The sequence below is a fragment of the Strigops habroptila genome, chromosome 11 (assembly GCF_004027225.2).
Source record: "Strigops habroptila isolate Jane chromosome 11, bStrHab1.2.pri, whole genome shotgun sequence".
Taxonomy (NCBI): Eukaryota; Metazoa; Chordata; class Aves; order Psittaciformes; family Psittacidae; genus Strigops; species Strigops habroptila.
This window is the reverse complement of record NC_046360.1, coordinates 2571582-2790680: the sequence shown is the minus strand read 5'-3', so window position 1 is coordinate 2790680 and position 219099 is coordinate 2571582. Positions and strand designations below refer to the sequence as shown.

Here is a 219099-nt window from a genome sequence, read left to right as displayed (position 1 = left end):
CGGAGCCGTCAAGCGCACGCCACTCTGTGGAACTGTGTGGTTTTGAGTTAAGGATTATCCAGCAGGATACAAAAAGCTGATAAGCAACAAGTGTTTCACCTCTAGTTGTTCTTTTTAGTATGTGCAGCAGCAGAAGGCTGGAAATGAAAGCACTGATTACAGTACTGATGGGTAATAAAGAAATCAGACTTGCAAATGTCGGTAGAAAAAGGAGAACCCACCTGAAAATGCACATCAGAGGTCTTAAAAGAGAAATCTGAATAAACCCGACACTAATTCCCACATCCATTACATTTCTTCCACAGTCCCAGCAAGCAGGGATTGCTATTATGGTCTTGTGGGTGTCTGTAATAATCTTCCCTAACAGGTAATTAACTGTGCATGTTTCAAATATAAACCAAAGTTCTTGTGTCACTCCCATGAGCCAAAGGTACTTGTTTATTCTCATCCTTTTACCATGTTTTTGGTACACAGCACTGTGTACCAGGCTGGGTGGTTAATGCAGGCTGGATGGCAGAAATTTTGAGGTAGGTGGGGGGTGTTGGGTTGAAACAAAGCAGCCACCTCTGCGGAGGTGGGATACAGGTCAGTCTTCCTGATGGGCGCCCATTTGACATCTTCAGTGTCTGTAGCATTGAAGGTGGCTTAAACACTGTGTCCACACTCGAGTAGGACAGAAGGTGCACAGGAGGGGATGGTGAGTGCTGGGGCAATGTGCAATTTCAGCTGCAAGCAGAGAAGGATCTTTCAGGTTTGATGGTAACAGGGAGTAACAAGGAATATAGGAAATAGTGAAACTGTAAGGCTGTTTCACCCAGGACTGTCTCTGCTGGAGTCAGCATGGGCAGGGGATGTGCGGGTGCAGCTGGTGACTCTGCATCTCCCTAAATCCAGGGATGCAGGAGAGGTGGAACTCAAAGACTTCTTTAAGCAGGAAAACCAGACAGAAAACTATGGAAGTTGACCAAGTTAGGAAATACTTATACAAGAGAAAATATTTCCTGTTATTAAAAATGAAATGAAGATGCTCAGGAGGGATTTATTCCCACTCATCCACTTAAACGCACTCTGGTTTTGGGCAGAGCCTAAGAATTACTGAGGACAATCATTCCTGTGTTTTCCTGTGGCCAGTTGTATGGGGGAGAGTGGGGACAAGGGTTTGTGGAGGAAATGAGAGAAAGCCGTGAGGGAGAAGAAAAAATGCTTACTGCAGCCCAAAAACTACAGCCTTAAATTACAACCAGAAGTAGCCCCTTCAGGAAAAGTATTATTTTGAATATTTCAGCCCTATATTGCACTGCACTTAACTGAGGGTTTGTCAGTTGAAATAATCAGCTCATTCAGCCCATTTCACTTGTTTATTTTTAAGCAGCATGGGCTGCCCGAGGTTTTTGAACTGCAAGTCCAAACTATGTATCACTCAACCACAGCTTTTGCTGACCAGAAGTTATATACATGTTTGAAACTCAATATGTATTTGAAACCCTTTTAGATGCAATAAAGACTTTTAAAGGATTTAAATAATTAAGCAACAAGTTCAAATTCACAAATTGGGATTGAAAACTGCCTCTGAAAACCTCTGTATCTGGAGGAATGGAGGGAAACACTTGGTGTTGCCTCTGTGTCTGGGTTGCTTATTTTAAATCCTTCTGCTCCCGATCTCTATGTGTTTGTTATTTACTTCTGTGGTCCCAGAGTGGGTTATCAGCACTATCTGCCCTTACGACCCTCCTGGCCCCACCAAGAAGGCTTTACAGAGCTATTTATCTATAGATTCCCATCCACAGTTTTCTTAGTCCAGGTACAAACATCTGAGTTATACTTAGTTATTTTGTCACTTGTTATCATTTTGTGCCTTTTGTCCTACAAAAGATACAGAGTAGGTAAATGCAAGTGTATTCTTCTCACAAAAAAGGCAAAATGAGACCATCTTGAAGAGAAGCCAGTGATATTTGCAGCCTTATCAGAAAGTTCTTTTGACTCACTGAACAGAAATTCTGCTTTAAAAATGTTATGCTGTTATGAAAGAACCCTGTTAGTAAGAAGTGTGGATAATTTTTATGTAGGGTGTCGGATACATAGAATATATAATTCAGCCAAAGTGTGAGATATAAACCCAAACTGACCGAGAAATGCTCTAACCAAATCCTCTTCCTCTTCCAAGAGCAGTTGTTTCAAAGCACAACATCGAGGCCACTGGGAAAAGTAGGGTCAAAACCCAGGTTATAATGGGCTGGAGGGAGAACTCGGTTTTGCCTGGTTGCAATTCCTCTTGTTCCAGCCTTTTCAGCCAAAATTAGGCCCCAAATCTCCTTCTTGGCTGGTTTTTAATTATTATTTTTAAAACTGCTTTCTCGTTTTACTCTCATAGACCTTGGCCACCAAAGAGCACCAGCATAGGTTCCTCCACCTGGGATTGATGTGGCTTCGGTTCTGTTGCTGTTCATACCATTGTTGCTTCAGTTGTCTGGCATGTGATTGAGCTCTAAATTTATTAAGACCAAAAGGAAGCTCTTAAATCAGTCAGTGTAAATTATACTTTAGCTTAGCCATGATAATGCCAATACAATTTATTGCAATAGACTTTCAGCTCTCAACTTTCTTCCAGGTTGGACACACTGAAGAGCAAACTGAGTAATGGAAGGATGTGTGGGGAAACATGTCCAGAAACACTCCATTTGTGGAGCAAGGTCCCACAACATGTGGTGTTTAAAGAGTAAGGTCTTTTTACGATTAAATAAACCCAAAGGATCTCAGTATTCTGAAACCGATCATTTCTGCAATGAAAGGAGGCAGCTGCTCCAAGCTAAGTTTGGTCTCGCAAAACTTGGGGAATCACCCAAGTGAAATGCCCAAACCAACTGAAAACTGTCAGAATCAATAATCTAAGTTTATTTTGGGAACTTTGTAGAATAAATGGAAGAAAAACGTTTAGAGAAACATATGTTGGAATTCTTTAAAGGTGAAGAATGTGACAACAACATACTGTGGAAGTAGGATGCTCAGATGTGTGTTTTATTGCTGCTATATTCAAAAGAAAAGCCAGAGAAAGAGGTGGGAGGGTCTTGGACTCCAACCAAGCATATGTCAGGTTTAGCTGGATCAGCACAGAGTGGGTGCAACACTGAAGGAGTTACCTCACCACTCTGTTTTTAGGAATTATTATTAGCAGGATTTAGGAGGAAGAGAAAGAAGTGGAAGGTTTGAGATGTAAACTTCACTGGTTGACTTTGGCTTAAGAGGCAGCCTTGTGGGAAAGTGTTTCTTTCAAACTCTTCCCTCCTTTTTGCTGGGAGCAGCTCTCTCAAGGTAAAAATCATATTGGGCTGTAGTTTTCCACAGGCATCACTAGGAAAGCTGTCTGGATTAGTGAGTCCCCTCTTCCTTTTTGCAGGATCTGTGTTAAGGAGACCACTGATCTAACAACTTGGTGCAAAGTTAAATGGATGAACGGTCATAAAGATTATTTGAGCCTCTTCCTTCAAGAAATCTAGTTTTGGAGCATGTTTTACTTGTTGTAGAAAGAAAAATTGCAAAAAGCCTGAAGACTGAAGGAGAAGTTGATAGTTAAATAAAACAAATGCTGAGAATGTGGATATGGAAATTTAAGTCACTCAGGAATATAGCCTGTGATACATATGATGTGATGTTTTATTTAAAAACTCCTAGCTCAGAAATTAGAGTCCTTTTAAAATAGATAAACCTAATTAAAATCTGCAGTTTCCATTCTTGGCAAGCAAAATTACATTCACCATAATAAACAAATTCTCTAGATCTAGTTAAAAGAACTCGCCGTTATTTTACCTCACTTTAGTTTTATTCCCAAAGATGTGATTGAAATAACAAGATTATACAAACAGCTGTAATCTCCCAGGAGGTGGAAAGACATTACAGGTAATTCTGAAATCTTCTGTAAGGGCACAGCATTAAGTAATGCCAGAGCCAGCTGTATGGCCAGCCCTGCTACACTCACAGTATCTGTATTTAACAGGACTCTTTTGTGTTTTCTGCTTTAAAGAAAACACAGATCTCTTGGATAAATGTTAGTAATTAGCATGTCTTAGTTAAAAGACCTGGAAGGAATTATTTTTTGAGGTTATACTTACACACAGCCTCAATATGCGTAAGAATTGTTCCTTGTGAAGAGGTGTAGGGAAGAGGTAGGAAGGTTTTGAATAAAGTTCTGGTGATCCCTCGGTACGAGGCTGTTCTGGGAGAGCTCAGGGGCCAGCATGGCTCTGAGTGGGAAATTCACAACATTTCCTGCCTTTGTACACACGGCACCCACAGAAATACTGTGGCCCAAATGAATATGTCATCAGGCTGCAGAACTATGGACCAGGGCAAATATCCACAAGTTCATGTAGGGACAGGACAAGGGGGAATGGCTTTAAACTGACACGGGGGAGATTTAGATAGACATTAGGCAGAAGCTCTTCCCTGTGAGGGTGCTGAGGCGCTGGCACAGGGTGCCCAGAGAAGCTGTGGCTGCCCCATCCCTGGCAGTGTTCAAGGCCAGGTTGGACACAGGGGCTTGGAACAACCTGCTCTAGTGGAAGGTGTCCCTGCCTGTGGCAGGGAGTTGGAACTGGATGAGCTTTAAGGTCCCTTCCAACCCAAACCAATCTGGGATTCCTTATGCTACAGGAAGCCTGCATTTTGGACTACAGAATTTGGATTTTGGACCCTTTAGGTCCCATTATGCAGGGTTGTGGACGAACACTGGAATCCAGGGGAAAATTAATGCAAACATAACAAATTCCTGTGACATTTATACAAGGTTACTGGTTCATTGTTCTACGTCAAGGTTATCAAGGCCTGCCACAACACAGGAGTTTGATCTCTGCACATCACAGACCTCACTGGACAAGCTGAAGGGACAATGCAACATTCCTATGGTTCATGGTTCTTAAATCAGCAGAAATTCCCGACTACTGCCCAAGTTCTGAGCAGGTTTCTCTGGAAGCCCAGTGCAGATGCAGGTCATTGCCTGTGATTGCTGATGGGAGCGATGGCTGAGGGGAACGTGGCTGAGGGGAGTGATGGCTGAGGGGAGCATGGCTGAGGGGAATGTGCCTGATGGGAGCGATGGCTGAGGGGAGTGTGGCTGAGGAGAACGTGGCTGAGGGGAGTGTGGCTGAGGAGAACGTGGCTGAGGGGAGCGGCGGCCAAGGAGAACGTGACCGAGGGGTGTGTGGATGAGGGGAATGATGACCAAGGGGAGCGATGGCTGAGGGGAGCGATGGCCGAGGGGAGCGATGGCTGAGGGGAGTGTGGCCGAGGGGATTGTGGCTGAGGGGAGCAGTGGCTGAGGGGGGTGGTGGCTGAGGGGCACGATCACTGAGGGGAGCAATGGCCGAGGGGAGCATGACTGAGGGGAGCTATCACTGAGGGGTGCGATCATTGTGGGGAGCGATCACTGAGGGGAGCAATGGCTGAGGGGAGTGTGGCTGGGGGGAACGTGGCTGAGGGGAGTGACGGTTGAGGGAAGCAATGGTTGACGGGAGCGATGGCCAAGGGGAGCGTGGCCAAGGAGAGTGATGGCTGAGGGAAGTGTGGCTGAGGGGAGCAGCGGCCGAGAACATGACCGAGGGGAGTGTGGCTGAGGGGAACGATGGCCGAAGAGAGCGTGCCCGAGGGGAGCGATGGCCGAGGGGAGTGGTGGCTGAGGGGTGCAATCACTGAGGGGAGCGATGACCGAGGGAAGCGTGACTGAGGGGCGCGATCACTGCTGGGAGCGATCACTGAGGGGCGCGATCACTGAGGGGCGCGGTGGCCGAGGGGAGCTGTCACTGAGGGGCGCGATCACTGCGGGGCTAGATCACTGAGGGGCGAGATCGCTGAGGGGCGCGATCGCTGAGGGGCGCGATCCCTGCGGGGCGCGATCACTGAGGGGCGCGGTGGCCGAGGGGAACTATCACTGTGGGGAGCGATCACTGAGGGGCGCGATCACTGCGGGGCGCGATCACTGAGGGGCACGGTGGCCGAGGGGAGCTGTCACTGCGGGGAGCGGTGGCCGCGGGCGGGCGGGTGGGCGGGAGACGGGGCGGGGCGGGTAGGGCGGGTTGGCGCGCGCCACCGCGGCGCCGCGCCCAGCCCCGCGCGATGACGTCAGGGGCGCACGTGGGCCCCCGCCCCTCCGGCCCCGGTGCGGGCTCACGCCGCCGCCGCCGCCGCGGCTTGAGCTGTGCCGGCTCCGACCCCGCGCCATGAGGGCGCAGCTGGAGCGGTGCCGCCGGGAGTGGCGGGAGCTGGGCGAGGAGTTCCAGCAGCTGCAGGTGAGCTCTGGCTGCGCGGCGGCGGGGCTCCGGGGCCGTGCGGGGGATCGCGGTGTCCTGCCCGGCTTCGCGTTTGCTGCATCTTCCGCGCCGCCCTGTCCCGCGTCGCCTTCCCCCGGCTTCGCTTTTGCATCGCTTTAGCGGCGTGAGGTTCCCCCCCGCGCTCTCCCCTGCCGCAGGCTGGGAGGGAGCCTCGGTAGAGCGGGGTCCGGCCGCCTTGGGGCTGTCTCGGGAAGCAGCTCGCAGGGGTGCGGGAAGGCTCAACCCCCGCCCCGCACCCGGGTGGGCTGCGCCCCGCAGGGACACGTGTGTACGGCGGCTTTACCCAGGCCCTGGTGCCTGCACGGAGCAGAGCTGTGCATGGATGCGCGTCCTTGTGCAGCACCCCAAAACCACGCTGTGCCCCGGTACCCCCAGGTAGGTGCTGTGTGTGCATGGGACATCCCAGAGCAAACCACGGCCGTGCCCCGGGTTCCTCTGGTGAGGCACTGAGGGGACACGGTGCTATGGTTCCTGCTGCTGGAGCAGGGATGGAAAAGGGAGACCTGGTGGTTTTGTGCACCCATAGCACCGCACAAAGAGCAGCGCAAGTAGCACGAGTGCTGGGAACATCTCCTGACCGGAGTTTAATTTCCTGTGGTGGGATATGGGGGGGTTCAGATGCTGTTTTCCATCTTGCAAAAGTGCACTGAGGGACAGAAAGACTTCGGAGCAGGGGCTGAGAGCTGTGCTTGCAAAATGCTTTAAGCTCCAGAAGCCTCCCCTTCCCTGTATGTCATCAATGCTGCACCTACACACGTGCCTTATATCTTTAAGCCAGTTTTAAAACACTGGCTGTTAAGGCTCCCTGGGGCTATTTTTGCCTCTTTTAGGCTGTTAAACAGAACGTGCACCACAGGAAAAAAAAGTGTGATTTCCAGATTTAGCTTCTTGTCTTCATTACAGTCAGTTCAGGTTGTGGGCTTGTTAGCAGAAGGAAAGGTGGTGGTTGGGCGTTAGGGGGGAGCACCAGCTGGTGCGGTTTTGTTGATCACTTGTTTGCTGGGTGTGCTCACTGGCCTTCTGGCCGAGCTTTCTGCTAAAGTCTGACCTAAACCACAGCAAAATGTTGATGACTTACACCTGCCTCAGTTTCCCCATCTGTAAAAGGGAAATGGAGATGCTTTCGGTGTGGTGGCAGCTGCTGGAGGTGTCATTGCCCAGTGGTTGGTGCTGTAGAGGTGAAAAGTTGAAGTAATGTCCATTATCTGAGAGCTTCAGGTCTCACAAGTGGGGTCTGTATCTGAACGCAGTGTTGTCATCTCCAGCTCTGCGAGATGCTGGTAGTGCTTAAATATGCTTTGGAGGACAGCTCTGTGCTCCCGAGCTGTTTTCAAGTCAAACCATGATGGTTTGCGTAGAAAACCCAACTCTTGAGTAAGAAAGAACTTCGAGGTGGTGTCCGCTTATGCTTGCCTTTGCATGTGGCTTTTTGGACTCTCTTGCTCTTGAGGATCCTGGTTTTCCCAGCAGCAGCTTGACCCCCCTCCGTGCCTGCATCACCTGCCTTCAGCACTGGTTTTTGCTGACCTGGCTTTCATCTCCAGCTGGAAATGCTGGTCTGGGTCTGCGCAGGAGCTGCCCAAAGAGCTCCATGGTGTTTTCCAAGGTGCTTTGGTCACTCTCACTAAAAGGATCCCTTGTGCAATGCCAGGAGGGAAACAAATTGATGATGGGCAGATTTTTTTGTGTGTTGAGAGCAGCACTGACCCCATGGGGCAAAACAGTCTGTGTTTCATTGTACTCCTTCCTCATCTCGTATTTTACAGTTGCATTGTAAGTTCTGGATCAGGGGCTGTGTTCTCCTTCTGCAGAGGAGGACCTTGGTCTCTAGTCATAGCTTCTGCCCCTGATGTGCTGGGTGACTGGTAAGGGGAGCTGGGGGTACACTTGTATTTGGGGAGCTCTGACTTGAAGGGCTTCAAAGGGGCTGATGCTGCTGCACTGGGCATCCCCTTGGGGCAGTCATGGTCCCAGGGCTGTAAATCTTGTAAACTCGGGCATGGAGACAACCCCCATATCTCTGCTGGGAGCTCTTCAACTCAGGGCAAAGATACTCCTCTCCTTGGTGCATGGATCCTTTGTTTTTCCATGTATGTTGTTTCCTATGTGGAGAGGGAGCTGTGGCTGAACCCGATCCCCAGGGCAGGTATTTGGCCTGGGGGTTATAAGTGTTAATGTAAAGGCAGTGCTGAGCTCCCTGTGCTGCCAGTAGGTCCCCTTTCTAAGTAGTTGTCTCTCTTGATGAATAAATAACTGCACTACTAGCAAATGTTATTTTCTAAATACCAGTGTCATTTTGAAGTGATTACCTTGATGCTTTTGGCTAGCAGTAGAATTTACCAGCTCTCAACTTGCCTGTTTGTGCTTCCAATAAATATTTGAACACTCTTTTGGTGAAAAGCTTCTCACACCCTTTGAACCAGTCTTTTAAAAGACTCTGTTGCATGACATCTAGAGAAGCAGAACGAGTTACTGTGCAATCCATGGAGCCCTGAAGTCCTGCCCGTGCTAAGCAAAGCCAAGCCAATACTGAACTGATGGGAGCTGAAGTGTCTGGATGTGGTTAGTTTGATTATTAGGGTTTTTAATTGGATACCAGAGCTTGTTTTGCATTGCTCTTGTAAATAACGAGCAGCTACCAGCCTGGTCCTAAGGAGAAGGAGAGCAAAGATTTGTTTTCTTATGGTTTTACCACCATATTTATGCTCTGGGAAAACCAGTGGTAATTTTCTGTGGTCATTGATGTGCTGGTAGATAAAGCAGCAAGTGCAAATAGCCATTTAACCCACACCTTCTCTTGGCACTAACTCTCAAAACTCTTGTTTTCCAAGTTATTTTAGATGTTAAAATTTGCCCAGAAGTCATTGCTTGGTGCCTGGTTAGCCTTTCCTGAGGTCTCCCTGCGCTTGGGAAGGTGCTGAAATCATTGCAAAGGAGGGGAAAGCAGAGTATGTTTATTCCCAAGCAGAGGGAGGGGTATGAGACCACAAAATCCTCTTGGTGGGCTTGCAGTTGGTCAGCACATCCTTGTTATGGCCAGTCAAACACTGATTGGGGGCTTCAGAGGATCAATGAGCTGAGATAAAGAAGTTCCTCTGAAGGAACATCTAATGCCACTGGGAAGGGATGGGTTAATCTCTTAAACCAGAGTATGGGACAGCAGGTTGCTTGAACATGCCTGGGGTGGAGATGGCAGTGGTGGCCAGGAGGTGTCCAAATCCCCAGGTGTGGATTTGTATCTGTGATTTTCTTTTCTGCTCTGGGTCCTCATCTTTCTTTTTCTTTCCCCCCCAGACTTAATGTGGATGTGAAATCAGTTCCTGCACTGTGATTTAGCCACCCATTTGATGGGGACATATTGGGATCAAATGGAGGATTAGGGGCTTCATTGCAGGGTGGCACAGGAATGAAAAGCTCCTGAGTGCAACAGTTCATTGAGAAGAGAAAATGAGATGAGTGTGGAGAGGATGCTCTGCCTTCTGCAGGACTTTCATTAGTGTCCATTTCAGCTGTGTTGGTTTTGGGCTGCTTTGGCATCGCCCCCTCCTTGCTTCTTTGCAGGGGTGTGTATTGACTCCCAGAAACAAACGGTTTTGCTTGCTTCCTTCAGAGACGAGGACCAACTGCAGTGTGTTACCTAGACGGGCTCTTCCTACCAATTGTCTCCTCTTCTCCTGCAGGAAACACACAAAGTTTACAGACAGAAACTAGAAGAAGTCACCGGCTTGCAAACAGCCTGCAGCAGCTCCATACACCGGCAGAAGAAGACACTAAGGGATCTGAAGCACAGCCTGCAACGGTAAACGGGGGAGCTGGAGGGTGGAGGAGGCAGGGATGGGATGTTTCCCGTTCCCAAAAGGCTGACATGTTTGGATTTTTAGCATTTTAATATGCAATCTGTGTTGCAGTGCTGATTTTGCTCTGTATTATTCTTGATTCACCTCCCATCTATCACAGCCAGGTAAATGTTCATGACCTCATGAGGGATGGAGTCCTGTAAATAAAGATGATCTTTGAGGATCAAAGGATCAAAACCTGTGTGGGTTTGCATCCTTGCAGTACGTGCCACACGCTGCAGGACCATACCAGCCCATATGTTTTGCTAGTGAGCAAAGGTTTGCTCCATAAGCCATGCTGGAAGAGCAGCATCAATCCCTGAACCTGGAGGTGTAACTTGCTCCTGGGTGGATTTACAGGAGGGACCTGTCTCTGGCTGCTTGGCCGATCCCTGGGAGCTACAGGCTAAATTCCTTGTGTGCAGGTCTGAATCTACCACCTCTAACACCACAGGTTGCCAACACTGCTGTGCACTGCTCTGTTTTCCATTAATTGGTAAAACCACAGTTTGTCAGTAAATCATCAGCTGTGTTTGCTACATCTTGAAATATTTCATGCCTGAAGAGGTGCAGCCTCTGCAAGGGCAGTGCCTGGAACCACACACAAAGTTCCCAAAGTGGAAGGAGTCCCTGCAAAAAGCACAATACTCCCTAAGTGTTCTGCTAGGGAAGAAGTACAGGATCCTGTCACTGAGCTGAGATGAAGAGAGAAGCTGATTTATAAACCAGCTGGTTGAAATAACCTACAACAACATAAACCAGGCAGCGAAATAAAAGCATGGTAAGACAAATGATGCTGCAGAAATACAGCAGCAAAATGCACAATGGCATCAACTCACGTGGTTTTGTTTTTTAACAGCGTGGGGTTTATGACTGTGTTATTTTCCTCTAAACAAAAAGGAGGTAAAAACATGAACAGGAATATCCTGTTTCTGTGTTCTTGCAGGTGCAAGGCCAGAGCGAGTCCTGAAGAGTTTGCTCTCATTCAGGAGATCAGCAGCCAGATCAAGGAGAGGCAAAATGCCTTCTTCGACATGGAAGCCTACTTGCCAAAGAAGAACGGGTACGTGCTTTGCCAGGGAGGCCTGTGTGCTGCTTATCACAGCGGTGGTGTTCCCAAAGGATAATGTGCGTGTTGAAGAAATACATATAAAACTGGATTAGTCATAAATCTCTTGCTGAGCTGCTGTGTCACTTGTACACAGTTCATTAGCTGGAAGTGTATGTAAATGTGCTGTGTGTAGGCAGTGCAGGTTCTCTTGTTCAGATAAAAGTAACCCTGCATTTAGGGGAGATTCTGCAATTCACTGTTTCACACTGATGTTGTCCTGAGCTCATTTTTTAAAGACCAAATCAGCACAAAGGTTTTTCTCTCTGTTGTTTTTAAATAGTGTTTTCAACCACCTTAAGATCTATACTTTGCTTCAGGTGGGGTTGCCAGGACAGGTTTCTTTCTGTTGTCAAGGGCTGTGTGATGCTGCAGCTCCTCGGAAGTTTCTATTGGAAATTTTTCTTCCCATTTCTCCCTGTTATTATTTGTTTTGGACAGTGCACACTATGTATCTCACCCTTAGGCTGTAGCACAGAAAAGGGACCAGGAAAGTAAACCTTTTCTCTAACTTCTTGGAAATGCTGACCAATCTTTCATGTTTAAATCCTCTTCTATAGGGTATTTCTCCAGTTGGCCTTAATTAAAACCCTACAGAGACACTGGTCTCATCAGCTCAGATCTAGATCATCCTGTGGTGTTCAAATAAAAGGAATGACTTGGGTCTGCTTTTGTTTTCTGTCTTCCAGCTTGTACTTAAATCTGGTCCTGGGAAATGTGAATGTAACTCTCCTGAGTAACCAAGCAAAGTGAGTGAGTGTTTCTATGCATGTGGATTTGGGTTTCTCTGGGGCCAGCTGTGGACGTGGGCTGAAGTCCAGAGACAGGAATGGGCTTCTCTTAGATCTGATGAAAGATCAAATATTGAGGGTGAGCAAGTTGGGCCATGACATGGGCCAAGCTAATGCTTCATGTAACTCCGATGGGCTCTGTCCATCACTTGCTTTTAAGCCCAGCCTGTTGCCTTAATTGCATAACACAGGGGTTGCAATGAAAAGTGGAGTTGTGACTTCCAGGCATATGGTGCTCTGGAAATTGGAATTTGTTTATTTTATATTTTTTAGAAAAAAACCCCTTAAATTTAAAAATCTTTTAAAACCTAAACCCCAGAAACCAGCTCTGATGGACTTAAGCTGTTGTCTTGCAGCATAATGGACCATGCAGCATTAGTGGACCCTGCAGGCAGAGCGCTGCCTTTCACCGCTGTCTCCTGGTTTTCTGAGTGTTTCAAGCAATGCCTGTCTCTGGGCTTGCCATGTGGATTTGTATCTGGTTTGAAAAAAAGTGAAGCCATGTTTGATAAAACACCCTTTTGTGTTCTTCCCTTCCAGGTTTGCCTACAAAGATGAGTATGAGAAGTTCAAACTTTACCTGACGATAATCTTGTTACTCGGGGCTGTCACCTGCAGGTTTATTCTCCACTACAGGTAAGCTGCAAACTGCTTTTAATCAAGTATTTTGAATAAAAATGTGCTGGGTTTGAACTAACTTACCTTCTGTTAAGATAAGGTGGTGAGACAGACTCTGGCAGCGTTTAGGCTTTGGGCAGTTGGACATCCTGACAGCTTCTGCACCTCTTCAACAGTGGCAGGAGCTGTATTTCAGCTACTTGCTTTTCCTTGTTTAACTTTCTTTGGCATCTCTTGTAACTATAAGAGAAGCCCAACATCAGGGTCCCTTCCAACCCTAACTATTCTATGATCATGTGTCCTGATCTGTTGTTTTTCTGGCACCACACTGTGCTTGGGAACAAGCAGTTGGTTTGCTCATGCATTGTCCCAGGCAGGGGCTGGCACCATGCTGCAGCTGTGGGGTTGCAAAGGCAATAAGAGAGGATTTGCATGAAATGACCACACCTGAAATGTTATCTCTAGGTTGTGAGAAAGTGTCTGAGCACAGACGAGCTTCCACTACTCAGTTTGGCTTAAAACCCAGGAGGGTGTTGGAGCTGGGCTCTTCCACTGAGGTCTCTGTGGGTCTGGGTGAATGGAGGATCATACCAGGGAACGATGCTCCCCTATACAGAGGCTGCCCCGAACCCCCTTGGTTGGAAGGGTTTGTGAATGGCAAAGTTGGTTTGTTGAGGTTTTTTTCCCTCCCTAGAGTATAGTGCACTTCTGCTCCTTTAGTTGATTGGATTTATATAGATCTCATGGAATTTCCTCATTAAATTAGCCTGGAAATGCCTGTCTAAATTGGATCATCTGCTGCTTCCATGGTGCTTTCTCTCCTTCAGAAGGAATTAATGTCAGCTCTGCGTACCTGCTTATCAGCTCAAGATCTGCAGTGCTGTATCACGAGGCACTTCCCAGAGGAAAGGGCTCTGCGCCTGGGGTGCTGCTGATGTGTGCAGTTCTGCATGTGGGTTAGAGATGCCTGGGGCTGGGGTTTTGTGTCTGTGGCCTCCATTGGGCAGGTTCCATTTGCCCAAGGGGAGGGAGTTAAAACAGGGGTTTTCTCTGAATGTGTCTTTATAATTAACAGTATTTCTTTTGCTGTGTGTGTTTTCTGTTTAACAGGGTGACAGATGAAGTGTTTAACTTTCTGTTAGTGTGGTATTACTGCACGCTGACGATACGGGAAAGCATTCTCATTAGCAATGGATCAAGGTACTGTGCCACCTGCAAAAACTATTTAAAGCATGAAGTGTCCTTAAAAGAAAAACAAGCAACAAAAGAGGATTCAGCTTAGCACTGAAGCCCAGCAAATCCGAGATGCTGATGCCTCTCTGCAGGGCCTCATCTCCATCCTCCTTCCTGGTCACTTCCAAGCACAGATGTGGCCACCTGAGGTTTGGGGAGGGAGGAGAAGGTTCTGCCTCGCTACCACCCTTGCTCACTTCACTGTAATTTTCTGGGCTTTCTGCAGCATTCGTGTCTGAAAGAAGCAGCCACCTCATAGGAAGGACTTGGAAATGTCACTTACTGGCATGGAAAGAAAAAAGGGTGTGTGGGTTGCACATCATTAGTCACTGTGGTACCTCATGCTGCAGGGACTGCTGCTGCTCGCTGTGCTGGAGAGCTTGTGGGAGCATGCAGGATGTGTCCTGGTCCTGAGCCTCCCTCCAGCAGTTATGAATTCGTGCCCCACATTAAGCCATACTGCCAGGACAGTGTTCCACAGCCCTTTTGCTTCAGTTGGGATGTCTTTTGTTTCCTGTCCTTCCTCCCTCCCAAGTGAGAACCACTTTTTGTCTGTAAAGCCAAACTTAACAATGCTCAAATCCATGTTTCTGATCTACCTGGCACATTTTTTCTGTTCAGGATCAAAGGCTGGTGGGTGTCTCATCACTACGTTTCCACGTTCCTGTCTGGAGTAATGTTGACATGGTGAGTTTGCTCTCGCCTGCTCGAGGTGCTTCAAGCCTATTTCATGGTGTTTGCATCATCTGAGTATTTAAATCCAGCATGACCACGAAGCTGTGGCCACACGGGCACATGGTGAAGCTTCAGATTTAATATTTGTCTGATGTTACAGATGTTTTCAGTGATAAATACAACTCAGCAACTTTGTATTTACATTGCTGGGTTAAAAAAGACAGAAAGAAGCCCAAACCCTCAGCCGTAGCTGCGCTGATGGTGGCAAAATCTCTGCACGTCTCTTTATTTCTGTCTCTGTGTACCTAAGCAAACAATCAGTGCTTTGCTTTAGAGGGAGGACCCCAGAAAATGAATCTGTTTGGTGCCTTCACTGAACCCAGACTACAAACAGAGTATAAAGCCAAAAATGCAAGTAACTTTCCAAGGGGTGGTGGTATTGGTCAAACAGCGCAGTAATACAGCAGGACAGGCCCCTGTGCAACCTGTCTTGACTTTGGCATGAACTGATTAGTTAATAATTAAAAGTTGTTCTGAAACAACAAATGTTTCTGCTCCTGAATCTGTAAGGAGATGATGTAGTGACTGGAGCAGAAGGTCCTTTGTCCTCTGACTGTCCTGAGCTACCCTTGGGATAAGGAGCACAACCATGCAGGTGCTGCTGAACAGCTTTGCTGCCTAGAGAAAACTGAGATAGGCAAATGAATAAGGGGGGCAGCATTTATACATGTTGGAGAGGGGAGACCTGATCAATGAGAGTGTTTCCTACACACCAGAGTTGGGATGTGAGGCTGTAGCATCCTCTCTGGGCTCCTGATGGGGTGGAGCAGGCTGGGTACCAGCTGCTTGCTTCATTTGCTAATGGGATCTGGCTTGGTGGGGAAGGGGAAGGGCACTGCATCATCTGCTTTTGATCAAACAAATAGACCTCCTTTGTGTTTTGCTTTCAGGCCAGATGGACTCATGTATCGAATGTTTCGCAGTCAATTTTTAGCGTTTTCAATATTTCAGAGTGAGTATATCTTCCCTTGCTAATTCATGGGCTAAAATAGCTTTGTATCTTATATGCTTAGTAGAAAGCACTTCTGCTTGGTAAATACGGGAGTATTAAACTGCAGGAATATAAAGATAGCAAACAAATATGCAAAGTACAAAGATAAACAATAAGTGCTCTTGGATTAAACATTAATAAAATGATTTGATACCTTTATCGTGCTTCTGAATAGCCAATGTAAAGATGTTTTCTCTCTCCTTCTCCAGGTTGTGTTCAGTTCCTACAGTATTATTATCAAAGGGGCTGCCTTTATCGGCTCCGTGCTTTGGGGGAGAGAAACCACTTGGACCTTACAGTAGGTGAGGTTTTCTGCAATGCTTTTTGTCCTGATTTTGCCCAGGTTTTAGATGCAGTGGTAGGGAGAGGGCTGTGTGGCCTTCTGAGAGAGCTGCCACCCCCTGCCCTGCCACCAGTGTCCTAAGGAGGAAAAGATGTGAGGCTTTTATCCCAATCTTTGGGTCCTGTGGATTGGGAGCAGAGGGCTCTGATCTCTAGCAGCTCTTCAGAGGGTTAAGATGGAGGTTTTGGTCACAGAATCCCAGACTGGTTTGGGTTGAAGGGACCTTAAAGCTCACTCAGTTCCAACTCCCTGCTACGGGCAGGGACACCTTCCACTAGAGCAGGTTGCTCCAAGCCCCTGTGTCCAACCTGGCCTTGAACACTGCCAGGGATGGGGCAGCCACAGCTTCATCCTCTTCCCATTACCACACCTTCAAGTATATGTTTTAAATTGGTTGGTTACTGCAGAGCAGGACAGGAACAGCCCTTATGGGGTGGTGTGGGTGGGAGGGCTGCAGCTCTGGTCCTGGCTGTTACATGCTCACTCTCTGCCTTTTCTGTCAACCTTTTCCAGAAGGATTTCAGTCCTGGATGTGGCGGGGGCTGACGTTTCTCCTTCCCTTCTTGTTCTTTGGGCATGTAAGTTGGGCAGTCCCATTTCTCCCTCTGTGGTGCAGGGCCTGGGGGGGTCTGCCACTGTGGCTGCAGCACCATAAAAGGGTGCTTTGGATCATGTGCACCCTTAAGAAACGTTTCTAAGGGTTTGGCTGTTTGTTGTTTCATTTTCCTAGTAATAAAATTGCTTTTCTTTCTTTCTTTCCTTTGTAGTTCTGGCAGCTATATAATGCAATCACACTTTTTGGATTGTCGAGGCATAAGGAGTGCAAAGAATGGCAGGTGCGTGTTGGTTCTGCTCAGAAATAGCACAGAGCAAGGGGGTGTATAACCACATCCTTAGAGATATTTGGGCATCTGACTCCATCTAAACATCTCAAGATGATGTGGCACAGAGCCTACACAAGAGAACTCAGATGTGAGTTACTGTAGGGAAGCTTGCCACCCATGGGTGACTGCACAGACTGAAAGGCAGAGCGTGGAGGGGGAGAAAATACATGTGGGTAAATATCTCTCCTTGTTGTTGATGTATATGGGCATTTAGTAGCAATGGCTGCTGAGTTGCTGGTGGTTCTTTCTGGCTGAACCATGGGTCACATACATAAGAATATGATGACAAAAGAATGATGGCAATGAATCACTTAAAAAAACGTGTTATCCATATCACTGCCCCACTTTTGGGGATCCTTCTGCTTGTTTTCAGTTGCTGTCACCTATCAAACATGTCTTTCCAGCTGTACAGTTGCTCCTGTAGATCCGGATTGGACTGCATCACGTGTCCAGTGGTGCACATAATCTGATGGTCTTTACTTTGTTTGGATCTTGCTGTAACTTGTGTGCTCACCTTGATCAGGAGGAACACACCTTCCCGCCGATACATCGTGTTCCCCCCCGCCTGTGCCACTGCTGTGCCATGGACATAATGTTAATCCGTTAGATTCAATTTAATGATCTGGTTTTGGTGTCTGGTAGAGCCTGGGAGTGTTAAATATAATCCATCTTATAATATTGAAAGTAGTAAATGCTACTTAAATGATCATGCTAGCAGTGTACTTCCTGTTAACTCATACAGCTGGATGTGTGGATATGTTCTTGACTGTGATCTTCTCTCCTCGGATCTCCATGCTAATGGATCCCTGGACTTGCCAACCAAGCCCCATCAGAACTCATTTAATGTGGCCAAAGCAGCAGCCTCAGCTCTCACCTTTGTTCTCTGGTTTTTTCCCCCCCCTTTCCCTCCCAGGTTTCTGTGTTGGCTTTCACGTTTCTGCTGCTCTTCCTCGGGAACTTCCTCACTACTCTCAAAGTCGTGCACACTAAACTCCAGAAAAACAAAGACAAAATGAAGAAGCTGTGAACCCCCTCCCCGGGGTGCTGGCTGCCTTCCCGCTGCCCGTGGCAGGCGCTGGGTTTGGGATGGATCCTGCTAAACCCCAGCTACGCAACGGATGGGGTCGGAAGGACTCATTGCCTCTGTGTTTGGTGAAGGATGTGGACTCTGCCAGCACAGACTCAGTATTACCGCAAGCATGGCTCTCCAGTCTGCAGTCCTGCTATTTATGTATATTTAATACAAACCATGTTTGCTTTTGGGGTATTTTTCTGTATATAGAGCAGCATGCACCTGCCCAGCGAAGTGCCAGCATTGGGAGAATGTGGGATCTACTGTAATTCCAATTCTGGAATGCTATTTAACACTTTTTCCTGTTTTATTATTTAAATTCTGGGTACTGGATTTGCAAAGGCTTATGAATGCTCCAGGTTGGTCAGTAATACAGACCAAATGCTGGTTTTAAAGGCATTTGTTGAAGGTGTATTTTCAGTGGCAACACCAACCTGGGTGTACTGTGAAAAAGATGCTCATCTTTGTACCATACTGCTGCTATAACCACTTTTCAAAAGCTATTTAAAGAAGATAAATCCTCTTTTGGAAACAAAACCAAGTAAGCAAAAGCAGTTTTTAAATGGCAGGGACATCTGCTAGCCTTCTTCCAGGGAGACCAGGTCAGCTGGCCAGGCCTGGAAAAGACCTAAAATAAACCATTCAATATGCAGCTGCTTCAGCCCCTTTTTAATAACAAACATTTTGCCCTTCAGGTTGGTTTTTCAGACACTGTTCTGGAAAGGGGGGGACAGGCTCAGCAGAAATACTAAATATTGCCTTTAGATGCTGCACTTGTACCAGTAATTAAGAGAACATAAAGACTCGTTCAGGAGGATGGCATTAAGTACTGCCTGGCATCCTGCTGAACTCCTTGTGCTGCTTCAACTTGAACTTACTCATCCAAATCGGCTTGTTTTGGGTGCTGCACCATCTGGACCTCCCAAGACCAGCTCAGTATTGCGAGCTGCTTTAGGCAGTGTCTTTCCCAACAGTAAAGCCTGCCTTTGAGCTAACACAAAGCCCAAACTGGGCACATGCTTTGGCAGAGTGTGATCCCAAACTGATGTCCTTGTCCCACAAGTTTGCTCCTGAAGAAAGACGTCCACACCACAGGCTTGAAATGGTTTCATCAGCTCTGTTGCTGCAAGGCAGCAAAATTACAGTGTTGCTGTCCTATGGGCATAAACAGTAAATTGCAATTAGCATATTTTGAACACTTTTCACACTAGGTGGGCTCTATCTTGCTGTTACCTTCTGACTTCTGCATGCCCTGTAAGTTTGGGGTTTGTTTCATCCTTTGAACTCTCCATTTATGAACTGTAAATTGTTTTATTTTGAGAGCGATGCTGGACCTGAGCAGTGGACCTGGTTCTGCAGGGGTGGGCAGCTCTGCTCATGGGGAGTAACGAGTTCTGCAGCATGAGAAACTCCGATTAAAAGAGCAAGAAAGATTCTGACCATGGAGCTGAGGGTGAACACGTTCACTTCCTGCACGTTCATGTTTCAGTTTCGAACTGGGTAAGGTGATGAGTGATTTTGTGCCTTTCACTGACAGATCTCTTCTTGTGGAGAAAGGGCTGTACAATTCTTCATGATTTTTCTATAATCAAAGATGTCCACAAACTTCTTATTTTTTTAATTTTCCATTTTAAGCTAATAGAGATTCATTAATTGAATTAATTGATTAATTAAATCAAAACAAGTTGGGGGAAGAAAGGGGGCAAGGAAAAAAAAGTAAGATTTCAAGGATCCAGATCTCTACATCCTGCATGTAAAATACTAATGATGCCTCACTCCAAACCAGTTTTTCAGCAGCTGGTCATGTACCCAGCAGAGGATAAAGCTGCATGAGATCTGATAGACAGTTACCAGTTACTCTGTGTGAAATGTTTAATAGTAGACTCCTGGCATGCACCACTTAAACCAAACCTGTGAGGGGGAAGGAGGCTTCTGCAGTACAGGTGTTGCTGAAAGATAAGGCAAACTACAGCTCATCCTAAGGGAGAATACATAGGATTCATGGAAAGGTGATGAGAGATAACCTTTTGCCAAAGGTTTATGATGGTTGCTCCTGAAACATGAAATCTCACTGCACGGGATGTGCAAAAGAACCAGGAGGTTTGAGGTACACGCGCTAGGTTGTGCAGTGGGAGCATCCCTCCTCCTTAAACAGGGAGCTGACACCTTCATCACAAAAGGGAAAAGTTTAATTTACAGCAGGAGAGAAGATTTCACGAGATAACAAACATGAGTTAACTATTTCCCCTAGAATGCACCAGTATTTCAATCTGTGATGTATTAAATAAGCTATATAAGTTTATTGTAAAACTAACTTTACATGATAAAATAGCTGCTTGGACTAATTCTAACTGAAAGTTAAGTATTTTCCATGATATTCCATTTCTGAACTGGAGCAACCCATGTATCTCCACTGGTAAATGCCACTTTCCATTGCAGCAGCAGGCCTTGCAAGGAGACCTCGAAGGGTGCAGCTCTGCAAAGCTGGCCCAGCAGCACAGGGGAGTAGTGGGTGCTCCATCAAAAAGTTAACACAGAGCTTCATCTCTTTATCATCAAAGCTGCCTGATAAGCTGCTCTAACATCACTTCTAAAAGAGGTGGCTTTTCTGCTTGAAAAAGACAGTAAATTGTAGCTATAACACAGCACAATTATTTTGCAGACTTAAACACACCCCCTAATGAAGACACACAGTAGCAGTTGCTTTGCATTGCAATTTAAATAGTGAGTCCAAGACCTGACTGGTGGTCGTTCGCAGTCCGGAGCAAAAGCCAGACGGACAAAGGCACGCTGCATCAGTTAAACCTGACGAAGAGCTTTGAAAACTTGGTGAGAGCAGTGTAACAAAAGTGCAAAAATAGTAAAAATAATTAAAACTTAAAATAAAAATAGTTCTAGAAATAAAAACGTGTGATTAAAACCCCCCAGTCTTTAACATTAGACTGTTTTTAAACCTGAATGGCTTGGCTGTGGTGCAGTCAGTGCTCTCTCACAGTCCAGATCATAACACCGAGCACACTTGCTGTTTCTTGTGCCTCTTGGCTTTTTTCATGGCGTTCAGTGCAATGGTGGTGGCTTCTTTAAAAACCTTTTCTATGTTCTCACGACACTTTGCTGAGCACTCCAGGTAAATTTCTGCATGAATCTGCTGACAAGCTGCTTCACCCTGGAGAGAACAGGAGGTAAGGAGAGATGTAAAGCCAAGGAATGAGAGAAGGAATGTGAGATGGAAAAGAAAGGGAGTTATTTTGTACATCTTTATATCATGAGCTCAGGAAGAAAGAACCTGCCTTTGACTATAATATTAGAGTGTAAGTGGCATTGCTAATAAACTGAGGCACTATTAAACAAACTAGTTTTTCCCCCCCCGTGTTGATCCAGAGCCTGGCCTGACAGTTCAGTGTATTAGAGACTAAGATGCAGACTGCTGATAGTGTAAAAACATTCTCAGTGTTAAGTTTGTTTAAAAGAAATGCTGAGGTAGATTCTCAAGTGAGGATACGATGTCTCCACAGCAATGTTTCTTCAGGCCTGACCTTAATTGTTATGTGATGTCACCTTTAGTAATGAATGTCACATGCAAGAGCAGAATCTAGACCAATGTCTTGCCTTGTTTTGCTGGTGCACATGCAAGAACCCCAACTTTGGCTTTGAAGCATCACAAGGGCTCAGCCAAAATCCTCACATACGCAAATGGGTGCCTGTGTTTCTCAACCTCACCCCAGTGCATGCAATGGGAACAGGCTAGGATCTAAAACATTTGCATGCAATCCTGGAGTGTGAAATCACCACAGACAAAAGACACTGACTTCTTACTTTGCTTGTGATCCTTCTGTCATTGCAGAGCCAGCTCCCACTTTTGAATGCTTATGAGTCTTAGAGTGGGATTTCCAGGTCTGCAACCCACAGCTCACAAACTCTGCATTTATTCATTATGAGCCCCGGGAGTGGGGTCACTTGAGCACTCAGGGTTCCATAGGGGGATTTTTCTTCATCATATTTAAGTGAAGTTTGTCTCCTTCCAGTGGTTTGCAAGCTGCAGTGCTGGCAGATAGTGTTCAGCTCCTCTGGGCCTGGCACTAGAAGCATCACTTCGCATGGCTCAAGATGCCACTGGCTGTAAAAGACTGAGGTAGTGTATATTTAAGGGGAGAAAAACCAAGTGGGAGGGCTCACATAGGAGACAAAGTTTGTACATCTTGTGGGGCCTGGAATTTACTTGCATGAGGCCTCAGCAGACTTGCCAGAATTGTCTGTTGCTTGCCCTGAACCTCGCTGTGAGGGTGACAATGGGAGTTATTAAGGCAGATGAGGGAGCAGCTGTTCACAAAGCAACAAGATGGGCATCTCATCTTGCGCGCAAGGAAGACAAGCTGAAAGTCCCAGGGTGCTTTAGTGGTGATGCAGTTGCAGTTTCTTTTCATGCTGTTCAGAAAAAGCAGTGATTCATTCAAGGTCTGGTTGCACTTAACCTTGTTCCCTGGACTTACGTCTCGAGCAGTTTGGAAGCTGCTGTTCTTGCTCTGAGATGAGAGCAGAAGATAGCTTTGTAGTTTAAATAAGGTGGGAGATGAGCTGAAAGGGCTCAAATGACATGGAACAAACTGTTCCATCACTGTTTCTCCTGTACCTAGGACAGCTGTGTCAGTGATGTAACACTAGCTGTAAGCCTCACTGCTCCATAACTTAAACTGAAAACACTTGATAATATGTAGATATTTTTAAGATCACTTTAAAGAGAAGCCTCTTAGGTTAGAGAAGCCTTGCAGATGTTGCTGCTGTTGTCCTTGAAAGGGTTTATTTTTAAATAGGGTTTGCAAAACTGTTTTTTCCAGAACAGTGTTTTTAATCCTGTAGCATGTATCCTGGCATCTCCAGTCTTTATCACAATCCTGATCAAAGTACTAGTCATAGGAGCAATGTATGCTAGTAAAAATTATGAAGGGAGTCCAGCAAACTTGTCAAGGCTTAAAAATTTGTAACAGTAATAACCCAGCTGTGAAAGGAAACCAGAATGAGATGTAAAGAGCACAGAAGGAGTAGCCAGTAGTGTCCTTTCAGACACCCCAAGATATGCAAAATGCTCTTCAACTTCTCTTAACTTTGGTACTAAAAATGGGTGGTGATTTGGCCACTTCCAGAAAGGACTTAGAGAAACCCCTGTTAGTGCTGACTGTCAATAATTCCTTTATCTAGACGCTGTAATCACCTAATTCTGGAGTATCTGTGACTGTACTTGTGAGGAACGATGCTATTGAACTAAGTGGGCTTTATCTCTTGCAAAGAGAACACCATTTTGAGTGCACTTGTATTTACCTGGTTGTAAGTAATGGGTTCCTGCTTGGAAGCCCTGAGCTTGCGCAACTGCTCCTTGTCTTTCCGAAGGTCTGTCTTGCAGCCGATGAGCACGAGCGGGACACCGCGGCAGAAGTGATTCACTTCAGGATACCACTGATGGTAGAAAGAGAAAAGTTTTACATCAGGTTTTTTATTTCCTGAAATCAAAACAATAAAGCCCAGAACAGAGCCAGCTTTTAACGTATGTTGCAATGTCAGTGTTTTGGAAGTTGTTCATCTAGTGGTAGGGACCCAACACACACTATTTACATTACAGAAACATGTAAAAGTCCTACCCAAAGTCAGTCCCTTTATAAAAACATATGTGGCATCTACCACTATGCCAAAGTGCTTGTTAACATCTGTTTAAGTTCAGAAGAGCTCCTCTAAAGTCATATTTAAGAGCAGAATTTGGGCCAAGTCTTGCTTTGTTTTGCTGGTGTCATTTGGGTTCAAACCTAAATGGGAAATTTAGGTTAGATATAAGGAAGTTCTTCACTGCGAGGGTGGTGAGGCCCTGGAATGGGTTGCCCAAGGAAGCTGTGAATGCTCCATCCCTGGCAGTGTTCAAGGCCAGGTTGGACGGAATCTTGGGTGACATGATTTAGTGTGACGTGTCCCTGCCCATGGCAGGGGGGTTGGAACTACATGATCTTAAGGTCCTTTCCAACCCTAACTATTCTATGATTCTATGTACAGGGACACTAACTTTTACTTTGGGGCATTACAGAACTCCTAGTACAGACAAGTGGTTGCTTACATCTCTGCCCTGTAGTTAAGTATGCATGGGATGGAAGTAGAGTTGCATCTAAAATGCTTGTATGCAGTGCTGGTTGTGTGACATCAATATAGATATAACAGATAAAGCTGTGATTTCACCACTGGTGTTTGATCTTGTTGGTGTGCTGCAGAGTCAGCCGCAGCTCTGAGCTCTTAAGAGCTGTGGAGAGGGGAGCTCCGGGTCTGAGCTCTGTGACCTGCAGCTCAGTGTGTAGTGAGTGATCTGTGCATCCACACACCCAGGCTACAGGACACTAAAAGCATTGGCTGTATCAATTTGACATCTTGTCTTGTATCAAGTCTATGTAACTCATTTAAAAGGTTGAAGCAATTACAAAAGCCTCTTACCTTGGCTGCCACATTATCATAGCTAGTGGGGTTCATGACATCGTAGCAAATTAACACGACGTTGGTGTTCTGGTAGGAAAGTGGTCGTAACCGATCGTAGTCCTCCTGCCCTGGAACACAGAGAATGTTTTGGATAAAAGAAATCTCTGTCCTTAACAAGCAGTATGATGGGAATAGGTAAACATACATACTTGAGATCAAGAACAATGGTACTGTAATCGAGAGACTGCAAGTTTTCCATACTTGTAAAATACCTTCCCTCGGCACGGGGTTGGACTAGCTGATCTCCAGAGGTCCCTTCCAACCCTGACGATTCTATCATTCTGTGAAATGCAGAAGATTCCTCTTCACTGACAAAAGTGATGCTTTAGAAAATAAAACATGTCCTTGGCAAGTTATAATAAAAAGCCTGCTAAGTACTTAGAAGCAGTTCCAACCGCCGAGTGCCAAGTTGCTGCTCACAAGCAGGATCAGTAAGAAGGATTTGACAGTTATCGATTAAAACATTTGCAATTTGGCAGTGGCTCTGTCCTCCCAAATATATTATTTGTACACGTGATGCTGTGAGGAGAAGAAACACCGTGTTTGCTAGACGTAAATGCTGAAGTAAAACCCTTAGTGGCAAACTTGCTTTTCCCTGCCCAGTGAGCTGGGAGGAAGCAGCGCTCAGCACGCTCTGCCTTCAGCAGCATTACTGCTGAGCATGCTGCACCAGGAGTCGGGCTTAACTGCTCTGTGAAGCAGGACTACACAGCAGAGCTTAGGGATGCGCTGAATTCTGGAAAAGGAGAGGATTTTGTCTGATTAGGGCTATTCTAGCACGTGATCTGACAAGGAAGCTAATTTGCTTCAGACCCCCATACTCTTCCCCTTGCTGTACAGAAGACTTCGCAGTAATCACCACGCCAGGGTCTGAAGGTGTCTTGCTTTGAAAGATTAAGTTCAAGAAAGAAATAATTACCAGCTAAAGTTGCCAGCTCAGGAAAAAAACCCCAGTCTTTTACATTTGAATTTTCTTCAGAGGCTTAATAAGGAAGAAACTGTGACTTAAGCAGTCCGTAGAAGATCATTTTGCCGCCTGAATCCTGCCCCTGCAATCAGGTACGGTCTCTGTGATGCACCAGATTTCCAAAACAAGAACTGGGAATGCTATTCCCTCCCACAATCACCACAATGAACACGCACCCCAGAAAGTGCCCTACAGGGAAGTAACACATCTCAAATCTTTGTATTTGTATTTCAAATGAAGGGATGAGTGCCTCAGCTCTCTATCAATTATTCCTGCCCTTGGCAGCTCAGTCCCCAGTCACACACCCATTACTTTGGCCATGCTTGTCTCCAGCTGCAAACTGCAGGATTGCACATACCAGAATGCCAATAATTCTACAATACTTTGCTCCCCTCCTTAATTTAACGATGGCTTGAGATACAGGTTGTTACAAGGCAATCCCTACTGAACAAGCCATTACTCAGTTTGCCTGAGGTGTTTGTAAAACAGGAATCTTACTTTTGGACCACTCTGTATTTGAGCTTCTGCAAGAGCAACATGTTCTGTGGGCAAGGTGCAGAACAAAGAAGGGTTGATCCCTCAAGGTTTAATCCAGAAATAATAGACAATTGACAAAATCCTGCACGTTGTATAAACATTCAGAGCAAAGACTGTACTGCTCAGCCCTTCTTATTCTCCTCAATCCACCTACTTGTTAGCAACTCATTTACCATTTTGCTGCTGATAATCCTCTAAATGCATTAAACACATCAGGTGCCACTGACTTCCTCTAGTGCTCTGTGCTGTGTATGATTTTCCTTGTTCAAGTTCATGCCTCTCAGCTTCTACCAATGTACCTTGTAAAACACAAGGTTCTCCAAGTTATTGCTGGCAATCTGTGAGGTGGACAGGACTGTCCCCTTGGAAGAAACATGTTTGTTTGCTTGGAATTAGACCATACAGCTATGTTAGTACTCTGGATGGGATTAACAGAAGAGGTGTCTTCAATGATGTGACGCAAATATGCTGCATTGCAAGCCAAAAACTATAGCTATGCCTCAGTGAGCTGCACCTTCATCTTCAGACCAGCTGTGCAGCTATCTTCTTTTTAAGCAAACTGCGAAAATAAATGCATGAGGAAATGCTGCTGTACGAAATGCAGCTCCATGTACGTTTGCAATCTCAAATACAGGGCACAGAACGAGGTATAGTGCAGAGATCACGGGGGAAGGTTAGATGGTAATTGCTTAACTTGTATTATGGTCGGATGATTGTGGTGCTCACTTGGAAGGAGAGGAAGCTATTTAAGAGCTCAGATGCAGTTCTTCAGCTGCTGAGGATGTAACAGGACCCGGATCAAGCTGTGTCTAAACATTGACATCCCTCTCACCGAAAACAATCCCTTTCACCCCCTGCCCTTAAGTGCTGCTGATGAAATGCAGGAAAGCACCCGGGAGACTTTTTCTCTGTAAAGCTGCTCAGTCTGTGGTCAGAGCTAATTTGGCACAGATTTAGTCTTCTACTAGAAGAGTTTTACAATGAAGGAACAGGGCTGAATCTAAGCAGTGACTGACTGTATGTGCAAAGCCCCCAAGTGTGCTTCCCCAGGCACAGGTAGCTGCTTTCTTTCCCCAATTAACAAAAAGCATGCTGTGGAAGAACTGGTTAAATATATCCCTGTGTGTGAGCGTATCTGTGACTCTCCTTTGCTTTTCTCAATTCATTGTAGCATCAGAGACGCTGTTTGGTTTCTTTTTTTCTAAAGAAGAAACCCCATCTAGCTGAATTAATCTAAAATTGGTTAATTCTTTGCAGAGATCACACTCCTGCATGGCTCTGTGCATGCTGCATAACCCACATCACTGCAGTCAGGCCCTGTGGTGGGGTGGGAGCTCAGGAGGTGGTTGAAGGTGAATGGGGGAAGAAATGAAACACAAGTCTCCATCTCTCCTGCATGTTCACCTCTGCCTGCTCTTCCTCACCCCTTCAGCAATTACTACCAAAGAAATGCCAAGCTGTGTGTTGCTCAGTCCATAAAGGAGCTCAGCACCCACTGACAGGAGAGGGTAAATGGTAGAGTCAAGACTTGCCAGCCTAGGAACCTACCAGTACATGCAGGAGTGCTGTCCATTGCCACCAACTGTCAGTGGGTAAGGAAGAATGTAATATCCTGCCATCCTGTCCAGTGCACTGACCACTTCCTACATATGGCCATGTGTTGTCTGTAACACTCCACACTTGTGGTTTAGGATTGACATAGAACTGCGCAATGGTGAGCCCTCAGAGACACACAGAAATGCACCCAATTCTCTTTGGATTGTTATTCTGCAGGCTCCAAGGGAATACCATGGTTATTAGCTATGCCAGCTATGTTTTTTCACTACTCAGTTTAAAAAAGAAATGGGAAACAGTCATTTTTGGCAAGAATAAAACCAGCAGAAGAGGATATTCGGGGTAGGGAGCACACACTTCAGTTAAGAAGTTGGGGTTGTCTTCTTCAGGTACAGTCTCAAAGTTAAGAAAAGTTATTCTTGCATATACTGGCTTTTACAATTTCTTGTAAGGCCTCGGAGTGCTGTGCATCTGCCATTACAGACCTGAAAAACCCCACTGGAGTGTGCTTCCTGCCAGCCAGAGTGAGCACCCACAATGATGAGGCATTGCTTCCTCCCCAGCTGAGCTCTTTTCTTTGGTCAGAGGAAGCCCTGTGCTGAACAGCATCAGAAACTGAACCTTGCGACTGAACTGCAGCTAAAGCATCTCCCTTACTAGTTAATTTGCCTTTCAGTGCCTTTGCCTCTATCGAGCACAGCAAGAAATGGAAACTTTCAACTGAATAAGCAGCTGCAAAGCCTGCTTGCAGATGAGACAAGTGATGGTACAAAGCCTTTGCGCGTTGCGTATGTATACCACCAACTTCCTGCAATACCAAGAGGTGTCTGATGAGGAAGACAGAGTAGCAGAGTACAAAAGTCTCACCAAAAAATGTTATTCCAGTATATTTTAGACTAACTTATTAACTTCATTTGTTGTTATTCAAGTGTATTTTAGACTAACCTATTAACTTCACTTGTTACCAAAATTCTTGTAAAGAAAAAAATACCTGTTGTAGCTTGAGCTGTTTGATTCTTAAACACTTTGTTTGTGTCCTCCTCCAGTAAGTAGGACAAGTCTCAAGCTGCACAAGACTTGATAATACAAAGAATCCTTTTAACTTTAAACAGACCACAGAGCTGAACCTGTCCTTTACTTTCCCCTGATGCTGAAGAACATGCAACTCTATTTGGTGTTGCTCCTAGCAAGATCCTAAAAATATCAAAGTCCTTTTGGCAGTGGGTGCTTCATGAAGATGCAGTGACACTTCGTAGAACAGCTTTGCCCTCTCCTCTACAGTGCTACAGGGTACTTTGCTGAAGCCCTTCCCTTCAGAAATGGTTTTACATCCTTTTGATCCTATTTCAGTGATTTTATAATTGAATTATTTGGGAAGCCTTCAGACTGAGAAGCAAAACACAAGCATGTTTTAGAGAAGAGCACGACCAACTCAAGCAGCTCGGTAAGTCAGAAGATGATTCATAAAATATGGGTGATATGGCGCACCGTTAAACCACTGTACTTCCCGTAGTAAGTCGTATGTTTAGACTCCTCTTTAAGCTGCAATTTGTGCTGTACACCCACCCCAGAGCATCATCTCCCAGCTGAAAGAGGAATTTAATGGGCTGCTGGTGCATGATATGACAGAAACAAGTCAACACAGTGAAACACCGACTCCAAAACTGCATCTCCCGTGCTGCATCCATGTGGCAGAAGGATGGGAGCTCTCGTCTCCTGAGCTGGGCACTCCCCTTGCTCTTCTCTTACTGCACTATTTGAACTTGGAGGACAGGACATAAGTCTTGGTCCTAGTCTAAGCCCTAAGGAACTCAGCATCGGGTTTGTATTATTAAAAACAGGATGGGATTAAAATGTGTGCTCAAGTGAGTTCTTCCTCTAGTCTAACTGCCAGCTTCAGAAAGAGGATGAAAAGCTGCTTGAATGACAGAGTATGACACATCTGTAACATAAAACTACATCTGCAGCTTTGAAACAGAAACAAAATCCAAGTCTTTTCCTCTCCCCAGCAAATGCCTCAACCAAGGTGGCAACATCCCCCCTTTCTTTGCACCTGATAATCTTGATGTGTCTCATGCAAAGCAAAAGAAACTTAACAGGAAGGGAGGAGACAAGTGCCAGCAGCCTCCAGCAACTTGTCACCTGGTGGCCATGACACTCTTTTGGGTGGTGAAACATGTTGGGTTTCAAGGTTTCCAGATGAGGGATGGAAAGCGGTTAGGTCTTGCGCAGAGCTGAACTCTCCCTGACGCAAGGAGCTGGGCTCTTGCGTCAGGCTTGCGAGAGGTCAATGCTGCAACACTGAACCTGCCCGACCTACCATCGCTTCTGGGATCCAGCCCATGTTCCTTGAAGCCTGGAAGAGACTCCAAAGGCAAATATCAGAAGCGGAAGCACGGTGATTTTAAATGAGAGCCGGCCAAGTGTCAAGATCTGCGTGACAGGCAAAAATTCCACACTGACAGAGAACAAACATAAGAACTCAACAAGCTCACTGTGACAAGTTCTTTCTGCCAACACACTGTATTAAGGAAATCCCTCTTTGGTTGCTCACAGTAGATTTCAGCCCTTCTCTTTTCCAACACAAAAGCTTTGCCGTTCAGTAGAAGCTACATTATCCAAATCACTGGACACGAGAACAGTAACATTGACACAAGAAGATACATTGGCAAAATAGGTGCTTAGGATCTTACTAAACTGCAGTAAAGATTAGTAATAAAATTCACTTTTAGATTCAAAGCCTTTAAAGTTATCTATTCAGATATCATGTACAGCATGCAAGAAGGTAAGCGTGCTTTACAACTATTAGAAATGAACGTGGACTGCACTCGGTTTGTATTTGTCTTGGTGTAAATTTGTAACAGCTCCACAGTGTTGAACTGAAACAGATGACTTCCACTCAGCTGGAAGGGAGCACATGTCAATTTTAGGGTTCATTTAGGAGCGCAGCTGGGTAACAGAGCCAAGGAACTTTGAATGAAGTTGAACACAAACCATTTCACAACTTTCTGACATGAAACCCAAATGAACTACCACCATTTTCAAATGACTTTTACTGCTCCAGCCTTTTGAACACAAACCAGCCTTTTTTCTCCTTCACTATTTGATCACATGTGGCAGAAGATTAAAATAGTTTCCTGGTTGATTGTATTATGCTTTGCATGTGGGAGCTGGGTTTTAATACTTTCAGATATGTTTGCTATTTGATTTGATTTTTCTTAATAAACACGGATAGTGAATGAGTCTCTGGCTAGAACTGCCTTTAGACAAGGCAGTTGTCTTTTCTTCTGGGAGGCACATTTATGCATGCAACAGGTAACAGTTGTTGTTTGGTTTGTACTTTCATCTCTAGCACTTTTAACCGTGGTATTATGCTAAAAGTATGCCTGTAGAAAAGAAAATGTGTTCAGCTTTACAGTCTTCGTCTACCAGTCTGGTTTAAGTTGACACCGCAAAAGTTGCTGGAACACAAACAGGGGCACGTTCACGGGAGCAACGTTTTACACCGGTAAAAGCAGTTTCTGCTTATTTAGCTGAAAGTATGAAAAGCTGAGGGCTGGGTTTGGGCTCAGTCCCAGGCCAATGCCCCAGCATGACTCCTTCCCAGAAACTGCCCCCTGATCCTGCTGGGATGGGGGAAATGGAAAGCACGATGCGAAACCCCCTTACCTGCGGTGTCGTACAAGTTTAGGGTGACCTCCTTCTTGCCCACCGTAACGCTGGTAGTGTACTTCTCGAAGACGGACGGTGCGTATTGCTGCAGAGGGAGGAGAAGCCGTTCTAGACAGGGACAAGCAGCTCGCTCCGGCCGGTCCCCAGCCCCTCGCCCCCCCGTCCAGCCCGGGCCCGGCGGCGGGGCTGCCCGCTCACCTCCGGGAAGGCGCCCTTAGCGTACACCATCAGCAGCGAAGTCTTCCCGCAGCCGCCGTCCCCCACGATCACCACCTTCACCTGCTTCCTGGCCGACGGGGCGGCCGCGCTGCCGCGGGAGCCCCCCGCCGCGCCCTCGGGCAGGGCCCCGTTGGCCGCCTCCATGGAGCGGAGCGGGGCCGAGACGCGGCTCCCCCTCAGCGCTCCGGGTGCCCCGGGGCGGGCAGGCACCGCCCGCGCCCCGATGGGGATTGGTCGCGCCCCGGGCGCCGGCGCCTCAGGGCCCCGCCCGGGGCCGCGCCGCCACCTCAGCCCGCATAACCCCGGGGCCCGAAGGCCCGAGCCCCTTCGACGCCGCTGTGGGGCCACCCAGGTCCCTGGCGCTGAGGCAGAGGCAGTCGCGGTGGGCACCACAGGAGCCCCTCAGGCTTTTTCCCCTCCGAGCCCACGGGAGCTGCTCACCCCGCCCTCCCGCCGAGGCCTCCACACAGTGGGCTCTGTCCCCGCTGCTCTCCCCACCACCCGCCATGTTGCCCACACTTGGGTGCTTGTCGCCATCTAGCAACTGTGGCACCACGTCCTCCCTCTGTCCTCATTTACTCCTTCATGGAGCCCTTTTGGACCTCAAACACCATGTTTCACACCAGGGAATGTCTTCAGTCCAAGCTCAGTGTCTCTGCAGTGGTGGACCCCAGTCCCGATGCTGAGGGGTGCAGTGCCAAGCCATGGCGGGGGCAGGCAGAGACTCCCTGAGGTACCCCCTGAAGCACATCTTGTTGCTGGCACTGGAGGTGACCTGCTGCTTGTTTTCTACAGTGTTTAATGCTGGAGTGGGAACCAACAGCTCTGCTCATTGCTTATTCGCCCAGTTTGGCCATCCAAGGTGAGCTGCGATGGAAATAAACGGGCATTTTGCATTTTAATTGCAGATGTGGTGGCCCCAGGCACCTGCCTGGTGTTCTGTACCATGGAAGGCAGAGGAATACAGCAGCCAGGTACGTTTTGCTCTGATACACAGGTCAGGGAGTGAGGCTGTGTTTGTGGCAGGTATGCTCGGGTCCGATCTATCACCGTTCTGCACAAAACATGGTGTTTCTTTCCTAACAGGGATTAACGGTGTGCTCTGTGCCAAATAAACGCCCCCCAGCTCTTAAGAAATCAAAATTAACGCTTAAGAGTTTTGAAATGCCGCTTGTGGGAATAGCAAGAAACCCCCAAGGGCATGATTGAGTGGAGCAAGATCACTGAATGCAACTAAGGGGAAAAAAGAATGACAACTCCGGCAGGGTTTTGCATTTTCTGCTGCACGGTTGTGTCACTAGATGGCCTTCCAGACCGAATGCAAACACGGCTGCGCTCCGCATCTCTTTCAAGGAAAGGCTGCTTTGTGCAGAGGGCAAACAAAAAGGGTATTTCTATGATAGGAGGTCAGAAAGGCATGGAAATAACCAACAAAACGTTCTATAATCTAAATAACAACAATAAAAAGCAGCCAAGTTCACACCTATTCAAAGCTAATCATTTTACCGAGGAAAAAGTTAATTCAACCGTGTAGAATATGCAAGCTGTCAAAAAGATGCTTTACGAACCACAATCTTGTATCTCTTATCTAGAGCACAGCAAAAGCCGGCAGCTCCTGTAGACTGCAGTGGCTGAGGGCATTCAGAATCATCCAGGAAAGAATTATTTTACCCTGAAACAGTTTATTTGGAGCTGGCTCAAACCCAGCATCACGCTATGTATGATACAATCAGCAGATAATAGTCTTCCTGTAACTGAGAACTGTAATTCAAAGGTTTTTTTTCAAGTCAATTATTGCCATAAAAGTTTGGGGGGGTCTAAAAGTATATTGTGGGTCGTTGTTAGGTTGGGGTTTTTTGCCTTTTGGGGTTTGTTTTTTTTTTTGCAAATCTCACAAAACAATATTTACATTTCTCACAGCTTTGTCTCCTACATTTCATAGTTCAGGAAACCTTTTAGATCTGTACATTTTAGGTTTGGGACAAAACAGTCTAAAATGAGTAGATTGTAAAATCAACTGTAAACACTCCAAAGAGTGTGTTAAAGTAATGGATGGTTTATTTGTAGTGAGTCAACTTAGTATTGAAGAAACACAGCACTCAGTGCCTCAGTTACTTAGCTTTAATTAATGGGTACGCAGAGCTTTAGGCATATAAAGTCCTGTGCAAGAGCTAAGTGGATGTTGCTGACTGTGAAAAAGTAAAATCTAATCTGGAATTCTGCCACTGATTTAAATGGAGGAAGATTCAACCCTCAATTAGTAAAATTCAAATCTAATCATTATTAATTACAAGTGTCCTTCTCCTACTTCTGTTTTGGCCTCTATATTGATTTTGGCACAAGTTGTTTTACTGAAAGCTTACACATCTGCAGGGCAAGAGTCAATGTTCACACAGAGATTTGCAGTGAGCGTACCAAAGTCAAGACTTTAATGGAGTATGGTAAATATCTGTGTTCCCATCTCGTTACCAATTTGTTGCCTCACTATTGCCAAGGAAAATAATAGGAAAGAGTGACAGGCTGGGAAAACTGCTGGAAGTTTATGATTTTTAAAAGATGTTTTAACACTCTAGATGGTATTGATGGGTAATTCAAGTTAGTATGAAGACACCCAAAAAAGTCTCACAGATTAGGTTCAGTATTGGAGCTCTGACTTTACACTACAGGGTGATGAAATAAGTTGATACTCCCATTTCTCAAAACCACAAAGAGTAAATATGTTACCAGATGTGACAGGATATTCTGGTTAGCTCCCTTCTGTCTGGAGGAACTCTGAGTACCGTGAAAGTTTTAAGTTTCCAATCACTTAAGCTCTACTATAGTGCATGCCCTTAGGGTAAGGAACATGGCTTGCAGTAATATTCCTAATGGAAAATACAACAATTTTAGCTAACCAGCAAGGTCCCAGACTAGTGATACTGATACAATTGTGTAGCCACAACTGCAATTGAGGAGTAACAGCACACGCCATCTGCTGTATACTCACATTATTAGTTTATATGGTAATATAAGCTAGACAAGAATGGGGACCTGTTCTTCCTAAATGTCTTTAGGACTATGTTTTTTACATACACTTCAGTTTTCCCAGCTTTACAAAGACTTAAACATAAGCTTAGTAATAACAAGTAGCCCCATTTATGTAAAAGGAAATATTCATAAGCTTAGTTAAGAACATGCATAACAAGACAAAGCCTTAAATCTCCATTTTTAACATTACCACTGAAGTTAATTATTTGTGTTTTCAGCCAGGAATTCCCACTGCAGCATGTACATACAGAGCAAGAGATGATGCCCTGACGAGTTCACAATAGGAAAGACAGGCTCTAAAGAATGGGAGTTATCATGTAAGTAGAGTGATTTTCTGATAAATTTGGGATGTTACACAAGGGCAACAATTGTTTGTCATGTGCACAGGCCCTACTGAAGAACATCTTCCGCCCCACAGCATTTAGTGTGAACAGACAGGGCAGACAGAGAAGGGGAAACTGCCATGTGGGAGAGCTGAACTGGCCTTGCACACACACAGAAGTTGTGAGTGACAGTGTAAGAGGAGCAGCCTGTGACAAAGCTCAAAGGCATATTTTCAAGGTAATTCAATTTGTTTACAGAACAGCTGTACAAAATTGTCTTTTCAGTTGTGTTTTGCTCACAGTGCCAACGCTCCTTTGGCCTTCACTCAACACTAGAAATAGCTTTTTTCCCCAAATCAAAGCTCCCAGTCCCCTTGACTTTCAGCTGCTTCTCAGTATCCATTGCTGTAGTGTTTCTTGCTGTTTCTCTTGCACATGCAGAGCTCTACCATCTGGTCCTCATGGCCTGATATTCTACACACACGCCCCCACCCTGAAAAATCCCCTGGGCCACATGATTCACCATCTATTCAAACGTTGCCATGTGCCTGCTTTTTGTGTAGTAGCCCTGACTGATGTAAATCCCTTGTTTCATAAGGGCTCTCTCAATTGCCTTTTTCACTGAAGGCAAGGTGGCTGTGACACCTGCCAGTTTCTGAGACGTTTAACCCAACCTAAAACATTATGACATTGTTGTTTGGCTGAGTAGGAACCATATTTTTTACTCCCAGTGGGAACTGCTGCCAGAAAGGTATTAACTTTCTAGACTATTAAGTAATGTGGAAAAAACTATATTTCAAGAAGAAAATTTCCTTTCTGCCTTTTCATGCCTTAGGAATATAGTTCCTGTTTCACTTGGCTCAAACGGCCCATGCACTAAATAAGTGCAAAAATCTTTCAATAAACTCTACATAAAACCTGTCCCAATGCTAACAGTGGGTTCAGAAGGCTATGAAAGAAAACAGGACAATGGTGTGCAGCAAAGGTGTTAGCCAAATTAGACACACAACTCAGCAAAATCAGGCACTCTGATGCAGTTTGGACAGATTTTGTTCATAAACCACACACCAACTACCAAGAGAGCAGCTATTTACAGGGAACACATACTGTTTCTTGGGTTATTTTCTCTGGTAGGTTTTAAATCAGGGTGCCAACTATGTGGGCCAAATATGGCCTACCTGATACATGTGTGGCCAGCGTGCTGTATTTTGAATCTCACCTTTCATTAGAAACTGAGTTGTTTCTAATGAAACAACAGTCGTGGTGGGGAAAAAACCTGCTTTACAAACGTGAAGAGTGTGTAAATCAACATGGTAGCATCTTAGCCTGATACAGTAGAGGCTATGGGGCAGTTTCAAGCTGCTGTTCCTCATTGAAGTGTGAATTCTGAAGCCAAGTTCTGTTGTAAAAGATAGCTAGCACAAGGTTAAGATGAGCCAACGATCCTGTGTTTTTCTGGAACATCAAACACAATGACTGATCTCTGAAAAGCATGAAATGAACAAGCAAGTGTCTGCCAACGGCACCATAACTCTGCCCCCACGGATCTGGGCGATGTGTGTGTCTCCCAGATGTGCTGGCACAGCTTCACTGAGTGATGGGGAGGAATTTGTCAACACAGGCTGGCAGAGCTATCACAGTGATGCTGGATCTCATCCTCCACCTCTGTGCTGAGAAGTGAGGGGGATTCAAACTGCCTTGTTTCAGGCGAGCTCTGCAGGCTGTGTTGGCGTTGGGAGCTGTGCTTGCTTTTACCATGGGAACAGTCAGAAGCAGTGGGTTCAGGAGCGATGCACGGGCTTGCTCGTGGCTGAGTGTGAGCACAGGGCTCTGCTACAGATCTGCGTGAAATTAATCAGCCCCAGATGCTCTTCTGCATCCAGATCCGCAGCAGAGAATAAATCCCATCAGGAAGTAATTTTGGGAAACATAGGGAAAGGGGCTGTAAACAGCTTTCCTTGCAGTATAATGCATTTTTACCCATTGCTTTAGTATACATCCCTAATATCCCCCTGGCTTATGCTTTCCTGTGTTTTCATTACCCAGCAGTCCACCTGACTCAGCAAGCACAGAGATGTTAGGTTTTTTTCCAAAATCAGAGCATGCTTTGCAGTATCTGCTTTCTTCAGGTTACTTTTCCCTTCTTCTCCCATTCCCAAAGAAGGTAATTCCTGGTAGAGAGAGAGATTTTGTTTTCCGGTACGTGTGGTTTAGAGTCAAGGGAGGACTGAAACCAGCAGGAGTGTATGTTAATGAAGATGACCAAAGCAGCAGAGCAGGAGCTACATGCAGCTTCTTTAGTTTATGCAGCAGGGACAAGTGTGGAGTAGGTGAGTCCACTGTGGATGGCCAAATCTGGGTTATGCTCCACGAAAATGGGTTGGTAGATTCCACTAAACCTGAAATGTGTGGAGCTGTATGGTTTTGGGAGGCTTTTGAGAACCTCAGGTTTAAATGATCCCAGGTTTGGCTTGCTAAATATGCTTTCCACTGTGTGAGCTACAATGCAGCCTGTATAAGCACGTGTGTTTCAGAGCCATTAAAAGAGTCAGGCTTTGATCAACACTTCACTGCTGCATTGGCTGTGCAATAGCCATCACTCTTGCAACTGACCCAGGAAGCTCTCAAACCTTTTGAACAAGAGCATGGAAAAACTGGGAATATTCACAGGAGGAGAAAAAAAGGAGTAAAATAGGCTGTAGGAGAAAGGGCTGTGGATGAAGTAGGGGCAGGCTTTTGCTGAGTGATGTATGGCACCAACGTTAAAGAGCAGTTAATGTGTGAAGTTTGTGTCTTCCCATCTGATATTTGTGCAAACTTCCTACAGACGGAAGAGAAGATAAAAGCCTCTGTTTATATGCCTATGAGAGACACTGTAATTTATGCTTGTTTCTTGTGGAGTGCTGGATGTACAGGGAGGGCTAAGTTGGAAGCACTCTCTCTGTCGTTGTCTGGCTGGGAAGAAACTCATCCATAGGGATGGAGGTTTGGCAGGAGCCAGAGAGGTCTGTGGCTTGTCAGAGCATCGCTAGACAAAGGACAGGCGCAGACTGAGTCTATCTCAGACCTGAGAGTAGCCATTAACCCATCCAGAGCAAACCCTGCAAAGAAACAGCGATTCTCAGAGCAGGATAATTAATAACTGCCAATAAACCCAGTTGTAATTGTGACGTTTGCTTTAGAGCTGTGATTTTTGGCCTGTGCTGCGCTTGTGAGAGCTGGATGGGTGGTTGGTGCAGAGCAGCCTGGCTGCAGGCCCTTGTTGCGAGCTGTCAGAGCGGGTTGGGAAGGTGCTTGAGCAATTGTGGTGGGGTGATCTGGTGTGCACAGGCACGTAGAGGGCAGCAACCTCCCAGCACTGCTGCAGCCCACGGGCCATCACCAAACACAGGCTGGCGCGCTGCCTGTGGCGCTCGACACCGCTGTCCTTGATGGCATGTTTCCTGTGCGTTTCTCCCTTCCTACACACATTCCACCCTTCCTGACTCTCATTGTAACAACAGGAACGCTGTCAAGTTCCCAGTTGCTTACTGGGATTAACATAGTAGCTCTGATTTCTTAAGGTGGGGAGACTTCCTGGTTAAAACCATTCTAATTAAACTTACATCTCTCACAATGTTAAAAATGCTCCTGTGTAAAAGGCAGCTGACTCTACTTGTAATATGTCAGTGCCTCTGTATCTTTTAAGATATATCTTTAATATATCTTTACATATTTAAGTCTTAGGAGTCTAACAATAGCATAGACAGTGCCTGCTCAAAGATACAGGACTTCAGACAAATGGAAGCAGGAAACAAATATAGCACCTTAGGCAAAAATCTTCTATACATATGGCTGTGTATTTGTCAACTTCTTCTTGGCTTGAAGTACACACACATAGAATCTATACCAAACCCTTTCCACCGTAGATCTGAGTGGGCACCTCGGTTTTCCTTTTAGGACTCAATCTTGGACCTGAGGAAACTTGTTCCCAGTTACAGGCCTCCAGGCAAGACAGGGCTGGCTGCAGCACAGGGCAACAGCTGCACGAGCTTCCATTCCTCTCCCCACCCTCCTGTCTAAATATGTCCCTCAATCCTCTTGTCTGGAGGAGCCAGGAAGAGGAACGTGCAGCTCCCCTGCCAGCTCGGCTGGCATTTCCTATTATGCAGCCAATTGCACGTTAGGCGCTGAGACCATGGAGTATTTTTTCATGTGGGCAGCTGAGTGGTGGTGGAACTACAATCTCTTTTGGTCACAACACCCCGCAGACGTTTGTGACATTGCTACCCCACTCCTTACGCAGCGTGTCAGGCGTTTGTGATAATTTGCTGCCACAGGAACCACTTCCTGCCCGCTGCTAGCAGCAAGTCTTCCCAGGCTGCTGGCAGGCTCTGTGCAAGGAAAAGGAAAGATAACATGCAGGGGAAGGCGTCAGGAAGCAAATGGAACCCTGTTCTCCATCAGCAGCTCCTGGATGGAGAGATGGGGGGAGAAAAGCAGTGATGGCTTGGAGGATATAGTGGTAACTAACTTCAGTTAGGAATTAGCAGTGGCCTGCTCTCTTGAAGGTTAAGCAGTTAAAGTATCTGGAAAAAGTATTTTAAGACTTACCTTGGAAAAAAGAAACACCCAAAAAAGCTAAAGCAAGTGTGAAAAAAAAATCAGAAACTAGCAAAGATAAGAACCGAGCCTGCAGGAATCAAGTGTGAACAAAAGGCAGGGGCTATGCAGCGAGACCACCACGAATGGCAGGGGTTGAAATGTAAAACCTACAGTTCACTGCCAAACATGAAAGATGCTGTTGTATTCCACACCTCCTCTTCCCGGGTGTAGCTCTCTCCACAAGGTGAAGAAGGCCAGTAATGAATCAAGCTCCTTCCCTCTCTTCCTGTATTTTCTATTCATTTATTCGCAGGCTGTGCAGGTTCTGCTTTATTTCCCCTCTCCATATGCCGCACTCTCCTCCTGGGGTTTTTTCTATTCCGAACTGTGCATTTGGCCTCTCTCCCATTCCTTCCTCCCCGGTGTGTGCCCCCTGCTCTGCTCAGATCTGCTGTCTCTGTAGCCTCCGCTGTGCACATATGCTGGCTCTCCCTCTCCCCTCCCCGCCACCCCCTGCTCCTGGGCCATCCAGTGTCCCTTTGCTTCGTGCCAGCCTCTTTGCCAGGGGGCCCATCAGAGAAGGAAGGATTTTGCTATGGCTGCTGCTCCCGTTTCATGCTGCCGGCTCCTCTCCACTGCTCAAGGGGAACCCATGTTGCTCCCATAGTACAGCTGATTGGTGGCGAAGGCAAAGCCGGCTCTGCAGCTGCTTAGCAACTGGGAGCTGCTGTTATGCAGCAACGGATGGCACAGCACTCGCTAATCCGGCACATTCTGGCCCATCACTGAAACCCGTGGCTTAGTGGAGCAGCTGGGGCACTCCCAACCATGCTGTCAAAAAATAAATCAAGAGCAGAATCTTTAACTGCAGGTTTGAGAGCAATGGCCACAATGTCAAGGGCAAAACTGGCTTGGTCTTGTGTTGTACACTGTCTGCACCACGCCAGGTCAACTGCTCTGATTTGTAAGCTAAAATCGTTCCAGTTGATCTTTGTCACCGCTTTTCTGGCTGCAACGTTTTATACCCCGTCACTTATAATCAGAATGTTCCCTGAATGTGCTGTTAAAAAGGCTCGTGCGTCTCCACCTACCATCACATCGAGACAGTTTAACAATAGGTGTCCAGATACACAAGCATTTTAATGCATAAATATCCTTTTAGAATACTTACCTCTGTCTTCATCTCCTTTTGATACAAGCTCTGTGAGTGCTCGAATTCTTCAAATGGAACATTCTTTTCATTCCTTTTGGTAAAACTGGACTGGTTAGGCCAGGAGGCACTGAACTGTTTAGGAATTGGATGGCTTTAGAATGTTGATTACAACTGCCAACCTTCTTGATTTATGCCATTAGTTTCATGAGCTTGAAAGTATTCTACAAAATAACCCGTTGTACATTCTGAGGAGATCATCGTGTTTCAGTAGCAGCTGCATTTCAATAGGCAAAAAGCAACACAAAACATTCTCCAAGTCAGGTGTTGAAACAGCTTCTTTATTCCTTTATAGCGCCAGAATGATTAGATCTCTGAAAGCTCTCGCTACCTATCTTACAGAAGTGGCTTTGTCATAGCACTAAAATAAAATGAACAGCTACAGTTTAAAAAGAAGCCTAAAAAAGCCCCAGCCCTGGCAAATATCCAACGTGTCCATCAAAATTTGTATGGATCTTAAACAAAACGTTTGTTCCACTACTGGATATCACCAAACATCTCTGCATCAAGGCAGCCAAACACCACAGCAGACTAGTGATTCCCTGTCACTGTTCGATGCTTACTTACATCCCAAGCATCCTCGGAGCATCCTGGGACACAGGTGAAACCTGTCAGGAGGTTGCTTATTTTGGCTGAGAAATTCCCCAGACAGATCATCTGCTGTTCTTAGGAAGAAATGAAAAATTTAATGGCAAAAAAAAACCAACCCTGAACAGGCAAATACCCTGTCCATATTCCTACTCAATATTCCCCGATATTCTTAGCCTGGTTTCCTAAAAATAGTCTAATGTGACTGTGTTGTTCTATGTGATTTTTTTATGCTCCTTCCTCCAACCTCAATCAAATCTGGCAGTGAGGAAGAAGTCCAAAATGTATCTAGGTATTGAATGAACAGCTGAGTAGAGTACGAGTAGAGCCTCCACCCTGGCTTTGGGAAAAGGCTCAGCCCCTGCCCATACCCAGGGGCAGCGCTGCCTGGCTGGGCCCAGTGGAGCTCCCCGCTGGAACATTACCCCTCGCTCTGCCAGACAGGGCAAGCAGGGCTGGGAAAGAGCTGGAAAATTTGTCAGAGGACATTTATGGACACATGGGAGACAAAGCTTCGTGACTTTAGCTGCTGAGAGAAAAACTGTTTTAAATTGCAAGGTTTGGTGGTAAATGGCAGTAGCACTAGTAGGAGATTTCTGCAAGAGGGCTGATGTGCTGTGCTTCAACCTCTGTGATGCATTTACATGAGTAGGAGTAGGAGAATGAAAGATCAAGGCGGCATAATCCAATGGATTAAAATCCATCGAACAGGGAGGTCTCAAAACACAGTTGTAACCACTGTGTCCTAGAGCTGTCACCTTTCTTTTCTGGGTCCTGTAACTACCTGTTTTGGGCCCTGCATTATTTAATGGCTATGTTATAGACACGAGGGCAGGCAAATGCTGCAGTGTGCTTCCTGGCTCCCTTTCAGCTCCTTAAACTGGGCATTCTTCCCATGAAACTGGGGTGTGGCAAGAGCGTGGTGTACATCCCAACCTTCTCCTGACACAGCACTGACACAGCTGAGGTGTACACACACCCGGAACCAGGAACTCCTAGAGCAGAGACAGAAGCAGCTGTTTACCTGGAAGAAAGTACAAGCCCATTACCAACCAAGTCTGTAGGTGACACTCAACGGTAGCAGGAGGGGGTTTTACAAAATAAAAAGAGCACTGCAAGCAATAGTGCTGTCTGAGGACTTGTCCTTTTCAAGATGGCCAAGTGTAAAGCCATAGATGCAGAACAAAGAGCACAAACCAATGGTATGGGGATGCCATCCCAAGAAGGAGCAGATCTGCGAGTATTTTAGGAGCCGTGCTGGGAACCAGCTGACCATGGGCTGTGTAATCCCTGGAAGCCTAACAGAGCCATCCCAGCCAGGGGGGATGGTGGTGCTGGTATCGGCACCGCTGATCGCTCCGGCCCTTTCTGCCCAGCCCATAACAGTGAAGAACCGGAGTGTTCAAAGGGAACGGTGATAGGAAGGATTACAGGATCAGTGAAGAAGGACCCGAGGGGGAGCTCTGCAAGTCTGCAAGGGGAGTGTTAAATGCTCAGTTGATCCGCCCGTACATGGCTACACAGGGACGGAAATCTGGCAACGGAGCATTCCTCCGTCAAGCAGACTGAGATACAGCAACATCCAGAAACTGAAAGCAGAAACTAAACAAGTTTAGAAAGGTATTTTGATTTCCAGTCTGTCAGGCAGCTTTTGATGGAAACGATTTACTCTTATTTTACTCTCTCTCACAGCCCGTTTTAAAAGGAAAGTCTGATGGTTTTCTAAGACGCTGCTATGCTGTAGTTAAATCCTTTCAACTGAGAAAAACCAACAAACTCACAAAGATCTTATGACCTGCATAATGCAGGAAGTCAAACCAGATGAACCTAGGTCTCTTTTGTCCTTTATAATCTAGAAATCTAGTTTCCTTCCACAAGCAGTGGATTGTGACATGAAAACCTTCGCTATAAAGGATTCTGTGTACAAGCCACTCTAAAACAAAACGCAGTAAACAGTCACGATCATTGTTTGGCAGAACAGCTGCATATTTTTGATTTCCCTTTGCCTCTCAATCTAATTTGCTCTTGTGGCAACACTTTGCCAAAGAAATTAAATCACTTCTTATTGATAACAGACACTGAAATAATTAGCATAAAGAGTTTTGCACTCAACAATGCAGGGAAGGGCAAGAATAAGCCCCTTTGCTTCAGGAATGTGCGTAAAGCCACCACAAGCTGTTCAGAGGAAAAAAACCCCTGCTTTTATTTTTTTCCCCTTCTCCTGAAAGATCTCTTTTTCCGAAGAGCCTCACGCAGTAAACCAGGGTCAATCTAACTCAAGTATGGAAGTCTGGTTTGACCTTTCTGGGACCTAAACACGCTGTACCAGAACATTCAGCTTTTCAGATACAAGGTTCAGCCATGAAACCACCCACTCCAAGAGTGCAACCGGTCTCGACTGCCTCGGTGACTTTTAAACTACACTGAACGTTCCAGTCATTTAGAAACTCTGAAAAACGGAAAGAAATTTTCAGCTCAGACTTACAAACCCCATTTCCAGACATGCTGAGGACCCACACAACTCACTGGGTCCGCACGGCGCGCTCGCTGCACGACGCCTGCTGCCCCAGCCATTGCTGGCCCTGGTCTGCACGTACGCGGCGTCAGGACCTCTCCCAGCTGGAGGAGTTCATGGATTCCACCATCGGGAACGGCCGTCCTGAACAATGATTAATTGCAGACAAAGATCATAGTCCTGGAAAAATGCGCAGAGAGGTGCAAGTACAGACAAAGCTGTCTGAGCTCCCACAGTATTATGGGCTGGCTGAATCGGTTCAAAGCCTGCGTTAGGCAGAGCTAGTTTGCTTCAGGGTTAAACAGACCAACGTTAAGGTTTAAAAGATTATTACTAATATCCAAATATCTATTTAAACATCAGTTTTAAATCCCAGGCAAGTTAATAGCTGATGCTGCTGTTTAAATCTGCTTTTTAATGACTTCACGTGCTGACTTAACTCACTGCGATGCAAGCTGCAGAAACCAGGTTTTGCTCCAGTTCAAACCCCCTGCAAAACCAAGAACAGATCCACACGTCGCCTGTTTCGGCCATTTCCAGGAAGCTAAAATGCTTTTCACCTCTATTGAGAAACAGCAGAGGAGCACTTTAATGGTGTTTAGCTAAGAGAAACGTCACTGCTTCTTCCCAGTTTACCAGCAGATCATTGTTTGGAGCCATTGTAAACCAGGCAGGCGGCTGCAGTCGTGGCAGGAGCGAGGGCCAGGCGTTCCCAGCCGGTCTGGCCGGTCACTGCACGCCTTGCAGGGACGGAGCAGAGGGTCTGCCATGGCTCCCAGCGCCACACAGCCCGGAGGTAGCGTTTTAAAGCCAACCTGACAGTGCGGAAACACATATATAGATCTGTTTTCCCCTCCATGGAAACGTGTTCTGTTTGTGCGGACGGTTTGTCGCTTGTTCTCGACACAGCCTGACCCGCTGAGGAGCGAGAAGGGGGGGAACAAGAAATGGAGAGATGAGCGTAAGCCCTCGCGTCGTTGCGAAACGGTGCCTACTTCGCGGCAGCACCCTGGCTCCCTCGCAGGAAAACAGCACATACCGCAGCACAGGTTTTACAGAGCCACGGAGCGGCTGGTCCTGAGCCGCAGGAACAGGCGGGCAGGGCGCACCCTGCCCCGCACATGCCGCTCCCGCAGGCAGCCTCTGCCAAGCAGCCACTTACCTTCTCCCTCCCACAGGGTCCGCAGGACGGTCCTGCTCTAGCCTGACCGGGGAGGCCACCTCTCTATAAGTGTTTGCTTTTCCTCCCTGTCCTGCCCTCTGCAGTGGTTGCTCAAGCCAGGCTTTTCCTAGCTCATCTAATTTGGGTTTGCAGTGGAGCACGAGGTGCAGCTCCTCACAGAAGAGCATAGCCAGGCTTGTGAAGCTCCGAAATAACCCCCACGCCTCCACCCAAAGCGAGCTGCAGGAAAATCTGCTCGAAGAGGGAAAAAAAAAAAAAAGGAAAAAAAGAAGAAAAAAAAAAAAGGAGAAGAAAAAAAACACAAAAAAGGCACATTGACACCTCGGGCGGCCATGGCGGCTCGCACTGCAGCACAGCACCCGGCTCCGCGCCAGCCCAGCCCGGCTGCGGGCCCGGGGAGCTCGGCGCTGCAGGCCGGGCCACCCCACCCGCGGGCGGGCGGAGGCAGGGCAGCGGCTGCCCCGGCGGAGCGATGGCGGAGGTGGGGGGGGGAAAGCCCAGGAGGGGCGAGGAGATGGAAAACAACAAAGAGGCATGTGACGAGCGGCGGGGAGCGGGGCGCAGCGCAGCCCGCTCCGGGCGGGGAGGATGGCGACGCCGCCCTGCTCCTCCCGCGGCCAGCGCTGCCGCCTCATTTGCCTGGAGCCCGCCCGCCGTCCCCCACAGCTGCCTGGGCTTTTTTTATGTGGAGGGGGGGCTGTTTGTTCCTCTTATTCTTCTCCCACCCCCCCTCCCAGCCCCCCGCATTAGGCTACTTTAATCTTTTGGTATTCACAAAAGCAAGCGGGAGGCTGCGGCTGGGGGAAGGGAGGAAGGCGAGGGGCGGGCGGCGTTATTTATAGGCACCCAGGGCTTCGCCTCCATTATGCGAGCTGCCTTTGTCCTCCCCGCGCGGCCCTCCCTTCCCCGGCCGGGCTGGAGCGCCGCCAGCCCCGCCGCCTCTCGCTGCTGCAGGGCGCTTCCCGGCGCGGCCATGTTGTGCGCGGCAGCCGAAGGGAGAAAAAGCAGCCAAGCGCCCCGCTCCCTCCTCGGCTTCGCCTTCCACATCCCCTCACAAAGCGATAGGGGAAGGGGGAGGGAAAGGGGAGAAAAAGGGGGGAAAGAAAGAGACCATTTCCCTGCAGTGATCGGGACGCGAAGCGCCGCCAGGCAGTGGGGGAGAGCCCGCCTCGCCGCCGCCCCAGCGCTGAGGAGAACGCGGCGCTGAAGGAGAAGCCATGATGGCGGCTACTCTCACACAACATGGAGCGCAACCGGGAGCGCCCTGCCCGCCGCCAGCCGCCCCTCCCGGCGCCCGGGACACGGTGCTTCCGCAGGCTTTCACATAATAAACCCATCAGACTTCGGCGGGGAGGCCATTGCATGGGCTGGGTGGCTGCACTAAAGCACAACTGCTGTGAATATCAACTGCGTCACGGCTCTCCAACTGTAAAACTCAGGCTGCAAAGGGTCCCTCACTTGGAAGGAAACTCCCTCATTTCGGATTTACTTCCAGACCTCCTTCTTTTCCCCCCTCTCTCCAAGTCACTGCCTCTCGGTATGAAGGATTTTTACAGTGCTTTTTAGTGAGACATCCGCCATTAAGACTCACCGTCTTGAAAAACACCCCCCCACACCCATTTTGTTGCCTCTTTTTTTTTTGGTCAAGCTTCTGTAATTAGACGGATAAAACATGTTAAGGGATCCCTACCACCACCACCACCGCCGTTTCGCCTTCTTAGAAATCAACTTCAGTAACATCTTCCTGTTCGCAGGCAGACTTTTATTGCGTTTTTGTGTGTTCAGTTGAACAGCCACATAATGCCTGCAATGGATTCACCAAAACAAACACCCCAGGGCTGCGGACGACCAAGCGCTTTATGCAGAAAAAGAAATCCCTCCCTGAAAATAGACCTTTCAGAGACGCTGTTAGATGTATCTGAGGAGAAGGAGATCGCCACCGCTCATACAGACGACCATTAGGATCTTTCCGCCCAGGACAATAACGTTAGCTGCACAGGCCTGGGCTATATGTTCCTCTGCAAGGGCAAAAGGGTTTACTTACCCGCGCACCATAGTTGAAAGCAGCTCTGAAGGTGAAGTTGTTATGCTTTTTTAAAATAACGGCTATAAATATATATGATCTGTATCACCACTTGTCCTGTAAGTTCGCAAGTCAACGCGGATCCTGTTAAGATAGTTACGGATCTTTGTGTGGCAGTGGTCTAGCATCAAAAAAGGAGGAAAAAAAGCCAATAGAAAAAGTTGTCCAGCTCTGTTGACTGACCATACGCAGCGAGGACTCTTACTCGAGGCTTAAATCTACCTTCCTGTGGCAGATTTACTCTGTACATAAAAAGGACGTTCAGTGTTTTTCCACAGAGCACGCAGACACTAAAAATATTCCCCTTCGTAGTTTTACGCTGCACATGTTAAGTGTGAGAACACCTGGTTAACGTTTGCTGGTTGTAAATGACTTTTAAGCGTATCTTAGCTAGGTATTTTGCTCGACTTAAGAGTAGAATAGTTCAAAAAGCATAAATTGGTTTAGATTAGCAAACAGAGAACATAAGACATGCAAATGAACGCTTAGCAATAAGGAACACTTCGGTAACATTAACATGAAAACTACACTTAGCAAGGACAGAATGGATTGGGTACTTACAACGTAAGAGGAAACAAAGGAAAAAGCTTATCATAGCAAAATTGCCCCCCCTTTTTTTTTTTTCCAGAATTCACTATTCCTATGCCTGGATTTAAAACATTACCTTATAAGCACCAAAGGAGTTAATAAAAATGGCCAGGAACCGAGTGTTTAACACAGGAAATACTCTCTACAATTTATTGTTCAGGCATTAGAGAGCTGTATAAAGCTTAAAAAACCCCAAAACAACCGTAACAAAAATAAGAATGTATTTACTTATTTTGGCATTCGCAATTGCTAACTGCTGACATAGGGTGTGCCGTGACCTAGTTACACAAGATGGATCCCGAACCATAAGGGGAAAAAAAACCAAAACCCAAACAAAAAAAAAAAAATAAAATCCGCATTTGTTTTTTAAGTTTTTTGGTTTTTTTTTTTTTTTTGGATTTGTGGTGTTATTTTTTTGAAAGTCTTCCTTCTTCAGTGAGTCCTCTAGCATGGTGCCAGACATTACCACCACCCCGAGCGCTCCCCGCGAGTGGCCGGTGTGCATTCATTCACATGGCGGATCCCCCGTTTAAGGAACAAAGGAAAAGCCCAGTTGGCCATTTCGCTCCACTGCAGAAAAATGGCGGCCGGCTCTCGCGGCCTCTCCTCAGCCGTCTGCTGAAGGATGGCGTTAACACCGCCGTCTAATAACTCAAGCCCCATGGAAGCTGCGCGCCCATTGGCTGCGGCCGCCCCGCTGCCTTTACAACAACCAATTACCCAGCTCCCGGCCCGGAGCTGCTCGCCGCGGACCCCGCAGGACCGAGTGTGCAGCCGCGCACCACGCACCGCCCGTGCTCCGCGCCCCGGTGAGCGGCGGGGGGAACCGCGCCGCCCGGCCTTTAATACCGAAAACAAAATGGAAGCTCCCCGCTGATTGGCTGCCGCCGGGCACGGACCTTTAATAAGCAAAACTGCTCCCCCTTCTTTACCTCTGTCCCTACCCGTGTGCCGCCGAACGGCAGCGCTTCCCCCCCTCTGCCGCTATCCCCCCCCTTCTCCCCGCCGCAGCGGGGCGGCGCGCTCCGCCCGGCCCGGGCTCGGTGAAGTCTTCCCTTAAAAAAAAAAATAACTTGTCCCACCTATAGGTCCATCTTGTTTAGAAACAGTTTGCGCTAAGGTAAATGCAGCGGGCAGATTCCACTCGCCCCCCCGCACGCCATTAACCCCGGGGCGGGGAGAGAAAAAAAATCAACCCATCCCGGCGGCGGCCCATGCGGCGGTGCGCGGCGGCGGCGGGGCGGCGGGGAACGGCCGCGGGCCGGGGGCTGCGCGGCGCGGCCGCCGTGAATGTGCAGGCGGCGGAGGGCGGTTAGGCGTTCGCGGCGCTCGCAGCGGTGGATTGTGGGAGGCCGCCGCCGCCAGCAGCGAGCACACACAATATGTGGTGGCTCGCGAAAACGGGAGGCAGGAGCCTGGCGGCCAGCCCGCGCCGGTAACCGGCCCCATGTGAGACGGGAGCTCGCCTTTCGCCGCCGGAGACGATCGGCCGCCGAGCGCGATGTCTTTCCGAGAGATCAAGGCGGGGGAAAAAGCCAAGCACCCTGAAGATCATGGCAAAAAGCAGAGTTCAAGTGAGATTGGGTCTTTTTTTTTTTTTTTTCCCCCTCTCCTCCTCCTCCTCTCTCCTCCTCCCTCTCTGCCTCTTGTCTGGCTGGGGTGGAGGGGGGACCCGGCTGGCAATTCCCCCATTTTAGAGCTCGCTTCGCGGTGGATTTCCTCCCTGCCTGGGTGTGTAGAGCGGGCGGCTCGTTTAAAAAAAACCCAACAACGAAGAGGTCTTTGTTGAATATATTTTTTTTTTAACTTTATGTTTTTCCGTATGTTTTTTCTCCCCCCTTCCCCTTCTTCCCCCTTCTTCCCCCCCCCCCCGCGTCCAGGTTGGATCAACGGAATGGAGAACAGCACGCAAGCCAGCACTTCTGTCGAGAAAAGAAATCACCATTGGAGAAGTTACAAGTTGATTATTGACCCGGCTCTGAAAAAAGGACAGCACAAACTCTACCGTTACGATGGGCAACATTTCAGCATGCCTGTGAGTGGGGGGGTCGTGGGTTTCCCCCATTGTGTTGTGCCCCCCCCTCACCCTTCCCTTTCCTCTGTCTTACCGGTGTTTTGGGGGCCTGGGGGGTCCCTCCGGGTCATGGTAACCCCTGCTGTAGCTCATATGTATGGGAGGGGGATTTGGGGGGGACAGACACAGCCACCAAAGTTACCGCCACCTGACACTGTGTATTCAACTGTCAGGAGCCCAAACCTGCGGCTTTATTGCCGTGTTTCCAATCTGTGTGCTTTTCCCAGCAGTATTGCAGTTTGACACGTGTGTGTATGTGTGTGTACGTGTGCTTTCCCCTTTCCCCCGAGACAGCCCGGGCTTCCTTGGGGTTTATTTTTTATCTTGCATTTGTATCTTCAATTTCAAGCCCTGCTATTGCTGGTTTTGTGCTTTCTCTCCTCCTCCTAGAACTCGGGAATCGCTCCTGTGGATTGTGTCAGGGATCCCAGAATAGGGCGAATATGGACCAAAACTAAGGAGTTGGAGCTGTCTGTCCCCAAATTCAAGGTACAGCCCTGACTTTTGGGTTTAGGTCTGCGTTCCTGTTTATCTGGGAGTGAAGCCTCAGTTCCACATAGTTTAGTGGACCGTTTAAATGACAGTCATACTCCTAGTAACATTGTTATTTGGCAAACTGTTTAACAGTAATCGTTTTCTATAAAGATAAGGAGGAATCAATGCAGCTGTCTGGCGAGATCACTTGAAGGTGTTGGAGCTGTGTCTTGGGGGGCTCCTCGGGCAGGGGGCAGCGGAGGGGGGCTCTCTGCTGACAGCGCTGCTCAAAACACATATTTGTTGCCCAAAAAGGCCCCGGTTTCAATGAATGGCTGCAGCAGCAGAGTCTCCGCTCAGCTCCGGGTTCATCCCAGATCCTTGGAGGCAGTTTTCTTTCCCCAAAGTTTGCAGGATACTTTAACCCTCTCCCTCCCATTAACCTCCCCCATGCCCATTAACGAGAATTATTATCACCCCCCCCCCCCCACCTTGTGCCTGTTTCCAGATTGATGAGTTTTACGTGGGGCCAGTGCCCCCCAAGCAGGTCACCTTTGCCAAGCTGAACGACAACATCCGCGAAAACTTCCTGACCGACATGTGCAAGAAATACGGTGAAGTGGAGGAGGTGGAGATTCTCTACAACCCCAAGAACAAGAAGCACTTGGGCATTGCCAAAGTGATCTTTGCCACTGTCAAAGGGGCCCGGGAGGCTGTCCAGCACCTTCACAACACCTCTGTCATGGGCAACATCATCCATGTGGAGCTGGATACAAAAGGTGAGGGGGCACATTTCTGCCTCAGGTGTTTGTGGTTTGGGGTGATGCTGCCTGTCCCTCTCCTAAAACGAGAGGTGATGAGGGTCTTGTGGTTACCAAGCCGAAGGGAGTGCTGCTGTCCCCCGGAGCGGGTCTGGTTTCTGGGGCCTTTGCAAGTCACGTGGAGCCAAATGTGTTGTCTGTTGCTAGGAGACAGCCCTGTAATTTGCAAAATGCTGCCATCCTGCCCGTCCCCTGCCCATCCCCTGCCTGTCCCCTGCCTGTCCCTTGCCCTCGGAGGCCTCCCGTGCCCCCCATCTCCATGTCCCAGCCTTACCCTGCTCAACCACCTCTCAGGGCTGCCGGACCCCGTGGCACCTGCTTTTTTGCAAACTTGGAATTTTTGGCCAAACCTTGGAGGTTCCTTGGACCCAAATGTGTGGATTCTCTTGGCAGCAGCAGGGCTGGGTGCTGTCCTCTGCGTGCCTGGCATTTCATTGATACTTAGCAGCAAACTGGAGGCTGGCAGCAAAAGAGTGCACACACAGCACTTGTCAGTGTGTGCGAGTGTGTAAGTGTGAGACCGTCTCTTAAAGCGACAGGAGCTCCCAGTCCCGGAGGTAACCAACCCTCAGCTCCAGCCCCGAGCCTCAGGAAGCCCAATAAAGTTTCTGGAAGCACTGCATTTCACTGCTTTGTCTTCTTCTCTTTTCTCCAAGTGTGTCAGTGAAGGACGTTGCTAAAATATGCCTAATTTTTAGTAAATTTCTAAATCTGAGGAGGTGTAAGTCAGTTGCTGCTTATACTTCTTCATGCCAAACATGGCATTTCTAGTTTAAAACTGACTAGCTGCACTCTTCCTTGCAAAGAGGATGTTGTTAACAACGTTTTCTTAAAAATGCTGATGTTTTTGTTCTGATATTAAAAGGTTGCAACGATTTAGTGCACCACCTATACAGCACTTGGTGTGCCACATGTAGTAAGAGGGCACAGTAGGATGTTTATTGACATTACTGGTCACTGTTAGAGAAAAGCCATAGCAGTAGTATAATATTTTCTATTGTGAGTTAAGCTTGACCCTTACATCTGTGTACTTTGAAATTCTAGTATCATTAATTTTTACAGTCAGGCTCCTTCCCCTGCTTACTTTGAAGGTAAAAATTACATTTAAGAACAAATTAACCATTTGTAGGTTTAATAACAGAAGCTAAAGCAGGCTCGTAAGTGGTGCACATCTTAATGAGAGGCGTTTTAAAGAAGCTGATTGTACAACATTCCTACTTCTCCTCCGTTGATAAACTACTCTGCAAGTCTTGAGCAGGCAGCTGTTCAGGAAAGTTAGCTGCACGCCAGGGAAATGAGGGGCTTTTATGCTTCTGTTTCTTGGGAGAAAACATTGAAGTCTTAGTTTTGAATTGCATTTTTGTTTGCCAGCTCTATGCTTCTAATGTATTTTTTTCCACTTGCATCTCTTTCATTCTAAAAGAGTAAGCCTGTCAGTGAGCTATAATCTGTCAGAATCATGTAAAAATGTTATTCCTAATATAGCATTAGCAGGTTAGGACGTTCTTAAAATAGATACTGTAGAGTTTTCAACATATCTTTCTAGTATTCAGTTTTTCAGGAGAACGAAAGGTTGGTTAAAAACCTGATTTTCATAGTGTAGCAAATAGATATTTGGAGTGAATATGTCTTTTTATCTGTCTGGCCAGAGCACAGGGCTGGAATTTGGAAGTGATAAATCCAGCCTCTTCATACAAGACAGGCTAGTTTAAAGCAACTTCTCTGTCTCAGTTTATTCATCTGTAAAATGGACACAATAATTATCTGTCCTTAGAGAAATAGATAGGACTCATTTCACAGTCATAAACCTCTTTAAAAATGAAATTGTAACTTCTGTTGCATTATGTTGGGGATCCAGGAAGAAACTTTCTATCTTTCTAACAATTACTTTGTGTTTATTTAAAAACAAGTTTTAAAGGAAGCTTAACACTTCTATATCCCTGGCATTGTACTTGTATGTGGGGGTTGTGTGTGTTAATAGTTCAAGCACAGTATTTGAAGCATCTCTTCAAGATCTTGCAGTGAAGAGATCTATTTTGTCATGACTGAAGTTTGCAGTTGAACTAAAGCAGTTTACATAGTTGCGCATGTGGCTCAAGGCTTTGTGAAATGAGATTTGATACCCAAATAACCTCATCTGCAGCATTTATTCCAGATAAATGATAAATGAGCCTTTTCCAGTCTGGAGAATCGTGCTAAAGGGTGCCTTGCTTTGAAATTGTACTGCGTGATTCACAGGCAGTTTGGGGTTTGATCCTGCAGGAATTCCTCATGAAAGTAGTCCTGTTTAAGAGCAGAGCTTGCCTGAATTAATTTTCTGGGCTCAGGTGCTGGATCTGTCCATTTTTCTATGTATTCTTTAAGAGCAAAATTCATACAGTTTCAGGGTCTGATTCTGTTGCCTTTGAAGCCGATGACAGATTTCTTGCAGACTGAAAATCGGTAGGATTGGGGTTTTGTGGGAATATTAAGACACTGGGTCTTTGTAGAATTTAGGAGTGAAAGGGCTAATGCTCAGTAACAGTATGTGGGACAGTTTGCTTCTCTGGCTCTTACCCTTTGAATTATGCCACTGAGCACACCTTAAACGAGGGGAAAAAAAGAAAGGGTTCGTTGGTGTCTTTTTGGAAAAGCAGCGTTAACGGTTCTGTCCTTGGCATTCCCAGGCATTGTGTTTGCATTAGTTACAGCCAGTTTCTACTAGCAAGGTGTGTTGGGAGAGCTTTCTGAAGTGGCTCTGGGTGTTGGCAGAGGCTTGTCCCTTGAGTGAGAGTTTCACTTCTCAAATCTGCAAGCTATTTGCTTGGCACTTTGGAGAAGAGGGAAACTGCTGCTCTGCAGAAAGCATGGTGAAGAGAGCGCTGCCAAGCAGGCTGAGAAGAGGAAAAGGGATTTAGAAACCTCCTTGCCTTGGCTGGGAAAGGGAGTGTCTGACTTCACTTGCCCAGCAGATTATTTAAAACTGATCCCTGCGAGCCTCAGAGGTGATGCCTGCTCCTCTGTTGCATGGATGCAGCGGGCTGGGAGTGGTAGCAGGGTCTTGTGGGTGTCAAGAATCTGTCTTTTTACGTGGGCTGTGTTATTTCTGGTTATAATCAACTCTTCCATTGTGGTCCGTGCAGGTGAAACCCGCATGAGGTTCTATGAGCTGCTCGTTAATGGTCTTTACACTCCTCAGACCCTCCCTGTGGGCACCGAACAGGACGTGTCGCCAACTGTGAATGAGACTCTCCAGGTATGTCTGCGTGTTTGGTTTTAAGAATAACTCTCCAGAAAATTCCAAACATGCATCATTAACGTGAGCATTTTGACACTTTTAATTTAGCTTCTCTTTGTTTTTTTTTGTCTTGCCATAGTTTCAGTGGATGTTACTAATTAACTTTAAATATAACTTGCTTCTAATTGCCATAGCAAATGTAACTCTGTGAATGCAGTGCATGTGGCTAATCTCTATGCTGGTGTCTGCATAGCATGGTAAGTGCTTTTTGTCTTTGAGTGAAAAATGCTTGTAGAACTGACAGTATGTGCCCTATTAACATTAGAAATTCCTGCAGTTAGGACTGGATTGGGTCTGTCCCTGAGATGAGGTTATTCCCTTGAAGTCAGGGGGAATGATTTACAGTGGTACATTTGGCCAAGTGTCTGCAGTGTGTAATCCTTAGCGCGTACGTTCTTCAGCCTTGCTTAAAGGCTGAATGATAGAATGTGTCTGCTCTTGAATAGTGGCATCAATTTTCCAGAATCTTAATTAGTCACTGGAATCAGCTGCTAACAAAAGCAGTGGATGGAATTCCTGAGGGATTCCAGGGGTCCCTTGATATCTAGGGTACGATTCTCTGAACGGCATTTACACTTACCTGCTCCCTTGCAAAATCCACTGGGATGAGAGGACGAGGGGGAGGTGAAGCCTGTTTGTGTGAAGTCGTCAGCCTTCTTGGCTTGTCTAAGTGTACCTTGGCTCCTGATTGTGGCTTAGGAACTCACTTTAAGGCATCAAATTTGAAAGAGATTTGGCAGATTTCTCTTTTTTTTTTTTTCCCTTCTTCCTACTTCTCTGCATTCTTACGAGTTTTTACAATGCCATAATTTCATTAATTCCCTGATCAGATGTTTTGAGGGCAGGTGAGAGCTGTACATTGAGTGTGAAAATCCCATTGATCTGAAAAATAATAAAATTCTCTTCTCCCACCAACTACCCCACCAGCAACAAGGCAAAACACCAGTATCCTTTTAAGAGAATCATAAAGAGGCTGATTCTTCCTTACCTCCTAGCAAGGTGTTTTTGAAGGCAGGAGGGAGGCAAGTAATGATTTTCCTGCTATGAGCAGCGCCTGGCTTTTCATTTCTGCTGGTTACACGTCTCAAATGAAAATGCCCAGATTTGTTCTTACTCCTTTTTCAGGGTTAACAGCAAAAATTGATGGTATCCCCCAAAGCAGTCCCTGCTGTAATTGTCTTTAAGATTGTTTCTCTAGATCTTGTGTTCATGTATTATATTATTATCCTGAATTGATTTTTTTTTTTCCCAATTACCATCAAAATTTATTGCTTTGTGGGGAACTTTTAACTGTTTGCATCATGTTCTTGTCACTAGAATCTGCCAACGAACTTGTTTGCTATTGTAGTTTAGTAAAATACTCCTGACATTCGCTTTCTCCCTCCTGCAGAGCAACAAAGACCTGACAGTTGTGAGCCACAATCCCTGCCTGCAGACCATATCCAAACCCCACTGAAAAACAATCCACATCATATCTACACCAAAGGTGCAGAGATGTGGATTTTAGCAGGAAGCACGTGGCTGGTTCTTGACTCATTCTGTGGGTTTTAGAACAGTTGAGGAAGAAAATTCCCTGATGTCCATGTGGTTGTGATCTCGAGGGGGTCACACAAGTCCACACTATTGAGTGGGTGAGATGTGGTGAGTGTAGCAGGCAGGGAAGAGAGCTCAGCTTGACTTTGGTCAAGCTGGTGTGTTACAAGCAGGTAATTTTAAGGCTCTCTCTAGCCACCTGTGCTTGGGAGAGTTGCAGCCAGCTTGTAGTCTCACCAGTTCACTGTCCTGGTATGCTTTTGGGGATTTGGAACTCAGTCCTGCCTTTTGCTACCAGGTGGATTCTCACTGAGCTCTTGTTTTGCATTGTGGAACGTTGATTGTGGTGCTGATCATTAGAGTGGCACTGTTATGACTCAGCAGAGCCTGAGTTGGAGCAGGGCTGCTCTTAGAAACCCCCTGAATGTGCCTACAAAGTGAGTTGCAGAGCGGTTACTTGGCTGCTCTGTAGCCTTGTAGGGTTTCAGTTTCAAATGCCATGGTCAGTAGGGCTCTACTTCAGCATTTGTCTTTGGGAAGGGGTTTAAAAAGGTGTTTCTGGCTGTAGAGAACTTTCTGTGCCTTTTATACCTGTAGCCTTCTCCCTTCTTGTTAGAGATGAACGTTCGGTAGAGGGGGTGGTGGCTCAGCTCCCTCAGCTGGACCAACACAAAGCCCTGCGGCTTAGGTCTGGTTGCAGTTTGCTGGTTTGTAGGTTTTGATTTGTTTGCATTGAAAAAGATAAATTGATAATTTCATAGCTCAGAATTCTCTTAATTATCTTTCCTGTTTGCAATTTAGACAAGCCTCATACAGCTGAAAATGAAACGTTTAGCTGAAAGTATTGTGCAAGTCTCTTGTTCAGCTGCTGCTCTTAGGTATAGCTCATAAGGAATACTGTTGTGTCTGCTTTCTTCTTCCTCCTCCTATAGACAAGTTCCTCTTCGCTTGCCTTTCAAATCCGAGGGAACTGTCAATAATGGATAATGGTTTGTGTTTTCAGGGATGCTGTAACCTGTTTTATTTTGCCATGGAAATCAATGCAAACTCCTGTGTGCTCAACCCCTCTGAAAACCAAACGGATTAGACAAATACCTTTTAAAAAGTGTGTGTTTAGGTGCTTTTCTCTCTTCTGTTTTTCTAGTTGACGGATTCCTTGAAGCGCCTGAAAGACAGTAACCTGTCCTCTGCGGGATCCTCTGTCACCCCCAACAGCAGCACCCCGTTTTCCCATGACACAGCCTATTCCAGCTGTCGGCAAGACACCCCGAACTCCTACAGCCAGTTTACCCCCCAGTCCCAAGGAACACCTCACACCCCACGGTTAGGGACGCCGTTTTCCCAGGACTCCACCTATTCTAGTCGTCAGACAACACCCGTGTACCACTTTGGGCAGGACAGTGGGTACAAACCCAGGAGACACGAAACTAAATTTACGGATGCCTACAACCGTCGGCCGGGACATCACTATGTCCATAACTCAGCGGGTGTTTTCCGAGGGACGGAGCATCAGTTTAGTACTTACAAATCCCATCAGCCGGAGCCAGTTCAGTTCTCTCACACTCCTCCCCTGAGCCACTCTAGTTCTTCGAGCTACAAATCTGCCTTCTCTCCCTACCAAGCACCAGCTGTGTTTCCCCAAGCTGATGAGCAGCCGTTTCCCCAAACTTCCCGGGAAGCAGAGTACCGAAGACCTGCACCACCTCCCACTGAGATGGTTGTGGAAAGCAGCGCTGCCCCTAACATCGATTTTGTCCCAGTGAAGGAGAAACAGGAGGAGCCTCCTCCGCCCTTGCCCGAATCGAACTCTGCTCCTGAACCGAGCACAGTATCCTTCTCTCAGACCCCAGAGAGAAGCGAGACCCCTGGCACCCCCACCATGGAGTCGGAAATGCAGCATAACAGTTTAGACTCAAGGATTGAGATGCTCTTAAAAGAGCAGAGAACAAAGTTACCCTTTCTTAATGAGCATGACTCAGATAACGAGATCCGAATGGAAGGTAGCCCCATTTCCTCCTCTTCTTCCCAGCTCTCTCCCATCCCAATGTACGGTTCGAACTCTCAGCCCGGTTACAGAGGTCAGACACCTTCCTCGCGCCCTTCCAGCACAGGCCTGGAGGACATAAGCCCCACGCCGTTGCCTGACTCTGACGACGATGAGCCCATCCCTGGGACAGCTTCCTTGAGTCAGAATTCCCGGGGGACATCGGAGGCCAGCATGACTCCCATTGATCAGCTGAGCAGGACCTCCAAACTTGAGACCTCGGAGGCTAAAGAAATGGTGCCTGGTGACCAGACTCCAACGTCAGAAAAAATGGACGAGGTAAGTGAGCTGCAGCTGAGTTCTGAAGCTCCACGTGTATCCCTAGAGCTGGACAGGGCAGGGAATTGCACTTGTCGTGGTGGTAGAGCATAGTGTTTCTAGAGCCTTTTTCTTAAGGCAGCTGGAATGAGTGACACAAAGTGATGGTCTTAATCAAGTTGCCGGTCTCCAGCTTCCCTTGTTGCTGATAGCAGCCTGCTGCAATTTATAGCATCAGGAGAGCTCAAGGACTGCCCAAGCCACAGAACTTTGGCCAGTGCTTCTGCTATGTGAATGTCCTGAGTGTCAACAGACACTTAAGCCACTAGAGGAGTTAATGGAGCACTTTCTGCCATTGCTTTGGTCCCTGAGCACGGGTGTGTAAATGTGCACACACTTGCTTAACGGGGCTTTCATCTTACACCGAAGTATTGAATGTGTACTTTGTTTGATACTGGCTTTGTTTGATAGCTCTCCAGCTATTTATGCCATCTGGTTTGAACGGGAGACAGTTGCTGGGTTTGAATACTCACTTTGCTCACTTGAAAGGGGGAGGTAGTTGGCTTGTGGGGGATGTGCTCCACAAAGTCTTCCAATAATAGAGCAGAATTTGCTGCCTCTGCTGGGGCATTTGTGGCTGAAGGGACAGCGAGAGCTTAACAGTGTGGAATGGTGCCAGCAGACGGAGAAATTACCTTGCACGGTGTGTCTGTTTGGGAGGTCTGTTGCAACAAATGTGAGTATCGCTGCAGTAGACGTGTCAGTGCTATTCTGCTGTGTCAAAGAACAGTCAAAATACAGATCTTTGCAAATGCCAGACTGTGGCTCCTCACTCTTTGTAAGAGTCATGCAGGGAAACAGAACGGCTGGCCCTGGTGTGCAAGAACTCTGCAGTAAGGGGACCTCAGCCCTCCGAGAGGGCTGGTCTTGGGTAAATGTCCCAGGTGGGGCAGATAAATTGAACTTGTGCAAGTTTGCTGGGGTTGAGCTGGCAGAATGGGTTTCCCTCCAGTGGGCTGCCGTGGTGAGGTTTCCACCTGAAAAGTGGCTGCATTTCAGGAGAGGAGGAGCTGTTCCTGTAGCTATGGGCTTTGCAGAGCGCTTAACTGGAGGGAAAGTGCTGCAGCAGTAACAGAGTGCAGGGCTCGGTGCTAAATACAACAAAACCCCAGTAACTGTAGTGCATATTTTGTTGTTTCTACATGCCTTTCCAAACCTGCTTGTCCTTGCAGTTGCCAGTTTAGCCTTTGAAACAATTCAGCTGCTTGAGGCCTCATTCATCATGTAGGCTGGCCCAGGATCTCCTCCTGGGAGGCAAGTCTCTGGCTGGTGGGGCCTGATGATGTGTTAATTAGGAATGGAGTTTTGATTCCTTGAGCTCAGGCTTGCAGGCTTCAGAGGGATACTCTTAGTTTGCCTAAAACAAGTGAGAAAGGCATCTTTCATCTCCTTGCTACTCTGGGTTTGTATCTGCTGTACTTTACTCTTGTGCAAGCCAATTCTGAGCATGTTTAGTAAGGCGGGTGAATGCCAGTGTGGTGTGTGGGATCAGGCACTTTCCATCAGTGTTGAGGGACTGGCTGGGGTGTTACATTTGTAGGTTGTGATGTGAGGCAGCAACATGTTCATGTTGAAGCCCATGTTCAGTCTTTGTCTCCCCTTAATGAGATGTTGGTGTCAGAAGTTCACATCGATGGTTCTGTGATACAAAACAATGCAATTGCCTTGATCCTCTGCAGAAGGTGGTAGCAGGGTCTCCATGCAGGTCATTGCTGCCTTAGTTGTCTCCTCCCCCTAAAAAAGTTTGATGTTTGTTGTTGGAGCTGTTTATTCAGCCCTTCTCTTGGTTACAAATCACACTAAACTATCCTGGCATGTTTGAAAAGTTGCCTGTGCCTTTCCTTGCTCCTTCTGATGCACAAAAAACCATCTCCATGTGTTTTTGCTTCCTTCCCTCGCCCCTCTCCCCCCCTGGTTTTTTGCTTTAGAAGGAGGCTCTCCTGGCTTCCCTCTCGTGCTGAAGGAGCAGAGCTGAACAGTGACTTAACATAGGCTGAAATTCGAGCTGCAGCTTTCCAACTGAGTTAGAGAGGAGCATTGAGTCTGTCTAAGGGCTGGAAAGCTGAACCTCTGGCTTCAGCCTATTGTGATACCACTATTCAACGTTCAGTCCTTCAGAGAATCCTCCATCAAAACAGAGGGAAGGCAGACCCAAATATGTCCAGAACTCTGTGGTGTGGGGAGCAGAAATGATATATTAGTGCAGGGAGGGCTCATAAAGTATCACGAGGAAGCAATAAAGGGCAGAGAGATCGAACTTCTTATTTACTTCATATTTGGCTCTTCAAGGCTTGGAGCAGCCCCAGGCCAGCTCTCTTTGGGCGGGTGCTCCAGCTGGGAAAATCTCAGGATTCAGAAGGATGCCAGCAAAGTCATAGGGAAGTTTTTCCCTGAGACAGAAGGTGCTTTTCAAGGAGCTGCTCCTGTTTCCAATGAAAACAAGCACAATTTTTGTCAGTGATTGCTAATAAGGTAACATTTGTTCTATAGGTGAAGTGCTGTCAAATCATCAATCACCCCACACTTGCCATAGGTAAAGGAGATACAGCCAAGCCCCACCAATTGCTCTGATTTATCATGCAAGACCCTGAGTTTGATTTCAAGATCCGATACGATACTCCTAAGCCAGAGCCTGGCAGGGAGCTTGGGTGTGGGAGAGGAAGGGCTCTGCGTCTGCCTGCAACGCCTAACACCCGCAGTCAGAGCAGTGGTTGTGGTCTGCAGGGAAAGTCCTGCTGAGCTTAGCCAAGGGCCGAGCGCCGAGAGGAGGAACAGGTCGGGATGTGGGCAGTAGGAGGTAAGAGGAGAAAAGGGATCCCTGACAAACAGCACAACCTGCCAGCCAGGAAGGAAGGGCAGAGAGGGCTTTTTCAAGAAGCTAGAAGATGGCAAGGAAAGAAAGAAGCTGCATTATTATTGTGGAGGGTAACAATGTACAAACTTACCTTCTTGTGTTCCTAAGAGGTAACAAGGAAAGAACTGTAACTTTCACAGGATCTTTGCTGTTTCAGAAGTGCAAAGGTTAAATAAGTACAGTTTGACTTTCTGGCATCCCATTTGAGCCAGGTCTTGTTTTTGCTTGGTTTGTTACAGGAAGAGGCCCTGCCTGTGCGTGCTGGGGAGGGTGACAGGATTGTAACAAGTCACGTTGTTGTGTATTGATGATGCCTTTCATGTTTCAGCTTACGAATGTGTTAGTTTGTGTGCATAGCCAGTGTGTAATAGGAAGATTGTGTGGCTGACAATGGTATTTTTCCAGATTTATATGTACAAAAGTACTTTTAATTGAGGGATCAAGAGACTCCTGTCTTCCTGGTAGTTTGGCTGAGCACCTAGTTACTGTGGTAGGAGGTGCCTTAAAAACACCAATGAGAATCCTAAAACATGAAGATTCTGAGAGATGAATGAGGTGAGAGCAGTTCTGCTGCTGCTTGCTGTGAGTTTTAGCGAATGGTTTGGGGAGCAAATGAAGTCTCACAGTGCACAGCAGCCCTAGAGCCTCCAAAAGCCACTGCTGTCACCAGCACAGTGTCACCCCAGGGTCTCACTTGGCTGTTGTGAATGTTTTTAATGCCGTGCTGGATGCTGAGGTGCTACTTACAGGACAGCATCAGCATCCCTGTGACAAGCTGTGTGTGTGCAGCAGTTACCCAGGGGGCATTTCTGAGCTGTGCTTACACATAGATGAGGTGGGTCAGGCTCAGCCCCACAGTGGGCTCTGCTGTAGTTCCTGGGATTACATCTGGGCTGAATTTGCACTTTGCATTGAAGTATCTTTTGGGTTCTTGTGTGGTCGTGGCCAGAGCTGGAAGAAATTTATGTGCAAGTGTCCCCACATTGTCCCTCTGGAGCCTTAGCAGGATGTGGTGACGTTCTCTTCAAGAAACTGCATTTTGTCTTGTGCCACTCCACGCTGCTACATCCCCATCCAGACTGGGCTGTGTTTCAGCAGCTGGTAAATGATTCCCCTTTCCTGCAGAGCCAAGTTCAACCTTTAGCTGTCATGAGAGAAAGCAGTGCCCTGATGCTGGCCAGGCAGTGAGAGGAGCTGCAGGGGAGTTTCTCTGCCAGCACTACCTGCAGTGGTCACCCCAGGAGTGGTTGATGCCCCTTGGAGCTGTGCTGTGCAGAAGCAAGTCAGTCTCTGTCTGCAGAAGGATGCTCTCCTCCTGTACCCTGCTCCTACCCATAGCTTGTGTGGGGTTCCTGGGACGCTGACAGTGGGTTAGATGGAGCCTCCTAAGGATGAACCCAAACACACTCTCCTAAGGGATGTTTCTGGGCTGGAGAGTGCAGAAGTGATTTACTCAAGGTAAATGCACGCTGAGGTTGAGAAGGTAGAGTCTTAAGAGCCAAGAAATGTGATACCTTCGTTTCCACAGTAACTGTGCATGAGCCTTTATGCCCATAAGTAGCTGTTATGTATGTGTAATATATATGGGTACACCTGGGATCCAGTTTACAGCTAGAGTGGGATTCATCATGTCTGGAGGGAGATGGGGGGAGTAGATGTGGGGAATGGCAGCTCTGACTGTGTTTTTTTTAAGAGAAGAGGGGAGAAAACCCTGAGAATTGTGATTTATGCCCAGTCTCATAAACACTTTTTCACATTTTCCTGCCTCCTGAGCTCCTGTGAATGCCATCATGCCTGACAGAACCTGTTCCTAATGGAAACTCAAAAAAAGGTATATATTATGACCATGAATTTCCAGAAATGCAGCCAGCCAATGCCCAGGCAGCAAAGATTGGGATGGCTGCTGTGGTTTGACATGTGAGTTCCACCAGCCACGCTAAACCTGTGAAATGAAAATGAGGGCAAGCTGCTTAAACTGTGGCTTCAGTTCTGCTCTCCCTGACCCATGCACAGCAGGAGTGAGAAGCCACAGGGACTTCAGGGGATCTTGCAGAGTTTAAGTGCTGAAGTTCAGAAAAAAGCAGCACACAAATCCCTCAAAAGGGGATTTAAATATGACATGACACTGCACCCTTTTGAGAGCTCAGAGGTTGGTTCAGCCTCTGTGACCAGAGGAGGGAGCACGCTGAGGCAGGATTATGTTCTCCCAGGGGTGCTCAGGGCTGAGGATCAGTTCCCATATAACCTGGCCAACATAAGGATGTCCTGGCTCCTGAAGCAGTGGGAATGCTCAGTATTTTACCTTTTTTTCAGAGCTGACACTAGGAGACCACAGGCAGGGACTGCTTTCTTGAACATCCAATTCATTTTCCACATGACAACCTGCTGCCTCTATGCAAATTTATATGAAGCAGAGAAGTCTGTTTTCCCCAAGTTGTGTTTCGCTTTTGACTTTCTGTATTTGGCTGCAGTTTGCTTCTTGGGGTGCTTGCAGAGCTGGTGGTCAGCAGAGCAGAGGGCTTGACCAGCCAAATGCGTTCAGTAGAGGAAGCAGTGAGAGGTAACAAGCCCAGAAGCAGTTTTTAAAGTCACTTTTTCAGAGCAGAATTGCATAGGAGACACCTTATGTTCGTGGTGATGCCCTGGATGTATATATTCATGGGAATAGGGGGGGGAAACTAAATGGAGAAATACTCAATTGTTTATGGTTTGGGATTTTTGGATACACGACAACTGTAGAATGAGAGAACATGTCTGTAGTTGGTAACAGAGCTAGAAATGGTGAAATGCTCTGGAGTGTAACTGAAAAATAGAAAGCAGGCTGTGGTTGGGAGGCTGAGTGGTTCTTTCACTCTCTCATACCAGGCCAAGACTTTGAGGCTTTTTCATTTTGCATACCTCATAGACATGACATTGCCATTCCCTTTTGTAAATCACTGTTGCAGATTATACCCTTGCCACCGGCTCAGTTCATTCTCTGTTTTGCCACCAGTGTGACTTTCTGTATGTTTTCTGTTCCTGGTGGAGGGGATATGTATCATTGCATTGCTTGTTAATAGGTAGAGCACTGCTTATTTTGTGTTTGTGTAATCTATAGATGCTCTGCTGCACTGGAAACTTAGCTCCAAATTACAATGTTTAACCATAGCATATAGCTTATGGCAGAATAATATTTGCAAGTCTGAGCTCTGCACCATTTGCAGTTAGAGAGCCCAGGGCATCTCCCCTTTGCTGCTTACACAGTTCTTCCTATTCTTTTCAACACTCAGGTTTTAGCAGTGATGATATTGAATGTTCAGATGTCCTAAATACAGCCTGTGAAGCCTCCCGTTGAAGTGACACATTTCCCTCACAGTTTCTCCAACCCATTATCATTCTGGTTGCATTTCACATCTGATGGTTGTGAAAAGTGACCAAGGGAATGCAGACAAGTTAGTGGATGGCAGCGTGTGTTGCAACGTGCAGTGACACTGAGAAAATGTGCCAGTGTGTTAGGTAATCAGTAGAAATATTGAGAAAATAATTGCTGTTAACATATTGTGCTGGCAGGCACCAGCACAGCACTAATTTCTGGGTCTGATTCTGAAGGAGATGGAGCAGCCGCTGTGTTCTATATGTGTCTGTGTCTGACACAGAGCAGTGAACAGACGAGCGCTTATTCAAATTTCTGCTGGCTGTTGCCTTTCCTGGAGTCCTCTAAATAGATACAGTTCATCAGTAGAATGGGGTTTTTTTTTTTTTCCATATGCACCATTTTCAGTCCCATGACTTTGCCACCCCCCTTCTATTAATTGTAATTTTCATTTTGGGTGCTTGGTTGTTCTGGTGAAGATGGGGCAAAACTCAAAACGAAACCTGTGAGTTCGTTAACTCAGCGCATCACGTACCTGCCCACGAGGGCTCCTTTGCCCCAGTGTTACTGCTGTCTCAGGATTCAGTATGACAGTGCAGTGCTTGCTTTTGGAAGTGCCCATTCATCAGGACAAAAGATTGCTCAAAATTTTTCAGCTCCTAGAAACAAAGTATTGAGAAAATCGTAGAATTCCAGACTGGTTTGGGTTGAAGGGACCTTAAAACTCACCCAGTTCCAACCCCCTGCCATGGGCTGGGGCACCTTCCACTAGAGCAGGTTGCTCCAAGCCCCTGTGTCCAACCTGGCCTTGAACACTGCCAGGGATGGGGCAGCCACAGCTTCTCTGGGCACCCTGTGCCAGCGCCTCAGCACCCTCATAGCAAACAATTTCTTCCTAATGTCTAATCTAAATCTCCCGTGTCAGTTTAAAGCCATTCACCCTTGCCCTGTCCCTACAGGCCCTTGTCCAAAGCCCCTCTCCAGGTTTCTTGTAGCCCCTTTAGGCACTGGAGCTGCTCTGAGGTCTCCCTGGAGCTTTCTCTTCTCCAGGCTGAACAAACCCAACTCTTTCAATGGTAAAAAAAACCCAACAGTGTTTAATTTGCTTAGTGCTAAAATAAAGCCAGTGGCTGCTTTCCCAAGCTTCCAGCCATGCAGACAGGCCCGATGAGGTCAACATGTGTATAAACTAGCAAGACAGCAAATTGGGGTTTCTAATTTCTCCCCAGGTTGGAATAGGTTTACTCCTCTGGGTGTTGCAGAAGTGTTGCTTCGGGAGCAGTTTGAGTAAAGGAAGTTGTTCGCGGCTTGGGCTTCGGCAATCGCTCTTTGCATAGAGGGCACTGTGAGCACTGCGCAGGCACGGCGCGGGGAGGAAATGAAACTGCTGCTGCAGCTCCAAGCTGGCAGCAGCTCCTATGGTTTGGAGGTTTGGTTTGCGAAAGGGCCAGGCAGCTGTAGCAGAACTTCCAATTTTCACTCGTTGGGAATTGGGTGTTTTGATTTTGGCACTTAATGGCATTGGGATTCGCTGGCTGCTCTGAACCTCTGTGTTCTGTGGAGTATGTCTTGATGTGGAGTTAATAACTGTGTACTAAGTGGAATTTATTGCACACCTTTGACCAGCTCACCTGTGTTTTGCCCAATCTCTTTCTCTCTATCCATATTGGGCAATAGATCTGGGAGATCATTAGGGAAAAAAGCTCTGAGTATGGTGAGGAGGGGAGGAAGAGGAGAAGATGGTCTTGTATCTGAGTATGGAAGAGGAGGCAGAGATGGTCTTACCAGGGTCCAGGCTTTGCCTGACTCTTCAAGGTGGGATGTCCTCAGACTCACCACTGCCAAATTCCCTGTATCAATGAGTGCAGTGGCACAGAGACTTAGGAAGCAGAGGGCTGAGGATGGTGCAGGTTGGGTGACGTGGAGGAGGGCCTGGGTTTGATTTTCCTGGAGTTGAAACTGCCCTTTGCTGGCCTGATCAAGGAATCAGTTATCTGCTGCTTTGGTGGATGGTGTGGAGTGAGAGCTTCTTTCTTATGGCCATTTTTACCCCCAAAGAGCTGTCTTTCACAGTGAGCAGTATAGTTTTGTGCTATTGTCCAAATGGTGTGTCCTCCTCCCGCTGTGCAGGATTAACATGTGTTGCACGTGTCTGGGAGACGTTCCCTCTGGAGCCTGGGGAGGGATTGATGAAGTTGGTGGCTTCTTTCCAGGTTTCCCTTTTCCCAAAGGAGCTTGTTATTTCTGGTGCCTTGTGTGTCCCAGGCAAAACAAAACAGATATGTTTCAGGTGGAAGCAGGAGCTGGTTTAATGTTGGAGCACAGCTCTGGGAACAGTTTCCCAATCCAGTCCTTGTTGCTAAGGGGTCACCAAACGTGGCATTTGGGTCAGCAGATGCGGCTGAAGAGTTTCCAGTGCAGATAATTGAAATATTGTCTTTGAAAAGGATGCAGATAAATGTGAGCAACCGTTATCATGGTGCTCCAAGCATTTTGCTGTTATCCAGGAAAAAAATTACTTGGAAAATACGAAAATCCTTAGAACTGCATAAAATTATTCAAATGACAGTAAAATATAAAGGGCAATCTACTATTTGAATATATGCCATGGAGATGTGTGTGAAAGGATGCCTCCTGACAAGGGAATCTCAATGAATTGATTTGCTTGTTAATACAGTGTCAGGTGGGATGTATCTCCCAAATTACACTAGAAAAGTGCTAACAGCAGTTACTGAGGTGAATTCCAGGTCAGTGAGAAGCAGGAAGGCAGTGTGGGTTTGGTGGGGAAGGCAGCCTTGTCCTGGCAGGGCCCTGATGGAGGATGGAGACCTGATCTGGGGTTGCTTTGAAATTCCCTGGGGGCTGGCACCATGCAGGGAGCACCCAGCCTGGCTACGAGACACCAGAAGTAAGTTGTGATCCCTGCTGGGATGGATGCTCAGGCTTCACATTGAGGAAACCTTGTTGCATGACTTTATCTTGGCTTCTTGCTGGGACACGTGCTACAAAAGGGCTGTGGCACAAGGCTGCAGAGGGGGGAAGTGCCTTTGGCACGGCTGCTGTGGGTGCACAGTGCCTGGGGGTGACCCTGGTTGGCTTTTTCAGCCCAGCTGAGCTGGCTCTGCATTGCTGTGGGGTCATGGCAGGGGGGAAGCAGAGGTGGGTTTGCGCTGTTTTGTTTGGGAATCAACCACTGTGCAGTTGTTGCAGCTTCCACATGGTCTGTAGCTGCTCTGAAAGGGTTTGTGTGGATCTGCTTTCAATGGCCAAGCTGAAGAAAACCTGAGCTTTAGATAGTCCCATGCCTTTAAAAAAAGTCAGAAAGGCAGCTCATAGCAGTTCCTGGAGTTCTGAGTTGGGATGGGGGTTGTGTGAGGATAGATTTTGTTGTAAGTGAATTTGGGGCTAAACATACAGAATTGTAAGAAGGATGGATGTTGGACCCTTGTTGTGACCCAGTTTTTGCAGTACTTTTACTGTTTTAGCTGAGCTCTGGTATCAGGAGTGTTGCACAGTGTAACTGTTCTAGTGAGGCACAAGCATCACATCCAGTGAGATGTATTCATTGTGGTATGTGGAATAAGAAGTACCATGTAGCTCTGGTGCTTCAAAAGATGCTGAGGCTCAACTGTAAGTAAAACACTAAGACTTGCAAACCACCAAGCCAGCTGCTCCTCCACAACTGCTCAAAAACAAGAGATGTCCATTGCCTTCCAGCTTGTCACCTGCATCCGTGAGCACAGAGCCACATTCTGCTGTTCCTGTGCCTTTCTCACAACTGTTTCACATAGCTCTTCACACGAGTAACCTGCCTTTTCAAGAGTTCAATATGTAACTTCAAACTAATGACCTAATCTAATGGGAAAGCTGCTTTAAAAACTAAAAGTATGAGCTGTGTGATTGAGAGTGGTTTAGGTATGTCTGGTCCAGTGTGGGCTTTAGAGATGCTGTAGTGCTGTGTGCTTGTGCAGGGCTTTCCACTGATCTTGATCATTTTAGCGAAGCTTTTTGAAACAAGTATAAAGCACGTGGGTAAAGTAAGTCACCAACATGGGGAGGCCTGGAAGAGTCTGAAGGCTGAAGTGGTTGGGGTGAGGAGCAGAGCATGGGGCACCCAGCACTGGCTGCGGCTGGACGGCTCTGCCCGTGTGCAGCCCTTCCGCTTGAGCAGCCATCTGTGGGAGAGCTTGATTATAGCTTTGCTGCAAGAGGGCAGAGACTTTGGACCAACTCCTGAGTAAGCAGAGAAAAGGCATGTCTTTACCTTGGCTGTCTGTGGTGGTGGGGATTATCTCTTCTAGGTTTCCAAAAGACCTTTAGTGGGAGGTCAGAGCAATTCATGCCATGCAAAAAACCCTGTCAGCAGCAGGGCTGCTCCCCTGGGGTCCCTCTGCAGCTCACAACCAGCACATTAGGACATGATCTTGTTGCAGTAGTTGCTGGTGGACGTGTCTTCCACAGATACCTACTCCATTTCTAAACCCATCTGCACTTCTGAGTCTTTGCAGTATCCTGTGGCAATGAGGTGCACAGTTGAAGTTTGCTTTAGGTGAGAAGTGTTGCCATGTGTTTGTTTTAAACCTCCTGCTTGCTAATGAGGAGACAGGTGGGGAAATCAGCATGTTTTACCTCTTGTCTCTTTTCTGAATAGTCTATGCCAGCACAAATGGCAGTGGGAGTGCAGCCCAGCTGTGGGGTATTTCCACTCTGGTAATTTAGAACAGTTGTGGTTATTTTGCATATCGTGGGGATAGTTTAATAGCAAGAGTTTTGTATCTTCTAAAAGGCCGTGAGAGATGTCATGTCCTGCACAGAGACTGTTTTTTGTTAAGGGATCAGTCAACAGTAGGCAGGCACAGGGGTTATGTTTCCATCACCTGAAAGCAGTGGTATGGGAGGAAAAGTTGCCTTTCCCTCACTGAGCAGCTTTTGCAGAGGGTTAACTTGAAGGTATTACTGGCTGGATATTGCTTCAGGCTTTGTCTTAGAATGAGGAAGACTTTTAATGTTTTAATGAATACGTTACATACCTCAGCTGATGCGGTTGATTCTCTCCTCTCTGACTGCACTTAGTTAAATCAGAGTACAGCAAGAGAAGGAAAATCTAAGCAGGAAATAAAGCAGTGAAAAATTCAAGTTGCCTCCAGAGAGAAGATCTTTTAAGAGAAGTGTTACCAAAGGGGAACTGTTTCTTGCTGGCCTCACCCTTACTTTTGAGGAAGAACATCTCTACTGAGCCTCTTTAGCTGCTTGAAATAGGTTCCTTGGAGTGAAGCATCTCCTGTGGTCTCATTGGGTTTTAATGCATCCCTTGCTGGGGAAGGACTTGTCAGCTTGCGTTGTAATGCTCAGAAAATGAGTGGAGCCTGCTGAGCTCATTAGGGTGCCCGTCATCATTTGTGGTCACTGCTGCAAAAGGCTCCATGTCCAGCCACAGCCAGTTAAAGAGAAGTTTTTGTCTTGTGAGCATCTCATTCCTCAGGGTCATTCTCTACTGCTGCCTCCCAGCACCTCCCTCGCACCACCTGCAGTGGTGGCTTTATCCAGAGTGGTTAAATGCTCTTTGTCACACTCTGAGGATCAGGTGGACTGGCTGAACAGGCTTCTCTGCAGCGGTTTTGCTGGGAATTTCAGAAACCCAGCAGATGTGTGTTGTCCTGTCTGGGGATGATGGCAGTGGCTGTGCCCAGAACAGGCCACAGCTTTTCTGATTTGAAACCATACTGTGTTGCCACTGTGGCTGCAGGCAAGATGATAATGAGATCCTAAAGACTTTATTAACAGCATGTTCCTTTTTTCATGCTTTCTTAGTTCTTCTCAAGTAGTTGGTACTGGGGTAGGAGAGAGCTGCTGGGAGGAGAGGAGTGCTAAGTCTGTGTGACCTCCCAGGCCAGCAGTGGAGGGCTCATGACAATCTCAGCAAAAACCTTCAGGAAAGGGAAGGCGTCACATGAAAATCAGAACCCTTTCCCATTGCTTGTTCCACACTTTTTTGGGAAGTAAAGCTTGTATTTGCTTGGAAAGGGCTGTTCTGGGCTACCTCCATCAGCTGTGAGTTTTCTTGCAGGTGCCCTGGTTGCGTGAGTGGATCAGGACTGCAGCCTGGAAATTCAGGGCAAGAACAGCTCAAGCTGTTGGAGAGGGGAGGGAGAAGCCAGGCTCATCATTTGCGATGCCTCTTGAGAAGGAAGGCAAGTGTCTGAACTGCTGCCTCAGGATATACTAATGGTACCTGGGTCTGAGAGCAGACAGCAGCGAGCAGAAGAGCATTAAAAGATGGTACTGATGAATGATCTGACAGAAGCTCTTCTCTTTTTCTCTTGTGCCCGTTATGCTTCAAGACCTCAACTCCTCTGTTTCCACTCTCCCTTCTGAGGTGACTCAAGGTTGCTAAGGTTGCATTGTGGACATCCAGGTCTTGCAGATGAAACTGCTGTTGCTACTGACACTGGAAATGCAGAGAGCACTGAACAGAGCACTGAAAACGCTGCCATAACTGTCATAGCCACGTGATTTCAGATACTCGGTGTAGTAGTAGTATGTAAAAGGAGAAGAATATCAAACTGGCCTAGTTCTGCTGATTAAGACTTGTTTAAATACAGTATGTATACAACCTATTCTTCAGTAGGCTGATAACAGCTGGGAAGCTAGACTGCTTTCCAAGCTTATCTGCTTTCTTATCACCCTATTGGTAGTAAGATCTGAATTCATGGCTCCATTTGACCTAGGGTTTAAGTATAAGGGTAAGCTCAGGGGATGGCATGTGAGCTCCTGCCTGGCACTGAGCTATAAGGTATCTGTGTACTCTGCACTGACAGTTATTGCACCTTTTTTTTTTTTTTAACTTATAGGTGGACTCTGATCTAATGTTGCCAATTCCCTTTATCTCTGATTGTAAAATAGCTTCTTCTCTCTGGAAATGTGGGTGTATTTCTGCACACCAGCACAAAGAACAAAAGCAGTTCAGAATCATTTGGGAAATGAGTTCTCCATAGACAGTGTGATTTCTCCTAAATTCCTGGCTTTTCTTTGCATCTTTAGAGAAGGAGAAGCTGCCTCAAGCTCTGCATCTTTTGTGTGTGGACAGACCTTAGAATAAAACCTACTGATAATAGCTGAGATGGCAGAAAATGACAGAGAAACCCATTGCATGCTTATCGCTGCCTTTCTCTTTTTTCAGAGCGACTGTTCAGTTCTTCTGTTGGATTTGGTTGGTTTGTTCCCAGGACTCTGCATCAATGAACCTGGTGTCTGAAAAGGGCTTTACCTGGGTAAAGCCAGTCTGGCTGTATGAAAGTCTTTGGGAGAAGCAGAGAACATTCCCTGACTAATTTATCTGTAGGGGGTATTTTCTTGCCACTCTCCCATCCTTTTATGCATGACTTAGCTTCCCAGCCGACTGAAGCCTTTGAAGTTCGATTGCAAATAGCTCTTCAGCTGTCCCTTCCCCCCATCTAAAATAGGGAAACCAGAACAACCATTCCTGTGGAAAGAGCCTCCCTTGTTACATGGCTCCCCAATGTTAACACCCCTCTCTTTTCCTCCTTCCTTTTCCCTACCTCCTCCTCCCCCCCATAAAGAAACCTTTTTTTCCCCCTTAATAAGATCTACTTAAGACTTGAGGAAAAAGGCCATGGTTCCATGAGATGGTAAATCCAATTTTAGGGTGTTTCATATGTGCTGAAAACCACCGTGGCCGCGTGAGGCAGCCCCTGAATTGGCACACATTCATCCTGCCAGTTCACATTTGTTCACATAATGCAGAAGGGGCGACTGGCCAGGCCAGCTTCACATCGGGGCATTACACACAGGCTGCCCAGGCATCCCTGAACTCAGGATGGGGGCCACTGGCTCCCCATCTCATACTCTCGCTGTACTTTATGATCTGCCCCGTTGTATGTGCACATTTATCTCTGCTCAGACCTGTGCAGGTGGGAGGTCTGGAAGTTTCCAGTCTCGGTGCTGATGTCCATGAACCCAAAGGATGTTACGTGAGCCTGCTCTCTTCCTAGAGCTGTCCCTGCAGACACCAGAGAGTCTCTTGTGCATGCTGGTAGCCCGAGGGCGATGTCTGGCTTCTCCAAATATCCCTTTTTCAGTGATCTTGCCAACAGGAATGATACAACCATATCATATGCCATGATGTGGTTCAGAGCCTCCTTTCTCTTGGAAGGGAGAAAGACCCGAATTAAACCACCCTTTTTGTGGAAGGTAATGCACTTGCTAACAAAGAGAGCAAACCCCTTGGCACGTTATTGCCCTCTGCCAATTCATCTCTTCAGGCTTTCTTCCAAGGCAAATCTGGCAGTTGTTTTCCTCCTGCCTTGATTTATGGTTCTGAGGCTTTCTGTCCTAGGAAGCTCTTGCAGTGGGCTCTTGAAAGTCATGTTGAAAACTGAAATGTGGTGCTCTTTTGCCAAGAGAATGGATTTTTGAAAGTACTGAATGCTGGTTGGGTCTTCTCCCCCTGTGAATACATTTCTCAAGTCATCTTATTTCTGGATCAGTGAAGATCTGGTTACCTTGGACCACTAATCACACTGCATTTGCTTCCCATCTCTATCCTCTTAGCTTTACGTAGTTGTCTGTCCTTCCCTGGATTCCTTGCTAAATAAAAGGAGATTTTAGCCACATGGAGATGTGTGGCTTTAGGAAATAGTGATTTAGGCCACTGCTCCATTCCTTTTCTTGGAGACGCTGATGTTATTCCACTGTCCCAAGGGGAGAGGGCAGAGGATAATCCCTTCTGGAGTCTGAAATGTTGCCTCAAAGTGTCGAGACCCATCTCAGATGGTTGATGTGTATGAGGGCCCGCAGGAACCTGGCGGTGCAGATTTGCAGGAGCCTGAGATACTGTCTTTAGTACTTGTGCCCATCGTGCAGGAGTCATGTTAGCTCATTTTGTCATCTTGATTCACTAGATTTTCTAATGATGGCTTGGACCATTGGGCAGCCTTCCAGCTCTCCCGCTGTCCTTAAAACACAGTGTTTCTAGTGCCAGGAAGCGCTGGAAGTGAGACCTTTTCCCTTTGTAAGCCTCCCCCTCTCAAGAACCCTTCCTGCTGTGCACTGAAAGCCCAGGTGAGCTCCTCTTCACATCCTTCTAAATCCCGACTTGTGGCATCTCCGCATGTACAGGACCATCTAATTAGGGACCAGCACCTGAGGCAGCACATTGTGAGACACAAGCACAGTGATGGCACTTCCTCACCCCTGTCCTGAGACTGATGGGGTCGTTGGGGGAATCTTCCTCTCTCCTCCTATGCTTTGAGGTATCGACTTAAAGTTGGCATTAGAAGAAAAGAAGAAAGTGGCGTAAGTTAAGCTGGTGTTTGCAGTGCTCTTTGTTTACAGGGAGCACTTGAATATTATTTTCACTTGTTCTACTTGTTGTGCAGCCCTGTAGGTGTGGGGAGAATTGTTTGTGCCAAAGAAGTGCTTCAAATAAGTACCAGACCAAAACACAAGCTGAGCTGACAGTGTGTGTGTCAGGTGGGGTACTGTCATCTTACAGAGCTTGAATCCTCTTTTTCAAGCAGTGAGAGATACTTTAGCAGTTGATAATAAAGAAACCAAAACACCCAAGTAATGCCTCTCCTGTGAGAAATCCCTGCTCCATTGCAGCCTTTTTGGTGGGACACAGAGGTGAGTGTTGTCCTGTTCTGTCTGTGTTCTGCTCTGCTTTGTTTGCAACCTTTGCCTGTGAGTTAGATTTGCAAAGTGCTGTATAAATATAGAGCTATATTAAAAAATCTTGTAGTCTTCTGTTCTTGAGATAGAAATACATGTTGCTGAAGATATTTATAATCACTGATCTGTAATATGTTAATCTTTCCATTTGCCTGTTACTAGCAACAAGCTGGGCATTTTATTATAGTGCAGGCACACCTGAAAGCTGTCTTTATCCCAGTTAAAAGCTGCTGTGATTGCAGTTGTGTGCTCTGACAGTGGCAGGACGATGGGATGCTCTCTTGCTGCCCAGAGGAGTTGGAAAGGTATGACTAACCACGGGGGTGTCCGGGGAGGAGGCAATAAACAAACTTCAGCATAGATCCAGGCTGCAGTGGTGGTGTTCTGGCCACCACAAGCCATCACAGGCGCTGGTGACAGCACAGTTATCTCAACAGGCTTCAGAGCTCACCTGGGAAGGTGCAGGCAGCAGTTTGCTCTGTGTGTGGTTTATGTGCTGCTGTAGCTAAACTGCTGGCAAACCACCTTTGCTCTGCCCTCATACTCCACTTCAGCCACACCAGCAAAGTCCCACCCTTGTGTGTGTGTTCTTTCAGAGGGAGAGCTATAATTATAGCTCGCAAAGTGAAAATATTTGTGTGTATTGTAAATATGGTGCCGAGTCTGCTTTGTTCACGCCTGACACCAGGAGGTATGGACGCTTAGCACAGTCCCTTTGCTGTGCCATTCTGCCTGAGTGTTGCCCTCCCAGCAAGCAAAGAGGCAGTTTGGACATGCAGCTCCTCTTTACATGCTTTGCCATGAACACGTGGAACCTGCAAGCTCTTCTCTAGGTAAAAGCCGATTAAAAATGAGCAAAGCAATACTCTCTGAAGCCCTCGCTGTGGATTTTGGACAGCAAGAGGTGTTCACTCTTAGTGAAGCGAATGGTGGGATTCTCTGGATCAAACTTGAATGAGTTTGTGGGTTTTTTAAAGGAGTTTTTAGCTAAAGTTGTGTCACTGAGGAAGAGTTGCAGGTGGCTGCTTGGCATCCTCAGGATCCCTTTTTGTTCCGGACGGTGTCGTAAGAAACATGGCAGATTTGAAATGTCTCATTCTTTTTAATGTGCTCTGTAGGAGGAGTCTGGGAATAGAGAGGTGTGTGTGAGAGAGTTTGAGCTCTTCTCACCCTGGGATCACAGCATATTGCTCTGGGGCCATTTCAATTGTCAAACACAGAGCATGGTGAGGGGAGGCAGCTGGAGCCGGGGAAGTTGGAGGGACCTCGAGTCTGTTCTTGACTCTGCAGTGTGATGTGCAACCCTGTTGGGTCAGTTGTCCTCTTCCCCTCAGCTCTAGGCTTTTCTTTCCCTACCTCTTCGTGAGGATAAAAGGTGAAGCTTGTTCACTTGTGAAATTTTTAGACTTGGGTGGACTTAATCCAAAACCAAGCGATGGCTTTTTGACCGGGTTAGGAGAACTTCTTGTCTGAGAGTCACTTCTGATTTTAGTTCTGGCTTTCTGGAAAACCTGCGTCTTAACATTTTAAATGGCAAAGATTTGCCATGTTTAAATACGGAGTTTTTTAAAGTTTAGGGCTTAAAGAGTGAATTCTTTTGTTGTTTCCTTTCTGTGAGTGCAAGTTGGAGCAGGCTGAAAGGTTTGCTGCTGCTTGCAAGCATGGGATGCTTCACTTCATTACAGCTAATGACCTTGCATTGTGCTGAATGCCATTGATCCTGCATGTCATTATTTTGATGCAGGAGAGCTCAGCCAGGCTGTGTCAGAGCAGTTGCTACGTTCAGTGATACAAGTTCCCTACCTCAAATCTAAGTAACGTGGTACCCAGCAGAATATTTAAGTGAAATTAGCTGTAAGGTGATGGTATTCAAAATGCATTCTGAAATTCTGAGTAAATTCTTTCTCAGATGGCCTTTTGAAAAGGAAATGAAAGCATGTGAAGTTCCTCTGCCCGTAGGAAAGGTACCGAACAGCACCTACGATGAAGCTCCCAACTGCTGCCGCAGTGTCAGTGCTCCTCTGGGAACAGCCTCTTCACATCTGGAAACTGCCAGTTCTGCATGCAAATATTAGGATGTAGTTTCTTTTTTCTGCAGGTATGAACATTTGCTTGCTAAATGCTGGGTATTGCTCTGAGATTAGACCGATACCCTGCATTCAGTGGCTCTCTACCCTGTCATTATTCAGGCTGATGCAGGATGAGATCTTGGGATGTTCCCTTCACTTAAGAGGCTCTGCCTGTGCTAAAACACACTGTACCAGTATTAAAGGTGGCATTTAGCGTTTTGGGTGAACAATGAATGAGGCCATTTATAACCAGTTACGCTGATGTGAATCTCTCCCAACAAATTTGCATCATTAAAACACCTTTGGAAAAATGTGTCATGCATATAATTAAATACCTGTTTTGCTAACTCTTGATTTAATTAATGCAAAGTAAAGATGGCAGCACAAATTAATTTAGTAGGAAATGGCTTTTCTCTCAGTGGGCTGAAGGGAGGTTTTCTGGAAGCGTTGTACCAGGTGCCCTCAGAAGCCGGTGGGTGAGCACCATGTCTGATTGACACAGGTTTTTGACAGTGATGGCAATGACATCCTCATAACAGTACATGTGCCTTACATCAGCTTCCTTTTTTCCCTTGCAAGAGCAAAGAGGGAGGCCAGCTAGAAGGCACTTTCTTTGGGAGGACAGTGCAGCTACTTTTCAGCTTTACCCTGAGAGGTATTTGGTAGCAACCGCAGTAAATCCAGGTTCAGACAGGTGAATGAAAAGAAATTCACATAACAGAAGATCTTTCAATGTCTCCCCTTGGTTTTTACTTCTGTACCTTGATCCCTTTCACTCAGTTGGTGCCCATGTTTCCCCCCGCCTTAGATACAGCTTTCCTGTAACTGCTCTTTCACTTTAAATATTCATTCTTCTTAACTTTCTTTAAAGACTCCCTTTTAGATGGTCGTCTTTTGGTTTGACCTCTTTCCTAACCTTGGGTATTCTTTTTTCAACCCCCTTGCCTTTTTGATCTCTTTCTCCCTGCCGCTTCATCTCTTTCCCTTTCCATCTTGCTTGGGATAAAACTGGAGCACAGCCTGTTCGCTGCAAAAGTACAGGTGAGTTGTCAGCCCAACGTTATGGGAAGCAGAGAATCTGTTGTTGCTTCCTGCAGACCCATCTGAGCACCAGAAGAATTAAAATAATCTTTTATATGTGAATAATGCTACTTATTGCTTTAGCAGTTCTTATTTCATCTTAAGTAAAAATAAATCATAGAATCTCAGACTGGTTTGGGTTGGAAGGGACCTTAAAGCTCATCCAGTTCCACCCCCTACCACGGGCAGGGACACCTCCCACTAGAGCAGGTTGCTCCAAGCCCCTGTGTCCAACCTGGCCTTGAGCACTGCCAGGGATGGGCAGTGTTTATGCAACTACATATGCAAATATATGCAACTATAAATACATGTATGTAGGAAAAAGCTGCAGTGCACTACAGCATGGGCTCCAGCTCGTCCTGCCACCTCTGCAATTTCAGGATTTACTTTTTCCAGCTGATCTTTCCTTCAAGAGGGAAAACCAACATCATTTATCAGGCAGGATTCTTTGGTATTGAGACTGAGTAAAGGGCTGGTGCAGATGGGAGGGGGCTCTGGGTGATGGGCAGGAGCACGTGGGTCTCCTGCAGCAGGACTGGTTGAGATGGGATGCTCTGGGCTGGTGGTGCTGCAGGAGGGGAGAATCCCACAGGGAGCACTGGGGATTGGGGAGGGTTTGTGGCTTGGAGCTCCCCATCACGCTGCCTGGTGCTGCTGCTCCACTGAGGCTTCATGGGGTGACTTTCCTCCATGCCCCATCAGGTGAGATGAATGCGAGTGTGAAGCTGATTTCATCTATCTTTGGTAGCCTGAATAGTTGTGGCTTCCTATCCAATGCTGAACTTTAGCATCATCCAGTTTTTGCAGTTGGAACCAATGTTTTTAACAGTACCTTTTGTGTTCACTGACTGAAAAACGACATCTGTTTCACAGGAAGCTTGTTTACACCTGCCACAGTCCTCCTCTTTGCTCTTCCTTTGCTCCTTTCGCTGGAGCTGCAGCAGTTGAGACTGCAGAATGTCCTTTCATTCCCCAGCATCCTTGGTGTGGGACGGGGACGTGACTGCAATAGAACAGCTGGGGAGGGCTGTGAGACCTGCTTGGAGAGCTTGGCCAGATGTGGACAGCTCAAGGAGGAGATGATACAATTCAGCTTGGGGAAGACTCAAGTGCAGTGGGTTATTATTTCTACTTCTGGTTTTTTGACTGTTCATTTTGGGGTTTAGAGAGCAGCTCTTGGAACGCCTCCCTGCACGTACAGATGCAAGTCCCCTCTCTGTTACTCTTAGCACTTGCTGCAGGGTTTGCCAGGCTTGTGCTTTCAGCCCTGCTGCAGGTGGTTAAACCATGGTCTCCTGAGGGGTTGGACATTCTCAGACCACTAAAACCACAAGTGGCTTTTTGGAGGTGACCCACGCAATGCATGAGCTGGTGGGTTCATGCTGCAGCAGAAGAATGCGGGGAAGCCAAGGCGAGGGGAGGTGCTAGGACAGGAGGATTTGCAAAGCTGCTGTTGCAAGCGTTGTGCTCAGCCTGCTCTCTGGTGGTAGCTGCTGGAGCAGAGATGACCTTTGATGAAACGTGAAGCACTTGGTTTGATTTGGATAGTTGTGGTTGCTCAGCTTCATACAGCTACAGTTTAGAGTTGTCAACTCATCTGCTCTTGCTTTTGTTCCCTTATCCCATGCAAGATTCACAGGTTAAAAATCATATCACAGCAGCTTCAAAGCCAACAAAGCTTGTTTCTTCCCAGCAGCTCTGCTCACTGCAGGTTCTCCAGTGTCTGATAAAGGCTGAGCTTTATCGCTCTTTTCTTTCGGGCTGGGAAGACTAGTATGAGAGCAGACAGAAGAGGCACCTGCTGGCACAAAATGTGGAAGAAATAAACAGCTTTGGGGTCTTCAGTCAAATTTGGCTGAAAACAGCCAGCAGGATCCAAAACTCTTGCTAGGACTGAGATACAGAGAGGCACTTAAAGACCATTTGATTGTGATCTCTTCTTACTGCCTCAGCTGGGCTGGAGCCTGCAGCATGCAGGGCAGGCAGGAGAGCTCTGGCGGAGGTGGAGCATCACTGCTGTGCTCTGGTCTGTGCTGGTGAACATGGGGATTCTCTTTCTTTAGATCAGCTGGTGGCAACAGGCAAACTGTTTGTTTGGCTTTCTTGTGCGAAGCTGTTGTGAGGAAGGAGGTGCTTGGTAAATCCTTCAAAGGAGGCAGGCCAGCCATGCTTGGAGAGAGCCTGGGAGAGATGGTTGTAATGAGTGCTGCTGCTTTTCAGTCCTGAAAATAGCCGAGGGGTGTTTGCTGTCGCAAGAGCGATGGTGTTTGACACTTATAGCTGGAAAGAAAAAAAGGAAGAATGAGAGAAATTGTTTTGGTTGTTGGGATCCTGTCCTGTGTGTGCTGACATCCCACTAGTAAAAGGTCAACTCCATTTGTGTTTCCTAGATCGACTGTCACTGTGTGGATATGTCTTCCAGCAGTATTTGGTTGCTGTATTTCTTATCAGGATTTGTTTTCACGATACCTGAGGGATGTGACAGTCATACATGTGGGATCTTTGTGCTGGAGACACCTTCAGGACTGAAGTGCCTGTAGGACATAGCACACAGGTGTGACCATTTGCTGTTGAGGATGGAGCTTTTCTGTTGGACAAGACCTAATCAGGCAGCTTTGAGACTTCAGAGCAAGCACTTCTGTTGTAATCCATTTTCCATCCCTTTGAGAGTGGAGCTAGGACATCGTTTTAGCATTTTATGTAACTCTGTATTTCTTGTTGCTAGTGAAGTATTCATTTTTGCCCAGAAACATGATATATGCTGTGTCTTTGAATCCCAGTATTTACGACTCTGATGCTTAAAGGCAATTTAAGGAGATTTAAGGTTCTTTTTTTCCCATGTGAATTGCTGTGGTCTAGTCAAGACAACTTGTAGCAGCGACCACGTGGAAGTGTTGTCTTCCCACAATTAGAGGTTAAGAGTTGACAGCAAATGAGCCAGGGATTATAATTAAAAACCAGGGTAATTTGAGCATGGTGAAAACTAAGGAATAAAACCTCATGGTGGAATGCAGCTTGTCAGTATGAGGACAGCAAATAAGAGATAATGTATCTTGCAGTGAAACACGTTTGGATTGTGTGTGTTTTGCTGAGCATGGGAGCAATTCCCCCTATTGCATAGGAGCTGAGGGTTTTGTTCAGTTGGTACTGATGCTCTTTTGGAAAGCTTTTACCTCTCTGTTTCCTGAGGTCTGACATGGAAGAGAAAAGCTTCAGTAGGCACCAGCTGCTCAGTGGGCCCTTTCTTTTCAGAGCAATCGCTTGCTTTTCTCCATTCCCAATTAAAGTGTGTGTTAAACTTAGCTTTTGTTTGAGGCAGCCGGCACTGTGGTATTCCATGTAAAAGGAATGTGCTCCTCACCTTTTCTCTCTTTTTTGCCTCAGGGTCAGCATTCTTCAGGGGAGGACATGGAAATCTCTGACGATGAGACCAACCCTGCACCCATCACCAGTGCAGAATGTGCCAAAACCATTGTGGTGAACTCCTCTGTCAGCAACACAGCCGTGATGGCCCCATCGATTCCTCCCATGCCACCACCAGGATTCCCTCCTCTTCCTCCTCCTCCTCCACCACCTCCACAGCCAGGCTTCCCGATGCCTCCGCCGCTGCCTCCGCCACCTCCACCTACTCACCCCGCTGTCACTGTCCCCCCCCCCACCACTCCCTGCCCCTCCTGGGGTCCCTCCACCTCATATCTTGCCTCCGCTTCCTCCGTTCCATCCCGGCATGTTCCCTGTCATGCAGGTGGATATGATAAGTGTTTTGGGCAACCAGTGGGGTGGCATGCCAATGTCCTTCCAGATGCAAACTCAGATGCTGAGCCGCATGATGCAGGCACAGAACACGTACCAGTATCCGCCCTTCATGACGGGACGGATGCAGTTTGTGAACCTTCCACCCTACCGCCCTTTCTCCATGGGAGCAGCTCTTGGTCGTGGTCAGCAGTGGCCACCACTGCCCAAGTTTGACCCTTCGGTTCCACCACCGGGTTATGAGCCCAAGAAGGAAGATCCCCACAAAGCCACTGTGGATGGAGTCCTCTTGGTCATAGTGAAGGAACTAAAGGCTATCATGAAAAGGGACCTGAACCGGAAGATGGTTGAAGTGGTAGCATTTCGGGCATTTGATGACTGGTGGGACAAGAAGGAACGTCTGGCAAAGGTAGGCTTGCACATACTCTCTGCTGGATCCCGGGGAGAACTGTCCTTAGTGCTTGTGGCCAGGGCATGGGTAAGCAGGGGTCTGGAATTGGCTTTAAAAACCCTACAACCCAAAAATGCTGTGGCAACTGAAACAGAAGCAAAAAATAAAGCTAAAGTGGAATAGCTTTGCTGTGAGAAACCCCATTGCTTGAGGCTGCTGAAATGAAATGGGAGGCATGCAGGTCCCTGTCCCTCACCTGGCTCCATGCTTCCCCACAGGGTGGGCTTCATGCTGAGGCAGGCAGCAGGAGTGTGTGCTGAGGTCTCTCAGTCTGCAAGTACCTGGAAGGTGCTCAGGCACTGCAGGCACCTGCCTTGGGACAGTGTGACACTCTGGTATTAAGCTTGGCTTATTTCCGTGGTGTCACTCCATGTATGCAGGCATTTCATGCTGCTTTGCCATCAGAACAAACACGAGTGGGAATTTCGTCCTTCCCAGTCGTAGATGGAAGTACACCATGCAGAGTTATCTCTGAACACATGTGGAGTCATAACTGCTCACCTAGGAGTGAGCTGCTGCTCTGTTTCACACCATCCCACTGGTCCTGAAGAAGAAATGTTTAGTTCTTGGTGTTGTCCCTCTGCTTTGGGGTGATCTCCTCCTCGTCCCCTCCAGCTTCAGGGCCACTTTAGGGAAGCCCTTTGTCTGCAAGGAACTAAGCACAGGGTCTTGGACACCATGTTCATCTTTGGTGGCACGCTGCCCTGCATGGCTGCTCAGTCCATCCTGGCAGGATGCCTCCAGAAGGGGGTTTGCAGGAAGAAATGACCCCCAGACCAGGAGAAAAATGTGCAAGGGCTTCTCACATCTAAGAGGAAACTGAACTTTAGCTCCAAAAAACTAAAGTCAGATGCAGCAGGAGGGTTTGAAACCACCAAGCTGCTGTTTTGTGTTCCCCACTTTGTGTGATGAGATCTGTGGGTATTTCCAGTTCTCTGTACAACTCCCACCTCTCCAGTCCCTGTATGCAGCAGCAATTAACTAAAAAGCTGAATACTGGCCAAATACATGAGGAGTTCCAGGGATTAGTTAAGAAAACAGTTCTGCATGAATTATCTGATCCTTTCTCAGCCAATTTAAAGTGTACCTCAGCCAGCAAACAGCTCTGTGACCTAATACATGATGAATTTGTCACTACCTAAAGAAAACTTAACACTATAGAAAGGTTCATGCAAACCTGAGAGTTACTATTGCAGTGAATTATTGTAAATAAACCCTCACCAAACCAAACCTGCAGATGCATCTTCTGCTTCAGATGCCAGTTTTCAGAGCAGTATCTCCATCACCTGCCAGTAGCACGTTAACTCTAGCGCCTGGGAGAGCTCCTTGGCTTTCCATTACCGTTCCATTGGTGATGCTGCTGCTGAGCAGCTGGTTTATGGCAGTGTAATTTATTCTGGCTTGGAGCTGGCTGGGGTGACGTGTGACAGGAAACCAGGTCCCTCTCCTGACTAATGCTTGGAGCTTCTGTCTCCCACCAGCGAGTGTGTGCTGACCATTTTGGAGGAGGCCCCTGAGTTTCCAGGGCAGTGAGGGAAACAGATCCAGCAAACAGTTGCAAAAGCAGCAACTGAAGTACCCAAGAAGTTGTTCTAAACCAGGCATCTGCAGTAGAGGAGCAGAAGCAAGCCTAGGCAAATCTTCAGCAGCTGCTTAGGCTCTTTATATCCCAAGCTGTGGCTGGATTTAGCGTGTTCCTCCCTTCACCTGGAATTTGTAAGCCATTTTGGGAAGGGAAGTTGACTTGCCACAGTCCTTGCCACAGGTTATGTTGGACACGAGTAGCCTAATTGAAAATATGAAATTACTGCGTGGAAAACCACTTGTTCTTTGTGTCCAGGAACAGAAATGCCAGAGCCATGGCTGCTTCAGGGAGAAGGCTCTGCCAGGCCATGTGCTACTGTCACATGCAGAAAAATGTCACATATTTCAGAGCCTCCTTTCTGCTTGGACTGGGCACCCCCTGACACTGGCGTGGGACAGGATTCCCTCTCACTGATAAGCTGTCTCCTAAACTGAACTTACCTTCCTATTGCTGGTGTCTTTATGCACATGTGAGGATGAGCCAGCTGGGCTCCTTGGTGGCAGCCGGGGGTCAGTTCCCCATGCACTGTGCCATCAAAATGATTTTTTCTAGAACAGACCAAGGTCTTCAGGCACTGTTTGAGCTGAAATGACCCTCCAAAACCAGGCCCTGCATCCCCATTTCCTCTCTCCTAACAGTTTTAATTGGAGCTCCTTATATATTCCCTTACTGATTGATGATAGTGAAAGAAATTATGTTGCTTTCAGAGATTTGGCAGCGTAAGACAACATATGTGCTTGTTTACATCTTTTTTTATTTTCTTTAGAAATAAATGAAGCACATTTGTAGTGAGAGATAATATCTTTTAATATCTCCTATCCTTGCACCATCTAGCTGCAGCAGCCCTGTTATTTCACAGGAGAGATCGAAGCTCATTTTGGAAGCACATGAGCTCCACTGGATGCCAGTTCCTACAGTAGGTCCCTGTAGGGACACAGTAGGTCTCCCTGACCTTCCCAAGCATGACAGCAGGAAGCCTCGTGGGTTTCTTATTATCCCCTGAGTGCCCAACAATGTTCAAGTTTAGTAGGACAGTGACTATTACCTACACAATGCTGCTGGCAGCCCCTGAACCTTCAACCACACAAGAAGGCAACACACTTGTCACCTCCCGTGCCTCAGTCTCTCTTTTCTCCCTGTGTTTTGGCTGCTGTATTCCATCAAAGGAATACATATATGTGTATCAAAGTACCATGCCATAGGTAAAAGGTGGGAAAGCTCAAGGATAAAGCTGGTGTCCTAGGTCAGGCAGGATGGAAAACATATGTGGTGAAAGCTGCTAAGGAGCATGTTGCTAGTGAAGGCAGCATGTACCACAGACCTTGTCTGCCTGAGGAAAGCTTTTCCCTGTTCCCAAATCTAGTGATGGGTTTAAGTTTGAAAGCTTGAATAAGATGCGTTAAGCAGAGTGCCAGGAATATTCAGCCATCCCTGGCCGTGGAGTGTTTGGATTCTCTGCTTGATATTCCCATTAGTCTTGTCCCTTATTAGCAGGAGAGCTGAGCTCATGCTTCTTCTCTGGTGATTACAGCCAGCTTTGGCAAATGAGCTCTGTTAATGTCTGTTAAACTGACTCTCAGATGTTGTTGTGCCACTGGCTGATGGGGGTGAACGTTACCTCCAGTGCCCTTGGCTCAAGAAGAGCGTGGCATGCCACTGCGCATCATGCTCTCCCTGCCTCCTCTGCCTCCTCACAGCTGCAGAGGTTTGAATTCCTGCTCTTCCTTCACACCTCAGGTCACGCGAAAAGGGGTTTGATGTGGCTGAGCAGAGATGATTTTCCTGTTTCCCAGGACTGGAGCCTTCTGACAGGTTTTGTGGACTTGTGCTGTGGTTGCCAAGTGAACGGAGGCATGTGTGTGATTTTTGACTCACTATATTGTGTCTTGCACTAAGATGAAGAAAGGTCTTCCCAACCAGAAGGTCTGAAGTTGCTTTCAGTTGTGTGGGTTAGCAAATGAAGGTAGATAATACAGTGTTAGGCTGACTGCCTAAAGCTGTTTGAGTTATTTGCAAGAGGTATATGTATAGCTCTATTTCCCACATAGCTGTGACCAGACCAGATGGGCTCCTGCAGTGTTTGGGAGTAGTGGTGTATCCCGGCTCCTAAGCTTCCCTTCAGAGTTTAGGATCTTTTTACACTAGCTGCTCTTTGGCACGTGGTAGTTCCTGGCTGGGTGGAGGAATGTGTTCCCTTGGGCTGTTGAGTCCTGGGTTCATGTTTGCACTTTTTCTTCCCCTTTTATCTCTCCTTTTTTTGGCCTTGCTTCCAGCATCTATATTGGATTCTGGCTGTTCGGAAACTGGTCACCGTGGTCTCCACACCAGACACTTGAGAGACCTGAAATGAGCCATGGGGGCTAATGGGTCTGCTCATTTCCCTTGTCCTTTCTTGTGAAGGACTCTGGCCTATGTTAAGCTGCATGTGAAGGAAATTGAGATTGTGTCTTAAAACACTCAGTGGAGAAAGCAGGAGGGTCTGCTCTGCTCCTTGCCAGTGTGGTGGCTCCAAATGCAAGATCACTCAGTGTCCCATGCTAGGCCACTGTTCTGGGAATCCCAGCAATTTTGCCTTAATCCATTTTAATACTTTGTGCAGAGCAAATAGCTTAAAATGCAAAGGGGAGAAGGCTTCTTAGAGCTGGAAAGGTCTTGTTATCCAGAAGAGCTCTTGCACCTTCTCCCTTTCAAGTGTGCGTGGCCACGTGGTGCATCTTCAGCTGCCTTGTCTTCAGGGAACTGATGGCTGGGCAAGGCAGTGACATATCACAAACCTCAGCTGTCTGTAAATGGTTTCCAGAGTTTGTGTGCTTCCCAGGACATTTTCTACCCGAGTGTGCTGTCTCTGTTGCAGGCGTCTCTCACTCCAGTGAAGTCTGGAGGAGAACTGGAGGAAAAACCAAAGCCGAAGGATCGAATCGCATCTTGTCTTTTGGAGAACTGGAACAAAGGAGAAGGCCTGGGATATGAGGGAATTGGCTTGGGCATTGGGCTACGAGGGGCCATCCGGCTGCCGTCCTTCAAGGTAAAAACAGACATCTGTCTTCATTAGGCTAATATTCCCTCCCAGCCTTTGCATCTACCACTTGTCTGAATTTACCTGCAAAGTTTCTCCCTGCTCCCCAAGGTAAAGGAGACATGTGCCCTTGTTTAGGACACAGCATTTCAGCATGATTGTAAAATATGCTTCTGCTTGTGGTGCTTCACACAGTTATTTGCTTAGAATGTTTTGCAGTTTGGCAGCTGAGTCTCACCTGAAGTTTGGTTAAAAGTGTTCTTTGCCCATGTGAGTTCACAGCGTCAGACCTGCAAGCACAGGGTCACAGAGCGTTTGCATAAGCAATGAAAAGCATCTTAAACACAGTGTGGGTTAGGGGAGGGTAGAGGGCTTCCCTGGAATTAGGCTTTTGGCTGCACAGAAGGTGCAAGTGAAGGTTTGGGATGAGGGATCCTGCAGCCTTTATTTAGAATAAAACTTGCTTTGAGCTTCTTTAAGATGTCGTAGGCTTAGGCTCTCTTTCTGTTCTGCTACATCTCAGACACAGGGATTTGTCAAGAGTTTTCTCTGTCATCTTCAAAGTGTGTGCTGATGACATGCACCGTGGTGGTACCCAGAGTGTTTTGATGCAAATTGATGGGGTAGAATTTCATTCAGAGTGAAATTCTGTTTGGAAGCAAATAAAGGGATCAAGAGCTGGAGAAGTGTCCCTTGGTTTCTGGTGTAAGTCACCATGGCAAAGCAAAGCAGTAGCAATTTGCTTAAGAAGTTGATTTCTGCTGTTTCTAAACTTTTAGAAATGCTAATTGTGTCTTTTGTTCAGGTGAAAAGAAAGGAGCCACCTGAAGCTGCCTCAGCGGGAGATCAGAAGAGAATCCGGCCTTCTACTTCTGTCGATGATGAAGATGAAGGTTTGCAAAGCACATTTGTTTAAAACACAAGAGCAGATGCAAACCACACGCAAGCTGAATTCTTCTAAACTTCACAGCAGTGTGCTCACTTAGTTAGACACAGAGTCACGGATCTGAGCCAAACCCCTCCTTCTCACAAACCTCTCATCTGCTGGGTGCTGTCTCCTCTGGATTCAGTTATTTCAGAGGCACTGGCAGGAAATTTAAGCCCTGCATTGTATGAATAACCCATAAGCTACTTTAGTTGTGGCGATACAGAACTGGTCACCCAGTAGAGGGAGCTCAGGTGAGTTCGTGGACGGTTCCAGGAGTGTGCTTGCAGCTCATTGTGGGAGAAAGCACATGAGGCAGTTTGCCCTGCATTTGGTTCTAGGAACAAATCAAAGTTATTTGCCAGAAAAACCTATTTGCAAATACTCTAACCTGGAAGCAGGTTAGAGTAAAGATAAGACAAAGTTTGAACACCCTTTGTTTTGCATTATAAGTGAGTTACTTGTGCCATGAAGTTGATTCAGACTAACAACTGGTTTTGAAGCCAAAGTACAGAAGCAGAGTTATGTAAAGCACTTAAACTATAAAGGCATTACATTCAGCTTACCTGTCTGACCTCAGTCATGCCATGTCTCCTCGCTGCTCTGCCTGTAGCTGACTGTCAGCTTTGGCCACCCGCATTTGCCATCCTTGGCATTTCAACACCCTGCACCCACTCTTGCCCTCACTCTGAAATCAGTAAGCCTCTGTAAGCCTGGGGGCTCACACACCACATGGGCACATTGCTCCTAGCTTTCATCTTCCCAAATAAAAGGTTTCCATTATGTAGTCAACTCTTTTCCTCCCTTGCAAGATATTTGATGGCAATTTCCTCTTGGTTTTGCTCATCAGAGTCGGAGAGGGACAGGGATGCTTCTGATACAACATCTGACCTGTCAAAGAAGGATGCAGAAGCGGTGGGGCTGAGGCGGCGACCAGCAAGGCCACTGGAGCTTGACAGCGAGGGAGAAGAGGGAGATGAGACATCAGGGAAAGAGGAAGAGTCCTCCTCAGAGAAGGAAGAGGAGCAGGAGGAAGAGGGAGGCTTGGTGAAAGCAGCACCTGGCAAGGTGTGTTGGTTTGTGATTGTCGTTTTGAATGTTGTCTGTCATTAAAAGGGAGCTTAGTAATTCCAGATGCCAAAGTTCCCTTGTCTAGAAGGTGGGTGCTCCTGCTAAGGTCTGTCCTGAGAGAACCTCAGTGAGGTTATTCACTCTTCAAGTTCTCTGATCAGCATCCGTGAGTCACTGGTGGTTATTCCAGTGACTGCCAGGTTTCAGTCAGACACTGTTCATTTTTGGCAATGCTTTCTTGCCAAGGAGGAAGAGGAGGATGAGGAGGAGGATGAAGATGATGATGAGGATGAAGAGGATGATGAGGATGAAGATGAGGAGGAGGAGGAGACTGGCATAGACACAAGTGACAAGGAGGAGGAGCAGGACTCCGAGGAGGGTAAGCAGTTCCTTTAGGTTAGGTGTGGTTTCCCTTTGCACTTGTGAGCTGATTGTTTTTATTTGTGCACCTTCTTTCACTGAAGGGTGATTTTCTACAACATAATGCATACAGGTATTTTTAATTGCTGACTCTGAGGCTTCCATGATCCTTCAGTCTGTGGGTCCCTTTGCAATAGCTCTCCACCTTCAGCCCAACTTGACAGCCAGGTTTGTGCTTTATGAACCATATGTGGTTGGGAGGAAAAGGGACCAGCCTTCAAACAGGAATCATTTAGCTGCTAATAACTTGCTGTCCTAAAAGTTCTTGCTCTGGAAGATGGTAGGTTCCACATTTGAAAGCTCTGTGTGAAGGCAGCAGAAAATCTTCGTACAAGTCCAGTAAAGATGCGACCCACCAAGAGATGCATGTGGGCAAGGTGCCAGGCAGTGCTGGATTTGCAGCTTATAGGACTGCCTGGTGTATGGTGATTGTTGTAAGCATCCAAATACATGGCTTGTAAGTCTCTGCCAAAATAAACTGGGAGGTGAGTCCTTCAAACCCACACGCTGCTGTTGATGCTGTTTCCACACCGTCACAGTGTGGAAGTGGTATTTGGTCCTGTAGTAGAGCCTGATTGTTTAATGAAGTCAGAAAGCAGAACTAATGCTAATTTGTTCTTCTTGCAGATGTAGCAAGTCCCTCATCTTCCAAGGCTGAAGCTGAATCATCCGATGAAAGCGAGGACTCCTCTGAATTTGAGTCAAGTTCAGACTCAGATGATGAAGATGAGGATGATGAAGATGAGGAGGAGGAAGAGGAGGAAGAGGTGGCTGAAGATCAAGACAGAGAAGCCATGGTTGCTGAAACAGAGCATGAACCTGCTAGTCATGAGCTTCCTGATGATGAGAGGGAGACTATTTTGGAGCTGTATCCTGTGGATGACTACATGGATGCAACAGGCTTGGGACTCGCAGAGCCAGCTTTGGCAGTGAAAGATGAAGGCATGGAAGAAATCAAGGCTGGGGAAGGTGAATGTGGTGAAGTCCCAGAGGCATCTATTGCTGCTGAAACACTGAAACACTTGGTTATGGAAAGAGACCAGGAGACAAAACTTGCTCTGTCTCCCATCTGTAGGCCAGGTATGTCCTTTCATGTAGTTCACTGTTTGTTGTGTGCATTTCCAAGTATTCTCACAGCATCCAATATGCACGGTTTTGTATTTCCTTTGTTCTCTTTCTTCCTTTTAGCTCTAGGCTAGGGCTTATCTGTACAGGGAAAGAGGTCTGTGCTGAACTTTCCTTCCTAGTAAGGAGCGTTACACGAGTCATCAGCTACTAAAAATACTGTGGTTATTATATCCAGAATCTTAGCCTGAGCCACTTTAGTCACTGTCCTACAGAAACTGAACAGTTGTCATCATTTGAGGGTGACTGATTGGGTGGTGTGGTGGCTAAAGCTCAAGATAGAAAAGCCATGGCTGCTAAAACAGAGCAGGAATCTGTGCTTAATGAGCCACTACTGGCTCTTTTTGGTTTTAATACTGAAGCAGTATGTGACTGGGAAGCTATATGGGGCAGGTGAGTGGAGTCTCAGAATTATATCTGGTTCCTAATACTATTATTTGTGGGTTTTTTTTTTTTACTTAGTCCTTTTGAGTGATACTCCCTGGTTTTCTGGGAGAAGGAAGTCTTCATTCAATACAGAGTTGCATTTAACCCACAGAAATTAGAAACCTTTTGCTAGAACAGGAGTGAGATGCATAAAACTTGACAAATTCTGCAGCTAGCGGGGAATTAAAAAGTGAAAAACTGGAGCCAACAGGGAGATCCCATTGAGCATGGCCTTCAGTGTGAGCCTTGGTGTAGGACTGGTGGCTGAGGACTGCTGGGCAGTATTTTGCTTGTTGGAGAGCTGGAAACCCAGTCCCTGCACAGGCTGCTACTCCTTGGCTGCCATAAAATCTGAAAGCCATGAAGAGGCAAAATGTTAAACTGGGCAGGGCAAAGAACCTTTTTGCACAGATCCTTTCTAGAACAGGTCAGTGTGCAGAAAGGACATAAATCTGGGGAGACCTGCATTTGGGCACCAGCTCATATGGAATGAGCATTACAAGTAAGCTGTGGGAACAAGCTCTAACTACAGCATTCCTCTGGTGCAGCCCAGCCTGCTTGTCCAGGAGTTACAGAGACTGGAGCCTTCTCCAGCGACTCTGGTTAGTTCAGCACAAATGGGGAATGCTGCTCTTTCAGCTATCCAGGCATTTTCACCTCCTTTTGCTCTCCCACTTGAAAATGTTATTTTGAGCTGCCTAACAAGATTCACTGTTGATTCCTTTTGGACCTGGCCCTAAGTGGGTAAATAAACTGCAGACAAATGAGCTTGCTGCAGAGAGAGCAGCATATAAATTGCCTCATTGATACCATCTGAGTGTCTCCTCATTCATTACAAGAGCTTCCCATTCCCTTCATGTTTTGTTCAAGAGTGTTACGCTCCTCCCTTCACTGCTCCCTCCTTGGAGAGCTCAGGGTTCTTCTTGGCCTTGCAATTAGTTTTCATTCCCACATTAGAAAAGCAGATAGCTTGGGGCTCTGACAGCTCTTCTTCAAAGTCCTCACCCCACAATCCACTAATTCTTTTTATGTCTGTACAAAAGGTGGGCAGGGGGTTTGAAAGCAGAAAACCTTCGTTCTGGCCTGTGTTATAGTTAATCCTCAAATTAATAGTGTGGGTTTTTTATGGTCCATTAGGAATGTCTGTGGTAGCGTCTAATTACTCCACACTCTGTGCCTTCAAAAGGTAAAGCATTGGAGTTTTTAAAGCCTCCCAGTGGAACTGAGCTGTTCTGTAATTGTGGCATCTTAAACATGCCTTTACTGACAAGTGGTGAGGAACGGAGAGGAAGCAAAGCTCCTGATTCTCCTTTCTTTCCCCCTTTTAGAGGAAGAGTCCGAACCCACTGCCATGCTGGAGCCAGAGATACAGGAAGGTCCAAAGCCTGACTCTCAAGATGAGGAGGCGGCGCTCTGTCTCTCGACTCCAGTGGGAGTCTTTGGAGAACCTCTGCCCAATAAAAGCAGCTTCTTCAGCAAGTCTGAGGACAGCAGCTTAGAAGCTCGTGTTAAAACAAAACTGCCCTCTGCAGCGGAGGAAGACGAGCGGCTGCCTCGCACGCCTGGGCTGGAGGTGATGATCCATTCAGAGACTGATGCTCTTTTGCTTCCGGCCCACAAGGTGCCATCCTCCATGCTTCCCTTACCATCCACTCCTGGTAAGGAAGAACCTTTAGTCCCTCCAGAAAAGTTCCCTGAACACTTACTGGTGACCAAAACGTCCGTGGAAGAGGAGATTCCAAGGACTCCTGGGCGGGACATTTTGGCCAAGTCTTCACACCCCTTTGCGAAGTCGCAGAGCACAGACACTGTTCCAGCCACGCCAGGAAGCGATGCTCCTCTTACAGGAAGCAGTTTGACCCTCAGTTCCCCTCAAGTCCCAGGGAGCCCCTTTTCCTACCCATCCCAATCTCCTGGCATCAACAGTGGCATTCCTCGGACTCCTGGGAGAGATTTCACTTTCACGCCTACTTTCCCAGAGGCTGGTGCTACCATTCCTTGCCTTCTGTCTGGCAAGAAACAGTCAGAGGATGACCTAGATGAGAAACCCTTTAAAGAGCCTCTTGGTGCTTCCCTTACGATCAGCATGAACAGTGTTCCTTCCCCTATCCCCTTTGCCAGCCCCCCACAAGCAGATTTCCACACGGACATGGGTTTGCCACCTGATGAGCCAATACCTGTAGCAGTCCTGCCATGCATGCATGGAGATGGAAGAATGCCCATTGAGGAATGCAAGGCAGAAGTAAAATCTGTTTTGCTCTCATCAGAAGTACCCCCTGGTGCTTCTATTCTTCCTCCCCCCGCACCACCTTCTGTCCTCCCCAAAAGGAGGCCAGGGCGGCCCAAACGGTCACCACCTTCTGTCCTCTCGTTGGATATGTACTCGGGCAAAACCATAGAACCTCCTCCTATGCCAGTGGCCTTGGTGGAAAGTGCTGTGGGCAAAGAGCTGTTGAGTGGACATCCTGATGCTTTCTATGGACTAAAAGACCCTGAAGCCGTCACCCTGGACTTCAGGAATGACGGTTTCCATGAGAAAATTGCAGCTGAGACAGTTGCAGAGAAACTGCCATTTAAGGAACTGGAGAACCAGTGGAATGAAGACTTCAAGGAGGAAGAAGCTCATGCGAAACCTAAAAGGCAGTGGCGAAGGCAGAAGAAGTCACCTGAGCACCTCCCAGCGATTCCTTCCCCTGAGTATTCCCCACCCCGGCCTCAGTTCAGGCCACGCTCCGAGTTTGAGGAGATGACCATTTTGTATGATATTTGGAATGGAGGCATAGATGAGGAAGATATCAAATTCATGTGTATCACATATGACCGCTTGTTACAGCAGGACAATGGTATGGACTGGCTCAATGACACCCTGTGGGTATTCCATCCTTATATCCTTTCTCACTGGCGCTCTGCATTACACAGCACGTGTAAGATGCACTAGATGGTCACTGTGTAGGACTTACAATGCAAAAGACTAAGCTTGTTGGTGGAAAAAAGCATTTGCTTACTCAAATAGCAATTGCTTACATCAGCAGGGAATTTTAGACTGCTTTATTCCCTGAAGCTGCAATACAAAAATACTGCAGAAGTGGCTGTTCCTGCTGCATTTCAATCTAGGACTGCAGGGACAATCTGTATGCTCCTCTTCTGGGGAGGCTTCTTTGCTAGTTTGAGAAGCTTCTGTCTGCATTTAAACCAGACTTTCTTTTTCAGCTTGCCTGTGGAATTTCGAGTCTGCACATACAGGACTTTAACTTGGGGCTAAAACTTGCTGTAAAAATAATCTCACCATCTGTGCCCAAAACGATGAGCTGTGGTGCTAGCAGCTTTAACTCTTCGAGTTTGAAATACTAATAAGAGCAATGGCTTCTCAGTGGCACGTCAGGGACAGACACAGCCCTGGGCTGGGGGGGGAAGGTACTGGGGGTGCTGCAGCGAAGAGTATGAGGAGCACTGGCTGGTGCTAACGGGGCAGGATCTGGCCCCATCCCCTCCCTTCCTGCCCGTCGTCTGGTGATCAGCAGCGTAGGCTGTAGCTTCGAATCTTTGGGAGCATTTTTTGGGGACACAAGCTGAGAACAAGGTCCTACACATGTACAGCCACCAGTAGTGATGTCCAGAACAGCGCCTAAAAGGCTGTTCTTATAATCTTGGAACTCTATAGTAATGTTTTTAGGAACGATATATGGGTTTATGTGTTAAAGAAGACAAATGCACCACCTCATGTGTTGCTAGAGATTGTGTGGAGTTAAAATATCTCATCCCTTACTCCCTGCAAGACGCAAAATTTGATGATCTTAAAGGTGTTTTCCAGCCTAGCTGACGCTATGATTCTGTGAAAAGCCCAAACCACTCAAAAGAGTCAGTGATATGATACTAACACTAAAAAGCAAGTGGAGTTCAGTGCTGAGCTGTGCAGTTTCATCCTTTCTCTGCCTCTCGAAGGGCAACATGAAAGATTAAATTTATAATGTTCTGTCTTTCTACCAGTAACAGCCTTGAAATGGATTTAATTGTTTAAAGGAAATATTTTTAAAGGATGATGAAAAACGTCATCCCTGGTAATTCTCAGTCTGTGTCTGCCCCAGCTGGGGAAGCAGTTCCAAAACCAAACCAGTTGCAAGGTGGGAGTAATTTGCCCTGCAGTGGTGGGGGTCCACAGCCAGCAAAAGGCAGAATGGGATGATTGAGGGTAGGGGCTTGCCCGTGACCAGGGGCTTAAATGTTTGTGTTTGGCAACCTACATGGTGGAAGTATTTGAATTCCATTTCCCCGTTGATAAGGATTATTGTAACAGCAAATTTACAGTCACTTTTCTGCAGCCAGTTGCTGCTTCATCAGGTGTGAAAGTACCTGCAGGGCTCACCTGCTTTGCAGCAAGCTCACACCTCAGCACACTGATTTCAAGGCCATTGCTCCTTGCTTTTTATGGTCCTTCTGCTTCTATTTTCTGGTGTTCAGGGTATGTTATGACTCACAGGGAGCATTTTTGTGTAGAACTTGATTGTCGCAGGCTTCATGCCCTTGTTTTTGGGGTGAGCTGCCCCTGTCCTTGCAGCAGCCAAAGACCTTCTGGCTGCTCAATGCAGTGGCTCTTTGCCAGGCCAGCTGCACGTCTTGACTGATCAGGACAGTGAGGTTTGAAACATCTGCACAGGGTCTTACCCTTCCTAAAGGGTCTGAAAGAGCTGGTTTACCAAAGCCTGTGAGAGCAGCATCTCTCTCCCTGCCCTTTGGGCTGAGGAGCATCTGGTCTTAGTCAGTGGGGGTGATTGCTGCTGTGAGATCAGTGTGGTGTCTTCAGGGCTTGGGGTGGCTGCAGGGAGTTTCTGGGGGTAGAACAAAAGTGTGTCACTCAAAACAGGGAAGATGGTATATCCAGATGGCTGGGCAGCTGCTGTCTGTGTACATAACGGGTGCTGTGGGGAAATCCTTTCTCAAACAGGTTTCTTTTGACAGCTTAACCTTTTTGAGTTTAAATTTTCATTATCTCTTTACTTCAGTTTCCCAAGTCACGCAGCTAAGAAGGAAAGACCGTGCTTGCTTACCCTGTGGGCATGTGGGCTTAGTGATGATTTTGACTTTTCAATAGGGTTGGGTTTTTTTGCAACCCTCCAAAAACCTTCCTCGTTTTCCAAGCTCCCGGCATTAGCTCCATGTACCTATAGCAAGTTTTGTCTGATATCCACCGGTGGCTGTGTTTCTCCTTAACTTCTTCCCACCTACTAGCTTTTCTACCCCCAAGAAAAAGAAGCGGGATGATGGGATGCGGGAGCACGTGACGGGCTGTGCACGAAGTGAAGGCTATTACAAAATTGATAAGAAGGACAAACTCAAATACCTCAACAATAGCCGAGCTTTTGCAGAGGAGCCTCCAGCTGACACACAGGTGAGAACATGTCCTGTGCTGACTGCCAAGGTGCAAATGGGATTTGGTGTTATACTGTGTCACTCACAGTGGATGTTTCCTGCCTTTTGGCAAGGAGGGAGGTGAAGGTGTTGCTATGCCTGTGTCAAGTCGGTCATCCAGGAGCTGCTGGGGAGGTGTTAGTGTTTGATGTGGGATGTTTTAGGAGGCCACACATTCTGCAGTGGTGTGTTTTAGCACAAAGGATCACTCACAGGGAAGCTGCAGGGTGTTGGGTCTGTTGGGTCAGCTTTGATCACCCGTTTGTCCTCTCAGGGTATGAGCATCCCTGCCCAACCTCATGCTTCTACCCGGGCTGGCTCCGAGAGGCGGTCAGAGCAACGCAGGCTCCTCTCCTCCTTCACTGGTAGCTGTGACAGTGACCTGCTCAAGTTCAACCAGCTCAAGGTGGGTCAGCCTGTGGATTGCTACTTTGTGCAGGGTCTGGTTGGGAGCAGGCTGAGGCAAGAGCAGGGCGCTTCCTGCCAGTTTGGTCTCACCTCAGTGGTGCCCATCTCACCATTGGGCACTGCTGTGTGTGATGGAGGATTGATTGGTACCTGGCTTTCCTGTACTTCCATGTAATACAACTTGATACAACAATACAACTTGATACAGCATGCAGTACAAATAATCATGTAAAGAAATAGGGACAGAACAGTCACAGGGAAAACATGACACTTAGTCCAGTGTACTCACTTGTGAGAAGCAGGGATTATGGCTATAAAAGAGTATATGATGATTAGAGAGCCATCAGGGTTATGCAGAACCAAGACCATTGGCCTCAAAGGGTCTGCTCTCCCTAGAGTGTGGTCAGTGGTCAAAAAACCTCAAGTAGTGCAACTTTGTGGGACCTCCCATGACATCTGTCCTGCCTTCTTGTCACCACAAGACAGAAGGAAACTAAAATGAGGTTGAAGTACCCCAGTGCTGCTTGTGCTGCAGATGCTGGACCTAGGGACGGCCTTTCCCTTTCTGTGCTGTGCCTAACTCAGGGTTGGGGTTTTGGGGTGTTTTCTTCATGCAGTTCCGGAAGAAAAAACTAAAATTCTGCAAGAGCCACATTCATGACTGGGGCCTTTTTGCTATGGAGCCCATTGCAGCTGATGAGATGGTGATTGAATACGTGGGTCAGAACATCAGGCAGGTAAGCTGGACTGGGGGTGGAACCTGAGCAAAAACCAGCCCTGAAAGAAGTGCTCTCAAGTATGACAGCAGGGCTTGGAGTCCCTGCTGTAAGGTGTTAGATACATCACCTAGGCAGAGGTTAGCATGTGGCTTGGAGGTACAAAGGTGGGATTTTCAGCAACCCATAAAAACTAAGTACTCAAATCCTGAGGAGATAAACCCATCCTGAGCTTCTGTTTTCAGTTAGGTCTGTGTTCTCTTGAGGCATTTGGGATCGTGTATCTGTTGAGTGGCACAAGCACAGCGTTGTGTAGATCTCTGCTCATGAATCACTTCTGCAGCGTGTCCTTACATGGGGTTTTCTGTAGGTCATTGCTGACATGCGTGAAAAGCGATACGAGGATGAAGGCATTGGGAGCAGTTACATGTTCCGAGTGGATCATGACACCATCATCGATGCCACAAAATGTGGAAACTTCGCCAGGTTCATTAATCACAGCTGCAATGTAAGTACCGGGGGTTTCCATAGGATTGTACTCTGCCATCCTGGTAAACCCATCGAGTCCTTGCTGGCTTTGATTGGGGCCATGTTCAGAAGTAGCAGGAGGTCACAGGGTTGTGATTAAATGTTAATGAGCTGCAGCAGATCAAAGCAGAGTCTAAACCAGCGTAAAGAGATTGTGAGGCACGAGAAGTGAAACACGCAGCAAGACAAAGAGCACTCAGAATCCTCCTGACTCTGCTGGGGGGCCCTGACAGACGCTGTTCAAACCTCTCTAACAAATATTTCCTTAAAACAAACCTAATTTTAGCATTGGTATTCAGAGGGAACAGTCTCCTTCTAGTGTCCACACTGGGAAAGTGTTTTCTGCCCTGGCAGTTGGAGAAGCTGCTTTCCTGTCTGCTCCCTGCTGCAGTCTACACTCAAAGGCTTGTCTGCCTGAGCAATTTATTAAACATTAGTTGAGCTGCTCTTAGCCTGTGACAAACTTGGTGGAGCATCATCCAGGCTCTTCTGCACCATAGATGACCTGAATATACATATTTTGGAGGAGCACAAAGAGGGCTGCTCTGTTTTCTGGCTTCACGCCTCCCTCTCTCAGCTTTCCCTGGGTCCAGGCTCTGGAAGCATGATTGAGACTGTCTAGGGAAATGACTGCCCTGCTTTATTTTAACTTGGAATAATTGTGTGGAGGCTGGGAAGCTATGGCCAAAAGGAGCCTAAATCATGACCTGTTCTCTCACCTTTGCAGCCAAATTGCTATGCTAAAGTGATCACGGTGGAGTCTCAAAAGAAGATTGTCATCTATTCCAAACAGCACATCAATGTGAATGAGGAAATTACCTATGACTACAAGTTTCCAATTGAGGATGTAAAAATCCCATGTCTCTGTGGCTCTGAGAACTGCAGGGGAACCCTGAACTGAACTCAAGGTTCCTCGTCACACTTGCACCTTCGGCCATGTCAAAACTGTGGTAACCAGGTGTGGTTGCACTTTGCCAAATAAAAGAGGAAAAACAGAAAAAACCCAGGAAAAAAAAGGAAGAAAAAAAAATTAAAAAGAAAAAAAAAAAAAAAAAAAAAGAGAGGAAAAAAGAGAAGAAAAACCCCAAGTTTCGCACTTCTGCCAGGATCATGAATGACAGCAAAAGCGCACACGCTTACGAGGACTGTTCATGTTTCAGGTGCTCTTTCCTTTTCAGATCCAACGCGCACACAAAAAGGTGATAACCATTTTGTGGCATGGTCTATCCAAACACTAGCTTCTCTGGTCAGTCCCTACAGTAATGCTCCAGAATGGGATAATGGTACCTTTTTCTTTTTTTTTTTTAATTGTTGTTCTAAACCTTCATCTTTTCATCAATGCTGCTACCTTTTTCTCATCAGTTCTGTTGGTTGAAAAAGACATTCAACGTTTAAATGTGAAGCAGAGACTGAAAATGCCATATAGGGTTTGTTGGGAGCTTGGTTGGCTGAAATTGCACAGATTTCTCAGAGTAAGCTGTAAATAAATGTAAGGTTGATGTTACAGAGCAAGCCAGAGGCTTGAGGGTGTGTGAATGGGGCTGTGTGTGTGTGTGCTTGGGTGTGTGTATGTATGGAGATGTGTCTGCAACCAGACTCTAGGTGAACTGTCCTGCCTTTTCGTTAGGGATGAGCCTGAACAAGTCCCCCTAAACCAGACACCCCGGGGAAGAGCCAGGTCAGCTGCAGACCTCAACGCCTTGGGCTTGTCTCTAATTTTCATATGTCATGCTGGTATATTGGGGGATCAAAACCTCTGCACCTGTACGTGAAAAATACTTGGATACCACAATGACTAGTAAGGAGACGAGTCAGTAGTGTCGCTGTAGCATCGTGGCACGGCGTGTGGCCTTTGGGGATGCCTGTTTCTTGGAGACTGGTTTGTCTTGCATGCAACTAAGGCTGAAGCTGAAATTAAGTGGACAATTCAGCCCATGTTTGCACTGTAGAGACCTTGCCCTCCTTGGAAGCATACACTACGGCCCACGTCTTTGATAGGATTTCCTTCCTGTAGATGGGAAACAGGCTGATGTGTGTCTCATATTAATTTTCTTTCATTTTTGTCTGCATTTCCCTGCCCTTTCAGCATTTTACATGGAATATTTGCTCTGTCCTTGGATGTGGGAAATGCCTCCTGTGATAGGAGCGAGCTGCACCGTGCTGCTCTCCTCCCTCTGTTACTCAGTAACCTGGCCTGGGGTGGTCCTATCTCTCCAGTAAGAACAGGGTAAAAGTGTCCCCGGGAGCAATCCTGTCCTCCCCCATCTACAGCATGAAAATGAATGCTGCTTTAAATTGGGAAGGCATGTTTTGAAATGATTTTTTGATATATTTTGTCCTTGTAGGTGTGCTGAGGTGAAGGCTGCAGCTCTTTGAGAGGTTCCATTTAAAAATGGGACAAAGCACCAAAGAAATACTTCTTTGGATGTGATCTGGAAATGTTAGACGACCGTTCAGGTATAGACAGGATCAGTTTTTCAACTTGCATTGAACTTCTCCTGCTTTAAAAGTAGAGATTAGTTGTACTAAAACCTTTTTAATTGGCTTATAAGGGGAAGTTGCAATGTCATTATGAAATGAGAAGATGATCTGTGTAACTAAGCATCTTCTCCCCACAGAACAAATTGCACAGCTGTGTTCTTGTAGCCTTTCAAAATCAGGGATAATTGCTCTATCACCACAGCTCCACCACCAGAGGTTGCCACCTTGCAAAAGAGTTTCCTGGAAGGTTTTCCAGCTGCTGTGTGGAGCTGCCAGGCCCACACTGCAGTTCTTCAGACAAAAAAGCCTGAAAGAATAGGAACACACAGACTGCTACGAGCTGCCTTAATACTGCCTGTATTTCTGCCTGAGGTGAGGAAGTTGTCACTGAGATTGGACAGCCCATAGTCTCATCTCTTGGTTTTGTTTTGGTTCGTTGTTTCCCCCCCAGCTTTATAAAGCAATTGGGTAACAGTGACCCAGAACCTAAAACGATGAGAAGCACAACTAGTTTCTGTCACTGAACGTTGGTTGTAACTGCAGCGATGGCAGGAGCGTTTGGGAGCTAAACCAGCTGCTCAATTTTGTTGTATTTTCTGGTTAAGTCAGGTTCATCTTGTGTCGATGCTCCAGCTGGCATCTCTACAGCTCGGCCTTTTACTTTCAAAGCTTTGGAAATGCACAGAAGTTTCCTGTTTCTCAGAACTGAAGCCCCTGCGTGTGGCAGTTCTGCCGGTGTCCTTGGCCTTCTTCCTTTCTGGTCCATCAGACCAGTGCATTAACGGTGGTTTTGTGGGGACAAAGACACCCCAAATGGCTCAGTCCCTACGTACCCATTGACAGTGTTGCATTTCCCAGCATATCAGTGTGCTCTGGATGGGATTAGCCCCTGTGGTTTGCCTTAATCTTTGTTGAGGAGAGGTGGGGAGGAGGCAGGTCATGGTCTTCTGAAACAAGACCTGCAGGTTGGGGTTCTTCACTGCATTTTTAGGAGCACCAAAGGGATTTGGGCACCTAAATCACTTGGGTACTTCTGAAACTGCCTATATATAACTCATCTGTTTTTAGGATCCCAGACAAACAACATGGGTTTTTGGAAGAGCCAAGCTCCTGGTAGTTCCCCAGTAGGAAACGGAGCTGTTGGACTTCTGAAAAATCACATTAGTCTGGTCTCAAAGCCAAACCTGAGGCTTTTCTCCCCCATCTTGGCTTGCAGAGTCCTACCTGTGCAGCTCTTGTCTCAGACTCCAAAGCTGCCCCATCCCCAAACCAGATTATTTTACAGTGAGGATTCTAAGTGTGGTTTAGTGAGTTCCATGAGCTGCTGCAGCTGCCTGTGGCTGCCCTGTCCCAGCACGCTGGTGGGGTCTCATCAGGGCAGGGGAGCCCTGCAGCCACGGACGTGGTTTTGGAAGGCAGCCCCATGGAGATACCTCTGTAATCCCTCCTGGGCCCTTTGGCTTGTACTTAGAATGGGGTGAGATGAGGGAAGGGCAGGAGGTGTGTGATTCACGCCCCAGCCTGGATCAGACCCAGTGTTTGCCTCCACAGTCAGCACCCTGGCACCCCATGGAAGTAGTGGCAAGGACTAAAAAGAAACCTCACCAGCATGTGCTGCTTTACAGAGAGATTTACTGAAGTTCTTTGCTGGAAAGCCTGTCCCCAGTTTCTTTTCACCTAAATTGAAACCTAAGGCAAAAAAGAGAGACCCTGTGCTCCCTGCGGAATTCTGTCTCACCAGGTGAAGTGACCCAAGAGAACAGTGCAAAAGCTTTGGAATTAGAACTTAAACCTTTAGTTTCCCAACGTGAAGCTGGCTGGGGTTCAGGGTGCAGATGCCTCCACAGTTGGAGTTTCTAGGAAGTGAGCTCTCTGCTTGCAGATCCCGCCTCCTGCTGCCCAACACCTTCATTTATCCATCCGGTTCTCCCCCCTGTTTGCAATTTCAGGTTGGTCCCAATAAGTGGTCTGTGACTGTTGGGGGGTCCAGGAGGGGAAGGGGCTCATCTTGCAGATATTTATATTATATAGAGCAGCTTATTTCTACAAGGAAAAACAAAACCATTTTTAAACTCCAACAAACAGTAGTTTCAGTTCCGGTTTTTGTGACCTTTTTCAGGGATCATTTCAGTGCATTTCTGTATAAAATAAAAATTTAAGGAAAAAAAAAAAGGATTTTGAAGTATAAAAAAAGAAAAATGCATCTTCTGTACATAGGCAAAGTCAAGAATCTTCTCTTCAGACACTGTTTCTTGTAGAAACATGTTGAAAATTTTTTTGCTGATTTCTTTGTACTTCAAGAGCATGTAAATAATTTATTAAAAGTGACTATTGTAATTTGGAGTTCTTTTTAAACAGATCCCAGCTCTAAATCATGTCGAGGAGATGGGGAGGAAGAAGGACTTAAGTATAGCAAAGGAGCTGGTGGCATTTACAGCTTGTGTCAAGCTTTGTATAATGTAAATTCTGTATAAATATGTTTTGGGGTTTTTTTTTTGTCAAATAAATAGATGGAATTAGAAGCATTAAGAAACTGAAGACAGAATTGCCAAGTCAAGGCTTCTTCTTTCCCCTCCCCTCAGTCTGAAACCTAATGTGCAAAATCTATTTATTTCAAGCGAGGAAATGTGTACAGTCTAATAGACAACCTAAAGTGTATTTAAGCGAGTTTGCAACTGGATTGTTTTCAAGTTAATATTTGTTTTTTGTTTTCATGACTTTCCTCCTTAATTGCCACTGTAGTATTTGTCCAAGTGAAACGAAACACAGCGGAACGGGCACTCTAAACCCAATGGGCAGTTTTAAAAGCGAAGTGGAAAAGAACAACCCCTGCTCCCAATCCTTGCAGTTTTCTGGTTGTTTTAATTCACAGTGTGAAAATAAGGGGCCTCCTTTAAAAGGAGGTAAGTAAAATGGTTTGCAATAAACGAAAATCAAATGTTTTTTGTTCTTTTTAAGTTCCTTAAAAGAAGAAAAACCCCAACTCTGCTTTGAAGATTTAGGATTTCTGCTTTTTTTCTTTCGTTAAGCCAATTTATAAATTTAGGGATGTTTTGTGCATATAGAATCTGTCACCAGTATGTATCTTGTTTTGAAGAAAGTGTTTTTGTTGTGGATGTGTCATGCTGTATATATTTGTTCATATTTTTGTGAATTGAATACTATGTACCATTGTATTATAGTAACTTTTATAAAGCAAACCATAAATATACTGACTTTTCTTACAGAAAAATTATGTTGTGCTTAATGTATAGCCAGGGCAGCTCTTTGCTCTCAGACCCATGCTGCAACCCTGTGAGCTCAAGGAACCAGATCCAGAGAAAGAGCAATCCAAAGAGTTGAGTAATCAGCAAAATTAACTGAAAATACCATTTCTGGTGAGCAGGAAATGACTTTAAGCAACATTCTCTTGCATGAAAGAAATATGTGAGTGATTTAAGTTTATAAACTGAAAGAAAACCGTCCTTAGAACCCTTAAGAGCTGAAGCCCCTGCCACGGTGCTGGGTGTCCCTGTCCCATCCACCCTCAGTGGGGCTGCCCAGGCCCATGAGGGGTCTCTGCTCCTGCAGCCTCTGCCCTGGATTTTTCTAAGTTCACCTTTTTTTAATCACTGTTTTAACTTCATAGAAGAGAAAGCTCTTAACCTACGAAGCGAGGTGTTGGTGTAGCTGGTTCAGGTGGGGCTTTTGGGGCCAGAGGCCCTTTGGTTTCTTTGTTTTAAATCATTATATTCACACCTGAACTGAATCCTGTTACCTGTGGTTTGCAGGAGGGGAGACCACTGGGGTTTGATGTGGGTGAAAGCACAGCCTGAAGCTGCCCTCCTTGCTGGGGGCTGCTGCTGTGAACGTGGTGGTGGCCAAAGTGGCTTCTCTGAGCTTTAGAAAGAGACACCTGGAGCAGAAGTGAATGTTGTGGCTGGTGGAGGAGGGAATGGAAGAGATGGAAGAGAGCCTGGCCTGTAGGTGACTTCCCAGCTCAGTTCTTGGCTTCTATCGCTGACCACTGCAGCTGAAGGGATGGGGATGCAGGACAACCTGTGTGGGGCAGGAGGCAGCAGGGCTCAGCCTGGAGGGTGACTGATGGAGCTCATGGAAGGACTCGTGTCCAAGGAGCCTGTTCTGAGCCAAGGGCTTGGCAGGGCCTTTGGCTGCCAGGGGTTTGAGCAGCTTCGATGTTGGGTGACTTGGGAGCAGTGAGGCTTTGGAGGGAGATATGCAGCAGTAGGAGAACCCCGAGATGTTCTTCAGCAGTTGTGTGCTGGGGTCTGTGGACTCCTCAGGGAGCATTTGACCTGCAGCCACATGAACAAGGGGTAGAGGCTCCAGCCCCAACATGTTAATGTATAAGGGACTCCAGGTGTGACAGAAAAGGGTTTTATTGTGTCAGTGGGGAAGGTCCCCTTGCAAAGGACAGTGACAACACCAGGGCGATGCCCAGAGGGAACTTTGCATGTGCAGCCAGGATCTGAGCCAAGGAATCGCTGCCAATGCCAGCAATTCCTTCTTGAAACACGGGGGAAACCCCAACCCTTCATTAATGCAGGAATTTACAGGTATTAGAGCAAGACTGTTTCCTTGTGAAGGCTGAAATAGGTAAATCAGATTAAGTCTCGTTCCAGAACGTTGTTGCTACCCTAAACCCATGTGTTTAATCTCAGCTAATTCATGATTGAGTCTAAGAGCAATTAAAATCTCACAGAATGAGATGCACAGAGGCCAGCGCCTCTGAGCTTTCATCTCCCAGCTACCTGGAGTCCTAGAATTAACAGAAAACTTTGGGTAGACTAAATTTAAGCACTCCCAGATGTTTTTACTCTCATTCCCCATAGCTGCAAGTCTTCAGCACGTGCCTTAAATTTGCCCTTTGTTAAGAATTTGCTGGTTTGGATCATATTAATCTGCTTTTTAAGAGTGTGTTTGCTATTTCCCATGCTCCCCCTCCCAGGAAGTGACCGGAGGGCAGCACTGGGGCTGGATGGGGTAGGTGTTGAGTCCTTTTACATCTCTGACCCGGCAGCAGCTCCCCTGGGTTTATGGCCCTTGGGTCTGGGCTATTTACCAAAACATGGGCTGTTTCCCAGTTCGTTTGTGAATCAGCTCGTGAGGGGTGAGAGTGTTTTCAGCCCCCTCTAGATGCACCTGGTCTCCCCGTCGGGCTCCAGCACTGTCAGGTTTCCTCTCGCGTCTTGATCCATTTCAATGGCTTCAAACAGAGACTTGAAGTTCCCGGCACCAAAGCCCTATGGGGATGACAACAACATTACAGACCATGGGGATGGGCAGCAGGTCCTTCACCTCCAAAGTGGCCATCAAAAAGCAGCACCAAGAGCTTGCTGGGTGACGGTACGTGATGGCCCTAAAGTTTTCAAGCCAAGATCCTCGTGAAATCCTCAACCAACCTGGTGGTTATGCCGCTGGATGACCTCCAGGAAGACCGTGGGTCTGTCTTGAACTGGTTTGGTGAAGATCTGGAGCAAGTAGCCTTTCTCATCAAAATCCACCAGGATTTTCAGTTCCTGGAGGAAAGAAACAGGAGCAAGGGGATCCCCCTGTGTCACCCTCATCCCTGCAGAACACTTTGTGGAGCTGGCTCAGCCCCAGGCAAACCTTTTCCCCATCAGGCCGGTCTGACTCACCGCCAGCTTGTCGATGTTCTCCTTCACTTTGATTTTGGCAGTTTTCAGCCTTTCCCGCAGCATCTGGTAGTAGCTGGATGGGACATCCATGAACTGCACACCCCGCTGCTTCATGTTGGTGATCTGCAAGGCAGGGGAGACCCTGGTGTTGGTCAGGCTTGGGGCTGGTTTGTGGTAGAGGTTTGTGCCAAGAGCATGGCCTGGGACAGGCGGTGTTAGGAGGCAGAGTGAGCCTTTCCCATGGCTTTTCCAACCTCGTGTGTGGGGACCTGTCCCACCACCTCACTCTGGGCACCAGGAACAGGAGGACCCAAGATGCCTTCTCCAGGCAATGCAGAGTTGGCCACCATGGAAGGATGCTTCATCCCACCCTGACCCTCCAGAACCTCTGGAGGCCCTTTGGTCTGGAGAGGAGCCCAAACCCAAGCACTCAACAGCAGCGGGGCTCAGTCCAGAGCAGCGCCTGCCCCAGCAGAGGCGGGTGATGTGCTGTGGTGGCTCAGGCCAGCAGCCCTGTGATGAGCTCTGTGCCCAGCGGGACGGGGCAGGGTCTGCGCTCACCGCCGAGATGATGTCGGAGGTGTTCAGCGCGATGTGCTGCACTCCGGCCCCTCCGTAGTAGTCGATGTATTCCTACAGGGAGAAAATGTCACCGCATTAGTGACAGCACAGCTACAGCGTGCAAAAGGCTGGGTGTGGGCTGGAAAACATAAAGCAATATCAGCTCAGGACACCATGAAATGAAAAGAGACACTAATGGTGAGATGAGGGATAAAACAGCTCCGTGCTGGAGGCTCCCCCAGGGTTTGACAGCCCTTGGCAGACCTGAGCAGAGCCAGGGCTGCTTTCCAGCAGCCACCTCAGCACAGCACATCTGCGCCAGCTCCAAATCACTGATGTCTTCGTCCCTTTTCCTTCATCAAAGCCCCACTCCAGGCAGTAGCAGCTTGATGGATCAACCACTGGCCTCTGCTCACCTGAATCTGGGATTTCTTCTTGCCGAATGCCGGCTCGTTGATGGGCATCTTAATGGTCTCTTCGTAGTTGGTGACCACGATGGAGCGCAGGGCACTGAACTCCGTGTGCAGCTGCTTGTCATCCACTGACCAGAAGCGGTGGAAGAGCAGGTTCTTCTGGTACCTGCCCAGGCCACAAAGGGCACGATCAAGTCCCTCTCTCCATGTCCACTCTAACGAAGCTCTGCTCTGGTTTAATTAGCCTCAGCATGAGACCAGCAGAGCAGTGCTGCTGCTCCACCCCGCTCTTACCAGTCCGCCACTGGCACCATCTGCAGGTCAGGCTGGTTCCCCACAACGTGGTCGATGAAGTTGAGCTTGGCGCTTGGTCTGCAGGGGGAAGCCAGGGGTGACCCTCAGCTGGGCTCGAGGGCACCCCACAGCACAGTGGCGACCTGTCCAGCTCCTTGGTGGCACATCCCATGGGCACACAGTGACAAAGAGCTGGGCAGGACCTTCTGGGAAGTACTCACAGCTTCGGCAGCAGAGGGTCCTTGAAGAGGGGCGGGTGGTACCCAGGCAGGAAGAGGCCTTTGTAGTTGAGCTTTTCTATCAGGGTGTGTGTGGTGTCACCGTACTGCGAGAGGGGGCAAGTGGTTTTGTGGTGGCCTTTTGGGGACCTCCCAGGTCCAGGCTGCTCCCCCAGACTCCGCTCTGGCGCGGGCTCAGCTCTGCAGCTCCCTGCACTTACCGTCTGGATCACCGCGAACTTCACCTTCCCGAATTTGTCCTCCTCCACCCAGGGCTCCTTCAGCACCGCAGCGCCGCGTTCCTTGGCTTTCTGGGCAGGAGAGACAGACCCCCTTGTGCTGCAGCACCCTTGGGCTGCGGGGACATGTCCCCAGGCCCTTCCCCACCTCCCCTCGCTGTTCCAGGGTGCAGGTCGGAGCAGCGGGGCTGCCTACCTGCACGATGAAGTCGCAGTCCTCCACCTCGAAGGCGATGTCCTTCACCCCATCACCGTGCTTCACCAGGTGCTCCCCCATCTCTGCTCAGAGAAAGAGCAGCCATGGCCATGAGCAGAGGTGCTTTGCTCTGCCATGACAGTTTCCCCCTCCCAAAGCACTTACCCTCATTCCCTGGGTTGAGAGGGGATGAGAGAACGAACACGATCTGGTGAGGAAGAGGAAAGGTGAGGGATGGAGACGTGGCGATGTGGCTGCAGCCCTGCCCTTGGGCAGAGGCACCTCATCTGCAGGGTTTAATGGCGCAGATGGGTTTTGGCAGCACCCACCTGCCCAACAGCAGCTCATCTCCCCCCGACCTCCACCCCGGCAGTGGCATCATCCCCTTACCTTATCCTGCTTGATGGCGTGTGACACCACCTCCCTGCTGCCGGTCTCCAGCCCCCGGTACGCCAGCTCCTCGAACCCCAGCTTGTTGCAGTAGTAGGATGCAGCCTGTGGGCAGGTGAGAGCCCCCCTTGGTGAAGCCACAGCAGTGCTGGTGACACCCGTTCCCATGGAGCTCCCCCAAACGAGGGCAGCATCAACAGTCCATGGGGAGCAGTCACTATGGTGTGTCTAAGTCACACATATGTGTGGGGAGCAGTGGAGCTTTTCTGCTCCCCTCCAGCAGCCAGAGAAGCACAGAAGAGGCAAGAAAGGACACAGCACTGGGTAAAAAAACCCAAATCCAGTGGGAAGTGCTGCCTCCAGAGCCCTCCTGCACCCAACACGGCTGAGCAGGGCTGGCGCGTGGCCGTGAGCAGGGAAGAAGCCACCACTGAGAGCGAAACAGGGCCTGTCTCTTGTTCGTCAGTGAGGTTGGGTGAAAAGCAGCTCAGGTTTGAAGCAAAGGGATTTTAAACTCAGAGATGGTTTTTAGCAGTGAGTGACCGAGAGCTGCTGCCGCGGGGCCTCACTGCTCTGAGGCCGGTGGCCATGGCCCTGTGCACGTCCCAGTGTGCGTTTCCCTGCACACACCCCCGGCAGCCGCCCCTCGCCTTGCGCAAGGGCGCTCAAGGCTGCTGCCCAAGGCCATGCCGGTGGGACAGGGACAGCTTTGGGACACTGTGGCCGATGGGCTGCAGGGATGAACCACCCCCCTGGCAGCCAATAACCAGTGTCAACCCCGTGCCCAGCTGGATGCAGCCTCTCACCTGCTTGGCATTGCCGACCCAGAAGGTGATGGAGTGGAAATGGATGAAGCGGCCTCGCAGCGGCTAAAGGGAAAGGGAAAACAGGGCTGAGAGATGTCACCACAGCCCTTCCCACAGTGCTGCTCGTCTGCGGGCCAGGGAGAAGCAGCAGCTGTGACTCTGCAAATGCATCTCCTGTGAATACACCTGAATAAGAGAATCCCAGACTGGTTTGGGTTGAAGGGACCTTAAAGCTCCTTCAGCTCCAACCCCTGCCATGGGCAGGGACACCTTCCACTAGAGCAGGTTGCTCCAAGCCCCTGTGTCCAACCTGGCCTTGAACACTGCCAGGGATGGGGCAGCCACAGCTTCTCTGGGCACCCTGTGCCAGCGCCTCAGCACCCTCACAGCAAACCGGGTGAATCCCCATCTGCTGCCCCAGAACAGCAGCTTCCAAAGTGCTTCACAGCTGGTCCCGCAGGACCTGCTCTGTGAGTGGACGGTGCAAAGCCCTGGCTCTGGCGCTGCAGCCACCCCGGTGCTCCCCGTGAGCTGCCCACCCACCAGCCTGGCTGTTAATCATTAATTACTCCCCCAAAAAACACTCTTACACAACCCCAGTGCTGGGACAACACCTCCTGTGCTCTGATCCCCATCACCAACCAACCCCCTGCGATGTGCAGCCATGGGGGAGAAAGCACTTGGTAGGGGGAAAGGGTGGTGAATGCATCCAGCATTTGGAAATTAATGTTGCAAGAAAAGAGGATCCTGCCTAGGCATCGGGGCTGGCTGGGAAACATCCATCATCTCCCATTTGTCACTCGCCTCCCGAAGCAGAAAGAAAAAGGAAATGAAAAAATTCCAATTATTAATGTTGGTTCACAAGAAGGAACCGCGTCCTATGTGGTGCAGCCAGAGAGAAGCTTTGCTTCTGGTTGTACCGGGTAGTCAAGGAGTAAGGAATGAGTATTATTTGCAATAACATGCTGATTTTTCACAGCAGGCAGTGGGGCAGGACCACGGACATGAAATGGCTCTTACCTTTTCTCCCTTGTCTGTGTAAGTTGTCTAAAAGAGAGAAGCAGAAAGAGAGACGTTAGCAGTTCAGGAGGGTACCTCAGCCCCCAAGGAGCTTGGATCCAAAGGTCAGAGTGTGAGGCACAGCTCTTCTACACAACTTCCAGCATAGCCACTAAAACATCCGAATTCAAGCAGGATTAAACCCCATAAAGCTCCCGAGATGTCCCGTGCCATTAAACCCTGAACATTTAAGTTAATTCCCATCTGCTGTCCCTCACCATTTTTGTGCCCTGGTGATGTGACAGCGGCAGAGAGTGCGAGCGCAGGAGGACATTTAATATAGTGGTGGGACAGGGAAGCTCCTCCTCAGCTCCACCTTCTCCCACCCCCAACCCAGGGGTGTGTGTTTGGTTTGGGCTGGGATCCACCAGTGTCATCCCATGGGTGGCTTCCCAGTTGCACAGAGTCTTTTGCAGTCTTGGCTGTGGCTCAGCAGGGTGGAATGTGGGTGGTGAGTGTGCAAGTGTGGGGGCACGGACATTTCCAGCTAGGTTGGAAAAGACCTTTAAGACCACCAGGTCCAACCATTCCCCAGCACAGCCAAGGCCACCACTAACCCATGGCACTGAGGGCCTCGGCTACACGGGGTGTGAACACTTGCAGGGACGGTGACTCCAGCCCTGCCCTGGGCAGCCTGTTCCAATGCCTGAGCACCCTCTGGGGAAGGAATTGTTCCTCAGCTCCACCTAAACCTCCCCTGGTGCAGCTTGAGGCCGTTTCCTCTTGTCCCATCCCTTGTTCCTTGGGAGCAGAGACCAGCCCCCTCCTGGCTCCATCCTCCTGTCAGGCAGTTGCAGAGAGCGATAAGGTCCCCCCTGAGCCTTCTCTTCTCCAGACTAAACCCCCCAGGTCCCTCAGCCGTTCCTCATCACACTTGTGCTCCAGGCCCTGCACCAGCTCCGGTGCCCTTCTCTGGCCCTGCTCCAGCACCTCAATGTCTCTCTTGCAGTGAGGGGCCCAGAACTGACACAGGATTCGAGGTGCAGCCTCACCAGTGCCCAGCACAGGGGGACAGTCACTGCCCTGGCCCTGCTGCCACACTGGTGCTGAGCCAGGCCAGGATGCTGGTGGCTTCTTGGCTGCCTGGGCACAAGCCGCTCATGTTCAGCTCCGTCCATCAGCACCCCCAGCTCCTTTCCCATGACCAGTTTCCAGCCGCTGTTCCCAACGCCTGGAGCGTTGCAGGGTGTTGCTGTAGCCGAGGTGCAGGATGGCACTTTGCCTTGTTGAACCTCATCCCACTGGCCACAGCCCATCGCTGCTCCATGACCCTGCGGCGGTGACACTGCCGCGCCACCACGTGCCACAGCCAACGCTGCGTCACCGCTAACGCCGCGTCACTGCCAACGCTCCATGTCAACACGCCGGCCCCGCCCCGCCGGCTGTGACGCGCTTTATCCGCGGCCGGCGCCCGTCGGGGCTGTGTTGGCCATGGAGCCTCCCGGTGGGAGCCGCCCGATCACCGTCAGCGACGTGCAGGAGCTGGTGCGGCGGAAGGATGAGCTGGAGGCGCAGATCAAGGCCTGCTACGAGCTGCTGGAGAGTGTCAGTGCGGCGGGGCGCGGGCGCGGGGCGCGGGGCCGGTCCGCAGCCCCGACCCGCAGCCCCACGGACTCTTCTTCCCTCGTAGCAAAAGGGCGTCGGGATGAACGAGCCGCTGGTGGACGCGGAGGGGTTCCCCCGCGACGACATCGACCTGTACCAAGTGCGCACGGCCCGGCACAACATCATCTGTGAGTGAGCGCGGGGCGGAGGGCGCGGCGGCGCTGCCGGCTCTGCTGCGGGAGCTGGGGCTAGGGGGGCGGGCTGGAGCGCTGGGGTGGTTCTGCTGCGGGAGAGAAGGCTCCGGGAGACCTTAGAACAGCTCCAGTGCCCAAAGGGGCTGCAAGAAGCCTGGAGAGGGGCTTTGGACGAGGGCCTGTAGGGACAGGACAAGGGGAATGGCTTTAAACTGACACAGGGGAGATTGAGATGAGCTCTGAGGCAGAAGCTCTTCCTTGTGAAGGTGCTGAGGCGCTGGCACAGGGTGCCCAGAGAAGCTGTGGCTGCCCCATCCCTGGCAGTGTTCAAGGCCAGGTTGGACACAGGGGCTTGGAGCAACCTGCTCTAGTGGAAGGTGTCCCTGCCCGTGGCAGGGGTTGGAACTGGAGGAGCTTTAAGGTCCCTTCCAACCCAAACCAGTGTGCAATTCTATGATTTGTGAAGTTCAGTGAAGCGCTTTTGTGGTGTTTGTAGAACAAACTTTGGGTAAAAAATAGCTTGGTGTTTATTTCTTCTGACGTTTGCCCCATGCTACGTCCTTGGGGATGGCTGTTGCTCTATGTATGAAAAGTACATGGCTTGATAGAAAACATTCTTCAGCTGCTCAGTAATTTCTAGGTGATTGTGCACCTCCAAGCCCTGTTTTCTTGCATTTTTACTGATTTTTTGGGTAGTTTTCTGTGTCTAACTTCTACCAATAGATAAACATCTACTGGGCTGTGTAAGCATACCATTTTCTGCACAGTTGTGGAGTAGAACATGTGCTGAGAAAGACCCCTGAGTTGTAACTTGCTCCTGGTGCGTGTGTGCTGATGGTGTGACCCACAGGTCTGCAGAACGATCACAAGGCGCTGATGAAGCAGGTGGAGGAAGCTCTTCACCAGCTGCACGCCCGGGAGAAGGAGAAACATGCCAGGGACGAGGCGGAGGCACTGGCCGAGGCAATGAGCCAGAGCCAGAGCCTGCCACAGCCCTTTGCCAAAGTGAACACCGTGACTCCAGGATCTCCTGCAAGTGTATCGGTGAGCCTGGGGTCTGACAGCTCCTGGGGAACACTTCTGGACAGAGAGGAAACACAACAGATGGCTTTCTCTCTTGTTAATAAGTAGAAATAAGTTGGGGGGGATGGTTAGGGAATAAGTGCTCTCTTCCCAGCTGTATCGTTGCACCACACAGCTCATTCCAGGCCTCACTGACCATTCCAGCCTCAGTATTTCTCTTCCTGTAAAACAGGACAGAGGAATGAGTACTTGCTTCTTTCCAAGGACATGGAGAATTGGCTGAATGGTGAGATGAGTTGTGTCATAGCACGTCTCTCTCCATGTGGCTGGGTGAAGGGTGATGCTCCTGGCTTTGTAGAAGGCAGATGCTCATCTCTCTTCTCTCTCTGTCCAGGGACTCCAGGTGGATGATGAGATTGTGGAGTTTGGTTCTGTCAACGTAAACAACTTCCAGAACCTGCAGAACATCGCCACAGTGGTGCAGCACAGCGAAGGGGTGAGCTCATTTCTGCTCTAACTGCACTCTCTTGCCTGTCTCTGTTAGCCACGGCTTTTTCTATTCACTTAGATCTTCAGGATCATTGTTTCCGTGCCAGAAACAGTGTCAGGTTCAGTCTGTGATGGTTTAGCCTTGTTCTGTCCCAGCACTGAGTGAATTCCTGCTGGTTAGAGGAGAGCTAAGAGGTGTGTGCTCTTTGCTGCAAGCATCATATTGCCTGTTCTCCCCTGGGGGCTCCCTGCAGCAGCAAGCTGTGTTGCTCTGCCACCCTCATGGGCTGGCCAAAGATGCTGCCACAGCCATCAAGTGCTTTATAGTGGAAGTGAGATATCTGGAGATGTCTCCACACAAAACACTCTCAGATCTAACTGCAGAGATGTGTGTGCCACTAAATCCCAGCTCCCCTGGGCCTACCATCCTTCTGGTGCTTTGGCAAAGGAAGCAAGAAGAGCATTGACTTGGCGATGGAGAGTTATTGTTTATCTTGTTATTTTCTGCCTTTCAGAGACCCCTGAGTGTGACCGTGATCCGCGGCGGCAGAAAAGTGCACGTGGGGCTGATTCCGAAGCGCTGGGCTGGGAAGGGCCTCCTGGGGTAAGCTGCTGTTTCACTTACTAGAACAGATGAAGCCTTCACCCAGCTGCGGTGGCTTGATTCATCCCATGTCAGATCTTCTGTGCCTGTTGGAGAACTGAGCTTTTAATGTTCCCTTCTACCCTCTTCTTTTTCAGCTGCAATATCATTCCGTTGCAAAGATGACCATTACTCAGAAAACAATAAAGCTGAAGTTTGTGCCTGCTTTCTGGACTCTGATCTGCTTTGAAAACTTTGTGGTTTTGGGGAAACAAATGTTTTAGAGGCTGTGAGCTCTGGGTGCCAGGCTCCAGACTCTGGAGGAGTTCTGATGGAGCAGGGCCTGCTGCAGTTGAGAATGGCACTGGCTCATCAGGAGTAACCTGCGCAGTTGTAGGATGTGGCTTCTCAGCTCTTACACCTTGTATCAATTTGGAATGAGGTTATAGAGACCCAAACCTCACTTGATAAAGGCTCTAAAGAGCACAAAATGCTTTTGGTGATAACAGACCATTCCTTTCCACCTCCCTCGTAAAGTTCCTCACTGAACATCTTGTAATACGTGCTAAACAGTCCTGGAGCACTTTGTGGTGTCTGTAATAGTAGATGATAGTAAAGAAGTATGCAAATTTGAGACTTGATCTTCCCCAAGTTACCACAACTTTTGAAGTCACTAAACATCATGAAAGAATTTTTGGAATGCCTAATTATTTTAAGTTAATGAGATAAGCAATAGGGGGTATAATTCTGCTTTGGTTTACTTCTAGTAGCTCATATAGTAGTGATAAAAGTCCTCCTCATCTGGCTTCTCCTTTATTTTTAATTATTACTTTCTTTCTATTTGCAGTACTTGGTTTTGGGGTGCTTAAACTCTTTGAGGGGATTTTGGGGATGATTGGTTTGTTTTAAGCTTGTTTCCAGTTGAACTTCAAAATACTCTTCCAAAACAATAAAACTGAGTAACATCTCTCCACTCTTGTGTTATTATTTGGGATAATATAAGCTATTATTTTGGACAATAATTGTGGGGCAGTTTAGGTGGGTTAAACACAGATCTGCACAGACACAAAGTTGTGCCCCCCTGACCTTCCTTCCAGAGCTGAAGCGTGGGTAAGTCAAGTCTTTCATTAGCGCTTCATAAGCAGGTTGTGACATAAGTAACACATGACACTTAATGAGCAATTTTGTTACAACTTATTAACCAGACCTGAAACAGCCTGAAGAGTAGAACCCCACGCTCTGCAATCACTCGCCCAGGGCTCTGTGTTAAGTCGAGCAGGTTTACTCTTGATACTTCAAGTATTTGTGTTTCAGCAAACAGCCCCACAGAGCAGGTTCAATGGTAAAGCTTCAAAGCACAGCTCCTTGCTCAGTGATTCCTGCAGGCTTCGTGCTGCTACAGTGGAAGTGTTCCTGCAGCAGCCCATGGCAATGTTCCTTGGATGGGATTGTACCTGGGTAAACCCATCAAGCACAGTTTCACTCTGGTCTTTCAAGTAATGTTAAAAGGGTGGAAATGTGGTGGTGTTTTGCTCCATCTCTTGGAGAATGACAGAATGGGACATGTTTTGTTAGCTTAGCTCTGAGGCTAAGCCTGTGCTGCTGAACTCCAGATGCTGTGACCCACGAAGGCCATTGCATCTCCTCAATTCCCTGTGAAATCCCACTGGAAAGCTCTTGAAATGAGGTTAGGTTTCAGTCCCGTCCCATCAGCCAGGTTAATTCCTGCTTTTGGGGAGCTCATTTCCCTTTCAGTGTGGAGAGTGTCTGCGCAGTTTACAGGGCTCTCAGCTCTGTGAGGCTTTTGTAGCCTGTAGTGTCTTCTAACCAGTGAGTCCCCAGCCCCTCGTGTTGTGTGTCCTGACTAGAATGGGTTGAACAATCTCTACCAGTGTAACAAACACAGATGTTACAAAACCTGCTGTGGATAGGTAAGGTTTGAGCTGCTTCTTTGGAAGAGCACTCCCAAACCTCTGCTATGAGACCAGAGGAGAAGATGAGCTACTCTCAGTCAGAATAATGGTGATTTTCATGCTGGAGAGCAGAGAGCACTCCCAGTTTCCTACATGATCAGGGAACTGGCTGCTGCTGGGTGGGAAGAAAAGCACTGCCCCTGAACAAGCTTCATGTGCAGGTGCTGATGCACTGACCAAAGCTGCCTTCTGGCACCTAGCAGAGATGAGGCTTAAGGACCAAATCTCTGCTCCTGAAGCCATAACACTCCCCCAGCTTGAAGCAAAGGGATGTGCCACATTGGAGCTGAGAGCAGCTGAAGTTTGATGACCTGCTTCTACGCAGCAGCCTCTTCAGGTGGAGGAGATAATGTGAGCTGATAACTGAACTCCTTTCCTCTCCCAGCAGGGCACGAGGCTCTTGCTGGGCAGAAGGAAAAACAGATTAGATTTAGAAATTGTTATTATTTGAGCTTAACAGCAAGGCTGAAGTTGGGAGCACTTAGAGCTGATTATCTGCAGTGAAGGCGATGGCTTGGAGTGATGGGGTTTCCTGTGCAAGTGCCATCCTGGGGACAGTTGGGGAACCTGGGAGTGGTCGGAGGCTGATTTTCCTCACTTTGGCTCTGCTCATCCTGCTCAGGGGCGCCCAGGGAGCAGAAGCTGCCTATGACCCTCTGAGGGGGCATTGGGTAAAGACCCCTCATCCCACTCCCTGCACAGGGCCAGGGTTTGGTCCCAAAGGGGCCTGGCGATGCCAAGAGGGGCTTTGTCACAGCCACGAGCAGGATTTGGGCTGGGGCAGGGCCACAAGGGCTGAACATCCCCCCAGTGCCACCAGGTTCCTGCTTTGGGCAGGGGCAGCCGGTGGGGATGAGGAGGGTCCCCCCTTGCCTCCCTGCATGGCCCCGCTCTGCCCCAGCGCGTTCAGGCTGCCACTGGCGGCGGTTGGAGCAGCCGTTGCCTGGGAACAGCAGTTGGCTGCAAACAGAAGCTGGGACCGGGCTGAGGGTGAGTTGTGGGTCCCTCGGGGCACCAGGGTGAGTTGTGGGTCCCTCCAGGCCTGGAGGGGGCTTGGGAACGGCTCTGAGGTGACACCGGTGAGACCTGTGGGGCTGCAGATGTCCCCAAGGACCCATCCCGCCGGCCGCGGCAGAGGGAGGGTTTTCATAGGGCCCCTTCCCACTGTATGCACAGCGTTTGGGTCAAATCCAGACCCATGAAGCTGGAGGTGAACCAGGTGCTGCCTATGGGGACTGTGACAAACCCCATCTGAGGGGTAATGTCCATGCCTGGTGCGGGATGCAGGCAGATGGGAGGGAGCCTGAGCTCAGCTGGAGTAACCAGGGCTGTGCTGGTTTTGCTTTAGCACAGTGGGAGTGTTATTGGAGTTGAAAATGGGCTCTGGGATCCTTTTCCCAGCTTCACAAATGCCCTTTCCTCCTGTTGTGCCAAATTCCAGGTTGTTTTGAAGCCAAACCCAGCGGAGTGAAGGTGTATTTCAGAGCACCTCCGTGCCCCAGCTCCCTGGAAGGAAGGGAAGGCACGGATAGATGGTTCATGTGAAGTTCCACACGAGGAGCCAACTGCGGGATGAACAGGAGTCAGCAGTGAGGCCAGGAGACAACCTGGGAGGCACAGACAGCTCAGGATATGGCCCTGCTGTCAGAGAAGGTGAGGGCAGCACCGTGGTAAGCCCTCCTTGACACAAACCCATGGGCAGGTCCTGGTGGAAGCAGAGTCCCTGATCCAGGGTTAGTGTCACCCGGACATGGTTTCTCATGAGACATCCCTCATGGAGTGGGAACCTCACCAAAGGGGCTCAGCAGCATCTCTCTGTAGTCTCGGTCCACTCATCAATATTTGCTGAGCACTTGAGCTGCCTGAGAGTTATCTGAGCAGGAGGAATGTGGCCCCATCCCTGCACGGAATGAAACGTTATCTTACCTCCCTCAGAAACAAAACCCGTGTCCAGAGGAGGTTTGTATCTGCATGAGAGATTGCTGTAGGAAAACAAACAGCCTGCAGGGAGAGGCAAAAGGTGGTGTGGATCCCAAGAAGAAGATTAAGTGGGGAAAGCCTGTGCAGGGGCTGCTGCGAGCTCTGACACTCCAGGACTGTTTAATACATTCATTAACAGGCTGGCGATGGGCTGAGGAAGGGGCAGGGGGGATTTTCACCCTCTCTCTGTCTGCTCACTGCATGAGAGGTGCTGGCAGCAGAGCTGGGGTTGCTGCAGAGCCCTTCACAGCTATCTCAGCCCCAGTCCCAGGACCTGATTCCCTTGGTTTTAGCCTCAATTTGCCACCACTTCCACTCCAACCCATGAGCCTGTTCCCTGTTGCAGTAATCGATAACCATTGCACGGGGAATAGTCAGGGGATGGACAGCAAAAAGGCCAGACTTCTTGCCTTTAAAGGACCTATGGGGTAGTTTTAGAGGACAAAGTCAGGTATCTTACCCCAGGTGACAGAAGCTGCCTGGAAGAGGTTCTGGTGTGAGGCACAGGATGCTGTGGAGGTGCAAAGAGGACAAGGTTAGATGTGCAGAAAGAGAAGCAGTGGCTGGTGGAAAAATTCCCATGGCATTTTCCTTCCCTGGTACAAACCCATAGGCAGTTTGGATAGGAGCAGAGGAGCGCCTTGATACTGGAGCCTGCCCTGAGAGTGATGCTGGTTGGATCCAGGACGTGCTGGGTGCGTTCCCACCAGCTGCAGGACCAGCCCAGGAACCAGCATCCGCTGAAACATCTCTCCCTTTCCAAGGACCCCCTTGCTGCTGACGAGGAGATGGAAGGAGCACAGGAGGATACCACCTCAAGGACTGCCCTGGGGGAAGAAGCTGGATCCCCAGCACTGCCTGAGCCCAAAGACAACCAGCATGATGGCTTTGCCAGCTTGGTGTGGGACGCTGTGCCCGGGATGCTCTTCCGGGAGGACAGGCAGACCAGCCTTCACCCCCTTGTGAGTACCAATGGGCTCAGTGTCACTATGATGGTCCAAACAGCACCCAGCTCTCTGCCATCACCCCAGAGACTTTAGTGGCTTTTATGTCCCACCTAAGAGCTGGGAGCTGTCTCTTCCCCACAGAGCCTGTCCTGGGTGCTGGGCTACAACAGCAGCCTGGCCGTGCACAGCCTGATGGACGGGGAGGACCGGGTGCTCCTGTACGTCTCCTCTCACACAGTGGTCATCCACGATGTCCTGAGGAACAAGCAGTACCACCTGCAGGTCTGGACACAGCCTTTACATCTCCCTTCTCCTCCTCTTCCTCCTCCTCCCGAATCCTCTCCAGTTGGGCTGGAAGGAGGAGCGTGGAGGACCCTTAGGAGGGAAGATGAGGGGGTCTCATGAGCAAAGCAGTTTAAATGCTTAGAACAGCCACCAGGTCTGGAGCCCCCGAGGCACTTTGCTGCTTCTCTTTCCCCAGGGCCACACGAATACCATTTCTTGCCTGTGTGTGAGTGAAGACAGGCGCTGGGTTGCAAGTGCCGACCGAGGGCCTGATGCTCTGATCATCGTGTGGGACTCCTTCTCCGGGTAAGCTCCCAGGAACCTCCTCCTTGGAAACCTCTTATGTCCAGTAAATCACTTGGGACTGACTCCAGCCTCAGCTGAGAGTGAAGAGCAATTGCCTTGAATCCCTGTGCTGCTGTGAGCACCCACAAGGGCTTTGCTCCATAGGATACCAGTGCACACCATCTTTGGGAGTCATCCAGAGGATGGAGTCAGTGCTATTGCCATTTCCCAGGATGCGAAATATTTGGCAACCATTAGTGCTGGAACAGTGCAGGTAAAAATATCTCCTCTTCTGTAGCTCTGCAGGATAGATCCTGGGAAGTTTTCCCCAGTGCAGCCAAGGGGAGGGAGGGAATTTGTATGGGGAGAGCAGGAGAGAGGTGGAGCGGGTTTGCAGAGTGATGGCTTGTTTCTGCTAAGCCATTGGAAGACAGACCTGGATTTCATTAAAGTGAATGCTGCCGAGTTGGAAAAATGGATCTTAAGTTGGGATAAAAGCTTCTGACTCCAATGTACTTTCACTGAAGCAACTTCTAGCGTTATTTCCTGAAATTAAGCTCATGGGTTTATCTTGCTCCAGCTTTTTATGCCCCACCATCCACTGCAGCTGGAGGGAATGGGGTTCACCCAGCTCCCCCGAGCTCCCAGAAAGCCATAAATGTCCTTTGGGTTTTCCTTTCTCTGCCAGAGAGTTTGTGTTTGGAATTGGACTTTGCCCACAGAGAAGCCTGTATGCAGCACAGAGCTGAGGCCTGAGTTTGGGTATCAGGTGAGTGACCATGGCCAAGGGGTGAAGACAAGCGTGACTGGGCTGGACTGGGCAGCCCCATCCTCACCTGCACCCCAGTACCCCATCCAGTTGGGGCTGCTGGTAGATGCTGGCTGGAGATGGGAGGCAGGAGGCATTGCTCAGCTTGCTGTTAGTTATCACCTTTTCATTTCAGGATTATGTCATTTTTAACCCTCAAAATCCCTATGAGTTTGTCAGCAACAGCAAAACCCAGGTGGTGTTTTACCTGTGGGTAAGTAGGGACATGGGAAGTTACACTTTGCTTTGCAGATCTTCCCCTTCCCCATCACCACGGGGCCAGTGGCCGGACGATGGGGAGGGGACATGCTGGCACTGCAGAGCATGGTTCCAAAACACTTGTCCTGGATGTTTTCTTCACTTTTCCCAGGGCAGTGATGGTTTGCAGTATGGAGCACCGCTCCTGAGCAGACAGGTGAGCACAGGGGCACCACACCATGTCACCCTCCTGGCTTCCCTCCGGGCAGCAGCACTGTCCCTTGTCATCCGCTTAAGAAAAACAGTGGCCATGTCCCCAGCCTGTCTCCTGAAGACCTAAGTCAGGATTGCCTGAGGTCTAGAGGGGCTCTCACCCCACCAGAGATGCCCCATTGCATCTTCTCCTGGGGCTCTGGCCTGTGACAGCCCTGCCGTGCGACAGAGAGGAGATGTCACATGAGGGACCAAGCAGAAACGTCTCTGCTTGAAGATGGAAGAGCCATTCCCACGATGAAAGGCCTCACTGCTCTCTCTGCAGACCTTCAAGACCGTGGTGGGACACTTCAGCCAGTCGGTTTTCCATTTCAACAACACAGAAGCTCTGACGGGCACCTCGGCCGGGAAGCTGGTGGTGTGGGACGACATCGATCCCCACGCCTGCCCCCAGGAACTGCGGGACAAGCCACACAGCATGAAGGCCACCAAAGTGGTGTCTCTGCAGAAGGACAGCATCACCGTGCTCATGGTGCTTGAGAGGTAACGGGATGGCAGTTTTCTGTAGTTCAGTCCTCAGACATCTCAGCCATAGGAATAGCAGAGTTAGTGCTCATGAACTGCAGCCAAGTGTTGAGTTTTAAGTCACCTGGCAGCGTGTGAGGACCAGGGAAATTCATGCAGGAAAGTGCTGCTGATCCATGAGCCATTGCTCCAGCTTTTTCCAGCAGCGAATTTGGATGGGGGGCAAAACCAAGACTGAAAACTCCTGTTAATGTCACCCCAGCTCTGCCGGTGTAGCCGACATTGAGCTGCCACGTTCACGGAGGATGGTGGATGAGTCTTGCTCAGCCTCCTGGCCTCTACCGGCAGAGGGAGCAGGCAGACACAGAACGCATTGACAGGGCAGGGGACGCTGCAGGGTACAGCACAACCATGGGCTTTCCCCCTGCACATCTGCACAGGGCTCTTCTCATGCACTTGTGCAGAGAAAAGGGGAAGATCGCATCCCTCTGCTCAAGGATGCTGTCCAAGAAATATTTGGGAGTTCTCAATCGGTGTGTGGATTAAAGCTTTCCCTTCTGTTCAGCTTCATAGTAACGGGTGATGTGAAAGGACAGATTAAATTCTACAGTGGGATGCTGCAGCTCCTCATCTGCTACAGCCACAGCAAAGTGGGTTCCATTCGGTCCATCTCCTTCTGCAAAACCCCCCCTAGTCCTGTCGGTGCATCCTCAGCCCATTCCACCTCCTGCGCTGCTGGCAGCCAGCCCTTTGCCACCAGGTGAGTGCCCCTTTGTAAACGCAGGTCTCCTGCATTTGCCCTGCAGCTTGAAAGGTAGGGAGATGGTCAGCTCAAAGCTGTCCCATGGGCTTCTGCCTGGATGGAGTGGGTTTTAACCCTGTACCCAGGCTTCTGGGCAGGACAGGGACAGGGAGGCAGGAGAGGGAATGTGCCCCTTTATTCCCCTTCTCCGCAGATTTTGGGGTTGGTATTTGTCACATCTGCCCACCACAGAGAAGCAAGGGGGTATCTCCTGGGCAGCCCCTCTCTGCTTGCATCTCCCAGTGGCCATCAAAACCGAGGTGGGCTCCAGCACATCCTAAATTCTGAACTTGATGCCTTGATGCAGGCAAGAGAAGCGTTAAGGCAGCAGGAGATGATCCACTGGCCCCGGGGTGCTCAGCTCCTCTATCACGTACCCGGCACACCAGGCAGTGCTAATGCCGAGCCTGCAGCTCCCGCTGGGCCCCTTAATCCCTCCCATGGATGGCTATTTCCAGTTGGATTTTACCATGGCTAGGCAAGCTAACCAGGGCAGCGTCAGTGCAGAGACTGTCCCAGCGGCGATGGCACCAGCGCTGGGTTGTATCACATCGACTCAGCAGACTGGGACAGCCTGGTCACTGGCCCCTCTCTGCCCCTCTGTGTTACATAGATGTGCCTGAGGATTTATAAGGAGTCTGCAGGCCAGATGAAGCTGTTCTGTGGCTCGATCCAGCCTGCAAACCATATGTCTGTCACTCCTGTTCAGGCTCTTCTGGCAACGTCTGTTCTTAGCCATGCGTGTTTTCCAAAGAGCCATGTGGGACAGATTCCTCTCCAGCCTGGAGCAGTGCCCTGGGGAACGGTTTGGTTTTCCCTGTCAGCCTCTGTTGTCTCATACCTCTTCCCGGGTTGCTGCTGCAGCTCCTGCCACTTGCAGGAGCCTTTTATGTTGCCCAGAGCAGCATAAAACCAAAGGGGAAGCCTCGAGCCTGCTCATCTCACCAGGCTGGTGGGATGAGGTGTGGCTGAAGAGCCCAGCTAAGGCATCCAAGAGGCATTCAGTGCCTGGGCCAGATGTGCATAAACTGATGGCTGTCACAGGCCAGCTAGCAAAGAGACTGCCCTTTCCCCACTCATGCTGCTGGTGGGATGCAGCCACACGCTCTGTGTGGTCCTCTCTTGACCCTTTAACCGGGCCCAGGCTCTCAGTGCTCAGGCAGGCTGGTGACTATACATATTTATTCTGTAAAGTGCATAATGATCCAGACGTCTGCTTTACACATCACCAGTTATGCAGTGGGCCCCTCTTGCTGCGGCGTGGCTGAGTGAGCAGGCAGGCGCAGCTCTGTCTGCGGCGCAGGACTGAAGCTGTCCTCTGACCTTGTCCGTGGCAGCGCGGTCAACACGGAGCCGCTGACAATGGTGGCATGGAGACATGTGAAAAGCCTATTCAGAGGATCTTGAATTGCTCATTTGTCTGTCTCACACACCAGTGACTTGCAAACGGCAAAAGTTACCCAGATGTCATTCATCTTCTGGCTTGCCTACCCAAGTAGAAAATGGAACCAGCTCCAGTGTCTTCCCATGGAGATTTACCAGGTCATGAATACAAAGTGCCACCTGCCTTCCAGGACAAGAAGTGTTTGCATATTGCATATCGCAAAATATAAGTGATTGTCCAAGTTGCCAAAAAGAGACTGAAGTGTAATATAGCTTGGAGGGATGTGAGCCAGCCTGTCTGATTCATCAAATGCTGTTTCTCTCACACTAAACAGGAACTTTATCCTTTCAACCACTGATGCAACTGTGTTCCGTGTTGCAACAGACGGGATAAACTTTGAAAAAGTCATGGAAGAAGCAAAGCAAGCTGTGAATGCCATCGCCTGTCACCCCCGGCAGGCACGCTTGGCCGTGGGGAGTCACTGTGGGCTGCTGAAGGTGTGGGACTACGAGCAGAGAGAGTACCTGGTCAGCAGGATATTCCCTGAGGCCAGCATCCAGTGCTTGTCCTATGACCCTGAAGGTATCCTGGCCCCATGACCTCCCCCTGTGCCAAGCACTGCGCTTCCCGGGAGGAGCGATTGTATTGTGAGTTCTCTGGCACGTTTTCCAGGTTATTTTCTGGCTGCTGGTTTCACTGATGGAAGCGTTTACATTCTCGATGCCATTTCCCTTCAGTCCTTCTGCAAAGAATTCAAGTTCTCGCAAGGTCCCGTGACTCATATGAGCTTCTCTCACGATTCGGAGTACTTCGCAACTGCTGTAAGCTTGGTTTTCCCTCTCTGTGGTTTCCACGTGCTGCTCATGGTGCAGCTTTCGGTGGGAATGGGAATTGCTGTCCGTCCTGGAGGCACAGCAGAGTGAGCAGTGGACAGGGCTGTCCCTCCCCTGCGGTTTTGTGACTCTGAAATGCTTTTCCTGGCTTGGAGAGTCACTGTGTAAGAACGTCACCAGTCACAGGCGCTCCGCAGACCCGCTGCTGGCAGCGTCCCATGGCTGGCTTTAGAGATGAGTCTTAGCTCTGCATCCATCTGTAGAAAGGGCTGGAGCGGGGATTTCCTCCTGGCTGGTGCACTGTGAGGGGGGTTGCTCCCTTATCCCGTATCTCGGTGCAGAAGTGTTGAGGCAGCATTGAAGCACTTTGGCAGAGAAGTTGTAGCAACTGGTGATGATGTACAAAGAGAAGGACTCCCCCTTCATGCACAGATGCCAGGGCACGGCAGTGGGAAGCATCTTCCCTGGGATTTCTGGAGAGTCACTGAACTCAATTTACTGCTCCTCTGCTGTAAGAGCATAGCAGGGAATGCCCCCAGCCAGCTAGGGTGTTCTGGCCAGGCTGGGGTCTGCTCCTGCACTGCCAATAGACCCAAATCTGTTGGACCTGGTGTTGTATCCTGGCTGTGTCCCTGACACTCCTGAAAGGGCCAAGCTAAGCCTGGACAGGATGTGCAAAGCTGCCTGCTGCCAGCCAGGGATGTGCGTGGGGATTGTGGCTCATTGACCTTTGTGCTGTTGTTCCAGGATGAGACATACACGGTGACTGTTTACAAGAGAGTCCTGCAAAACGGGAGCAGATGCTGGGAACACTTAGCAGAGCTGTGCTCCCACTACAAACCCATCCGCAGCATCCTCTTTGGGGTCCAGTTAGACAGCAACGAGCCCAGGCTCCTGAGCCTTGGGGAAGACCGGCAGCTGGTAGGTCAATGGGAGAGTCTAAGGGGCAGGGCAGCTTTGTGGTTAAAGTGGGGGGCTGGAGACTCAGTCTTTAATGCTGCAGCTCCCAACCCTCTCCCCACCAGCTCTGTCACAGGGGTTGTTTCTCAGACTGGTTTCAGGGCAGATCTGCCCAGGGTTCAACCTGAGACTCTGCTACTGTAGGCTGCTCGCCCTAGCTGCTGCTGGAGATGCTAGATCCAGCTAATCCTCAGGGTCCAGGGTGCTGGCAGGCCACAGGGGAGTTGCTGTGTTTCCTTGTGTTCCCTCCAGATTGAATATGACCTGAACATCAGCAGCAAGGACCACTTGGAGGTCTTGCACAGGGACCGGATAGAGCAGATTGCTGTGCCCCTGTGCTTGGCCTGGTACCCACAGCTCAGCAACGAGTCCTTTATCCTCACAGCCAACAACTGCTACAAAATGAAGCTCTACAACACGACAACCAAAATGTGCAGGTAGAGGAGACATTCAGGCCTACCACTGCCTGGGAGCCGAATCCTGACCCTGTGTTCTCTGTCTAATGCCTGTCCTACTCCTACCCGTTAGCATGTGTTTGCTCATCTGAGATGCAGATCTTGGAATGACTCTAGGCCCCCCAGGTTGCTCCATCCTTGTGTCCACTCTGCTGTTCACTAATGTGTCATCTAGTAAGGTTGTGGTTACAGGTGGGTTTCAGTCTGCCCAGCACACCTGACTTGAGAAGCAGCAGTTGGACATCAGCTAAAGAGACAGGAGCCCACACAAGCGAAGCACAAGGACTGAGTGATTCCTGAGCACTAAATTCCACTCCTAGCCCCAGTGTGGTCCCTTCTAGCCAAGGACCATGTCCTATCCTGTCCTCTCAGGCAGTGGTACAAAGCCTTTTCACCCACCACACCTCCCCATATCTATCCATCCTTGTACACAGCAGCCATTCAGAGAGGGAAAATGTTTTGTGAGCCCGAGAATGTATGAAAATGTTGTTTGCCTTTAGAAAGACCCTTTTGGGTCCAACCTACGGCTCCCCACTGGAGAAGATCCAAATCCTTCCAATAACAAACACTGCAGACCCCCAGAAACGCTACCTGGCGTACATTACAAAGGACAAGGTACAGACCCCCATCTGCCCCAGCTGTACAAGACCCCCACTTGTAGAGGTGATGGTTCTTGGGGGAATTTCACTGCAGACAAAACCATGTATAGGATGGTCCTGCCTGAGAGCTGAGTGAGCTCCTGGGAGGAGGATGCAGCACTGCCCCAGTGTGCAGCTCTCCCATGGGACCCCAGCTCTCCCATGGGACCCCATCCCTCCCAGGCTCCCTCTTTCCTTACAGGTGGGCTTGCAGATTTTGCCTGTTGATGGCAACCAACACAAGTCCTCAGCTTTCATCTGCCACCCGGATGGTGTCTCTGACCTTGCTACCTCTTATGATGGACGCTACATCTTTACGGTGGGGGGAAACGACTGCACTCTTATGAAATGGGAGATCAACCTAAAGTGAGTACCACAGGAAGGAGAAAGGAGTCTTGTTACAGCTTTCCACAACTGCTTGGCCAACACAGCTGAAGCAAATGATCCTCAGCATTGACACTGAGAATGGGGCTTTTGTCCTAAAAGGCCTCTGTTTGTGTCCAGAGGAGTTAAAGCCAGGTCTCCCAGCTATTTCTGTGCTTATCCCGGTGTATAGGGTGGTCCTGCACCCATGGGACAACACAGCAGGGTGCTGTATGGGGAGCGTTTCTCTGCAGGGCTCTCTTGAGCATGGGACTTTTTGGGTTGACAAACCCCTGATGAAGCTGTGCTCTCCTGGCAGCATGGCAGTGGGGTCAGCCTAGATTGCAATGACCTGTCAGGCTCCAAGTAGCTGTGTGGGGTGGCAGTGGAAACAGGAGGAACGCACTTTGGGGTGGGCTTTGCTCCCCTCTACGTGATGTAGCCACACAGTCAATAGAGGGGATTAATCCAGCAGACCTTGTAGGTGGTAGCCATAGCACCTATAAAATATTCCAACCCGGGAAAGGTACCCAAAGGGTAAGAAGTTGAGCAGAGGGTTTACTGGTCCTTCCTAGGGCATGGCCAGTGCAATGGGAGAATGCTGGGGTTAGGCAGGGATCAGAGAAGCAGCTCTGGCTGCAGGAGGAGCATACGGGACGGCTGCTGATACAAAAGCGTCTGCTCTCCAAATGGGATAGGACAGCATTTGTGAGGAAATCCCCCCTGCATTTGAAGTCTGGATTTAGGACAAGCCACCTTAATCCTATAAAGCTTTGATTACACGAGTAAATGGACTGCAGTAAATGGGGTGGCTGGAGGAGCGAAGGCTGCTTTTGCAAAGGAGGATTTCCAGGCTCTGGCCCGGAGCATCAGTGATAAACCCTGTCAGGTTTCTTCCGCCTTCCTCTACAAGTGTGCAGTTTCCCTCTGCCAGCTCCCTTGGGCAGCGGTGCCAGACGTGTGCTCCCGTGCGGCCGGCGGGGAATGTGGCAAGGGCAGGATATATTTTGGTTTCCTTGCATGTCAAGGGCCAAAGCTGCTCGTTGCAATGTGTGTGCAAGGCCAGAGGGTTCTCCCCTCACAAGCGTGGCTGCAGACACCCAGTAAATACACATGTACATTGAAAGGGAGCAGACAGCTCTGAATGAGCTGAAAACTGCCAGGCCAGTGCAGAGCAACTTCACCTTCACACTTCAAGGACTGGAAATGGAGCTTAGTCCATTCCAGAAAAGACAGATAAGCATCATGGTCTCTGTGGGTCTGGGTTTTTGTTTTTATCCTGCATGTCTCCCTGATAGCACAGAGCACGTCTCCTGGTTTCTGGCACACCAACCCCATGGGAGGTGGCTTTTAGCCCTCACTGTTATGTTTGCCTTTTGGAGTGCCCCTCACCCTAGGACAAAAGCTTTGTGGTTGAGACACGCGCTGGTCCTGCATAAAACCTTTCTTGTGGGTACTGCTCGCTCAGAGGAAAGCCCAAAGGGTGCTGAGCCAACTCACCTTCATGTGCCAGAACAAAGGAAACCTGGGTGGGAAAGCAAAGGGCTTATTTATTTTCTTTTCCACTTTGTGTGGCTTAAGCAGTCGGGGGTCAGGATAAGCGACATTTTAAGGAAGGCAATAGAATACAAATGATCTTTCTTTATAATGGTTGGCCAGGGTCCAGGCAACATTGAATTTCTATGTAATTTGTTTTCGGAGCAAAGCTCTTGATGAGCTAATTATCATTTTATTGCTGCTTCTGGCATCTTGTGCATCTCCACTGTGTTTAATACCCAAATAACTTAATTATGAAAAAAGCATGGAGCTTGCAAAAAAACCCCAGTGGAAGCAGCACTCCAGAGGTGTGTGTGGAAGCTGCCGCCTCGCTGCCGGGCGTGGGGCATTATGTGACAATGCTACACCACGGTTGCACTACCAGCTTGGTTTCCTTTTTCATCTGCACAAGCCAAATGGATTCTTTTGGCTCCAACTGCCTATGAAATTGAAACAAAAAGGTGGCACTCAGACGCTTTCAGTTTAATGTAGACTGCACCTGCGACACGGTCACGGGCCACAGCAGAGGAAGTAGAGTAATGGATTGCACTGGATTATTGGGGAAGAACGTGTTAGATCAAGGAGCAGGGAGCTTTAGGTTTGCATGGTTTATTGTGAGCACCAAGCCTCAGCTCTGTCTGCATGTTCAAAATGCTGATCTAGCTAATTCATCTCCCTCAATGTCTCTATAAGGAAGCAGAAAAGCTAAATGCCAGACACCAAGCTCAAGTCCATGGAAAAGCTCCTGGCTCCCAGCCCTGTGCTCATTCCACTAAACAAGAGGACCATTCAGTAATAATTAATTCCCACACTGTGCTATTGTATGTAAAACCTGGGTATGAATTATGCTGTAGAAGTGCAGGCTGATGATAAAATAGCACACGGTTGAAGGCAATGCTTTTCTCTCCTGAACTGGGAGGCCCAGAGCTTTTATTTATTTATTGAAAGTGTCTGTGAACAATGACTAGAAAGGGAAATGTGAAATCTCTCCTCACATGAACCCTTCCTGTGCCTTCTTTTCTCTGCTTCTGCCAGTGCACTGGATGCTGCTGTTTCCCTGGGTGGGGAGGACATGATCCCATTCTACAACCTACTGGATGGAGGCAGAGAAGGCGAATTCTTCCGGGTAATGATGCTCACCGTGAAGGCCGTCTGGCAACATCTGGTTGGAGTTTAAAATTACTTTATAAAGGCTTGACATTTCTCTCTTTGTTGTCCAGCTTGCCTTTAACAGCAATCTCATTGATATGCCTGTTAGTAAATCTTAAAAGGAACCTTATCTTCCATGCCTGTTGCTAACTGAACTTTACAGTGTTCTGTTTGAATCCCTTGCAGGAGCTGGAAGACTATTTTTACTATGCGCAACTGCACAGCCAGGGTATCGACACACTGGAGACCAGGCAGGTGTCAACACATATTCCCTTGGAGGAAATTCCTTCTGTAATGAGAGCAATGGGATTTTATCCATCAGAGGAAGAGGTCGGTCAGTTGTTTTTGTTGTTGTTATTAAAAGATAAAAGACTGATTGCATTCACCAAGTGGGCTGAGGGACAGATTCTGACCATTGTCGTGCTGGGTGGCTCCAGAGTGTATTTGCTGGTTTTCACTGTATTTAACCTGATCTGCATCAATACAGTAATGGTCAGAATATGGCAGCAAATTCCTCAAAAAGTGATGATTCCTCACTAGAGAGGAACCGCAGGGGCAAGATGACCAAACCAGGAGTCTGATGGTTCAGAAGTGCTCAACCAAAGACCTCAGGTTCTTCTGGAGGTTGAGTGCTTTGCCACCACCGCAGAGGTGGGCTCCTTCAGAAGGTGAGCTGAGAAAGTTTTGGAATGAACCTTCCTTTGGCTCCAATGGGCAGCAGCCTCCAGCTTTACAAAGTCCACGGACTAAAGCACCTTGTGTTCAGGCAGTGATGTGCTTTGCTCTCTGTGACTTCTGCTGGTGGCTGAGCTGCTTTACATCCAGCCTCTCAACTGAGGCAGATGCCTCTCAACCTGAGCATCCCATATATGTTACCAGCATGGGTGGGAAAGTCCAGCTCCATGCAGTCATTTGGACACTGACAGAGCCTCTTTTTCTTGTTCTGCCTGGGACTGATGAAAGAATGATTTTTAGATGGAGACAGCAGCTTTTATTCCCATGGAACTTAAAGCTCTTTCATAACTGATAAACTGTGCAGAAGCTCTCTCAGAGCTTGCCTTTCAGGTTGCAGCAGCAGAGCTTCCTATCAAACATTTCTCAAGAGCTTTTTAGCTTCATATTTTACAGCAGACAAAGACAACTGATTTAATAAGGGTGCTGCTGCTTCCCCTTTTGTGGCTGTTTCTACAAGGCAGTTTGTATTGTATACAAACCTAATTGGTAATGTTGTAACCTGGCAAAAGGGTAATTAAAGCGCCTACAAAAACCCCCAAATTACTGAATCTGATGCAAGGAGATTTAAATAACAACCTCTTTGCACCAGCTACAGCCCTTCAATGCAGGAGGGGTTCTCCCAAGGGAAGCAGTACATCGCTGTGCTCCCTTCATCTCTCTGCGGAGGAGGCTGCGTTCATCTCTGCCGTTGCACAGGAACCCCGCAGGCTGCTGCGATGGTGCTGTGAGGCTGTGCCACCCCATCTGCCCAAGCACACTCTGCCAGGAGAGCCAGCAGATGGGAGGCAGGACCTTTGCCACAGCCAGCACCTAAGAGATTCGCTTTTGAGCCCCCACAACCAGCAAATGTTTCACTGAGCCAGGACCGCTTTGCCCTTGTGCCAAGCTGTGGTGTTATCCTCTCATAATTTGTTAGATCTTTTCCTTGGGTTATTACATTTTCACCTTCTGGGGACAAAGAGGACATATTTCCCTGGGAAACGTCTCTGGAAGAATAACTGTTAACCTCCCCCACCCTGCCCCAAATCAAAATGAAAACAGCATTTCAGGCATGGAAGCAGAGGCGCTAAGCTGTTGTGAAAGCAGGCAACCTTCAATCTGCTTCTTGAAGCAGGCAGGACAGCATTAAAATACAGAGAGAAAGTTCATCTCTCTCTCGAGTGTTTTAATAAAGGAAAAGCAGGAGGGAAAAAGGCAGCTTGGGCTGACTAGCAAAGCTTTTGGGAATTGGTGCTTTTCTTTTGTAGTTCAGTGACGCTGATATAAAACCTAATCCCAGATCAGCCAGAGCTGAGTGAAAATGACTGTTCTTGCCTGGTGTGACATTCGCTACAGGGAAAATATAAGGCTGAGATTTCCCTCTTCCCCGGGCTTCATTCAGTGGAAAAACTTGTGACACAAGGACAAAGGCCCAAGGCTGAATGCAAAGTCCTCCCTGGGGAGATCTTGCATCAGCTTCCCTTCCTGGGGAGCAGCAGGCTTGGTATGCGTTGGCACAGGGAATTCTCCTGGCATTTCTCTGCTGCCTGTGTATCTCCAAAGGAGCTTCCTTTTGGAGCAGGAGTACACTGAAGGCAAGGAGCAGATGCTGCGTTTTGGACACACATCTGTACAGCTGCCAACTGAGCTGGCTTACAGCACCAGACTTCAGGAAAAACACTAGTATCCAGCACAGCCAGTGCTTGCCCATTTGCCCGAGAGAAGATCCAGCTGTGCAGGATGTCAGCCCCACTGAGCAAACTTCAGATTTGGCTTGAACCGCACCAGACGCGTGTCGGTTTGGGGGGGAAAGGTTGTTTATGTCAGCCAGGGTGTGTATGTACTGTGTGCAGCCTGGGTATGTTGAGACTTTCATGCATGTACTTTTGTAGTGGCGTGGTGTATTTACCGGTCTGTGGGTTGCCTACCCACTGTCCCCAGAGCGGAGACACAGCTGTGGCAAAGGTACCGATAACAGCTGCAAAGTCACCCAGTGCCTATCGTAAGAAAACAGAGGAAACCCCAAATTACTATCTGCTGCCCCCATCTTTACCTAATGTCATCATAACAATGAGCGTGTAACTATCCATGTCCATCCTCAGCTGCTGAGTGCTGGTTTATTATTGGGATGCAGCCATGGCATCTGTGGTACCCACACGTGCATGATGACGGTACATTGACACTGGAAACTGGTCTGATGCTCTTCAAAAAGAAAACGTATACCATTCTGTCTTGCCTTGATCTTTAGATTGAAGAAATGCTAAATGAAGTAAAATTCAGCAACTATGTGGATACTGGAGAACAAGTGACAAAAATCAATTTAGAGGATTTTATCAAACTTTATGTAAATCATCGACCTGCTTTTGGCTTGTCAATGAACAAAATACAACGAGCTTTTCAGGTTCTTGGTTATGGTAATGAGAATGGAGACAAAGTTATTGACAGAGGAGACTTACTGTGGCTGCTTCAGTGCAGAGGTGAGTTATTTCTTTTCTAATATTAGTTTTATGCTTGCTAGTTCTGCCTTCAATTTCAGAACGTATTCACTGCAGCAAAAAATTAATCTGGAACTATAGCTTGGTAACCAGGGCGGGCGTGTGGAGCAACTGTCTTAAGATTTTAAATTGAATAATCACATCTATTGTCTCAGCTGCACTTCTTCTCCTGCTCTGGAAATCTCTGCTGGCCTCAGGTATCTTGTCTGTCAAGTGATGAGTAGGAATTTTGGCAAATTGTGTTTTTCTTCCAGTGTATCCTTACCTGAATCATTGTTGTCTCTTCCAGCCACACCATCTCTGGTAGTATAAAACTGAGAAAGAGGGGGGACAAGAAAGGAGGGATGGAACTGGCCAGTCCTGTGTGAAAGACTGAAGAGATGTGATGGTTTAGTTCAGCTGAATCAGGGAGAACACTGTAAAGGTGTTTATTATGTCCAATGCCACAGAGAGGCAAATAACTAACTTGTATTGTTTTGCTTCTGTTGTAAAAGTGCAGCTAAGCATTACAATAGGTAAAGGGAAATGCTGTTTTACTCAGTACATCAGGTAGAAGTCCTTGCCACAAAGATCATTGGAGACTAAGGATTCAACCAGTGTGAGAAAGGTTAGTTATATGGATGGTGTGACCACCCATAAATAGATACATTAGGCAGAACAGTTTCATAACAGATCTATAACCTTATGCTTTAGGGCATGAGCCAAGCACTAACTGGGAACACACGCTATGTCCAGGTTATTTCAAGATACTAGATCAAGAATTTCTGCACCTTTCTCTTCCTCCTCTGTGTGGAAATGGCTACAGCCATTGATACGGGGCTACACGGATTGTGGTCTGTCCTGTGCCAGGAATTCTTCAGCGGAAATATAAGCTCAAGCCCCTCAAGGGCAGTGTAGCCGAAAGAGCTCTCTGCAGCAGGATTTCTCCCTTTGGTGAATGTTTTTGCCCAAAATACAATATGCAAGAACATTTATCCTTAGATTCAACATTTTCCTGTGTTGGGATCTTGTGTTTTGGTTGGTGATGTGTATCTCTCTCTCTGTGTGATACCAAATCCTCTTTCTGTCCTGTCCTTCTGTACACTGTTGTTGTTCAAATTGCCTTCTAGTTTTTGTGCTAATGACACCATAACCCAAGAGGTGGGTGTTGCTCTGTTGTGTACAGGAGAGCATATGACAGAGGACGAGCTGGCACTGTGTCTGACCACCCTGCTGGGCAGGCGTCCTGGGGGACAAGGATCTGAATCGGACACCTCAGGTATGGGATTAACATTGCATGCAGCACAGAAGCAGGATCGCTTCAATTCCCAAATAGAACAATTTAAATTGCAAACCAATTACCCTGTTAGGCCAAGAGCTGTCAGAAACACTCAGACAGGATTGCAAAAATGGGCATGGAGCTATAGATTGTCCTTCTCCCGTGCAGCAATTGCATGGGTGTATCTAAAAATAAATGGACAATGAAATATAACTGGAACCTGACAAGATTACATTGCTGTTTATCTGCTTGCTGGCTTGCAACTGGAATTAGAAACACACAGTAGAAGGTTTACACGCCAGAGTCCACAGGCAAAAAGGAATCCTACAATATGCAAATTACAGTGTTGATTTTATCCAGGCAGCAATGCCCATTGTAACGGAGCTGTTGATAACCACTGCATCTGTCTACAATTTATGTCCCAGTCTACACCAGTCTAGAACAGCAAATTACAACACTGATTTCAGCCAAGTGGTGCTGCCCATTGTAATTGGAACTGCTGGGAAGTGCCCTGTGTTTGTACAATTCATGTCCTGGGCCACGCCAGTTCACAATGGCATCTGGTTAGGGCCATTGAGGAGCTGTCTACGTCTGCAAAGCAACTTTGAAATCCCGGGATCACTTGGGATCCTAAAATCACATTAAATGGCTGGAGTGTAGAAGTTGTCCCCTTGACACTTCTGCAACAGGGACTTACTGCAAGATGCAACTCGCAGCCTTGGAGGTCCAACAGATTGCATCCCTAGCACAAACACATAAAGTATTAAGCTAGTACACCAATACTTTTCCATGATTCCTTTGTACTTCTTTAAAAGCATTCCAGTTACTTACTGCTGCTTATACATTTTACTGATCTGGAAAGCCATTTTTACATTGCTATTGTGTGTTTTGTGCTGTTACTGCTCTTCAGGTGAAGCAGCTTTGACTGAAGAAGAAATTCCAGCAGAAATCACAGCAGAGATATTTGCTGGTGACATTCTTGGCTTACCTATTGCTGAGCCAGAAAAAAAAGAACAGGAAAAAAGAGAGATGAATCTTTGATCTATGAAGACTCAGAATCACAGCTGCCACAAAGTTTTCTACTAATTCCTATTTTCCACTCTCCTAAAATATCTGCAAAAACCATATTTTGTGTTTATTACAAAGTAAAGGTTACATAATTTCGTATTAATCAGACTCTAGAATGAATAAGCCTGCAGTTTAGCATATGCCATAAGCCTATGAGGTCAAACCTATGCAGGGAAACACTGGGGTGGCTGTAAACAAAGCAGAGAGCCACCCCACCCCTGGCTGGAACCTTCCTAGAATTCATTTCAGGTGAGTTTATGCCAGATGCAGTCTATTTTCATTACGTTAAGCCAGTATTTATTTGCGAAACCTGACAGCAAAAGAGCAATGTGAAAGTACTGTATTGATTCAATACATTGAAAAATGCTTGGGTAGGTTAGAATGGATTTGTAATTATAAATCCAGCAGACCTCAGTAAAGAAAGGAATGCTGTGTTGTTCACAAAGGCCAAAATGGAAATCTGGCTTAAGAAAAATTAGTTTTTCTTTCTGAAAGTAATAGTTCCAATTAGCAGTGTAATACCAATGGGACAGCATCTTACTGTGTTTGTGTAAACAGCATAATGAAGCTGATATAAGTTGCTGTAGAAAGATCAGTGAAGTGCTGTTGAACACGCTTCCTTCTTTACATCATCCTCAGCATCAATTTGAATAATAATGTAGGCCCTTAAGAAGTGTTTCTTTCAGCAGCAATGTTTTTTTAAACAGACATGCCTGTTATGTACTCTGAAAGTATCTGTGACTGTACAATTAGTACAAACAGCAAGGTGTGCGCTGGATGCACGGTAATGATGGAGTCCAGCAGTACCATGACCACAATGGGTGTGTGACAGGAGAACTTTTCTGCAGGGCATCACTTCATGTGTAGCTCTCTGCCCACTTGCTGGTGCATGTACCTCTGCTCTGGAGCCAGGCTGAGAGAGCTGGGCTGGTTCAGCCTGGAGAAGAGAAGGCTCCTTAAGGGGAGACCTTACAGCAGCTCCAGTGCCTGAAGGGGCTCCAGGAAACCTGGAGAGGGGCTTTGGACAAGGGCCTGTAGGGACAGGACAAGGGGAATGGCTTTAAACTGACACAGGGGAGATTGAGATGAGCTCTGAGGCAGAAGCTCTTCCCTGTGAGGGTGCTGAGGCACTGGCACAGGGTGCCCAGAGAAGCCGTGGCTGCCCCATCCCTGGCAGTGTTCAAGGCCAGGTTGGACACAGGGGCTTGGAGCAACCTGCTCTAGTGGAAGGTGTCCCTGCCCGTGGCAGGGGGTTGGAACTGGATGAGCTTTAAGGTCCCTTCCAACCCAAACCAGTCTCCGATTCCATGATTCTATGAAATTACTGGAATTATTTTCGGCTGAGAAACCTTATAACCACTAGGAAAAAAAAAAAAATAAACGCTTATTCCGGATTTATCAAGTATCCTGTTTAATGAGGCAAATGTTTTACTTAACAGGAAGCATTGCTAATCCCCACATCCAGGGCTGCAGCAGTGTCACAGCGCCTTGCACAAGGGGCCGCACGGGGCTGTCACTCCCCAGCCGGCTGCCCGGCGGCGGGGCTCTGCTCCGGGCACCTCCGCGCCGGGCTGAGGGCGGGCGAACGGTCGGTCCTTCCCTCACAGCGCTCCGTGCCCGTGCCCGTCCCCTTCCCGCGGCCGCCCGCTCCGTCCCCGCTGTCCCCTCAGAGCACCATCCCCTCCCCCGCTCGGCCCCGCGCGCGCGGGCTGCCGGCGGCGGCGGCGCGGGGCGCGTGCGCAGTGCGCGGGCCCCCGGCGGGCGGGCGGAGCCGAGCGGAGCCGAGCCGCGCCGAGCGGAGCCGAAGGGAGCGGAGCATTGTGCGGGCGGGCGGACGGACCGACGGACGCCGCGAGTTCAGCGCCGGATTCCCCGCTGAGGCCGCCGCCGCCGTCCCCTCAGCACCATGTCGGGCCGGTCGGTGCGGGCCGAGACCCGGAGCCGGGCGAAGGATGATATCAAACGGGTGATGGCGGCCATCGAGAAAGTGCGCAAATGGTGAGCGGGCCGCGCCGCGCCGGGACCCCGCGCCCGCCCTCCCGCACCCCTCTCCCCGCGCCGTCCCCTCACGGGGCCGGTGCTCGCCCGGCGGCCGCGGGGGGCGGGGAGCCGGCGGCACCCAGAAGCCATTTCGCTCCGGCGAGTCACATGAAGGCGGCGGCGGCGTGTGAGGGCGAGAGGCGGCTCCATTGTGCGGCCGAGCCCCCTCCTCGCCGACCCCCGCTGCTCCCCGCCGACCCCGGCCCGCCGCTCCGCCGAGCCCGGGCCGGGCCGGGCGGTGACGGGGCGGGCGGCGGGTCGGGCCGGGCTGGGCTCCTCCCGCCGCCGTCCCCTACAAAGGGCCCCGAGGAGCGGGGCCTGGGGGAGCTTCGCCGCTGTGTCTGTGTGGAAATAGTGCTCAAAGAAGTATTAACCCCCCCCAAACCCACGTTAAAAATAACCCTGTAAAGCTCCCGAGAGTTTATTTCTGCATAATTCCCTATTTATTTAGGGACCTTTCAAGTTCCCGAGCTTGGCACGTAAGCGCAGCAAACCCGAGCAGGATCCTCTCCCACAAAACGCTCCGGTGGTTGTAAATCCTGAGCGTGTAATTGCCGCTGGAATTTGTTTTAAATGATATAATTAAAGGTTGTACCCCATGCGAAGCAGTTCCCTTTTGTTAGGCCTTAAACGTGTTTTGGCATTTTCCCGCTTTTGTCTTTTATTTTTAACCTGCTTTTGTTATTAAGATCGACATGAGGTGTTTAAATAATACAGTAAAACAGTCCCTGCGATGTTCCCCACACTCGATCCAGGGGGTTTGGAATGGGATAAAGAGCAGTGCCAGTGTGACTCGAGAGCGAATCTCTTTCTTCCAGCAAGTTGACTGACTGTTCGTAGTCTTTGTGCATGTATCTTGAAATACTTTCTTTAAACATTTGAAATCCACAGGGAAATCCCTTGGATTAATATTAATCTGCATAACTTGGCTTTTTTGAACCTGGTAAAATAAGGAGATGCTTTTATTGCAGTTCACCAATAACGCTTTGCTTTCAGTAAAAGAAGAGTGAAACGTAGAATGAAACGTGTTTGTTATTGGGGCGAAATGGGGTTTTTGTGTTTTAAATGGCCTTGAGCGCATGAATGGGCCCGTTGGTTCGAGCTGGACAAAGACTCGGGACGTGTGTCCAGTAACGCAGGGCACGAGATGGGGATTTCAGAGAATCCAGCCATTGTGTGGGGAGCAGAGCAGCCCGAGCACCGTGGTTCGGTTGGTTTCAGGAACTCTCTTCTACTCAGGTGGTGTTTTGAAGTGCTGTTTGCTGACCGGCGGCAGCTTTGAAGGGTCAGAACAATGTGTAGCGATGTGACAGGACTTTTGTTCAAACACGAGCGTTGTTGGATGTGTGGGACTGTTTTGTCTGTAGGTATTTCATTCATGAGTGCAGCGTGCTTCCTTTGAATCCTAGTTTGTGGGTTTCAGAGAGGAGTAGAAGCTTGGCCATTCAACAAAGTGTCTAATTTATTTCTTCTCTCTTGGCAAGGGCTCTCTGCCATCGTGTCAGTTGCTATGGCTTCCTCTGTAAAACAGAAATCTTATGGTATAAATAGTTTTGTATGGTTTTACCCTCAAGAGACAACTTGCTTTCAAGGGTTCCTATAGAGTCCTGCAAGGTTTCTTTTGGTTATTGTCAGAAGTATTCATGTGGCTTTTTGTCTGTGCATCTCACAAGTGTTAACATAAACCGTTTTCTTAAAGGAATCCTAATTTGAAGGTGAATCTTATGATTTCCCCACACACACAGTCAAGTACATCAGGGAATTAGCAAGAGAGATTCTGTGTTTTGTGGTTTGAATGTTTTGGGAAGACTTGGCTTGTTCAATTGAACTTTACACACTGGCAATTCCTGCATCTTCAGAAGAGCCACATAGGCAATTTCCAAGTGTGCAGTTGCATTTGCATAATAGGAGCAATTTGTTGCCATCCACAGCTCTTCTGTGGAAATGCAGCCGCTGAAGATTAAAATACCTTGTATCCAGCATCTCATAGAACAGAGTTGTTGAGACTCGCGTGCTCGGAGCGCTGCGTGATGAGGATGAGTAGAGAGGCAGGTTGTGCTGTAAACTCTTCCGAGCCGACAGTGGATCCGGTATGCGCTGCCCAAAGCTTTGTTAGTCCGTGAAGGTGTTCAGCAGCTTTGCTGTGCGATATTACTGAATGCCTCTGCTGCCACGTCCATGAACGTGCCTATTGGAAAGCAGTTTCCATCAGTGCAGGCTTTGTTCCGTAGAAAATTAGCGTTCGTGCTTAGACAGTGAGCCCTTTGATGCAGGTGCCCTATCTCTGTGTGTGTTTGTAGAGCTCCCAGCACTTCTGGTATTACTGGAACTTAGTAGTAAACAGTGAAGTTGTTAAGGTTTTTATCTTGAGATTAATGTAACCATATCTCTTTGTTTAAACCAGTCTCGTGAATGAGCATCTAGTTTAGAAAACATGTAGCACGTGTCTCACAGAAGACATGGTTGTGTTGTGTTTGTGTGGCAGAAATGATGAAGGGCCATGGCTAAGAGGGTAGTTCTTGGGTTTTTTTAACAGTACTTATAATTTTTCTTTCAGTCTATTTTTAAAAATTGTTTGAGATAAATTTATCTCGTTGAATTGTGAAAGGTACAGGATTGGGTTTTGTCTTTAAAGATTGATGGGTATGTGTAGATTCCAAATGAGCTCTCGAGAGAGGCAAAAACTATTGTGCCCTCAGCCAGCATTAGAAAAACACAGGCAAAACTCTTGTTTTATGAAAGTCTGAGTTATTAAAGGAAAGAAAATGCAGATATTTACTAACAGACATGGGCAGGAGGCAGCATAAGTGATAGGATGCCTTGGGAGGCAGTGGAATAATTTGTGTGGGTACATGGCACTGCTGAGCTTTTGGACAATGGTGCAAACATGTAAGGATGAAGGTGAGGTGTGGCTGACGGGGACAGGTACCCTGGTTTAGAGAATGCACCAGGAATGAGGACATCTCATTGTGTGGCCTTGACTTCGGATTGCAGTATCTATGCAGAAATCCTTTGACCTTCTTCTGACCTGCTCTAGGGGTAGTGATAGCACCTTGTGAAGCAGAGGTGAACCTGGACAACTGGTGAAAGTACTTAAAGAAAGTGCTAAGTATTTATTGTGGCAGAGAGTCGGCTGAAGAGCCAGACGTGACTTGGGATGTAGCTTAAAACAAAGCCTCTTGTGTGGCAGTTAAGGAGCAAAGTCACCACGGGCAGTGTCACCCGGTAGCATGGGTCGGGGTCACTGTCTGTGGCTAGTTAGAGGAGGATTTCTAGACAATGCTGCTGTAGCTTTTCTGTTCACTGTCTCCATTCAGACTTGCTAAAATATTTGTGTATGGTATGTAACGCTCCGAGGTTGAGCTTCTGCAGGTTTTGCTGCTCATGCTTCATTCTTAAAATAGGCTTTCACTCTGGGAAGTAGTTATGACGTGGAACTTCTTAACATGATGTCTTTGGGAAAAGACTGTTTGCTACTACCAGATTGCCCCCCCGGGGTAGTCTGGCTACGTTGGCTGTGTTTGGTTTCCTGCTAAGATTGTAGTTCAAGCAGTGGAAGCTGAAGTGAAAATAGGCAGTGTATGTGCAGGAACTGAAGTGCTGTAGTGGCCCAAAACCGCTGTTATCATCCTTGAATTATGATACCCTTTTTTTGGCTCATTATTTCTTTTTGAGCCAGGATGTGCTCTTTGACTTCAATGGAAGTTGGGTGTGCGTTAGGGTTTTGTCATGTTTCTCTCTACCGTAAGAAAAGGTGCTTGTTGCAGTGTGGAACCTAGCAGAACTTGCTTAAAAACTCACTGGCCTGTGTAAGTTAAAGGGGTTCTCATAAGGCACCATATTTAAACTCAGAGAGAAGGTTCTTTAACCATTAGTCTTTGTTCATTCGTGCTACATGGTATTTTATTGTATTTGCATTATGGTCAAGAAACACCATGTGTATTAGTCACCAGACAAACATGTACCTGGCAATAGGCGTGCTGTGAAGAGCAAGCCTACGTTTCAAAGAAAACTCTTTTTTTTTGTGCATCTGACAGCACTTTTTGTGTCTAATAATGGCATTTTCTTTTCCATTCCCCTTTCTCCTTTGCTTGATCCCACAGGGAGGTCATAATTCTGTGATTTTCACCAAACTCTGTTGCAATGCAAGTGAGTGTGATGTGATAAATTCAGCATTATGACGTCACTTCGTGATCATCAACAGAAGATGGGGTATGTGGGAGCAAATCCTTGTGTAAATCCAAATCACTGTGATAAAGGATAGTCATGGTAAAAGGCCAAACAGGTGTGGAAGCCTTTTCTTGGATGGTAATATGTTGGCAGGAAAGGCTTTCTGTGTCTGTGCCATCGAATGTTTCTAGCACTCATTGCTGCTGCAGAAGCTGCCTTGACACATTATGTATAAGTGTAATATACACTGTTGTGTTTGCTCACCGGTATATTACTTTTATACATGGAATTTGATGTTAATCTTTGGAGCTTTAGTGTTAATAAACAACATATAAATATATTTAAGAGTCTTGGGCTATTTAGAATGGGGGATTGGGAATATAATTATGTAAGTTCTAGGATATTAGTATGCCTCAGGCATAAGCACTGAAGAAGTGTTGGTACTAATGCTTACCCTATGTATCCTTGGCTGTCCTTTAAATGCTGTGCAGATATGGTTCAGAATTTAAAAATGCTTTAACACAATTTCAGATAAATGTAAGGGCTTGTTGCATTGATCAGTTTCTGAATTTACTATAACTAAAACGTTTAAGATCCTTTGCAGTGTGGAAGATTAAAAGGAAAAAATACTATTGTATATCTTTTAAGCGTTGCCATTTCCAGTGTTGTTACTCCTGAGTCATTCATGGAGGAACAGGAGAGGTTTGAAACCAGAAAAAAATGTGGGGTTTTTTAAAGCTATGGAGTTTGTCAGTTAGATGTGGCCAAGTAAAGTTGATAATTGCCACATTGTTATGTGAACTCTCAGGCTGATGGGGTTCCATTAACTACCTTTTCCAGTGTCCTGGTCAATATAAAGATCAACCTATATAGTGTAACAGGGGACAGCGCAATATAAAGTATTGCCTAGTGATCACTTAACAAAGATGTAATGGAGTTACAAAGATGGAATTCTGGTCAGGGGCTTGGGATGAGTGGGTTCAACAGCAGATCCATTTTACAGACAGGAAACCAGGTGGAGAAACTGCTCAAGGTTTCACAAGACTTGATTAATTCCTCATTCCTACTCCAGCATTTGGACAGTGAGAATATCTTGTAGTTCGTGCAGCATGTAGCAAACTTACTGTTGTGGGCAGCAGCAATAAAGTGTCAGTTCTGGCTAAATGAAAAGGAAAGCCCCTGATCAGCAGGTTGGGGTGATGTCTTTGCACATAAGATAAAAGTGAGTGTTCAGAGTAGGGGGTTTTGGGTTTTTGTTTTGAAATGGAAAGGCAGTAAGTATTACAGATAATATTCAAAGCTTTATTTGCAATAAACGTCTTAAATCCTGAAGTTATTTTACCCTATTGATCTTAAATGTCTGAAAGTCATTATACATCTTTGTTAACAGATTTGTGTTTGTGCTGCCAATGATTTGATTTAGGGGAGGTTGTCTTCTTTTTCCTTATTAATACTTTTATGGTCTTAAACCTTCTATACTGTAAATGCTGACACATGTAAAATATTTGAATAATAGCAGTGTGATGCTGGGTTTTCTTTTTAGCCATAAGTGTTTGCAGGACTCGGATGCTGGTGTACTTCCATCACGAGATAACCTTATTCCCAATGTTGTCTGAATTACTGTGTATTGAATTCAGTAAAAAAGTCCCTATAGCTGAGGGTTATTAAAACGTAAAGTGGTACTTAAGAAGCTCAAAAGAATTAAAATGTCAGGGCTAACTTTAATACTAGAAGGAAAAAGTTACTAATATAGGTTTCCTCCTGTGTTCTACAGTCTGTCCAGTGAAGATGCTGTGTGAGGCTGCTTTGAGATGCTAACAGGTATCTTGAACTTTTGGTTTTCCAGTGCAGCATCTCTGAGTAATATTTGCTGTAGGAAAAGACTAAAATCTTGATATTTTTTAAAAAGCATTTATTCACCTCTCCCCACAACCAAAACAAAACCCCAGCTGGTTTTATGTCCGTAATTTCAGAGGTTTTCCTAAGTAGAAGTAAGTTTAGTTTGTCTTGTAGCCTTAAAAATATGTATAAATATATCATGATCATCTCTTCACAATTAAGTATGCTCCCATTACTGACATGCCCTCATCTCCACTGTCATTTTTATCACATCTAGCAGGAGAGCTCCAAATTAGTGTAAAATTGGGTTTTGTCACGCTTCAGCCAGCTAGTGTATCCAAATGGATGTATCTAAACACACTGAGGAAAAGCTCTGCTCCACGAAGAGCAGTGGGAAAGAAATGAACCTGAATTAGTTTTGTGCGTTAATTAAAATATCCTTGTGGACAGATCCAAAACTTATCAAATCGTTATATATAACATTTTTATTTTTTTTTAAACAGGAAAGTGTCTCCTCTGAAGGGAAACCAAGTAAGATTGGCTTTAGTAGCTAAAACAAATAGTGAGGAGGATGTTTATGGCATTTGTACAATGTGGCTACTATTTATTCTGGAAGCCCTTTCTAAAACTGGAGCTAGCACACATATATATTTGGAGTCACATCCAGCTTCTCCCATCCTGCAAAGAACATTTTTTTTTCCTTTTTTAAATCTATAACTGGATCCCAAATCTATTCCTCAAATGTGTTTTTAAAAAGAACAACACTTGAGATCTCATGCCAAATTAATTTCAGATGTTCCTGAATATTTAATGGAATTGGTCTTAGTTGTTAACTTTTAATCGATCCATTTGCAGAGCCCTATTAGAAGCCCAGGAACCAGCAGTGATAATCTGTGACCTGAAAACTGATCACAGAAACGTGATGAAATTTCTCTGGCATTGGGGACCTTCTTTTAATATTCTGATGTAAAGAGCTCAAGGAACTCATCCCTTAGCTGAGTGTTCAGCATCCTTTCCATCTCTGCACGCTGTGACTGTGTGCCTCCCTAATGTAGTGACACCCTCCAGCCAGATTTCCTCCACAATCTGTCAATGTCATGACTTCATGGCTGGCTGGCAGGGGTTTGCAGAGAGTGCCATGGGTTATGCTTTTTCCCTCTCTGATAGCCTCAGCCTTTCCAAGAGAGCTGGGCTCTCCAGAGTCTGAATTCTGCATTGTGGCACATATTGCTACCAATAAGGCTGTTGGTTCCAAGGCTGGAATTTCTGAGCTGTCTGACAGGAGTGTTGAGTGAATGTTAAATTGCTAGCAGCAAATTTCTACCCAAAAATAAGCCTCAGATGGTCAAAATGCATTTAGATTTCTAATATCATTGAAAAGTTTCATGACAATCAAAACACACTGGTCTATCTAAAACCTCTTCTGCTCTCTAGAAACTTCAGTGAAAATTGTAGGCATTAAATCTGCATTTTCAGCAGCTGTTCTTCTAAACTGTATCTTTAATCCAGCTCTTATTACTGCTACTGCAGTTACTCACCTAGTCAAGTAACAGCCCTGAGAAATCTGGAGGTTAGCAGTGCTCTAACAAGTTTGTGAAATGCAAAGAACAATTTGCACAATGCAGCCCTAAAGACGATGTAATAGAGATCATCCTCCTTAATAGCCTGTTTAAATCCTTGACAACTTACAGTAGTAGATCACTCTCTTCTGAATCCGAAGTTTAACTTCTCCTGCATTGTAATTTTATAGGGAGAAGAAGTGGGTGACAGTTGGCGACACATCCCTAAGGATTTACAAATGGGTACCAGTAACAGAGCCTAAAGTCGATGATGTAAGTATCCTGCAGATGTCTTGCTTTTTTCAGGATGTAGACACTCATGTTTAGGGACAGTCAAAAGAAATAGGCTCGCTGTTCTTTGAGCCTTAAAGCTAAGTCTGGTGTGGGTCTTGCAAGTGTTTGAATAGAAGAGCTCTAGGGAAACGCTGCTCTCTGCAGATGATGGCTCAGTGGGTGGCAGTCTGCCTGCAGTCAGCTTGGATCAGGTCTCAGATAACTGTTAAACAGGCAGCTCGAAACTGATTTTTGAAACCTTTCTCAAACATAATAACTGGGAGGCAGGGAGGGGAGGCTGAGACAGAGATTACTTTCTGCCTGATGCTTTAAGTGCAAGTAGCTGGTTTGGAACTGTGCAGAGAATGTGTTCATCTGTGCATCCTTGCTGTTTTGCTCAAAAATAGGTGCAAAACACTGAAGTAAAGTGCCCTGGTTTAAGCCCTGCTGAACCCAGGACATAAGGGTAGGAAAATCCTGTGGGATTGAGAGCAGTTTGTTATTAAGATGTCCAGCCCAAGCAATACAGCAGACATGATCCTATTTGTAACTTAGGTTTTCTCTTGGCGTTTTGTCTATGCATCCTGTTTATGTTCTTAATGTGCACTGTTCATGGGCCATAATAAAGTCATGTAGCATAAAAATAAGTATAAAAATAAAAGTTGATAGGGCTCACAATTATTTTTTTTTCCAAATGAACATTGCTCTAATTTTATAAATTGAAATATTATTATAGAGAGAAAACTAACCCATGGAACCACAGTAAATTAATGATACAATAGAAAATACATCGTAAGTTTAGTACTCCTTCCCTGGGCTGTCATGTGCTTTTACTTTATTTGAAATAGGAGTTAAGACCTATCCAGAAGAAAACTACTATGTTAATAAATGTGAAAAATGATGCTTTTTCAGACAAGTGTCATGATCTTGCCTTACTCAAAGGCCAATTCAAGACCTATGTTTGATTAGCATTGTTTAAGCAGGGTTTGTTTCTTTCTGTACCTTTGGTTGTACCAGAGATTTCAGTGACTGTCAGAGTTGTGGTAAAGCCTCTTGTATTCTTTCAATGCTCGAGCAGCATCTCTGTGAAGTAACCCCTTATGAACTGGGAAACCTTTCCTGGTTCTTTAGAGAAACTTGCTTGTTCTTTATAGTTGTCAAATGTTTTGTCTTGATTTTATAATACAGAGGGGAAGAAAGCTGTGTTATCTATGTGAGAGAGAGAGAGAGATTTAGGATACTTAGGCTCACCGCTCCTGGTAATTGTTTTCCCACAGTTAAGGTATTGCATGGTGGAACTTTTAAAATAGAGTTCTGGTGAATTTCTGGATGAATTTTCGAAATGACTGGTACCTGAAGTCAGATTCTCTGTTAGGAAGAATGGGTTTATGTAATGGTCTCTATGTGCAGAGGTTAACTGTGTGTTTTGAGCCATCATCTTTAGGTTTAGGCTCCAGATTTGCTGAAACTGGGACACTTGTTCAAGACCAGCTGCTTTAGTGTCCTGCAGCCACATTCTGTTCATGACAACTAGAGGCCATTGGGCAGCTGCAGTTGTTGCAGGCTTGATGTTGTAAGGTTTCTGACTTTTAGCTCTGGAAGTTGTAAGTTCTCACAGTTAAAACAAGTGCATCTCTTTTGAAAAGTAAATACCAGGTAGGAGTCATCTTGGTGGTGTAATTTTGCTGTGGACATCCTTTTATATCTGCTTTCATCCACGTGTGAAGAAGCAGACACTACTTGCATTTCACTAGAATAGCAGAATGGGATCTTTCTTACACTTCATGTTTCAAATGGCAGTTGTCTTTGATTTTAGTGAACACAGATTACATTATTTCCCCCCCCCCAACTTGTTTCTGAGACACTTTGACATTTCTTTGAATTAGAATTAGCTAGGCTCTTTCCTCCTCCTAGTTTAGGAAGGCTGTTGTAGAACCTCACACTTTGATGCTTAACCCTTTCTAAGAAAACTTTTCAGCTTAAATTGCTCACAGTCATTTTCAGTATTTCTCTTGGGGCAAAAGTGTCCCTTCTACCTTGGGAAACAAGGAAACAAAACCATTTAACCTGAGAGAGATTATGTCGCTTCTGAACTTTCATTTTGCAAAGGTAAAGAAGTCTGTGTGCTTTCACCTCTGTTTCATGTACTAGGGAATAAAATCTGGCTTCTCTGAAGTAAAAAGACTGTTTAAAAACGAGCCTAATAATCTGTTTAAAATAGAGGGAAAAGTCTTCCAGATATCACTTGTTGAATTTCTTCTGCAGTCTTCGACAATTTTTGATTGTGGTTTTAGTTCCCTCCTTGGAGGACACTGTCCTTTCCGAACGGATGGGTTGCCGAGCATTCTTCCTAGGGTCAGGCTTTGAGCAGTGCTCTCAGCAGGCAGGCAGGGTCCTGCTGAGGCAGTCAGTGCAGCTGGCTCCTTCTGCTGTGAGACTGATTACATCACCTCTTCATTGGAAATGCTGCATCCCTCAGCAGAGGCAGATTTCCCACGTGATGGATGCCACTGTCTCCTCCTTTGTTTTAGTGCTCGCAGCCCATGCTGTTGTTCGGTCATGAGCACATTGTGACCTACTCTTCACGTAGGACTGTCTTGCTTACGTGCTTTGTTTCAGGCCAGTCTGATTTTTCTTAACCCATCTGTTAGTTTTAATGAAGAAACAGCATTAGTTGTAGAGAAGGGGGAGGTCTCTGCAGTGTTGGTCATTGAGAAACAGGTAAAAAGCTGTCTCTACAGTGTTAGAATTCTACATCTGTTATCATTCCTGTTGCGCATGCACGCTTATTGTCTAGGTGTATTCCGCAAGCTTTCTGATATGAAAAGGAGAGCATTGAGTTTTGTAGTGGTGTGTTGATATGCATAAGCCATACAGTGAGCAGAGTTACGAGCTCAGAAATAGGGTAGACTCACAAATCTTAGCCCTGCCTCTGATCAGCAAAGTTCTTCCCTTCTGGTGTAACAGAGAGTCTCTTGACCTTGCTTTTGGAGCTCTTTTGACTGAGTACAAAGTCAGCAGCCAGCACTTGCCAAGTTCTCCAACTCAGTTTGAGCAAGCCAGTTAATCATCGTGCCTCAGATTCTCTGTTCGTAGAATGAGGGGTATTATTGAGAACTTTTGTACTTTTAACAAAAATTGTGCAGTTGTTTGAAGATGAAAGACCTAGAATCATTTAGGTTGGAAAAGACCTTTAAGATCATGTTTAAGTGCTAACTGCTACTAGAATTTATAGATAAAAACCTGTATATCCTAGTGTTTTGTGTCATGAATTAGAAAAACAGCCCTGCAGTTACTGGGACTAATACATTATTGATAATGTCAGTTATTACTGCATTGGCTTTATTTCTGACTTGGAATTGTGAAATACTTACAGAAGTAATGAGTGGAAAGGGTTTTATATTGCAACATGGATTTCTCTTCATGGTAATAGTCTAACTTGGTTGTGATGCCCTTTGTTTTTCAGAAAAATAAGAACAAGAAAAAAGGCAAAGATGAAAAATGTGGCTCTGAAGTGACCACTCCAGAGAACAGCTCCTCTCCAGGGATGATGGACATGCATGGTGAGTGGGAGGTCAGCCCCAATCACCCTATTACACAGCTATGACAGTATAAGCCAACGGTGTCAGATTCTCTGTTGCTCAGATGTATGGATGGCATAGTTGAGTCAGTGAAAACAGCATCAGATACTCATTTGGTACCTTGGAGCTCTCTTCTGTGGATGTACTAACACTTGTTTAAATGCCATTTTTATTTTGGCTGTGTGTGGGGAAAAAAATTGTTAGTGGAGCTAAAAACAGAGTATCTACCATTCAAAATACTACACTTGTGTGAAGTAGTAACTTTTGAGTTTGCTACTTGAAGAACCAAAAGACCCCCAAAGTCTCAGTGGCACCTACTATAATTTGTGCAGGTTTGTACGTTTTAACTCTATAGGTGATTCAGGACAAAAGAATTCTGCAAGAGCCAAGAAAGTGAGGTCTGGTTCTGTGGTGTCTTCCTCCTGCTTCAGCTTGAGGAAGTCAATGGGTTAGGAAAACACTGGGCTTTTTGCTTGATGGTCAGGCACTATTACGTCAGTTTTTTAAAGTGTGAACTGTTGAGTGTTAACCTGATGTTTTTGACAGAGGAGCTTGCACAGCTCAGCTCTGCTTCAATTCTTACCTTCTAGATGTTTGGATAACAGTTCTGGCTGAGAATGCCATATTTGAGCTGATGAGAGGGGATCACTTTTTAGTGGGTTGTAACTTTTTCATTTCAGTTTTATTTGCATTTGTATTGCCCCCTGGTTGGTTTTTTGCAGTGTTCACAGCAAGTGTGGTCTTGCAGCTAAAGGATTGAGCAGGATGTTCACAGATCTGGGTTAATTTTTCATCTGTTTCAAACTTCGTAGCTTTTGCCTAGGTCAGATCATATAATTTTCTCAAGTCCTGTCTCTCCCACCCATGATGTGAATATACTGCTTGCTTTTTTATAATTTATCACTTGTGTTTTTAAACCACACTGTACAATTTCATGATAAACTTACTCTGATCTGACTTCATGATGCTCTGAAAAGATACGGTTGCGTCACGAGCTATGTGTTCCTGAAGTCCTTTGGGTGTAATGATTGTCCATTTGTAGAGGGAACTGGAGCAACTTGCATTCTAGTGATTTAACTAAAAATGTTTTTCTGGGTTAATTTTCTTTGGGGAGCAGGAAATTCCCTCTTAGTTATCCATGGTTGTTACTGTGTCTTAAAGATTACAGGCAGTTGCACCCCACTGCTATCCATAAAATATTAGCTGAGATCTATAAACCACTGTCACTGCTTTTCTCAGGAAGAGGATACAGGCAGAATATTTCCTGTTAACTACAGAGACGATCTGTGCTGCAGAAAGTTGCTGTGATCCTAGATTTTGGAGGCTAGAGAATATTCTGGACAATTACCACTTGGAAACTATTGTTATTGGGACTGGATGTTACATTTTGACCTTGATGGGGTTTTTTTGGGTTTGCTGCTGTTGGGTTTTTTTTACCTTCAGGGGACAATTCAAAAACTGCTCATCTGAATGTTGTAGTGATGGGTGTTTGTGAACTGCAGCATGAACACTTCATTAGCCCTGTGTTACATGAGCTATAAAATGAGACTGTTGCTTCATTTGATCTGTTTTACTCATATTACAAAGTTTTGTGTTCTTTTGGACGAGATCAGAGTAAAACACTTGTTTTTAATGTATAATATTAGTTGGAGCAATTTGAAGTTCTCTGATTTTTGATAACTGCTGGAAAACTCCTGTATTGCAGCATAAGCTGCAGGAGCAAAGATTGTGGTGGTGTGGAAAAAAGTTAGATGTTGTGTTAGTCTAAATGCTTGGACTTGATCCCCAACAAGCTAAGACTGTATCCTGTGTTATCAGAGGTTAACACAGGGAAAATGTGGAAGAATTCAGGGGTGCTTTTTATCTTGTCAAATTAGACTTTCTTGGTTTTAACTCCTTTGTTAACAGATGACAACAGCAACCAGAGTTCAATAGCTGATGCTTCTCCGATAAAACAAGAGAACAGTAGTAATTCAAGTCCAGCACCAGAACAGAACTTGGCAACACAAGCAGACGGCACTGAAGTCAAGTCTGACGAAACTCAGGCAGAAGCAAAGGAGCAGCCTGGTTCAGAAGGTAAGCTGAAAAGACCACCTTCAACCAAACAACAACCATTATCCTTTACTGTACCATTTATTTGCTTATCCATTTTAAGAACGGAGTAATAACAATTTGAAAGACGGTTTCTGAATTCTCAATGATGTGAAAATGGGTTTTAATCTCTCTGGTTTACTGGTGATCCTTTCATACAAGTGGAAGGGTCAGATTGACATCAGGGTCTTTTCAGAGAGGAAACAAACAAAATACTTGGCTCATCGTTGTCATAATCTCAGCCTTGAAAGAGGAAATAAAGTAATCTTTGAAATGGCTGCTTCTGTAATCACACAGATCTGAGAAACTATTACTTTTGTAGATCTGTGAATGTTCATTATCTAGTGTGACAGTAAAATAGAGGTGAGATACTTTGAAATGACTCTTTTAATTGTGTAAACTCGAATGTAATTGCTTTTAACCCTGCTAATTATTTATTCAAAAGTTAGCTCTGAATCATGTCCTAATTTTCTAAAAGCATTACAAGATTGTTCTGCTGTTGTGCACAGATTAAAAATACATGTGGGTTAAGAGATTGTTCTGAACCTCACTCTTCAAATGGTATTTTGGGTAATTGAAACATGCTCTGTATTTATATTCTTGGGAAGATAACTTTCTTCATCCTATTACAACAGATAAAAGATGTCCTTAACACCATTCTAATGATTTGGTTGCAGAATTCTTCCCATAGCAAAGCAATTAAATTATGCCCTCCTGATTTAGTTCTTAGCTCAGTAGAGCCAGTAACCAATTTAAATTTAGAGTTTTTATCTTGGTGGTAGCAGGGGATGGGTTGTGTTCAGTGTTGTCATTGTTAATTGGGGTTAAAATTTGACAACTGGAATTGCAATAAATCAGAACACCATATCCTGCAAATTAAAACTCACTGAGCAGATTTGGTCACGTAAACAGAAAGGATTTTCTCTTAGGTCTAATACTGTCTGAACGTGCCCATGTGAAGTTGTTACATGGCACACGTGCTCCTCTGACTAAATTTAGGTTTGGGAAAATCATAGCAAGGTCTGGATTAGTTCCAGCACCAGTTACTGTGGAATGAGAGGGCGAAATAATGGAAGAAAATCCTTGTTATTGATGTGGGGGTTTTTTATTGGTCATATGCTGTGTTTAAAAAAAGCCCCAAACCCTGAGTAATTACTTACCTACCAAAGTGTTATATCAGTCAAGCCCCTGGGATTGTGACATCGCTCAACTGAATAGGGCTTATGATCTTGTACATCTATCTCATGTTACTACACTGCAATCAGGGAGGTCCCTTAAAGCTAGGGGACAGTTTGAGTGGTCAGAAATGCCTAATGTGGGTTTCTTAAAGAAAACAAGTGCGTTCAGAAGATTTTGCTGTGTAAACAAGTCACTGCAGGCATCAGAATCACTCAGGGCTTGGCAGTTTAAAATCTGGATCCCCTTGCCCAAAGGTCAGCAGCAGCGAGTGGTAGCTGTCTGTAGCAACGGGAAGAGAACAGGGCAGCTCTGAGCTGTCCATTGTGGAAGTTGCCGTAGGTGTGTTTTTGTCACAGGCAGACGGGCACATCACAGGGTGCTCCTTAGCCCAAGTTGCAATGTATGCTGAGATGTGCACAGCAGATACTCGAATTCCTTCTGACCCTTTGGGACTTGTTTCTTCATCAGTATGAACATGCTTTGCTGGTGAGACATGGAAAGGAAGATGATTCTGAGTTTGCTGAATGTGATCTTTGAGACTGTTCATCTCTTTATCTTGAATTCAGTCAGAGGAACTTTTGGAAATGCTTGTGATGCTTTTTATACAGTACACCACAAAAACATCCATTGGTTGCTGGTTAATGCATCTTCATTAACCACTGTTGTCCAAATAAATTCATCCTTGCATTTCTCTTCATCTAGAATGAACTGAGATGTTTTTTTGGGTTAGGGACTTCGTGAAACTTGACTCCATGCCTACTTCTGAGTATTCAAGTCAAAAAGGATTTTTAAATGAGGTGAAGGAAAGAATGGGTTCAGTCCTTACACTGTTCTTGGTGTGGGTACTGAAGGAAACACAACTGACCTTTTACAGTCAAAGGGGTTTGGTTTTGGGTGGTGGTTTTGTTTGTTTGGGTTTTTTTGTGGAGTCTCTGCTTCCGCTCATACTGTGTCAACACTTCCAGGGATCTTTAACCTGTAAGACATCTTAAGTGTCCCTGTGTCCTCTTCAAGTGAATGGGTGCTTTAAACCTGAGTACTTTTTAAGTCTTGCTTTGAGAGAGTTTCAAACAAACCAACCCCAAATAAGTAAACAATAAATTAAAAACCCCAACCAAACAACAAACAAACAGGGAAATTGGAAGCAGGGAGGAGCTGTAACAAGCTGGAAGACTGCACAAGTATGCACCAGAGTTAAAAACTCTACCACCTTAGTGGTTAAGCTAGTTACATTCCTGAATTTTATCTTAAAAGTAGTATCAAGAAGAAAGTGGATTACAACTATATGTCTGAATTTCGATTCAGGTAAGTATTCTCTCTCCTTAGCTATGCAGTTTTATATCCGTTAGTTATCACCATTCACGCCTTTTTGTAGCTGCTGGTCTGAAGCAAGTGTCCTTGTGGTCAGCCCCTTTGCAAAGTCGGTGTTGAAACTTGTTTGCTAATAGCATTGACACGGTTCTGTGTTAGCGGGTGCGCGGGAGCTTAGCTCCCTCTAGGGACTGAGTCCAGCAGTTGTGTGTTGCCAGCAGCAGGAAGGCGAAGGTCTTCTGGAGTTAGAGCTTCATTCATTATATTCATATAATTGTTATGTATGTTATCGTTAATGGTTACACGTGGGTGAAATGTATGTGTTTGGGATGTTGCTGTTGAGAAGACATCCTAAAAACTCCTGCTGAATGCTTTAATTTATTTGTTTAAAATTATTTCTTGTCATTTCAGATACCTCTGATGAACAGAATTCACAGTCTTCAATGGAAAATTCCATGAATAGTTCAGAGAAAGCAGAAATCCAGTCCTCTGGAGAAAATGATATACTTACAGAGGCATCTAAAAACTCTCAGGTAACTTTAAGCACAAAAGCCCGATTACTGGGAATTTGGAAAAGAGTATTTTTACTAAAAAGCAAATGTAAGGAGGCCAGTTCTGTATTTAGACTCGTTTCCAAAGGTGAGGGCTGTAAAGCAGCTGTGGAGTATTAAATGGGCATGTATCTGGTTTTGTGGCTCATTGGATTAGCTTCTTGCATTTCACATGATTTGAACAGCAAGACTGGATTGGTCTGGTTTACTTTTCAGTTTCCTAAACCAGTCTGTGTTACTTTTGTAAGGGAATATTAAAATTTAATGGTAATAAATGGCTTGGACCTAACCTACGGGACAGGCCCCCCTGAGGACCATTCAGAAGTAAAATACCTTCTATAAAGGTAAATGCAGCAGTCAGGGAAGTTAATTTTGGTGGGTGAGATTTTTGGATGTTCACTCACTGCTCTACTGGAAAATTCTGGGTGGGTGGGAGGAAGGAATTATGCTTGAGTTGTCCTCCTCACACTGAGACCCTCAGGCAGAGCACTGCTCAGTCCATTGGTTTCCCTTGGGGACGGGTGGTTTGTTTCAGTGCACACCTCACACCTTCCAAACCTTGCGTGTTCTGTCCTGTAAAGATTGTTTTGGCTACAGCAGGAGAAAATCCATGTGCGCTTGGTGCGGGTTGTGTGGAGCTGAGGGAAGGCTGGGTATAACCATGCATCAAGGCTGTTGCTTGGAATATCCACTGTGGTTTTTAGCCCGGAACTAGAATTTTGCCCTTTGTCTGTAGACAACAACAAGTGTAAAGATGTTTGAGGTAAGATGTAAATAGAGGAGTGGCTTCAGGAAGCAAATGCACTTGGTCATGTCATTTCTCGCATCCAGGGATGCTTTGTGCTTTAGAAACGCCACACCAGGGAATTTGTTCTTGCTTTTTGTTTGCTTTATGGTGCCTGAAATTTAGTGCAATGATAACATGGTTGTTTTTCTTTTCCCCCTCATTAAGGACTCTGAAGGAGTGCCACCTTCTAAAAAGATGAAAGTAGAGGCTTCCCAACAAAATGTTGAAGAGATTTAGACTATAGATTTTTCTGGTCAGTTTTTATGTAAGGTACATCAGTGGGCTTAATTATAGAACAACCTTACTTAAGCATCTTCTCTTGGATGAGGACAGAACTCCTAACTTTTCAAGTTACCAAGCAAAAATCCAAGAAAGCCTAACAAAGGTTTAACTTCTCAGACACTGAAAACTTTCTTCCTGTGAAACAAACATTGAGAACTTTTAAGTTACTGTCTCTGAAATGGTTGGAGTAAACAACTCAGGAGGGGTCTACGCACTGTTTCTAAAGTCAAAATTACAATTATGTTGCTGCTGTATTATTTTTTTTTTTTGTTTTTCATTTCTCTATTTAACAATGTAAGATATTTAAGGATGGTACAGGTCAGGTATTAGCTTTCATGTGAAGTTCATTGTTCTGGCGTGACGTCTGCTTTTGTTTTGTGCCTTGTGTTCTGAAAACAGTGCTAACTTTTAAAGAAGTTGTTTTGCAACTGTCTCCTTTGCAAAGTGGCCTATGTTTGTATAATGCCATGGAGTAAGGCTTTTTCTCTTTTTCTTTTCCTTTTTCTGTTTGGGGTTTTTGTTTTGTTGTTAATTTTTAAATCCCTGGTGCTTCAATTTTTAATACAGGTCAGGAAGCCATTTTCACTCTTGGAGTCCAAGGAGAAAAAGGAGCTTGATATTTTATTTTAGCAGCTATAGTGGAGATCTTTTATGAATGCATGGCATTCGCAACTGTAAATTTGGTCTTCTAAGTACTTAACTTCATCAGAAGTTAACATGATCTGTTTACCATTTATAGTCCAGATCTGAATATATACTATAACACAGCAGTTAAAATACTTACGTATTAGGTCCAGATCTCTGTACTGGGTACAACTTGCTTTACAGAAAAGTTCCACTATGTACATAAATAGGATCAAAGGGATTAATGCACAGTGAATTTATTTTCAATTGGTCTTTTTTGATATCATGTTTTCACTGAACTGGATTTCACTGTACTGTTTCTGTATAAGATGTTTACTTCTATGTTCCAGGTTAATAACTGTATTCGGGGGTTCTTTTTCCTTTCAGCAAGTCTTGTAAATAAGCCTTGTTGTTTCCACAGTCCCTACATCACTCTTAGGTTCTTCCTAACATTGGGAAAGGTTCTTCTGTTTCCAATGATGCTCAAGCGTGCTAACCTGAAACTTTATGGACAGGCATGAAGTATGTGCAGCTCCCTTCAAATTGGTGGCATGCAGAGGTGCAAAACCATCTGCATCAGGTCACAAGGGCCTGATCTTACAGTGGGCTTTGTGCTTCCAGGCTGAGCTTCCAGTTACAAATACCTGGTGTTGGTGGGAACCACTTATTTCTTCCTTCAGTGCACACACATGCACATATGGGATGTACACACGTGTCGCTGCATCGGGCCCTGAGTCTGTCTTCACTTTGTGTGGGAGATGGAACTTGTCATTTAAAATATGATCTCACAGCTATGAAAACGGTTTATAGTTTGTAAGCTAAGAACTGTAAATACTTTTTTAAATGGGGAGGGGGAAAAAAACACATTGCTTCCAGTTGATACACTTTGAGAATTAGCTCTTCATTAAGCTTATTTAGTTCTGAGTTCTCCAATAGTGAAAATGGCTTGTACTTAGACTACTGTTGCGTTTGCAATTACCACTTTATTATGAGAAACAATAAGGGAATGGGGGGAGGGAATAGAGGGAGGGTGGAGTGGGGAGCCAATACTGACCTTCCGTAAGATGTTTGTAGGATTGAACTCCAAATAACGTCTGACACTCAGTTCCAGAACTCTTCCTTTATGTTGAAATAAAACCTTTTGAATTTTAACTGAATAAAAATTTGATTGCAAATCATTCATGAAAACAGTGTGCTCCCTAATAAGTTTTTGGGATTTCTGGTCTGATCATGAAGTCCATTAACATTCTGAAAATAAGGAAATGAGGAGCCAAAAAAAAAAAACCCCTATATTTGCACAATATATGCAATGAAACGGTAGAATTCTCTCTTGAATTGTGTGTATGCCTAAAATGTGGATAACTGGTCAATGACGATTGATTTGTATGTATATTGCATTCAGATTTAAGTGATATTTTGTGAGAAGTTCTATTGATATATTAAATGGGCAAATCTAGAAAGATTCAAACTTAAAAATATTTTTGCTTTACTAACTTTCTGTTGTTTTTAATGCTAAAACAAGACGAGTCTGATGCCACCTCTGACACTAGTCATGTTTACTAATCCCGGTCTTCAGGTGCATCGCAGCAAGTTTTTAACTTTAATTTTGTAGACGTTTCCAAGGGAGTAAATAGACTTTTCATTTAGAAACTAATTCCTGTACTTTAGGAAGAAATAAAATATATAAATAGCACTAAAAATACCTCAAATTTTTCATTAGGTAGAAGCATTTATTGGCATTATTGACATCAACAGGTTTAATTATCAACTTCCTTTTCTCTCCTGTGGCTTCTGCTCAGAACTGTTTGTTGTTCTGTGGCTTACAAGACAAGGCATCATAACCATATTTATTCCTAGAGGCTTTATTTCTAAAGTAGTAATGTTTTATTTACAGCTTATACAGAATACATTCAGAACTGTTCTTTTTTTTTAAACCAGAGATTCTAGTGACAACAGACAACTGAACAAGCAGATAGATTTGGGTTCCTTAGACCCGTTATTGTCAGTCTCTAAGGGAAGAGACTTTGACATTATCTGGTATGAAGAAATCCAAAATAGTGTATAAGACTGTTATTAGTCTTTTTTTGAAGTGCCTGATAACATTTATGGGCCAACGGATGTGATTTAAACACATTTTAATGCCAGAAAGTACAGATGGGACCAAACCAGAACATCGAATTCAAATCAACCTGAGATTTGAAACCAGATTTAAATCCAGCTTTTTTTGGTTTGGACCTATCTCTACCAGAAACTTGTTTTATGAACTCACTGTAAAAGGGTTTATCGAAAGCATTGAGACGTGGAGCAGAAGGAGAGATGTAATTTTCTTCACGATGACTGAAAGTTCTCATACAGCTAACGTTTTAGAAATAGTGCAAATATCAAGAAGTGCTTCCTTGCTACAATGCTGAATGTTGGAGCTTCAGTTACAAATAAATACAAAAGAAAAAAAGAAAAAAAGAAAAAAAACGGGAAAGAAAAAACAAAAGACAAAAAAAGAAACTAGAAGCAAGCAAGTGAATTAGCTGAGTCTGTGGAACATGTGGGAAGGCCTTCCGAATAAGCGATTTACTCAGCCAAACATTTTATAGCAGAACTATTCCTTGGAATTTTTATGCTTGGGAAAGTAGTTGTTAAACATTCCAAAAAGTGCTGGCACTTAACAAAACAACAAAAAAAAAAAAAAAAAAAAAAAAAAAAACAAGGCAGTCTAAAATACTGGTTTTGGGTGGCTCTCTTCATACATAAACATTGTCATGTTTTGGAATGTTCTTTCTATCTAAGGGCCTGTTAGAAGGTGTAAAGAATTTTGTTTTCTTCAATACCTAATCGTTTTCCATCTTATGATTTGTGTGTGTGTGTGTTGTACAGCAGTATAATTTTTCACTTATTTATTCCATCGGTAGTTATGGTTTGTACAATGTACAATGGTTTCATTTCCGAAATAAAATAAAAAAATCACAACATGAACACTGTGTGAATAATTTTTATCAAGAAACTGAATCTCAGTTTGGTTTTCTTTTTTCAATTTACAATAAATTTCTGGTTTTCTAAATTGTATTTTTAAATGTGCGTTCTATGGTGGTGTCTCATTTGGTAACGTGTGAAATGATTCACCTTTGAGTAGACCAAAGATCTGAGAGGGGTGGGGACAGTTTGTTATAACAAATAAATATGGCCAGTGTAATTACAGCAACCTGCAGGATAACTTGGTAATTTAAGGTGCTTGGTACTTGGCTAATGTGTTGTGGTAACTTAAATTGGAGGGAGGAGAGCACAGTGTGGAAACACGCTTCAGTTTGGAAACATGTTCAAAGTCTGATGCTGGCAAGGGTAGAACTCCTGAAGAGTTTTGGAAAGATTCTTTACACTCAAGATGGATATAAATGTCCATCTTATTTTTAGTGTTTGATGTGCTCTGTCCCAAAGTTAGCCTATGATTTCACAGACAGCTGAACTGGTCTGCTGGCTCACTCCTACTAGAAGGGTGAGCCACAGCCAGTTTGCCTGCTCCCAGCTTGGTTTTGTTGCCTCCCTCGCATTCATTGTGGTGCTCATAGCATCCTCTCATCCACCACTTAAATTTGTTAACCTGGGAAGAAAAGTGCTCATTTTAGGGGTTTTCTTTTCTGGATTAGTAGATTAAGTCAGCAGGTTTATATAAAGGAATTGTATATAGGGAGGAATTGGAGAGAGAGAAAAGAACAGGTAGAAACAAGGATGTAATTCAAGATGGGTCCCAGAAGTAAAGGCCTCTGAACAGGTAAGATTTGTGCTGGTAAAGGGTGAAGGAGCGAGCAACAGCATAGCCTCAGCACAGGGCATGGCTCTGGAGGTCTGCCCTGTGGTTTGCCCGGGAGCAGAGGAACGGCAGAGGAGCCAGCGGGGCGGTGAGGGATGGCTGGTCTCCAGCTGCAATCAGCCCCACAGCCAGGCTGTGAGTAAGATCCCTTCAGCTCTTGCGACTCATCAAAATGGGAAAGCTTATCTTCCTGTCTGTAGATCTAGAAGGGTAATCTCTTACCACTAAGTGTTATGGAGTACACTGGGTATACCTTTAAACAGCTTGACTGTCTCTCTGTTCAGTGTGTGTTACAGCTGAATTCTGAGCTGGTAAATAGCTGTCTCCTCCTGTGCTAAAAGCCTGTGCTGTTGAAGGAGCATCATCAGAAGATGGTGGCCCGTGTTTCACCTTGCACTGCAGATTGCTGAAAAGAAACAGTAAGAAAGAAAACATACTTAAAAGATGCTGCTGTGGCCCCTTAGTGCTTCCCTGTGCCTCTTGGAATTCCTCATTGTGGAGGAGGAGAGAATAGCTGGGAGCCTTGCCCTGTTGATGATCACCTAAATGCTGCTCTTAAAAAGGCAAACCAAGACGTCTGTCTTGAAAATAACTGGATTTATTTTAAGGGATGCCTTTTTCCTTGCACCTGCAGTATTTACACCGAGGAGGCTAGAGAAGAAAACCCTGAGCTGCATCAAATCTTAGAGCTTAACACTGCTACCCCTGTTGTAAATGATGGTTTGGTGTACTAACTGCTTAGAAAAATGCATTGCTACCTAGTGACTTTATTTTAACAAGTCACCCCCCTTTTCATACAGGAAGAAGCAAGTCTGGCTTGCTTAAAATTTTGTGAGGTAGATGCATAGTCTGTTGTCATGGAAGTTCTATATCCAGGGTGTTACTGATGTGTGATTGGGATTTTCTTCTTTTTTTAGTTCAGATTTAGTACTTAACAAAATATAGGCAAGATTTAAAGTAGATATTGTAAAACTATGACTGTTGTTTTGAAATGTTTTCAATTTTTGTGCTTAAAGTACTCCTATCAGAATGCCTTACTGGGAGGTAGCATTGCTTTTTTAATTCTTTGGTTTTTTAAATCAACGTTAATATAAGGTAGCAATAACCAGCTTTGAAGCTAAATATGTCTGTGGCCTTTTCTGAAGAATTTTAGCCCTATGTGATGCTGACTAAAAGCTGAATGTTAGTCTTCAGTTTTCAGGATTTCTAACAGAGCCCTCACATGATATGACCATGCCTTACTGCTCCTTTCATGTGTGGGGAAGTATGTGACCTACCACTCCTCCCCTAAACCCAGTGATCCGTCTTGCTTTCGTGCTCTCTAATGGAAAATATTAGGTCACTGCAAGGGCATAATTGTGATACTGCAGGAATGCCTCTTCCTTCTGTGCCCAAGACTTGCTATTTGTCTCGAGTTTTCCTTGGCCTTATTTCTAGTTTTACAAGGCAGAAAAAGTAGCACGTGGCAATTTAATGTTTGTTTTGTTCAGGTTTTTTTCCTTCCTAACTATGTAGAAGAGCCTGTTTTTTGCTTTTAAGTATGACTTCTAGAACTGAGAGAATATAAGCAATTTAGTATAAATGATCTGGAGTATCCCACCTAGGATACAGTTGCTCTCCTGGTGGTGGAGGTTTGCTCTACAGGGCAAGTGAGATCCTTTCTCTTGACATATACATATGTATATGGGGGTTTGTGTTGTAAGCTGTTGCTCTCACCCCAGAGTAATACATCTACTGTCGCCGTGCTTTCGTGGTGACTTACAGAATCCATTACTTCCTTTATGCTTCTGAGAAGGATGAAACCTGATCTTTGCTTTTGCTGGAACAACTGTGCAGACTTCACGCACGTACGAGCAGGTATGAGGGGTAGGTGTGAGCACCAGTTTGGCAGAAGCAGCTCTATCCTGATCTTTTCTCCGTAGGTGCAGGCTGCTGCTGGAAAACAAGCAGCAATTTACTGTATTAGTTTAAATCCATTAAATATTTCCAGTGCAATCACTCTCAACGTGCTTCAGCCAGTTCTGGGCTGCCCTCTGCATCTTCTCCATGTTCATTAAGAGTTCCTTAAGTTTAGGAATGTCTTTCTAAGCCCCTTGGCATGCCTGCTGGATGGGAATGCCATGCTGGAGCATTTAAACCAGCAGCCCCGGGGAGGAGTGGGGATGGACCTTGAGCAATAGGGACAGGACAGCAGTAGAGTGATGACTCAAGGTGACTTGAGGTGGCTGTTTATGATGGATAGTGGTGCAAGTGGAAGGGTGAAACATGGTGTCACTTAAGGCCATCTGTTGTGTTCGTGTACGATAGGAGGCGGGATGGTCCTGCACTTTCCTCTTGTAACTGAAGGGCAGCGGGATGAGGAAGAGTGGTCTCAGGGGCTGCTGTGAGGGAAAGCGACCTCCAGGGTCATGGCGGGCTGCAGCTTCCACTGAGGGAAACCGCCCTCAGGGGTGTTTCCTGGTGGCCTTCGGAGCGGGTGGCGGTGGCCCGGGGCGCTCCCTGAGGGGACGCTGCCTCAGGGGCGTCGAGGGACAGCAGCCTCGGGGTGGCAATGGCGGGACGATCCCTTCGCTGAGGGAAGGGAGCTGAGGCGGGCGCAGGCCTCAGGGGTGGGGCGCTGCCGCTCCGGCTCCTTTAAGCGCGGCGGCGCGGCGCGGCGGGGGCCGGCCCGGGGCGGAGCGGGGCGGTGGCGGCGCAGAGCGGGCGGCGGGCTCGGCCGGCGGCTGGCGGCAGCGGGGCCATGGCCGCCGACGTGTTCATGCGGCCGGCGCGGCTCATCGGGGCGGCGGGGCCGCTGTGCCCCCGCACGGAGCCCGACGAGGACTCGTCGGACACGGACGACGGGGGCGCCTCGCCGGGCGGAGGGCGGCGGTGCGGGCCGCGGCGGGGGCAGCCCCCGGGCCCCCAGATCATCCACTCGGGCCACTTCATGGTCTCGTCGCCTCACAGCGAGCACCCGCCCAAGAAGGGCTACGACTTCGACACGGTCAACGAGCAGACCTGCCAGACCTACCAGTTCGGGGCGGCCCGCGGCGGCGGCGGCGCCGGGGGCCGCCTCAGCATCGACGCCTCCCTCACGAAGCTCTTCGAGTGCATGTCCCTGGCCTACAGGTACCGGCCGCCGCCCTGGGCCGCGGGGCGGGGGCCGGGGGCGGCGCGGAGGGGCCGAGCGGCTCCCGCAGTGAGTCACGGCCGCGGGGGAAGCCCCGGTTGGGCTTTGCGGGGGGGACCCGAGGGCGCGGTGAGGGGCGGGAGGGGTGTTTAGGCCTGAAGCGATCGGCCGGGGTACCCCCGGGGCTGTGAGGGCGGCCGAGCGGCGCCTTTCGGCGGCGATGCCCCCCCCCACGCGTGGGACTTCGTGTCGCTTTTGTTTTCAGCGGATTTGGGGATCCTGCGGGCTCTTGCCCTAGGCCTGAGCCCACGGCGGCCAAGCGTCGCCCCGGCCCTCGCCGGGGGTGGTGTGGGGTGAGCGGAGGGGTTGTCATCGCCGCCTCAGCCAGGCCGGGTGGAGGGTGTGTGTGAGGGGAAGTGGGACCTCATCCCGGCGTGGGACTGCGCGCTGCCCCTGCGGGCTCTCCGTGGCACCAGAAAGCGCTCAGCATCTCCCGGCCGGGCTTGGAGTTAGTGTGGAGAGTCTCGGGAGAGAGATCCTTAAAGGGCAAAGTAAACGTTGGTGCCTTGCTCAGGGTGAGAAGCGGCCAGTTTCCCTTTTCTTTTTTCTCCTCCCCAAATTTTATTTTTATCACAAATTCAAGAACGCGGGATCTGTCATTGTTCCCTTTGTTCCGGTGGTAGTAGCACTTCCTGGGTTTATCTGCACCTTTCGCTCAGACTTGAGTTTTGCTTTTCATCTGTTTGATAAGGGGTTATTTTCGCATTTATCCCCTTTGTTTGTCATCCAAAATGGAGGCAGAGCTGTGGAAAAGGGGTGTTTTGGAAAGATGTGTGCCTGCTCTCTTTTGTTCCATGTGAGATAGCAGAAATTGGATCCAATCTGATGTTCACTAGCCGGTGTATTTTGGAAGCTGATGAAAAGGGATGATGGAAAACGCCTCTGAGCATGTCAACGGAAATATTTTCATTTATAGGAACCATCTTGGCTTCTTAAAAGAAAATTAACTTTGCCGACCCCAAATTCCTCTCTTTAAGTATTGCTCAGTGAAGAGGAAACAATAGAACTACCCGTTCTGTACAGGTAGCAAGAAAATATAATGTAAGTAATCTTCTCATTTTGGTAATTTTTACCAAACAAATTATTAGTTGCTGTCAAGAGGGCGAATCTGAGATAAGGTGTGTGCAGCAATGGCCATCAGCGTTTACAGAAGAAATAAAAATGTAAAACTTAACTAAAAATTAACCAGCCTTTATTGTACAAGCTGAGTGGAACATGCAAAGGAACTACAAGCACCGTGAGGGAGAGAAGAGACTCCTCATGCGTGTCTGCTCACTGGCCTCTATCAGCTTTAGTTTATGTTGTGCTTCTACTAGTGTGTTCTATGTTGTGCTTCCACAATAGCCCACTTGGGATTTGGAACCAAGGATCACCTCTAATGCAAAGGAATAATTCTGTGATACTCATTTGGCAATAGCGAACTCTGCTGTGGATGCATAAATTGAGCACCAAATCTTATTACAGGAGAAATAATTTTATCCTGCTTGTTTTGGGTAGTATGAGGCAAGCTGCAGAAAATATCCTGGAAGCTACTAAAGAAAATCATACTTCTAATGCTTCTGTGCTTGGATACCTTGAGGTTTGCTTAGTTGCAACCATGAAACATCCTGCCCAGACCCAGCCTCCTTACTGGATGGCTTTGTGATCAGTTTTTTAAATCTGCTTAACAAACCAGTTGTAAATTTGGGTCTAAAATGGATTAAAATAATTTTGGAACATCTGATTTGGGGTGATGAATGTGACTGTGAAACGAGGAGTCATCACTGTGTAACAAATGATTGATGTAGGTTGAACCTTTCTGCCTTAGAAGCGGTCTCTCTGTTGTATTCTTCTCAGGGAACACATGTAAATGGCACCTGCCTTATGTGCTGTGCTTCGAGTTTGATTTGATCTTTGTTGGCTTATGGGATGTTTTCGTCACTGTTGCCTCAGCTGTATCTTTCCCATTATTGTCTGTCTGACCTAGCACTGACAAAACACACAGACTCCGTGTTTACGTTTTTCATGTTGCCTTTGCTGGATAGAGGTTCACTCTAGAAAAGAACCGGGGGCTGTCGAAGCCAACACCAAAAACTGCAACACAAAAAGGTGAAGAAGTGTAGTTTTTGCTTTCTGGCTGTTGCAGAACCAGCAACGAGGGGCATGAGCTGGGGTGATGCAGTTGTTAAATACAAACCCAAGGAAGTTGCTGTAACAGAGCTCTGTGTGTAATATTTATTTACACTTGACACCCATTGCTAGTATTTCAGTGTTTAAAGTTTTAGGAAGCAGCACTGAGTTGTGTGGTCTCCATTAGTGTTACCAATGAGCTAGAAAGCAAAGTTTCTCTAGATTACCCAAGTCATTACCTGGGATGGTTTATGCAGCCAAATTTATGCTGGATCACGTTCACTTTGGGATGCATGGGGTAGCCTGGGCTCCTTTAAATGTGCTTTAAAATGTTGTCTTTTTAATATGCCTTTATGCTGTTAACTGTGGAGCTTTATGATAAAAAAGCTATTTATGAATGGAGGGGAAGCGGTTCCCTCATGCCTTTGAGCAGTACAAACTAACCTGATTCTGGTTTTCATCAGAGCTGTTTCAGTCACGTTTCCAGTTGCGCAGGTTCAAAATCCTCATTTCAGATGAGCTATTTCACAGGGGAAAATATGACCATAATATAGTTCCCTCAACAGTTAGGAGATTAAACCAATCTTCTAAATCAATAAGTTACTTATAAACACCAGGGTTTACAACAGGTATCACGCGGGCTGTGCTTTATCTAAATGTCACCCGTTTTTCTCATGAGATTAATTGTGGGAACTCTACCACACTGACAAAGGTAAAAGAACTCTGGTTTTCCTCTTTTAGCCCCTTCATCTCAGCCCTTTAAAACAACGTGACCTTGTAGATCTTGATGTGTGTAGGGTGACCTATGGGAGGCAGACCACTTCAGAGGCAAAAAGATGTAAAAAATGTGCTTTCTGAAATGAAAATGATCTTTGATGCTCATTCTAGTGAGAAACTGTGCTTGTGGTTATATCGTCAATGGTTATTAAGCAGGATTAAGTCAAATGATACATAATCTTGATATTTTATTTAGTAAAACCCTTTAATAACTGTACAGTTATCCAAATAATTACATTACCCACAAGTGACTTCTTCAAAGTGAACTGTGTTCTGCAATGTTCTAACCACAGCATATCATGACTTTTTTTTTCCGAGATTGGGACAGAGGAGTTTTTTCTCTTCATTTTGGAGAGCTGGTGTCTTCAGCAGAAGAATCATGTTCAGCTCCTTGTAGGACGCAGGCTGAAAGCTTATGTGAAGTGAGATTACACATTATGAAAGGCCCCTGTAAACCATTTCTTGCCCTAACAGGAGATGTTACACTTCCCCATGGAAAGCTCTGCTTTGGGAGCAGTGATGTAGAGTTTAAGTTTCAAAACCTGAAACACACACTTGGAAATGCAGATCTGCCTACTCTGAACTCTGCATGTGGAGCTCTGAAACACGTGTGGTAGGATTCGGCGGCATTGTGCTAGTTTATCTGCAGGGTTTGGATGCTGAGGTGGAAGAGAGAGAAACCATGCTGGAATGATTAATGTAATCCCTGCAGGGAGTAGTAAAATACAATGTGTTACTCCTGGAAAAAGTAGATTTAAGTCGATTCTTTAGCTATTTTCTTTAGGTGTAAAATGGATAAGTGACAGGGCAGGCTTCAGTTAGTACTCAGTATATCTTATTCATGCCTTGTAACCTCTTATGTTGAGACTCTGGGACCATGTAAGTCCATTAATTTTCTTTATGAAGGTTCCCCTCTTTGCAGTGCTGGGGGGGACAATCTCTGCCCTTGAGGGAATGGGCTAGTCAGTTATGTGTGATCATGTACCTCATGTAAACAAAGCAGAAGCTTTATTAGGGATTATCAAAGGTCACTCTTATTGTGGGTGTGTTCTTTTTAAACTGCTGTTATATATTCCTAAGTCAGTTGATGTCCTCCTTAGTGGTAGAGGAAATGAAGATGACTTTGTGGGCTTGTGTATTCTGAAGTACCCTCAGAGTTCTCTCACCTTCTAGTAAGAGCTTAAGGAATATGCCAGGTGTTGTACTTTCGGTAAGAGTGTTAACATTGGCATCGGATACTTGTCTAAAACCTTCTCAATCCTATTTGTGAAAGTTGCACAAAACTAGAGAGTGGGGTTTGGGAACAGTGACAAAGGCTACCTTTTGAAAAGCTTGCCAGGTCATTTCTAGATCTCATCTCTCCTTGTTAGTAACATGACCCCTTCACTTCATGTAAGCCAAAAATACTCCCCTTCATCAGTGGGAGGACATGAGGGATCAGCTAGTTCCAGAGCACCTATGCCACATATTCCTTGTTTATGCAGCATGTGTTTTGGGAAGTTCTTAGAAATGGTGACAGCAGGTTTGAGATGAAAAGCTTCCAGAATTTAGTTATATATTTCACATGCTGCTTTAGAAACTACTATGATAAAACCACCTATATTCATCCTATGAATTAAGCGTGACTGGAGCAGAGTTGCTGTGTTGTAAGTATTCATGGTGAAGGGTCACTTCGCAGCAAGGATGCTACGTTCAGAGTGCGGTATCAGTCAGGACATTGTTACTGAGCCTCTTACCTTGCTTAAGTCAAATGCTTGATATAGTCACAAGCTTTTAAGCTTTGTGTAAGATGCGCTTTTAAATTCCACCTTGACAACCTTGAACCTGAGGAGGGTGTGCAGGAAGAGTGCTGAGCTGTTCTTCTTTCGAAGATGCGTTTCTTTTGCCAAAGTAAACATGTAGTAGTGGCAGTGTGAGAAGGCCTTCGTTGAAATTAAGGTTTTGGTATCTTCAGGGCTACATGTGACTTACAGGAAGAAAAGGCAAATTCTGTAGACAGAGATTTAGATACAGGGATGATTTTCTTTGCTCTGCTCCTGGCTATTTTGGTGGCTTTGCAGGTCACAAACTTCTGGTGGTCTTGGCTGTGTGGGATGTCACTACAGAGATGTGGTGACAGTAGTTCACATTCTTCATTAAAAAAAAGAGCACATTGTAGATACAATTTTTTATTTACCACTTAATCTACATGTTTTGTTGTAGTTTTGTCTTTTCACACAGAAAACAGATGTTATTTTCTGGCTTAAATACAACATGGATTTCGTAATCATAAGTTTTGGTGGCTTGCTGAAATAGGGAAGAGGGAACTAGTTTGTCCTCAGTGCCAGTTCTCAGGAACTTCTGCGTGGTCTGGAAAAAAGTTTCACTGAATTGTGAGACTTGGAGTTACTTCTAATGAAGATTTTGTGTTGGATGATTATGGTGTGCTTCGAATGGGGTAGAGCTTGATGGCAGCAGAAATGAACACATTGATTTCCAGTTCTCTCCCCTTTACCTGTTTAAATTTCTTTCTGCTGAGTGGCAAGAGGAGTTAAAGCTAAGAAACCCGAAATTCAGGTCTTAGCTTTACTCATGTTTTTCCATGTGCTCCTTTAGTAGGTCGCTGAATCATTCTTGTTTGTTACTTTCCCATGTGTGTGTGTGTGGGAAATTCCATTCTGTTGGAAGGCAGAGTTGATATACAGTCACTTGGGCAGCTGCTTATCTGTCTGTGTGTCCTTAAGCTGTGATTAGTGTTAATCAAGCAAAGGGGTATCTAGTGATGCAGCAAGCTGGAAAGTGGTGGGGAGGAATAAAGGGAGCTTTGTAGCCATATCAAGCCAATGGCTGGGCATTTCTGAGGTGCCAGAGAGGCATTTTAAATCTGCAGTTAAAATGGGCAGGCTTGAAGTAGAGTGAACTCTGTAACTTGTTCTGTGTGAGTGGAGTTTTTCCCTTAGTACCAGACCTGTTGCAAGGAAGGAAGAGTTGAGAGGGCAGGGAGTGAGGCCAGAAATTCACTGAGGTTAGGAGTAAAATTAAGAGGATTTTTGAGGAATGCATTGAATAAATTAGAAAGGCCAAGATAAAGCTCCATGGTGGCTGGATGGTGTTAATAGAAGATGTCAGAGAGATGAAAACAGAAAGAAAGAAGATACTGTGAAGTTCAAGTCAGACATATGACCTTCCAGCTGACTGGGTGGGTTTGTCCCCGGGTTAGGAACTGGCTAAACCTTTGTGAGGAAACAGTTTAGCAGCAGGGTTGGACAGAATGGCAGCGAGGAGAGGGCAGTCTCTGATGATGATGGGGACATTGTGGAGAAGAAATGAGATTGGAGTTGTAATTAGAGGAGATCTGATAAAAAGGATGAAGGTGAATGGGTAATGATGAGTTGGGGGGAAAAGAGGGTGCCATTGGCTTACTCTGGCAGTAGTGCTGCTCAGGGCAGGAGAACTAGGCATGAGAGGGAGCATGGTATGGGAAGTCAGAAAGACTGAAGGTGTGGCTGGTGTCAGAGAAGTCAAGCATTTCTTTCGCATCACAGATTCGCATGGGGGAGTTAGACAGGAAGGATTTCATGAGGGTGTGCCTGATAAGGGGAGAGAGTGAGCTAGATGGACCCACATAGGGAAGTTGTGGATGATTGTACAGTAAAATGGGGGACAGGAGAGCTGGGGCTCCTGGTTTGGCTCTTGAAATGCTGCCTTGCTTCCTTTTGCTGTTAAAGGTTAGTATTTTTAAAACAAAACAACAACAAACCTTATCAGTTCAGAAACTTGGACAGGTCGGGTTTAATCTGGTATTTCATTTGTAATTAATGGTCTTCAGGCTATATGCTTGCTACTTCCTTTCCTTTGTATGCAAAAAATAATTGCATTTACAGTTTTCCTCAACTGTCCTTTGATATTTGGACGTCACTGGCACAAGCAGTTTCTTTAAAGACAAAACTTCTAAGCTACTTCTGAGGAAAAAGCCAAACTTTCTAATCTCTTTGATGGCTATAGAAATATTTTACAGCTTTCATAGAATTTTCCTTTTGCTCTGGGAAGGAAACCTTTAACATGTCTATAAAACAATTATGAAGATGATTAGGAAAAGTACTTGTTTCAGTTGCCTCCAAAGAAAATAGAGTTGGTTCTTTGTGTTTTGGACAGTGATGGAAAAACCTGAATGTGATTGTTTTTAGTGCGAGCTAGAATTACACTATTGTCACAGTTTCTGAAGCAGGAAGACTTGAAAAATGAGGTTGGGAAAAGCTGAGGTTTTCCAGAAATTGCTTCTAATAGTTTTACTACTAGAATAGAAATTCTAAATGTGGTCTTTTCAAACTAGTTTTTTGTTGGTTTGCTCAGATGGGAGTTGGAAGGTCGGTTTTGATTGTTTTGAACATAAAGCATGCCGACTTGTGCCATTCATAATATAATTAATATAGACATCTCTTTGTAAGTACAGCTCTATTTGCCATCGGAAATGTTGTAGTGTGCGTCTGCTACAGCTTATTTACTTTGTGACACAAGCACAAAGCTTTTCGGTAGCCCTCAGTCTCTTGGCTTGTTGATCTTAGATAAATCAGCTAACTGCTTTTTCCTCCCTTTCTCCCTTCTAGAAATGATGAAAACAGTCTCCACACTTCAGAGACCCAGCTGTGTGTCCTGGCCTTTTTGAAAGGGGGGGGAAACAAAGGCATAAAGTGTAGAAGTGAGCTAACACAGGAGTCTAAAAGGAAGCCATATCAAAGGTGACATTTCAGCTACAAATTTAAATAATAAAGGAGACAAATGGGAGAAGGATTTAGGAGGGGAAGAGGGAGATGATGTTCAGCTTACTGACACCTGTGTTAGAAAAGCTACTGCTTTTAACTAATGAGGAACCCTACAGATGCAAATTACAGGGTAATAAAACCAGGTATCTTAATGGTGATCATAATGCTTCTGGAAGGCAGCGTTCTGCTGACTGCCTTTGGCATTCTCTGAACTGCCTGTGAAAAGCGCCCGCTCCCTGCCCTGACTGGTAGTTGTGGTTCTGAGAGGCATCAGTGCTCTCCTTATGCGGTCACTGAGGAGGTTTGGCCTTCTGGAGAACGTAGAAAACCCTCCTGCTTTTAGAACAACGGGAGCCACGTTATTCATAGAGGAATTTGGATTTTTCACCTCTGGAGAGTTGTGTGTTGGGCTTGGAAGTCTAAATGGTGTCAGCTTCTCTGAGCTGTCAAACATTTGATGGTTGTGTGGGGCATGAACGTGCCACTCTGGTTAGCTAAAGGACCCTGCTTGTTAGGGCACTGTCTTTACCCTGCAAGCACGAATGATGAGGGCTCCTTGTCTGCTTTCCTCCCTTGGCTGGATGTGCTGCAGTTGCTGCCTCGCTCTATTGAATGGAGAGGTGGATTGAGCAGATGTTTGTCTACTCCAACTCCTCTGTGGACACTGTTTATCTTGCTGTCATTCTCATACATGTGATGATCTCTTATACATCTCTTAGAGGTCTCTTGCAGACTTAACACCTCTGAGGAGTGAGTGTTGAAGGAGAGCCTGATACCCTGGCCATTCTGTTGCAGTGTGAACAGTTTGGCTGGCTGCAGGGTTATCCCCATTCCCTTTCTGTTAAGTTTCAGTTTGTGCCTTAGGGTATTCAAACTCTGGGTGCTACTTAAGAACAAGCTCAGCAACAGTTACCTTTGTGAAACACTAGTGGTTTTAAAGTTGGACTGTTCCAGCTGTGCCATCAGATGAATAATGAAAAATGAGATTGGAGAGGACCAGGCACAAGGTAAAGAACATGATTCTTTCCCTTGGTCAGTTATCTGGACCATGGCCACTTGGAAGGTAGTTAGGGATGCAAAGCCCAGGGTGTTACGACTGGTTCTGGGAGCTGCTTTGTCTCCTTTGAGACTAAAACAAGAGGTGACAGGCCAGATGGGAAGGGCCTGCAGGCTACTGCTTGGATTATCATATAGCAGGGTATTAGTGAAAGAATCTATTTCTCTTTAATTAGTGATATCTAAGTGTGTTTTGGCCAGACCACTGCAGCCTACAGATAACCCTTTTGACATGCTAAGTCTTGTGATGGATCGTGACGCAAGGAAAAGGGTTCAGTTTAAGTAGCTGAGCATGCTGCTTAATGAATTGAATACTTGTGTGAAGAGCACAGAAAGATTTCATTGACTTGTTAAATTTTAATGACTCGTTAGACAGCTTTTGATCCTTGCTTTTGTGTTCACAGCACATTATCTACAACTCTAATGCACAGTTAGAGACTTTCTCATCTTTGCTTCTAGTTTACTTGATTTTTGTAAGTGGGAATGTCTTGCTACAGACAGAGACAAATACTTTTTTTTAATATAGTGGGAGATTTCTGGATATCCAGAGGTATCCTTGTTGCTCATTTATAGCACATGAGAGCAAGCAGAGGATATCTTTTGTGTTCTGTTTCTCTATAATTGCAGGTAACACTATTTCCCTGTGCATTCTCTCAGTGGTTTGGGAAACAAAGGATGGAATTTGGGGGGGGACAGTTCAGAGCAGAAGTAGAAGAGCTGAGGCTGCTTTCAGCTGAAGGAGCAGAGGAAGAAATCTTAAGAGATCTACCCCCTTTAGTCTATAAAGAGTTGTCATTATACAAGTACAGGGATCTGATGCTTGCTACAGCTTTATTTCTGCGTGAGCATGAAAAGGCTTCTTCCATCTCAGCTGGGAGTTGAAAGGGTGGTCTTGCACTAGGCTTGGCTTGTGAATAAGAACAAGAGTTAAAGAATTGAGCCTTGGGGGCAAGCGACGGGGTAAGGAGAAGACCCAGATCGCGTTGCTCTTGTGTAATAGGTTCCCCCTTCTTGAGAAAGAGGATTGCTGTTACTAGTTTGGGAAGTGAGACATCAGCTGCATTGTTTCTACTTGGGTCTTGCAAATCTGGGCAGAAGGTGGCAGCTTGCAAATCTGCCTGGGTCTGAACCCTCTGTGCAGTAGGTCTGTGTTCCTCTGCACTGCTTGCTTCCCATGCTGTATCTGCCCTGGTGTTCTTCTAAAATGTCCTTATGTGGATGCTTCAGAGTTATCTGTGTTGAGAGGTTGTGTGAATGCCAGAGCTTTACTGATGTTAGAATAGCTGTGGTAAGTACAGGAGCATGGTCCTGGGGCTCTGTCCTGCCAGAGGTGGGGTGTCCTGAGTGCAAGAGGTGTACAGTACTGTTGTGTCCTGAAGAGTTTGTGTTGCATCTCCTGCTACTGCTTAGAACAGATCTGCAGAAGCATACGTAGACAGGATGAGGCCTTTCCTTTTCACTGATCCTTCCAGCAGCAAAGCCTGTTAGTCCTCATGTATCAGCAGAGTGTTTTTTAAGGGATATGTCTGCATCACAAGATCCAAGCAAGCATTGCAGAGGCATGAAGGACACTTTTGCTGCTGGAATCTCTTATGTTCCTTGTTTTTAGAACTCTCTAGCATGGGTTGTTTACTCAAAATCCTGGCTTCTGCTTGCCTCTGCCACGTTGTTTACTCTCCCTTCCCTCAAGGTCCCAGAGTAACGGGTGCTCTGCTGCAGCAGCTCAAGGACACTCAGCTGAGGTGACCTTGGCCAGCATGGCTGTGAGACCTCTAGCAGGGCTGCAGTGACTTCTCTGTTGACAGCCAGAGCACTTCCCCACGTGAGCTGGTTGTGCAGAACACTCTCCTTGTGCACATCACCCCTGTGCCAGGGGCTTGGTCACCTCGAAAGTGAGATCCTAGTGTAAGGCATGGGTTAGACTCAGAGCATCAGCGCCCAGGCCTGTGCAATGGTGGTTGTGTATCTTTGGAGCAGCTGGAATGAAGTGGTAATTGGGGTTTCACAACAGACCTAAAAATAACTGAGGCTCACTGTGTTTATTTCCTATCTAGCAGCTGTACATTCGTGTGAATACGTGTGTGAGCCATCACAGGCTACTCTGCTAAATTCTTGCTGCATCTTGAATGCAGATTTTTAGGCTGCTGTTAAATCTATTTACTGTCTTCATTATTGACACCATTCCGAAAGGGACAGGGACCAAATGGAGCATGAGTTCTGGAAGAGCTTCTCAGTTCTTCATGATTCTTCTTTGAAGTCCATGACTGCTCTTCATTGTCTTCTTATGCAGGCTTTTGGTTTTGGTGCTGTGGTATGACCATTGCTGTAGGCTGTGTTACTGGAAACCATTACTTTGCAGTGTGTCAGGAGCAGAAGCGATCAACAACATAAAAAAGGAAAGGCATGCATGTGAAAAGGAAAATTAGAGAGAAAGTTAAAAGGAAAATACCTGGGCTGTGGCCTGGCAGCTGTTAGAGAAGTGCCAAACAGGAAGAGGCCAGTGGAATTTCTTGTTGCATTCCTGATCTGCCAGCCGATGGATATGGATATTATCTGCTGCCACATTTCCCAGAGCAAAGAATAAGATAATGTGTTATTTTCTAGGATGGTTGGTCTCTGCTCATCTGGTGAATTTCTGAATGTTTGTGCAGAAGCTGTAGCTGTTCCTCATCCATGGCAAGTCAAGCTCTGCTAATACTGCTTACAGTGACAACTGCCTACACAAGGTCACCTCATGGTATTTGAGAGAGGGGCAACACAACAAAGTTCTGCTTCTGCTAAGCTGTGATGTGGATTCAGGAGTGGGCTCTGAAATATGCTTGTCAGCAGCACATAAAGGTCCAGATGTTACATGTCATGCTTCTCATGTTAACTCATCCTGTATGGTGTCCAAAGAACATATAAATGTTTCCCTATATACAGCCAAACTCCTGCATATTACTGTCTGCACAGATCCTTCAGCTTAGTCCAGCTTTCTGTTTGCTTTGTAAATGTCTGTCCCTGACAGGCTGGAGGTTGAGAGAGCTTGAGAAGAAAATCCAGTGGTGGCATGTCAGATGTCAAAAGCATGAAGCAGTGAAAGGGAAAAATCTATTGCTTTTGGCCTTTATAACACAGCTTTTGAGAAGTACTTTGATCTTCTACAGAGCCTGAGAAGTTCTTTGCATGTTGTCAGCTTATTTCAAATGAACCTAGATCTGGGATGAGAGAACTGACTCAGTCAAAGATCCAGATAACCTCAAGGAGGAAACTGCACTTAGTTCAGGTGATTAGCAACCATGTTTGACACCTAAAACCTGTTGAAAATAGAAAGCAGAGATTGTGAAATAGCCGAGAGCCTGAAGCTCTGAAAAGCTGGGGTATTTAAGTTGTTGCAGTAGTCACCATAGTGGCTGTTCTCTATTTAGAAACCTTTTCAAAGCAGAGACCTGCCAGAGCAATACACATGAGCAATTCACCCATGTAAGAGGGGGGTGAAAAACTGTCTATAAACACAGCAAAAGAAGAAACAATGTGGTTCTTCCTCTTCGCTTTTAGGCAGTGAGTTAATGTATAGTTAATACCATTTCCCTTTACAGTTGAGAGGGGCTGTTGGGGGCTGGTTGTTGGCAGCATCATACAAACATGCTTGTCCTGTTCTCCCTCTTCCCAAGCACCTGCTTGTGTCCAGTGCTGGGGGCAGAGCACTCAGCAAGCTGGACTTTTAGTCCAACCTGTACGGGTGTTCTTACAGAGCAGGCAAGGTCTGGTGCCAAGTACTGGAGTGAGCCAGGCAGCGTTCTAGTGTCAGCTGTGGAAAGAATTCCAGGCAGCACTTGCACTGTTTGCTAACCTTTCTTCTTCTAAATAAGACATTTGTCTTTTGTCTTCTAAAAATTACAGCTTCAGAGTGCTCTCATTTTATAGGTTTTGCTTGGTACAGAAATGTGTTTCTTCAGGGCAGCGCAGGACAATATATCTCAGTGGCATTTGGTCTCTGGAAGCTGCAGATAAGCCCAGTTTGTGTTGCTGCATGGCTGCTTTCTGTGATCAGCCTCGTTCTGTGCCGCGGCCTTCCCTCACCAGCTGCCCGAAGGTACTGGATATTCCTCTGTACTGTGAAAGCAGAGATATATGTTTGTGACTTGAGTGACATTGTGATCTGAGTCATCTGTGATGGAGGGGTAATCTGTAATCAAACTGCACAGGAACAAGAGGCATTCCTACATTCTGGTCTGTCTCTCTCGCTGTATGAAATAGTTAACCCTTCATAGGAACTGTGTGATCAGATTTTTTCTCATTTACTTTATCAAATCAGCAAATGTTACTGAAAAGCACAACTCTGCAAATATAAGCACAGAAATCTGCAGTAAAAGCCAATTCATTACTGTTTCTAATAAAGTTTTGGTCTGTGAAGGCTGTTGTTTAGGAGCCCAGCATGGATCCCATCTGTTTTCAGTATCCACTCATACAAGTAGAACACTAATAACCAGTAAAAATCTTAGCGGAGCTTAAGGAGCCTAAAATTTTTATTAGCAGTTTTTATTAGCCCATTAGTAGGTTTGGGGTCTGCCCTCTGCATGTGGTGATTAGAGGCTGTGGGGATATAGCAGGCTTTCTAAAACGGGGAGGCAGAGCAGAGGAGGTTTAGAGACATTGCTTCTCAAGGCGATAAATGTGTAAGAAATGTTCTTTACCTTTCATTTGGGCGTTCTAAGGGACTCTACAAAGTGAAGGTTGAGGCTGATTTAGGGTGATTTGGCATGTGGGAAAAACATGGTTCAGAGAAGAGACTTGTGTGAGGGTCATTTAGTCATGTTTTGTTTTGCTTTTAATAAGATTCAGGGATGTGCTGATATTGTCCTATGTTTTACTTGGGAAGTCACCACTTCTTTGGGACATAAACAATCGTGGTCCATTTGAAATACGTTCTTGCTAAGGGAAGGGAGTCAGTCTGAACTGATTTCTGAACTGTTTTGCTGGTAGATGTTTAAGCATGGTAGTTACTGTGACCAAAGAATGACTTTATAAGGTTGTATTGCAATAAACCCAAGGTCTGTCTCAGAAACTCACCGCATATAGTGATGTTAAATATTGCTTTATAAAGTTAACTGCTAGGAAACATTCGTCAATGCCTCAGGCTGTGGTGAGCATGACCACAACCATCATTATAAAGTAACAAACTCTATTCTTCAGCATGACTGGAGCTGCTTTCCTAATGACAAGGCTGATCATCTCTCCATCTGTGTATGGGAACCAGGCATCTCCCTTGGCCTGTCCAATCCTAAGTGGGCAACAAGAGCCATCTGGGAACAGTGTGGTGAGGATTGTGTGTCACCAGCATTAGTGTGCTCCCCCCTGGCCCTGTGTCACAGTAATTTAATGAAGGGTCACTCATACAGCCTTTCCTGCAGTGCTGCAGACAAGTTCCACAGCTCCTCTTTGAGCTGGTGACCAGCAGTGAAAGCCTGTTTTCCACTATCCATTCTCTGAATGTTCAGCCTTCCTGGGAGGCTGTGGTCCTTGGCTGGTGAATCCCAGGGGTTTCTCAGTCATGCTTGGAGATGTGGCTGCTCCTGTAGCAGGGGCAGGAGGAACTGCTGCTTCACAGCTCTGTGATGTTCACCTCTGATTGAGGGGCTGCTTTTGGTGAAGGCAAAAAGCATTTGTTTGCACTTAGGTCCAGCAAAGCAGAGGCTTCCCCTGTGAGCTGTGTGTGTCCTTTTAGAAGTGCTTTTATTTATTTATTTATTTTAAACTCCTGGTTTTCCCCATTCCAACCTGGTTTATGTTAACTCTGGAAGGAGTTTTCTCCCTATATTATCTTTCTGTGGGATTTTGGTTTTGATCTTTCAGTAGCCTTAGTAATAACACAGCAGTGCCTTCAGAAACCTTTTGTTTCTGGTTCAGCCTTTATGTAAACTTTGTATAAACTGTGCTGTTCCAGTCTTGAGTCTTTAGTAACTGAATTTGGTATTAAGTCTGGGGTTCTTCGTGCTGCAGGGAGCTGGCTGCAGACAGCTGGTATGAAAGCTTTGTGTCACAAGGGGAGAGCTGGGGGAGCGCCTCTTGGTTTTAAAACACTTCAGTTGCTTTCAGAATAAGACCCCTGAAGTCTTGCAGTGTATTTATAGGCTTGTAATGCTGTACAGAGAGTGTTACACTATCCTCTGTGGCAGAGGTGCCCGTTTCGGGTTTCCCTGCCTGTTGAGCGTGGTAAACAGCTCTGGGCTCCTGTTGGTATGTGTGCTGCTCAGAGAGCTGTGCTGATCTGCCGCGCTGATAGGGTTTGTTTGGGTTTTTCAGAAGCTCTGTGTGTGAAAAGTCTTTGAACCATAATTTAGGTGCTTAAAACAAGGCCCCAGATCATCGCATCTCAATCAGTTTATTCATTTAGGCTAAGGCCTTAACATTCAAAAGGCTCCTGACTTGTTCGTAGCTCTCTGTACAAGGGGATCCTTGCCAACATCCTTTTAAATGAGAAGGAAGATGCACTGCTCAACTGTATCAGTTCCTGATCATCTGCATTGGAAAACAGCTCTTTGTAATGAATATTCTGATCTGAGAAGGTTGGTGAAAAGCCAGTGGCAGAAACCAAGTTTAGGAAGAAGTGGGAAATTTCAGGAGACTGTGAAATAAGCGAGTAGGATCAGTTCCCTTTATATTGAAGCTGCTCTAAAAATGACACGTCTTCCTCTTCACCATGCATGAAAGAGCACAGGAAACACTTCAAAACCAAGGAAAACATGTATTGATCTGATGTGAGTTGTTTTGTTGATATGTTTATCAGTATGTGTTCATCATCATAACAGTTGATAGCAGTAGGAAATTTCCTTACCTCCTAGCAGAGATTTTACAGAATTGATCATCGTGTCCCTGTTATGCCACTTACAGCACTGTTAGATACATGTTCTCTTTGGCTCACCAAAATCTTCTAACCGTTGTTTGAGCAGCAGGGAGGCAAGATGAAGAGAAGGACGTGATGGAGAGGAGAAGGCGTGCATAGCGTGTGGTGACTGTTTGCTAAAAGGGAAGTGTGCAGTGGGGAGGGAGCTGAAAAGAAAGTTGCCGGTAAAGATGATGCAGCAAAGATCTGGTAACTCACAGCCCTCACTGCTGCTGACACGGTTACTGGTGCACCACTGCATATTGCAAAGTCACAAGCTGTGTTAAAGCTGATGTTTGTGTTGTGCTCCTTTCAGGCAGAGAACAGAGCGTGTGTTCCCCTAAATGAAAGTTCTCAAGCTGGTTCTGTTAATAGTTTCGACAACTTTGTGACTGATGCTGGATTCTCATTGTCTGGTCATTCTGGCCCAGGGCGCAACCCTGAGCTACATGAAGCTTGCAATCCCAGCACCAGAGAGAAGGGGAACTGCAGAGGGGGTTGGTTTTGGAGTTTTGCATATCTAGTAGCTCGACTTCAGTACTTGGCCTGCAGCTTGCAGGCAGAGAGCAGCTGTCTGGCATTCTATGAGCAGGTTTCATGCTTACTGCTTTAAATGCAGAGATAACATGATCGTTTTGTTACAGGGGTGAGTCCTTTAAAACATAAGGCATTAAGCTACACTGCAGAGAAAAAGTTACACTGCATGAAAAAGAATTGTCTTCCCACCCTGTTACCCAGCAATTACTGTAGGCAACACCGGTAGCACCCTCTGTTCTTAAAGCTGCCCAATAATCTCTACTGTGTAACCACTTCTGGTTGTTTTAACTGTTTGACCTGAACTTTCCCATGTCTGAGCCTATGTGTTTTGGATGAGTTGTTCTAAGTGGTTTAGTCTGTTCCACTAGTAAAGCTGAAGCAGAATGTACCAAAGAGGTGGTTGGAGCATCCGTGGAGATGTGTCTGGCATGAGGAGAGATCAGGAGAGGGAGCTGGAGGCAGTTTGGCAAGCAAATGCAGGCATTGTCATCTCAGACTGGCCAGATCAGAGAAGTGGGTAATGAAATGATGTAGGTCTGTGCCTTGGTTTCCCATCTGCAAAATGAGGGTGAAAACACCGTAGAAAACCTTGTGAGGAATTTGTTGAGTGATAATCTACAAATGGAGGTATGAGCACTGAAAAGCAAACAGCATGAGAGGCCACCAGTGAACATGCTGAATATTCAGGGTGTGCTCTGTCCTGTCTGTTCTGTACAGGGTGGCTTAGGATATGGACAGATTGCTTGTGAGCCTATATTAAAGGCTTTTCATAATAAGAAATGTGCAAAGATACCTACATATAAATTCTTCCTGCCTTTTGTAGTGATTGTGTAGACTACCATGACTTTCCTTTTATGCAGGATTTAATTCAATATTACACATGCGTTGGCGTTCACTTCCAATGAGGTTTGAACTCCCCTTTACAGAGTATGTGCTAAACTTACACAGTGTGGGTTCAAGCCCATGCTTAAACCACTAGTTCTTACCTCAAAGGAACTTACTTTTTTTAACTGAATACTTCGAAACTGTGATAATCTTCACTTTGTATGCTTTGCATGTCTCCATCTGATCTGCCAGGAAAATAACTGACAGATTGTGTCTCTTAGCATTTTGTACCAGAATAGAAACTGTGTGTTGCAGTGTTTAGTTCAACAAAAATCAGAACAATTTCCTGTGCAGTTTATTTTTTAAATAACAAGCCTGTATTGCTGCAAAAAGTTTTGTACCTCTGAATTGCAAGATTTTTAACTACTAACGATGTTCACAATGATGCTTTCTTCTAAAGGCAGCTTTGAGGAGACCTGATGTTCATACCCATGCTGATATCTGGCCAACAGATGTGTTCTTAGCAGACCCCAGAAAGAGTTTAGCAAACACGAATATTTTAATGTTTATTTGTAAACAGGGTTACTCTGTTGTGCTGGGAAATTCAGCAAGAGCTGGGGAATGTGTAAATTGAAATACGTAAATCTGATCCTTGCTAAAACTTACTCCTAGTAGTAGCATTTCCAGGATGGGGCGTGCGGCTGGGATATGACGGCTGGTCTGCCCTTGCTTTGCCACTGACATACTTTGTGGCTACGGGAGCTGCTCTTCATCCTGGGGTTTGAGATGTGGGAACTGAAAGTAGTGGTACTTACCTCTGACCCTGGAGCTCAAGGCATTCGAAGTTCTCTATGTCGGTGTGTTTTTTCGTGGTGGTTTCTCTGGTAGTTCTTTGCAGAAGGTCTTGATTCTGGACAGTTGAAGAGTGTGACATTTTATAAAGTGTTCATGTTTATAGACTTGAAGTACGTGACTTTGATCGATGGGTAAACTGAAGTACCCCAAGGATCAAGGAGAGGCTTTGTTTGAGAGTTGGTGATGGTGAGGCCCATTTCTCAGCCTTTTGACTGAAATATTAGGGACATTACTTATGAAGCTTCTTCTGTTTCCTTGCTGTTTCAGCTCTGCAGTAAAGTGAGTCAGTGTTAGACAAATGTCTGAAAAGCAGAAACGTTTCTAGAAATATCCTTTGATTTCTGACTGGAAATGAGAAACTGTCTAAATATTCCAAGTCTTTAAATAGACACTGGCTGAGGGATACTATAGCCTCCAAGTCTCCTTGATATTTGTGCTGTTCTTTGTTCCCCTTCACCCTGTGCTGTTCCAGTGCGCTTTTCACCCTTTCAGAACTTGCATGAAACCTGCTTCTCTTGGAAACATTTCTCCAGTGGTCCTTCCCAGCTGCCTGCCAGCCTTCCTCTTCATAGAGCAGATCTTGGTCGCATTGTGCTTGGCTAACACTGCAGCACTGAACTCCTCTCCTTGGTTGGTGTAATGGTGGTGTGGAAAGCTGTCAGTGTAGATGCGATCATACTCTCAAAACATGAGTGTTTCAGCTCTTGCTGCTCTCTGAGGTGGCTGCAGTACATGTGCTTGGCATGTACTGCAGGGCTGCTGGTACAAGCCACCAGGAGTGCTCAGTGTGACGCAACACTTACTGGATCCATTCATGAGTCACCAGTGTAGCCATGGTCTTTATTGGCCACTGTGAACCTTCATTTGTGTAGCTGAAGTTTGACTTTCAACCTTTGCCTAAAATAATGTTCAATTTGTCGAAGAAGTAAATGAAGGTTTATAGTGCATTCGTTGGGGCAAGAATGTTTGCTTCTGCTGTGTGACTGATACTTTCCCCTTCTTTTCCAGGTTGTGTATACATACCTCAGCCTTCCTGGCTCACATCAGTCTAGATAACATGTTCCTTGGCAGGTGTTGCAATTCCAATATGCCCGTGGATAACTTTGGTTTTTATTTTTCATTTTTCTAACACTTCTTAATATGTAGTGGTCACAATAGAGGGAAAATGTTTGTCCTTTCTGCTGTCTCTGTTTTCAAGATCAAAGTGTGAATTTTTAGGAGATGAAACAAACAGTTGGGAGGGTTTGGTTGGTTGTATAACTTCAGCACAAAGCTCCCTACTGTCATTTGTGGAGTGTGGGCATGTAATACAACATCCCTCCACAAACCTGGAGCCTGCTGCTATGGAAGGATTTCAGGTAAGGAGGATGAAGTAGGTAACTCAGCAAATGAGCTGCCCTAATGCTTGCTTTTAAAAAGAGCTCTCTGTGGGATTAGTATCCTAGGGCTGCAGCTGGGATTAGCTTTGTAGGTGTGAATAGTAAGATGCTCAAGTGTGGCCTCCTCACAAGTCCTACACACATTGAGTCAGTGTAGAAATGTTTTTGTTTCACTTGCTGCCTCTTCCCTCTAGCACACAGTGCCTATAATCTGAATCTCTGAATGAACCTTTGTTTAGGGAAATACTGTTAGTTTTGGCTCTTGGAGAGCTGAGCTGACAGGCCCGACTCCCCAACAAAACAGATTGGAGATGAAAAAGCAAATTAAAACCACGCCTTCAAAACAGAAATGCTGGGGAGAAGCCAAACACTTCCTTTTCTGTGTTGCTGAAAAAGCCGATCTGTTTAGCTACTGTAATATCAAATCAGGGATTTGTTCTATTGCTTAAATTAAGAGCCTTATTGTCATCACCTGCAATAAAAAGGAGAATCTTAGTCTACCTGAGAAGATTGCATGATCATGGACAGGAAGGAATTGGGGTGCAGGGCCACAGAGGAAGTGGGTTTTGAGGCGGAACAAGGCAAAAAAGAGGTCTTTTAGCAGAAGGGCGGTGGGAATCTGTTAATGAAACAGGAAAACACAATGCGTTTCTGTAGCTCATTCCTGTAAACTGAATTTACCAAATTCAGATTGGAAGCAAAATAATTTGCTTACAACTATGGTCCACAAGACCCTGTAGTCTGTGAAAGTGATTCCGGCAGTAGGAATAGCTCTGCAGTAGCTGCTTTTCGAGGTATGTTTCCTGGGAATGTATATTTGGGCAGCAGGGTCAGGCGTGTGGAATCCGAGCCGCGGCGCTCGGAGGTTTGTGTTTAATTCCATGTACGATAGATCTAGGCCAGGTGCTATCTGAGTGCAAGAGGAAAAATAACTCCTCCTGAGCTAGAGAGCCAGCTCTAGCCGGGGATTTTCCTTGTCCCTACATAGCAAAACAAGTGAAAGATGAGAGGAGGGTGGAAATTAGGAGTTTACACACAGAGTATGGCGGCGTGTCAAAAAAAATCTGTGTCCCACTTCTAGTGCCGTCACTCACACACTTCATAGTCACGGGCATATCAGTCAGTCTCACTGTTCCTTATTTTCAAGCAAGAGGTCGTGAATTTCTTCCCTCACAGAGTATTTTAAAGACCTCTTCTTTTGTGCAGCGTTTAGTTCACAACAGTTGCAAGATAGCTTGCCAGCTGAAATGCCTTGTTCAGCAGCATTGATGTGTCGTGGTGTGGAGAATGGACTTAATTTTTGGTTCTGAATGGGGGAAGGGGATTTTTCAGACTGATGTTTACAGCAAAGTCTTCCCTATTGTCTCCTATTAGAAAAGGATTTGAAACAGAATGCTATGGTGCTGTTTAGACTGTTTCTGAGGTAAGTAAAAACTGGAGAACTGAAGTTGAATCAGAAACACATTTCCTTATAAAGCTCAGATGCTTTATGAAGCTAAGTTCTACCATACTATACTCTACAGTTTCCATTCAGACCATCTATTAAATGGAGGTCATAAAGGCTACCAGACAAGCCTGCTGAAATTGTCTTGGTTTGGGTGGCATTTCTCTTAATATTTAAAACTCTCCTTCTCTGCCCCTTCAGTGCTCTCGTAGAAATCAGTGTTTCCAACAATGCTGGTGTTCCTTAATGCTAGTTAGTAATGAAGAAAGAAACCAACCAAACTTCTGGGTTTGCACACAGATAAATGTCTTTTTCTGTCCGAATCCAGAGGGTGGTTGTGTTATGTGCTTCTACGCTGACTGAAGTCCATCTTAAAATCCTCTGATTTAAGGGAGGAAAACAGGAGATTCCTCTGTTGTGAGTCATATCGGAGCTTGATCATGCTGCTACTGATGTTGGCAGTGGTTTTTCAGTGTTATAGAGAGCTATTGGTTTAAAATTGAAGTCATCCTAACAGCTCTGAATGGCATCTCATGTGCCCTGTGCCTGTTAAGGAAGAAGGTCACCGATTTGCCTTGTCCCTACTGAGTGAAAAGCATCGCTAAAATATCCAGTAAGATCGTTCATTAACTGGGTGTTATTAACAGAGAAGAAAACTAGATTCTCAGATGTTAAACTTTGCATAAAGATGGACATTACCGGGGCAAAACCTGGTTTTTACCATGTTAGAATACATACTTCTGCGCTAATGACCTTTTAGTTGATTGAAAATCGCTTGTGTTTAAAGGAATCTGGTTGTCCTCTCACAGTGGATGACTGTTTCTTGTGCTTCCCTGCACATCTTGTGATGTTTGAAGGTTTGTGACTGCTTTTAAACCACAGCTGCTTTACAGTGGAGAGAATTGTGTTACTTTGACAGATCAGGGCTGTGTTGTCTGTCTGCCCGCTGGGATCTCCATTGCCTGAGGTAGTTCCTGAGCTGGGAAAAAGTATGTAAAAAACTTGGGAATGGACGCCAGCCTCTCTTGGCATATCCAGAACTCTGAGGTGAAAGCTGGAGCATATGGAATTGGCAGCCTGAGTTGTCTGCAGCTTCTGTTCTAAAAACACTGTGACTCCTCCAAAGCACGTCAGGGCCTCTGTGTCCAAGGGGAATTCCAGCTCTGTTGGCTCTTCAGCTGAAGCTTTTTCAGTTGGTTTGCTGCGATCAAATCACTTGAGGACATTTGGTCTCAGAAGGTGCAGATTTCTACATAGGAGACTGAACTGAGCTGCTGGAATGTACTGCACATTATCCACCAGATGGTTTTCAGCCACTTTGATTTGATCTGTGTTTGATAGTGATGAAGATGTAAAAGTCACATATTCCTCCAGCACTGAGCCAGCACATCCTGGGTAGCACAGGCTGTGCATCTGGTAGCAACAACCCTGCACAGTGCAACTGAGAGCCTAATTCCTTTCCTTGGGCACTGTCTGTGCAGCACCTGTATCCTCTAGAACGTGCTGCTGGCTGGTGTGGATGCAGATGTCCCAGCTTATAGCATGCAGTATTTGGTCCAAGCCTTCTTTGGGATGCTCCCTTCCTGCCTTCTTTGGAAGCAGCCCTCCTGCAGAGCAGCAGCAGCTGCTGTGGGCAGAGCTAGGACTGTGTGTGCACTCACATGCTCACAGGTACACTGTGGACCAGCTCATGGTGGTCAGCAATTTGCTCTGCATTTCTGGTAGGAGTCAGTGTGGTCTTAGGAGACAGGGAGCTGGCAGGAGCAGCAGACAGTGGGTCTCTCCATGTGGGTTTTTTCCTCCTGTTGTTGTTTTGCTGCTTTAAAATCCAAAGCTGGGTTTCAGTTTGCAGCTGCTCTCAGGCACAGTTGTTCAAAGTAATTGACTTTGGAATTTGGAATAGTGTCTAAATATTGTTGTCAGCTTCATGCTGATTCCTCTTCACTGAGGCTAAAGTCATTTCACTTCTGACCTCAAGCTGGACTTGTGCTTTGCTCCCATGGGAACTAAAAATAATAATTATTTTAAGAATAGGTTCTTAATCACTTCCTTCTTTTGATGGGCTAGTTTTGTTTAGCTTTTTGTAAGAATGTAATAGAAAATGTTTTAAACTATTTGTGTTTTAATTCCACTTTTAATTGGCTGTTTGAAGGAGTCTACAAGAATTCGTTACCATTCCTTCTAGGTTTGTTCTTTTTATTCTGAGTGGAGACTGAGTTTTGTTGCTTTGGCAAACTGGGCAGCAACACAGAGCTATGAAGAGATGAACATGAAGTTGAACTTCTTAGCCACAGGCATGTGCGTATTTTGTCAGCGTTGGTGATGCATCAGCGTGTTAATCTCATGTCTCTGAACTGTTAATGTACATGTGAGAAACAGGAAAAGATGTGCTTTAATCTGGGTTTAGAAAGAATGATAAGACAAGGTATGCGATGGTTTAGAGACAGAGCAGGGAAGGTGATGAGATGGTTTGCAGGTGGAGATCGACAGTCTGCCCTGACCTCAGCAGCTGGGGAGCAGTGAGGCAAAATACCTCATTTGGAGATCTTCCCATAAACTAGAAGAGCCTTGAAACATACAGGTGAGATTTTGGGGATCTTTTTATCATCAGGCAACAGCTCACCTGGTGGTGGCTTAATCTATTGCTACAACTGGTAGTAAAAGTGAAAGAGCAGAACTGGCTTTTCTTTACCTGGTACTTGGCTAAGGTCTGGCATTTGCCCATCTGTTACTGTCACAGTTCTGGGAATCCCTGAGTGGTAACAGCAGCAGTGGTGCTAGCAGGGGAGAAAGGAATGATGAGCCCAAATCCTTGAAGGAAGTGGTAGTTTAGTATCCTACTTCTGGCAGCTCTGGCATCTCGGTGTCTTTTGTTTAGGCTGTGAGGACTTTTTACTTGTTTATAGTATTACAAGGTTTGTTACAAGTTTTCTTTAGAAAGAGCTGCTCTCAGGTTTCCCAGACCAAGCAGGAAACTGGGAATCAGCAGTTTTTCACCTTCAGGCCTCTGCATGGCCTTGGGCAAACCAAGGGAAATGCCTGGCACTTCTGCAGGGTGTGCTGCTTATTCTCACTGTGGTTTTAGAGCTGAAGTGTAAAACGAGGATTTTAAAAGAAGAATAATTCAGCTCTTTGGGTTCATTTGTACTGAATGTGTGATAGCAAATACACAGTGCCCTGGCACAGGCCAGTTCTAGTGCATGTCTCTCTTGTTCCACTGGAATTCATGGTCCAAGTCACTCCTAATCAACCAGATGTTGGGTGATCTTTTCCAAGAGGGCAAAGTGTTTGGAGGTAACATTGCTCCTGTCACTCTTTTGTGTGCTCTTGAGTACAGAAGACCTTAACCTCGACCTGATGCTTGTGTTGCCTTTGCCTGTGGTGTTGATTGTGCTTTGTATTGCTGGGATTTGTATTGCTTCCATTGTAGCAAGGATGCACAAACAGCATGAGGAGATGTGAGCTAGGAAGACGTATGGCTAAACCTACAAAAACAAGAGGGAACCTGGGATAGGCACAATACCTATACTTTAATGTGTGGCTTGAAATTTACGATGTTATGGATATTTCCTACTTCCTCTGCTCTGCCAGTAGTATGGATTAATGATTCATAAAGGTGTGTTTTAAGGGCTGGGTAGTTTGTGTTTATACAGTGCTTACTGGAGGCCCTGTTGCTGCTTCCATTTTCTGTCCATCTCCCACCTCCCATCGTTGTTCATACTTAAGCCATTTCTCTTTCCAGCTTTTCTTTTCCTTGGAGAAAAGTTGCTATTTCCAGCCTGTTGGTGATCCTGTGTGCCCAGCTCTGTTTACCAGCATTGTAAAATTGGTGGGTGATGGTTTTTGTTGGGCCAGAACTGCCATTTCATTCTTCCTTTCCACTGTTACCAGCCTGGAAAATCGAATGGAACTGATGAAATCAACTTTTGTTGACTTCATCCCACTCCCCAGCAAAATCCAAGCCAAAACTACATGCAGCCAGATGTGCAAAACCCTCTAGGCCTAGGTTTGGGCTTAATTTTGAGCAGTGTTCTGAGTTGATGGAAGCTTATAGGCTGGCATTTGAGCGGGTGGGGTACTGGCCAGGAGAAGAGTGTGGGTGAGATGAGTTTCAGTCCCGCCGAAGATACTTGTGACACCATTTGTGACAGCCATGGACAGTGTGCGGCAAAGCTGTCACTGGCCAAGCGCGGCTCGGTGTAGGTTTTACTGTTGACACTTTGGGAGTTTTCACGGGATGCTTTGTTGTCTTGAAGAGCAAACCCGAAAGCAGAATGATGTGTTGTTTGTTTTGTTTCAGTGGAAAGCTGGTTTCACCAAAATGGAAAAATTTTAAAGGCTTAAAACTTCAGTGGAGAGATAAAATCCGTCTCAATAACGCCATCTGGAGGGCATGGTACATGCAGTGTAAGTGGTGTGCTCCCTTGTATTGCTCGCTATGAAAGACTTTGAGAGACATATGTAAGAAGCAAGAGAATTGAAATTCCTGTCTAATGGAAAGCTAAAGAATCTACTGAAGGCAGATGTGGTGTCTCAGAGGCTGTTGTGGCAGTGCCATTGGATCGGTGCTTTCTTAGGCATGTCCACACAGGGGTTGCACTGAGCAGTCCATGCACAGCCTGAGAGATCCCCATTTCCTGTGGGTTATCTGGAAGGAACCCTGGCCAGATGTTGGGGGTTTTCCCACCCCTTGCTGTTGAAGTGACAGAGCTCTCTGCCGAGCTGCACGTGCTGAGCACTTGCACTTTTGTGCTTGTTTCAGACCTGGAGAAGCGCAAGAATCCCGTGTGCCACTTTGTGACTCCGCTGGACGGCTCCGTGGATGTGGATGAACATCGCCGGCCAGAGGTGTGTAAAACCTGAGCAACAGCCTCGTGAGCTCTGGGGTTTATAACAAGATCTTCTGGTCTGTGAGACATGAGAGCAGCATAGCAATTCTTTGCTCTGCTGTCTTTATTTAGAAGGAACCATTAATATAAAGCAGACTGAACCCATTGTTGTAAGTTTATCAGGTTGAGATGATCAAGGTGCAACTGGAAGGATATTTATTATCTACATAACTTACGCTTATGTTTTAGTTTAGTGGAACATAGAATGAACCAGGTTGGAAAAGACTTCTGAGATAATAAAGTCCAACCGTTCCCCAGCACTTCCAAGGCCATCACTAACCCATGTCACTGAGGGCCTTGGGGCCTTGTCTGTGTGGTTTGTGAACACTTCCAGGGACAGTGACTCCACCATTGCCCTGGGCAGCCTGTTCCAATGCCTGACCACCCTCTCAGTGGAGAACTGTTTTCTAATATCCAGTCTAAACCTCCCCTGAGAAAGTAGAAAAGTGCAATTTGAATAGTTAAGATTTTGACAGCCTCTGCTCTCTTCTGGCTGGAGAAAGCTGAAGTCAGTGGGAAATCAGTGACGAATATTACATCTTCAGGACTGAATCTAAGTGACCCTGTGAGAGTTTTCTGTATTTTATTCAATTGTTAAGGTGTGCTTTCCAGACAATGAGCAATTGTTTCTTTGTCAAGGTAACTTGACAAAAAGAGCAAATGCGAGCCTGTGCACTTCCATTTTTGTGCTCTTTAAACATAAATGAAAACTAATGTCTGCCCTCATGCAGAAAACCAGTGAGACCCTTGTTGGGGCAATATGTGGTTCTATACTCCAGAATAATTTATAACTTGAAGGAATTCCAGATGAGTTTATAGAACTGTCTCAGGTTTTTGAAAGAACAGTGTTGATGTTTGTGTTGGCAGGTGGCTCCTGTAGACAAGAAGGTTGTGTTAAGGCTCTCATTAGTCTGCTGTCCCCAACTTACACACTGCTATCTGGGATACATTAAACCCCCACACTGTTCTCATCCTTTTGTTGCTATTAACATGTGGCCTGTAAAGTCACTCCTGAGCTGGACATCGGATTTCTATTGCTTTGTGTCATTCTAAAGAGCTTTTGTGTATGTGTGTGCATGTTCATGAGGCCTTGGGAAATTCTGTTTGCCTCTTTTCTGCGGAACAGGGTGTTATATTTTGCTTTATACATTGCACTTTAGTCAATTCATTTTAAAGTTAATTGGCTTTGTTTTGGTTTTTTGCCATGTCTTAGCTATTGGTTACGGTTGAGCTGATGTGGGAGATGCTGACGGTGCAGTCAGACATCATCTCTTGTTTGTTGATTGTGGGAAAGATAAAGTTAGTACTGTCAGATGTGCCTGTGATAACTGAACTCCGGGGCAGTGTGGGTTGCTGATTCATGAGCTCAAACAGAATTAGCATGTTTCTTTTGCATCTTTTATGCCTGAATATTTGCTTGGAAATGTACTGACTGTTCAGCCGGTGTGTGATTCCATGTCATTCCTGGTATGTGTTTTGTGTTCTCAGGCCATTGCAACAGAAGGGAAGTACTGGAAGCGAAGAATTGAAATAGTTATCAGGGAATACCACAAGTGGAGAACGTACTTCAAGAAAAGGGTCTGTTGGTTTACACAGTGGAAGTAGCTTACTTGAACTTGATCAATGTGTGGTTGCTTTTTGAGTTTCGATGTCACTTTTGCCAGCATGCAAGAATTACTTAAAATAGCTGATAAGCTGCCACAGGCATACTCACTGATTAGTCCCACTTAACTAAAAATTATTGTGTGGGGACTTACTGTGCGTGATTGGGTCTGAAAAGTTTTGTAAAATCAAGTCTTCTACTGGCATATGCAGAACCTATTCTGACTTTAACATCTGTTTCATTCTCCTTTTGCAGTTACAGAAACATAAAGATGAAGATCTTTCAAGTTTGGTCAGGGTAGGTAATACCTCTGATAAGTGGCAGCATCTGTGCTGGTAGAAGCTGCACTAAGTAACAGAGCTGTAACATGCAGTAGCTTGCATTGATTAAAATCTGAAGACAAGCATCTTGTTTCAGCCTTAATTAAGGTTGGAAGCCTCAATGTTTGCTGCGGACAGCAATGTAAGATTTGTAACTTCAATTGGATGGGAGAGAGGTTGAATGTAGAGTGCTTTGACAGAAGAGATGACAATCAGCATTGGGTGTCCAGAAAGATCAGTCTACTTGAGGGCTGGCACATTATTTCATCTCATTACTGAATTGTAACTGGCACTGCTGCCGTGTTTGTGTAACTGGAGCTGTTAAGATGTGTGTGCTCCATGTTGCAGATCTTCCTGCTGCCCACAACATGGGCAGGTAATGTGCCAGGATCCTAAAAAAGGCAAAGTGTTTAAAGGAACAGTGGTACTATCATCTAATATGCCCCCCTAAAGTAATCAAACCTACTTGATGCGTATAAACTGATGATCAGAAGCACTGTTCTGATGTTGGGGGTGTTTTTTGGAGCTAAGCATAAGTCTGGATCTGCTCCAGTTCACAAAACTCTCAGCTCTTTTGGCTGTGAGCTCCAGTGCTCCATCATGGTCTGTTGGTGTAGTTACCACTGCATGTTTGCTCAGCCACAAGAACCTGACTGTGTGTGCTTTTAGTTTGCAGCAAATGCAAGGCAATGCAATTTGGCTTGGCCTGTAGGGAAGGGCAGGTAAGCCAAGTCACATTACATTGTATTTTGCATGGGCTAAAAGTGCCCCCAAGAATCTCAGCATACCTTGTGCAAAGTCAGATTACAGTTACACCTACCTGCATTTCCAAGATTCAGATACACTTCAAGATAGGAGTTGTTTGCTTTGAGTTTTTGCTGTGCATGTTACTTTAAAATCTTTATTCAAACCAAGGGATTGTTAAACTTTAGGTACAAAAATATGTGTATATTCAATGAAACTACAGAGTGTTGATGACACTGTTTTGTCTTACATCCTTCTACTCAATATCTGGTTTTGGGGCAAAAACCTTTCCCAGAGTGTCCTGGTATTCCACTGAAGCTATCTGTTGATGACCAAACCAGTGAGCTGAAGTTGTTGGTGTGTTACAAGTACCATTGATCTGTTTCAGTCCCTTTGCGTGGCTCCTAAAGGACTTTCTCTAAAAATATGAAAAATTAAGGCTATTTTTATATAGCAGACCAGACTGCTTTAGTGTTGTCTGGGCAGCCTGATTTTTCTTTCCTTTCCTTTGGCAGGATGATGATGTGGTTCTCTGGCAAAAAAGAAGGTATGGCAGAGAAACCCCTGTCCCTATGGAAGAAGGCAGCCTCTTGGATGCAGATATGCTTATGTCCGAGTTCACTGACACACTGTTCTCCACGCTGTCTTCACATCAGCTGGTTTCCTGGCCAAATTCCAGGGACATAGGTATGTGTTGGCTGTTAGCTACATTACAGTGGGGACACTAGGAAGGCTGGTTTGCTGCTTTGCTGCTCTTCTAGTCTTGCCTAGGAAATTTATCTTGCTTTGCTGATAAAAATAGGTCAGAGAATGCAGCTGTCTTATATTTTTTAGGTTACGGAATCCCAGTAGTTCATCCAAATTTAATTTCTATCTTAGCTGCTTCTTATGTGCTGCTCCTGGCAAAGTTGCTCTAAAGAAATCTATAATAAGCAGTGTTTACCTTTATCAGGGGTGAAGGCTTTGTTATGTATTTCAAAGTATGTATACTTTGTGTGTGTATTTAAGGGAGTGCCTAGGTATTTTTCTTCAGATATGTCCCTTAGAACAAGTGCAAGTCACATCTGTAAAACCAGTCCCAAGAGCCTGTACAGCTCTGTTGGATGCTGTCTGATGGCTCCGAGTGTGATGGGACAGGAGTTGTCCACTATGCATCATCCTTGCTGCATGGATGTCTGAGCAACTCCAGAGCAACAGTGGTTTACATGGAGTTTGCCTGCGGTTTACTCCGCTCTTGTGAGACCCCGTCTGGAGTACTGCACTCAGCTCTGGGGGCCCCAACACAAGAGGGATGTGGGGCTGTTGGAGCGAGTCCAGAGGAGGCCACAGAGATGCTGCAAAGGCTGGAGCAGCTCTGCTCTGGAGCCAGGCTGAGAGAGCTGGGCTGGGGCAGCCTGGAGAAGAGAAGGCTCCTGAAGGGGACACCTTAGAGCAGCTCCAGTGCCTAAAGGGGCTCCAGGAAACCTGGAGAGGGGCTTTGGACAAGGGCCTGTAGGGACAGGACAGGGGGGAATGGCTTTAACCTGCCAGAGGGGAGATTGAGATGAGCTCTGAGGCAGAAGCTCTTCCCTGTGAGGGTGCTGAGGCGCTGGCACAGGGTGCCCAGAGAAGCTGTGGCTTCCCCATCCCTGGCAGTGTTCAAGGTCAGGTTGGACACAGGGGCTTGGAGCAACCTGCTCTAGTGGAAGGTGTCCCTGCCCGTGGCAGGGGGTTGGGACTGGGTGAGCTTTAAGGTCCCCTCCAACCCAAACTGTTCTATGATATGATGTGAAGTGTACTTGAGACAAAATTAAAAGGATGATGGTTTATTTTTAAAATCCTGTTTCGTGAGCAGTGGTGGTTCAGGTTGTGCTTCCCAGCAAGTTCATGTATTGTGCATCTGGGGCAGGACAAGAGGTTTGGGATCAGGAAGCATGCAAGCTTGGCAATCTCCAGTTGTTAGAGCCTTTAGGTTTCACCTCTTCCATTTTACTAGTTGAAAGTTTCATTTCCCCATGGGTTTGATTTCAGAACTGTGCTGTAGTTGTGAAGAAAAGCAGATGCTCAGTTCATTTCAGCAGCAGTTTTTCTGGAAGCACCCTGGCCAAGCCTGGCTGTGCAGTGTGTGGTGGGGGTGTAGCCAGCTGCTATATTCCTGCTGCTGTTACTGTGTGAATGATGTGAAGCTTATCTAACCTGTCTCCTGAATTTTGCAGCACACTTAGGAAATGCTGACATGATTCAACCAGGGCTTATACCTCTCCAGCCAAATTTTGATTTTATGGATACTTTTGAGCCTTTTCAGGGTAAGAATCATACATATCAATTAATTTCTTTAAAAATGCAGTGACTCATGAACTAGTTTTTAACATTTAACACTTCTTAGTTGTGGGAGGTGAAGGCGACAGGGTCTGCATGATGAGCTTGAGCAACACTCTGAATGCAAGCTATGAGGCCTTGATACCAAATAAGCCTTGGGCCCATAAGCCAGGATATTGAAAGACAGGAAATGTAACAAAGAATTCAGTTGAAGGTCGGGAATGTAGCAAAACATGAAGGAAGAAGGCTGAACTGTCGTTGCGTGAACAGTGCGTGATCAGCAGCGTGGTTGGACTGTGGTGCACGTGTTTAAACTATGGGATTTTCACAGGAGCCAGTGAGATTGAGCGTGGCGTGCTCGTGCTTGTTGGGAAAGCAGCGAATGAGGGAATAAAAGGGCTCGATTGTAATAAAGCTTTGTCTCAGTATCCTCACCGACCTGAGTCTGTGTCTCAATATGCCACAAATGGCACCCAACATGGGGCACGAAAACGACTAGGTGTCGATTCCGTGGCGTAGCTCAGCCGAACTACGGGACTACACGCTGAAAGGAAGCGTATCCAGAGCGCTCAATTACCTATCACAGGACGAGGGTAAGTGGCTGAGAACTATGGGGACTGCTTTAACACAAGAGCAAAGAAATGTTTTACAAGTCTTTACTAATATTCTTAAGTCTGGGAAGAAAGTAGATGAGGAAGAATTGAAACGTGTTCTTCTATGGGCATCAAAAGCCGACCCATCTATTAATTCCACTAATATTTATACCCCGGAGGTTTGGGACAGAACTGGCGTTAATCTGTGGGACTGCGCCACAAAAAATTATAAGGTTGCTGCTACTTTATTGAGCCCTTGGCGAGTTATTTTTGAAACTTTAAAAGCTCATGTTGGCTCACAATCAAAGGAAGTAGAAGCGGCTCTCCCCTACCACCACCCCCTTTGGCGGACTCTGCTGTAAGACCAAAAACTCAGCCTGCTGCTGCTGCTTCTGCGGTTCTGCCTCCTGATAATTCCTATGATGACCCGATGACCCTTTTGACCCGGGGCTTATTGATCTGGAAAAGGAGCCTGATTTATATCCTCCAGACCCTCATGATAAATGGGCAACTGTAAAGGGTGAAGCGAGACGAGCGGGGGATGCAGATGTATCACGTGCTTTCCCTGTGGTGTATGTGCCTGATCAAGATCTGCGATGGGTCCGTCCAGCCTTGTCCTCTGCCTCCTCGTCACAGAAGGACTGACCACGCCATGGATCCCCAACCAGCCAAAAGAAAGCATCTGTGTGACATTGGCTAATGCGACCGGACAGGACACTCTGTGTCTGTCTGTTGCAACGCCTGTGAACCCACTTAGCACGTGTCTGGTGGGATTGCCATTGGACGATTGGACACGTCTCATTGATACACTCCTCATCGATGTATCCATGAAAGATGGAAAACCTGTGGACACATGGGACAGCTGGATGCCAAGTAGGCCATTAGCCTCCCTAGAACCCCAAGAAATTGATTTGTTAGGTTCTGTTAAAATGGATGAATGTTTGTATTTTAACTATACAGGTCAGAATCAATCATTAATTCAAATTGTTAACTCTTATTTGTCTGTCTATCGAACTGCTTCTGTCTGGTGTAATCATATGTCTGTTAACATTTCTCCTCTTCTAACAGTCCTGTATCGCTTCCCCGAGGTGTCTTTCTAACCTGCGGAGATCGAGCATGGCCTGGCATCCCTTCTCACCCACGAGGAGGCCCTTGTAGCCTAGGCGGATTAACAATGTTAACCCCAAATATTTCTATGATACCGAATTATACTAGATTCCACCATCTCCGCAGGTTATAAAGATCTGCTCATGCTTTTACTCCTGACTGCAAAGACACGGCTACATCTGGAGTCCTGCAGGCTTAATCTCAGCATCCTTTTTTGCACCAGGAGTAGCCGCTGCACAAGCTCTTGCGACTCTAAACAAATTAGGATGTTAGCTTGCAAAGCAAACAAATGCCACATCTAATGCTCTTTCCAGTCTCCTCCTTGATACAGGTTCTGTAAGACATGCAACCTTACAAAATCGGGCTGCCATAGATTTTCTTCTGCTTGCCCATGGTCATGGGTGTGAGGACTTTGAAGGTCTATGTTGCATGAACCTTTCAGACCACTCTGAATTGGTTCACAAAAGTACACAAACTCTTAAAGAACTTACAGGAAAACTTCAGGTTGAGGATGACTTGAACCCTTTTTCAGGTTTATTTGCTGGAATAGGAGCATGGGTAAAAAAATTGATTGTATTAGGAGCTCTTGTTTTGTTCATGTTTATTAGCTTGTTAACTTGTATTCCTTGTTTAATGAAACTTATACAATCTCTTATTGATCGAGCCCTCAAACAGGTATTGATAATAGATGTACAAAACAAAAAAGGGGGAGATGCGGGAGGTGAAGGTGACAGGATCTGCACGATGAGCTTGAGCAACACTGAATGCAAGCTCTGAGGCCTTGATACCGAATAAGCCTTGGGCCAATAAGCCAGGATATTGAAAGACAAGAAATGTAACAAAGAATTTCAGTTGAACGTCAGGGAATGTGGCAAAATATGAAGCAAGAAGACTGAAGTGTCGTCGCGTGAACAGTGCGTGATCAGCAGTGTGGTTGGACTGTGGTGCACGTGTTTAAACTATGGGATTTTCACAGGAGCCAGTGAGATTGAGCGTGGCGTGCTCGTGCTTGTTGGGAAAGCAGCGAATGAGGGAATAAAAGGGCTCGCTTGTAATAAAGCTTTGTCTCAGTATCCTCACCGACCTGAGTCTGTGTCTCAATATGCCACACTTAGTGATGAAGTGATTTAACACTTTATTTGCCTTGGAACATTTTCTGGTACTTTAAGAATTATGTATGACATTAAACTACTGCTGACAACTTTGGTGGTTATGGATCTTGATGGAAGTCAGATGACCTCTGTTTGCTGGGCCCTTGTGCAGTCTGCATTAGATAACTGAATTGTGTGGAGCTGCACTGAGAATCAGCTCTTGGCTATCTGCTTGTAGCTGAACCTTAAGCAGTGGACTGATGTCTGTACTGTCCTCAGCTTGCATGAAAGTTGATGAAGTCTGCCCTGAAGAGATCAATTCCTCTGGAAGTCAGTAATTCATTGCTCAGTCAGCAGCAGTTGTATGAAGCAAAAATCTTGTGGTTTCATTATTTGCGAACTAATATTGATATTGCTGTGAATTTCAGTATGTAGCAATACTGTACCTTGAGTATGAAAATTAGAAAATTAATAGGTGACTTTTGATGTTTCAGATTTATTCACACCCAGTCGTTCCAGTAATTATTTCCCTTCTGTGTCTGCTGTGAGCTCAGCTACCACAGACAGCAGCAGCCATTCTTCCCAGGTAAGAGAGGTTCTCAGTGCTTAAAGCAGCCTCATCTCAGACACTTACGTGCTCTGAAGACTCTCGTATGTGAACCGTGTCCTTCTCAGAAGGGGTTCAGACAAGAGTTTCAGGGGTCATGTCTGAATCTGTAATATTTCTCTTTTCTATCAGTCTCCTGTCCTGCCGTCGGGTTCATTGCCCAACACAGTTCCAGCAGGGAACATCAGTGATGGACTCATTACTTCCTCAGTACCTGCTCCTGTCATTCCTGATGTTGGCACTGACCAGTGTTCCAACATTAGAAGCGAGGGATCTTTCATCCAGCCAGCAGACTACACTCCCGACTCGTCTCTCAGCGGGCCACAGACTTTTATGCCAGTGTTTCAGACACCCCTGCCAGTGCTTCAACCTGCAACGCAACAGCACCAGTCCCCATTGCCTGCAGTGCCGCTGAATTCCAGCTTAAGCTCTCCACCACCTCCGTTTGCTGCACCAGAAACCCAGAAGTTTGGCCTCTGTGAGTCTACAGTTATCACCCACACAGCTTCTGCAACATTGACCCACAACGCCCCTGCCACCACCTTCAGCCAGAGCCAGAACCTTCTCCTGGCCACACAGCAGCCGGGTGCAGGAGTGCCTTGTAACATGGCTTTCCAGACTACTGTGCTGCAGGGGCAGCTCTGGCCCCAGCTGCAGTCCCAAATGACATTTGCACTCCTCAAAGCTGTTCCTCTGGCAAGTACTGGGACAAGGCCCAAACAGTCAAAAAAAATAGTGCCTGCTCCGAAGCCTGAAAATGTGTCTTTATTGTTAAAGAATGCCTTCATCACCCCAGGTGAGAAGCTCTGGTGTGGGGTGATGTTTTACTTCTCTGAGTGGGACTTGCAGGAGGGAGATACCATCTTGCTTTTCTTGGTTTACATAGTAAGTAAAAATGCAGCTTCCTGAGGGTGTCCACAGAACCCCTGAACCCACTGCTGTGTGGCTGCATTGTTCAGTGGGATGCTCTGGCCTGCTGCAAGGGTTGGAAGCAGTTTGGTCTTCAGTGTGAAAAGCTGACCTGTAAAAGGGGGGTTATCCTTGTAAAACTTGTGCTGGGCTGTACAGATGCATCAGCACATGGGATGACTAGAGCTCTGTGCTCCTGCCTCATAGAAGCCTTGGTTTTGATGTTCAGTGCTATTCTGATTAGCTCTGCCCCTCGAAGCATTCATCCACAGTAGGGTAGGAGATGGTAGGAGGAGGAAGTAGGGATGGAGAATGGCAGATGTGTCCCTGTCATTGACTCATCTGGTTGTCCTGGACAAGTTCCTGTGCCTGCTGTGCATCATCTCACTCTGTAATACCAGGTACCAGTGCACATCCTTTGGTAATACTTTGGATTCTCAGTAGCAGAACTGAGGTGATGAGAATCAGCCCTTCCATTGGGAAGGACTCAGGACAGGTCGGGTGAGCTGGTGACCTTTGTCTCAAGCAATCTACAGGTTTGAGAAGCTGTCAGGAGCACATGATTTTCAGTTCAGAGCGTGAGTGCCAAACTGATACATGGGACCTCCACATTGGGTGTGATTTGGGGCCATCAGCACTGCACAAAGCTAAGAATAGCAAGTATGAGCAGAGGGAGTTGCTTGTGGTGGTTCTTGTGGGAAAGCTCAGGCTAGAGCAGAACAGGCAGTACACTTTTTCTTGGGGTTATTGCATGCCTGTGCTGGCTGGGGCCCAAGTGACTTCAGCCACTTGAAATGTGCAGCCATAATGCAAGAAAAACCCTGCCTGGAGGAGTATTGCTAAACAGGCTTCACTAAGGAGTAGCTGTGGCTGCCAGGGCCTGGCAGTGTGGTTACTCACCAAAAAAAACCCCCAAACATCCAAACCAAACAACCCACCCACCCCCCAAAAAACCACTGTTTAGGAGTAGAACAGACCCAAGGATCTAATTCTAGCATCTTGCTGGGTTGGTCCATGATTAATAGCACTGGGGTGTTAATGGCAGTGTTTCTGTCTTCAGTACATCATAAAGCAAGAGTCCATGTGCCTTCAGCAGTCAAGACATGCGTTTCTCACCTGGGAAAGCATTGTAGGCAACTCTCATTTAAAGAAAGCCTTTGCTCTTGGCCGCCTTAGTGCTTCCTGGGTTGTTCTTTTCCCAGTGCTTCATCAGTTGCATCTAGGCCAACGAAACAGATGTTGTAAATCTAGATGAGAAACAAATGGCTTTGTTTCTCATCTAGATTTAAGGTTGTTGCTGTTACTCATTCTTGGTAGTGGCACATGTTCAGGGATCACAGTGCTCCTAAACTACTGGGACACCAAGCTCAAATCCAAAGTTTTATCTAAAGACTGGAGCTTTATTTTTGGAAATAGAATAAACTTCAGTACATGTAATTGAGGCATTTACACCTGTCATTTCTGTTCAGGACAAACAAGCCATCTCAAGACTATAAAGCAAATTGCATTATAACCTGGCTTGTTAGAAAGGGGTGTGTAACATTTACTGCCCTGTGACAGAAGGACCCAAAAATGTGCATGGATTGTCTCATCAGGTGCAAAACTTCACATGGGAAAGAGCTCTGCTCTCACCACTTCAGGATGAGAATTGTGGTTTTGAGAGGAAAGTCCACAAGAGATGCATGTGTAGGATAGAAACATGAAAAATGTAAAGGGGCATCTAAATATGTGCTGATTGTTACAGTTACCCCAACGGGGAAGCTAGAAATACCAAGTTTGTGCAGCAGCATTAATGCACTGGTACGAGCAGCCTCTTGAGCTCAATAGAGATGTCAACAGTGCAGCTGGACAGTAGTGAACAGTGGAAGGGTTGTGATTCCAGCATTGTATGTGGGAATGCTCAGGCAAAGAATGAACTCCCTGTACCCGAGTGACAGTGCTCTGCCAGATGTACCCATGCAAGGGCTGACACAAGGTTTGTGCTGTCCACAGGCCCTTGTAATAAAGGCTATACAGTTGATTCAAAACACAGTTGTTGGTCACAGGGACAGTAGGGGAGTGGACATTAGATATCCTGGACTGTTTCCCTGTTCTGCTGTGTGTCCCCTTCGATATCCCGATGCTGAACTGCAGAGGGGTAGGTTTGCACTGACTGAGCTGTTGTGACACTTTTCATCCATTGGGACTTTATTAGTACAAAGAAGAGCTGAAACCAATACAGGCTATGAATGAAATGGAGTAAGTTTGGTTTAGCTTTCTCAAAAAGCATACAGAAACTGTGTCTTTGCATGATTCTTCCCTCAGTAACAATACAGGATGGTTAGTCATGTTCTCTCTGAAGTCGAGGTAAGACCACCATCAGCATTAATGCCATGGTAATAATTGTACATTTGCATTGGTTAAATAGAGACCTTAACAGATTTCTGTTAGACTCAAATACTGTAGTAGTGAAAAAACTTCAGAGCAAGGATCCTGATTCCTGTTGTGGGGGCAAGCTCCTGTACAGGCTGGTTTTGAGAATCTCGTGTAACTTTCTCTGTGGAGACAATAGCTGCTATTCACAGTTATCTCTGGCTGTCTAACACTGCAGAACTCCTGGTTCTTTAGCCTGTTTGCTGGAATTTTGGTGCTGACTCCCAATCACATTTGGTTGTCCTGTGCTTGTGTGTCATGTAAAGCAGCTGTAAAACCAGATAGTGAAAGAAGCTAGCAGTGAGAGGAAAAGAATTTAATATATATATACACAAGGAAGCATGAAGTATTGAATATGCATCCTTCAGTAGGTTTCTGTCATTGGCCCTTTCTGGGTCAGCAAGGCTGAGATCCAAGAAGTATGGATGTGAGAGGTGAAGATGATCCTCTTCCTGTCAAACCCAACTCCGATAGAGTGAAGACATTTTGTACCTCCCTGATTTACTACCTGCCTCTGTAAATTCACCTCGAAACAAGGACATTAGAAGCCTCAGAAATAACTGGTGTGTTTAAAGAGTCCTTTGTACTGAATTAATGGGATTGAGGTTATCAGAAATAGTACCAAGTAGGTGCCCATTGATCCATTCCACTGTTCCATGACAAGTTATTTCATACAAAATAATCTCCAGCTTTTTTGATTTTTGTTTTTTTTTTGTCTCATTAACTATTATAACTTAATTGTGTTCTTCAGCTGCCTTTCAAGGACAGTCCAGAGCTGTGATTGTAACTCCAGCACCTTTAAAAAGAGAGGGGATTTGGACGCCAGCCACGTCTCAGTCTAATGTTGCAATTGCACCAGCTGGAATTGTCAGAGTAAGGAGAAGAAAAAACATATGTATTTATTCTCTAGGCCTGTTACTTGCAAGTAGTTAGAGCCATAATGTGCTCAGGAGGGTAACTAGTTCACTAAATCTCACCTTTTATGTGCATATGTGAGATTTATGTGCGTATGTGTTTGTGCATTCAGTATTATGTTTGCTTATTTTTAATTTAGCTACTTTATGGGCCTGGAAGCACTATGTAGTCTTCAGTCTCACACAACAGTAAGATTACAAAGAGGCATGTATACACCGTAGTATGAATGGAGATGGTTTGTGCCTTTTCTTACCTGTGCAGAAGCCAGAGGAACCCAGGATGCTCACCTTTCCATTTACCCACTGGAAAGCATGCCTGGAGTATATGAGTGGGTTTCCTAATATGTTGAATGAAGGAAGGTGGAAATAAATTTTAGTATTTTATGTTGCTGCTGTGTTGTAATACTACTTAAAGTTATGAAAGGATACTGGTCTCCTGCCAGAAGTCTGACTGCAGTGCCTGCCAATTCCTTATGTATTAGCCCTTGTTTCATGTCATCAGATTGTTAATCATGTATTAATTTGCTATTTTTAGTGAAGGGCAAGGTAACAAATCTCTCTCTTTCTCTCTCCCCCTCCTTTTCCTTTCTCTCATCCCTTCCCTCCCTCTGCCCACACCCTCCCCCTTCCTGCTCTCTTGTTCTTTCTCTTTCTCTGTGCTATTTCTGTGCTGTTCCCAGGCTCCCGGGGTGACGGAGTTCCGTAGTAACATTCTGGTTGGTCCAGCACAGCGAGCACCAAGTAGTCAACAAACCCAGTCCACAGTCTCACATCTCTTCTCTCCTAGTGTAGCCCAGGATGTGTTGGTGAAAGGAGAGCAAATCCCTTCCCACAGTAGCAGTTCACAAGTTCCCTCACCTACACCTAGTAAGTTAGAAAGCCGTAAGCGTTCTCTCTCCCCTACACATGTAAGTGTGTTTCCACAGAGCAGGCAGGGTGTAAATGGGCCTTGTATCATAACTATAACTTTGGAGGATCTGAGACATAATCCTTGTTAACAGTAGGTAAGTGCAAAGACTCCTGCATGCCTGTTGATAGAGCGATATCTGGGCTGATTTGAGACGTATGCTGGTTTTGCTGGTAAAGGGCTTGTGAGTGTTACCATCATGACCCAGGCCATTAAAGCCTCAGATGGAGGAGTCTAGCAGGATGATGGAATTGCAGCCTTTGTGTTCCACATACCTTTGCTGAAACATGTGTGTGTGAAGGGAGTATTACATCCAACTATTGGGATGTATTATCCTTGTGCCATGAAGTACTAAGCTTTCCCAGCAGTCTTGACATTTTCTAGCATGTGCTTGCTGCATCAGTGAGTATAATTTTGTTGCCAGCTGTATTTCGGTTCAGTTCTGACTAGAAACTTCTCAACAGTTCCATTTGCTACAGAAAGTTGTTTGTTGATGTGACTTGTCTTTCTTCCCTTCTGAAGGCCGAGACTGTCAGAATTCAGGCCAAGCCTCCCCTTGCACCTCTGAGCAGAGCCCCAGTCCACAGTCTCCCCAGAACAACTGCTCAGGAAAACCTGCCACTGACTCTAATACAGCTGCGTTTAAGGTGCGTGTCTGCTCCTTTGAGGTGCTTTTCTTCTTTGCCTTTGTAACTACTTTTCTGCCCTGAAGTCTGAGTATGGTCTAGAGAGTAGGTTGTGCTTCAGGAACAGTGAAGTGTTTGTGCCTTAGGCATAGCTTGTGCTGCATCCGTTCTGTTCAATTTAAAATTCTGTTCAATTTAAAAATTAAAATGAACATTTAAAATGTTCAATTTAACTTGTGCTGTTCTGTTCAATTTAAAATGTCAGACTTCAGTGATCTACTCTGCTCCTCAGGGAGGTGTCACCAGAGGGGCCGGGCTTAACCGTACCTCTGCAGGTCCTTATGGTCATGACAGCAGTTCCTGCTGTGGCTCACAGGAGTGTTATGACAGGCCTCAGTTTACTTGGTCAAAAGTTTCAGGTTTAGTTTTCTAAACCATGGCTTTTTGCCATTGTTCTGTTGGGGCTCTTCAGTCTGCAGAGCTTTGGCCATCGCTGGAGGGGGAGTTCTTGACCTGCTGAGTTACTTACGTCTCCTGTGATGCTGTGCTGCTCCACAGAGAAGCAGCTCCACAGACTCCACAAGTTACAGCTGTAAAACACTTTGAGAATTACTGGGGTGAGAACTCAGCGGTCTAGAGATGGCAGCTGAAAGCTGGCTGTACCTCACACACGAGCTGAGCTTGTCACAACACTTTCTGTGATGGTAGGAGAAGCTTTCCCACAAAAAACCACCAATGCAGGACAATCAGCTGTAACCCTCTCATTCCTTCTCTTGTGAAAGGGAGTGTTACTTAACCATTTTGCAAGTGCCAACCCCTTTTTGGCTTCTCTGTGTACCCTATGAGTTGTTGTCAGCTTGATTTACTCCCAGGGCAGAAAGGTAAGTTCAAACACTCTCTGTGATTGCACTCAACTCTAGTTCTGTTGCAGAGGAGAATCAGAACTGCCCCTTGCTGAGCATACTGCAAGTTACTGATAAAAGTTTGCAGTTATTTGCTTGGCATAAATTATCAGTATCTCAGCCTGTATAATCAGCCTAACATCAGTATTACCAGTAGTTGCAGCCTGTTCTTACTGCTAGAGAGCAAGTTAGCAAAGGAGCAAATTATTACGACTTGCAGACGATGGGAAAGTGGCCGCTAGATGGAGGAGTGTTGTTGAAAGTAAGGACACTGCAACGAGATGGGCTTTGTAGCCGTGTAAACTGACCTGCTTAGACAGGAATTGCTTCGGATGTGTGCTGTTAGTGACTTTGGTGAGACAAGAGAGAAACAGGGGTGCTTGCCAGTCTCCAGATATATGTTCTTTTGCTCCTCTGCATTGTCGGTGAGACTAAACAGTTCTGTATTGCTGGGTAACATTGTTTTTTCAGTTTGGCAAAGCACTGGAAATCTCAATTCTGCTCTTGAACCTGCATTTTCTGTGGTTTTGGTTAGCCACTTTACTACATTTTTACATTGTTTTCCCCCAGTATAAAATGGGGTGATGGTGAGCTACTGCCAGGAAGTCTGGCTCTGCCAAAAATGCGTTCTCAAAGTGCACACTCCTTTGATGGAAACAACTTGTAAGTTTTTAATGCTACAAAATGAAAATACTAATTCCTTACAAAGCCTTTATCTTCAGGGTAGGCCAGAGTTGTGGATTCTCTTTTTCATTTTTGTCAGACTGCCTGTTACATCGTGTGTATGTATTAGGAATAAGTGATACAGACTGTTTTAAGCTTAAAGATTTCAACAAGATCCTAACTAATTGCATGCCTCAAATTGGAGTTTGACTTCAGAAAGTTAAATCATTTAGCAGTCTCAGATAGGAATTCTTGCTTTAGAAAGAAAACCTACGAGGTTTGGAATGGAATTTAATACACTTTAATAATAACTTTAATATTTAAGTTAATATTTAAGTTATTTAATAAATAACTTTTGCAAAGATGGCTTTGGGAAGACTATGAATGCCGCAATTCAACAGAAATTACACTGTGAATTTGAATAGCTGAAATAGTCATAGCAGTAGAATGTTCAAGGAGAACAGCATAGACTGAGCTGATTTTATTTATGCAGAATCTAAGAATGAAGCACATTTCAGAACAAAAACGAAGGTTTAATATCAAGATTGGTTTCAGTACTCTCAACAGCTTGGTTTCAACCAACTCCAAGTCGGTAAGTAACTTTTGACAGCACTAAAGTTTAATATGAAATATAAGAAAGAGCCATTCTGAAAAGACTTATTAGTAAATTTAACCTCTTCACTGTCAACTGGGAATGCCAGTCAGTCAGTGAAGATACTTGAACTGAGGGACTTGGAAAGAGAGGGGTGATAAATCCATGGTTTACAGTCAAAAGAGTGTGTGAAAACACTTCATCTTTTAAACATCGTTCTTCTGATGCAGCTTCAGATGTTGAACAAGTCTTGTCTGATGAGATGCTGCAGCTTTAAAGCCAACAGGGAAAGAAGAAAAACTGATCTTTGCAATCCTTGCTCTTGGGACCCCAATAATGAAGAGTTTTGTCATGTTTGCAGCATAAGATGACTTTCCATTTACTGTTAGGTCACCTTTCTTCTGACATGCTGGCTTTTTATGCCTGTTCTGGATGGGTTCTGGTCCCCACAGCTGCACTTGAAAAAGCTATGGTCCAGCCAGTACTGTAAGCTTATTCTGCTGAACCATGAGCCAGCCAGAAGCCAGGTAGATGCTGCTGATACGATGCTGGGCCTGGCTTAGTATGCCTTGACATTTGGCCTGAGGTAATATAATACCCACCTATGAGCACAACTTGTTAGCTTAGGCTTCATGCCATGCGAACCACAGCTGAGAGCACAGCAGAGCAATCTTGTGTGCCTGCAAATACTGTGGAAGCACGTCAGTGAGACAAAGGAAGAACAAAAAGGTCCAGTGACATTTCTGAGCTTCCTACACCAGTGAGATCTCTGCCTGCCAGGAGCAGTCAGGAGCCTGGCCAGCTCAGATGGCTTTGAAAGTCCCTCTAGGACACTTTACATCTAGTACCCCCCAGCTGCCTTAAAGTATTTGTCTCTATGCCCACAGTCTTGCGAATACTTTCAGGGCTGGTTTTTGACCCCATCACCTGTGCATAGATTTAGAGAGCAAAAAATACCCAACTGACTTCTCATTGTCAAATGACTTTGTCCAAATTAAAAACATTTTCTGGCTATACTGGTTAACGCAGGTCACTAAATTGAAATCAGAGTAATTGAAACACAGACTTGTCTGCACAACAAATGTCCTTTAAATGCCAGTACCTCCTGCAACACGGAAAATATCAAAGCAGCGTGTTGATTTGTTCACATAATTATTATAGTTTTGTATATTTAGGCTGTAAGTTGTCAGAACTTGACTTCCTGATTGGAAAGTTAATCGGTTTTGAAAACTCGGCTTTAGTAAAATGTCTGATTATTTTATTTCTTGAGATTTTTGATTTGTTACTCAAAACTGAGTGGTACTTTAAAAAGAATCTGTGACATTATTGCTGTCTCCTTTGGTGGTACCTAAGCTGTGTTGCCTTCTGTTAGTAACTTCTGGTTTCCCAAACTAAATAATCTATATTGTCAACTTCAAACAAAGCTTCTAACAGGTCAAGAAATCTATCAGCAGATGTAGCACGTCCTTCGGTACTTCAGTAAGAATTGTAAATGTTTTTAAGAGGATAGGTAATGAAACAAATTATTAACTTATTTCTTCCAACAAAGTAGCAAAACTGTAATTTGTGGAAGAAAACAACCACTGCAACCACATTTCTCTGTACTAGTGTGCAGGCAGGAGTCAGAGAAATGAAGAGTTTAGTATTATCTGAAGTATTTTGCTCTGCCTCTGTCCTTTTGCACACAGTGAAGGAAGCTTAAGAAAAGGTGCTGAAGTGCTTTTCTGGGTGTTACAGCAGGTTAGGGGCAAACTCTTCATCTGTCTAGCTTTGTTCCAGAAAGTGAGCTCTATGTTTGTGTTTGGTCTAGATCAGCCATGCAATCATGCTCCAGAAAACAGTAGAATATATCGCTAAACTACAGCAGGAAAGAACACAGATGCAAGAGGAAACCAGGCGCCTTCGGGAAGAAATCGAGGAGCTAAACGCTGCCATCATGTGAGATTTGGGGAGCTTTCTGTAATGAAGCAGAGCAGCTTGAATGTTGCTTTGGCTAACAACAGGGAATGTTTGCCTCAGATGTCATGCCAAACGGCAGATGGGTATTGAACAGAAGTAGAGTTGCTACCAACTGCCAAACAAGAAGCGTAGTTGCTGTGGGATGGGCATTGGTAGCAAACCATGTGGATTTTCAGCAAGCTGTGAGCAGGGATGCCCAACCGTGGCAGCATCAGAAAAGATGCATCAGGTCAGTTAGAACACTTGTGAGAAGAAGCCAGTGACATGTTTTTGTAAAGCTATGCTCACTGGGTGATCAGACACTTACTCTTCATGATGGCTTTGCTGCAGGTCTCTTTCCAAATGCAGTCAGTCTTTATAGGAGAATAAGGTTGAGTACATAAGACACAGGACTTGGAATCAAGAAGCTTGCCACTGGCTGAACATAACTGTGATAAGTCACTTCACCTTCCTGGTGCCTCAGTTTCCTCTGTGGGTTTATGGTAGTTCTGTGCTATTGCAAAGCATGTTGAGAACCCCGGTGGTTTTTCTTCCATCTACAGCTGTGTTAGGCTTAGGCATTATGTTAGACTTCCCAGCAAATCACAAGCCTGTGATTTTTCTTTAAAAGTATGATGATGTCTGTTTTGTTTCATTTAAAATTGATCTGTTTCTGAAGAGTCTCTGTAACATTTTTCTTCTGTAACGTTGCTCAGGAGTAACCCTGTAAATTTTTCCTTGACTCCTAATGTGACTTTTTCTAATTGGATGCCAAAAACTACTTTGTCCTATGTTATACTTTGTTTTCAGCTTTGTTGCTTGTAATGAGAAGTGTGTAGCAGCTTGAGAAATCGCTTTGCTGTGTGAATATAGACAAAATTGATGGGAAAACAGTATGTATTCCTGGCTATAACAATCACATTCTGGAGGGGGTCATGCACTGGGAAGCCACCTTGGTTCAGGGATACTGGGGATACACACTTTTCTCTTGCTATAATTTAGTCTGGAAGAGAAGTGTCCTTTCTGATGGGGATTCTGACCTCAGAACATTTTCCTTGCAGTTCTTGTCAGCAGCAGCTCCCTGCTACCGGGGTTCGTGTAACACGGCAAAGGTTTGACCACATGAGGAGGATGTTTGATGAGTATGTGAGAAGCAGGACCCTGCAGAACTGGAAGTTTTGGATTGTATCCTTTTATATCAACCTGCTGAACTTGAGGTTTGGTGCTGATAGAGCCAAGAACTCTGGATTTTCATGCTTCAAGCCAGGTTGTTTAAATGACATCTGTTCTTAGTTTTCATTCACACCTGTATGTGGATATGAATCCCTGCCTTATTGGCTGTCGTGAGGCAGAAATTGTTCACCTTAAAGTATGGGAGGTAACTTGAAAGTAAAATGCAGTACAAAGGCAGGGTTTTCTTGGTGGGTTATTATAGTGCAAGCAGTGTTGGACTGCTGCTGTAACTGTAGTTCTTGTTGTCTCTTGGAAAAACTGAATAGAGAATAACAAAGATTTTGGAGAAAAAACTATTACAAACAATTGCTGAAGCTGTTGCAATGACAGTTGTAAAAACTTGCACGTTCTCTTCTCCCTCCCCTTCTTCTTTTGAATTTTCTTTTAGTTTTTTGTTTGTCTTTTATTACAACAGGGAATCAACTTAATTTCTCTTTGCTTCTCCAGTGCTGCCAGCAGCTGTGCTTGTAAGCAGATGATAATACAGGAGGTAGAAAGATACAAACTGAATGAAAGATTAGTCAGTGCTCTACAGACTGAACTAGTTTGGCTCAAACATGATTAGCTTGGACCAGTTCAGGGCTATTAGTAATTAGCAATGAGCATTAGTGTTAACCTTCCCTTTTCCCATTAAACTTCATTTGTTCATGTAGCTATTTGCACTTCAGGTCTTCTATGTCTGTGTTCTGTACTGGTTATTTCCCTCTAACTCCCTGGATAACATGAGTATATATGTGCATGCACAAAGGGCAGTATTTTTAACACTTTGATATATGAAAATGCTTTTTTTGGTGTTTCCTGGTTTATGTTGGCCCTAAAAAGAGACTCTTCCTTTTAGCGTTGTTTTAGGAAAGAATTGTTAGCAAGTTCTGAGGCAAACTCTTGATAGCTTAAGGCTAGTGCCACTGTGGAACCTTTGGATTCTGCAGCACTATTAACCTTGTAACAATTCCAAGTAAATTATGAAAATAGAGATTTTTAAATAACCAGTTTCATTGATGTTCTAAAGACAATCCTGCACATGTTTGCTGATGGGAGAGTGTGTTTATTTTATGCTGCTCCACAATGTTAAATATCTCCAGAATTTGGAAGTGAGACACTTACAGAAAGTGGCAGAGGTTTTCAGAGATGAAGATGCAGTTCTGGGTAGCTGGGTTTTGTCCTGTTTGGGGAAAGACAAAGGCTTTTGTAGTTGGTGAAAGAAGAGGTTGAGAGGCAAAGTAACGTTCCCAAGCTTCCCCTTACAAGTCAGGATGTAACTGTGACTCAGCAGTTGTTCTGATAGCTGGATTGAATCCTTAATGCATGGCAGTAAAAGCTGACAAGGTCCAGGGGTGAGTGTTAATAATAAAAATCCTCCTCCTCATGGAATGACTGTAAGAGAAGGGCAGTTTCATTACAAATATGAAAATGCCATAGTTTCTGTTGCGTATAGGAGGGAAATGAGTAATCTGGTTTCTCTTGGGCAACCAGAGATAACCCAAGAATAGAATACTCTTGAATATTAGAATATCAATAGAATAATACCCATGTTGGTCTTCCAGTCACTGTCAAAGTGTGTAAGAGCATGTAAATCCCCTTAAGTGTTATTAGACCTATCTTGATTGTCAGCTACAGTGAGATAGGGGTGCATGACAATGCTGAGATTGGTTTGGGCCACATTCTCACATGCTGCTGACATCCAGAGTAACGTGGTAAAACCACAGATTCTGAGCCTTCACATGAGTTTTATCATCCAACCAGCTTCTGAAATAAATGTACCTGTAAGCTGGAATCTACTTGCTGAATTATTGTGGTGATGTTAGAAGAAGCTGTTTTGAGTTTAGATATTCCAGCTCATCGGAAAGCCTGGGAGCTGGGGCAGCTGAGGCTTGTGGTGCTGTTCTATACATTTTAATACACTACAGACTTAAAGTTCTGTCTGCTCCTTTTCTGCCAGGAAGGTTATTGCCAACTCCAGCCCATCCTTCCAAGCTGTGACAACAGAGAGCCAAAATAAAAGCCTGGCAGTCCTCAGCTTGCTACTGTTCTGGTCCGTATTGAACTGAGGGTCATTTTTTTCCTTTGTCTTAATGTTAAAGATGTAAAACAGACTCTTTGAAATGTTGCAATCCCTGTAGTAGTTGCAGTCTGTTCAGAAGTCCATTGTTTTCTCTGCAGACTGGCTGTAGTAGCCTTTCGTATAGAATGTTTCGAATTCCTCCTTTGTTGTCTCCCTTAACATTTGATGGTTTGCAGTTCAGCATTATTATTAAGCCATTGTTTGAGTCCTTCAGTGAGATGGTTTCCTCAACAAGCCTTAAGGATCTGAATCAAACTGCAATGGCGTGGTTGGATCAGCACTGTTCTCTTCCTGTTCTAAGGCCAAGTAAGTGAAGTTCTATCCAGCAGTTATTCCAGATCATTGAAAGCAAGACCATATAGAACACTATTTCTTGAAATCCAGATGGTGACAAAGAAATCACATGATATGATGTTGAATATGACTTCCAGTTCCTTTTTATTATCTCAGTGGAAAATAAGAACCTCTTTTGACTGCAGAGACGCTCAGTTGCATGCTTAATGCTGAACAGAAAAATAACCAAACCACAAATGTAGATACCAGAATTTAAACAGTCTCAAGCTGCATTTAAATTTCAAATACTCCACTGTAGTTGGAGTAAGTTTGGCAGTGTGATTTATCTCATTCTGAAGGAAGACTTTGGAGATTCGTGTTCAGTTTTGGAATGACGATCTGTCTGCGCATGATTGCTTGATCCTTTCTCCCTTGCAATTCAGCAAGTATTTACAGTTGTAATTCCCATGTACTGCCCTCTTTTGTAGAAGAAATAGGTGGGTCGTTTAAAGTATTACATCTCCATTCCTTATTCCCTGGGCACAGTTCTTGCACATCTGTTTATTGCTGTCACTGTGTGTGGAGGTGTGCATGTTTTGCACAAGTATTTCCATAGTTCTGTCTAACAGCCTTGCAGTACCTGCACACTGTCCTGCATGGATCTGTTTGCAGTCAGACTAACAGCTTTTCTTGATGCTTCTCTGACTTTTTTTTACAGTGGTGCTGAACACCCTCCGGCATCTAAGTACGACCACCTCAATTCTGTCAGACCCATCGTGCCTGCCAGAGCAAGCTGCTGAGGCAGTTAACAAGATGAACAAAACAGCTGGTGAAACCTAACAACCAAAGACAATGAGTTGCTTATACAAGGGGTGGAGAACCTGCCAGTCCAGCAGCCTGGCGAGGCTCCTTTCAGTTGATGCACTTTAGAAAGAATTCTCTCCATCACCCGAGACGTTGTTCAGGGCATGTGGCTCTGCCTTCAGAATATGTGGAACTCTGAGGCAACGCTGTCATAACGTTTTGATTCCTCTTCAGTCCTGTGCTGTACTCCGTTAAGTAAGAAAACACCAAGCTCAGGTAAATTTAGCAGGTTTGAGTCCTGCAGCAGCAATATATCTCCATCAATGCAGCATGCATCTGTATGCAACAAACACACTTCTATGAAAAAGCTTCGAGTACCGAGTTCTCTGAAGTGTCAATCTTGTACACCAAGGGATGTTCTCCTGGAGGAGAAATACACTTCCAATTTCATCAAACAAAATGTGCTTTTTATTTTGTTTTTTGGTATTCAGTTCCATCTGTTTTACTTGAATAGTGAGAATTGTTAAACAGGATCATCTTAAAAACCAAAGGAGAAGAAAAATCCGTCAATGATGTCAACTCGTGGCAAAAATACTAGAATTAAAATCTCAGGCTGTGTTTTGTGTATTTTTATTTTCATGAGTGTATCATTGCATATGATCGGTTTCAAGACATGCTTTATTTTCTAGTAAATAAAGTAGCCAATTTTTATTCTTTTTCCTGATATAGCCATTGCAGGTGAGTCAGTAGCAGGCTGTGCAGGAAGTGCAAGAAGGCAGTTTTAAATTGCATAGGTTCTGCAACTAGAATGTATGAATTTCGCACCCATTTACTCTCTGAACTGTTTTCTTGCACTCTGCAGAGTTCAGCTGCTTTCCTCATAAAATGTGCACATATAAAACACATCCATAGACAAATGTAGTCACGCTTCAGAGACAAGAATTGAGTTTGTAATGTTAAGAAATTGGCTTTTTTGTTATCTCAGAAACTGTATCAAACCACATGGACTTGTAGGCAGTTCTTTGCTTCTTTCTTGCTTGTTCTTTTTGCCTTCTATCTGAAAAACCTGAAGGACTTAGCTATATTTGGTCTGTATGGGAAGGTTATGTTCAACATGAATTACAAAACATATAAAAATATGTTTAAAACCCAAAATAGTGCTTAACATTTTTCTGTGACAGTCTCAGCAAGCACTGTGCTCTGCTGCAGGTAAACTTGGTCTCGTTATAACAGTCTCTGTCCATCCTGAGGCAGCACTGGGATATTCATTCCAGCTGATTGTTCACACTCTGGAGTGATCCCATGACCCTTGTAATTCCACTCATTACTTGATGCTGATTCTTAAGAGCTATGCAAACTGTGGGTAAGGTTTCCTTTGTACCTCCTGTGAGTGGTTTTCTCCCAGTTTCAAGAGCAGGCTGCCTGGACATGATTAGCAGCTGGCACAGTGCTAAAATGAAGAGCAGCTAAAACACTGGGGCATTGCACAGTGCTGAAATGGGGTCAGTAGGTTCTCCTTTGGGGGATGTAGTTTTTCTCAGCTCTGGTTGGGCCAAAGTTTAAACAGAAGCAATAGGCCTGGGGAGTAGGATGAAGCACTTGGAGTGTTTTTCTTCCTTGTCCTGAGATTTTGCAGCTAATGGCTTTCATTGCAGAGTTCGCTTGTGTGTGAGCAGGACTGTAGCAAGAGGAAAGCATGAAAGGTTAACCCTTCTCCTCGAGCAAGAGGTACTGTGAGTTGAGGACTTGGGCACTGCTGGGGGGAAAAGGAGCTGAGAGGGAAGACGAAACCAGCATGATCTGAATATCAGTATGTCTTTCTGTAGCTCTGCAGACAAATGAAAGATGCTTGCTTTGTTTGTTTTTAACAGTAGATCTCACATATTTGAAGCTTGTGGCACATGTGAAAACCTGTGTCATTGTGACAGAAGCAACAAAAGTCCAGGCCTCAGTAAGGAATGGTTTGTGGAAATAGTGTGTAAAGGGTTGTCATAGTAATTAAATAGTGAGTAGATTTTCTGGGACATCCATATCGAAGTCTTTCATACACAGTGTTGTAATCAAGCAATACTCTTTGGGATGCATCTGGATAAAAAGCGTTGACTAAGTGTAGATTCTTTTTTAAATCAGCTCTTTAAATTCCTCCCATTTTTATCATTGATTGTGAACTTGGTTCTGAGGAAGTCATTTAACACTGTGATTAGCTGGGGAGTTTGTTCTTTACTGGCCTGTCTCATTGAGATGCAGAGATAGCTGCCTGTGGATTTGCATGCTAAAAGTACGTATCCGGTTTTTTAGAAGGAAATCAGTAGGCAAATTGTCCAGGAACAGACTCACTTGTGTTTTTGCTGTACTTTTCAGATGAACAGATCCTCTAACGCCTCCCCTGCAGTGTGATCTCCTGCTTGTCAGGCAGTGATTGTGCTTGATTTTTACCATTCCTGATACCAATGACATCAAGAGTTTTGTCTCAACAAGCAAAGTGCATTACAAGCACACTTCAAAGCCCAGGGACGTCTGATGACTACTAAGCTTAAATCCCAACATCTCCAATCTCACTGAATGGATTGGAAGTTGAAAGGGTAGGGCTAGTGTGACTGAACTGCTAAAAATTTTGTTCATTCAGTTTTTAGCTGGATATAGATGGAAAAACCATCATGCTCGTTGCACTATGAGCTGGTTACAATTGGAGGTAGAATGCTTATTTTAATAACGGGTGGAGAAACAAGCTCATGGCACTATTGATTATCATTGCAAATCTTAATAAAGAGAAAAACATTAAATCAAAGATTGCTTACTTAGACAAGAGTGTAGGAGGGAGGGAAGGAAAAGTGAAAAGATACTTTCCACGTAGTGCAGTTACCAGAAATGATGTGTCTGCTCTTTGAAGCAGCAATTGAATATTTTTTTATCACCCTATTATTGCAAATCAGAATTCTCTTCTTTTATCAGTCAGCCTTGTGAGGGGTGTGATTTCACTTCATTTGGAGACGCAGGAGGAGGAAAAAAATCTGGTTTATGTCTCACATCTGCACAGTAAAACTACTGAGGATTGGTATGAAAAGCGATTGACCACGTATGTATTAATTTCTGCACAGTTTCCACTTTGGTTTATATTTGAACTCCTTTGTCTGTCTTACCCATTGAGGAGTCTAAATACTATATTTCTTTAAAAAAGAAGTTTGGTAACGCTTTGTCCCCTGATTTAAGCAGTCTGATTTCCTCAGTGTCACCAAAGTACACTTAAGCAAGCAAAACACACAGTGCCTATAGTCTATACAGAATTACAGATGATGCACATCTGTCTTCAGTGAATTGGTGCTACACTAAAGAATTCACATGCAATTGAATACAAATCATATTCAGTCAAATCCAACACATTTCACTCAATAAAGGAGTCGCTAGATAAAGTAATGATGGCCTGTGATACACATAAAGTCAAGATGAGGTTGTCTAGTGGTTCCTTCTGACCTTGAATTCTGTCAGTCAGTAGGTGGCCCACACCACAAACGCAAGTTCTGGAGAACTTTTGCATTATCTGATGTAGTTAGGTTTGTATGATGGCTCCCTGTTAACAGGAGGAGTAAGTGCTGAAAGTCTAGGAGCAAACTAGAATTGAAGGAATTAATGAGTAGTAGGAACAAAGAACTAAGCACATGCTTCACCTTGACAGTCTGATCTCTGCACAAAACCAAAGGATTCTTGATTAATACCATTTGACATGTCCTTCCATACTTTTCTAGACCCTTTGGGAAGCCTTCCTTGAAGGGAGGCTTGCTAGAATGTTTCCATCTGTGCCTTAGATCTTGGCATCATGTATGTATTCGATTTATCTTAAGTCATACATTTGTCCCCCTATTACAATGTTATGTGGAAAATCCAGTGAACTGACAAAGTGGGGCTTTCCCTGGGATTTAAGAGGGTTTATCTGCATGGCATTACTGTGACCCTCTGCCACTGAGGTTGTGGAAAGTTGTGTGTATGTGTGGAAGAAACGGCATCTTTCCTGCTGACTTCACCGTCCTCCCGCATACACAAGCACATCTGCACACGTGTGCATATTGTCATAGCAGAAGTTTGACAGAAACCCAGTATATATGCAAATGCTTAAATTTCTAAATCTGGAATGGCTTCACAAGAAAAATTGCCTTGAAAAATGGCATCCCTTTACTTTGTATCTTCAGGGTTTTTTACATTCCCTTGAGAGTGTGTGTGTGCACATGTTGTAGAGGTTTTGTTTGCTTTTAAAGTGCGAAACTCCTGAAGAGCAGTTTGAGAGCAGGAGAGGGAAGCTCACTGCAGAAACCTTCTGTAAGATCATGCTTTTGCAGCACAAAATATTTGAAAGCTATTTCACTTTATGTATTTCTGAAGTGAATAATTCTTGCCTTGATGTTGCCAACTAGACGATAGAAAATAGAATGGGTTGTTAACTATTTTGACCTTTTTCTCTCTCTCTTTTTGGGTTCCTTTCCACATTTATTGCATGGAAAATCACCCCCAATGGTGATACATGGTTTAGGGATTCAGTCATACCAGTCTTAGAGGACTATGGGCAACTGCTGATGACTTTTAGGAGGTTTTTATATTAGGTGAGGCAACAGGAGTTTTCCTGTTACTCCTCAATTTATACACTTGAGTTTCAGAGAAGATCACATGTTTGGGGGTTTTTAGTTTTATAGGGCTCCAGTATTGTTCCCACAACATCAGTTAAGGCTTCAGGTTTTCTTTTGTTTCATTCTTGGTCGGATTTCTGTGTTAGAACAGAAGTGGTAGTACTGAATTGTAGCTTGGACCGTAAAACTTGATTCAGTTACAAAGAAACACAACTTAGATAATAGAATGACTGAACTGCTTTTATATCTGAACTGCTTCTATATCTGAACTTTTCCATCATGAGTAAGGTTTTGAATCAAGAGAGATCAATGTTAGGAGCAAGCCTTTAAATTAACAATACAATGAATAAATTGCTCTTTTTCTTCTTCTAACCGTGTATTTAAATGTGTTTTAAGTGAATGGAGTTCATTCTTGTTTAAAAAAACAAAAAAGGGAAAAAAAAAGAGCTTGGAGGTTATGAGGACTTCAGGTTGTACTCTTGCTTTGCCTAGGTTTCCTGTTCTGTTGCATGACACAACTTCTGTTGTGCTGTTGATATGTAGCACTTTTCAGTAGGTCTGTCAAATTGTGCAATGCATTTTTTTATATTTACAACCAAAACAATAAAGGTTATTTTTTGGAAGAACCTGGTTTTAATGCCTTTATTTTCTACCTGGATGTGGCGAAATGGTAGGTGGAATTGTTCCTGGACCAGGAAGCAGCACCTGCTCTTTGCAACTCTGAAAGGTGACAAGGACTCATTTCCCAAATAGCAATGCTGAAGTTGTCCCTTTGGTCTGTGCTTGGCTTTCCCATTGCAAGGCTTATATCATCTGCTGAGCTTCTGAAGCTTGGACTCCTTTTAAGAGACTTGGGTTCCCCTTGGGCCCTTCTTGACTGACAGAATCAACTCGCTCTGATGAGCTTACAAGTGATTCCTTTTTCTCATGCATTGGCCACCAGGCTGTACGTGCTCTGTGCTGGGTTGTTCCTGTCTCACCAGAGTAAATGTTAGTCAGATTAGCAAAAACTGAAAATTACCCTCTATAGTCAACTCTGCTTTCCCTCACTGAAGCAGCTTAGAGACTGGGAATGGACAGTTGGGTTAAAGTACCATCTCCAGAAGTCCAGGTGTCTGCAGAGTGTATGTTTCCTCACCCTGTGAAGAATAACCAGTGAGCTGCTCTTTCACATTTTGCATAGCTTTCCAAATGTCCTGATGTTCTGATATGTTCCTGAAGTCATCAGACCCTTGCTGTTAATTATTTAAAGCATAACATTGAGAGCAAGCCCTTTTGACAAAACTAAGCAGACTTACATCAGTTTCTTTCTGCACCTATTTCTAACAGGTTAGTAATTCAAAGCCTTGGTATAAAACTGTTAAGCCTTTAGGGGCTGCACCAATGCCTTGAGCCCTGATGGTCTTACTTTCTTGCAGGCTTGGATCTGGGGCTCTTGGCTGATATACTGCCTGGCCAGTGGACTTCACAGAGCAGCACTGAGATGGGTAATACGGTACTTCCGTGGAACTAATGTCAGTGTTAGGCATTGAGCTGCTTAAATCCATTTAAAAACTGAAACAAATAACATTTCATCTTTGCTGTTATTGACTGATTCTTGGTTTTCCCTGGTAGGACGCTTCAGTTGCCACCTCATTGGTGTATTGGATTTTCTTGCCCAGTGGAAGCAGCATTGGGTGACCGAGGCTGTAGCTGAAGTGAAAGGTAATAGATGAGTAAAAAGAGGGATTTTATTTTAAAATCACTGCACAAGAGTTGATGCTGATTAATCTCATCCTTGCCATTGGTGGTTTCAGTGTACAAGAATTTTTGATGAGTCAGGCCTGTGGTTCCAGGAGAAGGCAGAGCAGTGTTTTAACTCTTGTTAATTTTTTACATATCTCTAGCTTCATCTCACATAAAGCATTTTGGTAGGGGAAGGCAGTGACTAACAGTGCTACTTAAACAGCAGTAAACCAACATCTCAGCCTGACTTTGCTCTCAGCCAAGCATTACAAACGCTAGTGTTACTGCAGTGATGCCGTCAAGCCTCTCTGGGAGGAAGCTGTGGAGAGCAGTGTTTCTTTACTACTGATTTTGTGGTGATTTCAGTGAGGCTGGTATGTGCCAAAAGACAGTTATCAAAATGGCTCATTTTTGTGGCTGATTCTGCTAATCCTTAAACTGATTGAAGTTTAACTGATTGAAGCAGTGAAGTCCACTGCTAAAAGTGGATCTACACTTGCTCTATGGAAATCATGCCAAATAGAATCACTGTTGTAAGGGACTTGGCCCTTCAATGGGCACATAGCTCAGGGCTTTCTATATGTAAAAGAATAGAAAGCAAAGCTCACTAGATTTTAATTATTTTAACCTGTATTTACCCTCAGGAGCTCTTTTATGCCTATTTTCATCCCTGAGGGCTTTCTCCTGAGCATGCTCATCAACAGGAGGTGGGTAGACAATGAATAGTTGGGTGTTGGGGAAGTTCCCTGTGTGCAAACACTGAAGAGTCCCTGTTGTCATCCAGAGAGATGTTTAATGTGTTCCTGTCTTGGAACAAGGTATGTGTATCACAAACCCCAACGCCTTTCCATCACAAAATGGAAACAAACCCACAAAAGATTAGATTCATCACATCCCTAAGTCCTGCGGTTGCCTGCCCTTTTGACATGTCTTACAAAGCCCATGTAAGACTGTGACTACTCCATCTCAGCTCTTCATTCCTCTGAAGCTATGAATGCCAACAGCTTCATTTTCAATCAGGTTAAATAAGGAACTTCTCAAAGGAAACCACACAACCACCTCTGCGTTAGGGCTACTAGTTGGCCCTTGCATCTTCTTTACTGTGCAGTCCAAGCTCAGTTATCCAGCACGTGACTCTAACCTGTTTAATGTCCCTCCCTTTTCTGAAGCTGCCCCATCTTCTCAGAGAAGTGGGAAGAGCTTTTCAAGAAGAAGCCTGTATGTCTGCCCAGGGGAACCAACTGTATCAGGATAGATAGAAAGACAGTGTCTGAGCAGCCACACATCCATAGGCTGCTTACAGAACCTAAATAAACTGATATCTGACAGCACCAGCGGCTGTTTGCTATATTAACTTGCAGTAATGAGCATAATGCAGGTGTCAGAAGTGCTGTAGTGGTGCAGTTGTGTCACTTTGTGCATCAGACTGTCTGCAGTTGCTGTTTCTGTCTCGCTTGCTCAGGCATGCACTTAGACTCTCATTCCAACTCCTCAGTGAGGTGCTGGTCATCACTTCCTGACCTCAGCCCTTTGAAGTTTGATGTTCTGGTATCAGCCAGCCCATCTGCCTCGCTGCATCCAAAACGCCTGTGGCAAAGCACCATTATCTTTCAAGCACATGTGAGGAGAACAGCAGCTATGCCAAGTTTTGCATAAGCTTGTGTCTCCCTGCTTCAAGCTCCCATGTGGGTGAGCTCAGGCTCTGGAGGTGAGCTGACTCTGTAGGGCTGGCAGTACCCTCGTGGGGAAGAACAACTCTTCCTTTTCAGGTTGCTCTTCCCATGACATGAACTGGGACGGACCATCTGACTCACTTTAACATCTTGTTTAAGCTTCTGAGGAAACCTGTTGTCCTTTCCAAGGAAAACACTTTCATTTGGCTATTTACATATTCACAAAGTGAAAGAAAAGAGAGGAAGCCGCAGGGACTGGCCCTGTATAATCCTCTGGCTCAGCAAGGCGTAAGCGGTTTGTGTCAGCCATTGGAAATGGTGACATCTAACCCCTCAGGTTGTAAATGTCTTCCTGTTTGTGGTGGTTTGCTGACCCTAGCTGATAAGGTCAGCAGATGCTGCTTCTGCCTTGGGGATAAGCGCATCCCCAGTCAGTGATCTTTTTCCAGTCACTCTTCTTCCTCTATTCAAAATTAAGGAGATGAGGTTGAAATTGCACTTTTTGGACCCTGGAAAATTTGATAGACCTGGAATTAAGAAGACTAATCTGAGGGAGTGCCCCAGCCACCATTGTATCTGCTGCTCATGGGGGTTAGTGCTGAGACTCTCAGGACTGGCAGGTACCTTTACAATACAGAAGACATCATGAGCAACTACCCACCTTTGGACTCACCATGTCTGTGCAAAGCTCAAACAGGTCACAGAGGTGGTTAATGAAAACGTTCTCTGAATTCAATATGTGGCACTATCAAGAGAGCTGTGCTACTTGTGTTAACACCAGAAACCAGGGTAACAGTCTCAGATCTGTCCGCATCCTTCTGCCTGTTGTCACTATGTGACATGATGGCATCTGAAATTGGTTCCATTTGAGAGGAATTCTTCCCCTGGCTCTGGCAAGGAGTTTGGTCCTTCTGTTCCATTTGAGAAACTGGAATACTTTACTAGGACCCCCCCCGATTGGTGCATTTTGGGGTCTGGTAGTGACTGGGCTGATGGCATTAAATCACTTTTCCTGGAGAAGTCTGGGCAGAGCAGGACCAGTCCTCCAGCAATGGGAGGAAGAGCTACAGCTCCTGAGCACTAAAGGCACCACCTTGAAGAACCAGTGCAGCAGGAGGGTGAGTTGAGCACTGATGTATTTTGCATGGAGAGGTTTTGAAAGGAGGACGGAGAGGATGAGCTGGTACCAAAATCCCTCTCTCCAGCTCCCCTTGGGCTTTTCACAGCCTTGCAGAGGAGCACTGGTACACAGGGGCTCAATCCAGCTGCAGTTCCCTGGATATTCAGAGCACAAATACCCTGCACAAGGCTGTGTCCTAGTATGGACCACCACCAATGAGCACACTGATGGCAGCAGAAAGAGGAGTAATCCTTTACTTGTGTTTAAGTAGGTGTTTCGAGTCAAATTATTTTTTTATCTATAGCTAAATAATGTTAATTTTTGGAATTTTTTTATATATAGGTAATGATAACTTTGGAACTGATTCTAATGCTTAGACTGGCTTGAACTTTGTGAGGTATTTTAGACTATAATAATTGTATTATTATTAACCTTCCCATTATTTGGGATAATCAGGACTTGATATGAAATAAAGGAAAAGACAAGTATATGATAAATCCTATTGCTTCTCAACCATTTGAGTATCTGCTCTGTTACCAGCTCGGGAGCAGTATTTAGCTCAGCCGCGTTTCAGTGGTTGTGTCTGAGCTAACCCAACAATAATTCACCGTTCAGAAGTAGGGGCTGATGAGAAAACAATGGTGTATCCAAACAAGAAACCAGTTAGAAACTTAAGAAACAAAACTTCATGTCTATGAATAAAAATGGATGGGAAAGGAGGATAC

General features: G+C 46.1%; 8 protein-coding genes and 2 long non-coding RNA genes across 16 annotated transcripts; 7 read left to right on the top strand and 3 right to left on the bottom strand.

Moving 5' to 3' along the window:
- Positions 1-6113: 6113 nt before the first annotated feature.
- TMEM120B (transmembrane protein 120B) lies at positions 6114-18583 on the top strand. Its single transcript, XM_030500987.1, has 12 exons — positions 6114-6278; positions 10001-10119; positions 11103-11219; positions 11954-12013; positions 12596-12691; positions 13784-13873; positions 14528-14593; positions 15532-15593; positions 15842-15934; positions 16489-16553; positions 16743-16811; positions 17773-18583. The coding sequence occupies exons 1-12, from the start codon at positions 6210-6212 to the stop codon at positions 17884-17886; spliced, it is 1020 nt and encodes a 339-aa protein (XP_030356847.1). The 5' UTR covers positions 6114-6209; the 3' UTR covers positions 17887-18583.
- Positions 18584-19789: 1206 nt separating this feature from the next.
- On the bottom strand, positions 19790-31604 carry RHOF (ras homolog family member F, filopodia associated). 2 transcript variants are annotated; one of them, XM_030500989.1, is made up of 5 exons: positions 31367-31604; positions 31166-31253; positions 24397-24506; positions 23248-23382; positions 19790-21097 (listed from the first exon to the last, which is right to left on the bottom strand). In XM_030500989.1, the coding sequence occupies exons 1-5, from the start codon at positions 31529-31531 to the stop codon at positions 20933-20935; spliced, it is 663 nt and encodes a 220-aa protein (XP_030356849.1). In that variant the 5' UTR covers positions 31532-31604; the 3' UTR covers positions 19790-20932. The 2 variants fall into 2 exon arrangements, with proteins under 2 accessions (XP_030356849.1, XP_030356850.1); XM_030500990.1 differs by lacking the exon at positions 19790-21097 and adding an exon at positions 21104-22927 and having other exon boundaries at positions 31367-31579.
- Positions 31605-34561: 2957 nt separating this feature from the next.
- LOC115614301 lies at positions 34562-44888 on the bottom strand. The gene is made up of 3 exons (XR_003993678.1): positions 44797-44888; positions 40493-44544; positions 34562-38691 (listed from the first exon to the last, which is right to left on the bottom strand). It is a non-coding gene; the product is annotated as an uncharacterized LOC115614301 (long non-coding RNA).
- A 3783-nt stretch (positions 44889-48671) lies between these two features.
- Positions 48672-100871, top strand: SETD1B (SET domain containing 1B, histone lysine methyltransferase). The gene is given in 19 exon segments (XM_030500985.1): positions 48672-49062; positions 49369-49523; positions 49953-50051; positions 50545-50815; positions 53980-54092; positions 56812-57990; positions 80459-80722; positions 80724-81236; positions 85718-85888; positions 86685-86772; positions 87655-87872; positions 88122-88254; positions 88923-89375; positions 91175-92731; positions 95066-95232; positions 95527-95658; positions 96278-96397; positions 96747-96884; positions 97632-100871. Coding segments are annotated over 19 exon segments (6018 nt in total). The 5' UTR covers positions 48672-48989; the 3' UTR covers positions 97806-100871.
- LOC115614302 lies at positions 73892-80331 on the top strand. The gene is made up of 2 exons (XR_003993679.1): positions 73892-76023; positions 77948-80331. It is a non-coding gene; the product is annotated as an uncharacterized LOC115614302 (long non-coding RNA).
- Positions 100872-103746: 2875 nt separating the features above from the next.
- HPD (4-hydroxyphenylpyruvate dioxygenase) lies at positions 103747-109592 on the bottom strand. Its single transcript, XM_030500986.1, has 14 exons — positions 109419-109592; positions 109162-109188; positions 108142-108204; positions 107336-107440; positions 107111-107153; positions 106946-107028; positions 106732-106821; positions 106514-106617; positions 106293-106370; positions 106002-106164; positions 105586-105657; positions 105025-105147; positions 104788-104904; positions 103747-104628 (listed from the first exon to the last, which is right to left on the bottom strand). Exons 1-14 carry the CDS (start codon positions 109575-109577, stop codon positions 104518-104520), a joined length of 1338 nt encoding a protein of 445 aa, XP_030356846.1. The 5' UTR covers positions 109578-109592; the 3' UTR covers positions 103747-104517.
- Positions 109593-110545: 953 nt separating this feature from the next.
- On the top strand, positions 110546-114007 carry PSMD9 (proteasome 26S subunit, non-ATPase 9). The gene is made up of 6 exons (XM_030500984.1): positions 110546-110745; positions 110831-110933; positions 111790-111983; positions 112357-112458; positions 112967-113055; positions 113193-114007. Exons 1-6 carry the CDS (start codon positions 110554-110556, stop codon positions 113218-113220), a joined length of 708 nt encoding a protein of 235 aa, XP_030356844.1. The 5' UTR covers positions 110546-110553; the 3' UTR covers positions 113221-114007.
- Positions 114008-115962: 1955 nt separating this feature from the next.
- CFAP251 (cilia and flagella associated protein 251) lies at positions 115963-135354 on the top strand. The gene is given in 23 exon segments (XM_030500983.1): positions 115963-115997; positions 116449-116660; positions 117752-117949; positions 118076-118216; positions 118416-118525; positions 118670-118778; positions 119193-119273; positions 119449-119526; positions 119683-119727; positions 120049-120266; positions 120814-121008; positions 122769-123016; positions 123107-123255; positions 124015-124188; positions 124480-124664; positions 125183-125297; positions 125523-125686; positions 128255-128345; positions 128555-128698; positions 131331-131559; positions 132743-132835; positions 133746-133855; positions 133858-135354. Coding segments are annotated over 22 exon segments (3036 nt in total). The 5' UTR covers positions 115963-115997; positions 116449-116639; the 3' UTR covers positions 133996-135354.
- A 262-nt stretch (positions 135355-135616) lies between these two features.
- Positions 135617-157156, top strand: BCL7A (BAF chromatin remodeling complex subunit BCL7A). 3 transcript variants are annotated; one of them, XR_003993677.1, is made up of 7 exons: positions 135641-135901; positions 141888-141934; positions 143703-143784; positions 147251-147347; positions 149274-149441; positions 152358-152479; positions 153450-157156. XR_003993677.1 is itself a non-coding variant. In XM_030500982.1 (7 exons), the coding sequence occupies exons 2-7, from the start codon at positions 140121-140123 to the stop codon at positions 153519-153521; spliced, it is 576 nt and encodes a 191-aa protein (XP_030356842.1). In that variant the 5' UTR covers positions 135669-135901; positions 140047-140120; the 3' UTR covers positions 153522-156894. The 3 variants fall into 3 exon arrangements, 2 of the variants coding, with proteins under 2 accessions (XP_030356841.1, XP_030356842.1); XM_030500982.1 differs by lacking the exon at positions 141888-141934 and adding an exon at positions 140047-140155 and having other exon boundaries at positions 135669-135901; positions 153450-156894; XM_030500981.1 differs by lacking the exon at positions 141888-141934 and having other exon boundaries at positions 135617-135901.
- A 3550-nt stretch (positions 157157-160706) lies between these two features.
- Positions 160707-214482, top strand: MLXIP (MLX interacting protein). Of its 4 annotated transcripts, XR_003993681.1 has the most exons (18): positions 160717-161103; positions 186054-186160; positions 186516-186601; positions 188131-188220; positions 188501-188542; positions 189825-189996; positions 191505-191594; positions 194893-194984; positions 195138-195801; positions 199078-199199; positions 199921-200107; positions 200670-200794; positions 202832-202930; positions 204741-204868; positions 205930-206053; positions 208340-208469; positions 209155-211822; positions 212193-214482. XR_003993681.1 is itself a non-coding variant. In XM_030501019.1 (17 exons), the coding sequence occupies exons 1-17, from the start codon at positions 160733-160735 to the stop codon at positions 209274-209276; spliced, it is 2751 nt and encodes a 916-aa protein (XP_030356879.1). In that variant the 5' UTR covers positions 160717-160732; the 3' UTR covers positions 209277-214482. The 4 variants fall into 4 exon arrangements, 2 of the variants coding, with proteins under 2 accessions (XP_030356881.1, XP_030356879.1); XM_030501019.1 differs by having other exon boundaries at positions 209155-214482; XR_003993682.1 differs by lacking the exon at positions 204741-204868 and having other exon boundaries at positions 209155-214482.
- Positions 214483-219099: the final 4617 nt, after the last annotated feature.

Excerpts from the sequence above, each read along its gene's own strand:
- RHOF (XM_030500989.1), bottom strand. The coding sequence starts at position 31,531 with ATGGAGGCGGCCAACGGGGCCCTGCCCGAGGGCGCGGCGGGGGGCTCC. Across the intron at positions 31,254-31,366 it reads CTAAGGGCGCCTTCCCGGAG|CAATACGCACCGTCCGTCTT; the intron begins GTGAGCGGGCAG and ends CTCCCTCTGCAG. Across the intron at positions 24,507-31,165 it reads AAACTTGTACGACACCGCAG|GGCAGGAGGACTACGATCGG; the intron begins GTAAGGGGGTTT and ends TCTGTGTTCCAG.
- HPD (XM_030500986.1), bottom strand. The coding sequence starts at position 109,577 with ATGACACTGGTGGATCCCAGCCCAAACCAAACACACACCCCTGGGTTG. Across the intron at positions 108,205-109,161 it reads ACACAGACAAGGGAGAAAAG|CCGCTGCGAGGCCGCTTCAT; the intron begins GTAAGAGCCATT and ends CTTTCCCTTTAG. Across the intron at positions 106,618-106,731 it reads AGTTCGCGGTGATCCAGACG|TACGGTGACACCACACACAC; the intron begins GTAAGTGCAGGG and ends CCCCTCTCGCAG.
- BCL7A (XM_030500981.1), top strand. The coding sequence starts at position 135,810 with ATGTCGGGCCGGTCGGTGCGGGCCGAGACCCGGAGCCGGGCGAAGGAT. Across the intron at positions 147,348-149,273 it reads AGGGATGATGGACATGCATG|ATGACAACAGCAACCAGAGT; the intron begins GTGAGTGGGAGG and ends CTTTGTTAACAG. Across the intron at positions 149,442-152,357 it reads GGAGCAGCCTGGTTCAGAAG|ATACCTCTGATGAACAGAAT; the intron begins GTAAGCTGAAAA and ends TTGTCATTTCAG.
- MLXIP (XM_030501019.1), top strand. The coding sequence starts at position 160,733 with ATGGCCGCCGACGTGTTCATGCGGCCGGCGCGGCTCATCGGGGCGGCG. Across the intron at positions 199,200-199,920 it reads CACCAGCTGGAATTGTCAGA|GCTCCCGGGGTGACGGAGTT; the intron begins GTAAGGAGAAGA and ends TGCTGTTCCCAG. Across the intron at positions 200,108-200,669 it reads AGTTCCCTCACCTACACCTA|GCCGAGACTGTCAGAATTCA; the intron begins GTAAGTTAGAAA and ends TCCCTTCTGAAG.
- TMEM120B (XM_030500987.1), top strand. The coding sequence starts at position 6,210 with ATGAGGGCGCAGCTGGAGCGGTGCCGCCGGGAGTGGCGGGAGCTGGGC. Across the intron at positions 11,220-11,953 it reads TACTTGCCAAAGAAGAACGG|CTTGTACTTAAATCTGGTCC; the intron begins GTACGTGCTTTG and ends TCTGTCTTCCAG. Across the intron at positions 12,692-13,783 it reads AGGTTTATTCTCCACTACAG|GGTGACAGATGAAGTGTTTA; the intron begins GTAAGCTGCAAA and ends TCTGTTTAACAG.
- PSMD9 (XM_030500984.1), top strand. The coding sequence starts at position 110,554 with ATGTCAACACGCCGGCCCCGCCCCGCCGGCTGTGACGCGCTTTATCCG. Across the intron at positions 110,746-110,830 it reads GCTACGAGCTGCTGGAGAGT|CAAAAGGGCGTCGGGATGAA; the intron begins GTCAGTGCGGCG and ends CTTCCCTCGTAG. Across the intron at positions 110,934-111,789 it reads GGCCCGGCACAACATCATCT|GTCTGCAGAACGATCACAAG; the intron begins GTGAGTGAGCGC and ends TGTGACCCACAG.